This window comes from Magallana gigas, chromosome 2 (assembly GCF_963853765.1).
Source record: "Magallana gigas chromosome 2, xbMagGiga1.1, whole genome shotgun sequence".
NCBI lineage: Eukaryota > Metazoa > Mollusca > Bivalvia > Ostreida > Ostreidae > Magallana > Magallana gigas.
The window spans coordinates 38,063,344-38,351,701 of NC_088854.1; the positions used below are offsets into that span (position 1 = coordinate 38,063,344).

Genomic DNA, 288,358 nt, shown 5'->3' on the forward strand with positions numbered 1-288,358 from the left:
ATGATGTCATAGTGGTTCTAGCACTAAAAAGACACTCTGGAATCAATTACTAGATCTTGACCTTAATTATCTAGCAAATGATTCCAGAGTGTTTTTTGGTGCTAACGCGCGTTACTCAATTTGTATGCACACACCGCTGCAGTTATGAGACTGTATACTTCAAAAAATCATGATTCAATGCTATAATACGAGTACAAGTATTGACCACTTTGCCATAGCAATTAAACCCCCATAAAAAAGAAAACAGAATACCAACAGTTGCATACAATTTAATTACTTTTGCCCCATTTTACATAAATATTTCTAAAATATCCAAATGAATTAAAAAAAATTACACTGACAATAAAGATTTAAATTTGAACAAGTTTAGATTCTAAATTGTCCTTAAAAAATAAAAACAACTCCAGAAAAGATTTCAGTTTGATGGATGGGCCTCAGTATTTTCTTAACCACCTGAAAACAAAAAAAATATGAAAAGATTACTATATAATCATAATGTACATTTATGAATTACAAAAACTGTTTAGTATAACTAATCCAGTGAATAAATGAGAAACAGGATTTGATCACAATTAAACCTTGAAATAAATACAAAAGAAAAGATAAACATGAAAAAGTTCACACATTACTTACATCATTTACAAACAAGAGGCCCAGGGGCCACATCGCTCACCTGAGCAACAATTGCCTTAATTCTGATCAAATTAGCATTACAATATCAAAATATCTTGACAACTAGGGCCTAAAGACAGTAGATCTTGCTAAAAAAAATTGAAAATCTGCCAATTTTTATCCACCTCTTTCTTTTGGTAAATACCAAGCCCCTTTTGTTGTTGTACCTGTAAGATGATTTTTCTCTTTTCCTATATACCCCCCCCCCCCCATTTTGTTGCCCCACTTTTCTCTAGGGTATCATGGTTTCATCAAACTTATATCTGCATAACCTGTGCTTTCACACTAAGTACTGAGTTTTGGACCGAAAAACTTTCCCAGAATATTTTTAAAGATTTTCTCTATATATGTAAAAATTCAAACTGCCATCACGGCCCCGCCCTACCACTAGGGACTGTGATTTTGAATTTACACTACCCGAGGATGCCTCTACACAAGTTAAAGCTTTTCTGGCCAAATGGTCTTTAAAAAGAAGATTTTTAAAGATTTTCTCTATATATTCCTATGTAAAACTTGATCCCCCAATTGTGGCCCCACCCTACCCCCAGGGATCATGATTTGAACAAACTTGAATCTACACTACCTGAGGATGCTTCCATTCAAATTTGAGCTTTCTGGCCTAATAGTTTTTTGATAAGGAGATTTTTAATATATATTCCTATGTAAAAATTGATCCCCCCATTGTGGCCCCGCCCTACCCCCAGGGACTATGATTTGAACAAACTTGAATCTACACTACCTGAGGATGCTTCAATTTTAATTTGATCTTTTCTGGCCTAATTGTTTTTAAAAAGATTTTTTAAGATTTTCTCTATATATTCCTATGTAAAAATTCATCCCCCTATTGTGGCCCCACCCTACCCCCGGGGACCATGATTTTAACGAACTTGAATCTACACTATCTGAGGATGCTTCCACTCAAATTTGAGCTTTCCTGGCCTAATAGTTTTTGATAAGGAGATTTTTAAAGATTTTCTCTATATATTCCTATGTAAAAATTCATCCCCCTATTGTGGCCCCACCCTACCCCCGGGGACCATGATTTGAACGAACTTGAATCTACACTACCTGTGGATGCTCCCATTTTAATTTGAGCTTTTGTGGCCCAATTGTTTTTGAGAAGAAGATTTTTAAAGATTTTCTCTATATCTTCCAATGTAAAACTTGATCCCCCAATTGTGGCCCCACTCTACCCCCAGGGACCATGATTTGAACAAACTTGAATCTACACTACCTGTGGATGCTTCCATTTTAATTTGAGCTTTCCTGGCCCAATAGTTTTTGAGAAGAAGATTTTTAAAGATTTTCTCTTTATATTCCTATGTAAAACTTGATCCCCTTCTTGTGGCCCCTCCCTACCCCCGGGGACCATGATTTGAACAAACTTGAATCTACACTACCTGAGGATGCCTCCACACAAGTTTTAGCTTTTCAGGCCTAATAGTTTTTGAGAAGAAGATTTTTGAAAAATACCAACAAATTTTCAATAATTCTCAATTATCTCCCCTTTAAAGAGGGCATGGCCCTTCATTTGAACAAACTTAAATCCCCTTTACCTAGTGGTGCTTTGTGCCAAATTTGGTTGAAATCTGCCCAGTGGTTCTTGAGAAGATGAAAATGTGAAAAGTTAACGACGACAACGACGACGACGACGACAGACAACAGACAAATTGTGATCAGAAAAAATCATTGACAATTAAGGCAGACAAGTAAAGTTTAGATGAGCTAGCTTATGACTTTTTTACTTACTTATTGGTTTCCATATTGTAGAATAATTCAACTTTGTTCTCATAGTAAAAACTGGAGGGCTGCCCATGATTCATTTGACTGTATCCCCCTTTTAGATAAACATTGTCCCCCTCAGCCGAGATAGAGGCAGCAGCCCTGGGCTCAGGGAGTGCCTTCACATAGAACCAACAATTGGTTCTAGGATTATAACACTCCATCGATGAAAGCAAGCTGAATTCATGATAAATATATAAAAATAATCATAAAAGTTATCACCCAGATTTCTTTCCGTTAATTTTAATCAATATCTCTCTTTTTGTCCTGAAAATTGTGAAGACATACTGGTACATACCGATTGCCTTCACCTATTCCACCAATAGCAAATATATAGCCATCTAATTCACAAAGGGAATGCTCCATCCTGGCAACATTCAATGGAGCCACTGGTCTCCACTCTTTGGTCTCATATGAGTACACCAATACTTTATTGGTGGGGGAGGGACACTCCGAATCTTTGTACCTGGCTCCACCTACAAAAATTGCATAATCAGATCATCTTGCATTGATTTTGACAAATACATATATTCTCTTCAAAATAAAAATTAATTTGGTAAACTTTTGCTGATTTTGTGATATGCTTTGCCCCAGACCCTGTCAAAGTCCCGTGGAAATTCGACCACCTTGATCTATCTACTACTACAATCTTGATAGACCTCTGACACTGACTTTTTCCCTTTAAGACATTAAGTTTCCATTTTAAAGTTTAAAAGATATGGTTAAGTTAGAAAAAAGTAAGACACGGAGTGAAAAAAAAGAATGAAAGAAAACATGTCCTTCAGTGTACTGTTAAATCATTAGATTTCATGGTGGCTCAATTTTCGTGGAATTCGTGGGTACCTTTCATCCACGAAATAACATCCTCCACGAATTAATAGATTAGGATAATAAAGTCATATTTCCTCTGTAGGTTTAAGAGAATACACGAAATTACGTCCCCATGAACCTGTAAAATTTAAGCAATCCACAAACATTGGCCCCCACGAAAATTAATGATTCCACAGTATAATCTGGGTGACATGAAAAACTAAAAGCATTGCATAAGTCAAGTTTCATTAATATTTTGAACTGTTGATAAAAGGGAAGGATAATATTTTTTAATTTAGACATCCACAGATTAGAAATATATAAAAGTAAAAAAACAAGAGGCCCATGGGCCACATCGCTCACCTGAGGAACAATAGTTATGATAAAATCAGCTCAATGGAAACTATCTGGACAATGTACAATAATACATGTAGATCCTGTATAAATAAAATCCATTTTCCCCTGGATATTCTTATGTTTATAATCATTAGTCCCTTTTCTAACAGGATGATTTTATAGTCATATCATATGTTGAGTATTGCAGTTCTCAAAAAGATCCCTAACAATAGTTTATATATGGGATATAAACGTACATCAAACTCTGAACCTTCTCGTGAGGCCAAAGAATTGTCCTGGGGCCAAAGTCTTAACAATTATAAAGAATCTCTGGCTGATTAGTTTCTGAGAAGATTTTTAAAGATTTACCCTATATATTCCTTTGTTAAACTTTGACCCCCCCCCCCCCCCATTGTGGCCCCACCCTACCCATGGGGATCATTATTTTCACAACTTTGAATCTACACTACCTGAGGATGCTTTCACACAAGTTTCAGCTTTCCTGGCTGATTAGTTTCTGAGAAGAAGATCTTTAAAGATTTACTCTGTTTATTCCTATGTAAAACATCGACCTCCCATTGTGGCCCAAACCTACCCCCAGGGGTCATGATTTTCACAAATTTGAATCTACACTACCTGAGGATGCTTCCACACAAGTTTCAGCTTTCCTGGCCGATTAGTTTCTGAGAAGAAGATTTTTAAAGATTTACTTTTTATATTCATATGTTAAACTTCGACCCCCCATTGTGGCCCCAACCTACCCCCGGGGGTCATGATTTTCACAACTTTGAATCTACACTACCTGAGGATGCTTCCACACAAGTTTCAGCTTTCCTGGCCGATTAGTTTCTGAGAAGAAGATTTTTAAAGATTTACTCTATATATTCATTTGTTAAACTTCGACCCCCCAATTGTGGCCCCACCCTCAGGTGAGCTAAAAAGGTTAAGTTTACAATTCAATAAGTTGGGTTCTGGAAGAACAGACTTTGAAAATTTTCGTAATAAATATTGACAATTTTTTTACTTTTTTAATCTGTAGCTTTTAAGATCTGTGTACAAACATAGAATTGTAAGCAAATCTCTGTATCTTGCTTATAATTCGAAGCTTAACACTCAAATATGGTTAGTAAATAGAAATTGTAGGGTAACAATTAAACACAAGAAACATGCACTACATGTATAACAAATTAAGAACACAATTTATTTTTTCGAAATGAATCATATATATACATGTATATACCTACATATTTCCGTCAGCGATATCAAACTCTATTTAAACTGAATAAACTCGAGAAAATGCCGAGCATCTCAACAAAACCTATTGCATTAATCTACCATTACGCAAAAGATAATGCCGAATTACCAATAGAATGAATTGTACTTCAGTACCCCTACATCAGATTTTGCTCAATTTGCGCAGGTAAACTGTTAACTGTTTGATTTACCGTAGTCTCTGTTTTATTTGATACGTAAAAATCACGAAATACAGACGATAGTTCTCAGGTTACAAAGCATAAAAAATGAAAACGAAACGAAAATCAGAACAAGCTAACACCAACGTCATGTGTGAAAACTGTCAACGCATTGAAATATTTAGCCTTAATTTACTTCACAAAATCGGCACCAATATATTTTGCATATTTCAAAAATTTCCCTTCATACGCGAACGGTTGCATAGCAAGTAAATTCATCATAGTCAGATCGACCCTTTTTCGTATAATGTCATGGCTGCTTTAAACAAAGAACCTCGTTTTAGAAGTATGGAATACGAGTCTTGGTAAAATGGGTATGCAAACCCGGGCCGTGGCAAAATAAAATCCGGGGCAGATCGGCAATCGTCAATTCCAAATACGCATTATTTTGCAGCAATATTTACAGCGAATACAAATATACTGGTCCATCAAATATCCCGAAATGTTAATGAGATTGGCAGATTTAATACCTGCCAATCTTTTGTTTTGCTCAGACCAAGTCTTGCCTACCTATTTTACCGTAGGTAATTCTTACCGTATGCCGAGCCCGAAGCTATTAAACTGATTGAAACACGCATTTCCTTTATTATTATTTTCGTAATAACTCAGATTTGAATCAGAATTAGCACTTAATTTTTGCAATTTATATTTTCCTTCCCATAAGGATAATTTATGCTAAACTACGTTGAATTGAACTAATTAGTTCTTGAGAAGAAGATTTTTAAAAATGCACCCCCCTTTTTCTACAGTTTCAAGGTTTTCTCCGCTTTGAATACAGATGGGACTTTTATTTCTGCAATTTATATTTGCCCTCACATAAGGATGCTTTGTGCCAAATTTGGTTGAAATTGGATAAGCGGTTTTAGAGAAGAAGTTCAAAATGTAAAAAGTTTACAGACGGACAGACAGACAGGCAGACGGACAGACGGACGGACAGACGGACGACGGACAAAATGTGATCAGAATAGCTCACTTGAGCTTTCAGCTCAGGTGAGCTAAAAACACAGAGAAACACAGGATAGAACTTCCAAATTCCTTCCAGATGTCCATGATATTAAGAATAAATCTATATATAATGAGGTAGAACTGTATCTACTTACCGACCATGTACCACTGGTCTCCTCCCCACACCATCGCCTTTCTGGTATCCTCGTTACTACCATCAGAGTGGTCCTGTTTTTTATATCGTCTACTCCTTTTCTTTTTGACATGTTTGACACAGTCGTTGCTTTTCCCCTCTACTATGGGAACATGTTTTTGCTTTGGTTTCCTCCCCATCATACAATCCATGCTTTGTAGTCCAGTAGTTCCCAATCTGGCTGGCTTTCCAGCTAGTTCAGATTCTGTGTCGTCCATCATAGACCCTATGTATATATAATATATAAATTATATAATTTACAATAATATAGTTAGCTGTTTTAAGCACGTTCAATTACTGCATTACAAAATAATAAACTGGTCATCATATGTACATTATTAGGTAGCAAGTCCCTAGCTCTGTGTACCTCAATATCTAACTGCATGATTAATGTTTCAACATCAGAACTTTAAAATATCAATTTCCACATTGATAATGAAATTCTTTGTAAAGAAGTTTATTTATACTCTGTCCATGGAACAGACCATAATAATAACAACTTCTAAATGAATTTGAAATTTAAATATTTGAAGTGTCTAAAATTAAAGAGCATGCATTCATGCACTTTGATGAGGTTTGTAGTTTAATCCTTGATCAACTCAAATTTGAAAGTATTCAACTATCCATGCCCTTTTGCCTGCAACAACATCAAGCGAATAAAGGTGACAGAAAGATGAACTGATTAAAAAACAGGTTATATGTACAAATAAAATGGCTATCTAAGCTATATACCTAAATAGTACATTAATTGTTACCAAGGAAAACACCTACAGTAAAACTTGCTTACAAGGAACTTGGATAATAGAATAATAGGTTTAGTTGGGATTTATGAATGAAATTACTGTAGAAACACATATTTTCGTTGGGTCAAAATTTCGTGTTTTTTTAACCAAATAAAATTCCGTTGGCATTTAATTTCGTTATATTTTTATCTTTTTGTATTCATTAATACTTTGGTTAAAAATTCGTCATGGATTTAATTTCGTTGATTTATACTGCCAACGAAAATAACGAAATTAAATCCTCAACGAATATTTCTGCTTCTACAGTATATATAATATTTCACCCATCATGTGTTAAACTGTCTTCTACTAATATAAATAATCTTACTTATTAGGAAACAAAATTTCTTTATCCCAATATCTCTTTTTACACGTAGAGAATTTTACTGAATTAAAACAAGTCAATTTTCCTTATGATGATCCTGGAAAAATATACTTTTTACCATTTTATCCTCCTTTTTATATCATTTTTCACATCAATTTTTTTTAACTTTTTGATGGTATGTTGACAATAAAATTTTACATTTTGATTCCCTGTATTGCTTGATACAAGGTGCAGAAATGGTGGACCAGCTTTGACTTCGGGAACAGGCATGACGATTAAAATCCTCGATAGCATCTTCGGTCATTAGAACAATGTCGTAAGTGACATTGGGTTCCTTGAACTCAGAGCTACAGTGTGTCTATACAGGCAACAGAAAGAAGAAAGAGAAAGACAGAAAAGGAATAGGTCAGAATGTGGAGCAAACATACCAATAGAATGGAATATTGCACTGAAATGGTGAAATAGCTAGAGCTATATCATATATAATATTAGGCCACCTCTCAAAGAAGTTTTTGTTCTCTCCAAGTCAGCTATTAATGAATAATTATGTAATTCGTGTATGCAGGTGTATTTCATAAAATTCTGGGCTTTATAACACATGTAATCATATTAATTCTCATACATGCATGCAACATTGAAAAGAAAAATGAATTTCCCTTCCTAAGTTAATAAACATTGCAAGTAAAAAAAAAAGGGCAAACAAAAGAATTTCCGGGGTGGTTTATAATCAAAACAGTTGTTCCATTAATTCATTCCAGTTTTGAGGCGAGTTTTTAACATATACTGTACTTACCTTTGACAATACTTTATGTACAGACCGATTATCAATCTATCTAAGCATGATTTGCTGCACATGGAGCAAACCTGATAATGCTGTCAATTCTGTCATTTATTATTTATGGAAGCATCATCTTTTAGTGTGGAAGTAAAATTAACTACTGGTAATACCTGCTTAAAGTACTGTATAAAAATACTTAATTAAAAAAACACAGCATCAATTAATGTAAAAGGAAAAAACCATTCGGTACACTGTACTCATGTTAAAAAGAAACATAACTATTCATGTACCTTTAGATATTGCTCAACACTCCCTCCACTGTTGGCAAGGCTCCTAGGTTCTTGAATCTCCAGATTCAGAGGATCTTGCTGATTGAGGCGGATGGAGGTTTGAACCCTACAACAAGGTATAAAAGATGCATTGAATTCAAATATTCTTTCATACACTGTCATTTTTTTTATCAAAACAAAAAAGAGCAGATTATTTAAAATGCCTGTTTCACATCAGAGACTGGGAATATATTTGTCTTACTGTAAACCAACTTTTATTCGCTTCCGAGAATCGAAATCTTTGAGAAGGTTTGCAAGAGTCTGATCGTCACAATTATTTTCTCGTCACAAACCAGTTCTCAAAACCTATGGTATATTACTTTTAAAATAGTATACTTCTCTGTTGCAAAAATTAGTAGCTGCAAACAAGTTTGACTCTGGTAAATGACGCAAAATAAAGTTGTCACAAATAAAAGTTGGTATTAGATATGATTATGTTTATTGTTTAATTTAAAGCTATAAACCTAAAAGGTTAAATCATAGTATGATTTATCTTTTTCATATACAAAAAGTAAGATAATATTGAAAAGTATATGTACTAACCAGTTAGCCATAGTGATCAAGCCCACACAATGGGGGCTCTGCTTAAGGGCAGGACATTTAACGAAGCATTCCATCAATTGCTGGCTTGATAGGTGTGACAATCTAATCATGTCCATCACTCTCTCCAGATTCTTCATTCGATCCTCCTTATGATGGTGAAGCCAACTCACGGCGCTCTCAAATATGTCCATCTCTGAATTAACATCAAGCCTTTCATTTGACAAAATCAAGCAGATGGTGTCGACATCTAAGCCGTAGAAAGAGGAACTGTTCCTAATCTCCATAAAGTTTTTGGCTATCGCATCCATCAGAATGTCACAAAGTTGAACATCTTTATGCCTCCTCATCTTCTGCAAAAGTTTCAGCATGTCATGGTGACCAAGAGAGGAGATTTTCTGCAAACACATCTGAGTGATTTGCTGCACCTCAAACATCCGTGAGAGATCAAGTATCTCATGCAGACAATTAGGCTTAATGATATTGATATCACCAGAATAAATGCAATTCAGGAATGTCTTTAAAGAACCCTCTGACACTCCAGTAACCCTAATTTGCCTAGGTCTGATGGGTGGCTGAGTAAAGTCCTTGCTGTCAAACATCTTCTCAAACAACGGACTCTGACTAGCAAGGACGACTTTATGCACCGGGTAAATGATGCTGCCCAGTTTGAACGAAATGTCACATATTTGTTCTCTGTTGTAGATTTGGTTCAAATATTGGCCAATATGGGCATAGTGCATGCTGTTTGAAGCCTGTATGGGGCCTGAGAGTGGTGCACTATCACTTTCATTTTCAGCCTTTGGAGATGATTTTTGAAGGTTTCTGGGGACTTCATCATCAGAGGCAATTTTAAGGTTTCTGGGGACCTCATCATCTGATGCAGTTGATGAAACAGAACTTGGTGGAGAAATTGAACTTGGTGGAGAAGGTGTCTGGTTCTGGTTTCTGTCCACTATTGTATAAATACATTTCTCAATTAAGTGATAATTACCTTCTTAACAAAGTTTCAAAAACATTAGTTGAAATAAAAATGAATGTACTTTTGTAAATATCTATTGATCTAAAAGTCAAGTCCTTTAATAGCCCCCCCCCACCCCCATTTACCTTCAATAAATTTAATTAATCTCAGGTATTCAGTATTTGAAGTTGTTTTTACTCAATCAAAGCTGCATCAAAAAGCTTAATTTTTGACTATTTTAATCCAAATGAAAATAGAATTACTATAATAATTGTATTTATAATAACAAAAAGGAAAAAAGGATTGATAAAAAATATTTTGAGTTAAAGATTAGAAACTTTTTGTTATTTGGTCAGAGAAAGCAAGCAAACTTTAACAGGACTCAATAAATCTACAAAAAGTAAAATGCAAATACCCCTACCTTTCTGCTGAATATCTCTCAATTTCAAGGAGTCCAAGACCACGGATCCAGATGAAGAAGTTGTAGATGTAGAAACTCTAGATGTTGAGGCTCCCAGGGCAGCTTTTTCAGCCTTAAATAATATGAATTTCAAATATTAACAAAAATTATCTCCATATATTGTGAACAATTGTAAATACATATAAAACATTACTTTCATATTAAGCATAAACTTACTTTCATCCTCTCTTGCCGCTTCCTCTCAAGCCAGCAGGCCTGAGGGTCGGCATCCTCTTTGCTCATGAAGCTGTACCAAACGTCCCGATTTACTACAATCGGTTCACGCTTGGGCAGGACTTCGGTTGTCACAATCATAGTGTCCTTCATCATTGGACACAATGAATTTCAAGATATCCAACACGGCCTTTCAAGTTTCTGTATTCAATTAAAGAATAAAAATAAAAATTAATTTACAGTTGATAAACTGTTCCAATTGAACGATTTTAACCACACACGAACACCGGACACTTTCGACGAATCGATTGGCGAAGGCGAAGATTGATAGTATTCACAAACTATCAATCTTTGGGAGTCACGAAAACGCAGCTTCTCTCTAGCAACACTATTACGTAACTAAGGAAGTCTAAACCTGCCCGCGCATTTAACTTCAAAAAGCAGGAAGTAGCATAATATCTAATTTTTTCGTTGAACAAGATATTTCCGGATTTTTTTTCTATAAGAGGCAAATGAAAAGTCGATCAACGCATGTTTGTGGCATGTAATATATAGTAGATTTTCATTTAAAACCTAAATAAAGCAAGACAAGTATTCCACTCAATCGGAAAAACTCAAATATCCTTAGTAAAATATATTTTCAAAGACACACGAATAGGCCCATACATGTATATGCATGATGAATGAATAATTTGTTTAAAGATTATTATATAATTAAACTTTCTTGAAATATTTCGATCGTAAAGAATTGCCACCGTTGAGTATCCAATCCCATTATATTTAGATGTGCTGAATTCGCTATACAGCCCACAGATGCTTGAGGATGGGAACACCCTCCCCCTCCCGGCAATATCCACCCCTTACATATCTTTATATCCCCGAGTACCCAAACTCCGTCACCATAAGTTTCTCTGTTAATTATTTTTTGCGGTTTTTATCATTTGCAATCACTAAATATAACCTGAAACATTGTAATATATAAAATTATTAACAAAAATATTTTTATCATTGTTCAAATAAGCCCTCTGAATACAACGTTTATCACACGTGCTATCATAACTTATGAACCTAACTCCGTCACCCACATGATCTAAGATACGCCAGGCAATGAATACACATTAACAATTTAGTTTAAACACAATTTGTATCAAGGCCAAGTTATAATAAGTAAAATTGGTTTATACAATTTAAATTGTATTTAATTTCATCAAAGTGAAATATTTGCATTCCCATTGTTCTTTCCCACTGTAAGTCCATACGGAGGAGCTGCAATTATTTAAGAAATAAAGTACGAGTTATCGTGAATGTTGCAGAATAACCTCCGAGGTTGAGAAATGTTGTTTTTAAATATAAAAGCCGAGGCGTTAGCCGAGGCATTTATATTTTAAACAACATTTCGAGACCGAGGAGGTTATCCTGCAACATTCACGAAAACAAGAACTTTAATTCTATTCTACTAACAGCCCAGTATTTCTACAGATCGTTTTCCTAAAGAGAGACGATCTAGGTCATTTTGACGGCTGTTCCGTGTAACCCCAATGGTTTTGTTAGTAATGTTTACATGTGTATCGATCAAAGGAATTACATGCAGACGACAGAATTTTTTCTTGGGATTTTTAATACTCTTCACTTATTTATAAAATATCTTCGAGTTATATTCCTAACATTTTAAGGGCACTTTAATACGATTATAACTACTACACGTTATATATTTTAAATGTAAAAACTCGCAGTGAAGATGTGCTAGGGAGGTCCTAGGAACAGCTGCATTGATCTCTTAAAAAAACATTTGAGGCAATACACATCGTTTTGACTGGAACTAACACTTGAAATTGACATGGTTTTAAATTTTTTACGGTTTGAAGTTGTACTTTCATGATCATTGCGAGACAAATAAGTATTTCTGATCTGATAATTTACCGATGACGTTCGTGGTATATTGGAGAATAATGTCCGCGGCATCTCTTTGATCTTGGCAATAACTGTAGTAGAATTCTCTATAATCGCAATTGCTCTGTCTGTATACTATGACGTCATAAAGGTGTAACGTTATATAGGCCTATATTTTTCCATGACGTTATAGATTTAAACCACTATACGATACATCATGTTTTTCATTGTGTTTTTCTCCAACTCCATAAAATTGATGTATTTAATTAAAACATGTTTTTGATAACATTTTAAAGGAATTACTGTTTTAACATATCATTGATTCTGTTAACAAATCTATATGAATTAAAAAGATACATTGCAGTCTGAATGTATACTTTTGATGTAATAGCTAAATGTCAAGGTCTAGGCTAATACAGGGTATTTGCGAGTGGTAAAATGCAAATATAAGTAATAAACAACGATTATTTAGTGAACATGGCGTTATGAATAGCAACTGCTCTGCTGGCATATTTTCCATGATGCGCTAGCGCGCATCATGGAATATGCCAACAGAGCAATTGCTATTCATAACGCCATGTTCACTAAATAACGTTGTTTATTTCTTAAAAATGATCGCCAGAACAAAAAAGGGTCCTTGTAACAACAATCACAATTATGACTTTTTCAGAATGTATGGATGCCGTTTGATTTCTATCCTTACATATTTCAAATATATAATATCAATAATGAATATATTAATGATTATATTATTTATTTATTACATTTTTAATAAATGTAGCATATTCTAAATACAGACATACCGTATATATTTGTAACCCTTTATAAGGCAAAAATTACGACATGAGCGATTTGACGTTATCATCAAGTGTAGTGCATAAACGATATTGCGGAATGAAAAAATGTATTAATAACCTTAATAAAAAATAAATTACATGTGAAATGTTTCATCATGACCTCTCTTAAAATGACTGACCACCGTAAATCATCGAATGGGCCCGCATGTCAGAAATATCGTTCTTTTAGTGCATCCGTGAAAAAATGTGTCCGCTGATTTCACGCAATTTTTGCATAAAATGAACAAGGTGTAATTTTGTTATGTTTGAACACATTCTTAAAATTAACCGTTGTAAATTGTTGACATTTGATTGAAGATATTTGACATGCAAAAAATGACGTCATAATCGCACTTGATTTTAAACGGCGAGGAGTTTTCCGAAAGTGACGGAGTTAGGGGACTATGCGATACATGTTGTATGTACATCGATTTATGCTTTAAGAAAATATAGGTAATGAAAAAATATCTCGGAAAGCCCATGATGAATATGGGGGTGTGGATATTTGGGGGTTGGGGTGCCGGTGTCGTATAATTTAAGGTCCGCCCCGTAAAAGTATCCGGTCGGACCTTTATAATGTTAACAGTTAGGGTCCGGCTTTCCCCTATAATAAAAAGGTCCTACCCGTAGTCACTTATCAAAAGTTCTCTTAAAGTAATTATTCTTTTTGCTCATGTACATGTATCTTAAAGATGTCTTTTTTGGGAGTTGTAACTCTCCTATGCAGTTACTCGGGCAAACCGAAAGTGAAACAGTGTTTGGACCTCAGCACAAATCAACACACCGCTGACAACATATATAGCTCTAATCGATAAATTTGATGTAATGAGTTCTTAAGCATTGTTTTTCAAGAACACTTATCTATTGATACCTTGTAAAAAGTCAGATTTTAAATGGTACGGATAATTTTGATATTTTTTGAAGTCGTACATTTTATGTATTCCTATACGCCAGAGTTCAATATTAGTCTCGTTCAACCAGACGCTCGGCAGACTCCGTAAATCTCCGACAAGCAGAGAGTCTCTCTTGCTTGTCGGAGATTAACGGAGACAGCTGAGAGTCTGGTTGAATGAGACTAGAGATCAATTTTGCTTGGGTCCATACAATTTCTCATTACTACTTCGATTACTGATACGTAGTTTGATGGAATAACTCTTTGAATATTACACAACATGATTCATACTGGGTTTTCACGAAATTCCTGTTGAAGAATTCATATTATAAAAAATGTGCGTAATTCAAATACATATAGGAAACTACTTGCCATGCAAAGTTAATAACATATCATCAATAATTTTAAAATAAATAATAATTGATAAAATCAACTCCCGTCAGTACTTCAGTTCTTTGATTATGTAATCCAATCGGACATTTGCGTATCGTACATGTATGACCGTATTACTAATTAAATTACTTTTGGAATTTTGACAAATTGTTTAAGAATCTGAAAAAAGGAAAACCAGGCGTATTTAGACAATAATTTGCACACACTATTAAGTCTCTTTGTTTTTAAATCTCTTCCGGTGTATATATATTAACAGAGACCGGGTTTCACGACGGGTAAACACGGGTAAAAGAAGCCCTGCAATTATTAACACCTGTGCTAATCAGAATACACCCCTGAACTGTGAAAGAAAAAAAATGTCTCCGCTGAAGTGTTCTACACAGCTTAGATTTTTTAGCTCGTGCTTTGTTTAATTTTCAGTAGATCAGGAACGTTTGATTATATACTTATAATTTACAGGTCTCTAGGTAAATTTATCTTTAGTTTAAGATAAATAATAATTTTTAAGAGGCTGCATATGTGGATTACCTGAACAAAAGGGATATACGTTGACAGTATAGTGTACATACGTAACTGTGATAACTATAAGGGCGTGAAAAGACAAAATAAATTAATTAGAAGATACATGTAGTCATGTACCTATTATTATAAACCATGTTTTGATTGACTACAGGTACATGTAGAGTGTTTATTCACTCATCCTTTATTCACTTTAACCTTACAGTCCATCCGTATTCATGTACATATAACATACAAATATGCCAGTGGAACGGGAGAATAGACAATCTACTTAAATTATGGCAACAAATCATTTCTTAATTTTTAACTATTATCTGTATACTTTACAAGATCATTCATAATTTTGAAATTTTCTGATCTTAAAAGTTGCACAAATTTGAACAAAAAAGATCTCCTCGAAAAATATGGTTATTATATTTTTTTACGAAAAATAACATGCGAATGACACGCCAATAGAAAATGAAATACATCTTCCACACAATTAATATTACAATATATACATTTTTTCAGATTCATTATGGTTCTATTCAATCGACCAGTTTAAAAAAGTAATAAAAGTCTTCTCTCTCTCTCTCTCTCTCTCTCTCTCTCTCTCTCTCTCTCTCTCTCTCTCTCTCTCTGACTTCCATGTTGGAGAGGTGCCTATTTCACATCCCAAGATTAGATCTGCCCCGATGAAATACTAGTATCATTGTTAAATAGGAAAAAGTTAAACAAATTGACCCTTGTTTGACTTTCATTTAATTATCTTTTGTTTCAGTGGGTAGAAAAGGTCCGCCTCGTTGAAAGAACTGGTCATACATGGATATAGTGAGTGTAATATAGAGTCTTGAAGTGATATTATTCATTTGATCTTCTTAATATTGGAGTTGTTTGACGCTTTTGCACAAAATTGGGCGAATGAAAATTGTTGGGTTGTTCCGCCCCCTGTTGTAATTTGTCGAGTACAATGTAATTGTGCATATGAGAATTTGCAAAGCGTTTGGTAAATTAATTATTCCAATATGGAAACCGTCTATGTTTTGGCCTATGGTTTGGAATGCTTAATCTAATAACTTTTACAATTTTGTGTTAAAGTTTATTTAATAAAAAAATCCCAAAAAGGTTTTTTTACGGTTGGTTCAGATACTAAAAGCATCTTTGCTGCAGAAAGATTTAACAGTACCGTGCTGGTTTTAAAAGTGGATTTTAGAGGTGTTGAAATTGAATTAAAAACTGCAAGGAGAAATGAAGAACTTTAAGCACCATGTGCACTTTGTTAGACGCATTTTAACAAGAGCTTGGACTTTGGTTAGTTGTGTCAAACAGCATTGTGACGTAGGCCTGTCTATTTCTTTGCTGGCCACTAGGTCATAGCTCATTGAAATCAACAAGATTTATCTGGCTTTTGAGCTAAGACTTCGCAATCTGAGTATATTTCTATGGTGGCATAGATCTGCCACTACTTGTCAGATAGTTATGTCGACTTGTCAGATGATTATGTCGACTTGTCAGATATTTATGTCAACTTGTCAGATATTTATGTTGACTTGTCAGAAAATAAACATATTGACTAGAAACTCAATATTTTGTTGTTAAAGCGTGTTAGTGCCACTAACTGCCATTAACTTGTCATCATAATATCTGACAAGTCGACATAAAGATCTGACAAGTTAACATAATTATTTGACAAGTCGACATAAAGATCTGACAAGTTAACATAATTATCTGACAGGAAAAATAATATGACCACTAGTTTAAAGAAATTTATCATTCATATTATAAGCCGAGGTGTCAGATAATGATGTTGACTTGTCAGATGTTATGTTGTCTTGTCAAATAATTATGTCGACTTGTCAAATAATTATGTCGACTTGTCAGATAATTATGTCGACTTGTCAAATAATTATGTCGACTTAAAAGATGCTAATGTCGACTTGTCAGATCCTTATGTCGACTTGTCAGAAGATATTATTTCAACTTGATGGCACAAATTGGGCGTGGAAAGGTTATAGTGACACCATGTGTTTTTATAAAGCACCATGTGCAAAAAGAAAGAAATTGAAACAGTATTGTTGATCGTATTATATGGTTATTTAAAAAATTTACATATAGGTCCGCAATATTTGGACGGAAATTCAGGATTTGGAAAAGGACAGCAGATTTTCACCAACAGCTTCAAACATTAGTTATATCATCAGAAGAGGAAAGAGCGACAACTCGAATAAAATGTATGATTTCTTAGCAGTTTAGTACAGGAGTCCCTTTCCATTGTAATTGACCCCATCACCTTCAGGTGTTTGACTTTTTGAAATGATCATGTAAACAATGAACATTTTATGCGTCCTCTTTTTAAAACGTGACCCATTACAAAATGAAATATTCTTTACAATTAAGTTATACCGATGCCTTTTTTTAAATTAAGTTTTTGGATCAGACTTTTGCCTTTGTTATTATCAAAGATGGGGGGGGGGGGGGGGGCGGGGGGGCTGCCCCCCCCCCCCCCCCCCGATGTTACGTGCCTGAAGTATACATGTACATGTATAAAGTCACAGTGTTTTAAACTCGTTAAAAAACTAGCTAGACACTCAGGGCTGACAGATAGTATAATTTGTCGGCCCTGTATTAATTCAACCAGCCCGGAGGAAATAGTTGGCATTGTTTATTTCTTTTAATTTGCATGTAAAACATTAAAAAATAAGTAAGTAAGTAAATAATTTATTATAGTGACATGTGTTATAACAATTACAAAATGTTATACAAAATAGATAATGAAACACCCGGTCCATTGGGCCTATATGTCACTGCAAATACAATTATAACATATATATACACATATTACGCATTGCGTTTTTTATACAATAATGATTGTCTGTAAAGGTAAGATTCAAGTAAATGTAAAGATAAGATTCAAGTAAATATTTAGAGGTTTGTCTCGGAAAATTTGACAGTAGAAAAATAATACAGTCTAAATTTGACATCACCAGTGTTGGATTATATCCTATATTATTAAATAATTCCCTTCTAAAATCAGAATAGATTTTACAATTCAACAGAAAATGACTCTCGTCTTCTATTTCATTTAATACACAAAAATTACATATTCTTTCATCGAGAGGTTCCCCCTTATATCGCCATGTTTCAATTCTAATTGGGAGTATCCCACATCTGAATTGTGCCAAAATAGATCTTTGAGATTTTGAGATGTTCATTTCAAGGTAATTTTCAGTTTTAAAATTTGTTTTAATGCTAAATTATACAATCGCAATTTTGGTAGTTGATTTATCTTTCCTAACCATTCATTTTCATAAGTAAGAAACAGCTTGTTTTCAAATTCATTAACATCACAGATTGATAAATTATCGTTAATAAGTAACAGGTTCATGGATTCAAATAGTGATTTAATACGTGATGTCCATCTAGATAAACTAGTTTGATTAAAGTCCCACAGGAAAACACGCTTTGTTAGCCGATCGTCCTCCATTGTCAGCAATCGATTCCATAATCGCACGGCGTTAATACAGTGTCTATGATAACAGAGTTTCCATCCAAATTCCCCGTGTAGTGCTGGTAAAGGTGTAAATCTCTGAACGCCTAAGTAAAAACGTAGGGCTCGATTCTGTACCATTTCAATAGAATGATAATTCTGGAGGCCCCACACTTCACTACAGTAATCCAAAACTGGTGCTACACAATTTAAAAGTTCATTTAATTCAGCGTACTTCTATCGTAACAGTCATGCGTCTCGGGCGGTAGGGCGGGCGGTTATTTCAAACATATTGTACATACATGCGTTGATCGACTTTTCATTTGCCTCTTTTAAAAAAAATCCGGAAATATCTTGTTCAACGAAAAGACTAGATATTATGCTACTTCCTGCTATTTCAAGTTAAATGCGCGGGCATGTTTAGACTTCCTTAGTTACGTAATAGTGTTGCTAGAAAGAAGCTGCGTTTTCGTGACTCCCAAAGATTGGTAGTTTGTGTATACTATCAATCTTTGCCCTCGCTCATCGATTCGTCGAAAGTGTCCTGTGTTCGTGTGTGGTTGTACATCGTTCAATTAGAACAGTTTATCAACTGTAAATTTATTTTTATTCCTTATTTGAATTCAGAAACTTGAAAGGTCGTATATTGGATATCTTGAAATTCATCGTGTCCAAAGATGAAGGACACTGTGATTGTGACAACCGAAGTCCTGCCCAAGCGTGAACCGATTGTAGTAAATCGGGACGTTTGGTACAGCTATATGAGCAAAGAGGATGCCGACCCTCAGGCCTGCTGGCTTGAGAGGAAGCGGCAAGAGAGGATGAAAGTAAGTTTATGCTTAATATGAAAGTAATGTTTTATATGTATTTACAATTGTTCACAATATATGGAGATAATTTTTGTTAATATTTGAAATTCATATTATTTAAGGCTGAAAAAGCTGCCATGGGAGCCTCAACATCTAGAGTTTCTACATCTACAACTTCTTCCTCTGGGTCTGTGATCTTGGATTCCTTGAAATTGAGATATATTCAGCAGAAGGGTAGGGGTATTTGCATTCTACTTTTTGTAGATTTATTGAGTCCTGTTAAAGTTTGCTTGCTTTCTCTGACCAAATAACAAAAAGTTTCTCATATTTAACTCAAAATATTTTTATCAATCCTTTTTTCCTTTTTGTTATTAGAAATACAATTATTATAGTAAATCTATTTTCTGTTGGATTAAAATAGTCAAAAATTAAGCATTTTGATGCAGCTTTGATTTAGTGATTTGAACATATTTTTATTGTACGAAAATACAATTGGGATTGGACACAAGTTCCATAACTTAGACCGCCCTCTCCCATGATTTAGTAAAAACAACTTCAAATACTGAATTCAGGAGATTAATTAAATTTATTGAAGGTTAATGGGGGGGGGGGGGGGGCTATTAAAGGACTTGACATATAGATCAATAGATATTTACAAAAGTACATTCATTTTTATTTCAACTAATGTTTTTGAAACTTTGTTAAGAAGGTAATTATCATTTAATTGAGAGATGTATTTATACAATAGTGGACAGAAACCAAAACCAGACACCTTCACCACCAAGTTCAACTTCTCCCCCAAGTTCTGTTTCATCAACTGCATCAGATGATGAGATTCCCAGAAAGATTAAAACTGCCTCAGATGATGAAGTCCCCAGAAACCCTAAAAAGTCATCTCCAAAGGCTGAAAATGAAAGTGATAGTGCACCACTCTCAGGCCATATACAGGCTTCAAACAAGCACTATGCCAATATTGGACAATATTTGAATGAAATCTATAACAGAGAACAGATATGTGACATTTCATTCAAACTGGGCAACATCATTTACCCGGTGCATAAGGTCGTCCTTGCTAGTCAGAGTCCGTTGTTTGAGAAGATGTTTGACAGCAAGGACTTTACTCAGCCACCCATCAGACCAAGGCAAATTAGGGTTACTGGAGTGTCAGAGGGTTCTTTAAAGTCATTCTTAAATTGCATTTATTCTGGTGATATCAATATCATCAAACCTGATTATCTGCATGAGGTTCTTGATCTCTCACGGATGTTTGAGGTGCAGCAAATCACTCAGATGTGTTTGCAGAAAATCTCCTCTCTTGGTCACCATGACATGCTGAAACTTTTGCAGAAGATGAGGAGGCATAAAGATGTTCAAGTTTGTGACATTCTGATGGATTTGATAGCCAAAAATTTTATGGAAATTAGGAACAGTTCCTCTTTCTATGGCTTAGATGTGGACACCCTCTGCATGATTTTGTCAAATGAAAGGCTTGATGTTAATTCAGAGATGGACATTTTTGAGAGTGCTGTAAGCTGGCTTCCCCATCATAATGAGGATCGAATGAAGAATCTGGAGAGAGTGATGGATATGGTTAGGTTCTCACACCTATCAAGCCAGCAATTGATGGAATGCTTCGTTAAATGTCCCGCCCTTAAGCAGAGCCCCCATTGTGTGGGCTTGATCACTATGGCTAACTGGTTAGTACATATACTCTTCAATATTATCTTACTCTCTATGTATGAAAAAGATAAATCATACTATAATTTAACCTATTAGGTTTATAGCTTGAAATTAAACAATAAACATAATCATATCTAATACCAACTTTTATTTGTGACAACTTTATTTTGCGTCATTTGCCATAGTCAAACTAGTTTGCAGCTACAATGTACTAATTTTTGCAACAGAGATTTATACTATTTTAAAAGTAATACAACATTGGTTTTGAGAACTGGTTTGCGACAAGAATATAATAGTGACGATCAGGCTCTTGCAAACCTAATTAAAGATTTAGATTCTCAGAAGCGAATAAAAGTTGGTTTACAGTAAGGCATATATGCATATTCCCTGTCTATCATGTGAAACAATCAGAAACATGCATTTTGAATAATCTGCTCTTTTTTGTTGTGAAAAAAAAATGACAGTGTATTAAAGAATATTTGAATTCAATGCATCTTTTATACCTTGGTGTAGGGTTCAGACCTCGATCAGCCTCAATCAGCAAGATCCTCTTAATCTGGAGATTCAAGAACCTCGGAGCCTTGCCAACAGTGGAGGGAGTGTCCAGCAATATCTAAAGGTACATGAATAGTTATGTTTCTTTATAACATGAGTACAGTGTACCGAATGGTTTTTACTTTTACATTAATTTATGCTGTGTTTTTTAATTAAGTATTTTTATACAGTATTATAAGCAGGTATTACCAGTAGTTAATTTTACTTCCACACTAAAAGATGATGCTTCTATAAATAATAAATGACAGAATTGACAGCATGATCAGGTTTGCTCCATGTGCAGCAAATCATGCTTAGATAGCTGATCATCGGTCTGTATATAAAGTATTGTCAAAGGTAAGTACAGTATATGTTAAAACTCGCCTCAAAACTGGAATGAATTAATGGAACAACTGTTTTGATTATAAACTACCTTGAAATTCATTGTTTGCCTTTTTTTTTTTACTCGCAATGCATGTTTATAAACTTAGGAAGGGATATTCATTTTTCTTTTCAATGTTGCATGAATCCATGAGAATTAATATGATTACATGTGTTATAATGCCCAGAATTTTATGAAATACACCTGCATACACAAATTACATAATTATTCATTAGCTGACTTGGAGAGAACAAAAACTTCTTTGAGAGGTGACCTGATTTCATAAATATATTTGATATATCATTTCCTTGTTACATGATCCTTTTTTATACAAAAACTTCTTTGAGAGGTGGCCTAATATCAGAAATATATATATGATATAGCTCTAGCTATTTCACCATTTCAGTGCAATAATCCATTCTACTAGTATGTCTGCTCCACATTCTGACCTATTCCTTTTCTGTCTTTCTTCTTTCTGTTGCCCGTATAGACACACTGTAGCTCTGAGTTCAAGGAACCTGATGTCACTTATGACATTGTTCTAATGACCGAAGATGCTATGGAGGATTTTAATCGTCATGCCTGTTCGCGAAGTCAAAGCTGGTCCACCATTTCTGCACCATGTATCAAGCAATACAGGGAATCAAAATGTAATGCATTATTGTCAACATACCATCAAAAATCAAAAAGTAAAAAGAAATTGATGTGAAAATGATATAAAAGGAGGATAAAACAGTAAAAAGTATATTTTTCCAGGCTCATTATTAGGAAAATTGACTTAATTGTTTTAATTCAATAAACTTCTCTGCATGTAAAATTAGAGATATTGGGAGAAAGACATTTTGTTTCCTAACAAATAAGATTATTTATATTAGTAGAAGAGAGTTTAACAAATGATGGGTGATATATTATTACTTCATTCATTAATTCAACTAAACCTATTATTCTATTATCCAAGTTCCTTGTTAAGGAGTTTTACTGTATGTTGTTACCTTGGTAACAATTAACATACTATTGAGATATATAGCTTAGATAGCCATTTTATTTGTACAAAACCTGTTTTTTAATCAGTTCATCTTTCTGCCACCTTTATTCACTTGATGTATAGTTGCAGGCAAAGGGGCATGGATAGTTGGATACTTTCAAATTTAAGTTGATCAAATTAAGGACTTTATCAATGTGCATGAATGCTCATAATTTTTAGACACTTCAAATATTTGAATTTCAAATTCATTTAGAAGTTGTTATTATTATGGTTTGTCCCAGGGACAGAGTATAGAAATTTCTTTACAAAGAATTATTTATCAATGTTGAAACATTACCGGTATTAATCATGCAGTTAGATATTGAGGTACACAGAGCTATGGACTTGCTTCCTAATTATGTACATGAACATGCTTAAAACAGCTTATTATATTATTGCTAATTTTATATATATATACCTAGGGTCTATGATGGATGACACAGAATCTGAACTAGCTAGAAAGCAAGCCAGATTGGGAACTACTGGACTTCAAAGCATGGATTGTATGATGGGAAGGAAACCAAAGCAAAAAGATGTTTCCATAGTAGAGGAGAAAAGCAACGACTGTGTCAAACATGTTAAAAAGAAAAGGAGTAAACGATATAAAAAACAGGACCACTCTGATGGTAGTAAAGAGGATACCAGAAAGGCAATGGTGTGGGGAGGAGACCAGTGGTACATGGTTGGTAAGTAGATACAGTTCTACCTCATTATATAGAATGTCAGTAACTCTTTAGTCTTAATATCATGGACATCTGGAAGGAATTTGGAAGTTCTATCCTATGTTTCTCTGTGTGCATTTTTTTTAACTTCTATATATTTCTAATCTGTGGATATGAAGACTTATGGAGACTTAATGTCTTAAAGGGAAAAAGTCACTGTTAGAAGTCAATCAAGATTGTAGTAGTAGATAAATCCAGGTGGTCAAATTTCCACGGGACTTTGACAGGGTCTGGGGCAAAGCATATCACAAAATCAGCAAAAATTGCAGTTGACCAAATTAATATTCATTTTGAAGAGAATATATATTTGTCAAATCAAATCATGTTTAAATCAATGGAAGATGATCTGAATATACAATTTTTGCAGGTGGAGCCAGGTACAAAGATTCGGAGTGTCCCTCTCCCACCAATAAAGTATTGGTGTATTCGTACGAGACCAAAGAGTGGAGGCCAGTGGCTCCATTGAATGTTGCCAGGATGGAGCATTCCCTTTGTGAAGTAGATGGCTATATATTTGCTATTGGTGGAATAGGTGAAGGCAATCGGTATGTACCAGTATGTCACAATTTTCAGGACAAAAAGAGAAATATTGATTAAAATTAATGGAAAGAAATCTGGGTGATAACTTTTATAATTATTTTTATCATGAATTCAGCTTGCTTTCATCGGTGGAGTGTTATAATCCTAGAACCAACTGTTGGTTCTATGTGAAGGCACTCCCTGAGCCCAGGGCTGCTGCCTCTACCTCGGCTGAGGGGGGCAATGTTTGTCTGAAAGGGGGATACAGCCAAATGAATCATGGGCAGCCCTACAGTTCTTACTATGAGAACAAAGTTGAATTGTTCTACAATATGGAAACCAAAAAGTAAGTAAAAAAGTCATAAGCTAGCTCATCAAAACTTTTCTTGTCTGATAAGACTTGTCTGCGGTAATTGTCAATGACTGAACTTTTTCATATTTTTCTTCTCTTTGGCATTTATTTCAAGGTTTAATTGTGATCAAATCCTGTTTCTCATTTATTCACTGTATTAGTTTATACTAAACAGTTTTTGTAATTTATAAATGTACATTATGATTATATAGTAATCGTTTCATATCTTTTTGTTTTCAGGTGGTTAAGAAAATACTGAGGCCCATCCATCAAACTGAAATCTTTTCTGGAGTTGTTTTTTGATTTTTTAAGGACAATTTAAACTGTTAACTTGATCAAATTCAAATCTTTATTGTCAGTGTGATTTTTTTAAATTGGATATTTTAGAAACATTTATGTAAAATGGGGCAAAAGTAATTAAATTGTATGCAACTGTTGGTATTCAGTTTTTCTTTAATGGGGTAAAAATTAAGTGTAGAAATTGAGGAATTCATATAATAATATATCACTTTGACTGATGAGTTAGTAGGTAAAACATGTACATTATACATTTACGATATATACATGAAATGAACGCGGAGTGCATGCAATTTTTAAATATATTTTGGTAAACGTCGTACTCTGGACCGTAGTATTTGGGGGGGGGGGGGGGATGAACTGTTATGAGAAATCCTTCAGCTCTGGCATTGCATAAATGTGTTCTGATAACTCCGTCCAAGAAAAGGAGTTGACCAATCATAAAGTTTTCACAACGGTGGCGTGTATTATTTATGCATGACGTAGCTGACAGAAATGATCTTGACGCTGTGGGAAAAATCCAACCAAAGCGGTTGTGATAATAAAAGTACTTTTAAGATGGAGTCAGGACCCATTCAAACCTAATTTTGCAATTAAGAACAGTGAATGACCCAAGATTTAGGCAAAAAACGATGTGCAGCTTAATTTGGAAACCAATACCTGACGTGTTTATAGAATGAAGGCACAATATTGACTTCCATCGTGAAATTTATAATGAAAACAATCCATACAAGTCAAAAATTAATATTCTAACTTGAAACATTTACATTTTCAACTGTCTTTGTCTGTGATAACATTACGAATCAATTTTGAACCTTAAAACCCAATAACTTCATAAAACATGAGTGACACAAAATGGGCGTGTCTAATAGCATAGCCGAAGAACGGTATTGGCTGCGCCGTGTAGTAATACATAGCATGTGCTACCTAAAAAATAGTGCTTTTATAATAACGCTTCGGGCTTTATTGGATTTGACCACGCCCCAACCAAAATTATCACCCCATAATACTCAAAGAATGATTCCTTATTCCTTAATTGAAATTCTTATGTCTTCATTGCTCCGAGTGGGGGATATACAACGCCTTGTACGTCCCTGTTCTTTGACAAATGTAAACATATGTTGGCATTGCGAGGATTACGAATTTTGCTTGCCGGGGACTCTAGGGGAATTTTTTGTAAAATTAATAAGTTTTACTTTTCTAATGCATGGGACCCCTCTTGATCCCCACATGTTGTGCATGTGAAGGTAAGAATTTTTTTTACAATAATTATGACATCTGTGGAATTTAATACATTTAAGTATATATTTGGCATAACTACCTAAAAGTGTCATATAAATACAATTTACAAGTAATTGACAATGTACTTGTATGTGTTTTTATTTGCATTTGATTCACAGTGTTTTCAAATTCAAAGTTGCCATTTTATACTCATAGATAAATAGAAATTGTATAATTCATCATTTAATTTGCTAGCGCGCATGATTTAATGACGATTTTGCTTGTTATCTTGAATAAAATATCTGATTTTTTTTTAAATGTCACGAGACCATGTGGTATACAAATAAGGAATAAGGAATCATTCTTTGAGTATCATGAGGTGATAATTTTGGCCGGGGCGTGATCAAATCCAATAAAGCCCGAAGGGCTTTATGATAGATTTGATCACGCCCCGGTCGAAATTATCACCTCATAATTTCCTAAGAATGATTCAATTCAATTCAATTCAATTCTTTATTTCTTTAAGCTTTACAGCTTATCAGTATGACATATGTATAACATGAGGTGGTAGTGTATTTACAGGAGAACTTGTGCACGTACAGATAATAACATTTACTGTTACATATACAGGTTGAGAAAACAAAAGACTACAATTATGTAATACAGTTGTCCCTTAATAACATACTTTTTGAGATGAATTTGCCAAGATTACAGAGATCTTTGACATTGTCAGTATTAAAAAGTTGAATTGATTTAAACATACAAGGTTTTTTATAATAATATTCTTTCATGTATAATCTGCGCAATGTTCTGTATAGAGGACAAACAAATAAAAAATGGAATTCATATCAACACTAGATTTGCAATGTGGACAAAATCTATTTTCTCTATTTGTGTTATTATATCTACCAGTTTCAATAGCCAGGCGATGTGACGATAGTCGTAATTTAGTTATATATTTCTGTAATTTAATGGGAATAGATTTTCTTAAATAGTATTGAAGATGTATACCATCGATAAGATATTTGTAAAAAGAACATTTCTTTGAATTTTCAACATTTGCAAAAATATCTTGTTTTGCCTGATCAAAAATTCTTTGTTTTACAAGTTGTAAAATACCATTGTTTATTTTTTGGTTAGACCATATATCAAAAAAACCGAGGTCAATGAGAATTTTCTTTACATAGAAAACCCAGTTTTTATAACCGTGTTCTTCACAATTAATATACATAACTTCGTAGCAATGTCTAATTATACAATTGTCACTAATTAAGACATTTTTCCAAAACTTAATAATGTTAAACATTCTATAATGTACAAGGGGCACACGGCCTAATTCAGCATATAAGTAAGCAGTATTTGTACTTTTCTTCACTCCGAGAATTTGTTTACAGAAGTCTGTATGAAGTTTCTCGATATTGCAACCTATATTATTTCCCCATATTTCTGAACAGTAATTAACAATTCCACCAATAAAACAATCAAAAAGCGACAATAATGTTTCTATATTAAATGACATTCCCCGTATATTCTTTCTAAGCGCAAACAATGCTTTTCTACCTTGTTCAGATAATTCCTTATATTTATATAATTTTAAGTTATTGTACGATTAAATATTTAAATATAAATAAGCAAACCCCGTTGGCGCCCCAATTATACGTCATTTGTAGTTATGGGTAATATAGTACAAAATCGATAGGTAATGTTATCACAGGCAAAGACACTGAAAAATATAAATATATGTATATAAAACTCCATATATAGTTTTGGTTATTTTCAATCTAACATGCAATTAATATAGTTTTTTTTATGATCGTCTGATTATTGATCTAATTTTCTAATTGTGAGTTACAGAAATTATAGCGACATATACAGAATTCGTATTTATAGATACACGCTCGTGCATAATTATATAAGTTGTTAATGACTCAGGAAAAGCAGACGTTCTTGAATTAAAACGTTTTAGCATTTCTACATTGACCAGCTTACCACGCATATCAACATAAAATTTCAACGTTTTTGAACAAAATGGGCTGTTCCGCAAATATTTTAACTATTCCGCAAATATCATAGCATGAAAATCCCGCAAAGAAAAAAATACACTCTTTGATATGATGCTATCTATCACACACAAATTGCAGTAGTCAATCACCTCTCTGTAAATATTATTCCATCCACCCGTTTATACATGAAATCCTTGAATACAGATTAGTATCTTTGAAAATGTAACTTCTTGATATTCAGGTTATAATCGAACATATATTTTTAAAATTAAAGTTTGATTATAATCGATAAATAGGTACATGTACATTTCGATTGTGACCAATTGACATTATTTTCCGGTACTTGATGCATGTATTTGAAAATTTAGAGGAGGCGATGTTGCTTGGGATGGGGAGGGATATAAGTATATTGAATGGGGGCTATAGTTGGCAAAGGGGCAAATTATCTGAAGTTCCTGAAGTATTCGCCCAACATGTTCACCGAAAAGCAGTTAACCCTCTACCAAGCCGTGCATTTAACGATATATGATGCGATGTTTATTCTCGGGAAGAAAGGGTTGGGTTGGATGGTTACATTAAACTCAGTAGATATCTGACTAACAAACTATTGAGTGTTTCCTTATATAGAGATGACGAGTATTTTTAAGTTTCTTTAATATAAGGACAACACATTCAAGGAATGCCTCACAGATATTACTATACATACCATGCGCGGATCCAGAAAATTTTTCCAGGGGGGGGTCCGAAGGATAATTGTGTTTGCCAGGGGGGGTCCGAGGCATATTTTCGCGATAATTTTACTATGTAAATTTAATAAATTTTCATTTTCCAGGGGGGGGGGGGGGGGTCGGGACCCCCGACCCCCCCTCTAGATCCGCGCATGCATACTATACATACATACTATACATACTATCCATCTAAACATGGAAATGAAGAAAAAAAAATCTGCTTTTTCAATTTTCAAATGTCAGCAATGTGTGTATATTAACTGTAGTTTAAAAAAATATGTTGTCGTTATTTACAAAGTACAGTGGTAACTTCAGTTTAACAGAGAGAGAGAGAGAGAGAGAGAGAGAGATCCCCAATTAACAACAAGGTGTATCGTAAATATCCCGTCCCCTCTCCAATTTAGGATACCACAAATACATATTGGGAGGCTTTATTACACCTGCTGTCATTTAACTGGTCAAAGTAATTTAAAGCAAGATTAGCTGTATTTTTCAGAATTTTATTTTGATGCAAAAACCTGCTAGTGTGATAAGTCTGCCTGTAACTTAAACTTTCATGATAAATAAGATTTGTAAAAATCATTAATTTTTGTCAGGAGAAAGATTTCACTTATAAAAAATATACAGCAGATAAATTTTTGTACAGGACGACAATAATTAAATTTTGCTCCAATTAAGGCTTCTTAATGGCTTTTCCCACAAAAACAGAGCTAACAGAAATTTAAAAACTATTATACTTTTTGTCATTTTAGTAGAAATATAACATTTTCTTAAAAAAAAATTTCAACATGTAAACTGCAGCTCATATTGCTTTAAACAGTCGTATTTGTCTACTAATTATTCAGAAAAGACTTAAAGACAACTTTATTCAAACGTCGCATGGCAAGATGCAAATAGAAACAAAATGTTTTATTTACAAGCACTTAGTTGATAATTTCTGCTTACAATATTATTTAGAAAAATCAATACCAAAGTTGTACAAAAAATGTGTTTCCAAAATGAGGTTGTCCTCACATAATCTGCTTATTGAAACAGGACGACTTAAAAATATACCAAGAGACAAAAGATTTTGTAAAACTTGTATTACAGACATTGAAGACGAATATCATTTTATACTTGTATGTCCAATGTATTTAGCATTACGATCAAAGCTTATAAAAAAGTATTCCCTTTGCTGATCTAGATTCTATGGACATTGGTACAATGTAATATTGAGAATTGATCCCTTCTGTTTGGCTTTTCTCTCTCGATAAATTAGAATAATTTAATTGTGGTTGTAACGCGCTTTCTGATTGGCTAAAAAAAATTATTTTATATCGTATAAAGAATATTGCCTACGTCATAGTAAGACTAACGTCAAAAACGTATCCATACGCCTGACGTTACGTTTTAATTTTGTAAAATTTTACGTCATTTCAAGGTATCCCACTCCTCAATGTTGTTGTATCAAGATTTTCTTGAGAAGTATATCATTGAAATCTGTAGACAAAACAAACTTAAAAAATACAAAGATAATGGGGGATCAGTATCCATCCCTCTGAGTTATGGCCCATTTAATTTGACCTTTTTGCACCTAAAATGCAATTTCATCCTGATTAGGATTTGTTGTCAGTATTTTTTATTAAGCAAACTTATTTCTTCAAATATTGTTTTTAATTATGCGCAATGGTCACACTGAATAGAGGGATTACGAAAAAAAAATTGTACAAAGCTGCATAAATTTTTTGTGACCTTTTTGCACTTAAAATAGACAATTTCTTTAATAGTTACAATTGGATTTGAAATAAAAACTTTTTGAATATCAAGAATTTTATAAGATTAATCCAGTTTGCCTAAATATGTATTCAGTATCATTTTGACATAATATAACATGGGGGTCAGTGATGTCAAATTTTAGATAGAGGGCTTCAAAGGTAAATATCTCGCAAAATTTGGCTTAAAAAAAATTCAGACATGTTCTATATATATGCATGATTTTATGCTAAACGGCTATCACATTCTCAAGATTTGATTTTGTACATGTCACACAGAACCTATTAAATATGTTACAAACCTATCAAATGTTAAAAATGTGAATAATGATTAAAGTATAATAAAAAGAAAAGTATATTGAAAATTCATAAAATTGCTTGTTTCTGTCATTTTTGTCTAAAAAACCTTCCGCGCGAAAAAATAGTTCCCCAAAAAACTTGTTTGTTTCTTGAATTCGAATGGATTTTCTTTATGAATGTTGTGTAATTATGAAATAATAATCTATCTGTGATGATTAAATAAATAAAATCATATTCATTTTAAATATAATGATCATCTGTGCAATGAAATCAAAACATGAGGAGTGAGATACCTTAAAGCTCAAATGACCGTTTTGATCTACAATGAAGAGTAAAAATATTAAATTATAAGTATGGAACGCCTCAACTGCCTCATGTAGGTAATCTTCATGATATGATGATACTTCAACATGACATGATGGTACTTCAACATTACATACTGATATTTCAACATTACATGATGGTACTTTAACATTACGTGCTGATACTTCAACATTACATGATGGTACTTTAACATTACATGCTGATACTTCAACATTACATGATGGTACTTTAACATTACATGCTGATACTTCAACATTACGTGATGGTATTTTAACATTACGTGATGGTACTTTAACATTACGTGCTGATACTTTAACATTACTTGCTGATACTTTAACATTACATGATGGTATTTTAACATTACGTGCTGATAGTTTAACATTACATGCTGATACTTCATTATATGATGATACTTCACTATGCGGTGGTTCTAAAAATAGGGAAGTTTTAACATTGGGCTGTTTCTCTGTTTCAGAGATTGATCATATAGGACTAAGGTCCACTGAGACTAGTTTGGATCATGTCAAAAAGCTGGAACTTAAACTATTTTTTTTTTAATTATATTGACTTGTGAACAAATATTTTGATACATGTACCCCCTTTTCTATTGTATTTTTTTTATCTTCTATATACCCCTTTTTCTCTTTTCATTTACTGCTATTTTTTTATCTATATATTTTTTTTGCAAGAAAACACGTTTTCACACTGCACGGATAATCTATTTCCATTAGCTTAATAAGATATTACAATATGTAGAATCTTGAAATGTATGAAATATGTCTGAAATATGTGTGCATGTGGATTTATGTGTAAACAAAAGTAAAAAAATAAAAAAAAAAGCTGGAACTGAAGAAGTACACAACACACTACAGCTCATGAGAGAGGATCTCTACTGAATAAAAATATTGTCGAAACATACGATTTGTTTTGGTGCAATGTATTTAGGCAAACGACAACCACACATGCAACTTATAAGATCATGCAAAGGATAAAGCATAGCATTGCTGTTGAATCTGATTTTAGCAGTAAATGTACTGTTGAACAAATCAGTGCTTTCATTGCCCACTCTTTCACGTGGATCTCCAGGAAGAACCCATTAATCCCCATAAGTCCAATCTACATGTAACATGAATGACAGAAGTATTTGTTTAGGTGCTTTTTAAAAAAAAATTAGCTGTTCGCTCTGACTAAGCGCCAAAAGATTGGGTTCTGAATGCACATTTTTAGACCAAAATTCCCTGAAGGACTTTTGGTACCCCCTGATTTTTATGCGCTGAGCCCCAATGAACTCACAATGCAGCCATTCTTTAAAATTTAAAATGACCCATTTAAAAGACAACACTTAATCAAATAGTAGCATTTGTTGAGTATCTCGATCTAAACAAGTTTTAGTGGACCTTAGTCCAATCTGATCAATCTCTGAAACAGAGAAACAGCCCAGTGTTAAAAACTTTACAGGCATCCACGTGTTTTGAGTTTTAGCGTATTTCGTTCCCTAGGCGACGCTTCCCTAACCCTATTTTTAGAACTACCGCATAGTGATGTACCATCATATAATGAAGTATCAGCTTGTAATGTTAAAGTATCAGCATGTAATGTTGAAGTATCAGCATGTAATGTTAAAGTACCATCATGTAATGTTAAAGTATCAGCATGTAATGTTGAAGTATCAGCACGTAATGTTAAAGTACCGTCATGCAATGTTAAAGTATCAGCATGTAATGTTGAAGTATCGGCATGTAATGTTAAAGTACCATCACGTAATGTTAAAGTATCAGCATGTAATGTTGAAGTGTCATCATATTATGAAGATTATCTACATAAGGCAGTTGAGGCGTTCCATACAGAAAGATTTAACAGTACCGTGCTGGTTTTGAAAGTGGATTTTAGAGGTGTTGAAATTGAATGAAACACTGCAAGGAGAAATGAAGAACTTTAAGCACCATGTGCACTTTGTTAGACGCATTTTAACAAGAGCTTGGACTTTGGTTAGTTGTGTCAAACAGCATTGTGACGTAGGCCTGTCTATTTCTTTGCTGGCCACTAGGTCATAGCTCATTGAAATCAACAAGATTTTTCTGGCTTTTGAGCTAAGACTTCGCAATCTGAGTATATTTCACTTGACCCAACGTCATTTTAACTCGTTTTGACGCAAGAAAAGGACAGTCACATCCAACCGAAAGTTCAAGCTCTTGTTAAAATGGTTCTATGTTGGATATAGGCACCATGTGCGAAAGTTACACAATAGTGACACCATGTGTTTTTATAAAGCACCATGTGCAAAAAGAAAGAAATTGAAACAGTATTGTTGATCGTATTATATGGTTTTGAATTTAAATTATTTACAAAATTTACATATAGGTCCGCAATATTTGGACGGAAATTCAGGATTTGGGAAAGGACAGCAGATTTTCACCAACAGCTTCAAACATTAGTTATATCATCAGAAGAGGAAAGAGCGACAACTCGAATAAAATGTATGATTCTTACTTCAAAAAGTTTCAAAACTGGTGTTTAAAGCATTGCGTTTCTCATTTGCAAGCTACAGTGAGTACAGTAGCCGTTTTTCTTAGCAGTTTAGTACAGGAGTCACTTTCCATTGTAATTGACCCCATCACCTTCAGGTGTTTGACTTTTTGAAATGATCATGTAAACAATGAACATTTTATCCGTCCTCTTTTTAAAACGTGACCCATTACAAAATGAAATATTCTTTACAATTAAGTTATACCAATGCCTTTTTTTAAATTAAGTTTTTGGATCAGACTTTTGCCTTTGTTAATATCAAATAAGGGGGGGGGGGCTGCCCCCCCCCCCCCCCCCCCCCCGATGTTACGTGCCTTAAGTATACATGTACATGTATAAAGTCACAGTGTTTTGAACTCGTTAAAAAACTAGCTAGACACTCAGGGCTGACAGATAGTATAATTTGTCGGCCCTGTAATAATTCAACCAGCCCGGAGGAAATAGTTCTTTTAATTTGCATGTAAAACATTAAAAAATAAGTAAGTAAGTAAATAATTAATTATAGTGACATGTGTTATAACAATTACAAAATTTTATACAAAATAGATAATGAAACACCATGTCACTGCAAATACAACTATAACATATATACACATATTACGCATTGCGTTTTTTATACAATAATGATTGTCTGTAAAGGTAAGATTCAAGTAAATATTTAGAGGTTTTTCTCGGAAAATTTGACAGTAGAAAAATAATACAGTCTAAATTTTACATTACCCGTGTTGGATTATATCCTATATTATTAAATAATTCCCTTCTAAAATCAGAATAGATTGTACAATTCAACAGAAAATGACTCTCGTCTTCTATTTCATTTAATACACAAATACATGTATTACATATTCTTTCATCGAGAGGTCCCCCCTTATATCGCCCCGTTTCAATTCTAATTGGGAGTATCCCACATCTGAATTGTGCCAAAATAGATCTTTGAGATTTTGAGATGTTCATTTCAAGGTAATTTTCAGTTTTAAAATTTGTTTTAGTGCTATTATACAATCGCAATTTTGGTAGTTGATTTATCTTTCCTAACCATTCATTTTCATAAGTAAGAAACAGCTTGTTTTCAAATTCATTAACATCACAGATTAATGATAAATTATCGTAAATATGTAACAGGTTCATGGATTCAAAGAGTGATAATACGTGATGTCCATCTAGATAAACCAGTTTGAATAAAGTCCCACAGGAAAACACGCTTTGTTAGCCGATCGTCCTCCATTGTCAGCAATCGATTCCATAATCGCACGGCGTTAATACAGTGTCTATGATAACAGAGTTTCCGTCCAAATTCCCCGTGTAGTGCTGGTAAAGGTGTAAATCTGTGAACGCCTAAGTCACCCCTGCGAATGTGTTCGGAATGTTTTCTTTATCGTTGCTAAGTATGTAATAAATCCAGAGAAGCTCGAATGAAAGTTCACGAGACTTCACCGAGGCTTGTTCAGTTCCTGTGAAATTTCGAGCGGAAGTATAAGTGTTCGGATAATATTCTCAAAATACGTAAGTACTGGTCGTTTTTCATATCGTATCCTACTTTTGTTTTTGTTAAAACATGAAACTCTCTTAATATGTTTGTCTTATTTCACCATTTAGCGGTTTTTATATTAAACGATAATGTTCAGAACAGAGTTATCGTTCGTGTTTAACCACGTGTTGAGTGGTTGAAAATATAAACATTGCGTGGCTTAATAAAATCATATCCATGTTTGATGCTTGTGGTGTGCAGTACCATGTTTTTAAAAAAAAATAATGGATGTCTGTTTTGCATAAAAACTTAGTATATCGAGTCATTTTCAAGGTACATTCTGCATAAAATAGTATTGTCTGTTTCACTATTGATGCTATAACTAGGTCAGGCGCGGATCGAAAACTAATCCTCAGGGGGATCCCTACTTAGCATGTTAATTGTTGCAACAGCAGACAAAAACTCTTTGTTGTATTTTAACATTTATTTCTAGAATACATTTTATCCACCAATTAATGAAGATAAAGTTTCAAATCAATAAACCTCTAGATTTAATAATTGACTACTGTAGTACCTAGATTCTATGAACTAGACTATAAACACGAGGCACAATTTTTAATGCGAAACTGAAAGGGTCAAATAAAACCACGTGGTCTAAAATTTAAATGACAATAACATTCGCAGGGGTGTAAGTAAAAACGTAGGACTCGATTCTGTACCATTTCAATAAATAGATAATTCTGGAGGCCCCACACTTCACTACAGTAAGCCAAAACTGGTGCTACACAATTTAAAAACAATTTTTAAAAAATATTTTTTTTTCGATTTTGTTTCGTCATAAAGTTGTTTTGGTTGTAAAGTTATCGTCCACTAATCTCAGCGAGATTCGTCAATGCTGAAAATTATAACATTTAACGGTGTAGGAAACTGACATTTTATGTTGATAGGGAATTAAAGCGATGTTAAAAGTAAAAAGTTCATTTAATTCAGCGTACTTCTATCGTAACAGTCATGCGTCTCGGGCGGTAGGGCGGGCGGTTATTTCAATCATTGTACATACATGCGTTGATCGACTTTTCTCCTTTAAATCCATTCATTACTTTCCAAATGAAAGCTGAATACTATGATACTATATAGTAAATAACAACACATTGTGTGGAATTAGCAACGACACGCTGCAGCTATTTAATATTTGTTTATTTAATATTTATGTACACATACATAATTATGGCATAAAGTTGGATCACATGATTTATTTATTTCAATAAAACAATTCTGAAAATTTAAACTTTCCGCTGTATACGTGTCGTCCTAAACTGTTATTTAACACCTGAGCAATTCTTTATATAGCCTTGCTAATAAACCGGTTCTTCAGAACCAGGTGACACAAACAGGTATTCGAATGAAAACCTTATATATCCGGATAATTAATTCATTATTATACCAAGTAGAAATTGATTTCTGTCTAATTCGTCCCTCAAACGAAAGAAATCATATTTCATTTGCCTCTTTTAAAAAAAATCCGGAAATATCTTGTTCAACGAAAAGACTATATATTATGCTACTTCCTGCTATTTCAAGTTAAATGCGCGGGCATGTTTAGACTTCCTTAGTTACGTAATAGTGTTGCTAGATAGAAGCTGCGTTTTCGTGACTCTCAAAGATTGGTAGTTTGTGAATACTATCAATCTTTGCCTTCGCTCATCGATTCGTCGAAAGTGTCCTGTGTTCGTGTGTGGTTATACATCGTTCGATTGGAACAGTTTATCAACTGTAAATTTATTTTTATTCCTTATTTGAATTCAGAAACTTGAAAGGCCGTATATTGGATATCTTGAAATTCATCGTGTCCAAAGATGAAGGACACTATGATTGTGACAACCGAAGTCCTGCCCAAGCGTGAACCGATTGTAGTAAATCGGGACGTTTGGTACAGCTTCATGAGCAAAGAGGATGCCGACCCTCAGGCCTGCTGGCTTGAGAGGAAGCGGCAAGAGAGGATAAAAGTAAGTTTATGCTTAATATGAAAGTAATGTTTTACATGTATTTACATTTGTTAACAATATATGGAAATAATTTTTGTTAATATTTGAAATTCGATTTATTTAAGGCTGAAAAAGCTGCCCTGGGAGCCTCAACATCTAGAGTTCCTACATCTACAACTTCTTCATCTGGATCTATGATCTTGGAATCCTTGAAATTTAGATATATTCAGCAGAAGGGTAGGGGTATTTGCATTTTACTTTTTGTAGATTTATTGAGTCCTGTTAAAGTCTGCTTGCTTTCTCAGACCAAATAACAAAAGCCGAAATGGTTTCTCATATTTAACTCAAAATATTTTTATCAATCCTTTTTGTTTTTTGAAATACAATTGTTATAGTAAATCTATTTTCTGTTGGATTAAAATAGTCAAAAATTAAGCTTTTTGGTGCAGCTTAGATTGAGTAAAACCACTGAATTCATGAGATTAATTAAATTTATTGAAGGTTAATAGGGGGGGTGGGGGCTATTAAAGGACTTGATATTTACAAAAGTACATTCATTTTTATTTCAACTAATGTTTTTGAAACTTTGTTAAGAAGGTAATTATCATTTAATTGAGAAATGTATTTATACAATAGTGGACAGAAACCAGAACCAGACACCTTCTCCACCAAGTTCAGTTTCTCCACCAAGTTCAGTTTCTCCACCAAGTTCAGTTTCATCAACTGCCTCAGATGATGAAGTCCCCAGAAACCCTAAAAAGTCATCTCCAAAGGCTGAAAATGAAAGCGATATTGCACCATTCTCAGGCCATATTCAGTCTTCAAACAGGAAACACTATGCCAATATAGGCCAATATTTGAATGAAATCTACAACAGAGAACAAATATGTGACATTTCATTCAAACTGGGCAGCATCATTTACCCGGTGCATAAAGTGGTTCTTGCTAGTCAGAGTCCGTTGTTTGAGAAGATGTTTGACAGCAAGGACTTTACTCAGCCACCCATCAGACCAAGGCAAATTAGGGTTACTGGAGTGTCAGAGGGTTCTTTAAAGTCATTCCTAAATTGCATTTATTCTGGTGATATCAATATCATCAAACCTGATTATCTGCATGAGATACTTGATCTCTCACGGATGTTTGAGGTGCAGCAAATCACTCAGATGTGTTTGCAGAAAATCTCCTCTCTTGGTCACCATGACATGCTGAAACTTTTGCAGAAGATGAGGAGGCATAAAGATGTTCAAGTTTGTGACATTCTGATGGATGCCATAGCCAAAAATTTTATGGAGATTAGGAACAGTTCCTCTTTCTATGGCTTAGATGTGGACACTATCTGCATGATATTGTCAAATGAAAGGCTTGATGTTAATTCAGAGATGGACATTTTTGAGAGCGCCGTGAGTTGGCTTCACCATCATAAGGAGGATCAAATGAAGAATCTGGAGAGAGTGATGGATACCGTCAGGTTCTCACACCTATCAAGCCAGCAATTGATGGAATGCTTTGTTAAATGTCCCGCCCTTAAGCAGAGCCCCCATTGTGTGGGCTTGATCACTATGGCTAACTGGTTAGTACATATACTCTTCAATATTATCTTACTCTCTATGTATGAAAAAGTTAAATCATACTATGATTTAACCTATTAGGTTTATAGCTTGAAATTAAACAATAAACATAATCATATCTAATACCAACTTTTATTTGTGACAACTTTATTTTGCGTCATTTGCCATAGTCAAAGTAGTTTGCAGCTACTAATTTTTGCAACAGAGATTTAAAATGTAACATTATAGTGCCCTGATTCCGTTTATTTTAATTCTGTGTGAATGCTTTCGATGTCTTAGTGTTTTGCTTGTGTATCGGTATGATTCCGGTGACGAGTGTGACGTAGCACTTGACCTGTGTATTATGCATTTGTTATTTAGGGCCTCAATATTTTCATATAAATAAATAATCTTTCTTATTAGTACCTTTGCCAATCGGGAGTCATTTCCAGCTTAAAGTAGTTGGTAACTACCGGCAGTGCACGTCCTGTAGTTCTTTGTTTTTCTCACACATGCCTTGGTTGTTTACGTTGCCGCCATTTTTCTTATTCATCTTTCTCGGAATTACCCATAGTTCCGTATTCTATTTTTGTAACGAAGTACCTTTTGGCGGATAAATTTAATTTACTTGTTTATATCGATTATAAAATACTTAAAGTTATTATTTTTATGTTTAATAATTAACTTTAAATTGTTTTACTTATTTACTATACTGTGGTATTTTCACGTTAATTGATACGAGACCGAGATTCTCTTACGGGATGGGGATTAACTATGATTGGATAATCTTTTTAACGGGATGGGATTAACTTATCTTATTGGTTGTAATTTGTCGTCTGCTTTTAGCACTCTATAAATACCCGGGACACTGAGAAACGGGTGCTCTCTCCTTTTTGTTGTGTGTCAGGAAGGACACACAAATTTTGCAGCATATTATAAGGTGCGTACTATTTCAGTATCTAAGTGACTGAAGTACATTTATAGTAATAGGGTTTAATTAATTATTATTACTAGTGATAGTGCTAGTTTAATTCATATTTACTAGTTCAGTACTAGTTATTTCGATTTATAGAGAGTTAGGGAATATTTTCGCTGTATACTAGTAGTTGTCACTAGTAGCGGAGATATTAATTCGTATTTTATCGAGAGCCTTTAAGTTTTATTTTGGTCGGGGGATTTTACGTATAGAATATAGTATTGTGTCGGTAATTGTACCGATTTTGCCATCGTCCCAAGGGTTGAGACTTGTCTGATTTTCTTTTTTTTGTACGGCGTTGTTACATGTATTTGTGTCATGTTATTTATGGTTGAATAAATTATAAACTTTACATCGTTTTGTTCTCAACACAAGGCAAGCGTTCCGAGCGTTACAATTTTGGCATCCACGGCGGGATCCGTTTAAAGTTTACGGGTCCTGTGATCGAATCATAACAACGCTCTGTCTTGGTGTTTGAGAAACAATAAATTTAATAATTCATTAAAACAAAGAAATCTAAAATCATCCAAATGGCTGGTCGGAAGAGCAAACGAAACAGACGTGCTTTACAGGAGTCCAGATCTGCGTCACGAATTTCTCGTTCACCCGTTGATTCTGCAACAGAAATAGATACTGTATGTAAAACTATCGATCAAGAGAGCCAAGGATACAATATGGAAACATCATTCAACGTAAGAAAGTCAGCACCTACGTGTATACCAGATAACTCAAACGCAAGTAATGTACTTGTGAGTAAATCTGCCTATACTACGGGCGATGGGTCAATTTCATGTACAAATGCCGTCTCAAGTACAGTCTCAGTGGCTGTGAGCACAGTTAATCAGCCAGATACCGAAGCCTGCACAATTATGTCAGAGCGTGATCACATAAGCGTACGTAGACCAGCTCATCACACAACAGTTTTACCTGTGAGCTCAGATACTGTTCCATTTACAGTGAGTTCATGTACAGGTCGTCCTGAGATAATGTTAACAGACACGAGAGTCATGCAGACTGGATCATACCCAGAAAACTCATCTCCATATATGACACCTGCACTTCCTTCCGTGATGCAGTCAACTGGTCCTATGCTTAGGTTACCTACCAATACGTACACTTCAGGTCTAACTCAGAGTTCAGTTTTTGTGCCTGCCTCCTCAAACCAACCCCTGTGGTCTGACCAAAGCTTCGCCCCCATAAGTTATAATTCTGCTTCTCGCCTGAGTACAGTTACCAGCAGCGCTGTTACAACAACGTGGTCCCATATCAGATGTCAAAATAACCATTTACCTGTGGGCTCATTTACAGGTTCAGTGCCTGTGAGTTCATGTGCAGGTTATGCGGGTAATTTGGCTTGTGCTTCAATGACAGAGTTTGCACAACGTCCCGACCATGTTGGTTTTCCTACAATCCCCCTTGCAGGTTCTGAACCTGTAATGGCAAGCCAGGACTATACGAGACAAATACCAGTACCAATTAAAACTACTTCCGGATCCGTTGGAGTGACAGATCATCCTGCACTGAATGCACTTACAGATATAGTACGGCAATTACAAACCTCTGTGGAGCGACTGGCAGAAAACGACAAAAGTTCAAAGAGTCAAGCAAGCTCTGACAGCGCCCCCTTACCCCCGAACGTTAGTAGCGACAGCGACACGTCGAGACCTGAGCTCCTACGGAGGCGTCCTAGCAATCGCACTCAAGTTAAAATACCCCCTTACACTGGAAAAGAGGACTGGACTGTCTGGTTCTGCAGATTTGAAGAAGTAGGAGATAGATACAAATGGTCCACTGATGAGAAGCTCGATCAACTGCTCCCTCGGTTACATGATGATGCAGCAGACTTTGTATTTGGTCAGCTTTCCAAGGATACAAGAAGCAGCTACAAGAAACTAACCAAAGAACTGACCAATCGATTTCGTGCTGTTGAAACACGACGAACCTACCTTGCTAAATTCAACAAACGAGTTCAAAAGCCTGGTGAGCGGGTGGAGGATTTTGCTGCAGACTTGAAAAGGCTGTATACAAAGGCACATCCAGAGAGAGACTCCAAGACTCGAGATGAGGATCTTCTCAGAAAATTTTTAGATGGTTTAGCAGATAGAGATGCTCAGTTTCATGTTGAGTACGTCAAGGATCCTCGTGACATTCACGAAGCTGTGTTACAAGTTACAAATTATGAGGAGGCTGGTCGACACCCATCCCCAAAGAGATGTGCTAGAGAGACAAAATCTAGAGCTGATACTGATACAGGCTCGGATGACCAGCAGGCAACTCAGAAATCAAAAGCCAAGCCTAAAGTTAGAAATACCACTCTTCACAAGGGAGATAACTTTCACAGATCCAAAGACACAATACAGGCCTTACAGCGACAAATGGGGGAGATTCAGAAATGTCTAGATGCCCTAGTCAAAAACAAGGACTATAACAATCAGCCGGCCGTGCCAAGTGTTATAAGTAGCTCTACTCCTTCAACTAGTGTGACCCACAATCAAACCGCAATACCAAATGGTCCTATGCAGCGAAGTTGTTACTACTGTAAAGGTGGAGACCACTTTATAAGGGAGTGTCCCCTTAGGATTCAGGAGCTGCAGAAATCCACTACTAAACCTTTAAACCGGAATTAGCCGTCTCTGAGGGTCAAGAGCCGGTTATCCAGAAAACTGACCGACAGACGAACAGTTTAGACCCAACAACAAATCATCAAGAATGTTATTTTGTTTCAAATCGTTTACCACATGCTGATGGAGTATATATTGAGGGAAAAATAAATGGGCTGGATGTTCACATAACAGCTGATACTGGTGCATCTCACACTATCCTGTCTTATAATGTTTATAAAAACCTGGCTGAGACTAACAGGCCTAAACTTAAAGGAAACTCAAGTTTGCAGGGAGCTGGTGGATTCTCAATTCATGTCCATGGGAAAGGAATGTTTGGTCTACAGCTTGGTACTTTGTCTTTGGAGAAAGAAATTGTAGTAGCTGACATCCAGGATGAAATGTTACTTGGTGTTGACATTTTACAGAACCTAGGCGAAGAAAAAGCTGATATATTACTCAGTAAAGGAGTGATACGCTTTCAAGGTCATGAAATTCCGTGCATACAGCGAGGTATGCAAGCAGGTATTACTCTCAGGTGTGTGGAGAGGTCCGAGATACCAGGCAACACGGAAGTAATCATACCTATCTTTATACAGAGGGCACATGAGGAGGATATATGTGACGACCTACTGTTTGAGCCTAGTGAAGATTTAATGGAAAGAACATCGTTATTGATGGCACCGTCTATAGTGAATGTCAGAGGGAAGATGACTGTTCCCCTTCGCATCCTCAATCCATTTGACGAGACTAGGGTACTTCATCCAGATACAGTTGTGGGTACTGTGGATGAGTTCTTTGGTGTGTTACGTCGGGTTGAGCAGGTCAACAATCTGACGGAGACACGGAGGTGTTCCAGTGAGTTACCTGGTGATAGGGATTCCAGGTCTGATGTTGTTCCAAAACATTTGATGTCACTTTATGAGGCTTCCTCACAGTTACTGAGTGAGACTGAAAAGGAAACCTTCACAAAATTTTTAAGACAATATCAAGAGACTTTCTCTAAGGACGATTGGGATTTGGGTCAAACAGATTTAATGGAGCATGAAACAGACACTGGGGATAGTAAGCCAATAAAACAGCCACCACGCAAAGTTCCAATAGCCTTAGCAGATGAAGAAAGAGATGCTATACTCAACCTTAGAGAGAGGGGCATTATTCAGTATTCTACCTCCCCGTGTGCCTCACCTCTGGTTCTGGCCAGGAAGAAGAATCAGAAGACGGAGAGCCTGGAGAGAGAGATGGAGAGGCAACGATGAGTTATTGCGGAACACAAGGCTACTATTTCGGCTTTGAGGAGAGGTAGGGATGAGGCGCCTAGGTCCTTCCATGATGGTCCGGGAGAGGGTGAGCCCTACAATCCGCGTCCGCAGAGGTCATCGGCTCCTCTCAGGAGGTCTCCTCGGAAACTACAGTCGGTGGTGCGCGTGGTAACCAGACCGAATCGTCCCAAGCCCCAGCAGCGTCCCTGGCATAGATCGCCATTGGATGACTTGTTCCAGCCTGACCACCCATTCCATAGTTCTGACAAGAGACATTAGGTATTAGATATGTGATTGAATATAATGATAAGTTAAGTAGATATTTGTTTATGTTAATTTTGAGCCAGTATTTTTCATTCTTGAATTATTTTTTTTATGTACTATACAGCTTGGATAAATATTGTAATCTTTTACTTATTAATACATTATAAAAGTAAATGCTGGGGAATGATTGTGTAATTGGTGGCATTCTTGTATATTTGATTGAGAATTGTTAATTGATGTATGAATAATTAATATTAACCATGAATTAAGAAATATGTATTAAGAGTATTGAATTGTTTAATAATTGATCTTTGCTGGAAGTCTTCTTTTTCTTTTCTTTGTGCTGGCATTATTGTAGATGGTTATCTATGATATTTTTCATTGTCTGATTCTGTTCGATTGATAAATGAAAAGTGTATTTTGTTATAACAATGCCGTATATGAGTTGAAATAATTATTTAAAGTACAGTACAATGTATATATAGTTCCTTACTGTGTGTGAAAAAGGTACTTGTATATTTAATATGGTAGACATGTTGATTGTCAGTCTACAATGTTATTATTCTTTTCTTTGTGTATTTTTGAGTCCAAAGGGACTTGGACTCTGAGAGAGGGGCAAAATGTAACATTATAGTGCCCTGATTCCGTTTATTTTAATTCTGTGTGAATGCTTTCGATGTCTTAGTGTTTTGCTTGTGTATCGGTATGATTCCGGTGACGAGTGTGACGTAGCACTTGACCTGTGTATTATGCATTTGTTATTTAGGGCCTCAATATTTTCATATAAATAAATAATCTTTCTTATTAGTACCTTTGCCAATCGGGAGTCATTTCCAGCTTAAAGTAGTTGGTAACTACCGGCAGTGCACGTCCTGTAGTTCTTTGTTTTTCTCACACATGCCTTGGTTGTTTACGTTGCCGCCATTTTTCTTATTCATCTTTCTCGGAATTACCCATAGTTCCGTATTCTATTTTTGTAACGAAGTACCTTTTGGCGGATAAATTTAATTTACTTGTTTATATCGATTATAAAATACTTAAAGTTATTATTTTTATGTTTAATAATTAACTTTAAATTGTTTTACTTATTTACTATACTGTGGTATTTTCACGTTAATTGATACGAGACCGAGATTCTCTTACGGGATGGGGATTAACTATGATTGGATAATCTTTTTAACGGGATGGGATTAACTTATCTTATTGGTTGTAATTTGTCGTCTGCTTTTAGCACTCTATAAATACCCGGGACACTGAGAAACGGGTGCTCTCTCCTTTTTGTTGTGTGTCAGGAAGGACACACAAATTTTGCAGCATATTATAAGGTGCGTACTATTTCAGTATCTAAGTGACTGAAGTACATTTATAGTAATAGGGTTTAATTAATTATTATTACTAGTGATAGTGCTAGTTTAATTCATATTTACTAGTTCAGTACTAGTTATTTCGATTTATAGAGAGTTAGGGAATATTTTCGCTGTATACTAGTAGTTGTCACTAGTAGCGGAGATATTAATTCGTATTTTATCGAGAGCCTTTAAGTTTTATTTTGGTCGGGGGATTTTACGTATAGAATATAGTATTGTGTCGGTAATTGTACCGATTTCGCCATCGTCCCAAGGGTTGAGACTTGTCTGATTTTCTTTTTTTTGTACGGCGTTGTTACATGTATTTGTGTCATGTTATTTATGGTTGAATAAATTATAAACTTTACATCGTTTTGTTCTCAACACAAGGCAAGCGTTCCGAGCGTTACAATACTACCGGTATTTTAAAAGTAATACAACATTGGTTTTGAGAACTGGTTTGCGACGAGAATATAATAGTGACGATCAGGCTCTTGCAAACCTAATCAAAGATTTCGATTCTCGGAAGCGAATAAAAGTTGGTTTACAGTAAGGCATATATATTCCCAGTCTGTCATGTGAAACAGGCATTTTAGATAATCTGCTCTTTTTTGTTGTGAAAAAAAAATGACAGTGTATTAAAGAATATGTGAATTCAATGCATCTTTTATACCTTGGTGTAGGGTTCAGACCTCGATCAGCCTCAATCAGCAAGATCCTCTGAATCTGGAGATTCAAGAACCTAGGAGCCTTGCCAACAGTGGAGGGAGTGTTGAGCAATATCTAAAGGTACATGAATAGTTATGTTTCTTTATAACATGGGTACAGTGTACCAAATTGTTTTTTTTCCTTTTACATTAATTTATGCTGTATTTTTTAATTAAGTATCTTTATACAGTATTATAAGCAGGTATTACCAGTAGCTAATTTTACTTCCACACTAAAAGATGATGCTTCTATAAATAATAAATGACAGAATTGACAGCATGATCAGGTTTGCTCCATGTGCAGCAAATCATGCTTAGATAGATTGATCATCGGTCTGTATATAAAGTATTGTCAAAGGTAAGTACAGTATATATGTATGTTAAAAACTCAACTCAACACTGGAATGAATTAATGGAACAACTGTTGATTATAAACTACCTTGAAATTCATTTGTTTGCCCCTTTTTTTTACTCGCAGTGTTTATAAACTTAGGATGGGAAATTCATTTTTCTTTTCAACGTTGAGAATTAATTTGATTACATGTGTTATAATACCTAGAATTTTATGAAATACACCTGCATACACAAATTACATAATTATTCATTAGCTGACTTGGAGAGAACAAAAACTTCTTTGAGAGGTGGCATAATATTATAAATGTATTTGATATATTATTTCCTTTTTACATGATGCATTTTCATACAAAATATTCTTTGAGAGGTGGCCTAATATTAGATATATATATGATATAGCTCTAGCTATTTCACCATTTCAGTGCAATAATCCATTCTACTAGTATGTCTGCTCCACATTCTGACCTATTCCTTTTCTGTCTTTCTTCTTTCTGTTGCCTGTATAGACACACTTTAGCTCTGAGTTCAAGGAACCTGATGTCACATATGACATTGTTCTAATGACCGAAGATGCTATCGAGGATTTTAATCGTCATGCCTGTTCCCGAAGTCAAAGCTGGTCCACCATTTCTTCACCTTGTATCAAGCAATACAGGGAATCAAAATGTAATGCTTTATTGTCAACATACCATCAAAAATCAAAAAACTAAAAAGAAATTGATGTGAAAATAATATAAGAAGGAGGATAAAACAGTAAGAAGTATATTTTTCCAGGCTCATTATAAGGAATAATGACTTAATTGTTTTAATTCAGTAAACTTCTCTGCATGTAAAATTAGAGATATTGGGATAAAGAAATGTTGTTTCCTAACAAATAAGATTATTTATATTAGTAGAAGAGAGTTTAACAAATGATGGGTGAAATATTATTGCTTCATTCATTAATTCAACTAAACCTATTATTCTATTATCCAAGTTCCTTGTTAGCAAGTTTTACTGTAGGTGTTTACCTTGATAACAATTAACATACTATTGAGGTATACCTTAGATAGCCATTTTATTTGTACAAAACCTGTTTTCTAATCAGTTCATCTTAAGCTTTCTGTCCCTTTTATTAACTTGATGTGTAGTTGCAGCTAGGCAAAAAGGAATGGATAGTTGGATACTTTCAAATTTAAGTTGATCAAATTAAGGTTTAATTAAACTATAAACCTTATCAAAGTGCATGAATGCTCCTAATTTTTAGAAACTTTAAATATTTAAATTTCAAATTCATTTAGAAGTTGTTATTATTATGGTTTTTCCCAGGGACAGAGTTTAGAAAACTTCTTTACAATGAATTTCATTATCACTGTGGAAATTGATATCTTAAAAAGTTCTGATGTTGAAACATTAATCTTGCAGTTAGATATTGAGGTACACTGAGCTAGGGACTTGCTTCCTAATAATGTACATGAACATGCTTAAAACAGCTTATTATATTATTGTAAATTTTATATGTATACCTAGGGTCTATGATGGACGACACAGAATCTGAACTAGCCGGAAAGCCAGCCAGATTGGGAACTACTGGACTACAAAGCATGGATTGTATGATGGGGAGGAAACCAAAGCAAAAAGATGCTCCTAAAATGGAGGGAAAAAGCAATGACAAACATGTCAAAAAGAAAAGGAGTAGACGATATAAAAAACAGGACCTCTCTGATGGTAGTAAAGAGGATACCAGAAAGGCGATGGTGTGGGGAGGAGACCAGTGGTACATGGTTGGTAAGTAATTTGGAAGTTCTATTCAGTGTTTCTCTGTGTGCGTTTTTTTTAAACTTCCATATATTTCTAATCTGTTGATATGAAGACTTATGGAGACTTAATGTCTTAAAGGGAAAAAGCCACTGTTGAGGTCTAGCTATCAAGATTGTAGTAGATTATACACTGAAGGACATGTTTTCTTTCATTCTTTTCTGTGTCTTTTTTTTTTTTAACTTGACCATATCTTTTAAACTTAAATAAAATGGAGACTTAAAGTCTTAAATGAAAAAAGTCACTGTTAGAGGTCCGTCAAGATTGTAGTAGTAGATAGATCAAGGTGGTTGAATTTCCATGGGACTTTGACAGGGTCTGGGGCAAAACATATCACAAAATCAGCAAAAATTGCGGTTTACCAAATTAATATTCATTTTGAAGAGAATATATACATGTATTTGTCAAATCAAATCATGTTTAAATCAATGCAAGATGATCAAATTATGCAATTTTTGTAGGTGGAGCCAGGTACAAAGATTCGGAGTGTCCCTCCCCCACAAATAAAGTATTGGTGTACTCGTACGAGACCAAAGAGTGGAGGCCAGTGGCTCCATTGAATGTTGCCAGGATGGAGCATTCCCTTTGTGAAGTAGATGGCTATATATTTGCTATTGGTGGAATAGGTGAAGGCAATCGGTATGTACCAGTATGTCTTTACAATTTTCAGGACAAAAAGAGAAATATTGATTAAAATTAATGGAAAGAAATCTGGGTGATAACTTTTATAATTATTTTTATATATTTATCATCAATTCAGCTTGCTTTCATCAGTGGAGTGTTATAATCCCAGAACCAACTGTTGGTTTTATGTGAAGGCACTCCCTGAGCCCAGGGCTGCTGCCTCTACCTCGGCTGAGGGGGGCAATGTTTGTCTGAAAGGGGGATACAGTCAAATGAATCATGGACAGCCCTCCAGTTCTTGCTATGAGAACAAGGTTGAATTGTTCTACAATATGGAAACCAATAAGTAAGTAAAAAAGTCATAAGCTAGCTCAAAACTTTTCTTGTCTGATAAGACTTGTGTGCCTTAATTGTCAATGACTGAACTTTTTCATATTTTTCTTCTCATTTGCATTTTTTTAAGGTTTAATTGTGATCAAATCCTGTTTCTCATTTATTCACTGTATTATAATTAGTTATACTAAACAGTTTTTCTGATTCATAAATGTACATTATGATTATATAGTAATCTTTTCATATCTTTTTGTTTTCAGGTGGTTAAGAAAATACTAAGGCCCATCCATCAAACTGAAATCTTTTCTGGAGTTTTTTGATTTTTTAAGGACAATTTAAACTCTAAGCTTGATCGAATTCAAATCTTTAATGTCAGTGTAATTTTTTTAATTGGATGTTTTAAAAACATTGATGTAAAATGGGGCAAAAGTAATTAAATAGTATGCAACTGTTGGTATTCAGTTTTTCTTTAATGGGGACTTAATTGCTATGGTAAAATGGTCAATACTTGTACTCTTATTTAAGGAATAAGGAATCATTTTTTGAGTACATGTATTATGAGGGTATAATTTCGGTCGGGGCATGAACAAATCCAATAAAGCCTGAAGGGCTTGATCACGCCCCGACCGAAACTATCACCTCATAATATTCAAAGAATGATTCCTCATTGCTTATATTTATATAATTTTATGCAATTGTACGATTAAATATTGAAATTTGAATAAGCAAACCCCGCTGGCGCCTCAATTATACGTCATTTGAAGTTATGAGTTATATAGTACAAAACCGATACGTAGTGTTATCACAGGCAAAGACACTGGAAAATGTAAATATAAAATGATAAATATATGCATTGTAATAGTACTCGGTGCATGCCAAAAAATTGTGAACTGTACCCAGGAGTGAACTTCAGTGGAAGCATACATGTACATGTACTATAGCTGATAATAAATCCCAGACAGCTACATGTGGCCTATGGATTCGCGGAATCACACGTAATTAAAAATAAAACGCCGTTTATACGATTCAAACACCCTCTTCATGGAGAACGATGGACTACGAGCCTCCGCCTATCACAATGAGCTACGTTGACACATTAGAGTACGGGTGAAAAAAATTTAACTTTTTTGACAATAATTAATAAAGTAAAACGTTTTTGGTGAAAATCACAAATTTGACCCATTATGGGTCTAGACTCTATTTTAATAAATCAATATTAAAAATCAAAATAAACTTATTCTTTAAATAAAAGTACTTTTAAGATGGGGTCAGGACCCATTCAAACCTAATTTTGCAATTAAGAACAGTGAATGACCCAAGATTTAGGCAAAAAACGATGTTCAGCTTAATTTAGAAACCAATACCTGTCGTATTTATAGAATGAAAGCACAATATTGAATTCCATTGTGAAATTTATCATGAAAACACTGCATACAAGTCAAAAATTAATATTCTAACTTGAATTGAAATTCTTATGCTTCATTGCTCCGAGTGGGGGATATACAACGCCTTGTACGTGCCTGTTCTTTGACAAATGTAAAATATGTTGGCATTGCGAGGATTACGAATTTTGCTTGCCGAGGGGAGGGGGGGGGGGGGCTCTAGGGGAATTTTTTGTGAAATTAATAAGTTTTACTTTTCTAATGCATGGGACCCTCTTGATCCCCACACGTTGTGCATAATCAAACAATTTTCATCAAATTAAAGGTAAAAATTATTTCCACAATAATCATGTCATCTGTTGAATTTAATACATTTAGTATATGTTTGGTATAACTAACTAAAAAGTGTCATATATATATTTGTTATTATTTTGATGTTATTTGCTGAAATCTGATTGGTTAAGACGCAGTTCATAATCCGTTCTATTACCCTCAGCGTTAGCAACGCACTTAGCAACGGAATAATGAATAATATAGAGATGACGAGTATTTATAAGTTTCTTTAATATAAGGACAACACATTCAAGGAATACCTCACAGATATGACTATACATACTATCCATCTAAATACGGAAATGAAGAAAAAAAATCTGCTCTATTTTTCAATTTTCAAATGTCAGCAATGTGTGTATATAAACTGTAGTTTAAAAAAATGATGCTGTCGTTATTTACAAAGTACAGTGGTAACTTCAGTTTAACACAGAGAGAGAGAGAGAGAGAGAGAGAGAGAGAGAGAGAGAGAGAGAGAGAGAGAGAGAGAGAGAGAGAGAGAGGGGAGAGAGATCCCCAATTAACAACAAGGTGTATCGTATATCCCGTCCCCTCTCCAATTTAGGATACCACTAATACATATTGGGAGGCTTCATTACACCTGCTGTCATTTAACTGGTCAAAGTATTTGTCTACTTACTATTCAGAAAAGACTTAAAGACAAATTTATTCAAACGTTGCATGGCAAGATGCAAATAGAAACAAAATGTTTTATTTACAAGCACTTAGTTGATAATTTCTGCTTACAATATTATTTAGAAAAATCAATACCAAAGTTGTACAAAAAATGTATTTCCAAAATGAGGTTGTCCTCACATAATCTGCTTATTAAAACAGGACGACATAAAAATATACCAAGAGACAAAAGATTTTGTAAAACTTTATAATAATATTATCTAGTATGTACATTAGTTTGGAATTTTCTATTCCTCTCCACCTATAAATTGGACGAGTATGTTAATAAACGTGTTTAGATTTGAATTGTTAATTAAATAATAAATTCAAAGTTCAGGCACGTATGATCGTTTTAAAAGTGTGAGAGGTTGGGGGGGGGGGGGGGGGATGAGGGCAGACTCATCCAAAAATCTTAACACGCAAATAAAAAGATTTGCGTGTTAAATTTATATTTATATTTTTATATATCTTAAAAATTATAATCCGTAAAGGGGGGGGGGGGGGGGGGGGGTAGCGTAGTGTGCCTTTAACTTTATTTCCTCAATTTTTTACAAGTTCCCAAAAAAGTGGAGGTGGGGGGAGGGGGGGGGGAGGGGGAATATCCCCCACCCCACACCATCCTACGTACCTGAACTGTAAAATCTGGAGTGGATTGTTTTATATGAAGAAAAAGTTTACAAATTTCAGTAGAACCCTCGCTATGATAGCGTTATTTGAAAATCCCTATGGTTTACAACTGTAAAAAAGTGGATGGTACAATCTTGACTTATCAAACAAATCTAGATGACAATTTTTTTTTTAAATTTCGTACATACTTTTATTCCCTTTGCTGATCTAGATTCTTATATGGACATTGGTAATATTGAGAATTCGTCCCTTCTGTTTAGGTTTTTTCTCTCGATAAATTAGAATGAGCGTTTATTTGTACCATTGCACTGCACATCTTAAGCACGCAAATTTAATCCAAAGATGACAATACTGGAAAATTATCTCATTTAAACAGTTAATCAAACATTTTCAAATGTCATGTAAAGAGGCTGATTTAAAAAAAAAAATAAGCAATACGACAACTTAGCTCATTATATTAAGCTTTAATTAAATAATATTGTTATACTTTCATGTTAAATACTGAAATCTGATTGGTTAAGACGCAGTTAATAATATTTACTATTACCCTCAGCGTTAGCAACGCACTTGGCAACGGGTAACATTATATAAATAGTGCCTGTTTGGGAGGGTAACAGTTGAAATTGACACCCCGAGAAAACCATTGTCAACCGACGCGAAGCGCAGGTTGACAATGGTTTTAGAGGGGTGTCAATTTCAACTGTTACCCTCCCAAACAGGCACTATTTATTTTGTTATACTGAATGTCTTTTTTAAAATTTTTAAGAAAATTTTACTGCTTTTATATAGGAATAACGTGAATTCTACAGCGAACCGTACGCGCATAATTTTCGCGCATGTAACATTATATAAATAGTGCCTGTTTGGGAGGGTAACAGTTGAAATTGACACCCCGAGAAAACCATTGTCAACCGACGCGAAGCGGAGGTTGACAATGGTTTTCGAGGGGTGTCAATTTCAACTGTTATCCTCCCAAACAGGCACTATTTATTTTGTTATACTGAATGTCTTTTTTAAAATTTTTAAGAAAATTTTACTGCTTTTATATAGGAATAACGTGAATTCTACAGCGAACCGTACGCGCATAATTTTCGCGCATGTAACATTTTTTAATGTTACCCGTTGCCAAGTGCGTTGCTAACGCTGAGGGTAATAGTAAATATTATTAACTGCGTCTTAACCAATCAGATTTCAGTATTTAACCTGAAAGTATAACAATTTTTAATGTTACCCGTTGCCAAGTGCGTTGCTAACGCTGAGGGTAATAGTAAATATTATTAACTGCGTCTTAACCAATCAGATTTCAGTATTTAACATGAAAGTATAACAATATATAAATAGTGCCTGTTTGGGAGGGTAACAGTTGAAATTGACACCCCGAGAAAACCATTGTCAACCGACGCGAAGCGGAGGTTGACAATGGTTTTAGAGGGGTGTCAATTTCAACTGTTACCCTCCCAAACAGGCACTATTTATTTAAGGAATGAATTCAAAATTTATTTGTTTTATACGATATAAAATGGTTTGGGGCAGTTTACGCTTTATAAACCGCGAAGCGGTTTATAAAAAAGCGTAAACTGTTACAAACCATTTTATATCGTATAAAACTAATAAATTTTGAATTCATTGCTTATAATTTAATTTTTTTATTCTTCATTGTATATATAAACGGTCATTTTACCTTTAAAATGACGTAAAATTGTACAAAATTCAAACGTAACGTCAGGCGTATTGATACATTTTAGACGTTAGTCTTACTATGACGTAGGCAACATTCTTTATACGATATAAAATAATTTTTTAGCCAATCAGAAAGCGCGTTACAACCAGAATTAAATTATTTTGTTATACTGAATGTCTTTTTTAAAATTTTTAAGAAAATTTTACTGCTTTTATATAGGAATAACGTGAATTCTACAGCGAACCGTACGCGCATAATTTTCGCGCATGTAACATTTTTTAATGTTACCCGTTGCCAAGTGCGTTGCTAACGCTGAGGGTAATAGTAAATATTATTAACTGCGTCTTAACCAATCAGATTTCAGTATTTAACCTGAAAGTATAACAATTTTTAATTTTACCCGTTGCCAAGTGCGTTGCTAACGCTGAGGGTAATAGTAAATATTATTAACTGCGTCTTAACCAATCAGATTTCAGTATTTAACATGAAAGTATAACAATAAAAAATGTTACATGCGCGAAAATTATGCGCGTACGGTTCGCTGTAGAATTCACGTTATTCCTATATAAAAGCAGTAAAATTTTCTTAAAAATTTTAAAAAAGACATTCAGTATAACAAAATAATTTAATTCTGGTTGTAACGCGCTTTCTGATTGGCTAAAAAATTATTTTATATCGTATAAAGAATGTTGCCTACGTCATAGTAAGACTAACGTCTAAAATGTATCAATACGCCTGACGTTACGTTTGAATTTTGTACAATTTTACGTCATTTTAAAGGTAAAATGACCGTTTATATATACAATGAAGAATAAAAAAATTAAATTATAAGCAATGAATTCAAAATTTATTAGTTTTATACGATATAAAATGGTTTGTAACAGTTTACGCTTTTTTATAAACCGCTTCGCGGTTTATAAAGCGTAAACTGCCCCAAACCATTTTATATCGTATAAAACAAATAAATTTTGAATTCATTCCTTAAATAAATAGTGCCTGTTTGGGAGGGTAACAGTTGAAATTGACACCCCTCTAAAACCATTGTCAACCTCCGCTTCGCGTCGGTTGACAATGGTTTTCTCGGGGTGTCAATTTCAACTGTTACCCTCCCAAACAGGCACTATTTATATAATAATACCATTATATATTTATATATCAAAATTTACTTTATACATGTATATAGATATTTTTTATTCATGCTTTACACATTTATAATAAACCACCATCTAAGCGTTACATACGCTAAATAATTGAATTCTGAATGAATGAAATAAGACGTGAGTATCTAAACCTACATGTACTTATATAGAACCATTCTAACAAGACCCTGGACTTTAGGTTGGACGCAGCTATCTATTTCTTGCCTCAAAACAAGTTTTAAAAAATGATGCGGTTTCAAGCGAAATATGCACCGATTGCGTAGTCTTGGCCCAAAAGCCAGACAAATCTTGATTTCAAAGAGCAATGGCTGAGTGGCCAGCAATGAAATAGACAAGCCTACGTCACATTGCTGTTTGACACAACTACCCAAAGTCCAAGCTCTTGTTAAAATGGTTCTCTAATTGATTGAAAATGCATTAAGTCTGTAACATAACATGCCGTCAGAAATTTTTTGAGATATAGTATGGATACAGGCGACGTTCCTCATCTTAAGATATAAGACGTGGACATGCAAAATAGTTATGATGTCAACATGCAATATTATTATGTTGACATGCAATTGACCACCATAGAATTGATATCGAGTTAGATTGTTCAGTTATTGTAATATGATGTAAAAGGTAGATTTCATCCTGGCTGTTTCGATAGAGCTATGAATTAATAACCAGAAGTTTGCGTGAGAAATGGAGGGGAAAATTGAAAATGATTAAAATTTTATCCACATAAATATTTGTGTGTCATTGAAGATATAACCCAAAGGTGTCCGATGCATGGTGAAATCACCCTACTGCAGTATAATACCGAGCGCAGCGAGAGGCGGGCGAAGCCCGCCTCGCGAAGCGAGGATTTATGGTAACACGTATATATAAGAAAATCAGTGAAAAATGAAAGTTGAATCAGGGGTACTAAGGCCAAAAAAAATTTCTTCCAGCCCTGGGCGCCGCCATATTGGCAGCCATTTTGTTTTTAAAAAGTTAGTTTGATCATTGATTGACTGGTACTTATCGATGTTTATTGCCCCTAAACTCGATTAAATAAGTTCCAGTGTTTCAATAGAAGTTAATTATAATTAAAAGAAATTATAAAGGAAACCAGATAAGTATCAATAGCGCTTCAATCAAGAAACACGACTTGTTCTATGTATGTCTTATCAAATTATCAGATGGAAAATAAAAACATTAATATTAACGTAAAGGAACTGATCTTTTAGATACTGAATAAAGTATTAAAATTTATTACAGCGGCATTCATATGAGGTAAATTGATGAACAATGAAAGAAGAAATAAAAAAAATTGGAATAACGTAACTCTCTTCGGTGGTCCGTAGACAAAACTTGAACGTTTTACGTCTGAGATATGACGTCATAATGTAGACGGAGCACGCGACGTTTAGTTTAACTTTGACGAATGGTATGAGTAGGCAACTATGCAGGCGGATCCTACTGTGTGCGTTTTAAATATATTTTATCATACATAAATCAACCTGCACTGTGTTAAATCTGCGCTCGGTCCAACGGTCACACCGTTTGCATATTAATTATTATAACGTTACGTAGCTAAGAATATTTGCGTTTTTCAAATTGAGTGAAATACTTGTCTAGCTTTATTTAGTTTTTAAATGAAAATTTGCTAAATATTACATGCTACATCATAGTACATGCATTGATCGACTTTTCATTTGCCTCTTATAAAAAAAATTCCGGAAATATCTTGTTCAACGAAAAGACTAGATATTATGCTACTTCCTGACAATTCAAGTTATATGCGCGGGCATGTTTGGACTTCCTTAGTTACGTAATAGTATTGCTAGAGAGAAGCTGCGTTTTCGTGACTCCCAAAGATTGATAGTGTGTGAAAACTATCAATCTTTGCCTTCGCCCATCGATTCGTCGAGAGTGTCCGGTGTTCGTGTGTGGTTATACATCGTTCAATTGGAACAGTTTATCAACTGTAGATTTATTTTTATTATTTAATTAAGTTCAGAAGTTTGAAAAGCCATATAAGATATTTTGAAAACTATCGTGTCCAAAGATGAAGGACACTATGGTTGTGACAACCGAAGTCCTGCCCAAGCGTGAACCGATTGTAGTAAATCGGGACGTTTGGTACAGCTTCATGAGCAAAGAGGATGCCGACCCTCAGGCCTGCTGGCTTGAGAGGAAGCGGCAAGAGAGGATAAAAGTAAGTTTATGCTTAATATGAAAGTAATGTTTTACATGTGTTTACATTTGTTAACAATATATGGAAATAATTTTTGTTAATATTTGAAATTCGTTTTATTTAAGGCTGAAAAAGCTGCCCTGGGAGCCTCAACATCTAGAGTTCCTACATCTACAACTTCTTCATCTGGATCTATGATCTTGGAATCCTTGAAATTTAGATATATTCAGCAGAAGGGTAGGGGTATTTGCATTTTACTTTTTGTAGATTTATTGAGTCCTGTTAAAGCCTGCTTGCTTTCTCTGAACAAATAACAAAAGCCGAAATGGTTTCTCATATTTAACTCAAAATATTTTTATCAATCCTTTTTTCCTTTTTGTTTTTTGAAATACAATTGTTATAGTAAATCTATTTTCTGTTGGATTAAAATAGTCAAAAATTAAGCTTTTTGGTGCAGCTTAGATTGAGAAAAAACACTGAATTCATGAGATTAATTAAATTTATTGAAGGTTAATGGGGGGGGGGGGGGGGGAGGGGGGCTATTAAAGGACTTGATATTTACAAAAGTACATTCATTTTTATTTCAACTAATGTTTTTGAAACTTTGTTAAGAAGGTAATTATCATTTAATTGAGAAATGTATTTATACAATAGTGGACAGAAACCAGAACCAGACACCTTCTCCACCAAGTTCTGTTTCTCCACCAAGTTCAGTTTCATCAACTGCCTCAGATGATGAAGTCCCCAGAAACCCTAAAAAGTCATCTCCAAAGGCTGAAAATGAAAGTGATAGTGCACCATTCGCAGGCCATATTCAGTCTTCAAACAGGAAGCACTATGCCAATATAGGCCAATATTTGAATGAAATCTACAACAGAGAACAAATATGTGACATTTCATTCAAACTGGGCAGCATCATTTACCCGGTGCATAAGGTCGTCCTTGCTAGTCAGAGTCCGTTGTTTGAGAAGATGTTTGACAGCAAGGACTTTACCCAGCCACCCATCAGACCTAGGCAAATTAGGGTTACTGGAGTGTCAGAGGGTTCTTTAAAGACATTCCTGAATTGCATTTATTCTGGTGATATCAATATCATCAAACCTGATTATCTGCATGAGATACTTGATCTCTCACGGATGTTTGAGGTGCAGCAAATCACTCAGATGTGTTTGCAGAAAATCTCCTCTCTTGGTCACGCTGACATGCTGAAACTTTTGCAGAAGATGAGGAGGCGTAAAGATGTTCAAGTTTGTGACATTCTGATGGATTTGATAGCCAGAAACTTTATGGAGATTAGGAACAATTCCTCTTTCTATGGCTTAGATGTGGACACGGTCTGCATGGTTTTGTCCAATGATAGGCTCAATGTGAGTTCAGAGATGGACATTTTTGAAAGTGCTGTAAGTTGGCTTCACCATCCTGAGGATCGAATGAAGAATCTGGAGAAAGTAATGGATACGGTTAGGTTCTCACACCTATCAAGCCAGCAATTGATGGAATGCTTCGTTAAATGTCCCGCCCTTAAGCAGAACCCCCATTGTGTGGGCTTGATCACTATGGCTAACTGGTTAGTACATATACTCTTCAATATTATCTTACTTTTTTGTCCCCCGCCGCAACTTTTATTTGCGACACCTTTATTTTGCGATTTACCAGAATCAAACTGGTTTGCGGCTACTAATTTTTGCGACAAAGATGTATATAATTTTAAAAGTAATACACAAGAGGCATTGAGGACTGGTTTGCGATGAGAAATGATCAAATAATCATGATGATTAGGCTCTTAAGAAACTTCTTGAAAATTTCTTGCAAGCAAATAAAAGTTAATTTACAGAAAGGCATGCATATATTCACAGTTTGTTATGTAAAACATGCATTTTACATTATCTATACTTTTTTTTGTTGTAAAAAAAAATGACAGTGTATTAAAGAATATGTGAATTCAATGCATCTTTTATACCTTGTTGTAGGGTTCAGACCTCCATCAGCCTCAATCAGCAAGACCCTCTGAATCTGGAGATTCAAGAACCTCGGAGCCTTGCCAACAGTGGAGGGAGTGTTGAGCAATATCTAAAGGTACATGAATAGTTATGTTTCTTTATAGCCTGAGTACAGTGTACCAAATTGTTTCTCCTTTTACATTGAGGTGGTATGGGATATCTGTTGACATTAATGTGGATTGGATGTATTATCATTAAAATACTTTCATTGGCTTAGAATTTTCAAATTTTACAACAATTAACCAAAAAATACATGTAGCTTTTAAAAATATTTGGAGAGGTAAAAAATGTAAAAACCCCTAGCAGGATTCAAACTCATGATGTACAAATTCGTAGTAAACCCTCTAACCCACTGTGCTATGCTGCTAGGTGACAATGTTGGAAAATAATTACTCTTGGATTTATTGTTTATTTTGATAAACCCTCTAACCCACTGCGCTATGCTGCTAGGTGACAATATTTGAAAATAATTACTCTTGGTTTTATTGTTTATTTCAATAAACACTATGTCACAACGTGGAAGTATCCCATACCACGTTAATTTATGCTATGTTTTTTTATTAAGTATTTTTATACAGTATTATGGGCAGGTACTACCGGTAGTTAATTTTACTTTCACACTAAAAGATGATGTTTCTATAAATGATAAACGACTGAATTGACAGCATTATTAGGTTTGCTAAATGTGCAGCAAATCCTGCTTAGATAAATTGGTCATCACTCAGTCTGCATATAAAGTATCGTCAAAGGTAAGTACAATACATATATGATAAAAACTCAACTCAAAACTGGAATGAATCGTATTGATTATTAACAACCTTGAAATTCATTTGTTTGCCCCTTCTTGACTGAGTTGACCCACAATGTTTATAAGCTTAGGAAGGGAAATCCATTTTTCTTTTCAACGTTGCATGCATGCATGAGAATTAATACGATTAATGTGATTCCCAGAATTTTATAAAAAAAATATACCTGAATACATCAGTTACATTCTTATTCATTAGTTGACTTGGAGAGAACAAAAACTTTTTTGAGAGGTGGCCTGATATCATAAATATATATGATGTCAATACCTTTTTACGTGATGCATTTACATTCAACAATGTTCCAATGTGCATTTTAAACATGCTCTAACTATTTCAACATTTTAGTGCAACGTTCCATTCTATGTCTGCTTCACATTCTGACCTATTCCTTTTCTGTCTTTCTTCTTTCTGTTGCCTGTATAGACACACTGTAGCTCTGAGTTTAAGGAACCTGATGTCACTTATGACATTGTTCTAATGACCGAAGATGCTATCGAGGATTTTAATCGTCATGCCTGTTCCCGAAGTCAAAGCCGGTCCACCATTTCTCCACCTTGTGTCAAGCAATACAGGGAATCAAAATGTAATGCTTTCTTGTCAACATAACATCAAAAAGTAAAAAGAAATTGATGTGAAAGTAATATGAAAATTAAGGAAGATTAAACAGTAAAAAAGTTTATATTTCCAGGCTTATCATAAGAAATTTAAGATTGACTTGTACAAGTACATGTAGCATTGTTTGACTTTCAGTAGTTATCATTTTTAAATTCAGTAAAACTCCTTTACGTGTATGTAGATGTCTTGGGATAAAGAAATTTGATTTCCGAATAAGTAAGATTATTTAAGAAATATGCAGCAATTTAAAAAGTTTAATGGGATATGAAGTTGGTTGGTCATGTGATCAAATCCTGTGAAGCCACTTTTTTACACTTGATGCAGTTGGCAAAAGGTCATGGATAGTTTCAAATAAAATTTAAGTTGATCAACCAGTTTAAATGCTAAACCTTATCGAAGTGCAAGAATGCTACTAACTTATAGACACTTCCAATATATACCCGGTAGATTTGAAATTCATTTAGAAAATATTATCATTATAGTCTGTATTAAGTTACCATTTCTGTCCCTTTTAACAAATTTTAACAAAAATATATGCACTGTCGAAGCTATACACAAGGGTAAAAATTTCAAGATTTCTTCATTGACATTTTTTATACCAACTATGAACATCATTTGAATCCTGATTAAGGTATTTATAAGAATTGAATAATTTTATAAGCAAAATGTAAATGAAGGTTATCTTGGGACAAAGTATATAGAAAAATTTCTTTACAAAGAAAGGGATTTTCATTATCAATGTGGAAATTGATATTTTAAAATTCTAATGTTGAAACATTAATCATGCAGTTACCAGTAGATATTGAGGTACACAGAGCTAGGGACTTGCTTCATAATTATGAACACATGATGACCAGAGTTTTTTTTATTTTGTAATACAGTAAATGAACTTGCTTAAAACAGCTTATTATATTATTGTAAATTATATATATACTTAGGGTCTATGAATAACGACAATGAAAAAGTTTTGGCATGGCTGAGGGATCATAATCATTCCAATCGTGATGAGTACACTGGACTACAAAGCATGGATTGCATGATGGGGAGAAAACCAAAGCAAAAACATGCTCCCAAAATGGAGGGGAAAAGTAAAGACAAACATGTCAAAAAGAAAATGAGTGAACGAGATCAAAAACAGGACATCGCTGATGATTGTCGTAAGGCGATGGACATCTCTGATGATTATCGTAAGGCGATGGTTTGGGGAGGAGACCAGTGGTACATGGTTGGTAAGTAGATACAGTTCTACCTCATTATATAGATTATCAATAACTCTCTTAATACTATCGACAACTGGAAGAAAATTGAGTGTTTCTCTATAGATGTGTTTTTAACTTCCTTTACAATGTATATCTCATATCTGTGGATTTTTCTTGTAGGTGGAGCCAGGTACAAAGACTCGGAGTATCCCTCCCCCACCAATAAAGTATTGGTGTACTCGTACGAGACCAAAGAGTGGAGGCCAGTGGCTCCATTGAATGTTGCAAGGATGGAGCATTCCCTTTGTGAATTTAGATGGCTATATATTTGCTATTGGTGGAATAGGTGAAGGCAATCGGTATGTACCAGTATGTCTTCACAATTTCAAGACATCAAGAGAAATGTAATCAAATCTTAAAAGTCTATCAGAAAATGTAAAATTTTGGGTGATGGTAACATTTTATAATTATTTTCAATTCAGCTTGCTTTCATCGGTGGAGTGTTATAATCCTAGAACCAATTGTTGGTTCTATGTGAAAGCACTCCCTGAGCCCAGGGCTGCTGCCTCTACCTCGGCTGAGGGGGGCAATGTTTGTCTGAAAGGGGGATACAGTGCAGTAAAGAATGGGCAGCCCTCCAGTTCTTACTATGAAAATGAAATGGAGTTATTCTACAACATGGAAAGCAATAAGTAGGTGAAAAAATTCTATGTCTGTCTTATGTATACATGCATTAAGAATTGTCTGCCTTAATGTTTGTTAATCTTAGTTTGTAAAAGTGTTATCAAAGTTCTGTATGGCTTTTTTTAGTAGTCTATGATACTGTAAATTCCTTATATTACGCGAGTACTTAATTCAGCGATCTCGCGGTTTTGGGTCATATCGCGAGCATATAAAATCGCAAACACGGAATTTTCATCCTTATTTCTCATAGTTTTCAACTCTTAGAAAATAATAGCGAAATTTTGAAATCGGCGAAGGGTGCTTCTCGCGTTTTTAAGAGAAAATTAATTCCTTGCGATTAATTAGGAATCTACAGTAATCTATGGTTTAAGATCAAATGCTATTTCTCATTTATTCACTGGATTAGCTGTACTGTAAAGAAGTTTTTGTAATGTACTTCATATAACTTGATGATTGAAAAGTGATATTTTTTATAATTTTTTTTTTTTTTTTTTGCAGATGGATAAGGAGATCCTAAGGCCCTAAATGCATTAACTGAATATGATAAAATTTAATTTTTTACTGTATTTTATTTTTACCTGGTGATTGGATTTTTTTTTAAACATGTTTGTAAAATGGGGCAAAAGTAATTAAACTGTATGCAAGTGTGAATTGGTATTGGTTTTATTTTTTTTTTTTATTGTTTCTTTGAATTTATTTTATTAGTTTGCATGCACTGGATGTTTTGTTTTCATGCTGGCTTGCTTTATTTATAAAATTAATGCTTTTTATATCTTTCATTTTAGCTCACCTGAGCTGAAGGTTAATTTACTTTCTCTAATTAAAATAAGAACAGTCTTATATACAGTAAAAGATCATATTAATATTAGACTTTAAATTTGTTTGAATAATAGGAATAATGAATGTATCAATTTTAAACATCTCTACTATGTGTGGTAATGATTTAATTTTAGTTGGAACCCCTCATTTGATTAGCTAAACAAATTTGTATATATCGTATAACCTAACTTTACCATGTCACAATACGATGCGCATGCGAAACTTATAAAATTAATCTGCTAGATGTTACTGATGTTACTACAAATTAATGTCATTTTACTAAATAATGGGCTTTATTTTTTTAGTAGTAGAAAATTAAACTATAAGGAATAAATTTATTTTCCATCTTATGATATAATACGAGTATAACTTGGGACAGTTAACATTCTTTTATAAACCTCTTTGCAATTTATAAAGCATAAACTGCCCAAGTTATGTTATATCGTATGATAAATTTAATTCATTCCATATATGTATATTATGAATATGACTGAACCATATGGTTTGATTGCTTCATAAAATTCCATGGAAATTGGTACCTGTTCTTGAAATAACATATTTAAGATATAAAAGGACAGCCATCTATGCATCTTTGCTAGCCAAGGGCTTTCATGTCCACTCCCTTCCCCACAAACTCTGTTAGTGGAAAATAGAGTGGACCAATAACTCTTGGTTACCCAGGATGACTGTCAATTTCTTAAACTTGGAGTCGTTTTCAAAAGTTATCTGATATAAATGATTTTTTCCCATTTACAATGTATATACTACAGTATACCAGTAGTTAAACAACAAAGGAAATTTCATAATATATAAACTATTTGGTATGATAGAGTGATAATCAACTGTTTACAATAAAACATGGTTATAACGAAGTGCTAGGGATGGTCGATTTTGTTTCGTTATAAGCGTAATTCGTTATATCCCTCAACTTTACAACCTGTAATATAGTCACGGGAATGAAGATTACTTTTGCTGTAAGCGTCAATTTATTATAAGTGCGTTCGCTATAACCGTGTTTTGCTGTACTGTATTGATGGGATATAAAATGCAAAGTAATACATGCAGAATTTTTTAAAAATGCATCTTTCCCAATGGAAACAAAATTGCCTTTTAATTAACATGTTACAGAAGTTGAAAATTGTTAAACATAGGCAAATTAATTCATATCAAACATGTACAAAATATCATTGCACAGAATTACTTAAAACAAACACTTTGAAAAAAAAAATCGTAGAGGGATATGATTTTGTGCAATGAATGTATCCATGATAAATAAAGGATAATTTAAAGAAAAAATGAGTAATTCCCGGGAAGTCCAGGTAGGAAAGGTGTGGGAGATCGGTCCTGTCCTCAAGCATCTGTGATATTAAATGCTTTTTTGGGGGAGGACCATGACTTAATAAAATCAGTAAAATGTGCTCTTTTGATAGGTTTATCAAAGAAATCATTTAAATGAAAAGTGTAACAAATTGCATGAGGATTTTAAATTAAAAGTAGTTAATTATCCATATCCCCTAGTACTTAATAATTAATCCACATACCGTATTCATGCGTCTGAATTCAGTGGAGATTGAGTTTTCACTCTCAGTCATGATTAATTTATTGATAATTGCATTAAAAATATTAATTAATTAGTAAATAATCATACTTTGCATTGAATAGAATTTTGATAGAAAACAACTGACACCAATTCTGCGACACATAGATAAACGCAGGATCAAGCACCAGATCCTACAATACAAGGAAAGACAACTCTGTAAGTCTTGATTTGCTTTTTTTCAAATACATGCATTGTAGAACATTGTCATTTGTTACCAGAACTCTTGACTGTCAAGAACACTGCTTGAATTAAATTTCATGCATGTTATATTAGTATATGCGTATATAGCTCACTGTGAACAAAATGTACGCTTTATAATTACTTGTTGAAACATCAATTTGTGATGAATATTTTACACAATATAATGTTGTTTTATAGCATTATATTGTTATAGATAGGGTACTCCATTTTAATACCGGTAATAATTTGTTTTCAATAGACAATTCCAGGCACAAACTATATATACAGTTGAGATGAGAAGCAAAGTATAATTTGCAGTAAATAAGATCTTTGAGAGAATAACCTATAAAAATTATATACAATAATTTATTGTAGTTTGACCAAAAGATTAGGCATGTATTATTAAACTGTCCTGTGTTGGGATGGAAGAAATAATGACGGACCAGACTAGGGTTCGAACCTTGGCCTTTTGAAAATCTAGTCAGGTTCTCTACCCACTGAGCCATCTCAGACAGTCCTGTATTCAAACCAGTCTGACTCATGAGTACTGTAAAAAATAAAAAATAAAACTCAGAAGCAGGGAACATTTGTTGATGAGAGTAAGAGTAAGAATTCGAAAGTGACATTCCATTCAGTAGCAACTGTATTATAATGCTAAAGAAACATTGTTTGAGAATCAAATACTCATTTTCAAATAAATAATTTTACCCTATGCAACAATATGCAACAAGTTGGAGAAGGTATAATGTTTTTGTCATTACATGTACAAGTAAACTGTGTGACATTTCGTCTGTCAGTTCGCCAATCATATTTTTTTGGTCAGCACAATTAACTCCTCTTAAACTGTTTAAGAGATTATTGAAAATACTACAAAAACAGCTAGATTATTGAACATGCTACAGAAACAGACTATTGAATATACTACAGAAACAGATTATTGAATATACCACAGAAACAGCTAGTTTGCCCGTGAAACTTCGTAGTCAATAAAAACATAAGAATTAGTAGATATGCATTTTTTGGAGGAAAAATTGGTTTAATAATTTATTTTTTTTTTGGGGGGGGGGGGGTATTACTCGCATTTAATATATGTCACTATGAACCAGGTGCTTCACCAACTGAGCTAATATCTTGCATTAGTGATAGAACCACTCGCCATTCTGTCACATCCCTCCCCCTTAAATGATCTTGGCCCTCAAAGATCAACATCCAAGGTTCTTTCCCCTTGCAGGAGTTAACCTGTCCATTTCAGGACTTGGTCAAGATACCAAATGTAATGGGATGGGAGAATTAATGACCGAGAAGACAAGGATTCGGACCTGGGCCCCTGAATCTGGTCAGGCGCTCTACCTACTGAGCTATCTGGCGCGCCAGAGGTCGAATCCTTCTGACCATCACATTGCATTGTCGAGCAATGTTGCTGTGTGCAAGAAGTAATACAATGTACCGGTAGGTGAGTTCCTGTATCATAACTGTATGTTAATTTATATCAATAATTGATTTTTTTTACAGCGATGAAAGTTTAATGAGGTCAAAGTTTACCAGGTCATGGCAGTCACAGGACACAGGGGTCACAGACAGACAGCTAGTCGGGTGATGATGGGCGGGGCGTAATGTGTACATGGATAGGTAAATTTAACAAAACTGTTTGCACATACTTGAAGTTAGTGTATACGAAAGTGAAAAAGCGACCAAAGTCTTCACCTACGTTTATAAGCGTGACAGACAGCTGGTGTTATAATGACCCAATCTTTTGTGTATTTACCCTGGGTATATAAATAGGTAAATAGTGGTCACCGAGATAAAATCCTGGCAATATGTGGCTAAATTTTATCCCATTACTTCTCTGATCCATGCTAAATTCATCAAATTGAAATCTATCCCAATATTTCTGTATCTAGATGTCCCAGCGATCATTTGTCTCTCACACTGGTTTCGAGCATTGCTCGTTGCAAGTACACCGTCGCCAAATTTAATCCGGGTATTAGGTTTTATTTTGGGAAATATACACATATTTAAATGTATAATATGTCTGGTATCTTAGTTTATTCCAATGTTGTGTTGATCGAAACGTTTTACTTTTTTTGCTAATGCGTACAGCATTTAAGTTTTGTAAAAAATGTTTTTTATCAAATTATAAATATGCTTCCTTGATTAGTTTTAATGAACCAGTTGGACACCTTTCTTAGTGCCCCTTTATTTTGTTCATTAACAATATACTAATGGTACAAGATTCCTATTGTATCTCAAATTTTTTTATTTTAAAGCAATTGGTGATTTGTTTATTTTATCCTACTAAGCTTTCATTGATCAGCACAGATGGAATTTCACCCCAGGAATGGGTTGTCTATCTGTCACTCAGAGACTTTGCCCGATTCCATGGATTCAATGGGAATCTAGTTAATGAGTCCAGAAGGATTGGGGTGCCTCAGCAATCACCCCAGTGGTCTAAGACTCTGGTGATTATAGCTAAATATGGGTCAATCCCCCCACAGATCCCTAGGTGTCAGAACAATTGAAACCGGCCCCTTCTGTCCCTGAAAAAGAAATATACATGTTGTTTATATATAAAATATATGACATGGTTTCCATGCAAGTTAAACTTTCCACCTTTTGGGTCTATTGATTCACTTGATAACATGCTTCCAAAATGTATCAGTGATAGATTATGCAACAGCTTCGTCAATGATGCCATTGTATTGCAGACACCTTGGTCGGGTTTTGGGGTTAAGTTTTTTAATCATTAGGGCTAAGGCACTGCGGTATGTGGGAACTGAACCACTCTCCTACAGCTAGGTGGAATATTTGACTTTGAAGTTGTGGTAATAGGTGATAATATTTACATACCTTGAAAAGAATTCATTGTTGACAGGAGGAAAGAGAGTAATATTTCTGAATGAGAATTATGTATTACACTTTTGTTATGTAAAATGTGAAGCCTATAGCTCCATGCAGTTATTTCTAATTTATGAGCAGCTTAAGGTTCCTTATTTATGACTTAAAAGTCTAAAAATCGAATAACTATTCAATATACATGGAGTTATTTATGCATATACACAGCTGTTTTGAGTAATGATACAGCGAAGGAGCAGATATTTAATATTCAGAAAAATATATTCGCATATTTTACTGATACAAATCAATCATATTCAAATTTTTTTTATGATTCTATAAAAACAAATGTCAATTCATCAAGGTGGCATTTTGCAAGAATATGGTTGAAGAAACACATTTTGATCATAACAAATGAGTTTAATTTAATTAGAAATTCGATCTACAAAAAAGTTAGGTGGAGGAGAAGTTTGAACCTATTTGTTCTTCCTTAATACTCCCGTTTGATTGAATAATCTCTCTCCCACATTTAGGGAGGTGTATGTATCATTCAGAAAAAATAGATACAGGTATTTCAATCATAAAAAACCTCACTCCACCCAATCATAAGAGTTTGTTTATAGATCATCTCTATAGGATAAATTTTAATAGAAATCAGTTGGATATAGCATCTTCAGATAAAAATAAAAATAAAACTGTGTAATGAAAAGATCACAATTTCTGACTTAACTGCTGTATATATATTGATCAGAAAAGAGATTTATGGGACATACACATATATACATGTACTTTGTGAGGAAAACTGAGGTTAGTGTTAGAGTAATGCATATATCGAGACATGGTGACTAATTTGAGTAGCTCGGATTTCTTTCTTTTGTTTGAGTTGCAGTGTTTACGAAGGCTTTAACTAGTCTTTGTGTACTGATAGGCTGACATGGAAGTTATGTTTAATGAGTGATAAAGACCTTGTAAACTAGGGATTAAGGACCATTGTATTATCTCAAGATGGCATGGTCATCAAATAGGTTACCTAATGTAAGCATGTCAAAATTTATTCAACTTAATCGAGCTTTTTAAAAGGAATATTTGATATCGCTATATGAGTAGATTCCAAGTACTGATAGAAAGTTGTACGTCCCAGACATAGTCTGGAACTTTTTGATGGGTATCTAGGATTTACTCTGTCGGAGATCTTTATAAGTGCCGTAACCCCTTCCTTCTCGGGCTAAAAGTTATTGACCACGCACAACATTGTGTGATTGGTCGGTAATCCTCTTCTCAGCCGAAAAAAAAAAAAATTATTTCTTGGGTTTAAATATTGGGTGTATGCAGGGACTGTGTATTTTAATTTGGTTCTGAACCTGTGAGTGAGTGTGTGTGTATTGGAGAGGACCATATATACCTGTGATTGCTATCACTGCCAATCATTGGTCCCTGTCAGAGCTACATGATATTCGGGAGATAATATATCTCGCCAGAGGGGACATCACCACTTTCACAATCTACACGACAATTTTTCATTCATTACGGACTCGAGCTGGTGATTAGCGCAGTTGGACTTTTAAGTGACTGATTGAATTGCTTGTTTAAACTAGAATTACATTTATAAAAGGAAAACGAAAAAAAAGCCCACTTGAGCATACATGAATGAGAACTGGGGTGTGAATGCTTGGATTAATATGTACCTGTGAAAGAGATACAGAGGAGCAGAGTATGGCTCTCGAGAGAGAGGCACATAATTTGACATCTTCAAGGGCCCTGGAACTTGCTGGTCCAAAAATATAAAAAATTTTGACAGGAGTATGATTATAGTGAGGACAATATTTTGCAGGGGGAAATTTTCACATGAAGAGGAACAGATATGAGTTTAAGGCACCCAGGAGAAAGAAACAGGAACGGGAGAGCTGGAAATGAATTAAAGGTAAGATAAGATATACATGTACATTTTTTAGTAGATTTCTAATGCCTGTAGTTTGTAGGTACACTGAAAAAGTTTTTTTTAATTTTTTTTTAATTTTTTTTTTTTTGGGGGGGGGGGGGGTAAGGTTTGAAGGGGAGGGGGTCTATAAGAGTGAATAGGGTTCAGGTGTTACAAATAAGAAAACACCTGCCATCATGCTAGAAATTTATATTATCAGAATCATATCGAACATAAAATTCAAGAAGATGATCCGTAAGCAACTAGAAATATTGCATATGCAGCAAATTTTCTCTGTGTAGTTTAACTTGAAGAGCTTACTGACTGAGCAATTCCATAGATAAAAGCAATTGTGAAAGAAACCCAGGTTGTAAATTTGATTGAGAGAAGACAAAACTGTAATTTGTATAAATACTTAAAAAAGATGGTTGCATATTGAATGATTGATCCTTGCAACCTGACACTTGAGAGGTTGAAGCAGTACTTGAGATGTCTTTCCAGACAGAACAAGGTTCAGAATTCAAACAGAGTTCTTTTTCTCTCCCTCTGATAGCAAAGTGCCGGGCCCAGGCCGTTTCTATACGTACGAGACAAACATTATATTGAGCAATGTACAGTAGAGTTGTCCTCGAGATAAGAAGTTTGGTTATTGATCTCAATAGATCGCCATAGGGAGGGTTTTTTAAGAGTGTTTTTTCTCTGACTTTTAAGTGCTTTAAAATAAAGTTAAACCCTCTTTATCTGTGATATTATCAACATTTGGTATAAGTATTGGTTGGATTTAAAGTCTTGAATGCATGTGCTTTAACTTATATCTTTTAATGAATGAAGATAGAGAATTTAAATTATATGAAATAAAGTGTCGAAACAATGAGAGGTGAAATTATAAATATCGTTCTTTTTCTAGAGGTGCATTTATCTGCATCCTTTAATTCTTTAAAAGTAGAAAAAGGAAATGATCAAGTTGCAGTTTGTACTTAAGTCTGTAAATAAGAGGGAGAGAGGTGAAATTATGAATGTTGTTCATTTTTTAGAGGTGCATTGAAATGCATCATTCGAAGTAGAAAAGGAAAAAGAGTTGCAGTCTGTACTTCAGCTTGTAAATAGGAGGGAGATTAATTAGCATGGGTCTACTTGACAAAACTCACACTTCAGACTTGTATTACTCAGTGAAGTCTTAATTGTGTTATGTCAGTGAATGGGTACTTTGAATCTGGTACTAACAGCAGTATAAGAGTACTTATAATTATACTATAATCTCTTATTAAACTGACTGAATTCTGTTAGGTGTGACCATGAAAATGTTACTGTTTTGTTGGTAATTTGATATTGAGTGGGAATCAAAAATGAGTTCAATGCATGTTGGGTTTATTATGGTAAAAATTCTATTAAAAAAAAAAGGAATTGAGAAAACATTGAGGTCACTTGTTTGACAGAGAAGGAGCGAACAGACTATAAATATTTGTATCCAGATCGGAGGGTAAATAAATTGCTGAAAGAGGATTTTTGCCGAGTGGCGTCAGGTACATGGAGCTCGTCAATATCATTGGTTTAGAGAGTTGTTGATAAAACCGGAGGAACATATTGAACCGGGTAAATATTGAAAATATCCAGCACCCCATAGTGCCTGAAAAGATAGGCAAGCCTCTTTGATGTGTGAAGTTTACTCAATCTCTTTGTCTTTCATTCACAAAAATTGTGGCCAAAAATTTTAAACATGTTTGTCATCTACTAACAAAGAATTGGGGGGAGGGGGGGGGGGGGGGGTTGGAGGAGGCAACCATTGAAAATATTTATTCAATAACAGATGTGTCAGCAGATTTGAATAAAAAAGCTTGTGTGTATCAAAAGTTTTAACCGATATTTGGATGCCTTAATTCACATTGTGCCTTGCCCTTGGTGAAAGAAAATGTCCTTAATCAATGCGTGCCCTTTTTACAGTATAGGTACAATAACTCTGTTAGCCAGTCATGCACCATCAATATGTCACTTATTATATTACTCATAAGTCTCTCCTTCATAATAACATTGCTATGTCAATAGACTATTAATTAAAGACTGCACCCCCAAAGGTTAATCCCACTACACATACCATGTATATAACTATATATGCATGAACATTGTTAATTACTTTTAATGCTATTTGGATTTGGGGAAGTATGTTTTGAACAGATGTTTGTTAAGCTAATTTCATTCTGAAAAACATTTCAAATGGACAGTAAATTAACTATAAAGGTTTGCACCTCTTGTATGCAATGGTATTTTTAAAAGCTTATACTTTATTATCCCATCGTAAATCAAATTTGAAAAGGCTTACTTTTTTGAGAGCTGGATTTATTTAACGTTTTCTTTTTATATATATTCTGTGTGATAAATTGTAGGGGAGTTCAGTCATAAAGTTTGGAAAGGTCATGAACTTAAAGTCATCAAGGCCATATAGGTTCAATCTGGAGCAACAAAACTACTTTGCCCTTAATGCACATGTAGTATTTTTAAAAGGTGTAACTTTTTTTAATTACGGTTAAGTACTTTAAATTTTGAATACTCTATTAAGATGTAGAGAATTTGCATAAAATGCCACATGAATTTATGTAAAAAAAAATGTATAGCTTGGACTTTATTGCACTATGTTAAGGTAACTATGTTTTCATAAAGATTTAGAGTTTTAGGTTAAACCATTTATATATATGAATTACATATCTAATTACCCTTAAATGTTGTAATGGATAATTCATTATCACTTTAACTTGAGGTACGGGACAGACTAGCTTAACCTGCGTGAAAGGTTACAAATACAGAACAAGTAGCCCCCTGAAATATCAAAAAGGGAGATAACCGGTAAATGATAAAGGGTCACCAGTGCACATTTCAGACAGGTACTTGTGACGTGGAGGGGACTAATGCCAATAAAATAACCTGATAAAGTCTGGTGATTCACAAATCAAATGTAACCTATTTTTGAGACTTCTCAGGCACACTGCTAATGGGGGGTGAAACGTTTCTCAAATTTGTCATAATATACATCAGATGGAAAATGATAAATCTCTGATTTTTATGATAAAATATGTCTCGTAAAAACCTTAATTGGTACATTTATTTAAAGCCTGTAGGAAAAATAAAACAATTACGGCTTTATAAGGCAGTAGTTTGATCTTGCCACACTTCGTGTTTTTGCCCGTGTCATTATTTCATAAAGCGGTATCTTATTTATAAATTAAGGAGATTGATATCTTCATCAGAAAGGCTCACTGAAGAGGAAGAGGTAAAAAAAAGAAAATGAAATATTGAATCAAAAATGACAGTTTTCATGGTCCAGGGTGGTACCGACCAGATATTAGTGACCTAGTTCTGAGCTCCGCATTCCAACTTAACTGTTCAAATTAAGAGTTTGTATTTTTTTTTCTATGGAAAGTAAACAAGTTAGCTGGAGGTTGCATGGTCTTTTTCCAAGTGAGATCAAGTTAAAAAATTTTTTTTTTTTGCCTACTGTGAATAGAGTTTGTTTTAAATAAAAGTGTCATCTCAATGAGCGACAGGCCACAACACACAGAATAACCTTGCAAAATCTTCTATAGCTACTGTAAGTCTTTATTTTGGTTGAATTCATACCCTAAGCCAGACGTATTCAGCCCCTGCTCTAGGATTCGTGATGTCCTTTTGTATATATTTTCTGTGACCTTGGGCCGGTTTCGAAGCATTTAAAATTTTCATTTTGAATGTCATAGACATAATGTATCTTTTGCTTGTGCTCTAGTGCATTTTCATATTTGCAGTACAAGATTCACTTGTGTACATAATTTAATATTCTTGAATACTGTCATCTTTGTCGCTCAGAGGTTTAGAGGGATGTTCCTCAACAAGCGTTAAATTATGAAAAAAAAATTCAATTTCAATACACTGATTTTGTAGCTAGGAAGATTGTTGATTTGTTATATTCCGCAAAACAGGTGGATTGCCTGATTGCTGAATTAATGAGTTGACAGTGTTGCCTGTTCATGCCTATAATCTTTTACTTACCAGGTGAACCACAAGTTTAGATTTCTGAAAGACGGTTAGACCGCTTTAAATAGTGAGGGTCTGCTGTCTAGGATACCTCTGAAGTGTTTCAGGCCTTAATCAGATAAGTCAAGATTACAGAGGCAGAAACAAGAAATGTTTACGACTCAGGTGTTCCGGTAGGACAGTTTACCTGTTCACACCTGGTTAACTCATCCTTTTGATGTCATAACCCCCCTTCTTCATTTGAACGTGTATTACAAAGATGTCTAATAAAATATATGGGAATTTGATGACAAACTCCAAGAGAGAGAAGGCCTAGCTGTAATAAAATTGAACCAGATAATGCTAGGTTAGCCAATTACTAAGTGTGTCATGATTGAAAGAAACCACAATTTATTTCAATAGGACAGTTCTGGGGTCACTTCACCTAATATAGTTAAATTTCCTTTGCGATAGATATATCTAAATGTAGGTGGCATACTTCTGTAAATCAGACTGCAAGAATACCCCCACAAAGCCGAGGCCTCCGTACTTAATGGGGAACCCTATAGCTGTCCTCATCCATTCATCAAAATGGCCTTGTCTTGAAATCATATATATAGGCAAAAAATAGTAAAGATTAAATAGAAAAACATAGATATAAGTCTGGGAAAATTCTAAAGGAGTTCTGTGGGCCTTGTTTTAATAAAAGAAGGGGAATGAATTAAAGAAGATTTGGACCTATTGTACTGATCCTGTTATACCTGTCGGAAATCTCGGGTCCCTTGATGTATATCTTTTGACAGGTAGAAAGGTATCGAGCCAAGTCATTGTGACCACAGGGCGTTCGGGCCACTTCAGACCGTGTTCTATAATGTAGCAGGGCCTTTTGTTGAGATTTGTGAAAGGGAAAAGTCACTTCTCCTCTTTGTACCGTTTCTTAATTAGAACTGGTACTCAAATGTATAGTACTTAAACGCCATACTGGTAAGTGAGCTCTAAGTAAATAGTTGTTTTGCTTAATGCTATTTATTCTTTTTCGGATTTAATCGTCCAAATGTTCTTTTTGAACACAATTAAGCACTTTGGAGTTCCGTATATTCAGTGTAAATGTACTTTACAATATGAGTGTTTAATGCTTTGTTAAGCCCTTATTTCCACAATTGCACAAATATGGAGAAACTTGTGGTTGGGGGGGGGGGGGGGTGTTGCAGAATCATATGTCACAGAAATATGTGTATATATTACACCTGTATTAATATGACTAATTAGCTGGCCCCATTAGGTGTGTGAATGATTTACCTGTCTGACTTATCCCATCACAGTAGGTGATTGACACTACATTACGTGGCCTGATATAGCAGCTTAGACCACCAGGGCCCTATTGGAATGCACCATGAACACGCAGCTGGTAAAACTTGGCCCATTGTGTGCCATATGTGTAGCCCTTGTCCAAGTCCAAATGATGCGTAAAGCATTATTACACAAACCAGAGTTTGAAATCTACAACCACTTATTGATACCAATGCAACATGAAGTACCAGCATACAACATGGTTGTATAGGTACATAGTAAAATACAAGTATGATGACTAATTTTTACATGCCTTAATTCATGCATCACCTAAATGTTTGTTGTGGAGAGAATTTAACCCTCATTAGTAAAGCATGTTGCTAAAAAGGCCATTTACTTCTATAGTTATCATTAAAAAATTTCCCATCATATTCAAAACATCTGGCCAACAAAAATTGTGTCTATCAGAGCTATCCAAGGTTAGGTGAGACTTGAAAGAGAATGCACTTCGTTTCTCTTGTTCCACAGCTGATGAGAGGGTCTGGGGGGAAGGGATGAATCCTGACGTCTGCTAATTACTGGGTACGATGGAGTCACACGGAAGACCTTGTTAGCGTAGTAACAGACCTCAGGGCTGTCCTGTAAATGAGGGTTTGTTAGGGGTGTCTAAGTACACCACCTGACTGCTCAAACACAGAAAGTCAGCAAAAAATTTATTGGTCATGGGAGAAACTTTCTTTAAAATCGTCAATGGGGCATGTGTAATTTTTGATCATTAAAATTTGTTAATTTTTTTTTTCTTCTTCATTCATGATCGAGGTGTGTTATGATGAATGTGTGTGGCCATTTGAGTGTCATGGAGTTTTGAACCATTTGTTCAAAGTTCAAACCACTTTGTGGCATTGGCACACCAGATACAAGCCACTACAGGCAAATGCTTCCATCAGATGGCTTGTGGTATAGCTTTGAGTATATACCCTGGTTTAGATTTGTTTGCCAACTTTGTCAAACAAATTTCATGGCAGAAAAGACACCATTGCTTAGCAATCAGATCTAAGATATTTGGTTGATAACTTTAATAAGAAATCAAATTAAATTCTCGTTTACATATCGGAGCAGTGATTTTTATAGGGATACCCTTTGAATGGTCCTGCCTGGTTTAAATACAGGAGATTCAATGACACTGGATCAGATGAACCTAAAGAATGCGGGTCTTCCTTTGTCCTTCCGTTGTGCTGACAGAATCATATCCTCCTCGTCTTGCATATCAAAGTTTGGAGGTTATATTGGTTCACATTTAGTGACCTTTTAAAAGGTGTTTTGTTCTAAGTCGTGACCTGTGAAAATGGAGGAAATAAATTTTTTTTCTATCTCGTATTTCAACCAAAGTTCATAATTTTGAAAAAAAAATCAGATATGTTTCTTGAGGTTTAACGCTTGTCAAGCATATTTTTCTTCTGGCTTAAATACCCGTGTATACATTCAATCTAGTATTGTTTTACTCTGCCAACTAACCAAACACATCTGTAAGATTCTGTGATGTACAGTGTACACACAGTTCAATTTACCTGTAGGATCTGTAGAAGCTTAAAAGTTGTCAAGTTTTCTTTTGGAATTTTGGAGAGTCTATGAAATAATTCCTCTCCTCTACCCAGCAGAAATCCCTCTCTGTAGAAAATACCTCAAGAGAACAAAGGTGTGAATATTATCAATGTCATCATTTATCACAGAGCTGCTATTGAGCCTAGATCACAGTGCAGGCCCTGACCAGACGTGCGACGTGTTGTGTTTGAATGGACGGACAGGTGAGATTTTTGGATACCCTTGTTAACCGGCTCTGTCTGGGTGCAAAAAGGCACAAAAAGATTGCCTAATGTTGTAGAAGACCTGGGATAAATAGGGAAATCAGGCATTGGTAGGCTTTGTCTTTCTGAGGCAGTTGTCTCCATGTCTGATAATGAGGCTGTATGATTGATCAGCCAGACGCCCATGGTCTGTGAACTCTAGGTCTGGGATTTTTTTTCTTTTGGTCTCTGGGTACATTAAGTGTTGTTCTCTCTCTAAAGGTGCCTAACATGCAAGGAAATCACAGATGAAAAGGTGAAAGAATAAGGGGTCATTATAAGAAAGTTTCACTGTAATTATACCTTAATTTCACAATGTTGTCTTTGTGACTCTTAACACTTGCCTATATTGGAGGGTGCACATTGGTCTGTTGCTGGTTAGGTACTTGTTTTGGGGGGAACTTAATCCCCTGTGACTTAACTTCAAGCCTATCTGCTTCACATTATCTGTAGTAAGATGTGACAGTTTTGACAGAATTCCTCAATTTCTGATGGGCAATAAACGGGTATCTCCCTGTGTGGGATTCAGTCTAGAGCCCTAACAACATGGACAACCAACTCAAAGTTTGGTGATACGTATATTTGAATCAGTGGTTATACCTCGATCATGCCATGTCACATCGTCAAAATTTACAAAGACCCCGGCTTACACCAGCAGAGAGATAGACAAAATTTATCTGTACAGAGTGTCTCCCTGTAAGATACTGCATGTCCCTGTGGAGTGTGGTCTGATAAAGTACTGCAGTCTCCGTGATAAAGATATAATTCTCTGTTACCTGGGTGCCAAATTTTGTTGTCTTTGGCAAAGAACACCCACTTCTCTTGTAAAGGTACAGTGGTGTACCCAGGTACATGTAATTCAATTTTTTTTTCATCATATGCTAATGCAATTAAAGCGATTCGTATAAAATTGTAGGTGTTTTGAAAGAGATTGCGCTAGAACGTACAGGAAAGAAATCCCACATCTTTTATCAATTATGTTTGTCAGAAACCCAGTTGATATTCTAGCTATTATTCCTTTTTGTATACCTGTATACTTTAAGGTAATAAAGTTGGTGGTAAATAGGTGTCATCTAGAGCACGTCTGGCTTTGAACATTATGGTTTTGTTATCCAGTTTTTCTCTGGGTCTACAGAGCAAACATTTTTGGAGGATCTGATAAGGGATAATTCTGCATAATTTTCTCTATTTAATTTTTTTAAAAAGTGACGAAAAATATACATTTTATAATAATTTCTATAACATTGAAATTAATATCAGGAATATCAAATTTTGGTGGGTTTTTTATTTTAATGTTGGTATGAAAAAGCAAAAAAAAAGAAGGATTTTTAAGTGCACTTCAAAGGGATAAGAGATTAAGCTAAAGAACTTACCCGGCCATCAATACTCAAGTGAAAACTGCTGAAGCGAAAGGTTTAAAAAATGAATTGTAGTTTTATTAATTGTACATTACATAATACAACGCTCAGGGCGTTCTTTGGATTTCAGTATTAATCATTTCATTCTTTTGATGACTTAATCTCATTAAAACTAAATCGTAAAAATCAAGTCACTGACTTGGGGTGTAGAGTGCTTATGATGTAACAGGGAAAAGAACCATGAGAAAGTTTGGGAAGGGTAAACTGGGGTACCGGTACTTAAAAAGATTTTTAGAATAATTATAATCTCACACAATTTTATTTCTTTACTAAATGTGTAGAGAATCTATATATTCATGTAATGGCCTTTAAAATTGATGTTGTAATAGTTTGCAAGAAGTGTAATATGTCGTATAGAAGTTAAGGTTAAGTTAGGACAAAAAATAAATAATTGATGAGGTCCATTGTTTAAAGAATTGACAAAATTATATTTGATGATACAGTAAAACTTGTTTAGTACGAACACGGATATTGCGAATTCACGGATATAGCGAAGTCATCTTGGATCCCCAGCTATGTAAATTTAATGAATTTCTTATACGGTTATAACGAATTACAGATATAATGAAGTAATTTCTTAGGTCCCAGTGACTTCGTTATAACCGAGTTTTGCTGTATGAGGTTATGCAGAATTAAAACTTTATTTAAGTGGGAAGAAAAATTCTATTAGCTATACTAAGTCAAAATTGAGAAGATTTTCGAATGCCAATTTAGTATCAGAAGAAGATTTTAGTTTAATAACAAGGGTGATTATTTAGAGGACTAAAAGTGTTGATTGGATTTGGAAGAGGTTAATTGGCTTATTATCTGTAAATGAATTATGATTAAACAAAAATAGATCATACTAATGAAATTTTCTAACAAAAAAAAAAAAAAGCACAAAATTTTGGGAGATGTGAACTTTATTTTTTGTTTAAAGTTGCCAGCAGCATCTAAGGATACCAGAAGTGCAAGTATAGGTGAAGTTCTTGGTTTAAATGCCAGATTATGAGATTATGTATGCCTGCTGTGACTTCAGAGAGGAATTCTCAAAAAAGATAAAAGAAGGGTGGGGAGGTATATAACTATATATATACAGGCGTGTTTATGGGGCTGTCTTAGTATCTGGTTGTTTTGAATGTCGCAGAAGACATATTTCTCCTGCCTCTCTAAAGATATATATTATTACTACCCGGTACTTGTACGAAGGTGTTCCAAAAACATGAGAGAGATTTTTTTGTCCTCCAGACATCTTCTTTGATTTCTATCTTCATAACTGCTAATTATAAGTGTTATTGATGATAAACAGATCATGGCATGGGGAGCTAAATTTCTTGGCCACTTATCCTAGCTGCAAGGAATCGGGTCAGAATTCAGAAACTTTTTCTCTTTGTGAAGTTTAGCTCTTCTATCTTATCTGCATGCAGAAATATCAGCAATATATATCATCTCTACTATAGATGAAATTTTCTCAGCTATGATTTGTTAAAGAGAATGACATGTAGAAATTTAGCTTCTTAAGTGCATGCTATATGCATGGCTGCAATAAAAGTCCTGGTGTTTAAGGAAGGGTTTTTGCAAAATAGGGATACAGAAAATTGATACCAAATGTGTTCAAATCACCGGTAATATCAAGTTCCAAATAAGTGTATCGTATTATCTGTTGATCTATATCAGTAACGAAAATGAAAATTTAATGAAATGATCATTGTTATTGGATTACATGTAATTGCTCTCTATATGGATGTAATGTTTGCCTGTTGTCTTTGATTGGTCTGCACCCATCCTAAAAGAACATATATACTGGTATAATGTCACTCCTAGTATTTGCATTCCGAAAGAACAAATCCCCTTCTGTGGAGTAACAAACAATGTAGGTGAATAGATAATATGAATATTAACTTGCTTTTAGCAAGTGCATACATGATGGACCCATACTATCCTTAGCCGATTCCTTTTCCATTGAAACTGTAAACTGAATGGATAATTTTTGAGGAATTAGGAAAATTGATTAGCACTGCTAAACATTAAAATTGTTATTAAAGGTCTAGACCACATGAATGGACGGATTGTAGACAACAGTAATACAAGAGAGTCCTTAAATACATTAGGCGAAAGTAATCATATTATCATTATTGAAGGATAAATCCCAGATAAGTCTATCATGGTCTTGACACCTTTTATGTCTTGTCAAGATGACATGGGGAGAACACACAGGACTGTGTAGAATGTCAAGTTCACGCAATAATTACCGAAACAATTAGCGACATATTCACCAAGAGTCACCAGTGTGAGGGGTTCATGTTTCTTACGACTGACAGTAAATGATAATCTATGATAATGATGACAATTAAAGAGACTCCGACATGGCTCCAAGAGACAGAGATTGTTCAATTTGTGAACTTTTTTAATTCAATTTCATTGGACAGCTTCATTATTTACTCGCCTGGTGGTTTATGAAAGTGGGATGGTGGGAGGGGGTGATTATTTCAGTATTTAAAGTCTTTTATTTGTTTAATCAGGCGTGTGCTCCTGACTTCGGAGAGAGGTCCATTATATCGTTACCCATCACGACTGATTTATTGATGCATATATTCTGAATTAAGTATAGTTGGGTTGCTTTGAAAAAAGGGAGTTTTATACTTATTTGTTTCATATCAAGGCTATTATAAGAGAGTTTCCCTCATCGGCCATTGATTGGTCTTAGCTCTAATGGTAAGGGTCCGAGACTACTAGCTCCTTCTATCTTTTTGTTTTAATTCTTTCTTTCTTTCCTTCTTGTTTATTTCTTAAGTAACAATTGTCTGATACATTATTTTATTCACATAGCATATCGTTGTTTAGTTTCTTTGTAAGGGGATATTATACACCCAGAATAAATTGATTGATACATTTTGATAATCTCCATCAAAAGACATCAAGTTTCTAGTGTTTACCTTGGGTGTTATAGAATGCCCACAGAGCATTTAAACACCAATTTCACCTTTTAAATTATGAATCAAATTCTTTTAAGAACCCTGAATGAACTAATAAAAAAAAATTTTTAAATCTTAGCAGAATGATAAGTAAGATGTCAAACTTTCATTACAACGAAACAGATCTCTTGCAACTGTCATTACATCACTGTCAGAATTCGGGTTGGTTTTTTTAATAAGTTTATTTTTTTGAATGGAATATCTTTCTGTCACTCAGGTAAATAGCTGGGTTTTTTTTACTTGATAAATATATCAGTATACATTGTTTCATTTTGTGAAATGCTGCCTCTCTTTACTTGCATTAGGAATGCACTGCTATCAAACGCATTCAAAGTTATTTTCATAATTATGCAATATGAATAACTGCATGTGCAACCTTCTTGAAGGACGAAACAGCGATTAACTTTTGTTGGCACTATAGAGTCTCGTATACAGTTTCATTATGATTGAGCCTCGATCTTCCAGATTTGTATTTTGACTTTCAATCAATTTCGGGGTTTTGATGTAAATGACTTCACTTGTTGTCAGGCAATCCAATGTTCGTTTTCATGTAAGAAAGGTGTAGATCAAACCTTTGTACAGATCATGTCTGCTTATGTCATAAATCATGAAAGTTTTGGCCATAATTAATTATAGAACATTTCACAGTTCATTTCTTGTCTTTGGCGTGGGGATTTGGAAAGGTGATAGAAAAAAAAAGAAAAAACCTCCCCTGCCTTCTATTTGTTTGTCTAAATGACAAGTCTTTGTTTGGAATATTAATTAAGGTTATTCATTTGATACTTTGCTCAATTAAGAAGGTTTACTTTCAAAGCCATTAGTGAGAAACTCGAGCTACTTACCATTATATTTCCATAAATAAGTATTTTTCTTAATTAGGTCAGAATGATATGAGTCTTTGACAGATATGTGCCAAAATGGACAATTAAATATTGGTTTCTATTTTACCTTCTTTGTTAGCAATTCGAATTCTGCTGATGCATGATGTATGTATTTCTTTAGTCAGTTGTTGTCGGCAATAGAAATCGAAAAATTGTATTGCAGTTTCGTGAAACTCGACACCTGGGGGGCAGGGCCTGCTCAAAGACCATGATGCACCCCTGTTTGTTCTTTGAGATTTAACAAGAGAATTGCTCATAATAGCTATACAGTCCTTTTCTAAAGGGTCTGGATTATAACCATGACAGTTCTATTTTTCAAGGTGTGAGGTTTTATGACAGATTATGAAAGTGATCTTTGGACACATGAATTGTCCTAGTTATTGGTTCTTTAATTTTTTGTTAAAGTTTGAAACAAAGATAATACAGGACTGCCTGACTAAACCCATTGTTTCTATTCACGTAATATGGAGGTACTTATGGAGGAAATTATCTGTTTAAGATAGCTAGCCCCTCTAGTGACTGTGTCATGATAGGACTATAGCAACCTCAAGTAGTTGTATGGATATTTAAAAACAGTTCTAAATCATCATGGGACTAATGGTGAGTTTTTTATTCCCTTGAATTTTTCTTAATTGTTCTGTCTTTGTATTTAAGTATTTATCAACTGAAGAAATTTCCTCATAAGGTCTCTTGCAATACTTATGCTATTCATGCAGGCATATTATTTTTACTATTATAAAAGCTCTTCATTTTTCAAGTATATACAAAAGAGATAGGATAATTTGTATACATTCAAGTACTTATAATCATAGAAGTACTTAGAGGGAAGACGTGTACCAAGGCGAAGAAGAGTCGAAAAGAACTATTTCTGTCTGTGCTTTAGATATATGAAATCTGTAAAGTCTGTGTACCAAGTAAATGGATGGTAATGAGGATAATTATATATAGTACACGGCGGTCTCTCTGCATTGTAATGGACTTGTTTAGCTGTCAGTAGGAACTGTCACTTTTCAGGAAATTGATATTCTCGTTAATGTCAATCATCTTGTTGACAGTACCTCCGACGGTCGTCAAGGTTATAGGTAGCCGTTAATTCCTAGAGTTGTGTTTTACCATTCACAAAAGTGCCACCTTTAACGGTGTGGTGACCACTGACCGATTAATTAGGGAGGGATGGTCATCCTGTGAATATATTACCTCTTTAGGAAACTAACCGCTAGCTGTGTTAAGTCACCATTTCTAGACTTACGGGAAAAAAGCGAAATGGAGAGGACTGAAAAATCACAGGTGACATTAAGATGAGGTAAAAAAAACAGGCAACTCAGGTGGAATACTTGTTTATTGGTAAATAAAATCATTAGTTTTTCTTTCTCCATTTGTACAGAAAGTTTTATAGATGTTGTCTTTACAGTAACATTATTTGATGTAAATCATTGATGCTACAATTGACAGACCTGATAGGCAGTGCATGACCTGAAATGAATTGTGTGTCTCTGTTTTTGAAAAAAAAATTGTTTAATGCCATTTCCTAAAACGTATATGCAATAAAGCCTCTGTGACATGAAGTTGATGGACATTTCGGCGACATGCACCATGTTAATGTGTTGTTACATCTGGGAGAGGTGTAAATTGCTTGACTTTAATTCAGCAGACATTGAAATTTACATCAAATATTGTGCTTTTTGCCAGACGTTTGTTATTACTAAAAGTTTGTCCTTAGAAGATCTGAAGGTTGTTTAGGTTTTTTTGCTTGTTTCTATTTTGATATTATGTACTTATTTTTAAAAAACACCCAAAGGTACGTTGATCTGCTTAGTTTGTGGAAATTTCAATGAAATAGTGAGATTGCAGGTATCTTATTTCAACAAGAATACTTCTAGTTTTTCATTATTATTTAGCAGTATAAGTGATAAAGATAAAATTAATTTTATTTTATGAAATTAGAAATTAATTCCATACATAGAATATAATTTTGGTCATATATATATACACATACTAATTTCAGATACTATGAGTTGGCGACAAATTGTCTCTGAATCCCCGTCCGAACAGAACACTCGTTGCATTCCTAAAATTTGATGCATCCGACGTTAAACTTTAATCTCTAAACCTTGAGATGTAGAGACAAACTAATCAGAAAATCATTAAAAAGATTAGCTTTTTAAGTCCTAATTGAGGTGACCCTGCTTGGTGGCAGGTTACAATCCATCTAGATTAACAAACCATTATCTCTCGTTCTGGAAACCTGATCAAAGTTTGCGACTGAAGTGCTATACCCATATTGTATACATGTATATATGTTACACTAGGATCAATATAAGAGTGCATGTAAACCTGTTTCATTGTAATATTTTCCTTGCGTTAATTGCATTTGTTATGCGTACATCAATGCTCCAATTTTGATGTCATCTCAGCTGCATTGAATATTCGGATGTCGCTGCCAAATTGAGAACTTGATAAAAAGACGTTAAGAATTAACAATTTTTAATTCTCTCTCTTTCAATATTTACTCAAGTTGCCAGTTAAGTGCTGTCACATTGTAAGCGTAGGATAATATGAAAAAAAAATTGGTCTTTTTCTCTTTTTTTAAACGTGATCCAGACAATAAGTTGTCTGTATTTACATGGAATTAAATTAAAAGTCTTCAATATTAATTCTCACTTGTGAACAGGTTTGTTAAATGATTTCAGATTTCATCCCAGCAGTTTGGTTTTTGCCAGATCAGCATATATGTTTAAACTTAATGCAGCTAGAATTAGATACTTGAAAATACAAATTTACTACTTTTGGTGGAAAGGGGGGGGGGGGTAGTTTTTGGGGGGTTTTTTTGTGTTTTTTTTAAGGAGGGTGAGGTGTAAATGTTCAGTAAACAAGTATACATGGACATAGAATTAATTGTTTTATGGATGATTATTTGTTCAACATCTTTTCCCACAATAAAGCATGCTGCTAGTGAATGTACGTCTGCTCTACACCTGTTTTATGTGTGGCACATGTTGGTACGATTCACCAGATGATAGTATGTGTTAGAAAAAATATACACCTTTCATAGCACGGTAACTTCTTTTTTTTTGCTCTATAGAGATTATGGTCCCTTTAAAGAAATGTCATGAAACATGAATGTTAAATTTATTCAATTTTATTAAAGATCGAATTATTTATTGACTCTCTCTTTTGTTGTTGTTGGTACATATTATACGGTAAATGGAAACTTAGTTCATGCAGAATAACCCCAATTTATACATATATTCTAATTCTATAATATGACTTTGAAAAAATGCACCTACCGGTACATATTTTAGATGTTGCGTAATTTGTGTGGTGGCTTAAGCTTAAAGCGGTACCCAGCCTTAGGTAACAGAGTCAAAAATGGAGTTTTCATTAGATTGTGTTTCCAACCAGCACTAACGAATATTTCTTACAAGCCTTTTGATCTCTGGAAATACTCGCCTGGTATCGAAGTCTGAGGTCAATTGAAAAAATGGTGCCAGTCATAATTCTAAACTAATGTATATTGCAATGAATTTGATACTTGTTCACCTTATAAGACAGATTATTTTTTACACGACTGTGATTATTGTACTTATTAAGCTTATAACATCTGGATCAATTAAATCTCAATCTGTATGTTAGACAAAAATTAGCCGGTGATCCACTCAAGTTAATCGCAAAATACCTGACTTAATTTAAAGGTTGAATTAAATTGAAATCCTTTGGATTTCCAGCAGATTAACACACAAATTGAGTTTCTTTAGTGTTAAAGTATATATAGATATTTCTGATAAAAAATAATGAAAAGCGAATTGTGATAACATTACAATCTTATCAAGTGTGAAATCGTCAGCAATACAAATATCCAACGGTGGTTCGCCAAGTATATACTGGAGTTATTCCCCCTTAATTGTAGGGTTTTCTCACGCTCTTATTTTCTTATTAACCAAATTACAAAAAAAAAAAAATGAATATGGAGGATATTTGCACAGTATATAAAGGTATACAATATATGTATAGGCAATGAATGTGGAAACATGATGACTCAGAGACTGATGAGGCTCGGCTTAATTAGTAAAACTCATTAAGAGCACTGGCTCATGCTGTGGGGGAGACGTTTTGAGATTAGTATGGTGAAGTGCCCTTTGATGCAAGATCTCTCACTGTCTCTTAATGAAAATGAAGGCAAAAAAGATCCTTGCTGCATTTTTTTTTTTCTTCATGTGCAGAAAATTAGAGAAAAATTTCATCTGATAGTTAAAGTCTGCTCTAAAGGGCAAGCAAAAACTGTGAAAAAGTTGGTCAATATTGCATCTCTCTCTCTCTGTCTCTCTCTGTCTCTCTCTCTCTCTCTCTCTCTCTCGTTTATTGTTTGTTTAATAAATTTAACTGAGCAAAAAATAAGCTTGTAGCATTGATGGCCTTTTTTTTGTTTTTATTAATGAAACTAAACAGCGAATAATAATCCAAGGACTTTTCTTTTGTATGTTAAATTGATTGATCAGTCATGAAGACATTGTTGAATGTAACAAAGGTTTTTTCTTCCTTGTAACAGCTAGTGTTAACCCCACAACTTGTATGACAATCGTAGATACATCTCCTATAAGTTTGATGTTTCAGAGATATAATGAAAAAAAAAAACAGTTCGAATATAAACATGACATTATCAAAGAGATCAATCAGAAATTTAAGCGATGTACCATAACGTTTGATTAACTTGACATGAAGCACGGCTTGAAAAATATTAATAACTGTCATTTCATATCTGATGAATGCGTAACCTATGTGGGATCAATGTTTGGAAGTGCATGTATATCATTCAATGCCTGACTATTATGATACACTTTATATACGTCTGTAATGATAACATGAGATTTAAAGTCACATTCATTTTATTATTTCTCATTTAAATTGAAAATTTGAATAAAAGTCTTTCAGCATTTTCTTCTTCAATTTGATAACATTTCATAACCCTTGCATTTTTCCCAACTAAAAAACAATAATTTTAGACCTCACATGTGCTCACTTTCTCTCTCTCTCTCTCCCACTAGGTGAAAGCTTGTGAACATGCTTAATGCTTTTAAGGAACATTATATTACATTTAGTAATTATAGAGAGCCTTTGTAGCTCAGGCAGGTATATTCTGTAAACATGAATCAAAACCTCCCTCACAGCGAAACATCTGTACTACTCCCCTCGCCTCATACCAGCTCTAAACTAGCGCGACCCATTCAGAGATGCATTTCGGAGGTATCTAGTTGTTGATCGAGGCTCTGGTGGCACCATGCATGCATGGTCACTACATTAGAGGGGCAACTGCAAGAATCTCTAGCTGGGATCTTTGTCTTAAAAATAGATGTCAATTTCTTGGAGAAAATGTGCAAAATGTTTTGAATCTGGTATAGATTTTTTTCCCGATTGGCAGGGCTTTTTAATTATGACAATTGTATTATGAGTTTGGATATTTTCCGTGCTGGCAGTGAGCTAGCAGCTTCTGTATAAGAAGTGTGTGAAATGACTTAGAAACCCAAGAACTGTAATGCGATGAACAGGAACCAACTGTTCCAGGATAAGTTTATCTGTCGTCGACGCGTACAACGTACGTGACAGAACAACTTTGGCCATTAATCATTTTATACGATTCAATGGAGAAGAAAAAGGATAAAAAAGTTCTCAAATCTAAGACATTGCCCCCCAGAAAAACCTACCCTGCAGAGTTTGATGATTTTGATTTCTTCTCCTCTACTGATTCTAGCACAGACTGGGAGGTAAGGATCGAGTGATTCAAATACCACCTGGACCATTAATTACCCCCTCCATCCTCTTATATACCCTAATCCCCACCCATGTCCAATTTGGGTGGGGGGTGGGGAGGGGTGTTGTTGGGTTTTGATCGCATTAGAGTTTTTTTTTGTGTCACCTTGCATTTTAAATGGTCCAAATATTTAAGATATTCTGTTTCCCAATTTTTTTAAAGCCTCGATCAAGAGAGAAAAAAATTGTGTCTGGATTTACAAACTTTCAAAAGCCTTTCATCTTGAAATCTAAATCTGGTAGATTCAATGTACCTGCTTTCATGCATTTAGCTAATATTTACCTAATTTACTCAAATTTAAGCGTTTGATCGCCTTGTCAGACAGCATTGTAGAAGGGTAAATATCAGCTCATGGCTAGATTTCAAGATTTCGTATATTCTTTGTAGAACTGCAGTTGGCTATTAATTTTGTGTATAGATTATCAGTAGAGATTGTTTTATAGATGGTGAAGAATTCTGAAAATTGTCTGGTATATTTTGAAATAGGTGTCAGATTTTGTCTTCCTAACAGATTGATAAGATGGAAACATGTGATAATTATGATTTGAATCTCGGTTTGAGCCAATTTTCATGATTTGTTCTACAGATAATTAAAGCTTTATGAAAAAAATTCAGTTGGATCCACTTACATAATTAAGGTTGTGAAGTGTTTGACTGGGGATTTTGGTAAAGTCAGGTCAACCATGTATTTATAAAATATTACCATAATCTAGTACTTCAGTGCTTTAACTTTTTATTATCAAGATGAAATTAAACTTTATTTATTCATGTTATTAGGCAGCTAGAAACCCCCATTGAGAAAAAAAATTAAAAGTATTTTATGAAATGGAAGAGAGGATAAAATAAGAATCCGTCAGATGTCCCATTATGTTCAGCTTGGAGGAGATTTTGAGACTTTGGATCGATGTACTTTCAAGATATCTGCGATCACAAAGAACCTCTTTTAACACTTTTCGCTGGCAAAAGGGCATCGCCTAATCAGCATACAAACAAACACGCTAACATGGTCGTGACTGAATCAAACAAATGTCTGTAGACTTTTTGCACCTTGTACGTGTGTGTTTTTTGCAAGCAGGTTTTACGAAGATAAATAAACGCAGCAATGATCAGCACCATTCCTCTGATATTTGGCAAGCATGTTGTCTGAGATTCGATCCTCAAACAAAGCCTCCATTATAAATCTGCTGCCAATATACACCTGTCTTTTTTTAAGGTCTATTAGTGCAAATATTAGAACTCAAATTAAGTTCATGAATATATCCAATGTACATTTTTTTATTTGATTTTGCATTAACTTTATGGGTAATTTGACTGAATGTCTCTCAGATACTTAGGGTTAAGATTTAAAACATTTCTATTATTTGTAATAAAGAAAGCTTAGATGCCTTGGATGTAGGCATTCTTTTAATAATCTCATGTAATCATTCTTTTCATGTAGAGTAATAAAAATCACTCTTAGTAATATCCTCTCTCTCTCTCTCTCTCTCTCTCTCTCTCTCTCTCTTAATATGTACAGTGCTTGCTTAATAATTAAGGTCTGACTGTATTTTGTCATGCCATAAAGTAAATGGGTAATTTATACAAAGCTAAGATTACAATTAAAACTAAAGAGACACGTGCTTGATTGTAAATTTATTTATGGTATTTTAAGGATGTCCTGGAGAAGAAAATTGAAGACTTAAGTCGACAGCTGACCAATGAGAAACAACAGCACAGAAAAGAGAAACAGCAAGTTGCTAAACTGCAACGAGAACTCGCCAGAGCGAAAAGTGACAGCCAGAAGTTTTTGACAGTGAGTGTTAATTTAGAAAGAAAATTAATGACTTAGAAAATAGATAACCGTCAAAGAGAGATAACTCTAATTGGTGAAAAATCAAATTGGTATTAACACACAAAAGCTGGTGGTACGTTGTTTAGAATATTTTTCCATTCCACTTTCCAGTTGATTGGAATTTCTTAGTATTGAAATCCCCCTCCTCCCTTAAAAAATGAAAAAAAAATAAATAAATAAAAGGTGTGGCACGAACATAAAAACCGTGCTTTAACAATTACCATATACTTTCCCTGGAGCTATTCCGAGTACTCACCAAGGAAATAAAAAGCAGCAGCTGTTTGTTTTTTCTCCTTGATTTATTAGTTATTGATCTTTCCCAGGGGTAGGACTATATGGGTTTTGCATGTCCTTTCCATCATCAATGCCTGATTGCATCTTCATGGGGTCCTAAAGAGATATTCTGCCGATTTCAATTACTCACATTCACCAAATGGTTTTTCTGGTATTTCAATATAATAATGCTTTTTTATCGGAATATAAGGCAATTTAGTATAACAAGCTTATTGTTATTGAAGTATTAGAGATGGCATTTCTTATTGTTAAGTACAGGAATGAAAGAGGGAGAAAAAAAAACTTTCAGACACTTAGGCAGAGAGAGACACCTGTTAATCAAATTAAGAGGGATGAAAAATCAATAGAAGTTGTTCCTACTTCATTTCAAACAATTTTATCTGTCCTGCACTTTGTATGCTGTCAATTCGTTCATTCAATTTCCCGTTTTCTTTTTATGTATTCAGTGTAAAAATGGCTATTACAAGCTTTCTATTCAAAGCAATTATAAATCAACCAAATGTGCATTCAGTATGGCTAATGCATTTTGTATCATATTGCAACAGATTTGAATTCCAGTTGATAATACTCAGCTTCTTTTTTTTTCTGTTTTTCTGCTTGATTTTGATGTATAAAATTGTGAACTTTTGTCCTCCGTCTGGTGTGACAAGCTGTCCTTTTGACCCTATTCTGTTTTTTCCTTGCACAAACATATGGTGCGTGGATCAGAGCTATAACTCTCTCAGCCGTCTGAGGATGGGAAGGTTTCGCTTACAGACGCACAGACAGACTGAGCCAAACTGTTGTCTCCGCCTCATCTCGTGGTGGTCAGGACCACTGGGTTTTTCTTCTTTGTTTTTCTTGCGTGTGTGGTGAAGCTGGAATGCTTTTGTGTTTCCATTCCTGACTGCTACTGTTAAAAGGGTAGACAATTTGTACCTGCCAGTGAAAATAACCCCGGCAGCGTAAGCACAATTAGTCTTAATCAAATACAGAGGCAGGTGCACGATGCCGCGTATTGATGTGCAGATTGTCCCAAAACTTTTTTCTCGCTTTGCAAAATGGTGATATGTACGTATCATTTCGTGAAATGAAGAGGTAAATTAAGGAGTTTTAGACAAGATAATTTTTAGTTAATTTGATATGCATAGATATGTCAGAAATTTCAGTTCATATTACAAATGTATATTGTATATGCAATTAATTACTGGTACATGTATCTCTATAGATTTATAGGTCTTGTAGATATTGTGAAAGTCTATGGGTACCTATCACCTACCCCCCTCCCCAATGGTTTATAAACATGTTTCTGCAGAGAAGTTTTTAAATGGTTACATGCACTTGTGAAAAGTAACTCTCATTGGATTTTAATTAAGATTCCATTAATTGATTATTAAATTCATCAATCAGCTGACCTGTTTGGGCTTATCACTTTCCCTCGGATGAAATTGAAAGGCGTGTGGAGAGACTTACTTAAGTTTTTGTTTGCCAAACTCCGTGAAGAGATTTATTTTCGTCTCTCACTGATACATTGTATTGATCCAGTATCAAACAAACTTCGGTCTTCTTTGCTCAAGCTTTTAAAAGCTTTCATTTCAAAACTTTTGAGAGAATTTCATTTTTATATTTTTCGTATTTTTTATACAAGAAGATTATTGCTAGTTTTTGTTTGCCATCCTCAAATTTGTAAATCAGGTTATGAAAAATTAACTGATAAATATTTTGAATTATTAATCTGTCTCTACATTTGAGCCAACGAGAGATTTTTATCTGGTCATGTGGAGTATATGAATGTCGTGAGGGCTTTGATTATTTTAAATCAAGTCCAGGGGGACATGATGTGCAAGGTTTGGCTGGCAAGCAGCAATTTTGCTAATGCTTTTTATGTGCACATCAATCTTACTGAGAGATGGGAAGCATATCAGTTTTTTTTGTTTGAAATAATGTGTAAATTGTTTATGTTGTATTAACACAAGGCCCTCCTGCAGGTATTTGGACACTCTTTGAACTCTGTAGGGAGCACTGTGTCCTGAAGTTCTGTAATGGCAGAAACCCTTTGTGTTAGCTTTGGAGATGATAGACAATTTTTCTTCTCCTTATTTTATCCAAAGGGAAAAAAATGCTCAGTGTCTTTGTAATTAATTCAAGGGGGATAAGACAAAATTGAATCCTGCAGATAAAGTGTATATTGTTTTCCTGTGAATTATAGAAATTTGGGATTGCTTTAAAGCTTGTGCATGGGCTAATACCTTATAGGTAGGTGGGTATTAATATTTTGTAAACATTATTATGAAAATTTATTGATTAAAAAATGAAAAGCAAAATCCATTGATGAACATAGAGATATTCTTGTCATGAAAAGTTAATATGCATCAGCTTTTGAATGAAGAGGCAAAAAGAACAGCTGGTAAATATAGAGAAAGTTTGAATCCGATTCCCGAAGTTTCTGGGCCAACATTAAATCATGGCTGATAATTAATCCTCTTTGGAGTGCCGTCTTCCACCCTCTGATGTGAAAGGTTTCTGGGGATTTTGTCAGCTTTCCTGTTTATATTTAATTACTTTTTCATGTAGATTTTGCCATCAAAATTCCTCTCTGATTTATGCCACTGAGAATCTATATTAGTTTTCGGGGCTTATGAAATGCAGAGCAAAAAGATAGGATTATAAGTGACAAAGAATATTCAGTATCCAGCTAGTGTTTAGATGAGGGATGCAATTTCACCTACAAGAAAACTTTTTATTTCAGTTGCAATTAAGAGGCTTTGATCATCTTTTCTGGGTTTTTTTTATAAGGACCAATAGATACAAAGAAGGTTACTGGAAAGGAAGACCCAAGGAAATTCTATCGCATTCTATCTCAGGGTACAAGAGAATATGTGCATTATGAGGGCACATATACCTTCAGAATTGGCATTTTGCTTGTCCTTTATCAGGCACTGTAAGTGTAGTTTATCATATTGATACAGATGTTGTAGAAATTGGTCATCTTTTTATCACAGAGAAGTGCTGCAGGAAGGGGAAAGCCATGATAAATCGCCATTGATGCTCCCTATACAATCAGGATCTGGCAGGGAAGGGTGCTTTACCTTGATTAAGCTGCCCTTCAGTGACAGATAAGTTTGTTTGCAATGACCAAGTCTATCTGACCAAAATCAACTACTTTTGCTCCTTCTGTGGGGTCCTTCATTTCTGCAACAACAACAAAAAAATGGCACTATTCTAGAATATATCAGAGTGATTGCTTGCAATATATTGCCTCTTGTTGGAATGTGCCTTTGCGTACATGTAAGAGGCAGTCGGTGTTATGGATGGTTATTAGCTTTAGTAATTGAATGGAAGTTTGGCAAAGAGGTCTTGGATTGTATTAATAAACAAGTAATAAGAATCCATATTTTGATTTGGCAAATACTATGAAGACTCCCTCTTTCACTATGCGTTAGCTATGTGAGCTTGCTTGTCTCTCTCTCTCTCTCTCTCTCTCTCTCTCTCTCTCTCTCTCTCTCTCTCTCTCTCTGCTTTTGCACCACTCTTTTGCAAAGAGTTAAAGGCCCTAAGGATAGCAAATATATAAAGAGACCATAAAACCAGAGGAATGGGACTCACATATGCAAAGCTTGTAAAAGCAACTATAGGGTAATGAAAAAGAATAACACTATGGAGTAGATGCCAGTTTGAATGCATTTAATGGCCAATCAGGAAGAATTCTAAGGCATGCCTGGGATGCACTGAGACAGTGGTCTTGCTGTTTGGAGGAGCTAAATAGGGGAATTCTTTTCAGCACTTGTCCTGGACAGATAAGCCTGAGGGATCAGGGAAGATATCTGTGGAATTTGGACAGGAATTAACCCACTCCACCCTCTGTTAATTGAGTGGTCACTTGTTCCCAGGTAATTGCTGGATACTTACCATTTCTGATGATGAAGGTCAAGTGAACTTCAGCATCCATCGGCCATATACCATTCATCAAGGCTTCCCAGTGCTTCCTCCTCTCGATCTTTCTTTTTTCCGAATGTTCTTTGTTTATATGACTCAGAAACGTACAGTATATTATAAATAATGTTGATGTTTATGTCAAAACTCTGCCAAGGTTTTTTTATTTTTGTGGAAATCAAAGGTTCAGAAAAACAGGGTAAAATCAGGAAATCGACATGCACTCTGAAGAAAACAAAACTCACTTTCCTGTGCATTTTTATGCACGTTTGTGCTCTGTTTGGGTTTCTGCTCTTTCTCATGCGTGCAGAAACGAAGTGTTGCCTCACTTTGAGGGTCATGCCAAGTGTTTGTTATTAATCATATTTTTGAATATTTTTTATGCGCAAAACTCTCTTCAATCATTTGAGTCAATATACTTTTTTGTCTCATTCAGAAATATCTTTAATCATATGGAAGTCCATCATGGTGACAAAACACCAGGTGAAAATTGTTCCACGACACCTGGCTAGTCTATGACCTTTATGATCTGGGTTGTCCCAACACCTTTCGGGGCTTCCTGCTCTGGGGCCATTTCCAGTTGACGCCTCTACCCCATTGCCCTAGTGACAAAACATTTGTACCTGGACAATATAACAATATAGTTCCTACAAGATCAAGGCTTGTAGAGACACAGCTATTCCATTAACAATTGTTTCTCTCTCTCTCTCTGGCTGCTCTCGATGTGACCGATATTCTGTGTAAGGATTAGCCAGCCATTCATTGAATCACCCTCCAAATGCATTGAGTGGACAGAGGAAACCAATCTTATGAATATATTGACTTCATGCATGGAGATTTGAAAGAAAAAAAATATATTTACTTCTGCAAAAGTGGGTTATGAACCAGGGAATATTGCTTGGCATGGTACATGTATGTACCCCTAAGAAGATAAATTTGTACTGAACTGTCTTTGTCTTTCTGAGAGCAATAAGATTTTATGTGCGAGATTTGGAGGGAGCTGAGAAAAATTGGTGAAATAATTGGATATCTGATCATCTTAGCACAATCAAGTGATGAGTACCCTATCTGCAACTGCTGGCCCTCCAACAGGAATTTCCGTACATTCTTTTTGATGGTTGGTGATTTTCTGAAGTGATTTCTCCAGGTAATAGTTACACTTTAGCATAATGTTGCTGTTTTACAATTCAATTCACCATCTTCCAAACATTTATAGAAATTTTACTGCCTACAAAGTATGCTATTCAGATTTCCTGGTGCAGTGTTCCAGATAATTAGGTTACTACTTTTGCAAAAATTATTTTATGGCAATTTTGTTATCCTAATGACAGGAAACTGTATCATTGGAGGAGGAAGCTTTCATTTGAGGAAGCCAGCGGCAGTTTTTTTCTCTCTCTCTTTCTCTCTCTCCCTGTATTTTGCATAATCAATAAGCAGAAAGAGTTTCTACCCAGAGAAGTCTTTGTTGAGAGCTTGACTCAACCAGAGTCACTCATGTGAAATAAGGGTCTAACTCAGTCGGTAGAGTACACCCAACACCTTGCAATCAATAAATCTAAAATCAGCCACTGCAACATTTTTGTGTGCGCTACGTTCTTAGAGATTCACAAGTTTTATTAATCATTTGTAATTACTATAACAAATATCAACACATTTTTTTTAATGTCTTCCCAAGCCATCTGCCATTTTTAACATTCTTGTATAAGCTCTGCATGCATTTCACATGTATGATGGATGACTTCAATCTGTTTTTGATATAGAGGTATTATAATCCTTTGTTGTAAGAAATTTTTTTTTCTCACAGAGTTCTGAGTGTTGGGGATATTTTGTTTGTCATTCTAGATGAGTATGCACATTTTTTTGTGTTAAGCTAGTGCAGTATGAGTATAGAGCAGCCATAGCCAGGGTATAAAGTGTATACATGAGAAGACATGCTGATGATTAGAACAAGCTGTCAATGTCAGCCTCTTGACAAGGGACACATTAACTGTTAAAGAAGGATTAATAATTTCTGCACTGCTAAATTCTGTGACTCCCCCCAAACGACCATGTGCTTGCTGTAGCTGGCTGGAGGTTAGTTGTGCATGCATGAGAAAAAAAAAACTGACAGTGGGGAAAGTGTAGCCTAGGGAGGGAAGGGAGAAAGCATTGATGCTGACCAGACTTTGATGGGCCATATAAATCTGTCTTACGCTGACCAATGGATGGAGCAATTTGCTTGCTTCTCGCCCCGAGAAGGGGAGGAAACAAAAAAAGGCACTTGGTGTAAAGTGATTGCATTTTGTTAATTGTTGGGTTAATGGAGCTTGTTATGATAAGCTTTCCATGGTTAACGATGCTATTTGTCTTTAGAGCAGACCCTTAAATGAGTATTGGTTGGAGATCTAAGGGCAAATTGATTCTCGCTTTGCTTTCGATAGCCAAGATTTGAACTGTGATCTAAAAAAAATTTCCCAGTGTGTTATAAGATGCTGTGAATGACATTTGTTGAACATTTGGAGAATTGGATTAATAATTAATGACTTAGAACCGGCAGACATCGAAAACAATGCCTGACTTGTGATTATTTCTTTGCGGACCGAGTTATTATTACACAATTTTTATGGATCATAAAATCCAATGATTCACATTAAAAGGTAAGAGTATTATTGCAGGAACACATGAAAATCATTCACTTAAACATTTATTTCCTACAGGTTAGGCACTTTGATGCAATTCACATCAGTAAATGGGTATAGTAACCCCTTCTACATTACACAATAAAAGAAGTTCTCATTTTCAATATTTATTAGCATGTCGGGTTTTTTAATTGAGTTGCCTGTTACAGTAATGACTAGGATGTTTAAAGATAATTTCAAAGTCAACAATGATTCATTTGCAGCATTAGTTAATTCTAATTTCAGTAATGTGACAGGAAATTTTCGCTCAATACTAATGTCAAAGTTGTCTTTGTTCTTGAAATGACATGTGCAAGCATTGTGCATGCATGCAAACTTGCATTTGTGCAGCATAAAATGCATGAAGATCGAGTCAATATGTTGAGTTTGTCAGACATTTCGCTTTGACTTGGATGGACAAGGCTCGTTCAAAATATCCTGACAGTCTTGCTAATGACGTCTTATGCCAGATAATTAGAACTTATCGATGTTCTGTATACATGTAGAGTGCGGGATTGTAATGGAGAGCTTGACTCCGTCAAGAGGAAGAAGAGTTCTGGTGACTCTGACCTAAACTCTGACATCAGTATCAGTTTGAGGCATCTAACAGCAAAGATCACCTGTCAGTTTCTGACACTTCATTTCTTGTAATGGTTTCCTAGAATAAAATGTGTTTCATCTGACAGAAGCTATACAGCTACACACTGAAAGCTATGTCACCCTCAGATTTCTTTCAAAGCTGACCAGGAAACACTTTATGTTAAACACAAGCTCTGTGCAATGTGTATCTTAATTAAAGTTTGTACTGTGTGCTTATTTTCTTGTCTGTCTTTGTATTTCATGCCAGCAGTACTAGAAGATTTGGTGTATATATAGGAATGCACTGAACCAATTCAGGTACTATGGTTCCTAATTAAATGTTGTGTAAACCCTACTTTATTCAAAATCATCAGTGTTTTTTTTTTAGGCTTAATTTGCATTTGGGATCATTTCATTTATTCAGTTTTAATCTTGATTCTGACAGTCTTAAAAATTTTCAATTTTAATCTAAGTCATCAGGTCTAGTGATTCTTATCATTTTTTGCACATCAACTTTTCAAATCAGCATGCATATGTTGTTATTTATCAGTTATTCAATTATTATATATCTTTGATATTTCTATATATGTGTGTTGTCTCTTCTGTTCAACTTGCTGTTTACTCGTAAGCGTATGTAGCGCTAATTACAAGTTAACCTTTTAATTGGTGAATTTTATAGAAAACAAACATATGTAGTTTCAGGAATTGAATATTATGGTTTTAGGTTCATTGTATATTTTAAATTCCAAATTTATGATTGTTTAAAGCATCATATTGCCAACCAATAGCTTGATCAGTTGAGACTATTGTTAATCTAAAAATAGGGCCTATATTGCTTTTACAGGTGAATTTATCTTAATAAGTGACTCTTTTTATAGCTTTGATTCCAGTCGCAAAGAACGTTTTTTTTTTTTAAATTTTTTTTCTTGTTTATTTTACTTTGAGAAAATCAGTTAGAATGAGCATGAACCTGATATATGTAATGAAACAGTTAAAGAAGACACAGGAAGCGGGCATTGATCTACAGATTAGTGTATTTTGTTAATCACCTTCAAAACACGTCTCTACAATTTGATGGAAAGTAGATATTTTCTTAGAAACTCCCGATAACATTAATGGAGGGAGACCACTTGAAAGACCAGAAGTATATTAGATTAAGATAAGGTAACAGGGAGGAAAAAGAAGAATGCCTCCTCTTTTTTCTATCTGTTGCACAAAGCCACAGGGTAAGAAGGGAAGGGTGCTTTATTGTGTGGACCTAAGATCACATTCAGCGCTAATTATGGTAGGGCTTAATTAAAGTGAGATTTCTGCCGGCCACATTAAAGCGTAATTGATGATGCAGGTAACGGGGATGAATCATCACCTCAGATTATGCTCGATACCCATTCCCTCCTTCCAGCTACCTCAGGCCAAGACAAGTTTGTGATATGTTTTAGGTGTATCTCATATCTTAAGAAGATTTTAGATAACAGATATAAATTGAAACAGTGCGAGATGCCAGCAGTATCAGACATATATAAAATGACTGGTTCCTAAAGTAATTTTAAAATATGTAGGTTTTACAATATTTGACAGACTCACATGCTCTTCGGTTCATAAATTAATTTTTTTGCATTCTTATAATTTGTTCAAACTTGGTAAAATTTTACAATTCATGCACTTGTAATCTGACATTTTGTTTCTTTCTTTTAATCATTTCCATGTTGCATTAGAAAGTATTATGGGAAGATTTTTTCGCAGACGTTATGGTTATGATGTAGTCGGGTGATGTCATTTTTAACAATAGGCTTGGCCTGACTACGCGTGACAAAGGGGACTGATGCTTTCAAGCATAGCCAGATAATGGCTACCTGGTGAATCACTCCTAGCAGCCAGCTCTGTTTGCAATCCAACAGATGCAACTGATGAAATTTAATAATGAATTTGTGAGATATTTTCATTATTGGTTTTTTTTACAATTTTTTTTTTTAACACTGATAATTGCATACAGAGAACCCATTGCTATGCACATTCAAATTAACTTTTTTTATAAACATTAACAATGAGCAAAAAAATGACAAATTTTAAAATGATTTTTTTAACTTAAAAAAGGGTGAAAATTCTATCATTATAGGAAATCAATATTCTCTTTTCTGTCTCCTTTTTTTTTTTTTTTTGGTGATATTGCTACCAGAAAAACGTAGGAGTGAGTTGCATCTGCAAGACTTTATGTGATAACTTGCGAAGCATCCATACAGAGCAATCTTCATCATCTGATGGTATGCTATGATAAGGTTTGTCTGAGCCTATGAGTAATCCAAAGTATCATTTTATGAAAGCTCTGATCCCGAGTACTCAATCAAATAGCATGGCATATCCCGGATCAAGAAAATGTTAGAAAATATATATATTTTTTTGAAATTTCATTGTGAGTAATGAACATGATGAAGGCATATTTTCTGTATGACAGATAGATACATGTACTAGTATTTAAGTGGGATTAGCCAGGAGATTAGATTTGAAATGGAGGGTGTCATTTTGGGGATAATTGATTGGAATGAAACACAAAAGTTGTTGAATTCTAATAAAGGGCTATATGAACCTCTCTCAGGCAGAATATCTTATTTATGTTCATTAAGGTTCGATTTTTTAACAGCTGTCATTGATTTGATGCTTGCATAACATTATTTAGTTTGCTCACGTATAGATATAATTTTATCACAACTTTTTCCTTTAAAATTATTTTTCATTGTTTTAGGATTTTATCTTCAAAGTTTTTTCATATCTTATGAATAAATTATTCAGAATCATGATTAGAAACAATAAACTTTCAATGGAATCAGAGAATGAAGATAAACTTTTGACCTTAATTAACCTGGAGCAGATCGAATTATTTGATCAACAGGCACAGTTTAGAAATCAGGAAAGCCGCCTACAAGCTTCAGGCCTTTTAGTTAGTGTTTGATATTAGATTTCTTGTAATTTATCACCTATAATTTATTCATCAGAGATTCACAATGTCATAAATACGGAGAGCTAAATGATCAGAGGGAAATGTCGATAATTTGACATTAAAAATACATAAAATTTTTGTATTCAGCAAGTTGACCGTGTCAAAAATTGGATTTTTTCGGAAATGAATTGAGGGAGGAATGTATCTTCGGGTCTTTTTTCTGCCAATATTTAGTCTGTAAATGACCACTTGTATTGTTCAAAGCCTGTGTTGTATGCAAGATAATAGCATAAATACACTTTGAATGAACTTTAAATATGGAACGATAACATGCTAATGACCAATATCTGTCAATTTTATGAATGTCTTTGTCTGGGGAAAATTTGGTCAATGTGGTATATGCAGGTACAAGTACATGCATATTGTTGTAGAAACAACTGCACAGGAAAAGTTTTCCCAGAGGAAATGAATTGGCTTGTTTTTTGAAATTACTGAACAGAAGATGCATTGTTGAGATTATGCAGATGGCTTGTTGCTTATAATTGCAGGTATCAAACAAGAAATTATCAGACTATAGTTAAACAGTTTTGTGGTATGCTCCACTTTATGCATTCATTTTATCTCAAACAAAGATCTAACATTGCAATTTGTCAGTATTAGTTCAAACAACTGCATTTCCTTCAAGCCCTTTTCGTTTGGCCTCCTTGAGTACCTTATCTGCGCAAGCTTGATTCTTTCCAATAGTTCACTGAGATCGGGGGAAAATATTTGTCTCGTGTCCCTGTCTATTTGTATTCCATTACATCAAGAGAACTTCAGATTTTTCGAGGTTATCAGATAAATTGGACATACTATATAGCTTCCTATGGCAGCTGAATGGGTCGGAATCACTTTTCACTGCTATTTATTTTATCAAAGATAAAACACATTCTGCCTTTGTTTGATTTTTAGTAAAAAAAATTTGCCACAAGGCGCTAAAGGCAAACAAGGAAACTCAAACCAAGATGTTTATACAAACATTTGGAGGCAATTAGGATCATTTCACCCAACTGTCACCAATTAGAAGGCAGTTCAAAGGTCTTCATTTTGCAAAAGACATTTTTTTCTTCTTTTCTCTGAATGGTTCTGGGATAATGACAAGAGATTGATTATATGAAAGCAATATCTGTGTGTGGTCAACACTAAAGGAAACACTTAGTACCATAGTCTCTTCCAGTCATCAAAAGCAAATTGCACTTCTTAATAACTGTAAGAAAAAAGCCACCGATTAAGATGCTGTTTTCCTGGTCAAAGATGGATCCTTTTAATACTTAGAGGAGTTAAAAAGTTTCGTTTAGCTGAAATATATAGGAAAATCTGCTTAACATGATGGATGAAGAATTCTAGATTCTGGCAAGAAAAAAATAAACATTCGATCACAGGGCTACTTTTGTGACTTGTTAATGATCGGAGTGTGTGGAGGATTTCTGAGATTCCAGCGTGAGGGTTGTGTTGAGACAATGTCCTTACACCGTGTGTGTGGTACCCCCAGATCAATCATCAATTTGGCTGCTGCCGCTGGAGTGTAAATGGGCCAAGTTTGTTAATGATCCCACAACTTCATCCAGGGATGTTTGTGTTAAATTTTATGCTCATCTTACAAAAATGTACATCATCTGGCTAAAGAAGAGGTAAACAGATTCTTAATCTTCGAAACATTCACAGCAAACGACTGGTTATTGTCATTTTATGGGGCTGAATAAAGTCAATGGTCTTGGGATTCTTTTGGTATTTTGTTTGCTGGGTTTGGGGGTTTTTTTTCTTAATTGGTTGTGTTTTTACAGGATTAATTGTGGGAAAAATCTATTGTACCATTGTTTGTAAATTAATTGCTTTGTTTGTTATTAAAGATTGGCAACATGTATTAGCTCAATAAATGCTGACCTTAAGCATTACATTCTTTGGTTTTAGGAATTCTGGGCAAATGCTCAAAACGGTCCCAATGTAGTTATGTAAACTTAATATTCCTCAGTTTTGAATCATTTTCAACGTAACTGCTTTTTTATTGCTAATTAATTCTTTTACCAGCGCAAGTATACGGGAATATTGGGAGCTCTTGATTTAATTTTGTGGCGTACACAAATCGCTAATTAACTGTAATCCCATCTCTGCTCTCTAATCACAGGTCAGCTTTCCAACTGATCGCAAGGGACAAAAAAAAATCAATGTATATTGTATAAAAGTAAACATTATTTCATAACCAGTCGATATACCCATCAAACAAGCCACAGCATACTACAATAGCGAGATGCATGAGGGTTATTGAATCCTGAGTCAAGATCATCAGCTGGGGCTGCTACACTTGTCTGTCAGTCCAAGTTTATCGTTGTTTGTAAGAGCATCTGCCGCACACAATTAGGCCCCCCCCAAAAAAAGAAATCGGCGCAGTGAAGAGCTCCTACCAAATACAAGTTGATCGTGTTCTGATGTTCTGCAAAACACTGATCCTATCAGTTTTCTGGCTTGTTGCATCCTGATGCATTAATAAAACATAACTTACAAACCATGCAGCATTACTGAAATAATTGCAATATTTTGAGCTCTCTGGAATAAAAATTTACACTGAGTCACAACTCTCAGATGACATCCGTAGAGTTGATCAATCTTTACATCAGATCATCTGCATGATCATTAGTTCGAATCTTTTTTTATGGTTATCTTGTATATTTATGGGGGGATAAGCGGGGGAGGGTGTATGGATGAAGGCTTTCATTATATGGTTTCTGGTTTTTTTTAGAAGGAAGCTCCCTTGTTGAAGGAGGTGGAGCAGGAGAGAATGTTAAGGCATGAAGCGGAAAAAAGGCTGAAAGACATGACCTCCGAGAGCGAAAACTGTCAGGCTCGGCTCCAGTCCCTGCAGGGCGAGTTTAAAAAGTGAGTATACTCAGAAACACAAGTTCAGAGGCTTAACTCTCAGACAGGGGTTAATTGTTAAGGGCATGGGAGATTTCACTGCATCACTATTTTATGGAGGACATCAGAAAGTCTGAACTAAAGAAAATGTGTTGCATGGTCTACCATGATTCAGACTGATCTGGGTGCATTCACAGTACTACGGTAAAACTGTGCAGTTTAGCAAGTTCATGTGAATAAAACTCAACATCAGCCTCTTCAAGAAGCATAGCAATAACTACAAGGGATTTCTAACTGCATTATAGAGTCATCACTGTATAACAGTAGTTGGTGCCAAGCCAGTAACATTCCCAAAGTTGAATACATTGATGTAATGTTGTTTGACTTGGAGATCTCAGCCTCAGATTGTGGGATTCGTAGTCATTTTCATTGATTCTTTCAGAAGTCCAATTAACAGTTGTTACCTTATATAAAGCACATTAACTTAGTGCATACAAGTGAAAAAAAGCAAAAAATTTACATATCATCTTTCAAAATCTGGGACTCAGAAGACATATAGAGAATTAATGGTTTTTTCTTCTGTTTTGATTCTGTTGCCACAAAAGCATTTACGGGAGAAAATTGTCGGCGTAGATCTCTGTGCACTATTGCCCCTTAACTGATTGTAATAAATAAAAATTACATAGTCATTGGGGGGAAGAGCTGGTTATCTGCACGCAAAACAGATTATCCCAAATTAAGTGTATTATTTGGAATGTCAGCAGATTGGCCAACAGTGTGTGATATATAATGACAGAAAAATCAGCAATTTTATTACTCTGTCCTTGAAAGCCAAAATCTAATTGTACAGATATATTAAGGCTCTTGGATTAATAAGATTTGATGGATTTGAGAAAGCTGAATGAATGACCACATCTCCTCTGTAGGGCTATAGAATTCCTTACCCTTCTTGTGTTTCTGGTGGAGAAATGGCTTGTGTCAAGATTCTCTGGCTCCAAGGAGGCGGACTTGCATTTTTCCCTGGGAAGTTTTAGTGGCCATTATCTAGTTTCCAGTGATGATCAGTCGGCATGGAGTATATACACAAAATACTCTTTAGATGATTTAGTGTTTGTTTTATGAGGCAGATTCAACTTATTTATAGCTGCATGACTTGGTCAGTGAGACTTCTTCCTTTTTTTTTTCCATGGCAGCTGGGTTGAATTGCAATCGGAACTGTTCGATGATGATAATATTTGTGTATCTTATGACTACTTAAGATATAGGTGTTCCCTTTGGAACAAGATGACCTTCCTCTTGTAAACTTCTGCTATCAGCAAGGCCAGAGCGTAATTTTTTTTTTTTATTCCCCCCAAAAGCCGAAGTGCTGAGGTTTTTTGTTATGTAATAAAAGATATGTGTTTTGGAACACTACATTTACAGTTTGCATAATCTCCAGAACTTATACACATGCATTGTCTCTGTCGCAATCTTTGGGCGGCATCTGATGCACTTTATCTATAGATTTTATCCGCAGGGCAGTAGATAGTCAAGGGAACTAAATACACTTGAAATGTTTCATTCTGGAATAGGTGCCAATTGCTTTGTTCTATACTTGACTTCCATAGTCCCACTGTCTGTAGGATATACTTTGTACATATCTTGTGTGCTTTGTTAGTGGAGATCTCGATCATGCATTTTTCTTATTGAATGTTATGTTATGGCTACCGAAGCTATTGTTGGTTTGATATTTTCTGATGTAAACAAATCCACTCCATTAATTCTCAGAGGTATCTGTGTATAAATGAAAGAACAAAGCAAATACATTACATTCCGTTTTGTTTGAAGTAATGTGTTATGGTAGGAAACATCGAGGTGCCTGAAGTGGAATATTCTTGCAAATTGTCAACAATGGCAAGTGGATATTTACGGATATCGTGTTTCAAGGCTCACAATCTCTTTGTCCTCCTTTTTTCTAAAATTTTTTCTTGAATTGCTATTGGGTTATTTAGTTTTCACCTATATAAAAAACCTAGCTGTGCTTATAAACCTTGGGCCCAATGGATATGTATTACACCTTTGTAAACAGTGGAAAAACTGTGTGACACAATTTATATATATATATAATCCGACCGAGATGGATGTTGATACGGATGTTAATCCAGATGTTAATATGGATATTAATCCAGATGTTAATATGGATATTAATCCAGATGTTAATATGGATATTAATCCAGATGGTAATACAGATGAGATGTCACAGAACTCTAGTCCACCAAGGTAAAGTAAATATATTCAGTCTGAAATTCATCATGAATTGATATTGAGCTAGCTAAAAGAGATTGTGAATTCTGTGGGACACAGAAGGTTTAAATCAGACAATTTCTTCTGCATGTTTAGATTTAATTAAAGCAGTTGGAAGTGTAATTGAAAAAGCATGAATTAGAAGTAAACAGAGGTGTATATACTGCACAGTAAGACAGTCGGTGAATTATATGAGTCACTTTGGGTTGTGCATCTCGGAAGGATCTCCGACATTATCTCCAGTCTGATAGCAGAGTGTTTGTAAGGTATACTGGAATCAATCGGGGTCTCTCAATAGAAGATTTATCCCAGGTTCAAGAGGCAAATACATAAAACGTTTTATCAATAAATTCTGTTAAAAGAAAAGTGTATTTATATCACGACTTCACGCTGTACACAGCCAACCAGTGAAGGGAGGACCCAATAAATGCTTCCAGACCCGAAAAAGCTTTCGTAACATTGCGTATATATATAAACCGCATGGAAAAGTTGAGATAAAAATGTGAGAGGAAGATCGAGGGAACTCTCGATTCCAATTTTAAGGCTTTCTTTTTACTGTGTTGTGTTAATCGTTGAAAAGAGTCTTTTCAATGTCAAAGTGTGTCAGTGGGATATATGTGCGTGTGGGGGTGATTGATTGACATTCAGAAGGACACATTTTGAATAACACCTCACCTCATTGTGCTAGCTATAGAAGTCTGTCAGTAAATATAGGTCTTGGTGACACGTGTTAATTTACTTGATCCACCACTATGTGACATTTTGTGTGCTTGTAACAATCTAACGAAGGTATAGATTCAATAGTGTATTAGGAGTGTCCTATAAAAAAAACACAGTTTTTGTGAATGGAACCTAGCTGTATTGTATGAGGATTGGGGGATTTTACTCTCTTAATTTAAAAGGTATATATCTAATTTACATGAAACCCTTGTGTCAACACATTTGGGGAAACTTAATAAAAAAATCTTTTGAGACTTTTTAATAACACAGACATTATCGCGGATTATAATTTGACAGGTGTGCTCTCTCTACTAGTTTGTCCTGGCATTCCAGATGGTACTTCAAAGTTTGGCATATATTAATTTTGGGGACCGGATAGATTTAATCTTGTTTTCATTACATATGAGTGTGGGTTTTGAGTGCTTGACCACTGGAAGGATTTGATATTGTCTGGTCTCTCGACTGGAACTAAGAATTCTAATCGCTTTGAAAATTTAAAATACAGCATGTATTCATCATCTTGGACTTGTGTAAACAGTTTAATGGCTACCTGATATATATCTGCACCCAACTTTTGATTTATTCGTTTTGTGGGAGTATTTCGCTGCTATCAGACAGGTTTGCAACGTTTTTACTGCCTTTACATATTTATGTGTTTGTTTATCTGTTCACAAACTATACCATTGTTTATTCTGCAAGACTTCCTATCACTACACTGGTGACATGGAAGGGTATGAGATTTTCAGCAATGCAAGGAATTTATATAAAGATGGGTCTTTGTTCAATAAGGGTTTTCTCGAGATGATCGAGATACGATGGGAGCAGATGTCTCTGGTACTGAGATCGAGATCGGGAGAGAGGAGTAGACGAGTGTTCTCTGTATGGGGCATTTCCTGACGAGCCCTGCCACTAATTCAGATATATATTCTTTATCACAGCAGACTTTTGACTTTTCTTTCTCTCTCTTCTTTTTTTCAAGAATGGAGGAGATGGTAAAAAGTATGATGCAGTATAAGACAAAGATCGAGCAGCTAAAGCAAGAGAAGTCGAGTCTCTCCATCACGTATGAGGTATATATCTGTCATGTGGGCTTAGTCCACAGGTGTGATCCAACTGATATCTGTGAGAGAGATATATATACAGAAGGAATTGTAATCTTATCTTGGGTAATCTCTTGATTTATTTCAACAGAGCAACCTCCAGAAATACAGAAGTTACATCAGCAATTTGGAGAGAGAGAATATGATGCTTCTAAATGATGTCAAGAGATTCGAGACACAGGTAAGATATTTTACACCTGCTTGAGGTTTTATTTGTTTATGTAAACTTGATCTCAAGACCTTTCTGTATTATTAAACCACATTCTAGCTAGCACTCTGGCCCAAAGAGTCATGGCTGTGCAATTACTTCTGATCTTGTGGTTTTTGAAGAATTTATGCCTTCAAAGCTGTTCAAATGGTTGCTTTCTCTCAAGAAAAATCAAAAGATTTGATCTATAATGTCCCTCAGATTTATTTGCCATTTTCTGCCGAAATGTCAGTGTGAAAGCAAAAATATCAAACGTAATCATTTTCAATATAAAGCACTTTTGGCAAGGCTCCCGGCCATCAAGTGTTTGATTAAAATTTGACTTGGGGGAAACGTGAAATTTTCTGCAAGCGCTTAATTTTGCAGTTCAGGTATTGCATGCGTGCATATATAAATGTTGCTAAACCCTCATTTAAAGTGTAGATTACATATTAGATAGACCTACTTGAATACTGAGACTAGTGAAAAAAAACCTAGAGGCGAATTTAGTTACATTTTTAAAATAATGCGCTGATTTTTCGGATTGATTAGAGAGGAAATGTGTTACTTTAGAGCTTTCTTTGTTGAAAAATAATCATTTTTGTGGGACATACCTCAACTGTGATTGATGGCAAAAATATAGGGATTATTTTTAGCTGATTCTTTTTTAAAAATAAAAAATTAATCACAGATGGATGGGAAAACAGATGAGCGATCCAAACTTCTGTTGGAGAGGCTAAAAATGTTGGAAGCTGAGAATTCCTCGTTGGTTCTGGAGAACGAACAGCAGAGACAGCAGTACGAGAAATGTCTGGACGAAATTGCCAACCAAGTGGTCCAGGCCTTGCTAGCTCAGAAGGTATGGGGTGCTCCAAGAGTCTTAATAACTTATCGTAAAGTTAGAGGAAACAGGAAATACTGCTTAAATCCTAGATCTTTTCATTGAGAAGGCGACTGCACATGCAGACTGCATTAAATAGGAAATAGATAAGATAAAAGATCGTAAATCTTGAGAATTTTATGGGAAAGATTAACTGTTGATTTTGTAGGGTTATTTGAGTTTTTTTGAAAGTTTTAAAAGACCATGCAATTCTAAATTTCTAATGCAATGAATCATCTAGTTAATTAGACAACTAATTTGTTTTTGGTTTGTTTTGTTGACAGACCTTGAGAGAAGAATGTGTAAAACTTCAGAAAAAGGTGAACGACCTTGAACATCAGAACATGGAGCTGAGCCACATGTTTCAGCAGAAGAGTCAGTTCTCCTCCCAGGCCCTCATTCAGGTATACTTCTAAAACACAGGGAACATGATACATCCCACCCATATCCTTGAGGATGATAGTCCATTGTTTTTTAAATAACTCAATAACAAGTAGTGGATATGTTGCCCTCCCAAACCCGCATTTGAAATATTCAACCAAATAAAATACGCCCCCAAAACCTGCATTTTTAACAATTAAAAAAAAATGAAACTAATCAAAAGAATGACTTTGTTCACCATTCACTAGCAGACCTTTGCAAGACAATAAGATTTTTTTTTTTGGAATTTCAGTCGTCCAGTCAAAGCATGTCATCGTCCACACTCTGTGACCCCCAGAGTTGTTCCAACAGTGTCACCAGTCTTCCTGCTCAATTCTCCTCGGCCATCTCCCTCTGTTCACAGACTATGGTAAGCTTTAATGAAGGTTACCCCCACCAATATGCATCATTTAATTTTCATACCACACATGAGATTTGTTTCTTGCTGTATTGAGTGTTGTGTACGAGCTTTTATCAGGATATGCTTTACCAAGTATAAAATATTCTGGTTGATGTCTATCAGAGGGAAATCTAATCTAGAATATCAAATAAATATTTGAAGGTAAAAAACAATGAGAGAAAAAGAAATATGTAATACAAACTGGTAGTGTAAAAATTTTTTTGGCTTTAGAAGTTCTGATACGTGTTTCTGAAGTACATGTATCTACGCATGTTATCTTTTAGATATCTTAAAACATTCAACCACACCTTTTTTCCATTCATACTTTGATAGCAAGCTATCTAGCTAGTATTTTTTAAAGAGAAAATTTTAAGATGCAATGGCAATTGAGAGAGATTTGAATGAAATTTTTTCTAGGGAAATTTTTTTTTTTGGTGTGTTAAACCTTTTAGATTATTAAAGCACTTGAATGACACTTGCATTTACTATATATTTTCAGCACCTGTCGCCTATGTCACAATATATTTTACAAAATACGGTGGCACAGAAATGTCTTCAGCACTTCATTCCTGACAGCACTGAGTCTCTTCACGGCTTCTCATCTGACTTTGTATGTATCTGACAATCTGATACAATATATTCATGTATATTTTAGAAAATAGATAACACTCAAATATATTTCAACTTATGAGCAAAAAAGTGTCATGGAGTTACATGTCAAAAAGCATTTATTGTTGAAAACCCAAAATTAGTGCCTCATACTTTTTAATTTTTCAGACATATCTGCCATACACAACTATTGTGCGGGTCATTAAATGATAACAATATTTTATCACTTTTTACAGCCAACGGAAGAACATCGACCAAGATCTGTATCTACCTCAAGCTACGTGCCATCTACCCAGGGTGAGGATGCCGCACCTCACACCAAAATAGAAACGGAATTCCCGGCCACTCCCTCTAGTCCGAAGGTCAAACACATCAGTATGGCGGAGCGTGTCCAGGCAAAGAGGAGTTCCTCCGTGTCGTCTCTACAAGGCCCGGTCAAACCCAGCAGAACCAACTCGACAAGTGCGTTGCCAAAATCACGAATTTCTCAAACTGTGCAATCCAAGAGTATCTCAGATGTGAATAGCTCTCGAGTGATGTCAACTTCAGCGGATCATCTGGATGTGAATTCCAAAAAGAGCGTGTCACAGCCGGATAACATTAACAGGGTGAACAAGCAGACGTTGTCCACAAGGTCAGTAAAAGTACAATCAAGTGTCTCCTCAGGAAAATCAGTCCAAAACAGAACAAGTATTCCAATCAAACACACTTCAAAATCACAACCATCTCTACCTCAAGCTTCAAAGGCAATCATAAAGCCATTGAACAAACAGGACAGATTAGTGAAAGATTCGGAAGTCGGTCAGAAATCATCGTCTGCTGATGTGGCATATTCAAAAACGACAAACTTTTCCTCTGCAATAAAGTCAAATACTTCCACAATGCATTCAGTGTATTCTTCTCAGCTTGATAAGTCGAGCTCTGACAAAAGAATGGATGCCATCAAGGAGAATCTTGGGAACCCACCCAGTGTCTCCTTGCTCCCCAAAGCCCAGTACTTTTATGAGTACAGTGATGAAGACAGTGACTTTAACCGTCCGGTGTCGGCTGATTTCAGTACTACTTCCACGGTGTCCCTGAACGAACTACTGGAAGAGGAGGATACCGATACTCTCCTGGATGAGGAATTCACTGCGGAAACATTTGCATTCTTTGATTCGCCTACGTTTTCGAACAAAAATTCACATGGGGACTCGAAAAGTTTCTCGCCTAAGGAGATTCAAATGAGGAAAGAGAAATCCTCTAGTTTGGGAAGCAAGCCTGATATTGTGAAAGATACTCTGAACTGTGTTCCAAGCAAAAGTCCACTCACAAATCGTAGAAAATCTATGCAACATCCCAGCAAACGCAAACATCAAAGTCAAAGGCCAAATTCTCTTGTTCTCACACCCAAAGAAAAACAATTCATGTACCATGGGTATAGCTCATCTAGTCTCAGTAGTACGGACAGTGATGAAACATGGTCCCCGAAAATGGAGCGTAAAATCAGACCCCATCACAAACCGAAACGAAAAAGTAGTTCCTCATCAAATCGTTCCTCATATCATTCCTCATCTGTCTCCGATAAACAGTCATTGAAATCATCTCAAGAACTCACCCCTGTAGCCACCGAAGTGCCAAAACTGCCAAAAACCAACTCAGTGTCCTTAGAAACATTGCAGAAATCGGAAGGGACCAGTTCCTGTCATGGGTCAGAGAGTAACGAGAGCCTGAACTTGAACTCTCTACCCAGGAAAGGACCTCCCCCTCCTGTGCCCAAGAAGCCCTGTGCTAGCAATAAGAAATCCCCTGGTATTAGGATGGGGATTCAGTCTCCAGGATTCAGACAAAATAAACCTGCATTGGTTCCAACATTGTCAAAGGAAAACATAGCCTTGCCCAAACCGCATGAATTTAAAATGAACTACACTAATTCTGCAGTGTCTTTACAACAGCATCATATTATAAGTACTCAAGAAATTTCTAAACTCAATCCAAAGTATGTAGCCACATCGGACTCTAGTTTTGAGAGCAATAAGAGTGACAAGGTAGAAAGATCTGGGAGCAAAGACGATGGATATTCCACAATGTCAAGCGATATTCAACCAGAGCTGCAAGATAAATACAACGACAATGTGCAAGTAAACGCAGACTCAATAGACCGGAATAAGTTGGCTGGTAAGGACTCGTGTCCAACGACCCCAGCCAAGAGCAGTAAATCCAGCACAGGAAGTGAGGGGGACTCCATGATAGGGCATGCCAGTGGAAGTGATGAAGTGACTTCCTCCAGTGTTTCTTCCCCTCACCTTTCAGACAGCCCCTCTCCCCAGTCCCCAGCCTATGGGTCCCTGGGCCGAGTGAGGGCCATGAAACTGATGTTTGAAGCCGAGTGTCAGAAATCCACGGAGACTAAAATTTCCCGCTTTCCCCTCCGGAAGTCTCCGTCTGTCGACAGTACTCTCAGTTCTAAGTGTTCCCACCCCGAGGCCGTCCTGAAAAGGCACTCCTTAGGGGATGACAGTGCATTATTTCAAAATACTCAATCAGAACTAAAGAAAACCCAGGATCCTGTAATGGAGATCAAGACAAATGTTCATACTACACAAGTAGCAAAGACCTTTTTTTCGGAGACAAAGTTTGAACCTTTTGTCCCATCTGCCAAACCAATACTCAAGCCAGTCATACCTGAAACACCCCCAAGTTTTCAACCTCTTCATCTGAGTGAAGAGAATTTCTTGTCTGATATTCCTGAAGAGAAAGATGAGTGTGAAATGTCGACAGCCTCGAGTGTGAATCGATTAGACTGTATCTCCAAATATCACCAGCCTCTTGTGAAACATCTTGATCATTTACACATGTTCAAAGTGAGGAAGCATAAAACTGTTTGGTCTTCTTTTCAAGGCCTTTCAAGAGCGCTTTCAGATTCTGATTTACACAAATGTGGGGGTTCTACATCCGACAATGAATTGGAACAAATTCTGAACAGTGCCAAGGGAGGCAACCTCTCCTTGGAACGCTCAACTTCTCTCAATGATCTGAAGAAGACAAAGAAGGTGAAGTGTGTCCTTAAAGCCACTCCACCTTTGAGCAGACAAGGTCACAGGGTGATAATTGATGAGGTCAAGGTCATAGGACAAGTGCAAGAAATTATTAAGGCCCATATATATCATCAGGTAGTTTGAATATATTTTCATACTATGATTATTTTTTTTTATATGACAATATTTATATATAGCTATTATATACAGTAACAAATACAACGTACATTCTTTATTTGTAGCTGTCTATTGAGAGCGAGTCAGAAGATGACCTCCAGAGCCTCAGCTACACCCAGATCTTGGCCAACAAACAGAAGAAGGAGCAGAGGTACCAGCACCTGTTGAGTCAGATGTCCCCCTACACCGACCTCTCTCAGCTTCCAACCCTGGGAAGTGACCCACTTCAGAAGCTGTCAGCTGCCCAGTACTCAGAGAGTCTGATGGTGGAGCAGAGGTTTGTCAGGCAGGGAACCCCTTCCAGTGACAGTTCCTGCCAGGAAGTCGATTCCAAATTTCGCAGCGACTACTACAGCCTTTGTATGGTGGGTTCCAAGGGGAGCTTGTTTAGCGGAAGTAATGATGGGGACAACGAGCAGTTCAAGGCGGAACAAACTCCTCAGCATACATGCAAGGAGACCAATGACAAGAAAAACTGCCAGGGCTGCATCAGTGCCAGGAACACTCAGGAATTTGATGAGATTTCACGCCAGCTTGCAAGTCTTTCAAAAACCGTCAATGCCTTACATAAAAGTCTGACCAGTCTGAATAGTCACGACTCAGACACAGAGTCCAACGAGGAACAAATTCAGCTCTTCCCCTCAACAGCGGAAAATTTCCGAGACAATGATGGATATCAGTGGGTGGAGGATGAATTCTACTTGACCCCTTGTGGAGGAGAAATCATAATGGGTGGATCTCCTTTCTCGGAGACAGGAGCCTGCGCCGACTGGGTGAATGAGTACATGGACGACACATCTTGTAATGATGAGTTTGAGTACTATGGGAATCTGCAGTCCTCTAACACCAATGGAAAATATGATTTCAAATCCCTATGTGAATCCATCATGGAAGATGACCTCAATCCAGCTTCCAATACAGGAAATGGGGAGGCCAGGATTCCAGAGGAGAAAATTCCAAAGAAGTTGGTGGAGAAACCTCCTCGGAAATTAGAAACCAGGAAGCAAAAGGTACTAGATTTAGAAACAGAATTCCTAATTTTCAAATACTGATATAATTGAATAATTAATATTTTGAAAACTTGTATAACCTAAAAATGGTTTTTCTTTTTAGCTTGGATCTTCAAGCCTTGATGCCATGGTTCATCTGAGCGGGGAGAGCATGGAGAGTTTAGACGACAATATCGGAGTGGACCATGTCATGTGTTCCAGACTGATTGGGAGGGGAGGTAAATCTTATCCATATCTGACAAAAACATATTCATAAATGTACATATGTAATAGCTTCAACTTTACTGCTGTGGCAATAAATAATTGCATCTTTGCTATCAAAAAAGGGTGACAGTCTACTCTTTATCTTTTTTTTGTGTGCAAAGAGCAGAAATAAAACAACACCCTTTGCTGTTGAAGATGTAAATAAATATCGTATAAAGCAAAAAGCATGGTTGAGAAATACAGTTTTCTTCAAATGTCTATTTTTCTATTTGTCTACAGAAAAAGGTCATGGAGCAGTGAGATGTACCCCAGTCAGCAGACCAGCTGTCGATCTTTCTCAGTATTTTTCGCATTTCGGAGAAAGAGAGAAGGAAGCTGTAGCAGCCTTTGATTTCTTGGACGAGGTACCCTCCTCTCCCGACGACCTCCAGAACAGAATACATGTCAAGGTAAAGGTCACCAAGGACAGCCCAGGGGACAGAGAACCAGGCAAGGACGGTACCAGTGCCAGTAATGCCAGAGATCTTAAACTGAACAAGTCAACAGAATCTTCACTAAAGCAGAAATTGATACCTGTTAAAGAAAATGGTACTGGAAAAGCAGTATCGTCTGGAGCTTCGAAAGCGGCCAGTCAGAAATCAGAAGAGGGATCTTCAAAGAAAGATAACTCTACCAGCAAGACAACACAGAACAAATCAAAATCCCAGCCCAAGGCGACCTCTCAGCTCGGCAGGTTCCGCATGTTCCGAAAACAGTCTCAGGGAACTGAGGACAACAAGAAACAGGCTCAGGGATTGGACAGTGCTAACTCAAATTCGACCAATGAAAAAAGTGCTATCAAAAACAAAGAAGACAAGAAAATCCTGTCCAAATTGCCTAGGAAGTTAATTCCAACGAAAAACAAATCTACAAAGCCCAAAGTGGAATCGAAAATTCCAAAGGCAACTGCAAAATGAGTCTTTGATATTCTTCTGTACACGCCTGTAAATATGTCATTATCTATATCACGTGTCATTTTTTGAGGAATTTTTGGGGCCCATTGCATTGTTGATGGATTGCCCAATTTTATTATGCAAGCCATTTTTTAAAAATGAAATTGCTATCTTTTTTATAGTCCTGTTTGTACTTTTTATAAGTGAATTGATAGTGATTATATTACAGTGTGTATGTTATATGTGTGTGTTTTATTATTATCAGAATTTTCACATCTGCATTGAATGTGTAATTATTGTACATTTATGATATCGATATTTCATGAATATTCGACTTAGATCTTTATTTCATTGACTTAGCTGTCTCATACCGTCTATTATAAAAAAAAAATAATGCAAGATAATATGATGAGGCTACATCTCTTTAATTTATTGATTTTTAGAAATCATTTTTTATTTATTAAAATATATTTATACTGGTGCTACCCATTTATCTGTAGAGAACAAAAGGATGGTTAATTACATGAAAAATACACCCCCTTAAAAAAAAATAAGCTGTATCAATAAACATTAAAAATAAAAACCAGTCGGCATAAGAGAAAATGTCTATGATATGTATTTTTTTTACATGGGAAAATAAATTGCAATATTTTATATTACAAAATCTTGTTTAATTTTGTCATTGTGAGAAAAAAAGAAACATTTTAAAAGCTTTCAATTCATCTGTGTATTTGAAAAGGTTTATTGTAATTAAAGCCACCCTTCATTTTTGATTATGTTCACGATATTCTGTTTCAGTTTGATATTGTATTCACCATATTCAAATGGTATCATTTTGTTTTGTATCAGAGGAAAAATATGTTGTTGATAAACAGATTGGATAAGGTTACACAGATTTTGAGGCCAGATTTAAGTATTTTCTCATGGATTATATCTCCAATTGAAATAAAAATAGTCAAAACACATCAAATGATTTTATTGTATTTTGTTTTTTGGGGGGTGGGGGGTTAGCCACGGAGTCTGTACGTGTGTGTTTTGTGTTCTTTTACATGCATTGATTATATGAAAGACATGCATGGACCTAGAACTGAGGGTTTCCCTGGAGATTCAATCTGTTTTAAAGTTCAAACATTAAAGTTATGGAGAAAAGAGTCTTGGACACCCCCCCCCCCCTCATTTCCGTTTCGGAAAAAATGCTGAATCTGCACATAGCAGATTCCCATTGATCTGTAAGTAACTTTATCATTCATTTACAGGAATGTTGCAGTTAAATTGGAAGTGAAAAGTTTTACAATGTTTTCTCTGTCCACTCGTGAAATCGTAAAGATCTCGGACAAGCAAATATAATCATACATGTATATCCTTTATTGAAATCAAAACAAAGCGAAGAAGTCCAATAACAGTATATATAAAACGTACATGTACATCTATACACGAATAACGGATAACAAACTCTACACAAATCAAAAGAAAAAAAATACTGTCAAGGCCACAAATATGGGCTGCGTTTTACAAAAGTCGTAACTATTTATAGTCTCATGGAGTGCCCCTTGGGTAACAAAATTTATATTGTACCATTAATTTACCCTTATTTCAATTTCTATAATTATTTTTTACAGACATTCAATTCAAATAATGATTAGTTTGTGATTAATAAGCACTCATTAATTTGGTCGTAAGTCGTAAGTTCTTTTGTAAAACACAGCCCTGGATGATTGTCTTTAATTAAAGAAATCATTCTTTGAGTATTATAAGGTGATCAAATACGGTCGGGGTTGATAAAATCCAATAAAGCCCGAAGGGTTTTATGATAAATTTAATTACGCCTGACCGTATTTAATCACCTCGTAATATTCAAAGAAAGAATCCTTATTACTTATTTCTATATAATTTCAGCAAAAGTACGATTAAATATTTTAAAATAGTCATTGATGAAATGTATTGAACCATACATTACACAATCGATTCTTGGTGTTATCACTGGCAAAGACACAGGGAAAAATAAATAATAAAAGGTACATGTACCAGTACTTGGATTATCACGATATCAGTACTTGTAAAATGTTTACTGTCTATAGACCAAAGTGTCCGGTTTCATTTCTCTCAAAACCAGATTTTAGTTTAGTAGATTGATATTATGATTGAGTTAATTTAATTGTCTTGAATGGAATTACCGGTTATAACTTTTAGATTTAATATTTTGAGCTTTTTGAAGTTCATGGGAAATGCTCACAAATTCAATCTGACGACTCGAAATAAAACGGGGATTGTGAACCCGATAAAAATAATGCTAAAAGTAATGTTAAAACATATATACAGTGTATATCTCGACATTCTACATTCCAAGTGAATTAGCACTTAATATGAAATCCTTGGATTGAAATTTTTAAAATTGCGTAATTGCGAAGCACCAGCCGACCACGTATTGCACTCTTAACATCTTTTAAATTCATCCTAAAACATCAGGCAAAACTAAACGAAGCTTTGGACGGTCCTATGGGTGCTTGCTGGTACTGGCCAACAGCCGCCAACACCATCGGGTCCTCTTTGGTTGATAGATGCCTGCAATGCAAAGAAAAGTTATCACGGTTATAAACTAAATAATAGGTTAAGGTTATGCTGATTAAAATTAATGGTCATGCTATATGGTACGTTTCAATGAATGTGGCAACTGCAATGGATAACAACCAAAGTTAGCGTTGAGAGTGGATGAGTGGCGGAAATCAACTTATCAAATATGATTACATCACCGAGTAATCATTTTTGAAAAAAAAAAAAGTTTTTCTGGTGACTTACCATCGGCGAAGAAGACTGGCGGACACAATGAGAGTAGCAGCTGCCGCTAGCGCTCCCAAGGCAGCCCCTGCCGCGATGGCTGCCGTGTTACCTGGAACGAGACACGGGCAAAGTCTCTGGTCAGAAATGGCCACCAAAACATGTGCATACATCAGATTAACTTGTCATTTTATGATGTACTTAACAACAACTTACTTGAAGATCCATTCGGTTGAGACGAGGGTGACTGATCGCCTTAACGAAAAGTGAAAATCATATGTACTTGTATATCCAACTTTCTTTTATCTTGGGGGTTGGGTGGGGGGGGGGGGGTTGGCCAAAGGTACAATTTGATATCAGAAAAGGGCCTTTTATAATTTGTAGATACTTGTCAACAAATATTATTTATAAAGAAGGTTATCTATGTATACAATCCATTATAACAGGGTTTTTTTAAAATACAATGTAGATATTTAAGTACCTGTCTTTTGTATAATTTGAGTTGTTCCTGTTGCTGCAAGTGTTGTGTCGACTCTAGTTGTCTGTATAACAGTTGTCGCGCTGTTTGTTGTGATGCTGGATGTACTGGTTTCTGTTCTCTTTGATGTTGTCTCTGAAGTTGTCGCTGTCGTTGTTGCTGTTGCCAGGTCTGTGTTGCTACTTGTACTTCCTGTTGTTGTTGCTGCTGCTGTTGTACTTTCTTGCGTGGTAGAAGGTGGGGTGGGACAGTCGGCTAGTAACGCAGGGGTCACTGTGCTGTCTGGAATTCCAAGAGCATAGAACTTACTTAATTTTGACAGCAATATTTCTATACATCATTAGATACAACTATTTGGTTGGTTTTGCAACAACTATATGGTTTATTTACTTAATCCTTTTTAACTTTAAATGACAATATTATTTTTTAATTACATATTGTATCTATGCAAATATAAAAGATATATATGTGTAGTACCAAGCTTTGGAACCAATGCTGGAATCAAATTGCAGAGATACACAAATGTATCGATATAGTGAACATAGTAAGAGTCGGGATCACTGGCGATTCCTTTCAGTTCGTCATTTGATTTGGAGACCGTTGACCCGATTCCAATCGCGAATACTTCCGCTCCCAATCCAGCGCGAAGTTCGTCTGCTGCAGTAACTGTTCGTGTAAAGTTATTTGAAAGTCCGTCCGTGAGAATGACCACTGTCCGATTCGCTCCGCTTCTTCCACCTTTTCCAGACGTAAAAGAGTTGTCTTTGACGTAGTCAATTGCGTCATATGTGTATGTTTTGCCAGTGGTTCTTGTGCCCCGTAGATTTTTAATGGCGTTCAGCAGGTCGGCTTTGGTCGTGAAGTCATTGAGATCGAATTCCTCGGTGTGGGAGCTGGAGAAGATGACGATGCTGACCTGCATCTCTGACGTCCCGATCGCCAGGTAGTCTGTGACGTTGTACACAAAGTCCACAGACTCGTCAAAGTCAGCCTCCTTAACACTTCCGGAGCGGTCCATAACATACACTACATCTGAAATAAAAAAAATATTTAAGAATCGATAAATTTTTGTCTATTTTTTGTTTAGTGTAACCTTTATTTAAGAGTGTCTTTGAGTTTCCTACGTGTTATTCAAGGGAATATCAATCTTCACGAGTCATGCCTTCTTTGTTTGCCCACATTAAATTATTTTCATAGGAAATGTAAATCCGCACGAGTCATGCTTTTTTTAAACTTATATATGGTCTTATGAATAGCTTATGTACATTATTAGTCACGGTTGATCATTATTTTTACAAGTCGGCCTTTTGGCACAGAAAAAAAAAGTATTCAAACAACTTCGTGACCACGCGAAGACGTTAATTCAAATGCTAGTAAGTAATCAACACATAGCCATATTCTATGATTTCATTCTAAGCATTGATTGTTTTGTGTAGGTTTTAAAACTGAATGAACGGTCAATTATTTCTTTTGATCTTCCGTTTATTTTACTTAGACATTTTTTTTTAAAGTCTGTAGCGATTTTATTCTCACACCCTTTAAATATACATGTAGTCAAATACACTTAAGACTTGTTTAATTGTTCATTTTTAAAACTCGTGTAGAAGTGAACAAAAAAGATATTAAGTAAAACATGGATGAAGAAATACTGGACCAATGTCGTATTTTGAATTGAGATGTAGAAATAATTATCCTTATGTGTTCTTTTTTGTTCATTAATTTAAAAAAAAAATGGTAAAAAAAGTGTGTGCATCGCTTCAAGCAAATGCTCAGTACCCAAAATCGATTTATTTTTGTATGCACAGATTATAAACGATCCTTTCATTGTGCACGATGTATAACACTTTATATCCGAATTGATAGCCCTGAAACATGCACTGGCATAATGTAAAGCCTATGACGTTAATGCAGCTCTTATCAAACTTGAATTATGTTAGGTTTGGTGGGACCCTCACATGAGTTGAAAAAGGACGCAAGTCATATACTAATAGTCGATGGATAACAAAATAAATTAAGTGATCGTTTAACAAAATCTGTAGCGATTTCGTTTCAACCAATTCTTGGTTACAGCAAGATATAAACACATTGATTGCACATTTCAAAACTTGTTATAAAAATTCAAAACAAAAATCGCCCCCCCCCCCCGAAAAAAAAGTTAATCCAAAGCGCAAAAAATCTTGACAATTTCAGTCCGTGGTTAACAACTTTGCGTTGTTAAAAGAGTCTTTTCTCGTGTTTTTTTTTTCATACCGTATTTCCTATTGGAAATATCTATTTTACATTTTTAATTGATGATACAACTTACATATATATATGTATAACTTTTAATAAAAAAAATTAAAAGAAAAATAGCCAATTTATATTCTATATAAACTTTGAAATTAAATACTAAATGAATTTATGACATGGACATTTTACGTTAATCCTCTTCAAGCCTCTCATAAGTATTCTAGAGTTAATTGATTTTATACATTAACAATAAAATAAAGAAAAATAAGAAGGACATGTACAATATTTTAAGACTTGGATAAATTTGGAATCCTGAGTGTAGACTGACCTTTATATACTGCTGAGACACAGACTAGAACAAGACAACCCACGAAAACTGTCCCCTCAAACTTCATTTCACTCGTTAATGGAGGAAATCATGTTACACTTCCGATACTAAAGGAAATTCCGATTGAACCACCGTGACAAAGTAATGAATATATATATATACTCCATCTATTGAAAGCACAATGGTCAATTTCACAAAGCGTCAAAATAAACTTTTATTTGGTCGACCTATTGGGACATTTAAAGAACTTTGACCATTCCTTGCAATAGTTATAAAGTATAAACCGATTACAGAGGCGTTGTCTGTTAACCCTTGTATGTCTCTTCAAATGGGTCAACTTTAAGCTTAAAAAACGATTTTTTTTTCAATTAAAAGCAAAGAAAATGAAAATAATAACAAAAATTTATTTTGTATACAATAGCGCACAGTATTACAAAAAACGTTTGATTTGAGCTAAAAATTTAAACAAAAACATAATCAAAACATAATCATTGGAATTCTGTTAGTGTCTATGGACTGATGAACACATTTACTCGTCTTCATGCGTTACGTACGTCATTCGTCAATGTAGTGCTAGGATATTCGGGATATTTAGGATATTTTTGTAAAAAATACAAAGTACACTGATTCTTGTATTATAAAGAAACAAGAATAGAATTCCTTGGTCCCCCGCCGGTCAAGCTGTCTAGTATCGAGTCCATCGACCAAGGCTGATTTAGGAACTTGACCAAGGTATTAGTGGTATAAACATTTAGTATAAATTTAATGAAAATCCGTCAAAACTTGTAGGCATGAGAGCGCTTACAAGGCCAATTTTCGGATAAACTGGAGTCATTATTGTGGTCAAAGTCCCATAACTCCAACAAAAAGGATCGACCAATGCTGATTTTCGAACTTAACCAAAGTATTAGTGGTATGAACATTTGGTATAAATCTAATGGAAATCCGTCAAAATTTGTAGGCATGAGAGCGCTTATAAGGCCAATTTTTGGATAAAACGGAGTCATTATTGTGGTCAAAGTCCCATAACTCCAGCAAAAAGTATCGACCAATGCTGATTTTCGAACTTGACCAAAGTATTAGTGGTATAAACATTTGGTATAAATTTAATGAAAATCTGTCAAAATTTGTAGGCATGAGAGCGCTTACAAGGTCAATTTTTGGATAAAACGGAGTCATTATTGCGGTCAAAGTCCCATAACTCCAACAAAAAGGATCGACCATTGCTGATTTTCGATCTTGATCAATGTAATAGTGGTATAAACATCGGTATACATTTAATGAAAATCCGTCAAAATTTGTAGGCATGAGAGCGCTTACAAGGTCAATTTTTGGATAAAACAGAGTCATTATTGCGGTCAAAGTCTCATAACTCCAACAAAAAGTATCGACCAATGCTGATTTTCGAACTTGACCAAAGTAATAATTGTATATACATTTGGTATAAATTTAATGAAAATCCGTCAAAATTTGTAGGCATGAGAGCGCTTACAAGGTCAATTTTTGGATAAAACGGAGTCATTATTGAGTCAAAGTCCCATAACTCCAACAAAAAGTATCGACCAATGCTGATTTTCGAACTTGACCAAGGTAGTAGTGGTATAAACATTTGGTATAAATTTAATGAAAATCCGTCAAAATTTGTAGGCATGAGAGCGCTTACAAGGTCAATTTTTGTATAAAGTCAAAGTCTCATAACTCCAACAAAAAGTATCGACCAATGCTGATTTTCGAACTTGACCAAGGTAATAGTGGTATATACATTTGGTATAAATATAATGAAAATCCGTCAAAATTTGTAGGCATGAGAGCGCTTACAAAAAAGTGTGACGCACGGACACACGGACGCACGGACGCACGGACGGACGCCCGGCATTTCTAAGTCCCCGCACCGCGTTGCGGCGGGGGACAAAAATAGTGTTTCATTTGCATGTACTGGTAAATCTCATATAACTGTATTGAATAAGCACCATTCATGCTTGCAACCCAACCAAATCATGCTGCGCATCCATATATCGAACATCGAACTCTCATACAGTCGTCTGCTCCTCTGTTTCATGTTCATTTATGATATTTCAATCATAGATTTATAGATACATACATGCATGTACATACATTTAACGAAAATTTTATCCCTGCTATGATATCACACAGCATGAGGGACAAAAGTTCCATTTCCAACAAAGATAGGCCGTATCTCTGAACGTTATTTACGTTATTCACGTTCAACGGTGGCGGATCTAGAATCTGTGATACGAGAAAGTTGCCTTTGAGGGACCAATCGGCGCAGATTTATACTGTCGAACAATGGCCAAGATGGACCCTTCTTCTCTACTGGGAGAGGAACGTCTAAAACGCAAACGCAAGCAGTTAAACATCAGAAGATTGAAAGAGAATGTCTATATTTAAACATACTAAAAAAGGTTGCATAATGTATTACCTTTTTCTGATAAAAAATATCAGAAGAATCGCGCCTGCAACAGCAGCGGCTAAAATGGCAACCACTGCACCGGCGATGGTTGCGGTACCTGTAAAAAGTAAGTATACCTCTTTAGACGTGTAGATACTTCTATGGAGAAGTTAAGACAGTATACCGGTTTTAGATATTAACGAAGGTTGTAAGGAGAATTCCAGCAAACAACTAAATCGTATTTAATGTTCTGTGAATTTTATCCTTAAAGGTTCATTTTCAATAAAATGTATTAGAATTAATCAAAATATTTCACATAGATTTTAATATAAGATCAAAATAGTTTTAATGCCAAAATGCAGTCATTTTATATGTTAAAGGCTTTAAAAGTACCAGAACCAGCGGAAGTCTCCGAAGTGGCGGCGGCCGACTCCGCAGGTCCCAGAATAGTAGGCGTTGTTGAAGCGTGTTGCGTGGTCGCTGATGAAGATGCTGTGGATGACGATGTTCTGCTGAGTGATGACGTAGACAACGACAGTGTTGATGGGGTTGCTGTGCTGGCCTGGGACGTTGTAGAAGCTGTAACTCCTGTTGTAGCTTCTGCTGTTGTTGTCATAGAGGTTGAAGTTGAAGCTGTAGCTGCTATTGTTGCTGGCGCTGTAGTTGTAGTCGCTATTGTGGTTTGTACTGCTGCCGTGGTTGTTGCTGATGCTGCGGTTGTTCTTCCAATTGTTGCTGGTGCTGTAGTTGTTCCTGCTATGGTTGTTGGTGTTGTGGTTGCTTGTTCTGTAGTTGATGTTGTTTCTGGTGTTATTGTTGTTATTTCAGTGGGTGCTGTTGACGTTTGAGATGTTGTCGTAGACAGTGGTTCTGTCGTGGCTGATGGGAACGGTGGCAGTGGTTTCAGTGTACAGTTTGTGTACGGACTTAGTGATGTAGAGGGGTCTAAGTAAAAAAAGAAATAGACTTTATAACGCTATCAGAAGTAGTACATTTTGTTGAATGGTACGAATAAATGTCTAATCAAATTTAACGTAGCCAAAGTATTTAGGCTACATGTAATTTAGCATTTTTTGTGATATAGAACCTTTTCATGCGTACAAAGAGTTTAAAGTGTAAATTCTGCGTAATAATTTTACATGGAACATATAAGCACTGCAGATAATTGATTAAGTTGAAATAAATAATAACATAACCTATGAAAATAATACTACATGTATATGTAACCTATGAAAATAATAATAATATAACCTATTTTAGCTACGATGATTGGAACAACACACCAAAGATCATCAAATGTATCCACAAAGTGCGTGAAATTGGCATCCGGGTCATTAGCAACACCTCTCAGTTCTGTGTTTTGTGCATAGACGCCAGGTCCGACACCAAGGGTGAAAATGCTGGCATTGTAGTCGGTTCGAATCTTGTCCGCGACTGCAACAGTGCCCGCAGCATTGTCTGTCGTGACAGTGCTTGACAGCAATATGACCACTCTTTCCGGTTCCGGATCGGTCCGATTGAATGGACTGGTTTTAAAGGAGTTTTCCCACACAAAGTTAAGACCACGTTTAATGTTGCCGTCGCCTGACGTTCCCTTTCCCATAAGGTCATTGATGGCTTGTAAATAATCCGACTTGTCAGTGTGATCCTTCAAGTCGAATATTTCGGTGGGTGGGGTAGAAACCGTCACCAGAGAGGCTAGGGTGTGCGATAGTCCTATATCTAACAATTGTATGACGTCATGAACAAACTGGAGAGACTTGTCATATTCTGTGCTGTTTAGGGATGTGGATTTGTCGACCATGAAGACAACATCTGAAAAAATGTAATTGTTATAATAAATAAAAATAAGATCTAACATGACCCTCCCTACATACACAATACAAATAGCGTAACTCCATTTTCTTTTAAAGGAAGTAAAATGTTTTTGTGTTTCGTGCTTATATACGAATCACTGAAATTCTTTCATTGCTTTCAAATACATGTACGTATACCTATTTTATTGCTAAGTCATTTTAAAATTACCTTGTTCCTCAAATTTGAAGATTTTTTTTCCAATGGTGTAAAAAAATTTCCAAAACTACATGAATATATGATTGTATCGGGAAATTACAATGTTCACACAAAATTTAGTTTTATATTAATAATGTTGCTTTTAATAATTATTTATGAAAATAAAACACGTTTTTGTTAATATTTTAAAATAGATTTTAAAGATTCACATAATCTATGTAACTAATAACGAAGAAATATGAAACTATCATATAAAAAAAATGAAATGGGGTTTATATATTAAATGAAATGTTTCTAACGGCTCTGGTAAGTTTCACTTTGAGTAATCTTGTTTCCATTTGTATCGAATATAAGTAAAGTCCAAGATATTCAATCTAAATTACAGGGACCTTCCTTTTATAATTCATCATTTATAAATGTAAATTGTTTAATTTGGATATCATTCATAATTTGATTTATTTAAAAAAATTTAAGAAGTAAAAAACGAAAAAAAATTATTTTCAAGGAAGTACACACTTTTGTGACTACTATACCTTTGTATACACATAGAACAGGTGATATTCCCAAAAGAATCAATAAAAGCCTCCACAGATACATCCCAGGGGTACAGGAAAAAACTAATGGTCCACGTTTATATGTATGACATAATGTATAATCAATTAATTAATTAATATCACATGTCGATGATTCTTCAACCACACCCTTCCTGATGATTAGGCAAAGTTATTGAGTTTAAATTTTTATTTGAAGTTATTGCAGACAGTGCCAACTTGAAATTCCCCCACTGCATATTTGGTTTTAACTCCTTTCTATTGTACCTATAGAATACATTTCTGAAAATGTCAACAGGAGCAATTCAAAGAAAAATCATTGAGGAAAGCGGGTCTCTATTCGCGGGCATTATCGAAATAATGAAATTGTGTTTCGCAGACGTGTATGCGTGTAAATATCACCCGGGTCTTAATGACATTCATGTTTGATGCTTTGTGAAGATATCATGATTTTGATATATAAATAAGAAATCAATTGTAATGTAATGGGGAATAGACAGTTTTACTTTTGTAATATAGAAATGAAAAGAAAGTGGACCGAAGTTCGTACATTTTTTATGAATGCATGGGTAAAAACTAGCCATTATACTTCCGTGATGTAAGAAAGAGCTATTATTCATGACGTATTAGTAAAATGAAATTATGAAGAAAATGCAGTTCTCTGAAATTTAATAACATTAAACAGTTTTGTATTTATTTTAGTTGTAAATTATGAAATCTTACCTGTATATGCAGAAAAAACTAGAATGGGATAGAGAGAAAAGACAACAAATCCAAAACACATTGTTATAGTTTAACAAAGTAAAAGAATTTTAACTTTTTCAACAGACAGTCGAAATAAAATTTGGGCAGTAACTTGGAATGGCGCTAGAAAATTTCAATTTGTTTAATGCATAATGGATCTGTTTTGTTGTCTTGTTTGTATAGACAGTAAAATAAAAGGGATTTAAAAGAAATGTGTGAAAATGAAACAAGTTTAGTTAGCGACGTCTCTGACACAGCATAAAGAATAACCATTTAACCTTTTAAGAGTTTTTGAGAATTTAAATTTCAGTTCTCTTTTGTGTTTTTCTCCGAGATCGAAATATAAAGTTTGAAATGTGTGCAATAAAAGTAAAAGCTCTTTTTCTATACACTTACAGTACCAAAGATTGTCCATTTTCTAGAACAGTGACGTGGTGTGTATCATGTGATACATTTGTATCGTGACGTTTCACGAGATTGCTGTGTTGGTCAAGTATATATATACTATCGTATGATGTATAGAAATATAAAAAATATACATCAGTCTTTATACATCAACCAAACAACTGTTATGTAATAATATTAAGTCATGTATAAATTAATAAATATTTATTGTCATTTTCATTCGATAGATTAAGCATAAAAGTTTAATACAGATACCGTTAAAATTATTGAAATTACCGTTGACGGAATTATTGAATTAAAGAAAGAAAACGACAAATCCTCTACAACTGATTTAGTTACCCTCCGCAACACGCGTCTTAAAAGGAACAAATTAACAGTAAAAATGTAGATTTGATGGAATCGCATAATAACAGCAATAACAACAAACAACGAAAACAACATCAAAATAAGATAATTAACATTACAATAGATGAAATGTCGAATCACAAATATCCGTGCAACATCGATACGACGGTCAATCGATTTAAGTTGCGCATCACCTTGATATAAAGATTGCCTCTTCCAGATCGATGTCCACACACAATACGTAACACGTGTTTGTAGTGACATCTTGAGGAGAAGACTCAGCCACACCAGATGCTCACGTGGCGAGGGACCCGTTCAATCCTCACCAGCAAAGATGGCTCGCGTGGCCGTGATTTTCTTTTTGTCGTGTTTGTCGTTTGGAACTTCCCAAGACACGACTTCCGTGATGAACTTTGAGAAGTTCTTCCGAATGGAAGAAGAACTTCTGACTCTATCGGATTTGATCGTGAAGCAGGAGTTACGAAGTCACGACGAAGACGTTCATCAGTTTGCTAATATAACTAGGTCAGTTTATGCATATTCATAGTTACTTACTATATTTTAATTTTTACCGTTTTTTTTTTTTGGTTTTGCTTCTATATACTTGGTATTACTGGCATAAGTATGTAACTGCCTGTTTATTTATTCGTTTTACAGTGTTCTAGAAGACGTCAAAGCAATACACAAGGACATTGGTCGAAATGTAGCAGGCTACATCAGCCACCCCATCAACCAGTTCCACTTAACCAGGAGACTTTACCATCAGTGGCGGGAGGTCTTACAACGTATTCTAAATAGTGATACCTGTGTCAAAGGTAAACTTAAAAAAATTCCCAATACAGACATTTAAGCTGAAAGTAATGGTAAGAATGACCATATTACTGTTTGATGGACAGCATCATAATCGCCTGCTTGATGATGACCAAATTTAATCATATTTCATTTTATATTCAAATCATTGCATACAGACATTTAGTGACATATCAATACTAGAAAATATAGTTGAAGACCTTTTTGGGTATTTTTACAGCTTTAAAAGTCAAATTGCAAAACATTGAAGACAATGTACCAGATAAAAACGTGTTCAGCACGATAGCTAGCACGATATCTGCACTGCAGCTGTATAAAGGGCTCACTGTGGAACAAATAATGCGGGGCGATATAACAGAAGTGGAGCCCTTACAGAAACTCACCCTGGCGGACGCCTTCGCCATTGCACAAACAGCTTATGAGAAAGACGATATGTTTTACGCGATTGAATGGTTGAAAAATATCATAGAGGAAGTAAAAACACATCGTATATCGGACATAGATGACAAGGTTTCATCCTCGGCGATTTTCCACATGTTGTCTAATGCTTATTTTCGGGTAAGTAATGACTAGATCAACATATTACGTCATTCATTGTTAAATTTAAGTATACTGGTTATATTTGAGAAATCTATAATATAATACCTAAAATTTATTTTCGATAAATACAGGCTGGTCTTGTCAAAGAAGCCCAAACAGTGTTAGCAGACTTACTAAGACTTGGTATGCTATCTCTCTCTCTCTCTCATTTCTTTTAGGTACAAAAGAGATTATGATTATCATGAACAAAGCAATTACTAGTAATCGGAGTTTTTGATTGCATTTACAATGTAGATCCCAAGAATGTAGCCGCTAAAAGAAACCTGGAATATTTGGAGAACAGCAAAGCATCGGGCAAACTCTCTGACCTTAAACCTAAATCACCATCAAAGAAAAGCAGACGATTGTACGAGGAACTTTGTGGGTCGCCAGAGAAAAAAGTACATTGTCCATTATAACCTCATTTACAATCTAATGCGTTGGATTAGTTGATTTTGCTTGCTCCGTTGTATTATACAAATTACCATAACTGGCAACACGATAATTAATTTAAAAACATATTCAAGAGCGCATTTGATTTAGATGATCTTGCGTTTCATTTCTGTTTTTTCTTAAAGATTATTTCAAAGTCGTCCAAACTGAAGTGCCTATACTTCCCATTAAGGAATGGCATTCCTTATATGAAGTCCGACATCAAAGCGGAAGTGGTAAATGGGCGCCCTCTAATAATTGAGATGTATGATATGTTCGACAATGGAACTGCCATGGCTATCTCCTACATGGGATACAAAAAAGTAACACAGGCAACTCCTTGAATTAATTTAAATTTTGTCATACGCAATGTATATAAAACCATCATTGCATTCAGAAAAAAAATCCACACCTACAAATTATGACTCAGTTACTGTCCATCCATTTTGATTTGATGTACATGTATAACCAGTTTTAAATTAGTATTTATACTTTTAGTTGATGGAATCCTCCACAGTCAGAAGATACTCTGAAGTTAGACATAAGTATGCTAAACAATAAAAGCTACGTTTAAATATCAGCTTTAAACTTCAAATTCTTTATTTTGCTAAAATTACTGATATATACTTATTAATTTGTTACTGTCGTCTGCTTTTAGCGCTGCTGTTTACGACACGACTAACTGGAAATGGATTCCTAACCTACAGGCCAAACTTTCAGAACCGAAACTCAGCCACTTTACTCGTCTGTTCTTTTCTCTAAGAGTAGGTCTTGGACTCAATCGAGTTTTAATCAACTTTGAATAGTGGTTTTAGTTACATTGTACCCACATGATATTAAAAAAAAATGCTAGTTTATGTCTTTTTGGTCTTATTCAAGATCAACATGGTAAATTTAAGAATTATATATTGCCATTCATAATAAGAAAATTACATTTTTTTTGCGTTACACTTAACAGTTGCTACAGGTTACATTTTATTTTGTTTTTCTGATCGTTACAGACTTTCAATATTGGAACAGAAGGGCAACTAAGAAACCCAGAAATTGGGGTGAGTAGTTCATACATCATCTTGATCACGTGTATAATCGTGTATCGATAATTTGACGATTTACCTATACACTTAATTGGACCAATTTCTATTTCTAGGGCCAGAGTGCTGTCGTCGGGAATTTTTACGCATTTGTAAGTTTCTGCTGCATTTAAATGTATCAATATCACCTTAATTTCATAACTGAAAGCTGGCATTAAAACGTATCTTATATTATAACAATTATTGAAACGTCTTAAATGTGCTGACGACCTTAATTGTAAAGTAACAGAGGTTGTAAATATCTTTCACCGTTATGATTGTGCCTATATTTCGATCATCAAAGCTCTATTTAGTTATGAAACGGTCTTAACCAAGTACTTACGTAGTACGTTATTTAAAGTAGATCGTTACTCGCTAAGTACATGTAGTACCCAATTTACCCCGTGAGAAACGGTGCCCAATTTCATTATAAAAACTCCATTTCAAAGAATGCAAATATTTATTAATTTATCAGTTATTAATTGAACCCCGGAATTAGGAAGGAAACAAGCTGCAGATCAGGTAACCTACGGCTTGATGCAAAGGGGTGGTAAAACAAACAAAATAATCAAAACGTGAACACGTTACGAATAGTAGTGACGTCTGAAGTTGGACGCAAATCCATTTTTCAAACTCTGACCTTACCATTCTTATTCCCAACAGTTTACGGACCCTACGGTAGGTGGTGAGCTGGTGTTCCCGATGTCCAGGATCAAGATACCAGTAACTAAGGTAAGTACTGAGTATTCAATCGTTAAATTAAAAACGCTTTATGAAATGAATGGCGTTTTTCCTTTTCTTTAATTCATCCGTTAATTTTAAACTGATATAGTGTACATGTGCTTTATTAAAACAATGTTGCTGTTTTTAACCCCAGGGTAACGTTGTGTTTGCCGAAATCAAGGCTCAGGTTGGGATCTGTCCCGTGTATTACGGATCTCAGTGGTGTAAGTTTTTTTTTAAGCTAAAAATATCTAACTTTATTAATTCAAACGTTGAATCGACTGCTGAAAATACTGAAGAGTTTAGAAAAAAGTAACAGTCCATGAAACTTCTGGAATCTTGCGAATAAATATCTCGAATGTATAATACTGTAGCATATATAAGTAAATCGGTTTGTCTGAATTTCCATTTCAGATGGAAGTCAAACATTGTATGAGAAAATCCCTCCAAACCAGTGTCCACAAAAACAGAGAATTCCGAGGTTTTACTAACAGATTTGCAGACATCAAAAAGGAAAAAAGAGAAAAATTAGTCCAATTTATTAACATTTTGCGTAGACTTGTGTGCACTTGGTCTAGTTCAGTACAAAATATATCAATAACTTCTTAAACATATATGTAAAATGTATATGTATAATTAATATATAAAATGAGAGTATACAATTGAAAGCAGTTGCTGAATTAGCACGTTAGACATGCGCTTCTTCGAATCAAAGTACTGAAAGTACTTGCTGCATACAGTGTCTAAACAAGCCTAGGGTCCAATATATAAAGCAATAAAGATTTGTCATCGGGCCAAAACATGCGTAGTTTGATATAAAATTGTTCATTATATGTATCATCATACAGCTGAGTAGTTTAATGTTCAATTCACTTTGTTTCCGGTCAGTAATGGCTTCATGATTTCTGTCCCTCCTCCTCTTTTTCTTTTCCTGTAATTACACAAACCATCGTTATAACACATGTAACTACATCCACATCAACATTTTATTACAAAAGAAATGTAATGTACATTCAACTAGATATATCTTGCTAACATTAAGTACATGTAATATTTCAGAATTTGATAATAAAGTGATATTTCAGCAAATATTTGACTTTTTTTATCAAAGGAAACTTATACTTCATGTCTTTAACTTTAAGTCGTGTTACTTATGGTCAATATTGATACAGAATGTTATGCTTAAGATAAAATATTTGATTCTGTCAATAAAAGCATAGTATAATCTGCAACAAAAAAGCACAGAGGAGAAATAATTAAGAATATGTACAATGTATATGATTTTTTTTGTTACTGAATACAAGTAACATGTATTTATATATGTTACTCTGCAATGAAGAAGTGGGGATTGTATACACTTTGTTTGAGTATTGCCTTTGTCCAATATTCACAAGTAAATTGGGTTAACATATTAAAATGATTGCTCTGTTTTATTGGACTTTTGAAACAGTTAAGTATTTTTTTTTTGCCATGCTTTGCTATGAATTATTCATGCAGATACATAATGAACCCAACTAACTCTTGATTTCAAATGGGTGGTTGTAACTTAATCCTGGAAAAGATAAACCAATACAAAGTCATACAAAAGTCATGTGATTGAATACATGTATAGATGTTCATAAAAATTCTGTGATCAACTTGAGAAAAGTCATATGCAGATAGAACAACATATCAATTAAATTTCATTGTCTTGTTGTTGATATAGCAAACACAAAAAAATCATTCACACTGGTAAACTAGTTAATTATTAGTTTAAATCATATTATTGTGGTACAATTGCATTAATATTTTTTAATATATGCAGTTATGCACACTCATTAAGAATAAATCTTTCAGTTCTTACAGGAAATATTATTATTTCATATCTTAAGTACTTTAAAATATAGTTAATACAGTTAATAATAAGTTTCAAATTGTTGTACATACATGTACTTCAACTACCAGTAATTTTAATATGTTTTGTCTTTAAAACACAATATAACAGAAGGGTACACAGAAGCAACATCATAATAGGATTGCTTGCCCTTTTCTTGGTTAAATAATTTGCATCATAAATTGATATACATGAAGGAAGGGAGAGCAAGGTAAATTTACCACTGATACACTGAGAGGTGGCACAGACAATACAGTATACTACAGGGTAATGTTGAACCTTTTTTCTTACATGTAGTTCTGGCATACATATCATGCATCAAGATAAAGACAGAGCAGGAATATACCCAGCAATTCTCTTATTGGACACCGATATACAGGTGCATAACATGCATCATTACAGAGACAAGGAGATGGGATATATCTGATTAGAGTTTTCTTATTGTCATATCATGCATTGATACTGAAGACAGAGACAAAGTACAGGAATTTGTTTGACAATTTTCTGTTTGGGACTACACTTATATCATGCATCGCTACACAGAGACAGAACAGCCAGGGATATATATATATGAAATGGACATTCTCTGATTGCAGCTGTTTAGGGCTTGGTTCAGATCATGCAGCGATACAGAGAGATAAGACAATGGGTACTATATGGACCTTTCTCTGCAGCCTCTGTATCATAAGGTTCAACCTCTACTTTAGAGTCCTTCTCTGTTGTCTCTAGAGGCACGGCCGAATCCTCCTCACTAACCATTTGTACATTTGTCTCTATACATAAATTTAGTAACAAGTTTATAAAAAAAGTATTATATAGAATACTTAAGTACATGAAACGTATGAATATTAATATTATTAAGAAAAATTCACATGCAAAAAGACTTCAAATGATGACAAATATTAGATCTGAAAAACTTCATATTTAACATTACTATTAACAGAGAGCAGTATACAAAGAGCAATATGATTTATATAAGCCAGACAACAGAGGTTAATAGAAAACTTAAAAGAAATGATGTCCATGCAATTATTGGTTCTAGGACTGTTTTTGGCATCACTGCCTATAACCAAATGCTAGAGTAAAGAAATCAAACATCATGCCTGTTATACAACCACATTCATTCATCAAATCATTCAACTGTTTGCTGTTAAGTCAACCACAACAACAGATTTATTAAAGGAGTGAGCCAATGGCTGGTTAGATCACACTTCATATTGGACCTTCAGTTTTGCTGTTCTCTGATCCCGCTTTACTGCCCTTGGCACTACCCTTAGCACTGGCAGATGGACTGATGGTCTCCATATATCCTGGAGCTGCTTCTTTTCTGGCCTTAGGGGAGGGGGTTTTCTTCTTCATGGCTGGAGACAAGTGACCATTACCGGTGCCCCTGGATCCTGTTTCTTCCTGCCCTCCCTTGGAGCCCCCTGCTGAGTCCCTGGGGTCCCTGATACTGACAGAGAGGGGGCGGGGACTTTTGGCCACAGGTCTTGGGCTTGACCGATTGGCAGTGCTCAGCTTGAAGTCTACCGCTAATAAGGAATTTTTTAAACACATAAGAAACCTTTGTATATTGTATTCCACATTTCTTATTCTAAACAATAATCAACCCCTTATTTTTGATTAACGTGAAATTTTTATCTATCTCTATTTGTTACACCTATTACTGCACAGTTTACAACAAAGAATGAAAAACCAAAACATTTACGCTACTTGTAATAATGTATGTAAACTAATATAAGAGGGCACTGAAACTGGGCATGCTAAATGATACAGGACCAATAACAAGAACTGGCCAAACCAATGTAAACAGCCATCTAAACACTGTGCATTCATGTGATGTCCACAACACATACTAATCTACTAGAACAGGCATGCTCCGGAGTCACAACATCCCATGCTTGTGGGTGCTGGGACTCACCATCTTGTGAGATGTTCTTATTTTCTGTCTCTGTTTTACTTTCATTTTGTTGAGTCTCTTTGGTATCACTTTTACTTTCATTTTGTTGAGTGTCTTTGGTATCACTTTCATTTTGTTGTGTCTCCACAGCGTTGCTTTCATTTTTTTCAGTTTCCTCTAAAGAGTCTCTCTTCTCTGCAGGTTTTTCTTCTATATCATCATCACTAGATTTTTTCTGTTCTGTATTCTGATTTTCTTTTTTCTCTTGGTCTTCAACCTTTACCTCATCTTTGCTACTGGATTGATCCTCTCTGCTATCCTCCTCCTGTTTAGATTTCTCCTCCTCTTTACCACTGCTGGTAGTCGAGGTCTTGCTTTTTATACTACTGTTAGATGCCTTTTTAGTAGTCTTAACATAAGGACTCTGAGATGACTTCTTCTTAGTTGGACCTTCTCCTGAAGACTTCTTCTGTGGTTTTGATGGTTTGGTTTCAGATTCCTCTTTTTTGTCCTCTTTCTTATCTTCATCTTTTTCAAACATGTCTACTTTGGAGTTTGCCTCTGAAACCTTTCTTATTTCATCATTTTCATCATCGGTCTCTTCTGCTTTCTTTGATCCCTCATCCATGCCCTTGCTGTATGTAGAATCTTTCTTCCCTCCTGACTCTTTCTTCCCATTTGTCTCCTTCTTCCCAACTGACTGTTTCTTTTCACTTGACTGTTTCTTTTCTTGAGTCGATTTCCTCTTCGTTGGAGGACTAGACTTTCCTTTACTGGAAGTCTTTGATGTCTTCTTCTGCTGCTCACTCTTGGTACCTTGGACACTTTTAGTTGACTTCTGAGACTCTTTGCTTGTTTTCCTACTTTCTGATCCTTTCTTGCTATCCTTTCCTGTACTAGTTGTGGCCTTGACTGTTGAAGGAGACTGTGGCTGTTCGGGACTTGGTGACTTTGTTGGTTTGTCTGTACTTTCTTCTGCATCTTTACTTGGACTGTCCCTTGGCTTGGATTCATTGCTCTCCTTCTTTGAAACCTCTTCAGGTTGAGAATTTGGTCTTGACCCTTGCTTACTACCTTTTTCTAATGCCATATTGGAATAATGTTTATGAAAAAGACCAACCAACCACAGAAAATTAAAGTAATAAAATCTAATGGTATCTGCTTTCTGTTGAGCTGATATATATAGAAGTTTCCTCTAAAGAAATAATCAATTTTCTGGTTATTGAAAAAATGAAACCAAAAAATGCAACCATTTATTAATGATAAAAATGTAAAAATAAAAGAAATAATGAAATAAAAGAGAACAACAGAGCTACAACATGAGAGTTCACCTTGCTGGTCCTGTTCAAAATCATCCGGATAATCATCGTATCTGTTGTCTTAATTAAAATAAGGACAATGGTCATTGACGTAAAATGCGATGCAAGGTTTGATTGTAACAATTGTAATAAACTGATTCTTTTGACAACCAATGCAAGCAACATCAACAAAATCATGTAGTATGAGTGATTTTCTTTTCTTATTTATGATGTTATAGGAAAATGGTGATCACATTCATGTACGTTTATCTGACTACACAAAGATATCATAGATTAAGCTTATATATGTAAACCATTCCATGTACCTTTAGCAAACAATACTATGTAGTAAATACAATATAACAACAATTAGAAAGGCTAATATTTGCAATTTGACAATATCAGAAATGTTAATGCAATGGCATTATCCCTTTTAATTATTTTTTTTTTTATAAAAAGGTTTAGGATTCTTGTGCAATATCTATTTTCAGAATAAGATCTGAAAAATATATACTAAATTAACTGTAATAAATTTCCCTAATTTGATTGTATTAAAAATGGTATTCATAACATAGAAAATTGGTTAGATTCTTTAATTTATATATTTTTGACCAAAAGTTAATTTCAAGTTATATGCATATATATGAAGTATATATGTACATGAATTCATACAAAGAAATATAAAAAATACAAAACCTTTTACCACATCAAAAATTGTGCAATATAAGCAGATATATAAATTTCAAGCAAGGCTTTCCCCTTCCATTTTCAGAAACCCTTGTATAATACTATATGTATATATATAAATGCATTCCTGTGCAAAAGTAAGATAGAAATAAATAGTGATCCATAGATCAATGGCACCAAGTAACAAAGAGAGGAGTATGTGGTACATGCAAGAACAACACAAAGTGGGATATAGAACCGCCCCCTGTCTTATACCTTTATCTTCCCCCTCATTGCTATGTCGACTTCTCTTGTCTTCCTGATCACTTTGGTTTCCCTTGTCTTAATAATTTTAAAACAAGCAATGTTTACAACTTACTGTAAAATGATTTCCTCCTCAGACCTGCACCTTCTATTACATGTATTGTACAAACAATTTGGGCAATGTAATGATAATCATGTAATTTAATTTTAAGTTAAATTGTACATATCTTAAAGTTTTTCAATGAACAAAGTATGGTTCTGGTGAAATTGAATACCTTATATAATTTACATCATTTAATTCTTATTTATCTATCTAATTATTTTTTGCTTGGCCTAAAAAACTCTAAATAGCTGACTTGCAAAATTAAAACTGAAGAAATTAAAAAACTGGTTACCTGATGCTTGACTGGTGGCCCCCTTCCTGTCTTTGTCGGACTTCACAGATTCTCTGTCTTCATCGTCTTTTCCGTCCCCTTCTTTCACCCCTTGCACTATCCGGTTGTTCACCTCCTCCATGGCTTTTTTAATAGCTGCCTCTGCTGGTCCATCGTTCAGTTTTTTGGCTATATCTAATGATCTTTCGAAGGATTCTGATGCTGATTGTAAATCTCCTAGTTTAACTGTAACAATTATATTAAATATATCAACGTCTTTTTCCTAATAATTATGCACAATATCAAAAGCGAAGAATATCAGGTTTAATTTATGTTTCAATCAAAATTAATTATTTTTTATGTTTAAAACAATATTATAACTATGTGTATATATGTGATAGTTTAACGGATCATTCCAACATTTCTATTTAATCGTTATTTTTAATGTCCACTCAAACAATTAAGTGTGTACAGACAACACACATGTTGAATAACCTTTTTTTCTGGAAAATTGTGGAATTGAAGAGAACAATTTGTATAGAAATAAAAGTCCGTCTGTGCAATAATTGTGATGTTACATTCTATCATGAAGCCTTAGATAGTCTAATACACATCTATTCTACCTTTCTGAATAAAATCTTTACAAAAGAGTACTAATTGCCAAATACTCACCTTCTCCCTGAGTATACTTTTGCAAAGTGAGGATTTCGTTAAATTTAACTCTATAGGAACTCTTACCCTCTGATTGGGCGACAAGGACGCTAGCATGTAGCTGCCACCCATCATCCTCTGCTTCCTTTGCTGCCTGTATCGCCTTCTCCCCAAAGTCTCTGGCGTCTTGGTATCTCTGTAACTCCAGGTAACAGCGGCCAATCTCATGGTATAACCAGGTGCTTTCTAGCGGAGACTTGCTCATTGGAAGTTTCTCCTCCCATCTATAAATTGACAGTCAATTCTGTTAAGTATACTGTATTTATTTTCAAAAAAGGGATTTTTTTTATAGAATGAAATTTTTTAAATTGAATAATTTTTCTAATTTTTTTTTAAAGCATTAAAGAAATTCAAGAGTATATTACAACACATATTGTGGACATAGACAGAGCTTATTGTGTTGATGAATAAAGCTTGAGTTAAATATTAAATATGAATTTGTATATACTATTAGTTATATGTATAGTTTCTATGATTAATGGAATATTTATTTTAGGGAATTTTTAGTTTTGACTATTACCTGTTATTTCATCATTTGTTTAACTAACAAGGATATTAAGTAAATTACTTAATATTCTATGTAACATGCATCCCTCATTAGAGTATACGAAAACCCTTCATAATTCTACTCTTCAACTCAGTGCAAATAAAAAAAAAGATGATTTTAAATCTGCATAAACAAGAAAGGACTAAATCACAGCAGATGAATACGGTAATCTGATATCACAGATTCCAACATCATTACCAATGGATCGAAAAATGGATAGACACATATAAGGGGCCATTCATAAATCATCTCAAACATGTGCATGTACTGTCTCAAAGAAAACCTGACTTTTGTATTTGGCTGCATGAAAACTAACAGAGAAAAAAGAAAAGCCCAGCTATAAAACTTGCCTGTTAAAGGATTTTTTAGCTATGTCTGTCAAAGTTAAGTTGAGTAATGAAGTGATATCCAACATATGTATTTCTGACATTTAAAATGGATATAAATTAAGATTTCTGAAATATATATCAGAAATGATTCAATAACAAACAAGAAGGAAGGTATCATAATAACCAGGTGCAAACTTGCATTAAAGTACATGTATTTAAATTGGTAATTTCTTTTGATAAAAATAGCTTTATTCAAAGAATGACATATTTCATTACAAACATAAAATAAAGAATATTGTTCACATTCTGTGTTAAAAAAAGATTGCATTGCCAGTATGGTGTAGTCAAAAATGACTGTCAATGCCATTAAGGTCTAATGGAAGTCACAAGAAACATGAGTTAATAATTGGTCATTTTTTAAAAAGTTTTCGTACACTCGCTCATATAATATTGTAGTTTTAGATCATGCTTATTTTACCCACGCTTCAAGAATACTACAACAAAAGCAGAATGGTATACCACTACTAAACATGAACATTATCAAATTTCTACAGAAGTTATTCAATATTTAAAATGGAGATTCTCAAAAATGGGTAAAATGTATGCTGCAGATATGTCTGTTACTCTAATTATTTACTACTTACACTGAGATGGCCTTATCGTAGTTTCCTTTACGAGCATGAACTCTTCCAAGGTTATCCAGGGCTCTTGATCTTGCATCTTCCAGACCACTGCAAACACAGAACATACAAATTATACTTTCTTATACAACAAATGTTTTTACATAATATTAGGAAAATAGATAAAGATGGGTACTTTTCTTTGGAGATTTTGAGGTCCTCTTCGTGATGTTTGAGAGAGTCGTTGTATTTGCCGAGTTCGAGGTAGGCGTTTCCAATCTGGCTGTGAATGTTGGCCAGGATCTCGGCTTTGTTTTGGAGCTGGTCTTCGTTCATGTTTTCAACTGTCTTCAGTGTTTTCTTGGCTTTCTGTAAACTTTCTTCATATCTCTCCTTGGATTGATCTGCAAAAGTATGTTATTTTACTACTACTGTGGAGTCATTTAATTTCGTGGGGGCCAATTTTCGTGGATTGCGTGTTTTTTTGCATATTCGTGGGGATGTAATTTCGTGGATGCATCAGTTTTTAGTTTCAGATGGTAGACTTATTCTTTTATTATTAAATTTTGTTGAGGATGTAAATTCGTGGCCAAGGGATACCCACGAATTCCACGAAAATTGAGCCACCACGAATTTTAATGATTCCACAGTATATAAGCCCAGCTCATAAGCTGAGAAAACAGACTTACCTGGACTATAAGCCATAAATCAATATCAAAAAAATAATTCACACCAATGTTGTAAATGAATAAAACTCATCCTCATTTTAATTCTTCAAGGACCCCTCTTTTTTTCAGTGTAATTTTTGACACGAAAAATATTCTGAAGGATTGCAGTGGTTTGAAGCACTTATCTTTATCAACACTGTCAAACCAACTGATTTTTAGTAGAAGAGTAGATGTTTGAAACCAACACACAACAGCATTGTTGTCTTATCAACAATCAAAATCAACAATGAGTGAGTGTTATCATATACATAATCAGAGCTAGCAATATTAGGCATCCATAAACTGGTTCTCACCATCATCAATGTCCTCCAGACAGCGCAGCAGGTAGCTGGTCGGGTCCTGGTTCCTGGCCTTGGCGCTCTGTCTCTGTTTAGCCTTGTCACGTTTACGTGCGTACATCGGCTTCTGCTGCCTCCAGAAGTCCGCGCGGGAGTGAAGGTACTCCAGTCCATCGTAGATCTTCTCTCGGATGTCTTTGTTTGTTGGGTTGTTGTCACTTGTCATACCTGTCAATCAATTTTTACTTAGTCTCGAAAAATGGTGGAAATGATTATATTCAAAACTCAGATTTTGGGGTCTGAATTGAGATGTTATTTTGTAAAGTAATTATTACAACCCTTTTACAATGTCTGAGTTAATTTGCTTCTTTTTTTTTTATAACTAAAGCACATGTTGATTAATTACTTTGTTTTCTGCTTTTTCTATTCAATCCTTCTTTCAGCTAATACTACAATTATTCATAACACAATAAATAAGAAATGAAATAAATAAAATGATTTTTTCTTGTCTGTCGCAAAAATAAGTAGAAAAGCACATGACTGCATGACTTTGACCAACCAAAAGGGATGAAGCATAAAATGGACCACTGAATACGTACTGTCCTCACTGAGGAGTTTTTCCAGGAAGTCTTTGTCCCCGTAGAGTTCCCCTAGGAGCTGTTTAATGGTCTTCTGGTCCCCGCTAGCCTGGGGCTTCTGTCTCTCCTTGGCAGCCTCTTTCTTAGCCCCTGGTTTTCCATAGGTTCCTCCTGTCTTCTTTGCTTTTGCCTTCAATGTTCAAGATAAACAGGCATTATCTCTGTTCTCTCTCATTTCCTCTCTTTCAACAAAGATACATGTATCATATGTGCAAGAGTACATATATTGCATTGTATAGCTATATGGAATAATTGTGAAATATATTCTATTTAGAGGTAAAAAAAATTTGCTTATAATTGGCAATCATAATGCTGTGAGTATTTCTCTATACAAATCCCTACATATCTAAAACTATATAGTCATAGGCACAAGCACCTATATCAGGCTTTCTCTATATTATTACATTGTATTATACAGGTATAACCATTATTTTACTACAAAACCTATGTTAAAAGTGCATATCAATTAATCAGTGAAATAGTGCATACTTTTGTTGTTGACATTTTGAAGAAATATATTATTATATACCTCAAAACACAACCAAAAAGTTAAAATGAATACTATGTGGGATTAAAATGTGCAAATTTGGGGAATAAGTGTCAATAATTAGATACCATAAATGAACAAACCAACAAACAAACAAAAATGTGTGATTTGTGAATTTCATGGAGCTACAAATCTGTAACTGAAATAAAGGTTCAATAACTTGACCACCATGCTCCTGAAACAAGCACCGGATCGAACCGGATAAAACCAAATCACCAACAGAGGTAAAGAACTGAGTGAACCAAGGGGATCATCTACAGGTACTCTCAATTTTAATTCAGTCTGGTGCAATAGTCAAACCTCAATATATATCTCAGACTTGATTGAGCTTTAAAAAAAAAAACCTACAACTTTGATTAAGTTATTCAAAAATTCGAGATATATACTGGTGTGTATATATATAAATATATATTAATTTAGAGTTCAAAATATAAAAAGAACCAGTGATTGGGATTTAATTAAGAGGGCTGGATGGTTTTGGCCAATTTTATATGCTGTTTTGATCTCCTTTTGAAGAAGAGCTTTGTATAAAGATATAAAATAATATTGAAAATTAAATTGTAAAATTTATGGAATTTTTCTTTACTTAAATATATAGTTTATATCTTAACAAATCATATATAAAAAGTTTAAGGTAGGTCTGGCAAAACCATGCATCACATAACACTAATATTATAACTGATAACAGTGAAATAGAAAGACCTTAAAGAGTTTAAGGTAGATCTAATGGTTAATCTGTTGACCATCCAGCTTCATTCATTCCAAATGTCCACAATGTCCAACATATTGATGTACAACTGTATTTTAGTGATTAATGATGAATACTTATCTGGGATAACCAGACTAAATTAAAATTATGAAAAGTACACCCAAAATCCACCTATGTGTCTAGAATTGAGAAATATAATGTACCTTCTTGGCCTGTGAGGAAAAAAAAGAATAAGACAATCTCAAAAAAGTTATACAATGATAACAAGATCGATGCATGAAAAAAAAAGGATAATTCTTCGTGTGACTGAAATGATGCCGATGTTTGGCTATGAAAATCATGCTGGACAAAGTGAAATTTCAAATTCTTAAAGATCATAGTTACCTAACATTGATAAAAGTTTATTGCAAGTTAGAATATTTCAACAAGTTTACTAAATAAATATAAAATTTTCCAAAACAGGTCTGAACTAAATTTGATAAATCTACATGTACCATAGACAATAAAATCATTTAATAATTAAAAAACAAAATTACTCTGTTAATCTAAAGGTATTACAAAAATACTAACAGTGTTTAAAAATAATTTTTTTTTTTTAAATTCCTAAACTTAAAATTGCAGAATGTGAACAGATTTAAGAAATCGTTTGCTTTCAAATAAAACAAGTAACTGAAAAAAAATCTCAAGCAACAGCTTCAAAATCAAAATCAAATAAAAATATCACATACAGATTTCGTATGACCATTTTCTTGCCTTCCTGATAGGAATTCCCCATTCTGGCTCTCTGAATAAACTTGATTTTATATACCGGTATACACAACTAGTGTAAATTAAAATTTTATAACCGGTATTTATACACTATTTTGCCTGTATATACATCTAGCTTTTAATATTATTGTCATGAAGTATATTATTTATGAAATAAACATTTATGTGTAAATGTATGTACAAAAAATTGAAATATGGTATAGTACATGAACATAGATAATGTGTTTTTTATCAATATTAAGTAAAAAAAAAATATTTTTTTTGGGGGGGGGGGGGGAAGGGGGGTTGAAATATTGAGTCTAAATCTATAAAAGAATACAGATTACAGCTATATATCTATAATAATATAATAGATTTTGCAGAAATCATAAGGAAGCAGAATAGTATATTTAAAAATTTTGGTATGAACTTCTACAAAATACAGGTAGTTTACCTTCGCCTTTTCATCCTATACAATACATACATGGTTATATGTATACTTCTGTATATATACGTAATGCAAACAACATGCAAACACAAAAACAGCAATACAACATGCAAGCAAATAGATGTTGTATCTTTATATTGTATTTGTAATAATGGAAGTAAATATGTATATATGTAAAAGCAATTCCTGTGAAACACAGCAAGTCTTTATATATGTATTCTAAAATTCCTTATGTCTATTATTCACACATATATACATGCAAAATATAAAATTTGGGGTTTTATATTGCAGGGGCATTAGTGATCAATCAAATATCTATGCATGACTGACTATGCATTGCATTACAATGGTGCATTCAATATCTAACAATAAGCAGCATAAGATTTTGGCTTAGGATTCCCATGCATCAATAATGATATATAACTTTAAGTTGTGTCAGTACTTTGATTCCATTTTTAAGATCATAAATATTCACACATATACTGTATTGTTTCACAGCAAGTCATTTAGTCATTGATCATTATAATTATATCCATGTTCTTTCACAGCATTTTTAATTAATTTTATTTATCATTTCATATTACAAAAACTTTGATGAGTTTATTGGACATTTTTTTTGCCTCAAGAAAGAAGATATTTGCAATGAAAGAACATTCATTAATCTCAAGTCCCCTTCTCCAATGTAAAATTAAAATTAATTACCACTGGAAATAACTGTTGAAATTTAATTTCATATGTATGAATATAGAAACTCATTAATATATCTATACTTTATTCAATAAAATTTAGACAATTGAAAATCATAATGTATTTTTGTCAAATATGGGTACTAATGACCATGAAATAAATGATAATTGCAATTTAAAAGGCCTGGAAAAATTTCCTTTGATCAACAAACTTTCAGAAACTAATTTCTGTATTGATATCAAATACAACAATAACATTGAAGCAAATTCCTCTGTTTACATATATATTTTCACTGAATATAAAAAGATCTTCAAAAAAATTCTAGCATAATGTATTCATGCTCAGAAGAAAAAAAACAACAGATAAAAACGAGAAATTGAGATTTTGACGAGTTGTTTACCTCTTCCTGTTTGTAGAAGTAAGTAAGGTCTCCCTCTGCAGTCAGTTTGACAGAATCAGGCTCTGTGTTGAAGAGAGAAAAAATGAATTTCTCAAAGTCATAAGGTAGACGTAGCTAGCTCACAAGCTGACATATTTGTTATCTGACTCTTTCTTAATAAAAAAATAGGGATTTAAGTGGATTAATGATTTGTAATTAGACTAATTTACATTATTCTGACTTATATTTTTTTTCAAATGATGACAGAAACTGTTTTAAAAATCACTTTGAAATAACCATGCACACATCAAACAAGTGACTCAAATGAAATATATAGAGGCAAGATTCATTATTTTTAATGAAAACCAATAAACAAAACTGTAATTTTGCTAAAAGTTAAATAGCTTTATCAGCATGCAGATTAAAATTCTTTTATAATTGTGCCAAAATGTAAATATCATATATTTCAAACTCTATTATCAAAATAATATTTGTGTCAGAATTACCCAATAATTGTGCATGCTCATACTGGCCATGAATTAGTTTGACCTAACATTGTAGAGACTCCATGTTGGCTTAAGCCAAGGGTTTTTAGTCCATTACGCTCCCCATTTAGAGGATCGGAGTGGACCAAAAACCTTTGGGTTGCCAAGATGAAGAGAATCTGGCATTACAAGAATTATCACTTACTTCCGATACTGTTGTTAATGGCCTCCTGGGCTTTCTGTATCCCCAGGCGGAATTCTTGGAGCTCTGGTCTTAGCTTGTGCCCTCTGTGGAAGAATACTAGTGCTGTTTCAAAATCCCCTAACTGGTACATTGCTTCAGCTTTCTGATACAATCCCTGAAAAATAAAAAATAAAAATTATCTTTTGATATTATTATGTGATGTTTAAATATGATATAATTGATTTAAAAACTGTTGACAAAACATTACAAAATAAACAGCTTGCAAAAAAAAAATCATAATACATAATAACTACAGAATCAAAGTTCAGAAACAGCTAGATTAATTAAATTGACAATCAACAATTCAATAGTAAGTAAGGGATTAATAAAAAAACGTGCAACTTACTGGAATATATTCTTTATCAAGTCTGAGAGCTTCCTCTGCATCTGTGAGTGCATTCTCAGCATTGCCTAGTTGTAACCAACATTTTGATCTTGTGACAAAGCACTTCTTCTCCTCTGGGCTCATTTCAATGGCCTATAGATATCAATAATTCTATCAATTAATTCAATATCTAAAACATACTTGTTTAAAATTGTTTTCCTGTCATATTTGGGACTTTATATTTGTGTTACAGACTAATTGCAATAAGAATATTTCTACATGTACATAGCGAGATTACAAGACAAGAAAACATTTTGATAACTCTCCTGATACCTTAATCTCTTTTATTCAATAAGTCAGCTGATTTTAAAGAGATTAGTATTAGGATAATCCGTTGCAATTAACAAAATATTACATAAAATATACCCGTGTGAAGCTGTCAATTGCTTTTTGCCATAGCTTGACGTGGACAAAGTGTTCGCCCTCATCACGAAGTGTTTCGAATGTTCCCACCAGTTCCTGGTTTTCTGAACCATTGTCACTTCCTCCTCTTCGTGGCATAATTAATTAATATGTATATACTTGGATTACTGCACGATAAACCCGTTAAACGGATTAATAAGTTAATTCCTACCGTTACCAAGTATAATTTACAACGGGCACCTGCTGAGTCGGAACCTCTCTAATATCATGAAGACATTACATGAACATTTATGAGGTATTCCGAAAAACTATGTATACAGCTCCATGACAACACAAGAACAGAAAATATGGTTAAAAACTAAAAAATCCTTCTAAAATGACAAACTTTCCTGTTAATATATTTATTTATTCTCCTTAAATAAAATACTTTTAAGCACGCTAGTGTACACATTACTTCTCAATCTTTAATTCGAAAACAAGACTGGTGCTAGCTCTTTATTGAAATATTTGTGTTGTTTACAAATGGCGGACGAACCAAAGGATCACGATAAAGGAGAAGGAAACGAACCTGACAAAAGTTTAGAGGATTTTGTAACCGAACATTACAACAAACAAAAGGTAGAAAGTTTATTTACTCATACTTTCCCGACTATTTTTTTTGGCATAGATATTCGATTTCAAATAAAAAACGGTAAAACAACATTCAGGAGCAGTGTTTTAACTTAATGTTTAGTTTGAAAGCATGGCCGTCAAAATGTTTCAATACAGACATACAATTTATGCCTTTCATCTGTATCTATACTTTTTATACTTCAATCTTTCTCTGTTCTGCAGAACTATATACATAAGACACACTCTTAAAATATTCTTTGAACTGTTTTTACTGTAGTCAGAAGAAACATAAAATTACTCGTCCTTAAAAATCTGCCCGATAAAAGAGTTAACAAAATAATTTATTGAAATGTTTTGGTTTCTATGATGTTTTTTTTAAGTACAATACATGCAAAATGGTTTTCAATGGGATGTTTAAATACATTATATACATTATACAGAAAGATGGCAAAATGGACGCAACTGAGGAGATTGATGACAAAAGAGCATTGGACTTCTTTTCTCGAGCAATGTCTGAGAGTAGGAGGTATGTTTGCTTTTCTATATTTGTATATAAATATTTAATATATACAAAAAGTATTGGAATTTGATATCTATAGGTTTTGCACAGAAATATTATAAACTATTGTTTGTTGTTATTAGAATGAACACAGAGGTGACAAAATCAGAGCAGAAACTTGCAAAGCTTCACGCAGAGTTAGGGAAAGCCAATGTGGCAGCCTGGCAGGCAGAACATGCAGCAGAGGTGCTGACCGCTGAACAGCTCAAACATATGGGACTACAACAGACGTCGTGAACATCTATCTGACTAGTCCATTGTTCGAATTCATACAGTATTGTTCATTCATTTTACACTCTAATTTAATTCAAAGTCCCCATTTGTATAACGGCTTGAAAATCAGTTTTCTGGACTAGAAGTTACCTAAAAGCTGCTGGAACACCATATGAAGGATATTCAAGTTTAAATGTAGGGAAAAATCTAACAACCTAATGGACAATAGTCTTCAACATTTGACAAAACATGAATTCAACAAGTAACAAACTTTGACATAATAAATGTTTTAATAGAAAATGTACATACAAATTTACAACAACATGAATAAAAGTCAATTTTTTGTTGATGTCCAATATTGTTCATAAAGTTGATTAAAATCAAGATGAACAAAAGTTTTTGCATTATTCTGTTTTTGTACTATAAAACTCTTCATAAACTTACAAAACTCTTCAGTTCTGTTTGAGTCTCCTGATCTGAACTGTTCTGTTGATTTGCTTTGAGTTTGTAAGATCAAAGATATTGCACAGTGAAGAAAAGAATATTACTTTAAGCACCTGGAGAATTTCACATCAGTAAAACTTGCTACTTCCTCTCAGATCAAATCATTTCAGTGTCTCTCTCAATGCCCACAAATCTCAATTGTTCTGTTGGACCATAACTGAAAAAAAATAAATACCAAATTCAAATATCTTTTAAGCATACTGGCTGATATTGCATGTCATTAATATACCATATAACATGTATTTTCTGCAGTTGCTTATTTTCTGCCTTATTTTGCGGGTATGAAAAAACCATAGAAATTAAAATCGCAAAATATTGTTAAATTATTCACTAAATACAATGATAAGTATTGCATCTACTGGTTATATTCTCAAGTGTGGTCAGTATTTTACTTAATAGTAGTCTGTATTCGTTATTACACATGATTATCTCAGAGTATCATATAAATTCAATATCATTTGAGTAAAGGAATTCATAAAATTTACACTTGATATATATGGTGTTAGGAACTTTTATTTTAGTATATATACATGTTACATGTATGACCAAAAATAAACAAAAAATTAACAAAACTTCTTTATCAGGTAACACGCATCGATCTGCATGTGCAGATAATATATTCATACCACTTGAATGAAATTCATTTGTGAATCTCATTCAAAACAACAGTCTGAAATGACTTGGGCTGTCTTTAAGATTTTTGATAAGTTCCATACTTGTTCATGTGCATCTATAAAAACAACAGGCACAGTACTCACCGATAATCAAAGAAGAGCTCCTCTCCTGCCTGTATAGGTCGCTTGGCAAATATCCCAATCCTGTGGTCCCCGTTTACCATCATGACTTTGGCATAACAGTTGGGATTAACAGAGTGGTTGGCAAAGCGAATTTTGTTCCCTTTCCTTGTGGCGTCCACAACAAAATCTGAACAATACAAACAAAATTGCTTTAAACATACAGTTTTTTAAGGTTTATAAATGCAAGTGTGTAAATTTTGAATTAATTCTTTTAAAGATTAACAGATGAATTATTTCTGATTCACAATATCTATCAATGGATTTAAATATTTGGAAGCCAACTTACCATTGTTGAGATTAAAAAGGAAGCTACACATGTATTTGTCATATACTTTCCCTCTCCTGTCTGCTTCATCTTGTGATATTATCTATAGTGTAAGAATATCAAATTGTTTACAATAAAACTATCTGAACAACATTTATCAATTTGAAAATTTTATACATGAACATCCATTATTTTTAATAAAGGCAACTTCTGGAAATTTACCTCTCCACAATATTCTGATATGAACTCATTTTTCTCTGCTGGTACTTTGAGAAAAATTCCCCATCCTGCAATATCCGAGGGTGCTAGAAGGAGATGCTAAAAAAAGAAAACTCAAAGTTTATTACACTGTTACAATGTCACATCAAGAATCTAAATATCTGCTCTAATATTTTTTAAGTTGATCCATAAATCTTGACATACCTTTTTCATTCCTCTTTGGACACTGACATTCTTGCAGGAAATTTTGTCAGTCGTAAACTGATCTGTAATAAACCCAAACAAAATAAAATTTCATGAAAACCATTTTCCTTTTACTCATTTGTAAGTGAGCAAATCCCAGATACAGTTAGACACAATTATAGTCAACATGCTTTTTATGAATTTATGTTTACAGCAAAGTCAATTTTATTTTCCCTGGTCTTGAAATTTGAGTATAATACAAATAATTTTCAAACTGAAGAATCAGAATTGTTAGTCTTTGGTTACATGCTTTAAGAGTGTTATACAGTATATAAATGGTCGGTCACTTACCCGCCCCACACATCTGACAAAGGTCAGGGTCACATTCGCGCACTGCCAGGAAACAGGGACACTGTTTGGTGTTACACTGGGCCTTACACCGACATCCAGGGAACCTATTCTCACCTGGAAACAAATAAATTATAGGTAAAAATTAAGGTCTATATAAGTCAGATCATCCCTAAAGGAAAATGGAGCATTCATTACATGTACGTGCAGCATCAGATAGTTAGGGTGTAATCACTGACAATCAGGCCCATATCCAAGAACATCATATGCTGCAATTCTCTGTCACTTGAAACCTTGTCATAATAATTATGCTTTATAGTGATTATTACAATATGTGTGCTACACACGTTTTTTCACTGATCATGAATATATTATTCTGCAGTAGTTTTAAACCAAGTTCTGGTATATACAGGTACCATAAACTTGTACATGTACTACATGTGTATGAAAATTGAGGATTACACGTAAGAAGTTCATTCTGAAGATGTTTTTTTTTAAATTGTGATGGTTGGCTCTACAAGCACATATATATATTACCATAAATTGCTAAGATTATTCAGAAAATTGGTATTTCTTGCATTTCAATGAGACCTTATTTCACCCAACAAGTGTGTAACATACTTTTATAAAAAATTGATACCAAGTTTGGTATATATACATACAATCGCCGCTGCACTGGCAGAACTTTTCACAGAAGTTCTGGGACATGATACAGGGACAGTTCTCATCACATCTTAGCCCCGGATGGTCACACGGCTGGTAGTTGTGTACCATCTTACTACTGTTGTTGTCTTTCTTTAGCTGAATCTTACGGCAGTGCATGGACCACAACCTGTCAATGAAAACCAGTCAGGTAGTTAGTTACGTGTCAAAGGTGCGCACCTCTTACACTTAGAATTATTACTAACATATACCCATGTCAAAGATAATTTAAATTGCATGCACCAGAATACCAATTCTTTTAATTAAAAAACATGTATTCATTTTGTTTTTACTATAATAACAAAGTTTTATATAAACTGTGTTTTCACAACAGATTTTGTAAAACAGCTCTCACGCATTTAAAACCTTTAGTACATGTAATCAAAAGATATGAAACTGGCCTTTCTGCATAATGTATATCTTTTAAAGTGATTTTTAGCCGGGCTCTGCTGAGAGCAGAGTCCTGGCTATAGGCAGGCAAATCGCCAATGTTACTATAAATAGCACAAGTAAACAAAAAACCAAACAGCGTCAAGGTAAAGCTTCCGCTATACCAAATAGTTACACAAAGAGCCACGTTTTGTCAAAAGTGTTGTCATTTTGTTTCTTTTTTTTAAAATTTCGAATGAATTGTCTATCTTTTATAGTTTTCTTATTAATAACGTGTTTTTAAAACATAACTATGCATTTTGGACACATACAATGCGCATGAATTTCCATGAACTACTTTGCTGCGCGATGATTGAATATATAATGCTTGTTGCAAAATACAAGGCAGCAACTGTTGAACTTTTAAACTTCTACTAGACAGACATATTTTTTGTTTATAGCCGCTTACAAAATTTGGTCGCTCTCTGATGCTTTGCCGACTTTAAAAGCATGAGAGAGAGAGAGAGAGAGAGATTTTCAGTCTTTACTACACAATATGCATAAAGACACACCAAAAGAGCCTGGCTTTCAGTACTTCAGTACTTTGATTTTCTATATCATTATAGGAAATAAGAGACATGCTTTAGCCTCAGTCTCTGTTCTAACTGCTTTGCCATCTGAGTAACAAACCCCTTACTTGTGCTTTTTCTTGGCCTTCTTTCTGGGTGGAGTCAGCTTCTTATCCTCTGTGATGTCTGGAATGTGGGCTGCCTCTTTCAGAGCAAAACTATACACCTAAAAACAGAAGAAACCAATGAACATTAACCACACACAAAAAAGTTTGTTTATTTTATTTTTTTAGCCAGAGTTGTCATCACGGAGGTAATATTGAATTCAAGAACACACACTTTTTTAAAATCTAAAGAACATATAGAGACAGGTATATTTTAAAGTGATGAATAGGTATAAACATTCAGACACATTGCAGATGTTTATTATACAACTGTCCATTCATATTCTTTCCAAAAGACTAACTTTATACAACAGAAAATGTTGTACTTATTTGCACAAATACATCATACTTTTGATGAGTAGAAGCTCATACACATACATCCATGACACATGTTAATGCACACTAACACACACATACCAGATGTTAACACACAAACTTCACAGTCATATTGGCCAGAAGAACTGAAGAGTACCTGAACACTTTTTTACAGTGATGATACACCTACATTAATCACCAAACACGATGACAGTGTACCTGGGGACAATTTAATGCAGTGATAATCATAAATTTGAAACGACAGTGTACCTGTACACAGGTCTTGGTTTTGATCAGCTTGGCCATGGCGCAGTAGTTGGTGCGGTGCATGTCCTGTATCACCCTGAACAACGACTCCTCCCCCGGCATCCAGTCGTCTATCCTCGTCTTCTCCTGCTTCACATCTGTGACAGACTCTGTGACGATTGTATAAAGCAGTTATCATCAACACTCTATTGTAATTCATTTTCTAACTCCTTTTTTCTATACAAGTGAATATTCTTCAATTATTAAAACCAACATTATCAAAAATGGGACACTTAATTAGTAAAACGATTAACACATATCCTATACAGTATGGGCTGTCTTTATCTAATGATGAGTAAAGCAGTTTTTTTTTCTATCCCATGAAGTACCGGGTAATAAAAGTTTTTAATATTTTCAAACCATTCATCAAGATAATCTGAGTTCTTTTCTACAATTTCTTTATAAATAGTAAGATATTATATCATATTAATGGTTGCCAGCGCACTGCTTTTACATTTAACATAATATATAAGTGCTGGTATTCAATGGAAACCACTGATGTGCACAAGGTGTTATACCCGAGGAGACTACGTATACAAAAACTTAATCAACTCATGTGCGAAACAGATACATAGTAAAATTACAATATTTATGAAACATGGTTATGTTGTATATTTGTATCAATATAAATGGTATATATCATAAGTATCTTAAAACTTTTTGTACATAGATTAAAAGTGGGACTTTCATCTGAATAAGTCTCCCATATTTTTAAGCAGCATTCAATCTGGCACTACATTCAATGTACCAAGTACAATTTTAACATCTGCACTTTCTACATACATGTATATGCATGTAGTAGATGCATAAATCATCACCCTATCAAATATAAATATCTTTACCAAGAAAATTAAATAATTATTCATCTTTTTATACACATGACTTGAGTGCAATTCTTGAAGAAAAAAAATCGGAAATTTATTTATGAATGTATTTTTGGGCTTTCAAAAATATGATAATATTACTTATTGTCAGTTTGAATTCAATAAAAATACCAATTTAGAAGACAAATGAATTGGGTGGAGATCAAATTTATGAATATCATGCAAAGCTCACACCAAAACAATTCATGAAAGGTACATGTATATGATATGTATATAAATCATAAATATAAAATTTCAATAAGAAAAAACACAATTAGGATTACATGTAAATGGAAGCAAATGAAATTGAAAAGTCAAAAAAGCAAAATTTCTGATTTTCATGCACCATGAATATGGAGCTAGAGAATGTGTATCTTCTAAAATGACTATTTCTGATGTCTGAAAAAGATATGAATGAAAATGTTTTTTAAAAAAACTATGAACAATGTAGTCTAATTTTTTTTTGAGACTGTACTTACTTTTGCGCTTATTTTGCAATCTAGTTTTACATTTTTTACCTGAAATAAGACAAGCAACAGCTGCAACTACTTACAACACAAAATCCATTAATTTAAATGTCCACAATTATCATAAACACACTTATATAAATGTCTATTTATTTTTTTTTGGTATGTGGATGCATTTGTTTAAAATCCTTTCAACCAAGCCCTGTCCTTTCTTTATCTTATGAATATCAAGGTTGATTAGCTAAAGATACATAATGTATTTCGGATTTTTTTTTAATTATTGAATGGCTTATAATTCTGATTTGTACACACAATGAAATCCAAAAACAATGCATGTCAAATTCATCAAAAAAATTCCCTCAAAGTCAACTTAATCTTTTCCTCCTGCAAAATTCTTTCATTTACATCTGGAGTTTACAAGACTTATAAAACCTTCCCCAATTCCCAAACCACACCCTGCATCCTGTGATGGTATGTTGTGTGTAGTATAGTGCACATTCACACTGTGTTGTATCTGTATTAAAACATCAGTATACTTACTAGGTTCTATCTTTTCTTCTTTTTTCACTTCACAGTGCTCCCCCTTTTCATCTGGTAGACCAACCTTAAATAATCAACACATTGATGTCATTATGTCAACCATAAATCACCAACAGTGCTCTCAAATTCAACAAGTGAAATATTATCTGCAAATAAAATTCATGAAAAATACATATCTTACAAAATTATCAATAAATTGGACTAAGACAATAATGATTATGTACATGAATTCCGATTTTAGTCAAATTCTACTTTTCTGTTTTTATTACTTACAATGCTTGAGGAATGCATTTCTAATGATTAAATGATATTTGAGGGTCAGTCGTTAAGTTAAAAGCAAGATACAGAGCTTACAATTCTTTGTCATGTAACAAAGCTCGTGCCCTGTTTTTGTTTCCATAGGTTCAATAAAGTAAATTCTTTTTCAGGCTGATTTGTTTATCTTCTTATCAATTTGAAGCATAAATAATCAGTTCCTAACGTTTAACACATTCATTTTAGGTCTAAATTTGGAATTTTCACTTCAAAATTCAAAATGTTAACAAAAGCTTTGTTTACATAGCAAAGAATTGTAAGCTCTGTAACTCGCTTATAACTCAACAAACGACACTCAAATTTTTGGTTGCCTCTTAAAAATGCCTTACTAAAGCATTGTAAACATTAATCAGAAAAGTAATTTTTGACCAAAATCGTGACCATGCCCCTTTAAAATATACTATAATGTGTAATACCAACTTTCAGCTATTTAGTAACATTACCAAATGTAAATAACAGTGTGGTCCACAAGGCTCTGTTTCCTGTTTGGTTTCTGGCATTTTTCTGGTCAACATACTTGGAGTGGGGTGATAGGCTACAAAAAATTCCAACATTTCACTAAAATGGCATTATAGCTCTTTCAGTGATTAAAAAAGGGGAAAAACTTGAAGAGCAAAAATCCTTTAAGGTTGACTTTATCATGTACTAGAATCAGTATAAAATGGGAGAAATATAAAATCTTTTTTTAACTGATAAAATGTAACTTTAAAAAATCTTCCTATTAAATTGATAAATAATAACATAGTATGTGAAGTGCAAAAGAACCCTTCAAGGTGAATATTCACATTTTAATATAAACCAGTATTATATGTAATAACTTACGATGTAGGAAGCAGTCGTACTTGAAGCAGCGTCGACAGAACAGCGTGTGAAATGAGTGCATGGTCTGGTCACGAGGCACGGACTGGGCGCCCGCTCCATCGATATTGGGGGTACACTCAGGGGGCATGTTACCAGTGGTTTCTTTTACTTCTATGAGATCCTTGTACCTGCAAAAGTATAGGCTGGCTTTTAAAATGAGGAACACAAATGTCATAGAAGTTGCTGAATATTATGAGTAAATATAATCAGGACTGTGGTAAGCATAATAATATTCCTTTTTACCTATGAAATCAACCTTTTAAACTTTTAAATTTTATTACAGATTGAACACTTTTAAATAAATAAATATTGTTAATCAGCAGAAATAATTTGATATGCTCATACTTTTCTTTTAGATCGTCCCCTGACCCTTTTTCTGGGAATTCTGCAGATATGGCTTCGAATATGGCATCACTGGGGAACGGTGACTTCTGTTCGTCTTGGTTACAGTGTTCAATGCCCTCCTCTGTGTCAACAGATACTTGAAATTATCAGTATGAAGAAAAGTATGAGGAACACATACCTATCTTCCATCTGCTTATTCATACAGTGACACACATTACCAAGATTTCATTGAAGTGAATATAAAATTTAAATGAGCAATCTTTCTATGAAACAAAATACATGCATGAATCTGCAAACTACTTCATTTTGGAAAAAATTAAAGAAGAATTTGCTTAAAATATGAATAAAAATATCAAAGTTGTGATTTTTGTTGTTGCCGTCATTAGAGAATAAAGCAAGCTAACAGTTTTAAAGTTTTTAAGTTAGCCCGATACACATACCCCCATCCACATCAGGATCAGGGTAGTTGAGCCAGAGAGAGTTGACGAGCTCCACAAATGTGTCGTTGTCCATCACGTTGCAGTGCTTCTCTCCGTGGACTTTGCCGTCGTAGTTCTTTAGCAGTTCCTCGATGAAGGTTACGTCTTTGTCAAGGACATCGTCCCCCATATATGGAATATTATGCAGTACAGTTTCATCTTCCACCTTTGTAAAAGAGGCAAAATAAAATAAAAACTGGTTCAAATCCCTTTAATTGAATAATTCAAAATACTTCTGTTTTTATACAGTTCTGATATATAAGTTAACATGTATTACATATTTCTTCTTCATAGTCATGCACGGACAATCCTACAGGATTGATTTTGTAATTTTCATACAGCAAACGGAGTGTATAGAAAAATATTCAAATTATTTTTTAACAGTTGATCTAAGCAATTATCAGCTGTTCCAACGACTTAAACTTTTGAGTGAATCTTTAGTCATCATAAAGTTTGCTGAATTTTTTCTACCACAAATACAGCTCTATCTGACACCAGTTTTTAGCAAGTAGCATGTTAATTCAAAAGTGTAATTACCATAAAGTTTTGCTGGAGCCCTGCCCAACAGTACATGGTTGGAATGGACTGAAGGCTGTTTAAAACTCGCAGAAGAGTTGTCTGGACTGGCATCAAGTTACTTTTTACATCACACTACAACAACAGTAGTAAGACATTATACATAAACTAACCATTTCTGCAATACAGAAAAGAAAATCACAACAATTTCTGATCAGTAAGACTATGGATTAAATTAATTTACTGAACTTTAAGAAGTTGTTTAAAACAGGAATGTTATGAAGGCCTGTCCATATCATTATCGTTTACAGTATTCATGACTCGTAAAAAATAAACAAAGTTCATGCAATTTTAAGCTGTAGCTATGTAATCAGTGTATAATTTTCACTGATTGGTCAGCATCATTCTTAATTTGTTTTGATGGGTAAGTAACAGTAATTTATACAATCATAACAAAAGACCAAGGTCTTGCTAGTCATATGAGGCTCTAAGAAATCATTTTTGTGGGGTAACGTTGAAATGAAGGCCTGGTAATGTACCTTCTTTGTGACAGGAATGTGACTGAGAGTCTCCGGGGGAGGGAGGGTATAGGACGGCTGGGAATCCAGAAACTCCTTCTGATTGGTCAATTGCTCGTTGATGGTTTTTCTGTTTGCTGCAAAAGCTGCCTGGAGACAAGTAAATCATTATTTAATCTTCCTTTAATTAGCATACTGTAGAAGCACATATTTTCGTTGGGTCAAAATTTCGTTGTTTTTTAAACCAAATAAAATTCGTTGGCATTCAAATTTCGTCACATCATAATATCTTTGTATTCGTTATTACTTTGGTTAAAAATTCGTCATGGATTTAATTTCGTTGATTTCTACTGCCAACAAAAATAACGAAATTAAATCCTCAACGAATATTTCTGCTTCTACAGTAGTTCAACGCAAGCAACACATGAAGATGCAGGGTCTATCAATTGGGCCATTGCCTTAATCATAAAAATGTTCCTTTATACTCTCCAACAAATGTGTTAGTTTTCCAAATTATCTTTGTCCCATCAAATAAAGATCATATATTTGTGGAAATAAAATGAATTAACTTGCTCCCCATGTTTTGTTTGTTGTTTTTTTCTCTCATTATTTTTGCATAACAAAACATATGTCAAGATTATAACAAAACACCAGAATCCCCAAATAGAAAGAATTAAAAAAATTAGATTTTCTCAACATTCCCCAAAATTCTATTCCAATCTGTATCAAAATGGGGTGTAAGATCTCAGCCTTTAGATGAATCATAATTTTCCTTCAATGTTTTACAAAAATTACAATACAGAAGGGTAAAACTGAAAGAATTTTCCTACATTAGAAAGCCTGCTGAACCTCATACCTTTAATTCATCTGTCTTTTTGTATTTCTTCAAATGCTTTATCCTCATAAACTCTGACTTGACCCGTTTTTTCCAGTCAATGGAGTACTTCCCCCCACTGTCACTCACTGACCCCTCCTCCTTGATCTGCATTTCCACATCCTCCCCTGACTGGGTGAGGTGCAACAAAGCGGACTTACTATCTTCAACGTCCATGAACTCTGTAGAAAATTAAATAATATTATGTATTTTGATAAAGATATTCTGTCTCAATATATACCATTTTTACAATGAAATTCCCTTTATAGATGGCATTTGAAGATGCGCATGTTGAATAGCAAACTTTTTTTCTTAATCAGGTATTAGAGATATCCGATAAATATTAGGGATGGGACGATCCACCGATGCACCGGTGCATCGCGGTATTTATTTTGACGATATTTGGATCGATACATTTACCATTAATACAACGATACTTTACTGAACTTTTTTTATTTTTCAAAAATATCCGAGCTTCATATATCGGCTATTTTTAGTCCGCGCGCTTAATATGAAAGTACAAAGATGGCGGAAAACCTCGTAAAGTTGTCAAAACTGTTAGGAAGCTAAATATGGAGTGTGGAAAACTTTTGGAGTACTTGTTTATGCAAAACTAGTGTACACGAGACTAAAGTAATTTGTAAATTGTGCAACGCTCATTATGAATATAACAAAATCACTTTGGACATGCGGTAATACATCGCAGGTTGAATAAATTTTAAACTTTTATTCATGTTTTCATTTAATTGCAATGTATCGTGATATGTATCGTATCGCATCTCATGTATCGTGATATGTACCGAATCGGCTCAGTACAGTATCGTCCCAGCCCTAATAAATATATAGATCTTTTTATACATAGTTAAAATTTTCCTTATGAAATAAAACAAAATACATGTACCATAATGCATACTACATATATATCTAACAACCACTAAAACAATAGATATTTTTCATGTCCTGGTTTATTAAATATATCTAATTTCTTTCTTTATTCATAAATGTACAAGTTCATTGTATATTATGGTATGAGATTACTTAAATTCAAAATAATCAATAATAAAATATGTATCGGCAGTATGCAAAATGTATGGGTTTTTTTTTTTACCAAATCCCCGCAGGACACCAAAATTCATAAAATACAAAAATTTGTACAGTATTTAAAATTTCTCACTAAATTCCACCATTTTTCTCCAATTCTAACTCGAGACACTGGAAAAAATCACTTATGTTTGAAACATGACCTTCCAATACTTGTTTAGTTACACAAACAGTCGCATGAAAAGCTGTGAATTGCCAAATAGAATTATCATCTTGCTATAAATTTGTATCAAGATAACCCTTTAAAGTAGCTTTGTGTGTAAAGGGGTACTTATTTATAACTTTAAATGTTTTGTAGCTTGATCAGAAAAATTCAGCCGACTTTAGAAATATACATGAATCTAACCCAGCTATCTGCACTTATATAGCAGTACAGTCAAAGTGCGTTATTTCGAACTAGATGGGGCTGTTTTAAAACTTTGAGATATTCGTTTTTGAGATATTAAGGGTAAAATACTTAAAGAATAAGTGGTAGGGACTTATCCATTGTATTCGAGATAAACATGTTCAAAATTTTGAAATTAACTTGTGTATGCAATAATTAAACGTTTTTAAGCATAAATATGCTGAAATAAAGGATACCGTTTAAAGGTTTGATGTGCAGAAATCTATGTAAGGTTGCATTTGCTGCTGTTATTTAGCATTGCTAATGTATATATTAGGATTTAAATTGGAGACATTGACTCTCACGTTATACTATACAATTTGAAACTAGCTTAACTTAAATATGAATGATTCGATGGAAAATTGTGATTATAAAACTTGATATGAAATTTTAAAGCATTCAAAACTTTAAAATAATTAATATTCTCAATCTAATTTTAACCGACAAAGAGTATCTCTACAAGCATAAGACAATAAATATGTTTCTGCAATAATCTATGTTAAACCTAACTGTTTCGGGCATTATAAAATTATATATAAGTACCCATTTACAGCAATTACCTTTACTAGGGTCACAATACCTAATATTCGATGAAAAATAATTAAAATAAAGATGTGTGAAAGTACATTCACCCCCTCGCCGCCAGAGTATAATGAATAGTTTGAATGCCGAACCCGATCGGTATGCATCAGAGAGAGAGAGAGAGAGAGAGAGAGAGAGAGAGAGAGAGAGAGAGAGAGAGAGAGAGAGAGAGAGAGAGAGAGAGAGATGATATATCATAGTTAAAAATAGTGTTGCGAAAATCTTCCAAAGGAACGTAGGGAAAAAGCGCAAAACTTTTATGACTTTTCATGATTGTAAATAAATAATTTTTATAGAAATTGTCACGATTTCATGTTTTATCGGAGCTGTGTTACTTACCATGCTTACGTATTTTCTTTGTGGAGATTTATTGAATCAATTCATGATGTAGAACCTAGGATCTCAAAGATAAATCTACCCATTCTTAACGGCATGTTGACCTACTGACATGCTATTACCATAATACTCTTCTCAAATCCGTAGCATTTTCATATCAAAGGATTTTGAGTGACAAAGATTGGGTTTAAACATTCACCACTTATTTCTCTAATAACATTCACCACTTATTTCTCTAATAAGATCGTTAGCGTCCACAAATTCAGAGAGAGAGAGAGAGAGAGAGAGAGAGAGAGAGAGAGAGAGAGAGAGAGAGAGAGAGAGAGAGAGAGAGAGAGAGAAAAGTTATATTCGAAGTTTTTACTGATCATGTCTATTGCATTTACATAAACAGCTGATAAAAGACTTTATCAATTAACGATATCACGTAAACAACACAGCATCTTGAGGAATCGGAGTACCACAAGTGAGCAAGCTCCACGATATGTGAAATATGGCCATGCACGTTATTGACCCAGATGAACCAGATAAACATTAGGGTGAACAAGGTGAAAGGTCTACATGTAAAGCAGGGTCAACACCAACGGTACTTTTGCACTAAACAAAAAGAATATGTGTTAATTGTAAAACGTGTCTCGAAATCGTTTCGTTGGGGTAGTGTATTAGATTCTAACTTCTTTCTTTGTTTTGCCATCCCACACGTTTGAATTATATGTGAACTTCAGTTTATAAAATTTCACTTACATCAAAAGCCAGCAAACAAAGAATTTCAGATCTGGCCAAACACGTTACATTTGTTAAAATAGAGATATCACAGAAATACAATTGTATATATATATGTACTTTTTAAAAATATTTAAAGCGATATGAGCTGCAATTATCATGCTGAAATTTTTTTCCCGAAAAGGTTATTTAGAATATTTTCTACTAAAATGGCAATAAATATAATATGGTTTTTAAATTTATGTAAGCCATATTTTTATGGGAAAAACCGTTAAAAAGCCTTAATTTAAGCAAAATTTAATTATTGTCGCCCTGTACAAAAATTGATCTGCTATTTATTCTTAAGAAGAGAAATCTTTCTTCTGACAAAAATTAATGATTTTTCAAATCTTATTTATCATAACAGTTTACGTTTCATGCAGACTTATCATAATAGCAGGTTTTTGCAACAACAAAAAAAAAATTCTAAAAAATACAGCTCATATTACTTTAACTGATGGATTTTTATCCTCAGTATTTAATGAACACAAAAAATCATTTAGTATAATTGTAACTAGAAAATAAAATACACGGGAACAAAATGAAACGGTTTTTTAAAATGAAATTAAAAACTTTATAGAAGACGAATTTAATTTAATTTTTTGCTTGTCCATATTTTCTGTTTGTTCAGTTTACATAAAATACCTTAGTGATCGCATGTGTTATGTCTGATATATCTTTAAAACTTCCAATAATAAATAATTGTGGCAATTTGTACATTAGTATTTTTTTTTCCAAAGAAAATCTAGTTATCTACATTATTTGTTCATATTTTACAAAATACGTACGTATAAAACAAAAATACTTTTCGCTCAAATAGAATGGCAAGACAGAAATTCTGAGATCTGAAAAAATTAAAAATATCAGGCATTCAATGTAATAATATATTATTTGCAAAAATATAACACAAAAAATACTAATTCGACGTACATATCAATGCACGCTTCATGGTATTTTAAACAATTTATTTTATATTTTACAAGACACCATAGAGATAATATATATCTAACATCGTTAACATTTCGTATTACGTTTAGATACGACTTATTCAAAATTGTTACAAAACAACCCCTAACTTTAATTTAAGAATTGCGAAGTAAAAAAAAAAGATGGAACATGTCTCCTCAAAGATACAAATGTACATCCATTGAGATTGCAAAAACATGTCATTGTTTAAAACTGATACTCGCTTTAAACTTTTGATCCCTTTTACTCAAAGCAGATTTATCTGCTGTCGAAAACTTAGATATTTTCCTTAATAAATTTGGCAGACACAAAGTCTTGATTCTCATAAAAGTACGAGCGGATTAAGATGGAGTACGCCGTTCAATCATTGTCAATATTGGACAATTCCAGATAAAACTATCCCGGATAACATTGTTGTTAACAGACATGTGAAATTACCCTGACCTAAAAACCCACATACATACATGTATATTGTCCACGTGTCGAATGTCTGGATATTGGACCAATTTTGAACCGAGATTTTTTTTCTTTTGGTGTCACAATCAGACCCAAAAAAAATTCAATACACGTATATCTTATAATGATATTTATATGATTTTGGTAACAAAATATGCACCTTCTCACAAATCACAAATCCTACATCAGAACTAATTGAGTCCGGAAAAAGAACATTCACCGAAAAATATTACATTTTACTTCCTGTATAAAATATATATATATTTTTTTATAGTTTTATATTTTTAAAAAAATCATATCATATGGACCACCTCCTTCAAGACCTGAATACATAAGTTGACCTATTATATCTGTTACATTCAAGGACAAGGACAAGGATTTCTAATATCAACAAACACTATTGATAAAATGGATGTCAGGGCTCTTTAGTTATAAAAGGGCCACTGACCGATTTTTAAACCGATCGGTCAAAGTAGAGAAAATCGCGTCATATAAATAAGAAATATCCAAATTCAAGTAACCAAAATGAAAAAATGGTAAAATTATACAATGATAACCTCGAGAGTCAAGTTAATCAGGTTAAAAATCTATGAGTCAAATAACAGTAATTAAAAGGTAAGAGACTTGCGGAAGAAAATGTAACATTATTTTGGTTGTGTAAGCGAAATCTGAAGGTAATTTCTATAGTATAAGGCTATTATACTTAGGTTAAATTAAACCTTTACAGTTTACATATACTAACCTACCATGCTTTAGTCATAGTTGAGGTTTTGGGGGTTTTGTTTGAGTAGAAATCTGAGAGCATTTAAGTTACCACAAAAAAGCATTCGTTTGAAGAATCATATTTTTATAAGGTTGATCTGATGCACATGCATTTCCCCTACAATGAAAGCAGGAAAGTCAAGATAAATTGGAAGCATTAGAGTTTTGTTACGGTAGAATTCTAGTAGTTGAGTTACAGTAGAAGTCTAGCCGTCGAGTTACAGTAAAAGTATATAGCTGTCAATTTAGAGAATAACAGTGAGGTCACTGTAGATGTCTAGCAATCAAGTAACATGTAGATATAGAAGTCGAGTTACAATTGAAGTCTAACAGTCGAGTTACAGTAGAAGTCTAGCTGTCAAGTTACAGTAGAAGTCTAGAGGTCAAGTTACATTTTAGCAGTCGAGTAACAGTAGCAGTCTAATAGTCGAGTTACAGTAGAAGTCTAGCTGTCAAGTTACAGTAGAAGTCTAGCAGTCGAGTTACAATAGAGGTCCAGCAGTCGAGTTGCAGTAAAAGTCTAGCAGTCGAGTTAAAATAAAAGACTAGCGGTCAAGTTACAGTATAACTGACGAGTTACAGTAGAATTATAGCAGTCGAATTACAGTAGAAGTCTAGCAGTCGAGTTACAGTAGAAGTCTAGCAGTCGAGTACAGCAAAACAGCCGAGTTACAGTAGTAGTCTAGTAGTCGAGTTACCGTAGAAGTCTAGCAGTCAAGTTACAGTTGAATTCTAGCAGTCGAGTTACAGTTGAAGTCTAGCAGTCAAGTTACAGTATAACAGTCGAGTTACAGTAGAAGTCTAGCAGTCGAGTTACAGTATAACAGTCAAGTTACAGTATAACAGTCGAGTTACAGTAGAAGTCTAGCAGTTGAGTTACAGTATAACAGTCAAGTTACAGCCTAGCAGTCGAGTTACAGTTGAAGTCTAGCAGTCAAGGTACAGTATAAGAATCGAGTTACAGTAGATGTCTAGCAGTCGAATTACAGTAGAAGTCTAGCAGTCGAATTACAGTATAACAGTAGAATTACAGTTGAAGTCAAGCAGTCTAATTACAGTTGAAGTCTAGCAGTCGAGTTACAGTTGAAGTCTAGCAGACAAGTTAGAGTATAATAGTCGAGTTACAGTAAAAGTCTAGCAGTCGATTACATGTACAGTAGAAGTCTAGAAGTAAATGTATACGTCTAGAAGTCTTAAAGTCGAGTTATAGTAAAAGTGCATCAGCCAAATTACATTAGATGTCTTGTAATCGAATCACAGCAGAAATGTATCCGTCTGGTTATAGTAGAGTTCTAGCTATCTAGTTACGGCAGAAGTATTGTCATCGATTTACAGCAGAAATCTAGCCATCGATTTACAGCATAAGTATAGCCATCGAGTTACAGCAGAAGTCTAGCCATCGAGTTACAGCAGAAGTCTAGCCATCGATTTACAGTAGAATTCTCTAATAGTTGATTTACGATTTAGAGCCGAGTAATATTAGACTTTTATTTACCAGTTAGACACAACAGGAGTTTGAAAGTCATGTTACAGTAAAAAGTCTAAAACTCAAATTGCATTAAACTTTTCATTTTTTAAAGTTATTGAAGCGTTTAAATGGATACATTTACATCTTCCAGTTAACGATATGGATCAAATTTGTAACGTACATGTATAGTATTAAATAATATAGTATGATAATGAATCCATCCATAACGTAGGGGCTCAATCAGGGTTTGCCTAACTAAACGAAATGAAAATAATGTAAAAATGCCATTAATTTAATATTCAATCATGCATTTGTTAAAAACTATATAAATGTAAGTAATAAAGAACCATCCTTTTAATATTATGAGATGATCACTACGGTCTTGGCGTGATCAAGTCCCCTTCGGACTTTATTGGATTTAACCACGTTTCGACTATTATGATCACGTGATAATACTCAAGGATTGATTCCTTATTCCTTAAAAACATGTATCAAAAAACTTGGTTTTAACAATTTATCAATTTCAAACTGCAAGAACACATTTGCCACTTATCAACCGAAGAATGTCTTATATTGAATGGATAGTGTTTAAGTTTTTTCTTTCTTCAAAATTGTAAAATAAAGGTTTTGTAATGCCCATGTGACTATGAATGAATGAGTTAGTGATAACAAACAAGCTGACATTCTTGTACTGTCTGTTTGTTTTAATCTATCGAACAGTTTACATCCACACTGAAAAAGCTGGCGCGAGAGAGTATATATCTAGAGCCAGGAGCTTACCCAAACCTATAAAAGGTGAAGGAGCAGACGACAGCGAGACAGTGACGCGCAGCATGACGGGAAAATGAAACGCTCTTATTTTGTTCTTTGTGTATGGATGACACTGTTGGCCATTGCACATGTAGGAGGTATGTATTTGGTTTTAATATCAATATACATTGGATTTAAATTTTTTATCTTTAAGTATAAAAAAAAAAACACCATTAAAAATCACGAGACAAAATCTGTTCAAATTATTTTGTCATTTTGAAAATTTAAAATTTGGATTTTATTTTCAAGGAAATGTTCCAAAAGGAAGTGATCGAAGTCTGATGACATTCAGGCAATGTCTGGATAAATGTGTGTCCAACAATTACCATGGAGATGCTTCTAGCACTGTTTGTTCCTTTGGCCGCTCGGCGACATTTAGACAGTCTTGGAACGGGGCACCTGTGAGAGTTAACCCCTCGGCCGCTGCGCCGATCTACGGTCAGATGGCGAGTTATGACGAAAGATTCCCCGCTGGTGACGTCAGAAGAACGTCAAAGACTTTATCTAGAGTGATTCGTGGAATTGTAATAGACAGGAGGAAAGACTCTAGCTCTGAAACATCAAGTCATGAAAATTACGTAAACATTTGTTACAACTGTATCACCGGAACGTGTCGACCCTACATCTTCTTTGGTAAGAGACATGTGCATTCTGTTTTCTGTATTGTTAACAATCACTGAAATATATTGATATCATATATGAATTTTAGTGTTTGCTTTTATTTGGAAAACCGCCGTGATTTTTTACATTCTGGTTAAATATAAATTTTATTTACAAAAAATACATAGCTGTACCTAAAAATATAAATTAAACTCTAGAGAAATTTGAATAACATTAAAATTATTTTGAGGATAAATGAAAGAATAAAATTAAGCTAATTATTATGAATGATATACTCCTTTTGTATTATAATTTAATTATACTTGATAAATTTTCAGTGATAAAGTCTTCAGCTTGAATTAAAGATATTACATATGGCTTTTATTATTTTGAGACGTTGCGTGCTTCATATTATTTACTTGTAAACTAGTTTATTAATTTTAAGGACTATTGATGTTCAACGACATTTTCCTATCAATGCACACCCCCAGTTTTTTTTAACATAAAAAACCCAATAGCGTTTAGATATTAATTTTCATGACACAAACGATAACATTAAAAGTTAACGAAGGAACAGCTAATATTTGTAGCATGCGTTACGGAATCTGAATCGGGTTCGTTCGCTGCAGGTGTCGAAATATGGTATTCGGTTATTAATTTTCGATATGTTTAAAAAAAAGCAACTGTCTTTGGATTTACAAAGAGTTTTAAAAATGGCTTAAGTTCATTTTGACTTGTAATATGCATTAATTTTGATAAATTAATTCTTTCTTTGTATGTTACTTTATGATTTTAAAAAGGTACATTGGAGAACGGTTTACACAGAATCATTTTTTATAAAAAAAAAATTGTAGTGTTGCATTGAATTTGTAAGTTATTTGTAAGTTACTGAATATAGCTCAAACCCTACACAAGAAGAAATTGAATGCTTCATTTCTGGCATAAAGCGTGGCTCACAAAGAGAAGAAAAATTCTTCTTGCTGCCTAGACATTTATAAGCATTTTTATTCTACTTAAAATCTTTGTGAATTTGATTCCTTTCCTTTAATTGTAGGTTAGCACCCTCCATGTAACCTATCATCCAAACCGGCAGTGCTGTCGATTCAGCCAATCAAAGACCAGTACTGCTATTATTACATGTACATCCAATCAAAAACCAGTGTTGTTATAATAACATCCAATCAAAGATAATTACTACAACGCTGATGATTATCCAATCAAATACATCCGGCATTCACTAATTGTTTTCAATTGTTATCTGCCAAACTTTCATTGTGTTTTTAAGACTTGGCATTTTATTTTTATAAATATGTATTATTTAAACATGTTATCAAAATAAAATATTACAAACAATCATGGTGTTTAGTATTTGTTCTCATCTCAAAACAGTTACTAGGCCGGTACTATTCATTAGCTAAATGTATAATCCAAAGTTTATCAAAAACTGAGGAATGCATTTTGGGATTAAAAAAAAAACCAATTTTTTTAAAAACAAAATACATGTAAATATGTTGAGATTTTAAAAGTATTATAATATGCTGGGCGGTAACGAGAAAATCGTTGACGTTCACCGTCAACCACGGCATATTCTAACAAAAGGAAATACGAAATTATTGAAAAAATTTCTCAAATAATAAGAGATGCGGTGAAACGTTAAAATAGCGTGAATGATATTTTATTTATTTAAAAGTATGTTCGTAGGTAAAAAAAACAACACCAAAAAACCCCCAACATAATTGGTGTTTTTTTTATTCAAGCAATGCTTTCATACATTTATGCATTAAAGGAACTACTTTCAAACGCAATAATTTACGATGATGTTGATGATAGCTAAAAAATGGACTTAGGCAAAAAGTTCATGTTTAACGTAACAGAGGAAGTTTGAGTCGTGACACAGTAGAAGTCTGCGAGTAATATTACACCAAACGTTTGCGAGTCATGTTACAGTAGAAGTCTACGGGTCATTTTACAGCAGAAGTATGCTAGTCATGTTACAGTAAAAGTCCGCGAGTCATGTTACACCAAACGTATGGGAGTCATGTAACAGTAGAAATCTCTGAGTCATCTTACAGTAGAAGTCTACGAGTCGTTTTACAGCAGAAGTATGCTAGTCATGTTACAGTTAATGTCTGTAGGTCATTTTAAAAGAGGAGGTGAGTCATGTAACATGAACAGTAGAAGTCTCGTTAATCATGTTACAGTAAAAGTTTGTAAGTCATGTTACAGTAAAAGTATGTGTGTCACCTTACAGTAAAATTTTGTTACAATAGAAATCTGTGAGTCATGTTTCAGTAGAAATCTTTGAGTCGAGTAACAGTAGAAGTCTGTTACAGTAGAAATCTGTGAGTCATATTACAGTAGAAAACTTTGAGTCGAGTAACAGTAGAAGTCTGTTACAGTAGAAATCTGTGAGTCATTTTACAGTAGAAGTCTATGAGTTATGTACAGCAAAAGTATAATACAGTAGAAATCTATGTATCATATTACAGTAGAAGTCTGTTACAGTAGAAATCTGTTACAGTAGAAATCTGTGAGACATGTAACAGTAGAAGTCTGTTACAGTAGAAATCTGTGAGTCGAGTAACAGTAGAAGTCTGTTACAGTAGAAATCTGTGAGTCATGTTACAGTAAAAGTTTAAGACAGTAGAAATCTATGTATCATGTCACAGTAGAAGTCTGTTACAGTAGAAATCTATGAGTCGTATTAGAGTAGAAGTTTGTGAGTCATATTACAGTACAATTCTATAAGTCATGTAACAATAGAATCTGTAAGTCATTTAACAGTACAAATCTGTTTCAGTAGAAATCTGTGAGTCGTGTTACAGTACACGTCTTAGAGTGGAGAAAATAATAAGATTGTAATGTTTGCTAATACATTTGTTAGACTTATAGGATAACGAGGAAAGATACCATTGAACAATGAATGTAAAGACCCCATTGAAGACCGAGAGCTTAATCATAGGAAAATAACAAATTTAAAAAGCCAGTTCTAGTTAAAATATAAAAATGAAATCCAAATCATAGTAATCAAAGTAGGGCCCGGGTGTCATCAGCTGACTGTATAAGTTTACGAAAAAAATTTGAAAGTCTTGTAGAAGTATAACAATTCCGTGAGTAAAGTGAGATTTATTTTAGCTGTAAAAATGTTACAGTAACAGTGTGAAAATCGAATCACAAAGACGTACAGTTACAGTTGGTGTCTGGAATTTTGGGAGCTAAGTTGCATAGAGTCCAAGATGATAGTCGATTAATAGTAGAAGAGAGTTTCGTCAGTGGGAGTTTTGGAGCTCGGCTACAGTAGAAATACGAATATATCTAAACTGGGGATGTTCCTACAAGTTGGAAGTGTATTAAAAACTATTACTATTGTAAAAAATCTAAATCTTATTAATTTGCAAGGTGACTCTAAAAGGAAGTTGACAAGCAATCCATTCGTTTTAAGTAGAAGTGCAAAGGTCATATTCGAATTTGATACTCAAGTTACAATTAACTACAGTAAAACACGCTTATAACGAAGTCCCAGGGACGGGCTACTTAACTTCGTTATATAAGCGTAATTCGTTATATCAGTCAAGTTTACAATATGAAATAGAATCTTGGGGAATGAAATTCACTTCGTTGTAAGCGTCAATTCATTATAAGCGTGTTCGCTATAACCGTGTATACAATATTACTAGTAACTGTTAATTATCATTTATATCGCAGGTTCCTGTTAGAAACAAGAGACGAGTATATAACATAAGATGTTCATATACCCGTTGGTCACAATTGAAGTCTCTAGCCATGAGACTGTAAAAATCTGCCACAGAAGTTAGTTTAGAAATCTAAAAGTCTTCAGAGAAACTATATTACGTTCTGCAGGATAAGAACTTCTGAAATTGTCATAGAAAAGGATTAAATTAAAGGGTTTTAACATATCTCCTTATTTACATGCATAAATCTTTTTAACAATTTATACTTTCCGTTTTGTAAACCTACATTGTATCTTATCAACTGAGGAATGTCCGACTATGGACGGATAAGTTGGGAGGTTTTTAAATGTGCACGTGACAACGATTGACCAATAAATGAGTTAGGAGATTTTTTTATCTATTCGAACATATATTTTTTTTACAATAAGAAAAAAGCTGGCACGAGGAAGTATATAGAGCTACGAGCTTACCCAAACCTATAAGAGGTGAAGGAGCAGACGACAACTGGACAGTGACGCGCAGCATGACGGGAAAATGAAACGCTCACATTTTGTTCTCTTTTGTGTATGGATGACCTTATTAGGCGTTGCACATGCAGAACGCGAACGTGAAGGTTTGTTATTGAATAGATATGTATTTTGGTAGTTACTGCTACATCTATTAAATGTAGACACATTTTCAATTTATTGACATATTTATGTAAAATATAATAAGTAAACAAGAGACAATTATTAGTTTTATTTAGTCATATGGACATTTTCATTTTATAGCTTTGTTTTTGCTTTGAAGAAACGGTTCCAAACAAACAGAATCGATCTCAGATGACATTTAGAGAATGTCTTGAAAAATGTGTGGCCAAAAATTACCACGGAACCATTCCGAGCCCTGTCTGCTCCCTTCGCCGCGAGGCGACATTTGAACAGACTAGGGACGGGGCCCCTGTGAAAGTAAACCCTACGTCCGCTGTGCCGATTTACGGTCAGATGGCGAGTTATGACGAAAGATTTCCCGCTGATGACGTCAGAAGAACGTCAAGGACTTTATCGCGAGTGATTCGCAGGATTAAACGAGAGAGAATGAAAGACTCAAGTTCTGAAACCACCAGTCATGAGGATTACACAATCATTTGTCGCACATGTATCGCCGTTACTTGCTTTCCATTCATTCTTCATGGTACATGTAAGTAATCGATAATCGATAATCGATATCGCAAGGGCATATTTCAGGAGGCTGGATAATGAATGAATTAACCTTAATGAATTTTATGCATGATTTCTTTAGCCATAAACTTTTATGTAGTGAAGGAAAAATTCAGATACTATAGTTTTTTCTTTTATAGTTTATAAAGAATTCTTCACAGAGAGATTGATAGTCTAAGATTGTCAAGGCCATCCAGCTCTTAGAAATTTCAAATTTTTGTATTCATGCAGAATCTCTGAAATTAATTTAAATTGACGTTAGCTTGTTTTATCAATTTATTTCAATTAATTCTTTTCGAAATTTTAATATTTGAAAAACATTGGACTAAACCAGCGTTATTTTGATTCAAATCGTTGTTTTTTTTTTCTCCAATTTTTTATCATACCAGCTTTAGGTGATAGTTTTTGTACAGTGAAAATAAAGTTATCATGCATAAACTTTCGACCCGCTGACCATATCATGTATCAATTCCAAGTTTCCAGAACATTTTGCCTAATTTTGTAAATTTAATTCAATAACATCTTAATATTCAATCTTCACGCATTCACTAGAATGAAAACGAAGTATTTTTTTTTAAAATACTCCATAGAAATTTTTAAAATCTAGCCGACAGGCTTTGCAAACGACACCATAGTACTTGGAATATATAATGTTGGAAAATTTGTGAAAGTTTTTCGGAGAAACTCGATCACAATAGACAAACGATGTCAATTTCTCGGAGTGGCGTGATCAATAAGAAATTGTGCACTTTACCCCTAATATATCGATTTCAGCTATTCTTTACTGATAGGGACATGTATGTATATCTATTATGGAATTTGAAAAAAAAGTGACGAAAACAAAAAGTTATCACATACTTTTAAAGTATGCTTGAATTCGATAACATCAAAAGAAAAATAACTAAACTATGACGCAATTCTTCCTATTGTCTGTACAGTATGTGTATGCTACTTTTTATTGAATTTGATTTCTCTTGTTTAGTTGTAGGTTAAAACGTCTATGTACTTCATCATCTAGAAACCACTCATTGATGCATCCAACCAAAGACCAATAATTTCACCCAATCGCAGACCAGTATTACGTTGTTGTGTATCTAATCGAATACACCCGCGCCTTTCCCATTTGTTTTGTTATTTGCCAATATATAAAGTTTGTGTTTTTGAAATGTAAATTATTTAAAAAGTGTAATTAGCATAAAATATTATAAACAATAATTATAGTGTGAAGTTTGTTTTCTAAATGTTTTAACTCATTCGAAATTGGAGTACATTTCTGATACCAACAAGACGATAGGATATACACAAAAATATATCCTAAATAGAAAAAACTTTAACAATAAGTGTATATATGCCTTTGCCTGATTCCAACGATACATAAATATTTTTATATTAAACTCAGAGCCTCAAGCATTTATTTCTAAGTTTATGCATGAAATCCACTTCTTAAACAAGAATACTTTTCGAAGCCTTGAATTGATAATACATGTATGTATTTACAATGTTATGATCATAAATAGTAAGGTTTTATACTGATTAAATATGACCAATTCCGTTTCCATACAATACACAAGAGTGGCTTCGACTAAAAAAATACTTGCGTAATTGCAAATCTCTCTCTCTCTCTCTCTCTCTCTCTCTCTCTCTCTCTCTCTCTCTCTCTCTCTCTCTCTCTCTCTCTCTCTCTCTTCACCAAATTAGCTAATAAACATGACCGTACTGGTAATACCAAATACCGTAATCTGTCTAAACGGTTCACACGTATCTTAACTTTGATGATGATAACATTCATATCATATCCTATTTTTAAAAAAATTAATTAATATAACACCGCCCTTTTCATTCTGGGGTGATATAAGTGACATCGACTCTACCAGGTGCCGGCTGGTATTTGTTATCTGGGGTCAAATCAAATCTGATCTACGTACACATGCTCTTATATATGTCAGTCACTGGTTTAAAAGTAAATTATCGGACAGAACATACGACAGAGTATATACGGCCAATTATACTAATTCTGATGGGTCATACGATTTTCCCTACTTGAACAAAAGTCAACTACATATCGACATCGACATATAAAAAAAGCATGTATGTTTGAATTATTAATGAAAACTAAAACTGTTAAAATTGTTAAAGTTGTATCAGTGATTAACTTGCTTTAAACAATAAAGACATCCCGAGATATGTGCAACATACGCTCTCATATTTCATTCGGGAGGCTGTGTGGTCAACAAATTATCCATCAGATCAGCATCAAAGTTTTAGATATGATTTGTAAGCTATCAAAAAATTACTTCTTTCTCAGTATTTAGTAAAGAAAAATTCACAAATTTTAGCTTTTATTTTTGAGTATTTTCCAATATCTTCATACAGAACTCTTTTTCTAAAGGAGACCAAAACAGCCCCCCAAAAAGCCACGACTATCCATCCCTCTTAATTAACATATCATCTGAATTATCACCGGTGAGAAAATTGTTTAATTATGTTCACAGTCATTTTTGACCTTGACCTATTGCATGTAACCTTAAAGAGAGGTCATGAAAGGGTGATAACCCTGATCACATGTCAGCGGCTTCTTTGTATGTACAATGTATACCTTGAACTCTAGAAAAATCTACCGTGAATTTGTTGTTTTTTAAACGAAAGTGAAAAAAGTGATATTAATAATTATCTTGATTAGTGTGAATACATAGATTTGATCGTTTGAAAGTTTTAAAAGTTACCTCCATATGATTTTCGCTATATCGCTGATTTTGTGGGCAATTTCGTTCTGATTTGTGAAAATAAAAGGATTAAAATTTGGGGCAGAGCTAAAACTCTACGAGGATTGAATGTACAAAGAGTGTACCCCTACCATAAATAATGATACGTATTTGTTTCATTTTGGATTAAAAAGGGATTACATTGTACTTGAAGGTTCAAATATAAAAGATTCAGTCCATACAAAATGAAACGAAAAATATTACGTAATAGTTTTTGTTTTTTGGTCAATTTACTAGAGCTTATTTGACATCATCCTATCATAAATTTTCCTTTTCAATTGAATCTTGTGAAGTATGAAACTTATATTTTAATGCCAAGCACAATCACAGTATACATGGGTTCTCCTGTCGGGATCAGAACACACTAACGCTATATAATATAAAAATTTTGCTTATACATTTAGATATCGGTTATCTCTTAAAAACTTTTAAAACTCTCCAAAAACCCAAGAAAAGTGTCGTCTTGAAAAAAAAATTACATCTGGAGTTGAATATTTGGAGCGATGTTAGAATTTAGTTTTCAATTTGTCAAAGATACTGAGTAGACTGTATTGACATCATGGCTTTACATGTAGAAAATGTTGATAACGGGATATCTATGTAGGACAGTGTTTAATGAAAGGAGTCAATGTTTGTAAATATTTCACCAGATTTCCATTAAAACTTGACCCATTGCTCCCGAATAGCTTCGTTTCCAAAACAAATATACATGTACAGTAAATGTTGACTCTCTCTTCGACTATCGAATTCATTGATAGAATAAATCTATTAAGAAAGGAAATAATAAAAATTCACAGAAATTCATATCATAAACTTTTATTTTATTATATCATATATTAAAGCACGTAATAAATAAAGCATTGTATGTATATATAAACGACATTCAATAAAAAAAAAAACCTTCATAAGATTGAATCTTAATGTGAGTATTCTTGCCCAGGGTCTGTGTTTTCCACGTACTTTCGGCGCGTGGAAGGGGTCATGGCTAACTCATTAATCGCTAACAGTCTAAACAACACGTCAATGGATTTCGTAGCATTTCCTCATTCGGAAAATTCCCCCCAAAACAAATGTTACAATTCAGATAACAATTCAAACCGTAAAAATTTAGCTCGACATTTTAGAAATGTTCTAGAAAGTTCGACAGCTTTTTTTTTGGCAATAAAGGGTGGCAGATTATCGGTAAGCAGTGAAGATTTCAAAGATGGAAATATTATTCTGCATTGTAGAAAATATATGTAGCTGGCACTGGCAAGAAAATTCTGGCAAAAAGCATCCGATATATAAAAAAATTAAAAAAATCGTAATCTAATTCATCCTTAAAATGAGAATATTTCAAACAAAAAATATCATGTATATACTTAAAAGGGCCCACCAGTCTGCTTCGAATCGTAATTTTTCATTCATTCTTTTTTTTTTTTTAATTTGAAGTTCTATGACGTGACAGTTCGGCGAATTTTAGTGCGTACGACTTGCAACATAATCAACTTTCGGGCACCAAATTTGTCTCCAAGGGCAACGATGGTTCCTTTGTCATGGCTCATCGTGACGTAGAAGACGTCCACAGCGGTGGAGAATGCGCAGATCTCACTTCCGTTCTTCATTCTCCACAGGCGGATGGAAGCGTCCTTACCACCGGATACGACGATTTCGTTGTCAGGGGAAATGGCAACGCACCAAACCTGAAAGAAGAAAGAAGGAATCACTATAACTTTACCACAAAGTTTCTCCGTTTTTCATCATTCAATGGTTATTGACTTTTCTAGAAGGTTTGGCTGGAACTGATAAGGCAAATGTTTTATGTTTTTATTAACAACTTGAAATTAAAAAAAATTGACACAAGTTTATAATATAGCATTGAATGACTTATTTTTGACGTCGTCGTGTCAATAACTGCCGTCAGGTGAGCAGACAAATTGAATAACGCGCGTTAGCGCGTTATGATAATTTGTCTGCTCACCTGACGGCAGTTATTGACACGACGACGTCAAAAATAAATCATTTAATGCTTATATTTACATTCCCTTACTGAGGAAATCAATTGTTTACTTAAATAAATCGATATAAAGTGCAGATCACGGAGGGAGTGAATAAGTAACAGCAAGAACAGCTGTTTTGTAAAACCGGTTTAAACTGATTTTCACATAGCCTGTTGAGATAAGATCGACGAGCATGAAAATATAATCCATGATAAATAACTCTTGAAATGTTGCTTTTAACAATAAAGTCAACTTATTTGTTGAATAATTATAAAACATGGTGTTTTGACAACATTCATGAAATACATTTTTAACTGATAGCATAGAAATCACTGTTTGAGAACTACTTATGTAAATTACTCGTAAATTCATACGCAGTGAATAGGTGTTGCATTTAGAGGCATTTAAACATCACTGAATTTTTATGGAAAAACACAGTAGAATGTAAATATAACTGTTTAAATGTTGATTGCAACTAATGTTAACAGTATGATATCCCACCTCGTCTTTGTGACCCCTCAGCGTGCTCATCTGTCTCTCCGTCTGCATGTCCCACACCTTCAGCGTGCCGTCTGCTGAGGCAGACACTAAGTATCTGTTATCCTCTGACAGAACGACCGCCTTCACCTCCTTGTTATGCGCATGTACACCGGAACCGGAAAGCAGCTGTCGGCTGGGCTGACCAGTGCGCAGACTCCAGACCACAAGGTCTCCATTGCGTAGTCCCGTTACGGCCTCGTCTCGAGGCAGGATCACGGTGCAGTCCGTGTTGGCATCCAACCTCAATAAACATGGGTCCGTGACTTCGTGGTGGGTCTGATTCATGTCAAATACCACGAACTCGGCGTGATTGTCAAATGAATTATTAAATCCTAATACACAGTATCGGTCATTGTGGGAAAGTTTTAAGAAGTTCACATAGTCATTGTTTCCTACGGGTGCGTCATATTTCACTTCTTTTAGTGCCTGGTTTCCTAATAAGTCCCACACTATCACATGTGTGGCATTGCCGAACTTTTCTGAGCGAGCAAACACTACTTTATCCGGGTCGGACATTACGCACAGAGCAGAACAGGTTTCCTCTGTTCCCATCTCTAAAGGTTTTCCTGTTGTGTAATCCCAAATCTGAAAAGAACCGAAATTTATTGATCCTTTATAGAAAATACAAATAAAGAAGTACATGATATTATGATGTCAAAGTACATGATATTATGATGTCAAAAACAACAATTCGTAATTCCAATTATAGAAATAATTAATATAGGCAAAATTGAAGGAAAAATTTTTTACCTGTAATTTTTTATTGGTAACACCTTTCCTAGTTGAGTATTCGTTGACTTCAAGATCTGCGTGCACTGCTCCGACCAGCAGACGATCATTGCAGGCAAGATGGAGGTTTGTGGATCCCACAGTATCTCCCTTCATAATGCGTAACAACTCGCCATTCTAAATTTGGAACAAAAAACATAATCTAGTATATCAAACCACTCTAAACATTCTTCTTAAAATCGGTCATTGCAAAATTTGTCCTCTCTGACCATTCTTTTACGAACCATTAACGATACTTATTATTTTTTTAAAGTTCTAAGCAACATTTGTCTTGTTGTCAAACTTTATAATATTCTTTCTTATTCTATAACCTAGAAATACGACGAGGGGAAAGAAATTGAAAAGACTTAAGCCAGTAAAAAAATATATACTCCTTTCAAACTCTACAGAAAATACATTTATAAGCATCCCTAAAATAAAACTCGGGTAATAATTTTAAACTCTGCAGATGACGCTTGCATTGTTTTGCTGAATTACCTGCATGTCCCAGACTTGGGGTGGTCCCAGGCTTGATCCGGTCACTACGCTTCGTCCGTCCGTCGCCATCAGACAACAGTCCACGCGCACTTCATCTCCGGCAGCCCCCGGCGTCACCGCGCCGCTAGAGGTCGCACTGTACTGTACCATCTGATTTCCGGCCTGGTTCGCCATCATTGTACGGACATTCTGGACCTGTGAAAAATCAATATTTTTGGAACTCAAATTCTGTTTTCATTTATTTAAAAGTTATGATAAAAGTAAAAGCGGAGGTATATATCATGGAATAAAAAGCATGACTGATATAACAAACAGAGACATATAGAAAATACTGATAATCATTTGAAGATCTGAATACTAATATTTTTAAAAGCACATGTTGAGAGCAAAATATTGAGTTTAAAAACGAAGAACATTGAAACTTTTAAAATTCTGATTTCTACTTAACTGTTAGTAAAATCTACGAAAATTGCTACTTCTATTTAGACTTCTTTTGCTTATTGAACTATAATGAAAGTTCATAGACACCAATAAAAAGTTTTTTTAAATGACACATTCTACGTAATTTTAAAATCATTCCATCTCTATACCTAGAAGAAAGGGAAAGAAGACAAATTAGCTCAACATCCAAAGACACATTCCATCTACATGCTAAAGGTTCACAATCAAGGAGAGGTCAATCAAAGAAAAAAAAGATAGCAAAAACACGGAATTAATGCTAAAGAAGTGGGCGGTATATTAAAATGTCAATTATAGGAATGTATTTCATTTGTTCACAACGGCCACTGAATGCAATAATGCAACAGTGAATGCTCTTGAAAACACCAAAAAAAAAAACACCTCATTATATATATTACTTTTTAATCAACGCCTTCAAAAAAGATTAATTCCGTGTTTGTCTATATATTGGCTTCAACAACAATAGGGATGCAAACTCAAACATTCTGAACATTGCATGACAACACTAATGCAAAACAGAATTCGCAAAGGTGTAACCTTACGCCAAGTTTTCTTTCAAGCATCTTTTCTTGTTACGTGCAGTATACCATGTCATGTTAAGCGATTCATTTACATGTAAATTAAGTTTTACATATTGAATTCTTATTAGACAATTATTATTTTCAATACTCCGCTTATAAAAAGTTTAAAAAAAAATTGAGAGGAATTTTTATTCTCATTCTCGGATTATAATAAGTTATATATATTTTCTGAAAGAGAATTTATCATTTCTAGTATCTGATTATATTTATAAAGAATGCTGACAAAAAAATTACAATTATATCAAATGGCGAAATCGCGTATTAAATATAAGTAAATAAAACAGAAAGTAAATAAAATGAATTTCACATAACCCTAAGCACGTTTCCTGTTTAAAAAATTAAAATTGCGCTCTCCATATTATGATCCAACCATCTCCAATGCGAGGAGAAATGATCGAGTCATAACAATGACTCATGATTCCAATAACACAATCCGGCAAAACCAATCGATAAATTTTCAAAATATCCACAATTTGGCTACTAAATTAAGAGAACTGTATGGTCGACTCGTGTTAACTTTTAAAATATATTTACTTCCTTGAGAATGAGATCTATAGTGCTTTATAATGATAAAGGAAAAAATGAAATTTTAAATATAAAAAGATTTGGAGTTTTTCTTTACCAAATCTCGGTTTATGGATAAATATATCATATCCAAAATTCTAAGATAAATCTGATGGGTAATTTGTTGACCAACCAGCAGTCTCCTTAATTAGAAGCCGATATTGTGCTCTTGGAATCAGAATCCGTTTCTAGACAACAAAGACAGAGAGATAAAGGATAGAAAGAAAGATTCTTTTTTTTCTGTGTGGAGGGATTAGAGAGAGAGAGAGTCTGGATACAGACAGCATGCACTGGGAATGAGTATGATGACTTACAAGGAACCGTTTCTGATGAAGTGAGGATGTCTGTTAAAACAAGTTGTTCTGGTCGTTAAATTCATGAACTATTTTAACCATATTCAGGACTATTATCAATGGATTTAAAGCATAAATAAACTCAACTTTACCTTAAAATAAATTCAACTACATGTGCTTCAATGCACGCTTGATCAATTAAAATCAAGATGTTGAATTGAATTCTGGATAAACTTTGAATTTATGAATCAAATTCTAAATTTCTTGAAAACTATCTACGAAAATACTACGATACACTGAAAATGAAAACAATTAAAATTTCAAAAAGATTTCATCTACAACTGAAGACGAACAAATGAATGATTTTGATGAAAAACAAACACAATTCAACGATAGAAAAATCACAAAATTAACCATGCTTTGATATCAACAAATGGATGACAAACATAAAGAAAACACCGCAATAACAAAAACAAACAAACCATGATATCACAGAGAATAACGGGCACCTGCTCCTTACCTGATAGCTGTAGGAAGACATGGTATTGTATCCACTCTTGGACATGGTATTGGACATGGTATTGCTACCACCCAGCGTACCACTGCCACCACCCAAACCACTTCCCATGGAGGAGGAGAGCGTGTTACTGGTATAGTTAGCGGGCGTCGCCATATCGTAATCCGCTGTGGTAGACTCGCCGTACGCCATGTTGTAACTGCTGCCGCCGCCGGCACCACCACCGCTAACGCCACCACTGCCGCCGCCGCCAGACTTGTAGGTTGTGGTTTCCTTCTGGTATAGGTAAGATGAGGTACCGCCGCCACCGCCAACGCCAACGCCACCTCCGCTGCCTAAAGATAGATAACTCAACAATTAATCATTGTTTCCCGTTTCTGATCCTGTGTTTTGTAATTCGATGGGTTGATAAAAAAAATTATGATATATTTGGAATTACGACATCTACTACAAATACACTTCATATAAAAAGTATATACAAGGTGGTATACATATATAAATATTGTAGTACATGTATGTTACATATACATATGTTTGTACTGGCACACTAGTAAGTAGTGATAGTACAATGTTACGGTATATACTTGTGCTAGGCTACACTGAGTACATCAAAAACCCTCGGCAGAATACCCATACACGGTAAGCATTACAGTCCATTTTGTCTTTTTTTCAGAGCTATGTTGAAGTCTTAGGAGAGAAAATTAATACTTAAATTCAGAAGAAATTATAATTCTTATCATATTGATTATATATATAATATTTCTCATGAAAATATCCAAAAGATGGAGATCATTGCATTTGTTGAAAGTTCAGACAAAATGGCCGTACTATGGATTACACAACGGAGATTAAACTTACTACCTGGACATAGGCGGATGTCGTAAAAATGTAAAAACACGCGTCGCGTTCGTTGTAAAAGTTGAATACACAGAGCTCGAGTGATTATATAGCATCATAGCAACGCACTCCACACCAGTTCCTGGATCCGCCTATGCTACAGACTACGCTATAATCGTCACTACGAGCTAGCTACACATGCTAACAACAACGCTAACCTGCCGACGACGCGGATCCTAAGTACGCTCGTGTAGCCTTGGGGGTACCAATAATGGTTCCTTTGTTCGAGAACGTACCCGTAGCTCTGAGAGTGGCAGAATCAAATACATCCCCGCCTACACCGCCGCCGCCACCACCACCACCGGCCGCTGTTGTTGTCGAGGATGTGTAGTAGGAAGAGTATCCGCCAGCACCACCACCACTGCCGCCGCCACCGGCTCCTGCAGAACCATTGACCACTGTGATCTTGGTGCCACCGCCAGATCCGCCACCACCTCCTTCGCCACCGCCGCCGCCGCCCATTGCCTTCAACACTGGTAGGTTGGTCGCCGTTGGGGGTGAGATGGTTGCCGGTGGGGGTCCACCGCCGCCACCACCTGGGAATGTGACTATACCCGGCTTCATTCTCCAGAAGGCCCACATTAAGCTAGCCAAAAACGCCATGGTACCTAGTAAAATATTTATCATATTGATATGTTTCCTTTTATATTGAAAAATAAACCTTTTCATTTTAACTACGACCTCTAATAATCGAGGCCCTTAAAACGTTTCGATAAATTACTAGTATTACTTACCGAGAAGTGTTCCCATGGCAGCACCTGCCCGCGTACCACCAGCTGCTGGGGGTGGAACCACAGCGGGACCACCACCAGCGGTTTGTGGCAGCGTGTTCAGTCCACCAGTCAAACCAGGATTTGTTCCGAAGCCACCCGAAATTCCACCGATCTTTTCATAGTGGATCACATCAACACCTCCTGTAAAAACAAAGGATGTTCATCAGGAAAAAAATACTCAGTCTAAGAAAAGACCATCGTAGATCAAGCAGAAACTTCCTTAAAACTAGGCTGAAATTAAGACAACTTGATTTTCCGTTGTATACATGTACTTCAATTTTGATAACTACATTAACTATAAGATAACACTAACCTCCAATACCCGAGGCACCAGGTCCGAGGGACCCACCACCTCCGATGTGATCGGGAACTATGTGGGGTCCGGGGCCAAGATCAGGGACCGGGGGTCGTGTGGGTATTCTGAAAAACGAACAACAACTTGTACACATCTCTACTCGTAAATAAATCAATTATCTTAAACAAGATGTACGAATCTGTACTAAAAATGTCTTACATGGGTGGCCGTAGATTGTAGCCGTGCTTGTCGATAAGAGTGGCGTAGTTTCCGACAATGTTGATCCTGCTGTCTCCGTGGTGGGCCAAGTCAATAAAGCGGTACTTATTCCAGTAGGCGCCTGTGCAAAAAAAATAAGCAAAAACATTTATTACAAAATACAAATACGGAAAGATTCTTCACGTAGTTGATTTCATGAGAATAACGGAGAAAGTCGTCACTTCGTTCCTAGTCTTACCTCCAATGATTCCATTGAAGCCATCCAAAATGGTAGAATGGGCGGAATCTGTGTATCCACCAATAAATACCTTGTGCATTTCGTCGAAATTAGAATGGGTAGCTGTGTAAAAAAATATTGTTTATATTGTCTGATATATAATAGGCCGAGAAGACCAAAAGAAACAATTACATTGAATATTGAATTGACAAACAACTACACAAAATAGTCACACTCTCTGCTTACATTGGTGCATATTAAAGGCGCTTAGACTGTCTACTATCAGGTCCGCGCGCTCGCCGGTACGCAGGAACTTTACAACATGGTATTTCCCGTCATTGTACGTCTTTGAGTCTATTCTCAGAGTTTGTTTTCCGCTACCAGTGTCATATTCAGCAACAATGAAACCATTTTCCTGAAAATGATTAAAAAAATGACTGTTTGATAAAAAAAAAATAATATCTAAAATTCCAATTTTAAAATTCTTTAGCGGTATATATTACTTTAAGAGAAATACACGATTCTTCCTTTAAATTCAAATCGTATGGGGTCTAGGGGGTGGGGTTGGGGTTTTGGGTTGGTATCTTACCAGTTTGATAGCAATGTATTCATTTCCTAGCCGGCTCTCTGCTCTGTACAATAATCCGTCCTCATAGAAGGTCATGAACCCAAACACGATTTCATCAGTGCTTGACACCTGGAGATCGTCGAACGTGTACAGAATCAGGCCGCCCTGCTGGTTGTCAGGGGATCCAAAAATGGTGCCATTGGGATCTAAATTAAGAAATGGAAATTTGTAATTTTATTTAGTTTATCAAACATCAGGTGCAAAAAATAATAACGAAATGTAAAAATATAGCACAATAAATGCAAAGTTGCAACTTCCTCTGTACCTTAATATACATTCTTTACTACTGTGAAAGAAATGTAAAAACACTTTGACACTTTTCATTTTAGAGTTATTTCTCATGTTTCTCTTATTTTCAGACGAAAGCTGCTTATCAACAAATTTTGGTTGACTTACACTCGCCACAGTTTCGTCCCCAGTGAGCGGTTGTCTGACAGTTACACGTGAAATCTGTGATTCCGGGAATACATATACCCCCGTGTAAACAGGCGTCCAAGGGGCATGGTCTAATCGCTGAAAACAGTAATCAAATATACAATATTAACACGTATTTGTAATGTCATAATTAGAAACATTCTTTGGAGAGAGAGAGAGAAAGAAAGAGAGAGAGAGAGAGAGAGAGAGAGAGAGAGAGAGAGAGAGAGAGAGAGAGAGAGAGAACGCACCACGACATCCAGTCATTATGTGGTCCAGGTTACTGGCGTACTTCAGCAGTTCCGGTGTGTGTCCATTAAGCTCCACGGAAGACATACATCCGATGAAGCCCTCGTTGGACTGCAGAACCTCCCGGACAAACGTGTCCAGGTACTCACTGGCGGATACGCCGCCGATGTACAGCCTGCCCGTCAGCACCAGGGGGTTCGTTCCCAGGTTGATGACAATGGGCGCCAACTTGTCAATGGATACCTCAAACTGACGTTGCTCGCCTCGCGTGCGCTCCCTCAGAACAAAGGTGTGCCATTGGTTGTCGTTCAGTTTCGGGGTCGGAACAAGATGTGGAGAACTCTGACGTACACCGTTGTGGAATTTGACGTATAACTGTCCACCGATCAACTGTACAACTATGAACTGTTTTCCACCTCCGCGTGTAAACAGCAGAATTCCGTTTTCCTCACCAGTTTTGAAGTTGAAGGTCAGATGCATCCTCTGGGAGGCGTGGAGAGGGGCAAGGTCGGCGTACACGTCCCTGGTGACGAAGGTCACGGGCCGGAAGTGGTAATTGTCGTACTCGGTCTTGGTGTGAATGAATATCGGCCAGTGTCCCCCCGAGTGCTGCTTCAGTTCGTCAAAGATGTCGGTATGGTCGATGTACACATTATGCATGGAGCCAGAGAATGACGGGATGTTTAGACCAGGGTACAGATTGGCCAGGGAACCGTAGTACACGTTGTCGTAGTGGATGAAAAAGTCCTCTCCCTTCAATGTTTCTGTTCAAAACCAAAAGGCAGTGGTCAATGATACCGGAATATTGAAATAAACGTTTAAATATCTTTTTCAATGACAAATTTATCTTATTCCGGTTTTAGCAATAATAAATATAACGGATAAATTTGGTATCGAAAAAATAATACATTTAATCCAAGAATATGTTTGTACTTGAGAGAGCCTATGCACAAGTACTAGCAAAAGTACCTTCTTTAGCGGCGAGGTCATCAACCCACATCTTGACCAGGTTGCCATGACGTCGGAGATTGAAGGTATGCCAATGGTTGTCGTTCAAGTTCTCTCCCACGTAGTACTCCTAAAGTAAAAAGTATCGGAAATGTTTTAATGTAGATCAACTAGTCTTAATTATAATTCAATTAAAATATTTGTAGTAAAAATGAAAGATAAAATAAAAAATATCAAAAATCAGTTGAAAAAGAACAAAAACAAAATGGGGAAAATGAACTTGGAAGAATTTATTTGAGGAGGAGAAGAGAACAAAACCAAACTCAAAAGATGTTTGTGTGGATGTTTTTGTAAACGTAAGCATGGAAAAGTTGAAAACTGAACAGATAGAATAAAACATTCGATGCAAAACCTTTACCAGAGAAAAAGAAAATGAAAATTTCATAAAAACCGTTGATTATAAAATGAATTGACTTAATCGTAATTTTGTATGCTATGCGCTGGTTCCGTTCATTTCGCGCTTTGATGACTTATTTTTCCGCAACAAGATGTGAATATCTTTGATATGTCTGTTATCATGCACGATCGAGTAGACTCCTCACAGCGGGATACTGTCGTACAAATTCTGAATCATGCTTTCCATTGATATCAAATTCCATACCACCCAAATCTACTTACAAATGGAAGCAAAATTGGCTGCAAGTGCAATGTTTCCGATAAAATTTTCAAATTAACTGTTCAAGACTTGCACACTAATAATTTCTGAAACGATCTTGTAATCACTTGACACAAATTCACGTATTTTAAAAAAAAAGTATTTTTAGTAACTTGAATTAAGCACAAACCTGGTCAACTCCGTTGATTCTGAAGGTGACCTTAACGCGGCCGTTTTCCAGAACTGCCCGGATGTACTCGTCAAGGCCGCGGGTAGAGTAAGTTTGGAACAGAACGGCGTTATCCTGGGCGGTCCGGAAGCGGACGGAGAAATCGTTGTTGTGGGTCTTCTGTTGCAGTAGGTAATTATATAAGATATAGTGCCCATCCTCAAAGATGCTAGTTATCGGCCCTGCAAAATAAAAGTAAGAAACAAATGGTAAGTTTGCGATGAATAAATAAAAAAAATGACGCACATTGTACATGTATTATCACGATGTCTTAAATTGATCCGGAAACATTGCTGATAGAAGCTTACATCTGTCGCAACGGTCTCCACCGAATCCGGTCCCCTCACAGTGGCAAATGTAATTGGACTGGTCGGAGTACGCGCAGGTTCCGGTACCGCAGATGTTGGCATTGTCACAATGGCGGGTGAGCGCTGAGCACTGGTTGGAAATATCAGATCCCGAGATGAAAGACTCGAGTCGCATGTTGGAATCTGTACGGAAATGAAAATAATGATAAAAACAACCTTGAAAATAGTCATAACTGAAAATATATATAAGAAAGTTAGAGGGAATATTGTATGCAAAATATAACCCAAAAATAATTGAAAGAAAGTTTAGAGGAGACAAATGAACATTCACTCACCAAGTTTGTGAAGCGTGAGGTCTCCTATACAACCCACATACCCGTCTCTGGCAAACGTATACCACGACAGATTCTCTGCTGGTAGTGCTCCAATCCAAATTCCACCGGCAAAATACAAAGAATTGGTCTCAAATGAAGACAGTTCAATACGAGTGGGTTTGTTGTTCAGGTAGACCAGGATGTAGCTGTCGGCCATTGATAACTTCACGCTCTGCCACTGTCCAGTGCTGACGAAATCGTTAGACACCAGGACGCGTCGCGTTAACGCTCCAAAGTCATAAACAAAATACAATTTTCCATCGAAGACTTCAAAGCTCATGAAGTGAGACAGAGAGGTGGTCCTTGGTATGGTCAGTAGAAGACCGGTAGGAAGCAAAGTCCGGAAGCGGAAACTGATCTCGCCTCCTCTCTGCCGGAAGTCGACGTAGCCGGGAAGGTGGTAGTGCTTGCCGTGAACTAGGAGCGATATGGTGCTGATGAGCTTGACTCTGGTTGGCTGGGGTGCGGGTGTGGTGGGACGCGGGGTGACCGGTCTCTGGGTAGTGGGTCTGGGAGTATGTAGGTCAGCGTGACCCCTATAGTGATTCTCCCACTCGCCGCGCGTGAAGATCAGAATGGGCCAATGGCCGCCGCTGTGCTGCTTCAGTTTTTCAAAGATGTCCACTCGGTCAACGTAGACATTGTGCATGTACCCGTGGAAGGCGGGGATTCGCAGGTTAGGGTATATCTCATAGAGGGATCCGTAGTAAATCTTGTCGTAATGGATGAAGAAATCCTGGCCGGATATTTTCTCTGTTGAAATGACAGATAAATATTGACATAATTAAAGGAAAAGAAGAAACGTTTCGTAAAATTAAATATAATTCTTCAGAAAGTACCACAAGATTATGTACACAGGTTAGACAGTAGCATGTAGATGATGATAATCTATTTTCGCGAATTTTACCTGTTTGGTGTTGCTGGGAGTCTACCCACAATTCCAAGTGGTCCGCGCGCCGGCGGAGGTTAAAAGTGTGCCAGGCATCGTCATTGAGATAGATCCCGGTGTAGAACACCTAATGATCAGTCAATGGATGAAACAATTGAAATCACATGGAAACAGCTGTATTTCAAAAGCATTATTAATTGATATTATTGAATTAATAAATGTTATTATATTCACATGATTCAGAGATGAAAACATTCTTAATAGAGTATACTGTAAATAAAATTCAATAACTTATCAATCAATTATTTCATTTATATTGAATAATTGACATAATCTAATGTGATAAAGATATCTAAACTTACTACTGTAATACAATAAAGAGAACTAAAATTTAATAAATATAATCTGAAATGAAATTAAATTATACAATATTCAGGTTTTAAAAATTATAAATTTACTGAAATATTTTTTGTACATAAATTAAAACTTTAAAAAAAAAATCTGACTATAGCATTCATCCAAAATCCCCATTCTCTTTTCTCATGCAGAATTTAAAATTTCACTTTTTCTAATTTTTACGTTTAAAATTGACATCTAGCTACTCACTGGGTTATGATCGAAAATCTGAAAATAACATAGCAACCACGAGGCTAATGAAAAATGTCAAAGCACACACGCTAAAGTTGCAATGAGTACAGTGAATGAACACGCTGAAAGTTGTTATAATAGGCGGATGGAAAAGGATATCTCAAGGAGAAAACAACAGGCTTCAACACTGTTATGTGTGTGCTTATTATTTGACCAAATAATGTAGGGACAAACACACGGCAAACTGTTAATATATTGTGCAAGAACATGATATGCATTGGTTATAAGAAGGACTTTCCCTCCAAAGGATAATGTAGCTTGTAATTAATATATTTTTTTAATAACGTTAAGATGAAAAAAAGGATCTCAAGGAAGAAAAACAACAGAACTGTACATTTACGTTTAGAACTCGTCATAAATATGTAATGGTACACACACACACGGCAAACCGTTGATAAAGTACTAGTGTTTATATAATGCAGAACAGGTGAAATGCAAGGGCTATGAAAACTTCCATCCTGAAAGCTAAAGCACGCAGAGTTAATGCACGTTCATTTTTTTTGAAATATATAAATATCCTTGAACTCTTTACCTGGTCTCTGCCGTTGACCCTGACCGTGACCTTGATTCGCCCGTTCTCGAGCTCCGCACGGATGAAGTCGTTGTGCCCCTGGGTGGAGTAGGTCTGGAACAATATGGCGTTACTCTGCTTGGTCCTGAATCTGACCGAGAAGTCGTTCATGTGAGTCTCCAGATACCTGCTGTAGTGGTAGATCACGTATTCCCTCCCCTCAAATGCGGCAGTCACGGGCCCTAAACGAAAAATTGATCATTGAAAAAAATTCTTCATTTTAATTTCAAATTTTAAAATGATTTTCAAAGTGTACTGATTTTGAAAGAAAAAAGAATGAATGATTAAAAAAATAAAATTCTTTATTCTAAAATTTAAAAAGTTTTTTCTTTGATTTCTAAAAATTTCAGAGAACTTTTAAAAGTTTATGAAAAAAGGTTTTAACTTACATATATTACAGTTGTCGCCGGCCATCCCTGTCCCTGCGCAGTAGCAGTGGTATGACAGGGCGTCGTGGTATGTACACTCCCCCCGCCCGCAGATTGAGGGCACCGCGCACTCGTTTGCCCCCACTACACAGGACTGGGAGAGTTCCGGTACATTCTGGATAATCATGGACCCAAAATCCGTGCCTACAAATAAAACCAATTCAAACAATTACAAGAAGGCCTCTCTATCATATTGCAGTACGAACAACGGCTAAGCAAATGTCATATTTGCGCGATTTCACAAAACGTCGAAGTTACAGTACTTACTGGTATCTGTCAAAACAAAGTCCAACAAGCACCCAACAAAACCATTCCTTGATATCAGATACCAGGACAACTGATCGTCCTCCCTCGGACCGCCGAACCATATTCCTCCGCTGAAGTATAACGAAGTCTCAGAGCCCGAGAGACTAGCAGTTGTAGGAACGTTGTCGTAATACGCCGTAAGTCGGCGGCCATAGCTGAATACAAGCCGGACTGTGTGGGGTTGACCATCGTTCACAATACTCGAGGAAAGTCGGACACGCTTAGCGCCAGCGCCAAAATCATACACCATGTACAAATATCCGTCCACTATTTCGCAACTGACGAAGGAACCGGAGGTTCCGGCAACGAATATCAGACCTTGTGACTGGAGAGTCCGGAAGCGGAAAGAGATCTCGCCGCCATTCCTCATGTCAATAAAGCCAGTGGCCCGGATGTGGAAGTTGAACTGCAGAATGGAGAGAGTCCGGAAGAGATAGATTTCTTTTGGTCTCGGGGCAAGGGTTGTGGCCGGAAGTGGCGGCCTGGTGCCAAATTCGTTAGGTTTGTAGATAATGACCCGGCCATGAGTTGACGCATGCGTCTCGATGTGAGCTAGAAGACTTACGATCGTCACGTGATTGTTTCTAGCGAATTTGGTGTATATGACCTGCAAGTAATATCAGAAATAATAATCCCTTTGAAACGCAATTTAATATGTTTGCAGAGTTTTGGGCTCGAAAAAATTGTTTTTTGAATACTTTATTTTGGGATTTTTTGTATATTCTTAACTTAATCCTTCAGCATTTAAATATAATTTTTCTCCCCTATTTCATTTACATCAAATACACGTCTAATGAGTTTTTCTACATGTTTTTACTCAATGTAGACACGTAGGTGATGAGTTACCTCGGTGAGCGCTCCATCAAAGCCCTCACGGATGTTTCTATCGGTGAGCTGTATGGTATCCGGGCTCCCTCCCAGATACACGTCGCCAGGGGCAACCAACTGAATCTCGTTCCTGGTGAAGAGTTCGCCCGCGTACTTCTCGTCGATAAAGAATCTCAGCTGTAGCAGAAAAGAATGTCCATTTTACTACAAGCACTAAAGCAGTGATCCATTCAGGCATTCAGAAAACCTGACAGACGATCCATTTCGTACACAATAAGAAAGTACAACTATAGTATGTGAAAACATCTTTTAGTCCGGACTATTTTTTCTTAAATTTTAGGCACAAAATTTCTAGAACGTTTTTGCATGGATTTTATTTAAACAACCCAATATCAAGCATCATCAAGGTACAAACAATGTGTATGAATATTTGCGAGGTCGTACATTTACAGTATACATGTATATTCACAACAAATTTCCGATTATTGCACCTCCCCCCCCCACCACCCGCCCGCCGGAAATATCAAGGTTACAAAAATTAAAGTATAAACAACTGTATGTATTGTTTGGACGTTTGCTTGTATTCACAACAAAATCCCGAAAATTGAACCCCTCCCCACCCCCCATCCCCGCCGAACTATAAAGATTGCCAGTGACGTGTTACGTACATGGCGGCCCATCCTCTCCACAGAGATCTTGTGCCACCTCCAGTCGTTCAGGTCGCGGTTGTCCTCGGGGCGGAGCAGCACCTGCTGGTGACTGTTCGTCCCATCGTCCAGGTAAAAAGTCAGGTAACCGTCCTGTAATGAAGAGAGGGACACACACATGTAAGAGGCTGAACACAGATACAGATCTCACAATATTTTAAAATTAGTTAGCTCAATAACTCAAATATTGTGCGTATAATCAACCAAATTTTTAAAACTGGTTACCACTATGAAAACCGAGAAAAATATTGAAATAAAAGTAAAAAAAAATGGAAAGAAACAAAATGAGAAACAAAAGTAATATCTAATATACGTCAAAGTAAAAAACACTTTAAGAATGTGGATGATAAAGAGAGTAAATATATACATGTTTTCTATCGGTATATATAGACTATAGTGACATTAAATGAAGGAATACTTATGTATTAACCTCTTGCCCCATCTTTTATATATATTTTTATATACGGACATTCTACAGAATGATATGATCAAACAAATTCATTGAAAATCATGCAAAACGAAAATCGGTCAAAACTTGAAAAGCAAATAAGCAAATCAAAATCTTGCAAAAACAAAAAAATCCCTGTAAAATGACAAAATAGTTGATCTGATGTAATGAATACATTCTCTCTCTCTCTCTCTCTCTCTCTCTCTCTCTCTCTCTCTCTCTCTCTCTCTCTCTCTCTCTCTCTCATTGTGGATGCGATATTTAATATAAATCTGCTTTGTTATTGAACACATTTCATTCTTTTTCTCCTTTGATTAAGATGAAGATGAATTATGAAACACGTTCCATGAACTCAGTCTGATGTGAGTGAGGAAGAGTTTGATGCTAAAACAACTCCTTGTCTCGGTAAACAATGGTAACCTCTAGGCATGCTTAGTATATATATGGCACCAGAGTCCTGATGATCTTGTCATTCCGAATTACTTACACACTTTTTGCCGTTTTCAACATTCTGCCAAAAACAGAGCAAAAAATATCAACCGTGCTGCTCAAGATAAGAGGGTCACCTTTCTTATAGTGACTGGAATTTTTGATAATCAAAGCGGGGGGAAATTCCTCTGCTAATATGCTGGATATGATTTTATATGCATATATATATATATATTTTCGCAGGAAAACAGAGTGCACATGACATTCAAGCCACTGCTAAGAGGTGGGCCCAAGACCGTTGAAATATTCATACGCGAAAAGAAGGAAAGCTTCAGTCGGCTTGCTAGAGATTTCAGTGCTAGCTTTATATATATCAAATAAAAGATTGTACAACACTTAACGCAAATTCTTTCAAACAAATCGATGTATTTAGTTGTAATATCCAGTTTTTCCAAAAATCATGATTTATTGGAAATGTGTTATTATGTGGTATCGTATACACTACTTATAAATGGTACATAAAAGAAATCTTGGATGGCTAAATCTCAACGATCTTGAAGGGTCATTTTGTCTCCCGATGCTTGCTCCATTTTAACTCGGACATACAAAACCCAAAAATCATTTAAAATAAAAATTAAAAAAGTATGCACTTGAAATTACACAGGAACGAAAATTGGAATAAAAAAAAATTAAGCGCAAACAAATAAATTCTCTCTCAAAAAAATGAAAAATAAAAATCGACCAAAAACCAAAATAAAAAACTTCAGAATATTTGTGCTTCAATGTGATCACTCAAGTTCCGCTAACACATTATACCTTGATGGCTATATACATGAGCTGATTCTGTCTGTTGTCCAGCCACAGGAGGCCATTGGCTTTCTTCGTGATGAACTGGAAATGAAAGGTCTCGTTGGACACCACCTCCATCATCTTGGGGGCGTTGACACCGAAGGCGCCGAAGTCGTAGTGGATGTAGGCGCTGCCCAGGAAGCGGATAGTGTGTGTGGAGTAGCGCCGGGTTTGGCGGAACACCTGCCTCTCCACATCCTCGTACAGGTTTGTGTTGATCTGGGCCTGGGTGGTGGGTATGGCTGTTGAATAAAAGACATTGGTGTAATAAGACAGGAATGGAAAAATGGAAGACCTACATGTATGTTGCATTCAAGCTGCACGCATGTTTATTTCCGCTATTTGTTCACGAAGCGTGTCTACGCATTTGCAATATGAAAACGGTAGTCACTAAGTCTAAATCTTAGATTTAAGACAAAATTTTAACTTAAATTTAAGACAGTTTCATGATCCCGGAGCCAGTATTTTAAAATGTTAAACCAATTGCAAGCACAACATGCACCAGCTGTTGTAAACGTGTATATTTTCGCAAGTTGTTAATTATGCGCATCAAAGTTGAATCAATATGTACGCATATAGGCTTTATTTCTGCTATATGGTAATGATCTTTACAGCTGGTACTGTTTGCATTAACGCTGTCAAAATTCAATACAAAATCACAACCATAGGCAAATTAAATCGCGTATACATTGTAATATGAATGTAAATATTTTATTCTCAATTCTAGTAAATGAGGCACACAACAGATATAGTGTGCGACTGGGTGAATTGAGATACAATATATATATATATTAAATTTACTTTTTTGGACGCCTGTATAGTCACAATTTACCGTCTTATTGAATCAATTGTTATATTTAATATAACAAATAAGATCTCTCTCTCTCTCTCTCTCTCTCTCTCTCTCTCTGCAAAAACCAGAAATCATAGCTTGGAATGCAATGAAAATTAGGAAATAGGAAAAAAAACAGCACGTTGATTTGAGATGCACTGTTGTTTTTGTCATTATCTTGCAACTTTGCAATTATGCAACAGATGAAATCTTTTTTTTAGGATACATTGCATCGGCAGATGAACATCGAGTGATATTGCCTACATCGGCATATCGCCAGCTCTCTAACTTAAAATACAATGTTTCAATAACATACAGTGTATGTGGGAGGATGCGCCTATGTCAATAATGTGTAAATGTTACCGCGAGTTTATAAACCTAAGACATTTCTCCAGATGAAGGTTTGGTGCTTAGATATGGATTATTTATAAATTTGGCTCTATTCGTTTATGTATATAAAATAACGAACGCATGTATGTACAATATACAAATTGTTAAGCGTAGAAATACCCCCCCCCCCCCCCGTCCCGTAACAAAGTAAGTATAGTATAGTATCTCTGACACATCAAATTCCTCTACCTACACTGATATACACAAACAATGATTAGACGTGACCAATGATAAACGATCTTCATCATTCACAATGACCAGTCACTATACCACAGGTCATATATCTGTTAGTGTGCGAAGTAGCTACTGAATCTTTCTACATTGGTACTTTCGGTTCCCAAATACATGTAATTACAAAAACATTGAAATCAAAACCAAAACTATGAGGAGATTTGCTAGCTTTAGTGATATTAGTTTTTCAGTTTAATGTATCTACTGGTTTGGCACACAACGATGTTTACAACACATGATGGTATCAAATGTGTTTTCAAATGATATATAACTTGTGAAGTCAAAACTGTCTAAATGTTTAATCATTATTTAAGTAGTAGTTACCCCATATAATATTGTTGGTTATTTCTTGATACATGCATGTATATTTTTATAACTAGTCAATGTATACACAATGTAGTTGATTATTGTATTGCCCGATTTGTCGCAAGATTCGTGGAACATACACCAAATTAAGAACGCCTTCAGACAAAACAGAGGGAAAGAGATCAACTGCCGATAACATTAGACGCTCAACTAAAACACATGTTGCTCTCTCGTCAAAAATTCTTGAGCGATGTGCAGAGATTTATTTATATAAACAGTACATATTTGTCAGTATGGTATGCCTATGATAGAAGTAATTTACTTCTAAATTTCGGAGGTTTTTTTTTGGTATTTCCTTTTGTTTTTTCTCTCTATTCTTGGTGTTTAAAAAAGAAAAATTGGGTTCAGGCCTACTACAATAATTAATCAGCTTAATAAGACATCGGGAATGCATTTGAAGACACCCCTTTTTTCTCTGTACATAAGCGGTGTCCACGAATCGCCGGACCGCCCTTGCTCCTGGGGGTCATTTGTTTCGCAGCAAGGTGCGCTGTGACAGTATCTGTATCAACAAACGCCCCAAGTCCAGTGGCTATTTGTGATTAATCACTTAATTTCAGGTAATACCGCTACAAAACATATGTCTACAATGAAAACTACAATGGTGTGTATGTCACATCTTTAAGAACATTTTAAAAAAAAGTTTTTTATTGCGATTATGAACCTTATAAAAACTTGAACATTTTTATTTTTGAAAATGATGATTTCTTTAATCTATTAGATCCGATAAATCAAATATAAGCTGGTATCATTTAAGTGCAATTTATAACACATGAAACATGTTTAATTTGAAGCAGCTGCATGCGGAAGCTATTTTCACCACCGCTTCTTTCAGGAATGTTTTCCCTACATCTCTCAGGTAAACACACACCGAGCGGCTACTGTCCGCCGATAGTATACAGTAGGAGGTCGGAGGTAGAGAAATGCACATGCATGAGTCAAGTGGTTTTCCTCCTACCATCGAGAGAAGGAGAGAGAGAGTCAGAGCGAGAGATTTTTAATGACGCCTGCTGTGTAGATTTCGTTTGAGGAAATGGAGGTTTTTGATTGCGTACTTAAAGGATTGATAAATATATGTTTCGCACCAAAATGACACATCATTGACTGAGATTCAGCATGGACGTCTCTCTTTCGAATTTTAAAATTACAGGGATAGATTTCATCTCAAATTAGAGGCCAGTTTCCTTTTCAAGGTTATCAGGTCTATAGATCTAGCGAATTAAATCGAAACTTTTCTTTATTTCCTGTTTTTAGTATGTACATGTTAAACCCATTTAGACCCCCAATAGATTAAGACGTGTAATTTAAAGGTAGTCCCCTTAAACTGTCGATTTTATTTTCTCTCTGTGTCGTAACGTGCTTTTGTTGGGGATTATTGAGCCAGATTTCTCCCAACATAGCATTAAAAGAAAAACAAAATCTTGAGTAAACACTTCTCTGAAAAATCTGAACTCGGCCCACACAAAAATGTTTTTAAAAAACAGTCACTCAATTAAAATACACGCGTGGATTGCTGACTTTTCAACTTTTTCTTACAATCTTAAAATATGCATCAATTTGTCGTATGTTAAGTTGCCAAACTAGTTTTTCACGCGAATGAATTACTAAAATAACAATCAAAGAGAAGATTTTCCCGAATGACTCACGGAATTGACTTTCTACAGGTGAAAAACAGCTTACCTATAGCTAATGCCAGCACCGCTAAAATTGTTTCTGTCCTCATTCCAATAGAATCTTTTGTGATCACTCCATGAACAAAATTAGAGAAATTAAATTCCTTAAGATTTCAAACGTGTGTATGTCTTAAAGACAACCACTTCTCAGAATAGATTTGTTTTCGGCTCGCAATGGGATGCAGATTGCGCGTGTGTGATGTATATTTCCTAAAGATAAACACACGAGGATGAAGCAACCCCCGAAATATGTATATGTCAGACTATCAGATTCCAGTTCGAAGAGTAGGAACGGCAATCGTCATTTCCGGTAATCGACAAGAAAACGAAAATTTGAGCAGACGGTAATCGACAGAGCGCTTCCTAGCAAAAGATGAGTTTGGAAGTGTGCCTGTTCAGTCACAGCGAGGTGCGAGCGGTGGACCAGTTTGATACATCACACCGATACACCATTCACAGAATTAATAACCCCCCAGGAGCAAAACATAAACACGCGAAGTGGTAGCTCCCTAGCCGGCTACGCTTAAAGTTAACCCCCGGCAATGGTGGAAAGATATAAGAGATACGCGCGGTTTAGTGTGCAAGAAAATTATTTTAAAATATTCACTGCATACAGGTAGAAGTCTTTTCATGAAAAAAAAAATAATTGCAGCTTTAACGCTGATAATTTATTGACAGGTTTGATAGTCGAGTTTTTGTACCACTTCGTAACGGACCTTCAACCAAATTAAAGGCAATACAATGCAAGGGGTCTCTGACGTAACATGTGTATGTAAAAATAGCTGAGTGGAATGAATGATTCAGCTTGGAAAACTGCAGTCAGGATTGCCAAGATTATGATACCGAGACAAGATAACGTCAGATAAGGGGTGCTTTTCTTCACTCAGCGGTCCGTGAAAAAGACGTTTGTGTTCTTTAGAAAAAAAAATCATCTTATTTTTGTGTCTATGTTTATTTAAAAAAAAACCAACTCGCACAACAAAGGAAGAATGGAAATTAACACTGAGTAAATGTCACATGCATAAAATGATGATGCGGTGCGGCTTTTTGAAAATACGTTGGCAAATTGGCCATTATAGTCAGTTTGCTATAACACCATTCGAGCCAATGCTTTTTGAACTATATTTTCACACGAGTTTCTCATGTACTGTAATTTTAAGTATTAAAATAAGATTCGATCGGGGTTTTTTTTTCAGCGCACGCTGCATTAAAATGCAATAAAGTATGGTGTACTAAAATAAGCTTCAATATTGAAGTTGCTTTCCACTACAAATATACATGTAGATGTGGCATTTATACTTTTTCGTTTTTAAATCATTTTCATTATCTTGTGGTGAAGAGGTTTTCTTTTGTCATCTTTTCTTTGTGACATTTTCAATAAAATGCTACAGATAATGTCAACGTCCTGATTTTAAAATATCACAGCTCAGAGCAATACCAGAAGTAATATCAAATTAAAGAAAACTAGACTATTTTCATAATTTTTATAGCTTTAAAAGACTCACGTGGTGGCAGAGTTGTCCTCCTTCGCTGCTCCCGTCGTATGGTTCCGTTCAGGACGATGATATCCACCCCGCTGTTGTCCCCAGGGGGTGGGATGAAGTGGGTATCACCGCCAGGCTCGATGAAGGTCGTCTGGACCCCATCCCGAATGATGCGACGGTCGTCATTAATCACACTCGTGATGAAGTCATCGGGCACCACCTCCACGCCCGGTCGGATGGTCACCACATTGTGGGTGACATTGATCCTATCGACGTGGAGACTTTGTCCGGAACCGCCAGACGTCGTGTTGTGTTCGCCTGTTACTATGTACCCAGTAGATCCGGTGGTGTTGGATCCGATCAAGCCGTGGACCTGTAGGTAGTCCTTTTGGACGTTCCAGACATCAAGCCTTTCCAAGGTGGCATCAGCGTATCTCTCCCGGACCATGTCGGACAGGGAACGACCGAAGTAGGTCTTGCGGTCCCACTCTCTGATCTCCTGTTGAGGGGTTCCGAAGGTTTGATGGGATTCTTCCGTCCCGTCGATTAGCAATGACAAGCCTAGGCAAAAATCATGAAAAAACCCAATTAAAATATTTGATCGACTAAACAAAAGAAATGATACACAAATTGATGCATATATATATCCTTTTACGGATTATACAACATTGTACAAATATAGTTCTGCACCTCTTTGTGGTTGCCATGTGATTTCTACGAGCTGCCATTCTCCCGCAATAAAGTCAGGGGTAGAGGTGGTCCAGGACATTGTCGGGGTCCTAGCGGTGGCCCACAGCTTCCCGTCCCTGTAGTACACAGACAGAGGGAAGCTGTCCATCAGGTACATGTTCTCTATCAGCCGCTCCGGCCTGACAGCGAACTGTACCGTGAAACCACGGGACTCGCAGTTAGCAAGGTTGCCTTTACAAATCAAGTCTTCTCCGAAGTCCAGGTACTGGCTCTTTCCGTTAATTCTAATAGCTCGCCCGTGTTGGCCCTGGACCTGTGCCGGATTTCCGTGAAGGAGGATGGTTCTTATGGGAAGCTTGATGAAGAACTTGCCATTCTCAATGCGGGGTACCCGATCTAGAGGCAAGGCTTGGTGATTCACGTATCCTGATAACAAAGAATCATAACTCGTAAATACACTCGACATGACTCTCAACAAAGACGTAGAGTCCGCAATATTTCTGTGACTTGTGAGTGTATCTGTGTGATGTGATGATTCCTCCTGTGTACATAACCATAAATGTAGATTTGGGAAGTGAGGATGGATTTGAAAGGTGAAAAGACACTTGAGTACATGTACTACTACGAAAGACACCACACTGGTTTATTATAGTGAGCTAAGGATCGTGAAATTCTACAAAGTTACGGGGAGGGGGAGGTTATACTTGTCAACAAACCTTGCAGTTGTCCAGAAGCTATGGCTTGGTCCCTCTGAGCATAGATGTACTGAATTTCATCCACCAAGGCATTGACGGTTTTTCGGCTATTGTCCTTCGACCGACCCACAAACGTCTTGCCGACGGTGGGATCGTCTCCTTGGAAGGAGCTCCACGTGGTGGTGGCTCCCTGTTTCTTGCCGTCCAGATAGAGCTCGGCACCACCATTGGGGGACCACGACATCACCACCTGATGCCACTGATCGGCTTGAACGTTCGGGCTTGATACTTCCCACATCTTTCCGTTCATAAAGAACCGGGAAACCAGTTGTCCATACTCATAGGAAAGCGTGTTGGAAGGACTCGATAGGAAATAAGTACCATCTTCTAATTTTCGCGCCTTTATCCAAAGGGAAATGGTTAGTCCATTTCTGCATTTGTCCAGATTTCCCATACATTTGTCGCCATTGTTTCCGAGGTCCAAGTATTGGCCGTATCCCTCCAGAGAAACCCCCTGTCCTATTCTTCCATTGGTTAGACTTGCACCATTGGCTAAAGTAATAGTTAGTCGGGGATGGTTAACCACGCCCCCTGACGCCGTTTCCAAGGAGATAGTCTCGTGTTGAATGTTGTCTGTTGGAAGTCAAGGGTTAGAAAAAAAAAACACCAATCAAAACCATGCAGTTACCGTGACAACGAATATAGAGGTGAAAAGGGTGCAATGATTGGTTAATAAAAATAATTCGAAGAAAAGTGATTGGTTTGTGCAATATTATGATACACCAGTTAAAATAATTTCATACCAAATAATCAAAATTGAATGAGATATGAGGTGATTGCAACAGTATAAACAATCAATACATGTATTGTGAAAATGTAAATTTTATGAAATAAACATAACACAAGCGCTCTACATATGTAAATTCAAATCATACCAAAAACTTTTCTTGAAATAAAAAAAAAAATTGCACACACAATTACTAAAACGCATAGCATTCGAAAAAAAAAAAATTAAACTTCTTTGTAAAAATACTAAAAAAACAAAAACAAATCAAAAAGAAAATAAAAATTGTCCATGCAAGAAAACGACCCGCCACCGCTCCATCAACGCTCTGACAACTGTTTATAGATCTATCTACATGGATGAAAACAAAATGTTCATGCTCTATAGATTAGAATGAGAATTCTCTCAGACAGAAACATATGCAAATGAAGAGATGAGAGACAACATCCACATAACCGGAACTTGCCATTCACGGGAACTTCTCAACTCCCAGACAACAACAAGACGTCTCCATGGCAACGCCTCAGATCACCTGTAACTAGGTCTTGTAAAGAAATGGAATTTTAACCTTCATTCTGTGACTCAGTTTCATGCCATACATTAATCCACAACCTATATTAAAATATTTTCTATTTTATATATTCGAACAAATTTGAATTCTTGTCCTGAGTACAAAACATCGAGCCCATATACACATACAAAACATTCACCTTTCATCATACTACCTAATTTGCATCCAAAGCAGTTCCTGGCCAATAAAATTCCATAAGACAACAATTATTTACGTTTCTCGTACTAAAAGAGCATGCGTAATAAGCTCATAACTTTTATGACCAATAGCTAAACTGAAAAAAACAACAACAAATCCATGCCTCATACAAAACTTCCAGTAGAACAGATTAAAGTCCATTTTATTTGACGACATGCGGTAAAAAAATTCAATGAACGTCCAATAAAAATAAAATTTGAAGCATGTTGAAAAAAATCAACAAATCCATAAATATCTTACCACTCCTCTAAGTTTGCAATCGTTTTAAAGCAACATGTATTTTGTTAGTTGCGCAACAAAGCTTTATATTAAAACAAATTACCACCAACAGTATTAATGCATGTACTATTATATATCTAATAATTCTAGATCGAGAAATATTTAAGATTGCCATATATTGTGTTCCGTTTACCAATCATGTGCTGCAATGGTATTGGTCTTCTAAACATTACGTAAGAAACACGTATACTACAATGGCATTAGTCTGCTACATCATTCCGTGACCTACCTCTGAGGATATAGTCGAAGGCGACCAGCCCCTCCCTCCGTCCGTACCACACCTCCATCTCGTCCACGATCATCATGGCTGTACGGGTAGTCTCCCCGGTATCCCCGTCATTAGCCCGACCCACCAGCACGCGTGCCCCGGGCTTCCTGACGTTGGGTACAACGTTAGTGAAGGAGGAGTGGGCGACCAGGGTGTTGTTGACATACATGTTGAGTCCGAAGTCGGGGTGCCAGGACAGCTCCACGTAGTGCCACGCCTGTCGCTCCAGATTGGGCACAGACACCTCCCACTCCTTGCCGTTCTGATGGACCACCGCGACGGTCTCTCCTCCCTTCTGGTACATCCGGATCCCGTCGTTTCCGGTCGAGAGTATGTACATGTTTTCGGAGTAGTCTTTGAAGTTGAGCCAGGCCGACACTGTCAGTCCGTTGGTACACTTCTGTAAGTTTCCCAGGCACTCGTCCGCGTGTCTGCCTACGTCTAGGTATTGGTTGTTGCCGTCCAGGTGTAAGGCGTAGCCTATTACGCCCTGTACAAGCTGGGGGTCTCCGTACAGCCGCAGAGGCAGGTCCTGGTGGACTAGATCATCTCCCCTCTTGGCTTCCATATCAATTATATAACCCCTTGGTTTACCTACAACCAAAAAATATCAAGATTTCAAAATCCATTGCATATGCTCAAATTTTAAAATAGGCTTAATTTAAATGCACGTGATGAAATTATAAATCACCTCTTTGGATGTAATCGAAGGCGATCAGATAGTCCCTTGGACCGTACCAATATTCCAGCTCGTCATACATGGCGTTACCGTAACTATTTGACGTCATCCCGGTGTTTCCTCGGCCCAGATAGAACTTATTTTCCTGAGAGCTGGCGTAAATGCCCGTATCCACGGATACCGCGCGCTTTCTCGGACTGTCACTGCTATCCACCAAATTGTCATTGATGTACAGCTCCAGGCCTTTTTCCGGATCCCAGGACACCTCCAGGAAATACCAGTTCCCGTAGGACAAAAGTTCCGTGTTAACCGACCACTCGCGGGTCGACGTGGCGGCCGTTATTGTGACGCGACTTCCGGTGTTTCTGATGGTGATGCCGTTCTTTCCAGTGGACGCAAAATACATGTTGTCCCTGAAGGTTGTTGGATTGAACCATAATCCAAGGAGGACGCCATGATTACAGTTGTCTAGGTTACCAAGACACCTGGCCTGGTGCTCGCCGAAGTCCACTACCTGCCTGTTGCCGTTCAGTTTAATGCCCTGGCCTATTTTTCCGGACACGAGTTTCGGCCCGCCGTAGGTTTCAATCAGCATATTGGGGTGGTATACCCGGTCTCCAACCATGCTGTCGAAGCTAACGTAGTTTTTCGTCGGTTTGCCTGCAATGGTTTTTCGTTTATTTATAAATAGAAGTAAGCAAAGTGTGTGGAATTTTCATTTTATTATTCGAAGAATTAATTTCAAAGAAAAACTGTTGATGGGATTAATATTTATTGTTTCCTGTTCTGAAATGCGTATTTTTATATATATTAAAAAAAAAAGAACCGATATTTTCAACACACTACAGGAAGGATAACTCTAATAAAAATCTTAAACCGAGTTAGTCTATCAGAACAGAGTTATCTCGCTTACCTCTCTGTATCAGATCCAAAAACAGCAACGTGTCTCTCTCCCCATACATCATTTCCACATCATCAATAAGACCGTAGGGATATTCTTGCTGATTAGCATAGTTAGCGCGACCAATGTAGAACGTGGGATCGGTGCTTTTCTTCGGTGACTCTATAGAATGCCCCGCTTGCTTAACAGCCAGACGAAGGTCAATGTAGACAGACAACCCCTTACTCTCGCTCCAGCTTACTTCCACGAACTGCCAGATACCACTTTCCAAACCATACGTCCGGGCTTCCCACTTCCTGTTCCCGGCGTGGACAACAGCGTACAGGTTTTTGCCCACCGAGTAGACGTCAATACCCGGACTAGAGAAGTAGTACGAGTATCTACGAAGCTCGTCCAGTTTGATCCAGAAGGAAATCAGAAATCCATGGAGGCAGAGGTCTGGATTTCCGAGGCAGGAGGTGCTGAAATCCGCCAGATCCACGTTTCCCCCGTCCTTGTTGAATTTCAGGGCGTTTCCGATCTTGCCGCTTACGCTTTGAACGTTGCCAAGTACCTCGGACGCCATGTTGTCCACAACTAGTTCTCTTCCAACGATGCTATCCATGTCCAGGTAGTATCTGTACATGGGTCCTGTGTTAACACAGAACGAATAAATAACATGATTTTAATGAAATTTTAAAACCTTTTATTCAACAATCGAACTGAGTGAAACCATATACTACATGTATATATAGTAGCACCCAGGAATTTATCTTTGATTTATATATGAGGCTTAATATAAGATAATACAAAGCTGTATGGTTTACATAAAAAATGATCAGCAATTTCAGGTTATTGTAAAAAAAGGTTTGCAGAAAGTTTTACTGGCATTTCAGAATGAGAAAGCATTTTGGCGTCGGACAACATCCTTGGTAAGCCAGAAAGGTAAAGCTTATTTTTGTCTTTTAGTGGACTTACCGATCTCCCGGATTTGATACTCGTCCTTGTACTCGGACCAGAACTTCAGGTCATCTACAGTAATGATTCCTAGAGAGTCCATGCCCGTTCTATCGTTACTGCGGCCAATCAGGAACTCGTTGAAACGAGGTTTTCTAGTTATCGCCATCCTGCAAATCAACGTAATGGCAAGATATAAAAGAAACAGTAAAACTTGTAGAATCGACCCCCTCCCCAATGAAAAAAAGCCATGAAAAAAACCAACCAAAATATCGAAGACTATCAAAACATGATAAATTTTTTTTACCTCTGTTCCGGTGTAGTAGACTCGCTGACCAGATCCCCGTTGATGTATAACTTGAGTCCCTTTTCATTGGTCCAGGACACCATCACGTGGTACCACTTGTCCTCCAGTGCGTTGTCGTATTTGACGTTCCAGTAGAGTCCGGACTTGGTCCGGAACACGAATTCCAGTTCCCCGAGTTTGTAGGTCATGGCGATCCCGTGGGAGCTGGAGCTGTGTCCCCCGTTGGACATGTACACCCCTTCTGTGTCCCCCACGTCGTTGAATTTAACCCACAGGCCAAGAGTGTACCCTGTATGAGAGTAAAATGTTCTGTATATCAATACTATTTAGAGGAAGTCTGTAAATTTCAATTCTATCATTTATTTTGTACTTGCTGGTGTAGTTCTCAAAAAATTCACAGAATAGTTAGAATTCAAGGTGGCTCAATTTTTGTATATTTCGTGGGCACCCTCATTTACATGCACGAGTTTGCATATTTTTCGAATCATCTTTATTCAATTCTTATTAAAAAAAAATCCACAAAATATGTGCCCTTGACCCTTTAAAGAACAGGGAATTTTTAAAACTTGCATTACTAAAGTATTTATTTAAATTCGTAGCATTACGAGAAAGTACTTGTGAATTACCGTTATAACATTTTTCCAGATCCCCGAAACATTCGTATCTGTGGCCCGGCCCGGAAACCTGTAGCCACTCCCTCCTACCCCGAATACGGATGGCGTTACCCTCAGGGCCTCTGACACTCTTCGGAAGTCCATTGGATCCATCGATATTGGCATCGAGTCCCGAAGGATTGACAGAAGTTCGTCCAATCAGCATGTTCATAGGAAGATGGTAAAACACGCTAGAGATTTCTGTAAAATAAATTAATTTTTGTAATCATTTCTTGTCACTATAAATTTATTAAAAAGGGTCTTACAATACAGTAAATATTTGGGGGTTTTTTCAGTCAATTGATTTTCATTTCATTATCCGTACACCCTTACGTTTTATGAACCCACGCAAACAAACACAAGTAGATAGACACGAAATATTGCAATGTATAAATACAACATACATAGGAATATAGTTACATGTAATTTACCCAGTATTTATTAAATAATTGAAATAGATAATTCCACCTTGACCATCTTTAATGAAAGGATAAGTTATAATTGTACAATTTTTGTTCGATACAGTAAATACGGTTATGTTGACAATATAAAAAATAATGAACGACATAATTAATCGTTAAACTTCTACTATTAAAAATTACGCATCTAACATATTTTACTTGGAATGTTGGCTATTTCATTAGCCTACACTTTTAATGTAAATCATCCAATGGTCTCATTTCCCCCAGTAAAATATGCAATTAGAGTGCATGTACCTGCTTATGCAGTCTTAACACATAATTCATGTCACAAAGACCTACTAAGGTTTTACAAAAAAAAAAAAACATGTTATAGAAAACTAGAAAACTTAAACTGCTTATATAGCACAGGTAATTGTGCGTGCAAATAAATATGTCTCTTCTTTTCACTGTTTAGCAGGACCATCAAATTTGATGACTTGATGTGTAACTTGATATCTTTCAATGAATTCATCCGTTCATCTTAACATATGCACATTGTTTATCACATACATGCAAACACAATGGTCTCTAATTCTCTTTTGATGGCAAGTCAGCGAAGCATTTTTTTTTGGCAGTATAGGTCTCTTAATCGTCTAAATCGGTCTTTTATTCACTGTGCCAACCTTGAAGTTTTTTTTTTTTTATCATTTAAACGTTGCATAGGCAGATAGTATATCGGTGTCATGTTTATACCAAAGAACCCTTTAAAAATTACACCCGAGACCTTACATAATTCAATTTTTTATGTTGTTTTTTTTTGGGGGGGGGGGGGGGGGAATGACATAATTGCTTTACCACCTGTTTTTCAAGTTTTCAATCTTCATCCTACAGGATAATAATCCTTTATTGCATTTATTAAAAAATACAAGTCGACGATCTTTTTTTTATTTATGTTTTGATTCTTCCAAACAATGAACTGTGTAGGTAGCAAGGTTTTCTAGGTGCAGCATAAGATTCCGCCAATACCCTACAGGTGATTGCTATCTGACATACTCATAGAACCAGTTAATGGGATCCTTCCTATTCCCTCATTAACATACGAGTAGGAGTAGAGTTACTCAGTGAAAACAAGCTTTCTTCTATCGAAATCATTTTTTTTTGTGCGGCTATTATTAGATGAAAGGCTGTGGTTCGTCCTATTGAAATGTGGCAGACAGTAATTTTTTTGCTGGTATTACGTACGTGAAATAGTCGTTGATCACATTTCTTGTTTAAGAAATGTCGCTTATTTATGCATTTTGAACAATTAGCTTCAACCGTAATGTGCAAGTAATAATGTTATAAGATGTAAATTTTACGAATAAGACTCAGTTTTCATTGCTTATATATTCTTATATTTGATACTTCGTCTAGCCTTAAAATTCTTCTTTTCCTCTAAAAAAAACCTATCACATATGCCATAAAATTTGGGTATACAATGAATTTCATTTTCGTGTTGCTGCCTAGCAACTCGCGAGATTATGTATGATTTCACGCTTTTGTCTGAGACATTTGTCACCGGCGGCGCATAACGTCCTTGGGAGGGGGCCAAGTTCCTCTCAGAGCAACCTCGCTCCCATCTGTCAAAAGTCAGAAGATTATACAAGTGATCCCTTAGCTCCAACGTCTGTGATTCTCAGATTCTCAAACCTTCTGTTTCAGAGAGAGAGAGAGAGAGAGAGAGAGAGAGAGAGAGAGAGAGAGAGAGAGAGAGAGAGAGAGAGATCATCATCAAAGTACATCTCGCCTCTCTATCATGACTTTCTACATTGTTTGCTAGATTTTGTTTTGCGTTTTTAACGATAAAAGTGGAAAGGCAGCAAACGCAAGCCAAATAAAACAATGAACAAAGCACAAATGATTCCTACCATCTTTTTCTCGCCAATCTAATGTTCTGCTATTTACTCTCTTCATTTATAGCTCGAATTTCGTATATAAAAATAATTTACCACTATTTGCTGGTCACATATGTGTGCCTCTACTAATTGTCTTTGATCTTCTCCAGATTAACTCGACTTCGAGAAAATGTCTTTCTTATCAAGATGTACGAAGTCTTCTCAGGAAGACGTTTTGGAAATGATGTCTTTTATTGACGAACCACGACGGAAGGTCTCTGCAGAATCATATTAACCACATCGTAAAAGACCAAAGGGGTCCGAAAGACAAAAAGCAGAACACAAGATGCGCTATCTTTCCTTTGTAGCGGAAGGCAATAAACCATGAAATTAACAAATGGAGAGTTAATATCCTCTGGCAATGTTAATGTATTGCTTTATCATATACTAATTCACTACATTAAATATTTTCATACGGATTATCTTTTCGGGATTTCGAGTTCGCATAATGTTCAAATCAAATGCTCTGAATGTTCAGGATTTGACTTAGGATCGGCCGGTAGAGTGAACCTTCCCATGTGTGCAGGTGTAAACTCTTTTTTAAAAACATAACTAAATATAGAACATTTTAAAAAGCCAAAAAATAGCTTGACCTTAAATTCGGGGACATTTTTATAATCTGCCTCAATCTGAATGAACAATAGTTATATTTTCTTAAACATGGTTAAAGGGCAAATGTCCACTAGTAAAATCGTACACCCACTGCTAAATGGGTGCGTATATTTACATGTGTATCAGATTAAATTATCTAATCCTGTGATTTTATGGAGCAGATTTGCTATTCAATGCACGTGTGTAGGCTAAGCTTAGTCATACATGTATGTTTGTTGTAAGTTTGTACAACTTTTTAAGGGCACCCCTATATATACTGTATATTTTTTGAACTCCGTGTAAGTAATTTTTCCAATTTTATTCTCATTGTCTTTGAACATCCTAAATAATGACATTAACATGTAAAATTTAATGACATTCGACGTTAACATTATCACTAACACTGTTACAGCTATAGGTGCTGCATTTTTATTATAATTAGAAACAGGTTTTTTGAGTAGAGTACACAAATATAAACAGATGTTTGTGCATGCAATGATGACTAGGTTATGAAATAAAAACCAGTGTCACATATAAAAAAAAATCATTAACCGTGAAAAATAGAATGTAAAAGAAAATAGTCTACATTTTGCTGTGTGATCTTGCCTGGAATGCTTGATGTTTGAACAGACAAGTAGTACTTGAGATACGACTCTTAATATTACAACAGCCCCTTCAATTTAAGGCCATTAAAAGGTTGAAGCTTACACCTGAACGTTGTAGATATCAGCACAATTATTGGATGAGGAGAGGATTTATATGAACAGTTCAAACCATCTTATCACTGATTTTAACACCTCTGAATTTGTTTGTTTCCAGGTCAAAAATTCACCTTTATGGAATAGTGCGACCCGTTAATAATCACAATGTGTGTTAGGGCGATAAATCAAAGAATTTCAGATTCACATTTACATGTACTTAATAATCAAAACGTACACGTGAATTAAGAAATTTAATATTCATTAATACGTTGAAAAGTGTCTTTTCAAAAGCATCCTATACTGTTCTGTATAAAAGTTCTAATTGAGCTCCTTAAAATGAAAAAAGTGTTGGTTTTTTTTTTAAAGTAGGAAATTTTAAATTATGATTCTTTTTGAAAATGATATGCGACATTTTAGTTATGGCCTTTAACCACATTTCATCGTCTCGTGTTCTAACCCCTTGACTCATACATGTACCCCTGAATCAGCAGACGATTTGGTAAGTACATTGTAACATAGCTCGACTGATCTAAAGCTCCCTTTGTAAGCTGTCCAAGTACAACATTACTTCCATCCCAAGGATCAACAGATGCACACCTGAATGAGTAACACTTACTAGCGGTGAGGGGTTTTTTTTTTGTAATGAAGAACACCCTTTCTTTCTCATCTCTTTATTCGTCATTGCCTCATCATTTCCTATTCCATAAAAAATGCGTAACTATTCCTTTGAAATTAACGATCCAATTACTGGTTTCTCTTTCCTAATTAGCAACCTCATCATGCTGACATGCTTCAATCAAACAGCAAATGTTTTTATAAGTTGGTGAAAAAGTTTTCATAAACAGCTTAAGTATTTAACCACAATTTTAAAATGTTAAGAGGAATATCGAAAGACTGATTTAAACAAATTTAAATATTCTTACAAAACCCAAGAACTGACTACATTTTGAGCAAATGGTTCGAAAGAAAACTACTGTACATACTATTAGCTCTGTGGTCGGTTCAAAATATTTTCAGAACCATTAACCAAATGAGGTTAATCTTAATTCACTAGGCCCCCTAAAACACAGTGTGAAGAATTCCTTGTATTCATCTAGTTAGATAACTGACAACGAGCGAAGAGAGGATGCTCACAGATTGTTCCTGGGTAATTAGAACCATACATGTAGAAAGGTACAGAAGACTTTAGCATAATTACATTTCTATGTGGAAAAACTATTTGTACAAAACTTTCTTTAAGTAAACGAAGTCAACAGATTCCCAGAGTATAAGATAACAAATTATTTCCATTTGCGATCGCGACAACGTCAGATGCAGACTTCTTGCAACTAAGCCAGCAAGCCCAAACGAAACATCATTTTAAAATATACAAACTCCCAAAATAACATGGAAACTGAAAGAAACTTCTGACAAAAATGAAACCGACGCGGGACTGATGTAACATTTCAACTCTTTTTCCAAGTGGCAATTGTACATGCAATCTATGCAGATTAACCTGCACCTGTTTCTGCTGTAAACATTTTACACACATTCACACACACCCGAGAACGCAGCTTTTCAACTCCTTCATATTAATCAACATCGTCGTTTGATTCAAGGCCACGTGTTGAGTATATCAAATATTAGATTCTTGTAATATTCCGTCCCGCCTATTCTTATGTAAACTAATTTTCCGTAATTAGAGAGTTGATGAAGAAATAAAAATAGGACTTTTTATTTCGCAGGCTGCAGATGTCTGGTGCATATAACTGTTTGTAATATATGCACGGAATAGTCATACATATTATGTACAGGAACGGAAAGTATATAAAGGCTTATTTTGTACGGAGTTCCGTAAATAATAAAATATTTTTAGCATAGAGGTATGAATTTGAAGTTTATATAATAATACTCTATGACAAAAAGTCTTAAATCAACCAATGAAAACTTCAACAAAAATTAAAATTATGTGAATATATAAAGCTCCCTTTCAATAGAAGATATCGTTTTATATACTATTTGTAATATACCGTATTTCCATTTCTTTGAAATTATTAAGCTAAAAACTTCAATGGAATAGTGAATAGTCAAAGTTGCAAGACAACATCTGCACCTCAGAATTTATGGCTTTAGCTTCAGTAAGTCATTGCCCGGAAGTCATGCCTATTTCCTGTGAATTTCATGACTATTCCATATGAACAGAACATTTCCGTTGCAAATTTTTCGTTACAGTTCATAAAAAAGTGGACACGAAAATCGACAGGCATCTGATAGAATAATAAACAAACATGCCGCAAGATAAGCTACTGGGTACTGAAACTTTTATGATCAAATCGTGAACATACTTCTGTAGAAATATAGGAATGCACTTAAACTGCCAATAGATAAGAATATTTATACATGTATATCATTTCAATTGAATTGTTCTTTTATTCTTTTTGAAAAGCATACATGAGGAATGATTGCCTGATTTGAATTTATAAAAAAATAACCAATCTACAAGAGTATCTGCAATAGTAAGTACACGTGATACCCGAATTTTCTCTGACAATGTCCATTCTTTCTATCGATAATGGTAATTAGTAATTACATGACTATATACACCTTGTAAAGATGGGCTTCCTACTTGTGTATTTCAATAAAATAATGTTGAGTCTAACAAAAATTTCATATTTTAAATAATCAAGACTTTAAGGACCCTTTTGAAGTTGGATCTGAGAAATTCATTTCACGAAACAGATTCCTTGGAGAGATGTCTGCAGATCTTTAGCCTTTTTCGATTGTTCTACTCAGAGAAACTAATATACAGCTCTTCCTTCACCCTCCATCAAGGAAAATGAAAACCGACAATTTACACCACTGTTGAGGCCAATAAGGTATAAGCACCTGATAAAAAAACGCGCTCACGAAACATTGTAACATGCAGTTTTCTCAGGCATCTTCTGTAGACTGAGTTCTGTTATGAAGAAAAACATTTCTCTAGAGTAGCAATGAAACAGGTATAGGAGATAGAGAGAATAGGCGAAGACCTAACGATGATACATTTGTTAAAATGTCTGAGAAAATTAGGAGTTTCAAAGCGAAATTCTTGGAATGTTTGAATAACTTTAACGTGTAAATAAGTTCTGGCAATAATATGAATACATTACACAGAACATTCATAGATTCGTGAAGTCAATTTAATTGACAAAGTCAAGCTTCGTCGTGGAGACTGCCTTTTATTTGTTTTTATTTGAATAACATTTATGAAACCACAGGAGTTTGCACCTATTTGCCAAACGCTCCAAAGCACAACAAATAGCTAGGTGATGTGCCGATTTCTATTTCTGATCAAATTAAATTTGGCTACAGACATCTCTTTTTTTTTTTTTTAGAAACTTTTCCATCGTATGTTGCTGTTGACTTTGGAAACTAGATCACCTATTTTTACTGAGGTTATAAATCATGTCTTTTTGCTCGGTGACTTATACACAGTGGTAAAGGCTACATGCAAACCAATGAAGTTTTTATCTTTGGTCCATACTTTTAATTTAAATACACAGTTTCTGAATGCGAATTCTGTCAGCATGTTTGTAATAGGTTAACTTGGGATAAACATAAGTTTTTTCTTTGTCCAATTTCTAAACAGGTCCGGTTTGGTAGTCCAGAATTAGAATGACAGGTACTTCATTACGGTATGTAGAAAAATCAAGTGGACAATTTTAGTCCGTTTGGTATGTACTGTGCTAATGATAATAATAATAATAGAGTCAGTGTCAATAATACTATATATAGGGTGATCCGGACTTTTAGACATTTTTATGGGTCGTCCATCGCCATAGGTGTGTGGACATGTGAAACAACAACAAAGACCCCATACCTACTGGTGCATTGAGCTTGGTCAATAAGGCCTAACGATTGCGTGTTTATCGTTAGTCAGATTAACTCAAGCACCTGTTGACATAAAGTTGCCTGAATAACCTGTTCTCTTACCTTTCCCACATCTGTCGGTCTCATCGCACTGACACTGGGGTCCCGCATCAGCACTGATACAGAGGCAGTCCCCACAGGGATTCCTCTGTTCACAGGCCTCGGTGAACCTCCCATCCAGGGAGACTCCGTGGACTAAGCTCCCACGGACGGGCTCACACGAACAATTTCCGTATATTACATTACGTATTTCCACAGCTAAATGCTTTGAGAACATGACCGAGGGTAGGGCAAGGTTTTCCAGGTTCTTCATATAGGACTCGGGCAAACCTCCGAAGAACACATCGCTATTATTCTCCAATTTTCCGAAGTAAAAGTCGGACCCATATGACACATTCTTCGACGATTCCTGGTCCACTGAAAAAGTGGTCTCCATCCTGTTCCTTTGAAGCGTCACTCGATGCCATTTGTTATCATTCAGGTTCTGTCCGACCTGGAATTCCACACTTCCATCGTGACCGTCCACTATGTTTATCCTGAGTCGGGCGGCCCCACCCTCGAGCGACAGCTCAAAGAAATCATAGGAGCCCCCATCGTCCGTGTACATTAAAATTCCCGTACCCTGACTTGTTTTGAACTCAAAACTCAAAGAAGCGTTAATACAGGCGTTCCATTTCGGATACTGGGCATAAGATTCCTTTCCCGAGGGGGCACGGATATACACCCCTCTCGCTAAAGTCCACACAAAACACAACACACACAGTGTGCATAAATAAGAGGCCGACATGGCTCTCTCTTTCCTCGTACGTGCACCTTTCTTGAATGACTCGCAATCCTCTGTTGTCTTACACCGGGGAAATGGTAACCATTTCGACTACGTTGTTGCACTCATCTGCAGTCTGTGCAGTATATACTTTCCCCACGCTGTGGGCGATTAATACTGCATGTGTGCGCCAACAGGTAAAAATGTTGATCCGATCGGGAATTCTTCGGTACTCTACACAACACCGGCTTTTGTCGTCTGCCCGATGTCGATCAACTGTGTCAAAATAAGGAAGGTTTAATTTGAATAAACGTATACACACAACACACACAGGTAAAACTATTCCCCGTAAATTTAAAGTTGGCCTTAACTTCGTTTGAGTTAAGAGAGACTTTGAAATACAATATGCTTTATCATTTTAAACAAATATTTGAATTTAAAAGTGAATTTATAAAATAACTTTGATGTTCAAATATTATGATTTCTCTTACTACAGGTTGAGATTAATGTTACATAATTTGAAGAACTCGAATTTGCATTTCTTTGTCGGGAAGGTTTTGTTCGTAGGCGAGTATTTAAATATCGACAGAATTAAGATGAATGACTTAAATGCTCAGGTTTGACGAAATATTTGTGAATGAAAATTAAAAACCAAAAAACGTTGCTCTTGATAAATTAACCCGTTGACTGCCATGCATAACGTGCGGTTGAATTATATTACGTACATAGAATTTTTAAAATGAGTCATTTCAATTATAATTAAACAAAGGTTAAAAAAGACGATATTAAATATCTTTACTATATTTATCTACCATATAAAGAAGAAAATGAGGAAACTTACATAGCTGATTGTCCCGAATATTCCAGTTACTGGGTGTTTCGATGAAATATATCGCATGAATTCACCTACAGAAACAAAATGGTGCAATATGACCCACCAAGTACTGATATCGGTACTAATTCCTGCTAATTGGACACACGTGGCTCTATGGGAAATAATGGCAATGATCATCAACAGATTCCCCCTACTTTCAATTTAACGATGAGCAAATCTACAGAATATTGATACAGTGTTTTTAATTTTTTCTTCTTCAAATTTTGAAACTCTCTGGATAGCATTTAATTTGATAAATACATAACACGATAACTTCAGGATATATCTTGGCAATTAAAGTCTTATGAATATATGTGTTAAGAGATATGCACGATGAAGCCGGTGGTTAAATAGGCCAGGCCAATCTTTATTTACGTTTGTCATTATTACATCATGCGTTTACTAGGTTCGACCGATAGTCGGATGGAATTCGATCAGCGTGGCTAATTAGCATAAATCGTCTGCAAGCTATTTCCCGCTGAGAAAGAGAAAAAAATGAATCAAAGCTAGACTCGGGGTGATTAAACGAAAGAAGAAATTAACAGCAAATATTGTTATCTATCGGGATCTAAAATACATAACAGCGCGCTCAGATGGGAGCAAAAGAACATGGCGACCAGTCTTACCTTGAGCGCATATTGTTTGAATATTAATTAGGTAACACACAGAGAGAATTTGACGCAAGCACCCGCTCTGGAGCGTCTGTAAACAATAAATTCTCAAGTTTAAAAAAATGTCGGTGTTTTTATATTCAAACATGTAAGAATGCGTTTACCACCAAGATTCGAGGGGGAAAACGGAATAGAGAGAACTTAGCGACACCAGTTGACGAAGGAGATGGCATTTCCTGAAGCATTTGCCAAAGTTCTTATCGCTGAAGCTCTAAGCGCGTGGATTCAAGCTTTCCAATTTTAACATCGTTTTATTAAGTGTTGAAGAATGTTTACAGTGAAGTGATCACCCCGCGATGCATTGTTTTTAGTTCAACACCGCGTCATTTGTTGACCAGTGACCACAGAGAACAATAGCGCGCTTTGTTGAATGGGTCATGCCTAACATAGTTACATCATGTGCATTTCAGAAGTGTTTAAGGCAAAATGGTTTAACGTTAAAATAATTTAGGAATATCATATTTTGCACTATGTATATACGTATTATTTTTTCCTTCAAATTATTTAGATCACCTCAAAATAAGAAATAGTGTACTATCATATGTTTTGATTTCACAATAATTTAAGTTCAAGCCGAGGTAATTACTTTTAAAATGATTTATATTTGCTTATAGGATCCTTAAATAAGAAAGATAGTGTATATGCATGCACTTGGTAATTTTACCAATCATTATCTGGTTTTTTTTATTACCAAAAATACATTTTCTTGGTATTCTGTTGGTAAAGCTCATGATCAGTAGATGCTATAAACAGAATTCGTATCAAAACTGGCTCTTATGATTTACTCCGGAGTGAGCGTGTACTTATGTACATGTACACGAACCCCCCCCCCCCTTCAGCCAATTTATTAATTATTAACGTGTACAATCAGAATACCTGAGTTAACATGGACCAGATGTGAATCATTTCACAGCGGTAAATCACCATCCAGACGCACCAGGATGTACATTTAATGTTTGATAGAAATTACCATGAGGAGTTTGATATTTCATTGAATTTTATTGAAAAATTCATTCAAATATTTGCATACAAATACCATCAAATATGAATGAACATTTAAATGTCTCCCAAACACCTATTATCTTATCTTTCGGAAAATTTTGTCTAAAAATTGAGGCATGATAGAAAGATGCCATCTCAACAACGACTTGCTTCAGAGAAATATGATACATTTCCCCTTTTGTTCCGTTGGTCTCATAGAGGATGGCTAATACCTTCTACAATAATTTAATTAATGGATCAAAACAAATAAATGAGTAGGAATCTTGAGACCTAAACCTCGTACACGACAGACTTTTGATTCTTTAGAATCTACATTTTTGTAATGGATACTATGCCATTACTTTTTTCTGGATTAATAATACAGAGAGAGAGAGAGAGAGAGAGAGAGAGAGAGAGAGAGAGAGAGAGAGAGAGAGAGAGAGAGAGAGGTTATCCTTTATTTAAACTCGATTTTAACCTACACGAATATAGCAAATTAACAGCTATAACAAATTCTTATTCAGGTCCCGATACAATTCTTATTTTAACCTTTAAAAAGTTGTCGTATACCGGTTAAAACGAATGATTTTAAAAACCTCGCTGGCAAAATGTTCACGTATTTTAACGTCTTTTATCATTCATAACGAATTTTTTCCACAACATCGAATTACATGAAACTTTAAGATGCCTATCTTAAATATTCAAACGTAAACATCGCCTACACCGGAATTGCTAATATCCACCTCAAAATAATCTTCATAAGGTAATTCTACAAAAAAAAAAAAAACAAAAAAAAACGAACAAAGTTTTCGCCCCGTCTTGAATTTGCCACACAACTGTTTTTAAAGTTAGTAATTAGGAACTCGCCCGGTCCTAAATTCGTCCGCAGACAATAGGAGCGAAAGGGGCAAAAATGAAACGGGGCGAATATTACCTTGTATACAGTGACATACTGTGGCCAGCTGAGATATCATGCACACATAAACATGTAGAGGTCTATGAGAATACCGGTATTTTCTTCGCCATTGTGAGCTTAACGTCACAGAGATAGTTTATACATTAGAAACACTTGAAAATATTTTGCAACTTCATTATCATATTCTCGATAATTTTTTTAAATCCGTATCTTTAGTGGGGAAATAAATCTGGCATAAAAAAGCATTTTGTTTCATTTCAACGAAAACGGGTCTAAAATACTAGGACTTTATATAAACATTATTCAAAGCCAAATGCAGTGTGACCTATAAAACAACTATTATGTAATTATGATCTTCATTCAGACATATTATATTCACGTGTAATTATACGTAGTGATGTCTGCCTAAAATCATTACAGCACACTGAGCTGCAATTTTCATGTCAGAATATTTTATTGTAAAGTTGTCATTTACCATTTAATTTACCCCCCCCCCCGGAAAAAAATTCGTTCATAATCTTTTGATGGTATCAAAAGTATATTTTTGTGGAAAAGGCTATTTAGAGGCTCTGTTTGAAGTAAAATACAATGTAACATTATTGTCGTCCTGTACAAAAATGATTCTCTCTCTGTCTCTGTCTCTGTCTCTCTCTCTCTCTCATAATTCTTTTACTTCTGATAGATTTTAACTATTTGTGTTAATTTGAGAGAGAGAGAGAGAGAGAGAGAGAGAGAGAGAGAGAGAGAGAGAGAGAGAGAGAGAGAGATAGAGAGAGAGAGAGAGAGAGAGAGAGAGAGAGAGAGAGAGAGAGAAGAGAGAGAGAGAGAGAGAGAGAGAGAGAGAGATGCAAAGAAAGAGGGATAACTAAAGAAAGATAACTTAAGTAAACTTTATCTTTTACAATAGGTTCATCAGTAAAGGTTTTGATTTAAAAGTGTTTCCTCAACATGAAAATGTGTTAACTTGAAAAGAATTAATAAACGCAATATACATATTGCATGAAAATAAGTTTTGTAAATTTATTGATTACAAATTGATTTAAGAACTTATTTAAATTTTCTACCTCTACCATTTATTCCATTTCACAATATTTTTTGGGACCAACTTAAGCAATTTTTATAACCAAATATCGTTAGCACACTCAAAGGCCAGAAATAATTAAAAATGTTATATGAGAAATTCCTGTTTCTTTGACCATCACCCATTATTTATATCCAAATATCATCTTGTTGCCATGGCAACGTATTTAAATAAAATTAAACACAATAAGTTTGATATTTTGGTGCATACTTTATATAAACTGTAATATTTCCATTATTATGTGTTTAGAAATGAAAAAAAAAATAAATAAAAACACCTGAGGTACACTTTCTAGTAAAATGTGGTCAGTTTCTAAATCAGAATGACCTTGAAAGAGAGTTAAGAACGAAACACAAACTTTAAACATTTTATTTTAAAATCACAACTTCAAAATTAAAGTTCAATATGACCTTACTATGCATAAAAATGTGTCTGCAAAAGACAAGAAATGCCTTCGTCACGATAACCTCTTTTGTTAATAAACAGCATTTGACTGTACATACTTGTACATTTGTAGCAATGAAGAAGACACAAAAATCGTTACACAGAGTTCTTCCACCTGTCGCCAAGGTAGAGACCAGCTTAGTCAATGCAGCGTGTGTTTATGTACACAGAAGTGACCTTTATTATCTCCATGTTTGGTGCACCACTGGCAATTAAACTTAAATGATTTAAAAATCTAATACATGCATCCATTTTTGTGTTGTATTCCACCACAATTACATACATGACGTATGTCATTCACTGGAACCATTGAATATTTAGAAGCCCCTGATTTTTTGTTACTGGAACTATTCTCTGAAGTTGAAAACAAATTCGCGAGTTCAAAATCGACAAAATGTTAATTTTTTACCCTTCACTACAAGTATGATTGTGTTACCAAATTTAGGATGAATTACATAGCTAGGTTAGGCGAGCTTGGGTACTTTACTGATGATCTTACTTCTGTTGCTTATAAAATATCATTTAACATTTTCATAATTAAATTTAAATATAATTAATAATATATAATAATATGATATATAATATATGTAATAAAATATAATTAATATAATTAAATTTAAATGGCGACACGTTATGAAAAAATTTATATCACTAGCTCCCATTGCCTGCTCTGTTTCGGAAAATGCAATTTTCAAACGAGATATGCATGACGTCGAGCAAAATGTATTGCTTAACAAAAGGATAATGCGTACACAGTCACCTTCAATACGCCAATTGAAATATAACCATTGACACGCATGTTACAGACGAGTTAAGTTTGAGCAATCGCAAGTTCAAACCTGGTAAACATCACCACTATAAAATGGGGGGAGTGCCCACCAGACTATTGTATCTTTTACTAAATGACTTACATATCTTTATAGTGGTATCACTTACAGATCATTTTTCATTTGTATAATGAAATGAAACTTATTTTAAAATGTAAACTTTTTATATTACGCCTTTTTTTTTTTATCTTTCAGAGGGTCATAATGTGATAATTAAATATTTGTTTATTTGGGTTTCAATACTAAACCTTAAAAATCAAATTATCAACAAGTGTTTATTTTCACCAAAAACCTTATCACCCTACTATTAATTTGCATGAAACGAAGATTGTTTAAAGACAAAATTAAGTCAATCCTTTATTACAGGCGGCAGGAACGCCCATTTTACTTCCGTAAATAGAAACAACCTATCCATCAGTTTAAACAAAAGTTCTGATATATTTGTCTACCTGCTCAAATCAAAATTGTTTAAGTGTCACTTAGAGACTTGGCTTTGAAAGTTGATTGATAAGAATTAGGTCTTGTTTATCTTAAGACTTATGCATAGCATTTTTTAACTTGTACATGTACCATTCACGACAGAAATTTTTACCCTTTAATATTTACATTTTCAACTTTGTCTGTGATAACATTACGAATCAATTTTGAAGCCTATAACCAAATAATTTCGTAAATAGCTGAGCGACACAAAACGGGCGTGTCTTATAGCATCACAAAATTAAAACACACTATTGGCTGCGCCGCATGGTAATACATAGCATGTGCTACATGTAATAAAAAGTGGCGATTTTAAAATGTTGTTTTAAACTGTAGAATTTGGAAATAATAAAAATATTAGTAATAAGAAATCATATTTTTTTCAATTTTATGAGGAGATAATTTCAGTCGGAGCGTGGTCAAATCAATAATTAAGACCTTCAAGCTTTATTAGATTTGACCACGCCTCGACCGAAATTATCACCGCATAATACTAAAAAAAAAGATTATTTATTCATTAACTGTTTTACATGTTAATGAATTACATTCATTAACATGAATTACTTGACATGTCAGTTATACATAAAACTTTTTTTGCACCGAGTCTCTCATTATCACATCGAGATATGAACCTATCGCTCGTAAATATATTATAATTTAATCAGTAAAACGATAAAAATCATTAAATCAAAAATATTTATTGAAAGAGGATACGCCCAAGAATGGTGTTGTACAATATCAGTGTTAAACATTTGTGATCCGCCACAATTTCATTCAGTATGTTGACCGCCTTAAAATCTGTAAAAACCAGTTAATAGGCACTGTTATACAGCACTTACAAATGAACCGACAGAATTGTTATGCTTTGTAGCTGCACAATCTGTGATAAAAACAAACCATTGGTTCTGTTTGAATACACTGCATACATGCATCAAGAATTGTCTGTAAACCGTTTTCTCCAAACAATACAGGTTCATTCATTTGAGGTATAACCCAAATATATATATATATATATATATATATATATATATATATATATATATATATATATATATATATATATATATATATATATGTAGATAAATAAAGCCTTGGTACAGCAAAAATACTTAAATAAATAAAACAGAATGCGACAGTCCAAATTAAATAAATTGTTTACTGTTAGCGATTTCAGCCATGTCGGCTCTTCAGACAGTTATACAAAATTAAAAACGTTGTTTGTAACGTTGTCAATGACGTCGTGTTTTTAAAGTTCATTATGACGTCACAATGTACATCAAGGTAGCGATGGCGTGAACTTTATCAACGCCGTTAAGCAATGCATAGACATATAATACAATACATATAAAAATTATATATATGATAAATCTATTTTCGATTAAGTTTCGGGTTAAATATTTTAATAAAATAGTCCTCTTTTGTGGTTCGGGCGATTTCATTTGAATTCCACATTTTGTAAAACGGAAATATTTTAAATGTTCCCTTTCCGCACTTCGCAAAATGTTCCGAACATGGAGTGTTTCTCACTGTTTCGTCCTTTATTTGTTGTTTGTGGACTCTCACTCGGGCGTTGAGCTGGTTAGTCTGGCCAATATAATTTTCTCCACATGTTGGACAAGTCGCACAATATATCAAATTAGACGATTTGCAGTTCATTGGGGCATTAGGTTTTAAAATTTGGCCGCTTTTTAATATTATTCCTTCTCCCTCCTGTATAAGGTCACATGTTCCACATCGGGGGTCGCCGCACTTTTTGATGGAAATAGTATTGCTGGACGAGAACTTTGCTTTGGAGAGAATTTTCCTCAGATTCGGCGCTTGTCGTCTGCTGTTTATGAAAGATGATTGGTTTAACAGTTTTTTCATATTTTCTGATTGTTCTAATATTGGAAAAAAACGTTTTGCTGATTTAAAAATATTATGGTTACACGGATTATGTGTAGTTACAAACGGAATTTTCTCATCTTGTTTCTCCTCCTTAAGGCGGGTCCTTCTAAGTTGTGCTAAAGGAATATCCATAGCCCGGTTAATTCCGTCATTAATAAGTTCCACGGGGTAATTCTGTCGTCTAAGGTGTTGTTTTAACTCTTGAAGCCTTTGTAGGCGAAGAGAAGGGTGAGTCACAATAGTACATACACGCCGTGCCATGTTGTATGGAATATTCCTTTTTGTGTGAGACGGATGACATGAATGAAAATCCAAGTATTGATGGGAATCTGTTTCTTTGCTAAATAAATCGGTAATGATATTCTCGCCGTCTTTGATAATAAGAATATCTAAGAATGGGAGTTTCTCACGATGGACGTCTATAGTGAATTTTATCGAGGCCTGCAGTTCATTTAAGATAGAATGAAATTTTATAAGATCCTCTTCCGTTTTGGTCCAAAAGATGAAACAGTCATCAAGGTATCTTTTCCAGTTCTCTTTAATGTATAGCGTAAAATCGGCATCAAAGATATCCGGCAATATACTATAAAGTTTTTCTTCAAGGTACCCCATTACAAGTGAGGCATACGTAGGGGCAACTTTTGTGCCCATGGCAGTACCTTTTATTTGTAGGTAATTTTCATCATCAAAGAGGAAAGTGTTATTTTCTAGTACAAGTTTTAGTCCGGCTAAGATGAACTCTTTTGAAAATCTACTATCTATTTGATCTGGATGCTTGTCCAACCAATATTGAATTGCCTCTAATCCTAAATTATGAGGAATATTAGTATATAGGCTGCTTACATCAAATGTAACAAGGATCGTGTCTCCTGGTACTGTTTGTGGGATGTAGTTCAGAAAATCCATATCATCACGAACGTAACTTGTCACTTTGGTGCATAGCGGTTTCAAAATGATATCCAGCATATTGCTTAACCGTTGTGTGCTAGATGCGGGTCCTGCTATGATAGGCCTCAGTTTTAGATCATTTGGTCTAGGAAGTTTGTAATGGTCTCTATCAAAGTTTAAAAAAGGAATCCCACATCATGTTCGCCGTAGTGATGATTCAAACAGTATGTCAGATCAATATTCTAGACATAACCAAAACGGAGTAAAACACAGCAGTCAACAAAACACTGATGGATGGAGATTCGTTTCTAGGGAAAGACGACCACAACATCAAAACAAACCTAGGAGGAACTACAGAAAAGGACCGTATCATAATTCCAGGAATTCTTCCTCGGGACAGAATTGGACTCAAAGAGCTCATTCGGGAAACTCTTCACAAATATCACGACAAAATCCGGAGAATTCTTTTTTAGGACAACGCCGGTCACAAACGAAGCGGAAAAAACAATAAACAGTCGGGAAAACATTGATTGCACAATTCCAACAGAGCCTAAAATCATCAACCTTTCGCAAAGAGACTTAAACACTGGTGAAATACAACTTCTAGAGCATGGTTTAAAATTCACACCAACACCAAAGTCTGACAAGGTTGATGTTGTCACGGACACGGAAGAATTTTGTCGAAAATTACGTTTAAAAGAGTTTTTTCAAAATGAAAATAACAATGACATATCTCTTGTTAAAAACAATAAGGGGTTCAAACCACCGTTAAATAGAGATAAACATCTGGAGGATTATATTTCATGTCTTCGCAACACTGCGAACTCCAACGTGACAGATAAAACTGTTAAGTCTAATATTTCCCACAAACAATATCAAGCAATGCAAACCTTGAAAAATGACCCATCAATTATAATTAAAAACGCCGATAAAGGAGGGGCTATAGTCATAATGGATAGAGACCATTACAAAGAAATGTCACTTTCTCAACTTCAAGATCATCAGTTTTACACAAAACTGGAACAGAATGAAGATCGGCGAACCATGCTCAAAATAGAAAAACTTACCAGAAAGTACCAAGACAATCTAACGGATAATGAAATTGAATATCTGACTAAATATGAGGTTAAATCTAGTAATTTTTATGGTTTGCCTAAAATCCACAAATGTAAAAATATCCAAGAAAACGTCAAAAAATGTAACTCTACTTATATCAAACTTCCTAGACCAAATGATCTAAAACTGAGGCCTATCATAGCAGGACCCGCATCTAGCACACAACGGTTAAGCAATATGCTGGATATCATTTTGAAACCGCTATGCACCAAAGTGACAAGTTACGTTCGTGATGATATGGATTTTCTGAACTACATCCCACAAACAGTACCAGGAGACACGATCCTTGTTACATTTGATGTAAGCAGCCTATATACTAATATTCCTCATAATTTAGGATTAGAGGCAATTCAATATTGGTTGGACAAGCATCCAGATCAAATAGATAGTAGATTTTCAAAAGAGTTCATCTTAGCCGGACTAAAACTTGTACTAGAAAATAACACTTTCCTCTTTGATGATGAAAATTACCTACAAATAAAAGGTACTGCCATGGGCACAAAAGTTGCCCCTACGTATGCCTCACTTGTAATGGGGTACCTTGAAGAAAAACTTTATAGTATATTGCCGGATATCTTTGATGCCGATTTTACGCTATACATTAAAGAGAACTGGAAAAGATACCTTGATGACTGTTTCATCTTTTGGACCAAAACGGAAGAGGATCTTATAAAATTTCATTCTATCTTAAATGAACTGCAGGCCTCGATAAAATTCACTATAGACGTCCATCGTGAGAAACTCCCATTCTTAGATATTCTTATTATCAAAGACGGCGAGAATATCATTACCGATTTATTTAGCAAAGAAACAGATTCCCATCAATACTTGGATTTTCATTCATGTCATCCGTCTCACACAAAAAGGAATATTCCATACAACATGGCACGGCGTGTATGTACTATTGTGACTCACCCTTCTCTTCGCCTACAAAGGCTTCAAGAGTTAAAACAACACCTTAGACGACAGAATTACCCCGTGGAACTTATTAATGACGGAATTAACCGGGCTATGGATATTCCTTTAGCACAACTTAGAAGGACCCGCCTTAAGGAGGAGAAACAAGATGAGAAAATTCCGTTTGTAACTACACATAATCCGTGTAACCATAATATTTTTAAATCAGCAAAACGTTTTTTTCCAATATTAGAACAATCAGAAAATATGAAAAAACTGTTAAACCAATCATCTTTCATAAACAGCAGACGACAAGCGCCGAATCTGAGGAAAATTCTCTCCAAAGCAAAGTTCTCGTCCAGCAATACTATTTCCATCAAAAAGTGCGGCGACCCCCGATGTGGAACATGTGACCTTATACAGGAGGGAGAAGGAATAATATTAAAAAGCGGCCAAATTTTAAAACCTAATGCCCCAATGAACTGCAAATCGTCTAATTTGATATATTGTGCGACTTGTCCAACATGTGGAGAAAATTATATTGGCCAGACTAACCAGCTCAACGCCCGAGTGAGAGTCCACAAACAACAAATAAAGGACGAAACAGTGAGAAACACTCCATGTTCGGAACATTTTGCGAAGTGCGGAAAGGGAACATTTAAAATATTTCCGTTTTACAAAATGTGGAATTCAAATGAAATCGCCCGAACCACAAAAGAGGACTATTTTATTAAAATATTTAACCCGAAACTTAATCGAAAATAGATTTATCATATATATAATTTTTATATGTATTGTATTATATGTCTATGCATTGCTTAACGGCGTTGATAAAGTTCACGCCATCGCTACCTTGATGTACATTGTGACGTCATAATGAACTTTAAAAACACGACGTCATTGACAACGTTACAAACAACGTTTTTAATTTTGTATAACTGTCTGAAGAGCCGACATGGCTGAAAGCGCTAACAGTAAACAATTTATTTAATTTGGACTGTCGCATTCTGTTTTATTTATTTAAGTATATATATATATATATATATATATATATATATATATATATATATATATATATATATTTAAACTGGTATCGTTACGACCATAAATTGACACAATTTTTAATCAAAATAACGTAATCAATCAAATGCTGTCAGGAATGTATTTCTAAAAACATTGTACGTACACGTTATCATTGACGTACTATTTATTTCTGGGTTTATTTAGAATAAACTTGTTTTGTTTCAAATACGTTATTGTAGTTACTTTTGTAAAGTATCTTGGAAAATAGTGATTTTTTTTAAATGCAATAAAATGAAGTACTTTTTGGTTGTTGTTGGAAAGTTATTTTTTTTTTGCGTGATGGATTGAGAGGATCCACCATCGATCATCATAAACTCTGATACAGACTATTCATTACGGTTCTGCACTGTCACACTCCGACTACAGTTTCGAACAATACAACTGCTGTACATGTTGGAGTGCAGATGGAATTGGTGCCATGGTTTAGTTAACCTAATTTTGATATAATCAAAATTTCTAAAAAAAAAAAATAATAATAAAAAAAATTATTATCTCTCATATTCATTTCTTTTTCGGTAGTGGGGGGTTGGGGTGGGGGGGGGGGGAGAAGAGGATGTTTTAATTTTAATGGGCATCTTGGTTAATAATATAATGTTCAAAGAGGCTTGATCGTCAATAAATAAACTATCAGATATACCAAAAGCGTTCAGATATAATTTGTTTACCTATTAACTATTAGTTTGGAAATAAAATACCCATAACTTTCAAATTTGGGTGTTTTACTATATTTTGATACATAACTCTTCTTCAAAAGGAGATCAATAAGTTCAAAATTGGCCACGACCACTTCAGGATTCATGACACCCTTGAATTCTACTTTTCATGACAGTACATGTACGTCCCAACATGGCGATTTTGACGCATTATGTGAACCAGTTTATATCGCCAAAACTTGGTGTTTATCTCTGTGGCGCATTGGATGTTGCTTCGTCCTACCAACCAAAGGTCCCGACTTCGAATACTTAACTATTTTCATGAATAGCAGTAAAATTTTAAAAAGTACATTTTCTCCAAAAATTGGTTTTTTTCTGTCATTTTCAAGTCGAACACATGCTAGAAATCCATATCTTTGAATAATTTAGAAGAACAAGCTTGTATGCAGAACTTTTTTTCAAGGTGTGTGGAGGACCCTTAAACATGTTCTGAAAAAAAACCCTTTAACGTTCTTCTTAAAGACAAAGCATGAAAATAATTCAGAAAATGATGATTGATTGTAAGTTGTTTAATTTCCTGTCAAGAATAATCTACTCGTGTCGAGATCAACTGAAAACAGAATGTATTATCTTGACTTGTGAAATACCATTTCATTGACGTAGTCTTGCGTCATTTAATTTGTTTTCTTACCTAAGGCCTTTATTTTTGCCAAACGCTAAGAATAAATCATACAATGTTTAAATTAAGATTGATTCATATTTGATAATTCACTTACTTCTATTTTACTTGATCTATCGAAAGCTTATTAATCCACGAGAAAGTACATGTACAAGAGTAAAAACAAGACGACATTTATTTTCAATTGGGGTAGTAGATTTTGCCCTGCAATAAGCTCCCCTCCACCCCCAACAATCTTGCAAAATTTTGTTATTTACCTTCAGTTGGTCGTTTGTAAAACATCATCATAATTATATACATGTACGTCATACATCTGCCCATGTTTAGTAATAAATATCGATTAATTCATATTTTTTAATTACCGGTATATTATAGATATAAAGGGTTAAGATCAAATAAGTCATTTTTTCTAAACAAAATCATCAATTAGAATACAAAACAACAAATAGTACATTATAAATATTTGATTTTAGGTTTTTATTCACTTTCAAATAACTAAGTAAGTACTTTTTATGATGGTGGTCTCTGAATTTCTACGGCAAATCCCCTTAATAATAACATGTACACCGTTGTCCGACAATTTCTTTGATATAGAATTGTTACAAATAATAAGAATGTTTCGCGAGTGTAAGACGATGAAATAGGAATAACTCTATTTATTAATATATAATGTCATGAAGATTTTGAACGAAGTAATTTCTAATAAATTTTTTCAAAATTTCCTTCAAGAATTTTAACCATTGTTGTTATATTAACAATACAAATACTGACTTTAAGAAAATATAAATCATTGAGTGACGCAGTTTACTTTTTTGTCAATATTTTGTTAGAATTTTAATTATATGAAGTCATTTATCTTATTTTTGAGATATATAGTTTGTAGCTGCTTTCATGTATTTAATGTAAAACTAATCCTATATTTATAAACGCAGTTTGCAATTTGTTAATTAAAAAATGCATTCAAGTTCCTCAGGTTCACTAAAAATGTACATTTTACTGAAATTCTACTAGCGCTGTTGCATATTTTCTTCAAATCAAAATTGATATAAATATATACATATGATACTCTTATTATGTTTTTTAGAATGTTTTTCTTCTAAAGATATAAAATTCAAGAACAGATGATGCTACTTAAAAAGCATCGGTGGATGTGGTAAAATTGTATTCAAAGACAGCTGAGTAATCGAATTGATTAATAACCAAAGAAGGAAACGAAGTACTGCATTTCATTGTAAAATTTTATTCTGTTTTGATAACAGTAATTTTGGTTTTGCCAAGGTTTTAATGATACAATTCATATTTTCACAGAAAAGGTTTACCCCTCATTTGCCTCCATTCGAAATAAAATCATTTTAAAAATATTATTTTCGCAATTGTACAAACTGTTAATATCGTTAACATCGTGCAAGACTTGACATGGAAATTAAAAAAGGTCGGTTTGTTAAAGCAAGAATTTGAAATTTACTCTCTGTAGAAAATATTGGTAGTTGTTTTTGCAAAGAAAACATAAATTAAGTATAAAATTATCCCTAACACCACAAACAAAGAAGATGGGTGGATAAGGCGTGTTAAATGCCCATACGCGATTGGACAGGCTACTGAAAAATTAAAGTATCAGTAAATCTGATGGGTTTTTTTAAAATCATTTAAAACAATATATATTTAACGAATCATTGATTTTGAACTTATAGGTATGTTCAATACTTGGAATATGTTGACTCAAACAGGCGAATACGTATCAAAACCTGCAAATACTGTCATTTTTTAGAACTTCAAGACATTTTCTTTTATAGAGTGGGTCTGTGCTCCATAATTTTCTCATAGTCTAATTAAGATCTATTGGAAAACAAACCGATTTCAATCAGCAAAAACGTGGAGAGATGACCCACTATACATTAAAAATATAATTTTGTATCCCAACAACTGAACGTTTTGAAAAAATAATACAAGTCCGGTAGTTCGTGACCTTAGTCACACATAATATTTAAAAAGCCCACTTTGTTGTGTCTGAAATGGCTCAGTGGTTAGAGTACCTGGCATAAGCTGACCTTATATATCTAGGTTTTTATGTTAAGGGTTCGATACCACCAAAATTTCCAATAATATTTTTTTTCCTTATTTATTGTTAAATATATCAAAAACTGACTATAGTTAGAAATTTTGCTTTTGCAAAGTTGTATTATGATATATTTGAATAGATTTAAATGGGGAAAATAAATTTAAAATTGTATTTCACTACTAAACCGAATGGGCATTTGCGCCATCTTATTCCCCCATCTTCTTCCCAGCAAAAGTAAAAGATACATGTATTCAGTGAGTATATAAAAATAAGACAACACCTAACAAAAAATCTGAACACATCACAAACAATAAATGAAACAGGTAAAATCATCGCAAGGCTGCTTGGATTTGATAAAATATCAATAACATGTAAACCGGTATCCATGAATAACAAAGACAGCTATTCCAATTCATAAGAAGTATATATATATATATATATATATATATATATATATATATATATATATATATATATATATATATATATATATATATATATATATATAAGAGAACACATTGGTAATAACACAAATGTAACACGTGATATATCTTTCAGACAATGTAAATAAACCACTTTAACGACTAAGAATGTAACACATGAAATATATTTCATAACAAATCACTTCAAAGACTAAGCTCGACACACAGAAATATAAAGTTTGAATAAGTACATGTAATGCCTGTTAATTAGTACAATGTTTATTTTTTTCTGGTGGGGGGGGGGGTAGGAGTGAGGAATATATATGCACATACTCGTTTCCTTTTCCTCAAAAGGATGAACATAATCCCAATCAATATTCAAATAGTAAATTGAGTTGATTATTTTTAAAGGCAGTTCTACGTATTCATCGCAAAAAGAGCAAACCTAAATGACAAAACAAATTCAATATTTTAAAAGAAAAAAAAAAAAGAAAAAGAAAGAAAACTGCCACATGTGCACCATGCAATATTATCCTTATCATTTATTTTCACAGCATCTTTTTTACTTAAACGTTTTCTTTTTGATCAATGTACCCAAGATTCACTTGTTCAGCTTTGGCTTTTAGTGCATTTCCCTTTTTTCCTTTATATGCCAATGAATACAGCAGTCTATCGATGAAAATGTTATCGTCTTTTCTTATGTATGTAAATGTCTTCATACATCTCTTCAGATCGCTAGGAAGATCCTTCTCTGGAATTTCCTCCAAAAGAATGATAATCAAATGCCGTTTTCTCTCTACAATGCTCTGTTGAAAAGCCTCTTGAAATTCCCACATGCAAAAATGACTGTTCAGAAAATTTTGGGACAAGACAATCATGGTATGTTTGCTGTTTTCCACGCATTTTACAATATTCTCAAATATTGTTTTTCCAGGAATGAAATCTTTTTGGTGCATACAAAATTTCAAATGGGCCAATCGTTCGTTTTTGCTCTCTTCAAACAGTTCCCGAACCCACCCTTCGTCATCATTACTGTAGGAGACAAAGGCGTCAAACTCCTTATCTTCGTATAATTCCACTGGTTGACATGGCAAAACAACGTCAAATCGGGTAAAAAACAAAATCCGAATTTCTCGCCTATATTTCAAAATAACAATCAAAAATATGATTAAGAAAAATGACAAAATACTCAAAGCCACAGTAACAGGCATTAACTCGAAACCACAGTTAATATCATTGACTGTGAGATCTTTCAGACGTCGTCCTCGAATGCTCTCAGGGAGATGGCACCGCAAATCTCTAAAGTACTGATAACGTTTGTATTTCACTGAATTCCAGTCTGTTTCTTGAATATATTTTAAGACCTCTTTCATTTCATCTGTGCAGGTGCAGTTAAAAGGATTATTCGTTATGTTCACAAAAATCCTTTCGTTTGGAATAAGTCTTTCAAACAGTCGGACAGAAATTTGACTTACTTCATTATGTGTGAGATCATATGTCAAATTCGGTATCGGTTTACCCCATATTCCACTTAAACTGATTGGAAAGCGAACGTCTTGAATGTGATTGTAAGACATATCAATGTACTTTAAAGCCTCAAAATAAATCCACCAGTTTTTGAATTGTTCGGGGACATAATATATATTCGAGTGGGACACGTTCAGTATTTTTAATTCCGGATATAGTTTTTGTTCCGTCATTTCATTAGCGTAGTGTCGATTTCTTATCGTATATGAGTTCTCTAGTGTATGCAATTTCTTGAACACACATTTGTGGGTCGAAAGACGGGCATTTTCAATTAACTCGGTCGCTAGCATGGCAAAACGGTTCATATCTATTGGCACATCATGTATAATATCAAGCGTGGTATTACGTTTTATCATTATTTTCAAAGTTTCCTCATCACCACATATTAAGTTACTAGGTTGTGTGCTTGATTTTAGTACTGCATTTTCCCTAAAGGCTCTCAGACTCGTCTCATACTGCACGTTTATCAACACATATTCCTCCATTACATCAGGAAAGGTGTCCAGTTCTTGATTTTTGAAATCTGCATAGTAGTCGGTTAGAATGCAGTCTTGCACATACAGTTTAACTATGTTTTTTGATTTACTTTGATATGGAAGAGAAATTTTTGCACCTTTTTCACATTGAACTTTAAAACTGTAGAATGCATTTATCAATGAAATGTACTTTCGTAGCTCCGAGAAGTTCCATTTGCCACTAGAAGATTTGTCTATGTAACAGTTATACCGGTGGTATATTTCATAGCTGGATCCTTTACCATTCAGTATACAAAAGTCTTCGTAGGAAGAAGGAATGTTCTTTTGTACATTTCTCGAGAGCGATCTATTGTAGTCTCCGTAAATCATACCTGATGAGTTATGTGTTCCTAGATCAGAAGAAGTTTCGGCTATTGTCACAGTCTTATTCGACTGTTTCTGGACATCCTCAGAAGTAACCAATAGCAAAACACACAAGCAACCCAGGATTTGAAACCATAACTGAATTAATTCCATTTTGACATATGTCAGTATACAAAAAAAAAAACAGATTTGATTTCCTCCAACACAGGAATATTCAAAGTAAAGTTGTCTCACATACTGTGTATCCTACGCCGTTCAAGAAACTGACACAGGCGATCTCTAGAAGTCTGTTACGCTGTGTCTAAAATGTCAACAAGACTTAATATTCACTTTTAATGAAATCGAGCCCTCGCTTCGCTGATTTTGTATAGCCTTCTTTTTTAGATCACCGGTAATTCATTAGACGTTGACAGATGAGGAAATGTTAATATAGTTTAGGTGTTTTCTATAGAAATGGAAACTTCAGATGAGAATAACCTCTTTTTGTTTGATTTGTATTTATCAGTTTAAATCAAAATCAATTTGTTAAAAAAAAACCCAGACACTACAGTCTATAGCTATAAATGTAGCTAACACTTTGTGAAATGAATGCCCTATTTAACCAAGTGTAATTTTTTATGACTTTGGAATATGATAGTATTACGCATAAATCAATCACAGAGTTGATAATCTTTCTGTGAAAAGTTTTAGTAATCTTCTTTATTATTTTTTTTAATATACATTTGGGCGTCTTTTTTTTCACCACGGATTATACAATTACGCTGATCTATGTCTTTCTGTCCAATAATAAGAAATCTAATTATTTTGACATAGATTCTATATAGAAGTACTTTCTGGAGATTTACAAATGCTAGACATGTTAAAATCAATAGATATTGAAATAATCATGATTTTAAACGTGAAAAAATATTCAAATGTATAAAGTTGAATCTAATAAATTGAAATTATATCTCATTCCCAATCTGATTAATTATATAATCGATAATATTGTAATTTGAAAATATTTCTTTTGCACATCTAGCCCTACGTATTCAAAAATTTTATATTCAGATTTAGTATAAATTTTTATGTATCTGTCATTGTTGAAAAATTCGACGTGGCGCAAAATTATTAATTGATATTCAAAACGCTACATATTGTAGAAAGGAATTTGATAGTGGCGTATTGCAATTAATAAACTAATTAAGACTTTGATTACATGCACCTCAGTACACCTGAAAATATAAAGAAATTGTCATTGTCATTGTCATTGTCATTGCTATTTTTTTTTTTTACTCCGCGCAGAATTAAAAGCATGAGCAGTACTCTGTCAAAGACTGTGTTTTTATATAACCCCCCCCCCCAAAAAAAAAAAACCCACCCTTTCAACTAAGACTTGTTTACATTTGATTGTTACTTCAAGGTGATCCACATGGAGAAAACGGTTAACACTTAAGTTTTCGTGTTATATGCTTCACATAATTTTAACCACAACTTAAGCAAAACATTGCTTGACTATTTTTTTAGTAAAACTTTAACCTTTTATTATACATGTGTATCGTGTTTCAAAGTTAAACTTTAAAAAACATATATAATTATTAGCAGGAAAAAAACCGGACGCTTGCAACTTGCAATTACCGCATACGATTGACGTAAGAAACCCATATTGGTGACAGAAGCGCATACTGGTGACAGATAGACAATATTGGAAGACAATATTAGAATACAATTAATATACATATGTATTTTATGGTTTCAAATCCTTAATTTGCATACTTGCATACGTCTTTCAAAATCTCCTAAACGGTTTAGTGCAATAAAGGTAAAAGGCTTGATTAGGCTCTTAAGTGTTAATGTATTTCTTCTGAATCACTTTTCAAAGGACGACTATTAGTTATTCAGAAATAAACGCATTTTAACAACGACATCTGAAAACTGCGCTGTATTGCGATCTACTAAAAACATAATTTTAGTTATAGTTTTGCATTTGACTACTTGTTACTGACGATAGTATATTATCTAGGGTTAATTTGGTTAATAGAATACAAATATATTCAAATTGAAGAATTTAAAGCAAGTTATAAAACATGCAAGCTGTTTACAAATTTTGATGAATCATTACATATGGTAACAATGTGCAAGTCATTTTTTGATAACAACGTATGACGTGTGTGTAATATTACGCATTGCAACCGTGCAAAACTTTTTGTGAAAATTTTTAAAGTAAAGTACCTGTACATTTTGATAATACAATGGAGGGGACATTTTTGTAAATATAAAGAGGTTTTTTTTTTACACTGCCGTACAATAAAGCCAGTGCAAGGTGGCATATTGGACCCACCAAAGGTGCATGTTTCGAAAAATGCAAATATGAAATATGATAGACCATTACTTAAGGATTGTATAACCACGTTTGTTTTGTTTTCTAATGTATTTCACCTGTCAGGTGAGATATTAAACTTAAAAAATAATTTCATACGGAAAAATAAATTTCCTACAACACACTTTCTAATTAGATAAGGTTTTTTTTTTTTTTTTTAGAAATTCCTATTGGGAAAAAAACTATGGGATTTGATCAAAACTCTTATTATGTTACAAAATACGATGGGAAATCCCAATTTTTGGTAGGTAAACTATCTGTCAGAACAAGAGCACAGCTTAGCGGAGCATTTCCTCGCGACATGAAATAAAATTGTGGGGATGAACTGGGGTGCATTTATTAGATATACATGTAATTGAGGACACCAAATTGTTTTGCAGAAAATTTAGGCTTTTAATTTTTTTAAACCACTTTGAATTCATATCTCAATTATCTCATCCCCGAGTTCTTAGGTGTACAACGAAATGCGTATACATTTGGGGAGGGGAAGGGGTTATTAGGTTGTACAGTTTCCACTAATCATAGCAGCCAATTTAAAGCTCAATATTTAGCTACATTACAGCAACATCATGTAAGCAAATTTATGAAGTTTGCTTTTAAAAATTTGAGGTGGCATGTCACATGCATGACAAGCCGCATTTTTTTTTAGTAGAGTAGGTAATCCTGCAATCATATGTTTTCTATTGGCGATATTCGTGAGTCTTTTCTGAATCTTTAATTTATAAACAGTTCTACTGTATGTAACATATTAATCGGGAAAATATTACCAAAAATCGGTTGCTGGTTTCGAATAAAATGGGATTAACTTAATTCATGCCCGCTTCATTTTTTCACTTTGGACATCCTTCTAACTTTCCATTACTATTAAACGTTAAATGAAGTCTTAAAAATAGGAATTGTTCTTTTAACATGCCGAAAATGTTAAGAGTTTTTGATAAATTTTGCCATAAGTTGAAAATGGACACATTTACATACATGTACAAACACACACATACGAACAGTAGTAATAATATACCCCCTTCGCAAGTTGCAGGAGGGATTACTTAAATTTTTGAAATAAATTCTTTTTATTCTATTTGAAATATAATTCTTGTATTATTTAAAAAAAAAACATACGGGATTTTATAGATATCCTGTAGGAAAATTAATCCTATGGGAATTTTTATTTTCCCATGGCATATAAATTTATAAAGGTAAATATCTCATCTGACAGGTGAGACACATCAAAAACGAATTAAATATAATACTCTCTCGAGGCAACAGCCAATCATTTACTATCCATGAATTTTACGAAACTGCATCTTATACGAGTGTAATAATGCCACCTGCGTGCAATGACATAATTGTCCGGTACAGTGTTTTCTATGCATTCAAAAATCAAACTTCGATATTATAGTTTAGGTACTTTTATTATATTTTCTAAACAAAAATATAACGCTTGCAAAAATTGATCCCAGACACGCTGATGGTAGGTTTAGCGTGTCTATAATTGTCCAGTGACAGTAATTCCCTAATTTTTGCTAGTATTTTGTTATATCGTATAAAGAAATTAAATCCATTCCTTAAATGTATTATATGAATATGTACCATATACATGGTTTGTTTGCTTCGTAAAATTCCATGGAAATTGGTACATGTTCTTGAATATGAAATAACGTATTTTAGATATAAATAAAGGACAGTTGTCAATGCATCTTTGCTAGCCAAGGTCTTTCAGCATGTGCAGGTCCACTCTCTTCCTCACAAACTCTGCCATTGGGAAAAGGAGTGGATCGATTACTATTGGCTAGCCAAGATGTCTGTTAATTTCTAATATTTTACTTTTGGGGTCGTTTTCAAAATTTATCTGATTAAAATGATTTTACCCATTTATCAGTTATTTACTACAGTAGAGTTAAACAAAGAAGGAAATTTCATGATATATTAATTATTTGGTTAAATAAAGTGATAATTTACTGTTTACCGTATTTATGGGTTATAAGAAGCAAAGTAAATACATGCAGATTTTAAAAGAAATACATCGTTCCCAATGGAAAATAATACCCCATTGAATACGTACGGAATTAAATGCCCAATGAAAAGAAATGTGGGCATTGCATATAACCTATATTGCTTATTTATAGGCAATTCTTATACAGAAAATTTACATAGTCTTACAAAAATCAAGTATTACTGTTTTGCAGCTATGCTGTTATTTCATTTTTACTTTCCAATCCCATAAAAGGTTACGGTAATTATAAATAAACAACACAAGAAGTGGACATTTTACTTCTGTTGACCATATCGAATTTAATGTACAAAACGTTACTCTATTATATACTGCAGAGAATAAGTTAAAAAAACAAAACAGGTTTAATTCTAGATTGCTACATATTGTTGACGATTTCCTTCATTGTATTCACACCATGCCAAAATATTGTTGACGATTTCCTTCATTGTATTCACACCATGCCAAATCACCCTTACTTGACAGTAAATAAAGGAACTTGTCGGTAAAACGTGTGTCATTTTTGTGAATACAAGTAAATGTTTGTAAACTTCTCCTGAGACAAATTGTCTCTTCCTGATTTGGTATATCATCCATTAAAACGAGGATAGAGCGCTTTTTCGTTAGATGTTCGTTCGACTGCTGTAGGGCTTCCTGGAATCCGGGGGTCCGAAACTCACGCTCAAGAAACTGACGTGATAGCAATACAACTACGTATCTACTGCTTTTCATCAGGTCTATTAACTTTTCAAAATTATTTTTCTGGTCTGTTGCATCTTCGCGATAAAAACACAGTTTCAAATGACTCAACAGTTTGTGTCTGTTTTCAATAATCGTACTTCGAGCCCATTCCTCATCAAAGAGACCATGACAAATTAATGCGTCGAATTTGAAACTTTTTTCTGCGTCCATGTCTATGGAATTATCAGAAGGTATACCACTACGTCTTTGAGCACAGAATAATCGAATCTGCAGTCTAGATCTGATTATTAAAAAAAGGAAAATTAAAAGAAAGCAGATTAAAATACTTAAAACCACAATAATTGGCAAAATTTTGGAACCACAACCAATATCGTTGTCCGTTAAGTCTCTCAGTCTCCGACCTTTTATATTTTCAGGAAATTGGCACTTCAGATCTCGGATATATTGGTGACGTTCGTATTTGACAGAATTCCAATCTGTATCGCGAATGTACTTCAAGACGTCTCTCATCTGGTCTGTACAAGAGCAATTAATAGGATTGTTATCAATTATCACGTACAAGTGTCTTGCCAGAACTACTTTTTCAAGAAAACGTACGGAGATTTGGCGAATGTCATTGAAGGTTAAGTCCAAGGTTAACCTTGCTGATGTCGGATCATAATCTTTAGGCATAGGAAGAACTATATCCTGAATTTTATTGTGTGACATGTCCAAGTATTCCAACTTTGGAAAGTATAACATCCAGTTTTTAAATTGTTCTGGTACGTAATATAAACTAGAGTGGGAAATGTTTAAAATTTTTAATTCTGGAAATCGATTAGACTCGGTTAAAAATTCTGCAAAGTATCTACTACGGGATGATTGGGCAGACGTCTCGAGAAGTTGTAAATTTTTGAAAGAGCATTTTTGTGATGAAATTCTCTTATTTATAATATTTGAAGAGGCGATTGTTATAAACGTTGATATATTTGGAAGGTTACCAACAAACGAATAAGATTCATTTCGTTCTATCTTCACCTTAAGAGTGTCTTCGTCTCCACAATTTACATTCCTTGGAATATTCTCCGGCTTTATTTGAAGATTTTTCAACATCGCTTTGACCGATATTACACGCTGTACATTAATCAGTACCACTTCTTCAAGCTCGTCTGGTGTTTTGTCCAAGTCGGCATTTTGAAAATCCGAGTAATAATCAGTTGCTTTACAATCGCGCACATGTAACTTGACAATGTTCCGTGCTTTACCATTAAAAGGAAAAGAGATATTTGAATTGTTTCTACACTGCACATCGAAAGCGTATTTGAAATGCTTTGTCGCAATGTAGTCACGTAATTGTGAAAAGTTCCATCTTCCTGACGAAAACCCATCAATACTGCATTCATAGGAAAACAGGGTTCCATTGTTCTCGGTGCCCTTCAATGTACAGAAATCTTGCCAAGTTGGAGGAAGGTTTGAATCTATGGATCTGTCATTTCTTAGATGTCCTTCATCCGCAGCAAAGATAGACTCACTCTTATGCTCTTCAGCTTGAAGAGCAAACTTTATCCGCTTATACATTTCCTGAGAAGTAGTGCATGTCGTGAATTGCAAAAATATTAATATATACAGACAAAGGAATAAAGAATCCGGCTGGAAAAAGAACATGTTGCTTTATACTTTTGCAACGCAACAATGAGAGAATTTTGTCAAAAACGGGATCTTGATTACAAGGATTTTCATAATATCAGCGAGAAAGAGTGGGTTTTCCAGTATGTGTTTCTTTTGATCGAAACTTGGAAAACCCTTCACAGTTATCATTAATTTACAGTGACGGTTGAATAGATATTTTTGTAGGTGACAAGGGCTACATAATCTAACGCAGACAACAGGGTTCTTATTTACTGATAATAATCACTTTAACTCATATTAGAAATAAGAATTAATAAATTAATTCGCTAAACGTAGGCCAATTTATATAAATAATATTCATCAAAATGTCTTATACAAGAAACGATAAAAATTGTTACACAATGGATATTCTATTCATGATATTCCAAATGTAAATAGGAAAAACCTTTTTCTCAGTTTACTTGGTGTAATAGAAATTATGTGCATGATCGATTGTTTAATATGGATGCACACCAAGATTGTTTTCTGAATTTAAATATTAATGTTTTTCCCAGCAGTAAAAACCGATTTTGTATATTTCTTTATAGTGCAAACACTGAAAGAAATCCCGCTCATTTTTCACATATCATGCTGTAAATGATAACCTCATTCTTGTTATGAATATCATAAAATGTTAATGATGAGGTTTTTCATCTCTGACTTGCAATATGTATTTTCTAAATTATGTTTTATAAAGGTCTGAGAAGATTCTTCCCAAACCACCATTATATGTATTTTTTATAAATCATTTTCTCAAACCACCACCATGGGTTAGTTTATTACACAATATTTATGAGTTTGTTTAATTATTGGTTATTTGAATGGGAAATTTCGTCTTGCTTAAATTGATATTCGTGTTACAAATGTTGGCTTTTATTTGACCTAAATTTTATTTTCTTGACATTTATACGACATGCGATAAAAAAAGTGGATTCCTTTGTAACTTTTCTCTTACAGTTCGGGAGAAAACGTTTGTTACACCAACTTATGAAATAAACTTGCATAGGTCGTGTTATATTTTTTTAAAGATTTTTAAACCGACAAATTTAATTTGTTATAATGCTTTCTTTTTGTATTGTTATGGTTACAGGATTTCATTTTTTTATGAATTAATCCGTTCATCGAATATTTATAACATTATTTGAGGAGGACGTGTCTGTGCGATATGCCCAGGAAAATCTTTGAGGGGTCGATTTTACGATAAAATTCAAAGGAAATTAGGAGTGTGTATTTATTGTACTGAATCTTTGGAATTATTATTTCGGGTAATAATTCGCTAAACACATACACATTACTCGCACTTAAAAGACTATTTTAATGTTGAAAAATACATCTTGAAAAAAGTATGAGATAACAAAATAAAGTTTTTCATTTGTACAAAATTTAGTCCAAAACCAATGGAAGGCTTCTGTAAAATTAGAATTGACCATGTTCATCGTATAAATGATAAAGTATGGCTGTTTTCATAAGATATTTTAAATAGTTCCTGTCTACCTGTTAGAAGATAATAAACAAAATAAACATTTATCCTCGTTGAGTTTATACTGGATTATTTTTACCTTGATAAATTTGAGACAGAAGACACAATTAAGAAAGATAACTTGATGTTTTGATGTTAGGACAATCGAAGAAGAAAGGTGAGTAAATTTCACAAAATTTAACTATTGAAACTCAAGAACATAAGGAGTCAACCTTCGAATTGTTAGATAAAAAAGTAACCCATCCTTCAATACTTTAACATATATTTACTTTATCATATTTTCATTAAAGTCATAACAAGCAGATTTTTTAAGGTGTGTACTATAAAAGTTTATTTTACCAGAAATTATGTGCACCAGTAGGTTGATTGAGCAAGATGAATACAATTTTTAAAAAAGAGCAGTAAAGTATTGCCATACCATACTCTTTCTCTCCAAAATATTTTAAATTAGAGTTTTAACACGTAGACGGAGATCATAAAAGAGAGCTTCCTCCCCCTTGGGTTTGATGGTCTTCATCACCATAATATTCTTTTCAAATGGTTCAATGTTGTATAACCAGATAGTAAGCTTAAATTTCCTATAGTTCATTTTTCTGAAATTCTGATGTTTTGTTAAGTGGAATGTAATTTATAAATATGTAAATTTTGAGCAAAAAATCGGACCTGGCAATATTTGCCCGCATCTCATCAATACTACCGTTTGAATCTTTGTTCAGTAGAGTGTAAAATGACATAGTCATTGCTAATATTGCTATGCAAATAAGTTACTTTTCAAGAAATTAAAAGCGTTTGTACTGCTGTTTGTACAGGAAACCTTTTTTTTTACGTACAGACACTGAAACAAACTCTAACTGGTAAATAGGGGAAATTTCTGAGGTCATATAATGGTCCAAACAGCACTTGTTAACCATTTGTAGGACGAAAATTTGAAACACATAACGGTCTTTAAAAAGAAATCGAATTCTTCAAATTTGAATAAAATTTAACCGTATGATTTTCATGACCTCGTAATTAAAATATATAAAAATTATAAAAATTCTGGGTTTATATTAATCGAGGTTCAAGTATATTAAGTTATCACACCGATAATTGTTTTCACTATATAGCACTATAGAGGGGGGAAAATTCTTAAAAATCAGTTTGTATTTCTCATGACAAAATATTCAGAGAAAATGTTATTTGTTACCTATCTCATCAGCTATCACCATAAAAGGGCAAGCGATACGGCATTTTCTCAAAATATCTAGCTCCAAACAGGTCTATCCTCAAAACTACGTGTTTTTCATTTGTATTTAAACAGACTGCACACTCCCCAGGAAGCTGCTGTATGTTCCCTGTGAAAAAAGATCATCACCTAACAAAATACATGAAATATCCTATTCAGTGGTACAAAAATTTTTAAAACTGAGTAAAGGGAAATGTAAAAATGCAGTCAAGGAAAGAATAATTCTGAAGTATATATGGAACTACAATTGATTGGTCGATTACCGGTGTGATACCTTAAACGGAGATGAAAACAAGAAGCCCACAGGCCTTAACGATCACATGCGTTTCATGCCTAATGTAATTTAAAAGTTGTTAACGGACAATGCAGGACCAAAGGTATACCCGAGAGACTCAAGTGACCCACGGCTCTTATTCTTTTTCCTTACTTGTCAATTTGGACAAGTGACCAAAACATTTACTAGTCCGAACTTCAACTTCACTTTTTCGAAATAAAAAAATCAACATTAAAGGTAAAATATACTCAACTTGATAACTAGTTAACTACACTTATTACTAAAATAAAGTCCTTCAATATCAAACATTAAGGATACCGATCTAAAATATACATAGAACGAATAGGTTACTACATTAAGAACTAAAATATACATAGAACGAAAAGGTTACTGCATTAATGAAGTCCGCGGGTGTAAACGAACATGATCAAAGGAGGGTAACTCTTGAATGTTTGGTAAAAGTCGTAATCCTTTTACAAATTTTTTGGGAGTAATAAAAATTTATTATCATTTTGAGCTCAGGCTAGTATTTTACAACAAACTGTTTCTTTTAAAAAGTATACTTCTGTTCCACTTTACGAGAAAACACTTGGAGAAACGAAATTGCAACAGATGCCATCGAACTCGAATATTATATTTAAAATTCATTTAAGTTTTTTTTACATGTACATTGTATATCTACATATTTATATGTGGGTAAAACGTTAGATTTATTTTAAATTAAATAATTTAAGTTAATAAGTTAAATAAGTTTAAAAGATTTTCTAATAATTTTTTTCTAAGCCTGTGAAATTCCATCTGCATGTTTAAAGTTTGGTTCCGAATATTACCGTAAAACATGCTTATTCGATAATTTATTATTTCTGCACCACATAAGACAGACTGTAATTCATTGACAGTGTTTTATGGCCTGTCAGGTTGAATGTTTGTTTCACTTGATGAGTTTTTTATTTCAATTAATACAATTTAAATAATATAATGATTTTAAGTAAATTTAATGACAAAAATGCATTAGTGTTTCCATGTTAGCTGTTATGAATCACTATCGTTGATTTACTTGCAAGTTATTTAACATTAATATACTTCAATGCATGAGACGTGGGAGTTTACTTTAAATTCAGTTGAAGCATAATTGAATAAAATTTGTCAACATTCATCGATGTATCGTGAATGTGATAATAAAAGAAGTAAAATTAATAATTAGTTCAATCAGTTCAATCAGTAAAATTGGCAACCTAAACCAATGATAACGGACTGATCGATTAGTATCTTTTTTTAGCTGTACATAATACTGCATTGGCAAGATTGAATCAACGTCACCTTATAGAATTATTTTAACAGGAGCTTGGACTTTGGGTAGTTGTGTCAATCAGCAATGTGACGTGGCCCTGTCTATTTCATTGCTGGCCACTCGGCCATAGCTCATTGAAATCAACAAGATTTGTCTGGCTTTTGAGCTAAGACTACGCAATCGGTGTATATTTCACTTCAAACCAGCGTCATTTTTCACTTGTTTTGACGCAATAAAATAGACAGTTGTGTACGACCGAAAGTCCAAGGTCTTGTTAAAATGGTTCTATTTGTTTTTATATGGTAATGTTCATGAAAACATGTAGAAGCACCATAGTTTTGAATTCCGGTTTGTTAAAATAATAACATTGAATGAAGCATCACATGTACAGGATAATTTTATACGTGTATAATTATACAATGAATGTAACTATAGAAATAAATTCTAAGAACATTAATTGTTTTATCTTATATGTTCGTTATGAAATTCATTTCAGTGTTCCTATGTCAGTAAGAAGTACGTGGTGTGAACACCGTAAAAAATCAAAGATGAGTAAATGGGAGTGCATGTACATAATCTAGTGAAACATACCAGGGCAAAAACAGAAAACCAGAGATTAAAGGAATTTGACGAATTTGTTCAGCAATTCTGAATTTTTGACAAAACAACAAATCTCTTTGGGTTTTTTTTTGGTAAGACCCTAAAAAATTAACTTGACAAAACCAGACGTGTATTGTCAGAAATATCGGCTCTTTTATGTGTATACAAATATTTCCTTTTCTTATATATATATATATATATATATATATATATATATATATATATATATATATATATATATATATATATATTATATATACACTCGCATAACCCACACTACGAAGGTGACAATACAATTCCTATTGTCTGGATACTCTTAATTGTTTGTTTTATTTTAATTATTAGTTCGCAGATTCAAAATTATTTTCTAATAAACAAGTTGGAGATATATCCTCACTTTTCGAATAAAATCTGAAAAGTTGTTAGGAGATGCGGGAAAGTGCATGTTGTTGTTGTTGTCGGTGACTTTTCGCCATAGGTATGTAGCACACAGAAACTCGTTCAAGATAGATGTAGTCGTGATAAAATATCAAAGTTAATTTTGTCATATAGTAAGCAGAGAACTGACTTACACAATATATAAAGGTAAGACGGTATCTCAAATGTTTAAGTAAAATATGAGCTGATTGAAAGATAATGATGGAATGTTGAACATAAACTTCTACTTGTTGACAAATGTCTTGATGATATGTTGATTGCTTGTTGTTTTATTGCTGTCCAGATTATATCACGCATATAGAGACGACACAAGATGCGCGGTTGAAAGCTCTTAATCCCATATTAGGGGACCATGTCCTCAAAGATATACGGATTCGTTATCGTACTACCGCCTACTTTGGTACGTGTACAGAACCACAGCTTCAAGTTATTCAATAGTTTAAAGATTGTTTTGGGTTTGTTTTCTGAATCTTGTTATTTGTATGAAGAGTTTATAAAAATATTAACCTTTGGAATTGCATAAAGCTACAAAATGTTTGCACATTTTGGCGTGAAGTACACATTGAAATTTGAGGGAAAATACATGTTATCTGTGCTTTATAGAATATATACTTGTTCATTTTAAATTTGGCCCGTTTTCAACATTTTCTAGACCACTTTTTGTTTTATAAACAATCTAAAGATTTACAATTTAGTTCAAACGTTTTACGCAAACCTTTTTGTTTGTTTAAATTGAGAACATATAGCTCTTCAGAAGAAAGAATAAAGGAAAGTGAAGTGACTTAAAACAGTTTTCAGTTATTGCGGTTTGCTTTGATCTTTCTTTATCTCAATTTCAACTATTAATAAAAGAAAAAGTGAGCAAAGTCACAAACCTACAGTGTACTCTTTCACCTTATTTCACAATGCTACACAGAATGAACCACAAGGTATGCATTATTAATACACAAAATGATTTCATAACGGGGATAACGCGCAGAAAATCATCAGATCACCAAACTTCCTGCATATGTGTTTATATATTCCTTTGTCTTTAACAACAAACAAATTGTAAATACAAAAGGGCATAAAATTAGGAAATCATAATTTCCCGGTAATACATGTACGCACATCTACAAGATGTATTCTAAATACAACGTATTCACGAAATTCTGTGCAGCGGTTTTAGAGGAGTTGCACTTACGAAAAACAACAATCCCGGACGGACGAACGGACGGACGGACTAGTCAGAATCTCTCATATCCTGTTGTGATGATTTGCAAATGACGTGCATTCAGTACATTCGACGTGAGGCATTGCCATGAACTGCCAGTCCAGCCTCGTCATCACTTATAAACCTGTCATGTGTAAATTTTGAATTTACTGGGTGAATGTAAAAACAAATTTTACAACATGACAAAGCCTTGTCCTTCAGTGGGAATTTCCTACATGAGTGGCAATTGACCGGTTCCTGCTAATATTGACAACACCATTCCATCCACCATTTATCAGTTTAAAAGCACTAACATGCTCGAGATCAATGCAGCATTCATTGTTGACCAAAAATTTTGACTTCGCTTAAAGTACGTTTGTCTGCACCGCCTTGGTGTGTTATGTGACCAACGAATCGATTATCGTTAATATTTGTTTATCGAAACCGTGCACTATAAGAGTTAAAACATTAAACATGCAAAAGTAATAGGTAACGAAAATTCCAGTGGCCATTAATTTTGAACTCATTCATACTTACAGTTGAGACTAAGAAACAGCATTATATTAATAAAGTATTAAAATTTCAAGTGACAGCCGTGGCACACTTAATTTTTATATCATGAAGTGTTTATAATTTATGAAGACAACTAAATGGTTTTAATGTCAAGCGTTAACTTTATATTCATTCCATTTAAAGCGTATGTCGAGCGAAAATGTTTTCTATTATAAAGGGGGTTTTTGAAACGGGTTTCCCAAAAGGAAAATCCGGTAATTGAAATGATGAAAATGGCAGGCGGGCGGCTGCCAAAAAATGTTTTAATATAATTACCTTTTGTTGGAATTTTTGCAACGGGGTTATATGTATTAGGTTAAATCCTGGTCAAGATGTAGTAAATGATTTCAGAGCGTCTTTCGGGTGAATATGACGTCATTATTGATTTGATGAATCTGTTTACCGTACTTTATGACTTTTAAGGAATTATGGAGAAAATGGAACAATTTCTTTACTTTCTATATGAAACCAAGAGAATTGTAATTCCGATACCTACATGTATATTAAATTTTCATATAAAAGAGGAGCCCAAGAGTCATGTCGTTTTTTGGAGAAACTGTAGGCATTTAAGATGTATTTCATTGGTCAAAAAATGGAAAAAAAACTGCGAAATTTGTTACTTATTTTTATTATATTTCATAGACACTGAGCTTTTATACATATAAGCATGATTTTTCATTGTGTTAATCAGACATTTCAGCCCGATACAGCTTTTTTAGCAAAGCTATTGCTTTGAAGCATCATTAAAAGAATTTGTATCTTGAATTTCGTAAACTAGTAGGCACCTTTTTAAATTTTTATCCAGGATTTCCGAATAAAAAATCAGGTTATTGAAAGGCGAGTGGGTGCCAAAAGGGTACCACTTTTGTACTGATAATTCCTCTTACAGTTTCCATGATAGGAAGATTTTGTTTTGCAGATGTATTGTACATATACCAGAGTTGTGCATTTTACTTAAATTTAGATTTTTATAATGTATGCAAAAATGCCAGCTGTTGAATTAAGTCATCTTTTGGCATAGTATTGCATGTAGAATACCTCTACTTTGGATAGGTAGTGTTAATAAGTGTTTATCAAATCAGCTGTTCATACAAAAGGAAACCCGTTTTTGCTGTCACACTGACATGTACTTTTTACCTGTTTAGATATATATTTAATATATCATATGAAAATATGAACTTTGAAAAATTACGGTGTTCAAGAGTTAATAAATTTTATTTTAAAGAGAAAAAAGGAGAATTATTTCACATATTGTGCTTCCTTAACACTTCATAGCCACGCAAGCGCAGGGGAATATAAATACTTACTTAGCGTCGCGTACATGTAAATCACCAGCAAGCGGTCTTTCGTTGAAACCGAAGCATTATTATTTGATTGTAATGTTTATGAACAAAACAATTGTAAAGACGTATTATTTAAAAAGGAAATACTATTCAACAGTACCAAAAGTATATTAATTTATTCTCGTTTTACCCATGTATGTCATTAAAAACAAGACTAATTTCAAAACGGTTTTCTGGTATTATTTTTGTTAGATTTTTGAAGAATTTTTTTTTTAATTAAAGCAGATTCAGTTTAACTTTTTGACATGCATTAAAATAAATTTGTATCAACTCATTAGTAAAGTTTTGATATTTCAAACAAAATAGTTTAGAGAACTTAACTATATATCTTTTCCACTATCAAAACCAACAAATCTCAATTTGGATAGTTAATATCTTCTCTAAAGAACCGAATATAAGAAAATATTTTAATACTTTTCATAAACAGCATGAGAACTTTAAATTTATTAATATATACTTTTCAGAATTGGTCAGGGGTCATTTTTTAGACATAGAATGGAGTTAACGTTGGATCAGGGGTAGCTGTTATAATACTGTAAACTTTCGAACGCTTCTTTTGTGTCGAGAAAAGAACTCCGATATGGTGTTACTTTTAAGCAATTCTTTGAAATTGTTGGTTTCCAATGAAAAGTGAAAAGAATAAAAATCATATACTTTTGGCATCTGATATAAATGCTAAACCAGCCCTTCGTGTTTGCTACAGTAAAATTAGAAATAATTAGAAACCACAAATGAAGTCAACACTAATTTACATAGTATAACAAAATAAAAATGATTATTTTTACATAGCATAACAAACTGAAAAACTGTGCACTTGTTCTGTATTATCATGACCCACATTAGGAATATGTGTAGCCCTAATTAAAATATAATTTTCAAAAAAATTGTTAAATGTACTTTTTTCTTTAAAGGTAATATACAATGCACTTTGCAGATTGAAGGTAGAAAGCTACAATAGCAAAAACGTTTAACACAATCCCATCCCTTTTATTTTAAAAAATGAAGAAACAAACTTCCAAAGGACATTATGAGTAAGATGTAAAAGCTTCTATATTATGTCTAGGAATTCACAAGAATTGTTTTCTTAAAATCGTTGAGAAGCACATTCTTCACAACTTCAAGAAATTGTCTTGCTGTTAAATATATCCAAGATTTACTTGTGCCACCTTAACTTTGGGTGCAATCCTCCTTGACCCTTTGCCTTTATATGACAACGAATACAGCAGTCTGTCTATGAAAATGTGATCGTCTTTTCTAATGTATGTAAAAGTCTTTATACACCTCTTCAGATCATTTGGAAGATCTTTATCTGGAATGTCCTCCAAAAGAATGATAATCAAATGTCGCTTTCTCTCTACAATGCTCTGTTGAAAAGCTTCCTGAAATTCCCACATGCAAAATTGACTGCTAAGGAAATTTTGGGATAGGATAATCACAGTGTGTTTGCTGTTTTCAACGCATTTTATGATGTTTTCAAATATCGTTTTCCCAGGGATGAAGTCTTTATGGTGCATACAAAATTTTAAATGAGCTAATCGTTCGTTTTTATTTTCTTCGAATAAGTCCTGAACCCATTCATAGTCACCATTGCTGTAGGAGATAAAAGCGTCGAACTCCTTCTCTTCGCATAATTCCACTGGCTGACATGGCAAGACAACGTTAAATCGGGTGAAAAACAAAATTTGAATTTCCCGCCTATATTTTAAAATAAAAATAAAAAATGCGATTAAGAAAAATGACAAAACACTCAAAGCCACAGTAACTGGCATCAACTCGAAATCACAGTTAATATCATTGGATGTGAGATCTTTCAGACGTCGTCCTCGAACACTCTCAGGGAGATGGCACCGCAAATCTCTAAAGTACTGATAACGTTTGTATTTTTCAGAATTCCAGTCCGTTTCCTGAATATATTTTAAGACTTCTTTCATTTCATTTGTGCATGTGCAGTTAAAAGGATTATCTGTTATATTGACGAAAATTTTCTCGTTTAGAATAAGTCTTTCAAACATGCGGACAGAAAGTTGACTAACTTCATTGTGTGTGAGATCATATGTCAAATTCGGTATGGGTTTGCCCCAAACTCCATTAAGGCTGATTGGAAAGAGAATGTCTTGAATGCGATTGTAAGACATATCCATGTACTCCAAAGCCTCAAAATATATCCACCAGTTTTTGAATTGTTCGGGAATATAATATATATCAGAATGAGATACATTAAGAATTTTTAATACAGGATATAGTTTTTGTTCCGTTAATGCATTAGCGTAGTATCGATATCTTATCGTATACGAGTCCTCAAGTGTACGCAAAGATTTGAACACGCATTTGACGGTCAATTGTCGATCATTTGCAATCATCTGTGTCGCCAATTTTACAAAGATACTCAAATCCATCGGCATATCATTTACAAAGATAAAACGATGGTTACGTTTTATCAATATTTTCAATGTTTCCTCATCACCACAAACGAGGTTGTTAGGTATACTACTTCGATTCAGAGACGCGTGGTCTTTGATGGCTTGATATCCAACCTCAATCTGGACATTTATCAACACATACTCCTCCATTACATCGGGAAAGGTGTCCAACTCAAGATTTCTGTCGTCTGCATAGTAGTCGGTTAGAATGCAGTCTTGCACATGAAGTTTTACTATGTTTTTCGATTTCCCTTTATCAGGAAGCGAGATTCTACTCCATTGTTCACATTTTACGTTGAAACTGTAGAATGCATTAATCAACGAAATGTACTTTCTCAACTCTGTAAAGTTCCATTTCCCACTAGAAGCATCGTCAATATAGCAATTATAATGGAAAGTGTTATTCTTGGATTCACTACCATCAAGAAAACAAAAGTCCTCCCAAGAATCGGGAAGGTTCTTCAGAATACCTGAAAAGGTTGTGTTATAGTCTTCGTCCGTTATATTACTTGTCACTGGTCCAATGGTTGTATCGTTTATTGCCTTGGTCTCATTTCTCTCGCTTTGAAAATCTGCATCGGTAACTAGGGGAAAAACATACGATGAAGCAAGAAAAAGAAACCAAATAGAAATAAATTCCATTTTATCACTGTCACAAGATAAATAATTCCTTAGTTGGTAAAAATGCCCAGTTTACCCTGACTGTTATCACGCAGAAACAACATATAACAAAGTTCAATATAATGGCTCAGATGAATTCGTGAAGCCAGATGCGCTTCGTTTAAAAATGTAAACAGGTGTTTTACTATTAATAAAACAGGTGTCCTTGCTTCAGTGGTTTTGCGTGTTAACGTTGCTGGCAAGTTTAATGAAAGTATCTCAGTTTATGAGGAAAACTAAAAAAAATGTACGAGGTTGACTTTAACTATAAATTCGTTGGAGATAACGGTCTTTACTCGCAAGTACTTTTTGTCGATTAAGGTTGTTTAACACGTTCCTCATTTTTATATAACTTTTTCCAATAATATTATATTGATTTACTACTACTTTGACAAGCTTTCTTGAAAAAAATTGGGAACCTTACCAGGCATTAGTTAAAAATACTGGAGTATGCAATTTCCTACGTAATCTTATTGAAATTACCTTTAAATTGTTGATATAAATATTTTGTATATATATATATATATATATATATATATATATATATATATATATATATATATATATATATATATATATATAATTTTAAGAATGATTATATATTTTATATAATTATAATTTGATTAGGTATATTATCAGGCTGTTGAAATTTTGGAAAATAATTATCAATTTTTAAGGAACGTGTCTGTTGACCTTATATCAGAAAATGTTACCTTAGAGTTTTTTACTTATCCCAGTATTTTATAAGATAAGACTGTTAAAGGTCATCCTTTTCTTTGAGGAAAGTTTTGCTTATAAGTCCGAAATTTTAATATGAATTTCTAGCATGTGTTTGACTTAAAAAAGATAAAGAAAATAATTTTGGGGGAAAACTTTAAAGATGTTATTGGTATTCATAAAAACAAAGTCCAAGCAGTATTCAAACTCAAAACAAGCGAGTCAGTACATTGGCTACACCAACATTGGCTATAAATAATAAAATGTTTCATAGAGGGGTCAAATCGTCATGTTGTGATGTACTTTTATTAAAAGAAGAAGTCACGGGGTTTCGAGGATCATTAATGAAATTAAAATAATATAATGATTAACTTCAGTTATTTAGTTACAAATCTTTAAAATCATATAACAGTTAACGTTGGATAGGTTTGTGACTGTCATAATACTGTAAATGTTCGAACACTTGTTTCGTGTTTAGAATCAACCCTGATATGATTTTATCAAGTCTCAACCCCGGAACAAAGACACATCGGTACAGTAGCCGATGCTGATCATGAGATTTTTCATTTTATTTCAAGTACGTTATATATTTGTATTAAAGAAATTTCTCCGACCGGAATAATGCTGAAAGGCTCTATATAAATGGCTTAGAACAAACATTCTCGCCAACAGATCTACTACTAGCAAGCAACAAAAATGTTCCCTAACATTAAGAAATAAAAATAAGTAGTGTAGTTCTTAACTAGTAATAATGAATTAAACTAATAATAATGATACAGTTACAAAGTAAAATCAGATAAAGATTAATAACTTTAATAGAGAGCACACCAATACTTATCTTCAGTGTATTTATATCCTGGTTTCCAAGACATTTCAAAGTGAAGGCAACAGGGTCCATCTGCCCAATGGGGCGTTCTACTCTTCAAAAATAAAACAGAAAAATGTAAGTGAGATTATCAAGTCCCAAGGGACATATTTGCTCGATATTGTCTAGGTTTTTAACTTTTATCTCTTCAATTTTAATTTTTGAGTAAATTTGTCGGCTTACATTTCTTTCACATGTGTTAAATAGAATCGAATAAATTTTGTTAAAAACGATTTAAAATGATTTTTCGGACAAAGTTTAATTTAACAAAAACAGACGACGGTTTTCTTTTGACATAGTTTAAGCGGTTTTAAAAGAATAAATTTTATTCTACAAAACACATTTACAAACTCGATCCAAAATAATATGTATTTCATTGTGAAAATTTAGATAATGGAAACAGATAATGGTGAATAAAACGCTTCCATATGAAAAAAGAGCCAAAAACAAAACAGATTATACTATATTAATATTCCTCATCGACAGCAATGCACAATTTTTGATGAAAGGAGCTTGATGTGCTTGAAGTAAATCTTTGGTGCTAATAATGTTTTCAGAATAAGCAAATAATGCATCTTGTCTTACAAGCAAGTACTAAAACAAATGTATTTTCCATGTTTGTTCAGTTGCTTCTCTATAATGATGAGGTTCATTTTTCAAACAAAAGTGTTCAGCGTGTTTTGTTTTTTTTGTATTCTTAAAACTAAAACTTTTAAAAAAGTCAACGCACCGTAAGTTATAACATTTATCAACAAAGAAAAACGTAAAAGTGGCGTTCAAGCAGAACTGGCGGAAGCTGTGAACATGTTTCAAGTGTGGTTTACTGTGGCCCCAAGCTGAATACCGAACAAATAGTAAAAAAAAATCAAAAGGTAGATAATGTAAATTATGAACATGATAAATAATAACAATAGCAAAAACTTTGCCTTGGACGAGGGTTTAGTTTGAGAATCAATACAAATGATTACATTTCAAAGATTTTTCTTAAGATACAAGAAACCTTTTAAGAATTTATCAAGTCGTTCGTGGTTATTTTTACTGCTCGAAGAATATTAAAATCAAAGAGCTGATCATTTGAACCCTTAATTATACCCTCTCCCAAGTTTCTGCTCCCACCACTTTTTACTCAGTATCTCGATCATTATGAATTCATTTGTGTCCAAACTACATCCATTCACTAGAATGGAAAAATCCAGATTATCTGTTTTGAACAGCCACTTCGGGTTTTAATATACAACCAAAAATAGGAAGCCTAGGCCTACTGGAAATTTGGATTACAAACAATATTAGGTACCCCGGCCCGAATTATATCGTTAAAAAATTGTGCAAGGTGTCCCGTGTACTGCCGAATGTAGAAAAGATGCAAACATATCCCGATTTTGAATCTCTGTGTTTGTGCTTTTTTTATGATGTTTGTTTTCGTTCATGTGAAATTCTCCGAATATAAACAAACGAGGTGTCAATAAAGAAATCTTGGTTTCCCCCTTTTTTCGATCTTAATTGAACTTCATTGACACGTATGTCTGTTTACAATGAAAATCATGAAAAAGTGACGGAAGCAGTAACTTTGGACAAACTATAGGTTACATTTGATCAAACATTTAATAATAAATAGATAAATAAATGAACAATCACAAGGAGCTACAAACAACTCAAACATTTTTTTTGTTTGAAATGTATGCTTTAAAGAATTGTTAGTTAAAGATATTTTAATTATTCATAAATGTTATTATTTTAGATTATGCAGCTACGAACCACCTAAGTCCCTTGTTTCATATCATTTTGAGAAGTTTTTAATTTTGCAACCTTTATATTTTAGTTTTATGACTTCATTTATTATTTTTTAAAATGAGGGTATTTTAATACGGACTATTCGTTTCAGGCCATGAAAATTTCAACGTTAATTCCCTTTCTTTTGTATACATATAGGGAAAACGTATAATATTAAATAATCTGAGGATGCATTGTATGCTTATTCACAGAATATACAAATTCCCTTACTCTGCTGGGAGAAATGTTCCTTTGAATTTAAAAGTTAAGCCATGCGATAGTGAATGAGCTGCGGAAGCATGTTTGTCAGCGCAACTTTCTTAAACTGTTGAACAAAATGTTTGGAAAGTATGTAGTTAATAAGAACTTAATTTGTTTGAGTGCACATTGACAGAAATTTCCACTGAATTTCTTTTTTCCTCTTGAAATATGCCTTTTTTGCCTAGAAAATGGCCATTATTTAATGTACTGTTGAAAAAGATTGTCGGCGCCACTCTTCTTAACCCATTATTCAGAATTTCCTTATACGCCAAAGTACATTATTTACACGGCAGGAAAATTAATAAAATTATCGTATAGGGAGATATTTCGAATTAATTAACCGGTCAATATATATATACACAGAAGATCAATATTTTTTTATATTATAAGGATTAACCGCATCTAGTACCATTCTGGCACAGTTTGGTGTTGAGAATAAAATACATGTAGTCGATAATTTATGTGTTTAAGTCGCTACACCCTCAAATGATTATCACGTAGTAAGTGTAATAACTCTGTCATTTAAAATAAATTTATGATTAAAAGTGTACACTCTATTATCTATCTTGATTTGAACAGGTACATGTAGTATGCGTTTTACTATACAGCACTGCCCAAGAGCAAGAATTTACTCCAGCTAGTTTGTTTTTTTTTTTGCATGATTACATCGGAAAGCCGACCATTCTTCTCGTTTGTTTGTTACCTACAAATATGCATATTTTGTAAGGGCTGCCCTAGGAACGTTTTTGTCGGCATTATAATTAAATAAACACATAAAATTACCCAAATGCATTGTTATATGACAACTTTTTGACTTATGTTTGACGACGCATTGCGTTCTAAAATATAATTGTCTTTTTGTTAGAACAGTACAGGACCAACGCTCACTTCTTCTAACCAGGTAATTAAAACTTTATCATGCCACCGTAAAGTGTACTAAACTAAAATAAAAACAATCTTGTATATTTTTAGGAACAGGATTTTTTAAATAAAACATCCTAAAATTTTAATAAGCAACCATCGTTTTCTTGCCTGGACACTTTAAAAATGATTATTTTATAGATACAATGTATGTAAGCAAACGGATTTAATAAATATTCACATATCTGACAAAAAATCCAAATACTAGCACTTTCTTATTACGATTAAACTTAAAAACAAAGCAAGTAAATGTGTAAAGAGATTGATTCATGATAAAAGCCCTTCCATTATCACAGTATTACACTGTAGTATCTTGTACACACAACTTCTGCTCTTTTCATAACTGTTGGCTATAACAGGTACCTTTTTTCGAAAAGTTGAGGCGAACTACTGTCAACGTAGCGTTTATCTTCTACTCAACTAAGTGTTCATTTTCGTTTTGACAAATAGCTAGACTTCTAAACACATAGAAAATAATGCTATAGGTAAGAATACATAATTGAAAGAAACTTTTATCGAGAAATTAAAATGCTCGTTTAAATAATAAAACAAAAATAAACTTTGTTTGCATTGTTTTAGTGTTGTGATGCATCAGAATTTGTCTTTGCAAATAAATTCTCTTTTTTAATTTTATCACGATCAGTTTCATTTTTTTTTTCTTTTTTCTGTGGTTTTATCATATATTTTGTGACTATTGGTCTGTAAAACACTTTAAGTGTTAATATTATAATTAATACAGATTACTCATTCATTTTTTTGACCGATCCTTTATGTTGACAGTCAACAAAACGGAGAGTGAAAAGTTCCGATCGTTTTTTAAGACAAACTGATTAAATTCAAAACGGGTTAATTCATGCCAGCTGTATGGTTTGTTTGTAGAACATCTGCAAATCGCACATAGTTTTGTTTTTCTTCATTTGAAAGAAGAGTTGAAGAATTCCGAGAATTTTCTTCAAGGTCGTCCTCCAAAAAATGATCAAATTATTGGATGCCCTTTTTCTAAATTTTGTATTGTTTTAACATTGATATAATGATGAAATACTTGTATCCCCTATATAAGTTAAATAATTTGCTTGTAACTGGACACTAACAAACGATTGCCAACTGTTGGTATTGTGACAGGCTACAAAAATGTTGATTGCAAAATACTGACAAAAGATATTTTAGGATCGAAACGGCATTTTATGAAATTAATAATAATGAAGAGAAATGTGATTCTTGAAAGTGAGATGTAAATACAGGACAACATTTAATATAATATAAAAAGAAAAAAAAAATAATCAAGTTATGTTGATGTATTTCGAAATCGCCTAATTAACTTCTCGTTAGACTTCATTAACCCTCTGTATTGATAATTGTTTAATTCCTGTTCATCATTTAAATAATATCATTGTATCTGAAGAGTTGCATTGGTTGACCGTCTTATATCTTTTGAAAATAAAGTTTCTTACATTTTTGGGCCGTGCTGCTGTAGTGAATGGTTGCATAGACGTATCAATGCTGACTGTTTTAACAAGTTGATGATTTAATAACCAAAAAAAAAAAAGAAAAAGAAAAGAATGGATGACATTAGAAACAAGGTTTCTTGATGACATACATCTAATTTTTTTTTAAAATATTAGTTATTAACATTATCTATGCAAAGAATCGAGTATTAATTTATAAAAAATAACTCAATTTAGTTTTAGCTAAAGTTATGTTGTTGTAAGGATGCAAGTTTGTGACGTATTTTTTTAAAAGAATTAAGTGGATTTTTCTCAATAATTTTGTCGATTGTTTCAAGTACGTGTATATTTCTTTCTTATCTATGCCCTGGTCAAGATGTTTATGTTGATCTATCTTGCTTGCACTAAAAATGGAAATTAATATCTGTCAGCAGGTTAGAAATGATTCTTTACTTAACAGTGATACGCTGCCTTTTTAAAAATTAAGATGATAACTCAGAATTCGTTAATTTCAAATCAGTAGATATCAAATTCAAGGAAAAAAGATATTGAAATAAATTAATTTTCTTTTCTTTTTTATTTTAAGTGATATGCTGTAAATAGAAAAAAAATATAAAATGTTAATTTGAAATATCGAAAAAATAAAAAATCTCATATGATTAATAAAATTGCTTAAAGTTATTCCAGTAGTTTCATTTTTGGTTAAGAGTCTTCCGGCCTCTTTTCAATTTCAGAAAAAGTGGGAAATTCCCAAAAATTTTATCATGTATTAGAAACGCATTTGTAATGATCCCATTCACGTGTCACCACAAATGACAATTTTTTATCATAAGATTAATATCGTTAATAAATATTTTCTAATTAATTCTTCATTGTCTTCATTAACCTTACACACTTTATTTACCATTTATTAATGCGATCCTTTATTTAGATTTTATTAGACAATATATCACGCAAAGATAGAGAGAAAGCTGGAGATAAAATACATGCAAGTGTGTTCTATTTATCTTTAGAACTGTTTTATTAATTAATTATTAATTAATTTATTACAATACGACACAATTCAATTATCTAACCACATACATTTATTTGTCTCTGTTATCATGTTGAAACATGTAATAACATTGCAGTTATTGAAAATATCACAGTAAATTGGGCGTTGTGTTTGTACAATGTAAATTAACATTAATACAAACCTTAAAACAAAATTGATCATTTGGTACAATGAAAAGTTCAAATGGATTTCATGATCTGAATAAATAACAACATAAAACGTAAAAGGACATTGTACACGTCAGTTATGTTCATAACACCTTATGTTTCTTAAATAAAAACGTATGTCACCGCCATTACATATTTCATAGAAATATGGAATTTTCCCAATAGACAATGAAGGACTTCAAAAGACATTAGTGTCGCAATGTTATGACTACAAATTCTAAATGACGTTATTTGCATATCCTTTAATTGGCACTTGATTAACTAAAGTTACATCCAACATCTTACAAAGTCTTTAAATAGGTTTAACTTGCCAACTGAACCAATAATAACAATCCATAACGACGAAGTTTTAATCTGTATCTCACAAAATCGATGGAATTTTAATATTTGGTATTTGTTGTTTTTCACCAGGAATTACGACGGTGTAAATCTCAGCGGGATCAGAGAAGTTCGCGGGACTTTTACCCGCCAAAGAATCCACGTTCCAGACGAATCTTTGACGTGATCGTCTGCAGTAAACCAATGCGACAACAAATAAAATAATGACCACAAGAATACCAACCACAGCCCCTAAACAGGCTATGCCCTCCACCATCATTTTTTCCACCACTAAAATTTCACAGTCCAAATCTTTGTTTGTTAAATCCAACAACTGTTTCCCGCGCAAACTATCCGGATAGTAGCATCTCATTTCTCGGATATAGCTATAGCGTTGGTACGAGGGCTGGGACCATTTACCCTTGTCTTTGATTAAAGCGATTAACTGCTTTGTCGTGTCTGTACATGAACAGTTGAGAGGGTTGTTTCGAAAATCGACGAAAAGCTTCTTGGTTTCCGCTAGTTTTACAATCTGCTTAGCTTTGATATCAGTGATGTTATTGTAAGATAAGTTTACAGTTAATGCTGGTACATCCCAGACGTCAACATCTGAATCAAATCTAAATTTTTTGATATTGTTGTGAGAGGCATCTATCAACTGAAGATTCTGAAGATGATAGAACCATTTTGAAAAAGACTCGGGTATTGTTTGGAGATTAGAATGAGACATATTGTAAATAGATAGGACTGGAAAGTTCGAGTTTTTGACGTTTGGGGAAAATCCATTGTCCGATGGACTATCTTCTTTGTAAAAAAGACTTGTGAACATACATTTATGTTCTGCAGATGCAATTTTTGCATGAAAATCTTTGGAGGCTTGTTTTAACTGTTTTCTTTCCACGCGTGGCAATTTTAATCCAGAAAAAATCAATTCCACATCATTTTTCACTTCTGGAACTTTACTTTCTCTCATGTAGTATGATTGGATTAATTTACTGTAATCGGCACTGTCCTCAAACTCATATGTTGTATTTCTATCCACGTAGTAATTAATCGTATCCTCGTTTCCACAGTCATAATCTTGATCGATTGGATTTTTTGTTATCAGTATAAGATTTTTTACATCAACCACAATGATGTTGTTTCTGAAGACATAATATTCCAACTCGTCAGGTATGTCGCTCTGTTTCTCTAATCCAGAAAAATAGTCATCAAGTCTACAGTTTTCTACGCTTATTCCCCGAAGGTTGGTTGCTTTCATTGGCCAGTATAGAGATATGGTGGCAGCATCTTCGCATTTCACCGTAAACGTGTATTTGATATTTTGTTTAGCAAGATGATGCTTAAGCTCATCAAACTTCCATAGCCCAGAAAATTGCCGATTGACAAAACATTGTACGTACACTTGGAGTTGGTGCTTCCTTCTCGGAACGCAAAATTGTTCCCATCCTGAAGGCAAAAGCTGTTGGTCAGCTCTTTGGCGCTTTGGTCTTAGGCTTTGAAGTTGTTTAGTCGAAGTTACTGTCATAAACTGGAGAGTGAAGCACAAAGTTAGGGCGATTATTAGTCTGTAGTAGCTGATTCCCACTAGTATTTCGGTCTGACAATTGTTGGCTGACCCCATATTGAAGAGCAATTGCAAAGAGACGAACAAAAGTGGAATCAAAATTGTAAATCAGTTTGTTAATCCTATATACTAATATAAACAGTCCCTTTAGACTACCGACGAAAACCGGGAATGCCCCGTTTGTATACAAGTAGATCCTGTTCTTTTCTTGTTAATTAGTCATCCGAGGCTTTTCTTACAATATCAAAGTCATAATCATCAATCAAGCCCAATAGTCGTCACGAAATTACACAAACTATGTGTTATTGTGAATAGAAAGTCTGCAGAATTCATTCATCAAAGAAGCGGATACACAATAAAGACTCACATTATAAAGACAAGTTATAGAACAAGGTGAGAGCTTGTACGTAAATTGACAGTTATAAAGACTTCATGGTCACGCTTCAATGAATTTTTGATTTACGCGCTTTTTTGTCCCGGCTTTCCAGGTTATAGGGTTAAAACAAATTTTAATCAAATATCAGAATATCCGGCTGTCTTTACTTCCAAATTTATAAATCTAAATACATCTCCGCTAATTTATTACTGACAGGCTGTATTATAAAAGCGTCTGTGTGACATTTTTATCATTTTTATTTAGGTTCTTAAAAGAATGCATTGTTTTGAAAATATTTTGGAAACCCAAAGAAAAATAATTATATTTGCATAAACTGAGTTTTTTATTCACTTTAGCGTAATTCGCGTTCAGTTCTTTTTTTCAAGGACTTTTATAGTAAGCTTTAAATTTGTGTCTTCTTAAAGAAAATACTTTTGGTGAAAAAAATATGATACGTTGTTTTCAGAAAGTTTAGTTTCAAAATATGACATAAAAGTTTGCTTCTAAAGTGTTTATTGAAGAAAGAGTCAACACCGAACTGACAAAACAGAGTACAGGGAAGAAGAAATTGCAGAACAAGTTAAAATGTTGCTGAGTGATTATAATGCCCTCTTTCCAGAATAAATAAATGACCTTTTTCTTCAGGACACATAGGTCATTATCCTGTATATATGCCACATGTACATGCATCAAAATATATAATTTAGTTGGAAATAAAGATATACAAGATGACGTTTTGTGCCGTGTTTGATTGATTAGATCAATGATGCTTTTTGCTTTACATGCCAATACAAAAATAAAGCTCTTCATTCACTTCATCAAAAAATTATCGAGTCATGTCCAACTGAAGATGGAACAGATGACAAAAAATCCGGAGCAATCTCGTAAATCATCAATTTGATATGAATATGATATGAATAGTTGAACTGTGATGATGCAATTTCTCTGCATGCAGCATGCATTTAATGGACCAGGTGAATAAGAGACACATCCTTTATCATATGTCATTATTAGAAACTTGTTAGCCGTTGTCTGTTTCTATACGTTTTAGGAATGCTACTAGAATTTAAACAATACGCTTAACAAACAAAAAATTATTGCATCCATTTATGAATAGCTGGGATTTGTTCATTACGTATGTAGTAAATATACTGATTTTACAGCATTTCAGATAATTAAGGAATTCAATGTATAATGAAGGGATATTGAACAATTTTGAATCATTTTAAGTTAGTTTAAATATGTATTCCTAAATAACAACGAAAATGAAATTAACCAAATTCACATTACTGACAACATATAAGAAGCCAGTAATTTTGCACCTTAAAATTTTCTAAAGAGTTAACGCCCCTTGATTAAAAAAAGAAAGTTTTAATTTTGTCCAAATATCTGCAGTAAATGATTTATTTTATTTCATATTTTAAAAGTAGAATATTTATGCATGTTCTAACCAAGACAGTTTTACGAATTTAAGTTACGTTTTACGGTATCTTAATAAAATACATGTTGCCCATAGAGTTCAATGAAAAATCTAAGTTGGACCATAATCAAAATTTTGATAAATCTTTTGTAGAGAATTTTATCTGATAACATCTTCAAAATGATATCATGATTAAGAATATCGGATAATTCATTCATCAGGTAAAAAAATTGGTCGTTATTATTAATCGAATACTAGTACCTTTCAAATGTTCATGTATAGTAACCAAAAATTAAACTATCCCGCTTATTAATTAGTAATTTGAGAAAAAAAATGCAGAATTATGAAATTGATGTTATATGATTAAAAAAACTGCTAACCTAGTCCTTAATCGTAGTTCGTTTTAAACTTAATGTATGCTTGGTTATTTTAAATTAACGGATTTTAGTCAAAAGACATAAATGCAATGAACTCATTTATTTTACAAGCCTACAGATGCCATGGCCTAAGATAATTATATGGATATCTTCTTAAAATTAATTTTGATGTGTGTCAAAAAGCGATGTGGATCATTGTTCGTTGAATTCGTGGGTACCTGTCCACCACAAATTAACATTCTCCACGAATGAATAAATTGGGGTTATAAAATCATATTTATATATGTAGGTATTAGAATATACACGAAATTATGTCCCTACAAACATATAAAATTTCAAAAATATAATTACCAAAAATATGCCTTCCCCCCCCCCCCTCCGGCAAACTCAAATAACCGTCGAAACCCGTTTTGGAGAAGGAATTTTTTAAACCACGCATGTTTATATGTCAAACGTAAAGGACTTACAGTGCCCCAATAAAATCTACGTTTTTGTTTGGTTTTGTTTTGTTATTTGGTTGGTTATTTTTTTTTCAAAATCGTTCTTCCCCTTGGTCCAATAATGTACCAAAAGACTGTCTATAGGTAAAGGGTTTGAACTGGCTTTGAATAAATTCTATATCAACACAAACACACCTAAGTCACACGGAAACCTAACGATATATAGTTTTTTTCATATTGCCGTCAGTTTGGATTTTTTTAGGACTGTAATATCAGCTTGAAATTTAGATTGAAAATCAAGGGTAAAATTATATTGCGGTCATCTTTGTCTTAATTCTGATCAGTTCTTCAACTTACAATTTCACTATCAACAATCTACCAAAACAGCTCAATACAACTGTCAATGATGGAAACTTTCTCTAATTCTGCATCTGGCTTTATATACTCGATAAATAGATAATCAAGTTTCATCGTTTGCTATTTTGGTTGAAATGGCAAACTTAGGTACTTAAAGGTCGAACGCAAAACAGGATTAAATCGCAAAACAATTTTCATTTTTGAGATTCAGGCAATTTGGACAGTTCTGGAAAAAAATCAAGATGGCGGTTATGTGTGCATTGAGTATCATAATTATAACGAAGGGGGTGTGTCTTTTGATTATGGGGAAAGAAATAACGTGAGGTGCCTGTGCAGTCAAGGGCAAGGTCAAAGCAGAGCTCCCTTACGTGCATTTCAACCTAATGTCTTTTTATTGAAGTGGGCCTTTAAAACTATGACTATTCTAAAAATGAATTATTAAGTTTTCTTTACATAACGACCAAACATATATGAATTTTGTTTTCGATAGAAATATTGATGGTCCGATACACTGACGCTAGAGAGAAGACATTTCCTGAAATGTCAGGACGTTGCAATTCATCTTAAGTACAGTCTATAACCAAATCAGAGGCAGTTTTAATATAATGACGTTATATTTCATTTCATAAAGCATAAATAATTTGAAAAATGTTAACAACATTTCCTTATTGCTTTAACATTTCCTTTTCTTTCTAGACTTATTTGGAAAGAATGATTATCTTTTGCTTTAATAATTTTTGTGAACCTTTCACATCATTTAATTATATTACTGATAAAAAAGGGTCGTTTGTAGACTTCAAATAACTATGCAACGTAAAGGAAATTGTGTACGTTTATTTCAAAAATGAATCAATTTTTTTTAGTTCACAATCACCTATTTACTATCTCTTTCACCTTTTTAATAATATTTTACATATTTAAAAAACCAATAAGTTAAAATTGTTATTGTTGTACCTCATGTACAAATACTAATCTATGATTTTGAGCGAAAAAAAACCTGAACCGCACTTTTACAATATACCAAGTGACTATTAAAACCAAAGTTTACGACAAAGTTATTATCCTACGTGTCAATTTTAATGCAAATATAAGATAAATGGCAATGCGTGTCCTCGGATATATAGTCCTATGTGAATTATTGTTCGATATTGTGAAAACGAAAAAGAGCGATCTGCATATCAGATTTTTTTGTTTTGGATTGTGTTTGTTAGTGATTTTCATTATCCAGTATCTTTCTGAAATAATGCTTTTAAAAAATTAAGTTTTCGGTACATTTGTAGTTTGATTTATTTGAGAATGATATGTTCCACACAATAGAAATTTGATTTTTGAATTTTAATTTCACTTGCATATTTTAATTCTTTTCATTGCAGAAGAATGACTGTGTGTTGATTTCACTGTACCAGAAAGATTGGACAGTCTACAAAATCTGAGACGTTAATTTAAAAAAACTTCCTTTTGCCCGAGTAGGAATGTGTGGTTACAAGAACATTAATTAGCGTTGGACATTTTAAACTCATTTGTTTCTTTAGTTTTTAATTAAGTACCTCTCACAAAAAACTTTCAATGATGTAATATGTCTTCTAAAAATAATTAATTTCACAACAATGCGTACATGGTGGTTAAGCATGGACAGAGCAACAGTATACACATTTTAATGACAACCAAGGTTAACGAAATTATTTAACGTGATGCTTTTTGCATTTGTTTTTTTAACATAAAATGAACAAGGTACAGGAACGAAGCATCTGTTGGCCAGACATCGAACTTGGAAGGTTTCCGCACAAGGCATGACATTTATGCGTTTACATGCTTTTTGTATTAAATCCATGGGGGTCTCATCCTAACCTTGCTATTGCCCAGTGGTAACGTGTCTTCTAACGTTTACGCCCGTTAGTGTCAGCTGTACGCTAGTCACACGCAGACAACTACCGGCTTTGGACAGGATTTACCTGGAATTGCTCTGACATTACCGGTACACGCAGTTTCTTATGCACTTCTTTATCCGTCAAATTTGCCTGGTGACCATTGCTTGTTGTTTTGTTTTTGTTTTCTGGGTTTTTTCGTTGTTTCGTTATTTACATAAAATACACTTTAATTCAGCAAGCGTGGAACGAGACTTTCATCAGCCGTTTTTTTTCTGCATAATTTCATAAGCGTACACATACACTGGTGTTAAGCCGATATGCGTACCATTTGGTACGCATATCAGAAGATTGCGACGACCTCTGCAGGTTCGTAAGTTTACACAACTCTTTTTATTTATTCAGATCGTATTTCAGCGGGTAAAACATCAGTGTTTGAAGGGCTAGCGGGTCTTCACATGTAGAAACCTATAAAATAATCCAAAACTGCATATTAATTGATGTTTTCTTCGTTAATGAAAATCCCGATGATATGCGTACATACGGCATGTTTATGTTTTTGGATACACGTACCATATTTTGATGATATTGGTACCACCTACTCTCCTATTATATTTTGTGTTTTCTTATTTTCACTGAACTGTGCGGTTTTGAGACGTTGAATACATTTGTGTTATATTGTTTTATTATCGTTATCCCCAGAGCGTCAGTATGTTGAGAACTTGGACATATATCATTACTTTATAGTAGCGGGAAATAAACATTCAAATTTTCAATATATCATACTATTGATCTCTTGTTTTCGGTCGGTCGGTTCAATCAGTTTTGATATACGCTTAATACTGAACCTCGATTCTGGCAATACTTTTTTTCAGAGAATTCAGAAACAAGAATGGATGAATCCCATGTAAGTAGATAATATTTAAATAGTTGTCAAGAAATTATCCTATCTGTTTAATGTCAATTGTTTTAAAATGATAAATACGCCGAGTTAAATTGTTTCATGCTTTATCATTTAAACACAATTCAACATTAAATGGTAAATTTTTGAACAAAATATTCTTTTATTTGTCTATTGTTTCATTCGTTTGTAAGTGAAACAACAGTTAAACTTCGATATCTTGAACACCGATATCTCGAATACAATGGATATGTCGAAGTGATTTGTAATTAACAACCACTCATTTTTTTAAGTATCGTATTCGTACCCTCAAAATCTCGAATACTCGGATATCTCGAAGTTATAAACAGTCCCATCTAGTTCGAGATAACGAAGTTTGATTGTATTTATAAACAAAATCATTTTTCATACTTGAATATTTTTTTCTGATAAAGAAATTGAAGGACTCTAAATATCTGTTATCATTCGGACTTGAATGTTGAATTTGGACTTAAATTAAGTGAGATTTTGGTAATCTGATGATTATATATCAGGCAATCTAAATCACCTGTATTTCTTTCTTAGATGATTTTTTTTCATTTATAGTTTTCATTTAACAAGTTGTTTTAATTTTTTTTACGAAATACAGTTAAATAAGTTATAAATATAAAATTCCCTTGAAAAAAAAAACCAAATCAATTTGTATATAAGTGGTACGTATATCTTACCGATGGTACGCATATCCAGAAATTCTTATTTGTTTTATGGTACGTACATGTATATCTGTTTTTGTAGGTACGCATATCATCGGAATTTTAATTAATGAAGAAAATATCAATTAATATGCAGTTTTAGATTATTTTATAGGTTCCTACATGTGTAGACTCGCTAGCCCTTCAAACACTGATGTTTTACCCGCTGAAATACGATCTAAATAAATAAAAAGAGTTGTGTAAACTTACGAACCTGCAGAGGTCGTCGCCATCTTATGATATGCGTACCAAATGGTACGCATATCGGCTTAACACCAGTGACATAAGCGTACACAATTCTGAGCAGTTTAGTGCAGTTCCAGTGATCTGCCTTTAATGTAAAATAGGATACACTTCAGTATATTCAATTGTTATATGCATTATAAACTAAATCAGAATATACTTTTCCCCTTTAAGTAAACGATACTGTTTTCAGTTATTTTACTCTTCATATTATTTGCAGAAAATGAAACATGTTCCATTTTTAGCGAATATTTTTTGATAAGCGATTGAAAACGCTCCCAAAGAGCAATGTCAGAATAGATAAATCCATTAAAGCAGACTTCAAATATACCGGTATCGACTTGATGTTCAGGTAAGCAAATACAGTGTATATTTATCTGTCATTTTGCCTAGTAATCCGGATCCATGCTTTGGTATTCAGCGAGCGGTTGTCTCTCGTTTCACAGTTCAACAAAAGAAACAGACTGCAATTCCGAATACTTTTTTAAAACGGTTTTCATGTTTCCATTACTGGAGATTTGGAGACAGTGTTGGTTCAAAAATCGTTATTACATATATATAAAAATATTCAAATTTGTAAATTAAAATATTTTGATTTTCTCTTTACTAAATAATACTTTACTACTAAACATATCATATCTGAAAATTTAGGGAAGATTAATGATTTATTTGTTGGCTACTCAGCCTCCTTAAAGCTGACATGAATTCATAAAAGTATTTGGTGTCCATTATTTTTAGTTTCGAACGCTCCTCAACTGTCACTTGGGCGTAAACACCAGTCGAAAAAATTACGGTAGGTTGAATTCTGATTGAGGCATTCAGGTGGCACGGAAACGCATGATCTAATAGTACAATAAACCAGTTCGCGGAAACTTATTTTTGCGACGAAGCTCTATCCTCACCAGCTTTTTCATTACGACTACATGTCATCCTCTTACCATTTTATAAAATGCAATAAATGGTGGTTATTTTACGTGTGAATTTTTAATTAAGAACACTGCTGGATAATTATGCCAGTGGCAATTTTGCATCCGTCTAACCTGCATGTATCGAAAATTTCAAATACGCTATATGAAAGACTATTGCTTAAAAAGTTTATAACCACCTTTGTTATTAATGTATCTCACCTGTCAGGTGAATTATTTACCTTTCAAAAGTAAATTTCTACAGAAAAAATAATTTTTCCCATTGGTGAAACTTTAACTTTCACACGTGTATTTTCATACAATATGATAACCATTTCAATATCTTTATTTTAAAAAGTGGTTGTTTTGGTTTTAAAATCGAAAAGCGCCTAAAAAAAATCAGACAGTATATTTACCTGCAATTACTCAATTAAACTTGGCACTGTTAATCAATTCATTTACAATCCTATATATTCACAATCGCTTATATTTATGTTAAGGTTTGTATTCATTTTAATTACATTCTATAGTTTCTTATGGAGTGAAGATACTATTGTCGTTGAATTGCCTTTCTTGTAATGTCCTGTGGTTAGTGAATATTTTTGTCCCCCGCCGCAACGCGGTGCGGGGACATAGAAATGCCGGGCGTCCGTCTGTGCGTCCGTGTGTCCGTGCGTCCGTCCGTCACACTTTTTTGTAAGCGCTCTCATGCCTACAAATTTTGACGGATTTTCATTAAATTTACACCAAATGTATATACCACTATTACCTTGGTCAAGTTCGAAAATCAGCATTGGTCGATACTTTTTGTTGGAGTTATGAGACTTTGACCGCAATAATGACTCTGTTTTATCCAAAAATTGACCTTGTAAGCGCTCTCATGCCTACAAATTTTGACGGATTTTCACTAAATTTATACCAAATGTTTATACCACTATTACATTGGTCAAGTTCGAAAATCAGCATTGGTCGATACTTTTTGTTGGAGTTATGAGACTTTGACCGCAATAATGACTCTGTTTTATCCAAAAATTGACCTTGTAAGCGCTCTCATGCCTACAAATTTTGACGGATTTTCACTAAATTTATACCAAATGTATATACCACTATTACATTGGTCAAGTTCGAAAATCAGCATTGGTCGATACTTTTTGTTGGAGTTATGGTACTTTGACCGCAATAATGACTCTGTTTTATCCAAAAATTGACCTTGTAAGCGCTCTCATGCCTACAAATTTTGACAGATTTTCATTAAATTTATACCAAATGTTTATACCTCTAATACTTTGGTCAAGTTCGAAAATCAGCATTGGTCGATACTTTTTGTTGGAGTTATGGGACTTTGACCACAATAATGACTCCGTTTTCTTGTAAGCGCTCTCATGCCTACAAATTTTGACGGATTTTCATTAAATTTATACCAAATGTTTATACCACTATTACCTTGGTCAAGTTCGAAAATCAGCATTGGTCGATCCTTTTTGTTGGAGTTATGGGACTTTGACCACAATAATGACTCCAGTTTATCCGAAAATTGGCCTTGTAAGCGCTCTCATGCCTACAAATTTTGATTTTCATTAAATTTATACCAAATGTATATACCACTATTACCTTGGTCAAGTTCGAAAATCAGCATTGGTCGATACTTTTTGTTGGAGTTATGAGACTTTGACCGCAATAATGACTCTGTTTTATCCAAAAATTGACCTTGTAAGCGCTCTCATGCCTACATGACAGATTTTCATTAAATTTATACCAAATGTTTATACCACTAATACTTTGGTCAAGTTCGAAAATCAGCATTGGTCGATGGACTCGATACTAGTATACTGCTTGACCGGCGGGGGACCCAGGAATTCTATTCTTGTTTTAAATAATTGTTTCGTCACGTCATACCAAACCATACCAACATTTGTCACAATTTGTTAACATTCCTTAAGTTTATTTTTGATAAACCTCGCCTTTCACTTGTCCAAAAAAACATGATGCAACATGAAAGATTAGTCACAGGAAAGTCCTGAATATAATTAAATGTGGTAAATTTTAATTTCTCTTGGTTTATTTGCAGAAAAATTTGTTCTACTTTTTGTCTCAAATAAGCAGTTGCCTATGTTCTGTAATTAATATGAAGTTGATTATAACTTACAGCATCTAGTTATCGTTAATATGAAAATACATGTACATGTGTAAACAAAAAATGAAATACTGTTCACCAATGATACACAACTCTTAATGACCAGCAATATTTTAATGATGCCGCATACTTTCGAATCTGTCTGAAAGTAAATAAATTCAAATAAAGTTTGTTAATATTTTGGGAAATTTTACATCGAAGCACAAATTAATTGTAATATAGTGGCACAAAATACTAGACCTGAGATATGTTACTATATAGTATATTGGTTCTAAGAGGAAACATTGTTTGCTTTTTTATTCAGTTCCATTGATAATGCGTTCAAACATCTTATTAAAAATCTTTCCATTTTATCATTAAATAATTTTGCAATCGATGTTAGACTTCTTTGAATTTGTAATTTAACAATTAAAACATAATCTATAATGCAAAAACAGGAATTCTTTGAGCATTCTGAGGAGATAATTTTGGCCGGGGCGTGATCAAATCCAATAAAGCCCGAATGGCAATATGATAGATATGATTACGCCCCGATCAAAATCATCACCTCATAATATTCAACGAATGATTCTTTATAACATATTTTCATATAATTTTCAGCAATTGTTGGAATAAATATTCGAATATAAATAAACATACCCCACTTGTGCCCCGTAATACATGTACGTCATTTGAATTAATTTTATCGGACTGTAAAGAACAAAATCGATACGTTGTGTTATCACAGTCAAAGGCACTTAAAAATTGTAAATATTTATAAATAAAATTACCAAGTTGAAACAATTTCATTTAATTGCAAGTTGAGAAATGGAAATTTCCTTTATGTGCAAGTTACCATGGGTTCCTCATCTCCCAAAGATGTTATGCTTACTTCAGATGTCATAATGATTACAATTGGCGGAATAACTTCTTTAAATAACCACATTAGTCAAAAATTTATTATAATTTCCAATCAAATAGTTTAAACAATTTCAAAGTTCAAAAATTTGCCAAAAAACATGCTTTTTCGTTAAATCACCCATATTCTCTGAGTCAGTGCAGTTCATTTAAGGTATTTGTCGCGGATTTCAAAGAGACAATACAGCTGAAAACACTTAATTGTGTGGGTAACTTCAAATTTACCCATTGTATCGTTAAGAAATAACGTTGATTGTAACAGTAGAAATAGATAAGATACCTAATTAATGTAATTATGAGGCAGAGCTTCCGGAAATTTAATAGTCGTACAAACCGGAATAATCTTCTGTCGTTTATTTGTACCACGTGGATTTTGATTGACAGAAGTTGAAAGTGCTGAAAACTACAAGATCTTCGCCCGAATACGATCATCATGGTATACGAGGTAAAAAGGACTCTCTAAACGGAACACATCATCACTTTCCCGGTAATCTATTAATGATTTACCAATTTTGGTTCATTTTAAAATGAAGAGACATAAATATGTCAAATATCCCCTCAAGGGGCTTAACTTACAAAAAAGAATTTAGGTTGTAGTCAACTCCTATGATAAGCACGCACAATACATGCTTAAACATAATTGTGTTTTTGTTTTTTTAAACTTTGAACAATGATTACCTGGAAGAAGCATAGAAGACATATTTCTACCAACAAACATGGACAGGAGAATCTTTGCAAGCCCTGTATGTGTTTTGTTTACAGTAATTTATACGTATGCGTTATAGTACCCGTAACACGTGGCGATGTATATACGTATAGGTTATTCACAATTACTAATTTTAATGAAATAAATATATTTATATTTTCATTTTCTTTTCCAAAACCACTGGGCCAATATCAACCAAACTTGGCACAATGCACCGTAGGTAAAAGGTTTTTAAAGTTTGTTTATGTATAGGGCCAGGTTTCCTTTATAGGGGAGATGATCTGGGGGAAAGTGAGAATTGAGTCGGGTAGTTAATTTTTTTCTCCACAACCAAATACAGAAGCCTGGAAAATCCAAACTTTAAAAATAGCTTTCTGTTATATGGTAGATATGAGTTTGTTCAAATTAAGACCCCAAACGGTCAGGAAGGGGCCCTAACATGAGTTCAAAGTTTATAATAGAAGTAAAAAGTAAGATGGGGTATGAGGGGGGAGGTGAATTTGATTATATATAGAAAACATTGCAGAAAAGGAAACAATGTTTATAAATGGCTAACGACACAAACAATTGTATTGTCGAAATTTCGGGAAAGCTAGTCCCTTCTTCAGAACAACCAAAAAAAAAATGCATGGCGGCCAATCGCTTTAATGACTTTAATCTGACTTTAATTTTAGGATTTCCAAATAGAAATTTATGAGGAGCACTACATTCTGTCAACAGTTAACAAGCAAAGTTATACAATTTCTTTCTTTTGATGAATTATCTACATTAGTGTTACCAATGCATGGGAATTTTCATTATGTTTTAATTTCATTACTTTTATCCTCATTTTGCTTGGCAATATTTAAATAAGACGATAACTTTAAAACAAGTTCATTCTCTTTTAATACAAAATTTTCAGATAATATGAAAAAGAGTATAAATCGTTACAAACTAGATAAACTAAAATAATCTGCTGCAGTGTTTATTCTAAGTTTTTCCTACTGTGATACCCGGACAATGTTGAGGCCCCAGAAGAGTTTAAAAATCTTGTGTATCAAAATATATATTTTTTAATATTTTAACATCTTCTCGAGAACTTTAATACTACAATCAATGATAATTAACAATGAAAACATTCTAGCTGATGCAGTGAAGATTTTAAATTGGAACGTTTAGACTGGGACACCAAGAAGATATCCAAAGTGTGATATAGGAGTACAGTTTGGAATTTGGTTTAAACCATGACCCTCACTACCTAAAATCATACTGTACCTTATTAGGAGAGTTTCTAAAATCAGCGTATTATTGTATGGATAACAATCTTTAAAAATATTCTCATTTCGAACTGCAGTGATACATATTGCAATATTATTATCTATTTTATCATCCCAATTCTTAATTGTTGTTCTAACAACCACTGAAACAACACTGGCATATAATTACATTATATTATACATTAATATTTACATTTGACTTTATAAAGTTGTTTTGCATAGAGTTCGCTGCTTAATTCAGTTATGGCCAATGTTTCTCAGGTAGATGTGGTCCCTGGGTATCTTTTTCTGTGGATTTAATTGCAGTTTTGCTTTTAGTTTCAGATCAGCAAGTGCCTATGTTCTGCAAGTATTATGGTGTTAATTATAACTTACATCATCTAATTATTATTAATTTGAAAATATTGCATTGACAATAAAGAAATATTTAGCAGTTTGGTTTTCATTCAAATATTGATAATATAAGCCTATCGATTCTTAAGGTGGTATGGGACACCTGAATGTTGTGACGTATTGTTTATCGAAATAAACAATAAAATGAAGTCTAATTATATAGGTAGTTTCTTTCTTAATATTGTCACCTAACAGCGTAGTGCATTGGCATAGAGGGTTTACTACGAATCTGTAAATCAGTACGAATCCCGCTCGGGGTTTAAATTTTTTACCCCTCCAAAAATTTTCAAAAACCCTTCTTGGTTAAATAGTGTAATTTTTGAAAATTTTAAACTGGTGAAATTAATATAATTTTAATGTACTGTAATCCACATTAATATATACATGAACCACCTTAGGAGTAAACTTTATTGTTTTGTTTTGGTTTTGGGGTTTTTTTGGAAGGAGGGGTGGGGATTGTTTTTTAATTCTGTTTTTATTAAAATTATATTTACCATGTCCTTAATTCTAACGTTCAATAATTCTTAAGTCAATGTTTAACTTCTTTAAAACAAACAATTAGAGGAACTCAGAAATAGAGTTATTGAACTTTATCATAACTAATGCACAAACGGATTTTTTTTGTCACAACGGTTGTTTTGGTACGTATATTAAGCAAATAAATATGACTAACATATATTTTCATTCAGGTTAATAGCTGTTTATCATTCATTATCATATCTAACTTTATCTAAAATCTACTTGGTAAATTGACACTTAACAATGTTGAATTAATATGTGTTTTATTCTATACTTTCAAAAATGTTCCTCTCTACTCCTACACATCTCTAAAAAAAAAAAACCCGGAATTCACGATTATATAAACCTTGAAACCCTTTACCAAGATTTTTAATTTCATGTCCCCCTGAGAAGAGGTTTTGACTCAAGGCTGTGGCCAAAATAGTCGTATAGTGTTAATTTTATCCATATAATGGATACTATAATACTACATTAAAATCTTTATTTACCTTATACAGCACTTGAATTTTAATAAACGAAATAGTACAAATTTAGAAAAGAGAAAGAATTAAGCTGTCTTTCAAAGTTAAAGATATCATGAAAGCCTTTGGCAAGAGTTTGGGAAGGGGAGCTTAAGATAGTCCGTCCATAACTACCATATTTCATATCTAATAAATTGAAAGTCTGATTTCTAAAATCGTAATGTGGTTTTAAGGAGTTTATTTAATAATAAAGATTCATCTTTAAAATTATTTTTTTTGATTTTGAACATTAACAAATGTATCCCATCTTGAAGTTAAAATTGAAGTCTCTTGGATTTTTATAGGAAGAATGCATTTTTAAATATATCTTTATAGTACAAATAATTTTCTCGCAAATCTCTTAGTAAAAAGTTGCCAAGGCTTAAAATTTTTGCAAGGGGCAGACAACTCTTTTTAAAAAAGTTCAAAGTGCAAAAAAATCATTTAATCGACTGCATACATATTCCTGAGTTTGGTTTATGTCGGCCTCATAATAATTTTAAAATAGATATTTAATATACTTCATATCAATCAAAGTTGTAAAATCCACCTCAGTTATGTATGGAGTATCATAACAGTTAATGGAATTATTTCCCTTGCTTGTTCATATTTAATAGTTAATCATTGGCAAAAAATGTAATTAGGAAGTTAAAATATTACAATTTCTTTTTAATTTATTTAAAACAAAACAACCAGAACAGGTTTTTTAAAAAAAAGTTTTTGAATAAAAAGTAGATTTGTTATGGTAAAGTAAAAATTGGCTAACCAAATACACTGAAGTGTGGTATATGTTTGATGATTTATTAATCAATGCCAGATGGTGTCACTGAATGAATGGTTGATGTCAGAACAGGTAAAACATGAGAATTTATATAACAAAATAATTTATCGGTGGTATTGTTTTCGTATAATAAAAGTCCCCTGGGATGGGAAAGGGGTGTTGGTGTTTTAATAAAACATATTTACCAGTCATTTCTAATTTATCTATGAAAACATATAAACATGAGAGTTAGTAGAAAGTTAACAAGTGTAGGACTGTTATTTCCTATCAATGTCTTCGTTATAAGACTTCAGGTAGGAAGGTAGTGATCATTACCATAGTTTAGATTTTTTTTTACTCCAAAATGAAGCTTAATTAAATGCATATGTGAGAATCCTTTAAAATGTCTGTGTTTTGGTTGTGGTACTTAAGTGACCGTTAAGGGCTGTTGGCCTCTTGTCTATTATGTAACACACTCACGTTTTATACATACTATTGACTTTACACACATGTAAAAATAGTGCTTTAATGTATATGTAGGAATTGCATTTTTATGTAACGGTTTAAATTATAACGGGAGTGTCCAGCGATGCATTTTATGCATGAACGTTCAAACGACGTGAACGTCTGCTACTTTGTTTTAATTAATACAGAAAACCTATAAAGACTTTGTAATTGACGAGAGCAGAAAATTCAGTGCATTACTCAAGTGAAAAAACATAAAACGACTTTTATTTGCGTGCAATGCCCTTCATAAAGTACAATGGCTTAATTGCAAAGAATTTTAAAGACAATACCAACTGTCCTTTAAAAGGTATAAATTACTTATAAATTACTTATAAAGAAACACAACTTTCTTGCAAATAATGTGTTGTTAGTAAATGAAATAACGATTTTACTTGTCTTTCCGACTCGAACCGGCCTACTTTTCATTGTTAAAATTGTGTTATTTTTGTCCTAAATAAGTACATTGTATATCAAACTCAAAATACATTCAATGACCTGATTGGCAGTCAAAGGTCACAAACTAAAGTAATAAAGTAATTATCAGTATGAAATATTACAATTCTCTTTAAATAAAAACAACTACAATTAAAACTAAAGTATATGGACAAATATAAAGCATTGTTAATTTTTCGATACCCGCTGTCTGCCAATCGCTCTTTGCAGACTTTTATTATGCTACTTGTGTGTTCAATTTCATAATCTCCCTGAAAATGTACATATGTACAATGGACGTCTTTCAAATCAACAGACAATAAAAGTTAACATCTGCGTCCCAAACAATTTAATTAAATCGAAATTGGATCTTTTCTTTTGCCTTAAAGTGTTTATTGGAGTTTTAAAACCTTAAAGTTTATTTCCAATATTTTTTAATAAAGTTCTAAAGTTATACTACAACATCTGAATGACAAAATCCTATCCAGATTTTTATGAATACTTTATTAAAATATGTTTTAAAGTAACAGAATGGTTTCTCTTAAAGTTTCTTAAAATGCCCAAAGTCCAAACGTTAATGTCATACCATGATACAGAGATTCAACTTGTTGGGTGATCGAATTACAATGTAGCTGACATTGGACCTTTACTGAATTGTACACATAACCAGCTAACTACAGTTAACAGTGAAGTTTTTAAATGTGTGCGTTTGTTGTGTTACGTTTTGTTTTGGATTTTTAATATATTTTTTCTGTTTCAATTTATATTTCTTTGGGAGGGGGAGGGGGGTAATTTACGCAGTTATAACATTTAAAACATTTAATTGGCAATCCCTTTTTACGATAAAGTACATCATTAATTATGATATGCATTTTTTGGAGTTAAAAGCTACCAATTTTCTCTGTTTGAATAAATACAATGAATAAGTCTAGTTTTAGACTATAAACTTTAGACTTTAACAATTAAATGTTAATATAGATAAAACAAAAGTATTAGTTTTTTCCAAAGGACGAATGTGTAAAAGAGTTTTTTATTTTAACGATAGAGTTTTAGAAATTGTTAAAGAATTTAAGTACCTTGGCATTATATTCTCAAGAACTGGCTCTTTTTTAAAAGCCAAAAAACATTTATGTGACCAAGCCCAAAAGGCAATGTATGGTGTCATTAGAAAAATTAGACAATTTAATCTACCAGTTACATGTCAGTTAGAACTCTTTGATAAAATGGTTGTACCTGTATTGCTGTATGGTTGCGAAGTATGGGGTTTTGAAAAACTTGATTGTATTGAACGTGTTCACCTAAAGTTTTTAAAGCACATTTTATGTTTAAAAAGTAGTACTCCAAACTATATGGTTTACGGAGAAACAGGTCGTTTTCCTTTATCTGTAATTGTATTTACTAGAATAGTATCATACTGGTGTAAATTAATTTCTAGGACTAATTCTAGCATTACAAATATATTATACCGGTACTTGTTGAATCAGACTGAAAATACAACCAGTACTAACCCTTGGATTGATTGTATTCGTCATGTTTTTAACTCATGTGGTTTATCAAATGTTTGGCAAAGTCAGTTTTTAAATATTGTTAACCAAAAATGGGTTTCAACGGCAGTTAAACAGAGATTACAAGATCAATTTATTCAAAAGTGGCATGCTGATATAAATAATTCATCAAAAGGAGTAATATATAAAATTTTTAAAACAAATTTTGGATATGAAAAATATTTAGATATTTTACCCCTGAAATTCAGAAAAATTCTTGGTAAATTTAGTACTTCAAATCACCATCTACCAGTTGAACTGGGAAGATGGGAGGGTATCCCATTAAATGAAAGATTTTGTCCTCTCTGTAATACAAAACGTATAGCCGATGAATTTCATTATATTTTAGAATGTGATGCAATATCACAAGTCCGGAACAAGTTTATAGACAAAAAATTTTCAGCTAGACCTAATGTGTTAAAATTTTCGTATCTTATGACAACATTTAACATGAAATTGCTGAGAAAATTGTGCATTTTTATAACAAAGATATACGAGGTAGTCTGTCCTCCATGAGTCTCACTTTGTATAACTTTTCCTAACTCTATAACCTTTATATTAATATATGTTTACCTCTGACCAATTTATATGTATATTTTAATGTTATTTTTGTCCTCATGTACCATATGTTTGAAATGGTTTTGAGCGAATAAATGAACTTGAACTTGAACTTGAGTTATTCAAAGAAATCATTGATTAATCAACGTCATGTACCTCATAGCTGAAACTGTAACTTTCACACATGTATTTTCATACGATACGATAACCTTTTCATTATCTTAATATAAAAATGTGGTTGTTTTGATTTAAAAATTGAAGAGCGATTACTCTCAATTACTGTTATACAAGCCCTACACAATCGCATATATATGTATGTGAAGGTTAAGGGTTTTTAACTGGGTTTTCCAAAGAAAAATCCGGTCATTGCCATGGTGAAAATGGCGGGCGGTCGGCTGCCAAAAGGGTACCCTTATTGTACGGATAACTCCTACAGTTTTCAAGATAAGAAATAATTCTTTTGCAGATCAGTTGGACATATATCAGAGGTGTGCATATTGCTAGAATTTTGATTTGTGATAATTATGCCCCCCCCCCTTCGAAGAAGGGAGGGCATATTGCTATGCTTCTGTCTGTCGCTCAACCAACAGTGTCCGTTCATTTTCTTCGCAGAGGATGAACATATTGAAATCAAATTTGGTATACAGGTTTATCTAAATAATATCTAGATCAAGTTTAATTTTGAGTATGAAAGAGCAATTTTCGACAGAGTTATGCCCCTTGGACTTAGAAAAATTCCAAATATTTGCAGTTTACGTTCATTTTCTTTGTTGATGTTTTCAAGGAATGGGGCATAAGTGTTTCACAAACATCTCTTGTTTATGAAAAAATACTAGCTGTTGAACTTTTTATTTTATGGCAAAGTATTGCCCCATTTCTCTGGATGGGTAATGTTCATCAATTCAGGGTTAATTTGCTGTCACATTGACGCTTTTCTCTTGTTTAAAATTTGTGTTTACATTATGAAGTATTTTTTTGGATTGAAGATACTATTGTCATTGAATTTCCATTCTTGTAATGTCTTGCGGTTGTTGTGTAAAATAATTTAATAATTGTCGCCTCACGCTTTGCCAAACCATACCAACATTTGTCACTGAATATATTTGTAATATTCCTTAAGTTTGTTTTAATCATTCTTTTACGGTAACCCCGCCTTTCACGTCTCTAAAAAAAAACCTAATGCAATACAGGAAAGTCCTGAATATAATTAAATGTTGTAGATATGAATGACATAATATTCGCTAATTACTTTTTTCTGTTTTGATTTGTAGTACAATTGGTTTTGCTTTTGAGTGCCTTAGTTCTGCAATTATTGTGAAGTTTATTAAGCATTTAATTATTGTTTATATAGAAATATCCATGGACACTATTGGAATATATGTCAGTTTTAGTTTTTTATTCAACCCTAATAATACTAGTATTCTGGGTTTTTTTTTAGAAGAAACTCTTGGTTTTTTTTTTAATTTAGTTTGATTCATATTGCTTTTAACAGTTTGATTTAAGGGTTTAAAATCTTAACTTTTCATAACTTTACATCCGATGTCCGTTGACTTTTTTGCATATGATTTGAAAAAAAAACAATCCAGAGATTAATATAGGAGAAATATAACTCCTGAACTTCATCATAGTCTTTGATTTAAAAAGTACAGAATTTATTTTGTAAGCATATGTAGGAGGTTGTGTAGTAAAAACAATTAACCATCAGATCTACAAATGTACCTTAACTTTTTTTTAAAACTGCATACTTTCATTGATAAACAAATCCATATGTTCAGTTTTCATCATTTGAATATTTTTTTCAACGGCTTCTCAGGATACCAATATGGTCTAAAAATGGTTATGATTTTTAAACCCTCTTAATTCAGGATTTAGAAAAAATAGAATGCAAAAATATGGGTTTTCTAAAATAATAAGATCAAGTTTTGCACTTAATTTTGACCTTGAACGCATGTCAACATAGTGCTTTGATATATATGTAAGAGATGCATTGTTAATGAGCAGTAAAACATATGATGGGAGTATCCAGAGAAGTATTTTATGCATGAACGTTTATACAACATGAAAGTCTGTTACTTTTTTGTTGAAAAAAAACCCTGCATCTTTGTAATTGATGGGAACTAAAAAATTTAGTGCATTACACAACTGAAAAAGCATTAAAAATGCATTCAGTTTACATACAATGTTCTTAATTGCCAAGAACTTAACGGACAAAACGAAATGTTCTTTTAAGCGTGTATATTACTTTTACATGTAGACACCGTGTCCTAAATGATCTTACTAGTATTTCTGATTCCAACCTTTCTTCCTTTAGATTTCAAACAGAATTATTTTGTCTAATTATTGTTAAAATTGCTATTATTTTTGTTCCATAAGCTTGTCCTCTAACCTTGTATCAATTATATTCAGTTTGACAGTCAAATGTCTCAAACTTATTTTTGATCACTATGAAATGTTTCACTGCTTTTTAAATAGAATAAACATACAATTACATGTACAGCAAAATACAACTATAAGGTACTGTCAGTTTGTTCCACATGGTGACTGCCAATTGATAGTCAGATAATTTATAAATCAAAAGACCATAACAGTTTTTCTACTGTATTGATACCAAATAAATTTTAAAATCAAAATCGATTTTTTTTTGTTCTTAAAGTGTTTTTTTGTCTTCAAACCTTAACTTTTCCTGTCAATGTTTTTCGAGTTAAAAGTTATACAACATCTAAATTTTACAATTCTTTCCAGGTTTTTTTTTTATAGATATTTTTTATTTCAAATGTTTTCTTATAATGTTTGAAATGTTGAAAATACAAACGTTAACGTAAGAAATACCTATATATGCAGGTATTCAAACTGTTGCTGATCGAATTAGACAACATTCGGAATTGAACACATAATGAATTAACTTTAATTTACAGTCAAAGTTTCCATCGTGTGTGTTTGCTAAATGTTGTTTTAGTTTATAATTTATTTGGGGGGGGGGGGGTATAATTTTTTAGTTTTTGAAAGGGCAATTTACGCAGATAAAGCATTCAATTAGCAATCACTCTTTTCGATAAGCTCAAACACACACTAAACAGGAATAGAATATGTCAAACAGCCTATTAAATGATAAGGTGATACATCAAAAGAAAATTAAATGAAAGGTATGATTGAAGATTGTACATCAAAAATTAAAAGCGCGTCAATTCTGTCGTCATTGTCATAAAATCAAAGACCTGAGTTTTACTCATATCAAGAGCTCTTGCTATTTCAGTAATACATATGCATGTTTTTAAAATAATAAGAATTACCACGCGTAACAAAAACAACAGAAGAATGAATTTATGATAAAGTACGTGCATTACCTTTGTGTTACGTTGTTTTCAATTTCAATTTAACCCCGTTAAAAAAGTTATCAAACTAAAACACGCTGAACAGCTCTGAAATAAAACTTAATACTGACAAAAAAAAGATTTTAGCCAAGAAAATGCATTTATTTTTAGTGTTATTATATTTTCAAAAAATTAAGTAATAATAAGTAAAATTACCGTGTGAGTTTGTGTAATTCATTTCATTTATAAGCAAAAGGGCTAGGAATAAAGTCATGATATAAAAAAAAAAGAAGCTGAGACATCAGCTAATTGATGACAAAAGAATGCAAGCAAATGAAGACAAGTAGCACTTTATTAATAAACAGTATCATAACATAATGTTCCTTCGAGACATAAACCTTATACTGATATTACTTACATGTACATTTATGTTTATTGTTATACACAATCAATTATGATACAAAGTAAAACAAATAATTCAGTTATACACATTTTTGAAAAGGAATCATCAAGTTTTCTAATAGAATTTCATACCACATTATTATCAATTTTTTTGCAAAATGTATGCTATTCCATTTTTTTCTACATATAAACGTAATGATAAAATACAAGAATATTTAAGTAAACGTGTATTTTTCATATACTATTGCTGCAGTAAATGAAAATCCCCACGTTTAAGAAAAAACTCCCGTACTCTCGTACATGCACTGGATTTGGAAAAATAAATTCATGCTTCATGTTTACTTTTTCCCAGTAAATAAAAAAGGATTTTGGTGGGTAAAAATGATACTGCAAACAATGAGAATAATGCTCACTGATCTTTTTAATTTGCTTGTAACCAACAAGGTAACAACGCAGTGGTAGAATCCATTTTTCTCACAAATCTTATATAACTGCTTTGAAAATTCATGATATTCACGCGATATCATGTAGTACTTATTTTGAACACAAGCATAATTACGTAGATAAAATATTAATCAAACCATATCTCTAGCACTTTTAACTGCCAAAGTTACTATGAAACATAAAACAATACACCTTCATTGTAATATCACACAGCTACGAATAAAAAATAAACATAAAAATCAATAATTGATCCCTGGGTATAATAAACAATCAATTGTGTCACATAAACATTACAGAAACAACATTTTAAAAGTGAAATTAATGCAATCTTTTTATTAATTGGACTCCATGGCATTTTCTATAACGGATGTAATTTTATATAATTGTTTTGAACAATAAAACCTCTTTAAAGAATTTTACCCCGATAATATAACATTCGGGACAATGGATTATTGTTTGCATCCTTTATGATTTGGCACCTAAATTATATATGCTGATCAAAGTCTGATTATAGGCTAAATGTAAAATATATAAGAGAGGGGGAATATATTTATATCAAACAAGATAAAAGTACTAGTATATACTATATAGATCCATAATACAGAGAATATGTATTTTGTTATTGTAACACATGCATGTTACAAGAGTGAATAACATATAATTATACTACATGTACATATAATACATATGTGATCATTTTTATGTTAAATTAAAATACTAACATTTGCAAAGAAGACAGTTCAATAAATCACAAAATAATGATTTTCTGATTTTTTTTCTCTAAAAATGCCATTTTCATTGATGAGTTTGGGAATATTTATTGCCACGATCCATGGCAGAGATCGTATTCGAGTTCTCATGCCAACATTTGCAAGAGGGTTATTTCATCAAATCATAAAATGTTGTTTTTCTCATTTTTAACACTAACAATGTCTTTTTCATTGATTATATTTGGGAATATATTACTTCGATCAATAATAGATATCGGGCTCGAGTTTCCGTCACTTCCGACCTCAGTTATGTCGGTTTCACATGAGGTTTGATTTGAATAGGCGGCGCTCCGGCACCGACTATCCAACAGCATAGCCTTTTGACCCTTGTATGACAAGGCATAAACAAGTCTATCAACAAATATACTATCATCTTTCCGAATGTATGTGAATGTCTTCAAACATCGCTTTAAATCATTGGGCAAATCATTCATTGGAATATCTTCCATCATGATAACCAACAAATGTCTTTTCCTCTCGTAAATGCTCTGCTGAAATGCCTCATGAAATTCGTACATACAATAGTGACTGTTCAAAAAATGCTTTGATAGGACAATAACTGTATGGCGACTGGCTTCTACACAGTCAATTACATTGTCAAATATTGTTTTTCCTGGCATGAAGTCCTTGTGGTGCAAACAGAATTTAAAGTTACTCAGTGGGCTATTAGGCGCCGCGTGTTCAAACACACTTGTGACCCAATCTTGATCATGGTTACTGTAGGAAACAAATGCATCAAACTTCTTGTTTTCGTATGTTTCAATCGGTTGACACGGTAGAATAATATTGAATCTTGTATAGGTCAATATTCTTATCTCTCGTCGGAACTTCAGCAAAATTATGATTACAATTATAAGAACCACAGACAACAGACTCAAGAACACCACGGCTTCTACTGCTATCTTCTCCAGAAGCTCTAGTTTACAATTCAGATCCTTTGTTGTCAGGTCAGCTAGTCTTTTTCCTTGAATTTCTTTGGGATATTTACATTCCATATCCTTCATGAAGTTGTATCTTTGATACTTTGGTTGGCTCCATTTTGATTGATCGTTTATAAAGGTAATCAGTTGTCTCGTCTCTTCGGTGCATGTACAGTTTAACGGATTGTCACTGAAATCGATGAACAACTTTTCCATATTCACAAGCTCCTCGAGTTTGGCTACTTTCAATTCTGTTACATTGTTATGAGACATGTTCATCGTCAGCCGAGGTACGCCCCAAGCATCTGCAGACGGATCAAACTCCAGCTCAGTAAACAGGTTGTACGAAAGATCCATAACTTCTAGCTTGGGAAAATACCTGTACCATTTTCTGTGAGCTTCTGCTAGGTTTGGAAGCATTGTTTTCGATAAATTAAAAATTCTCAGTTCTGGAAACATTGAATTCTCTGTTCCGAGTTCAGTATGGAATTTTGATGTCTGATGATTGACACTCAAGTCCACATATAAAAGTTTTCTGTATATACACTTATGTCTAATAAGTCGAGCTTTTGGTAACATTTCTGAGCCCTTGTTTACTATATCAGCATTCATAGAACTCACATTGTTGTTATACTGTGTAGAAAGAAAATTTTCTACGGAATTACCAAAGCCATAACTATTATTTTTGAATATGTAATATTCCACGGTTTCTTCGTGCCCACAATTGAAATCTTTATCTAGTTCTGAGATATTCCCAGCAATTTTTAACATGTCGAAAATGTCGATAATGATAATACAATTTTCAAATTGAATATACTCAAGTTCATCCGGAATGTTTGATGTGTTCATATTTGAATATCCCCTTAGGTAATGTTCCAATTCGCAATTTTCAGCTTTTAGGCGAAGAAGATTTTTTGCCTTCAATGGCCACTGCACTGAAATGTTTGCTGGATAATCACAACGGATGTCAAATTTATATTTCACTGATTTGTTGGCAATGTGGTCTTTCAATTGAAGAAAATTCCATTTTCCCGAGAATTGAACCTTAATATCACAAAGGTAAAACTTAATTCTATCAGTACTGTCGTTTTTCAGTTTACAGAACTCATCCCATCCGTTGGGTAAATATGCTGAACTACTTTGTTGTGTAACATTCTCGAACTGTGTATTGTCAACACCAGATGATTGTATTGCCGTTTCCATTTGACAACTCACAGTCCATATGATGGTACAAAAACACAGTAGAATCCCAGAGTTCGCCATGTTTGTTTCGCCTCTCATGTTTACGTTGCAGTGATGTCAGCAATTTCTAGGTCAGTGCGCGGAGAGATGAACGATAAGAAATATTTGCTAACACTCACAACTGCATCCCATCAATCCTCATCTCCAGAAGAAACACCAACCTGTTTTATTAATTAGAATATCCCATGTTCCTTTTCCAATTTTTATGTGAATCCATAGTAGGCTTGTAGGTACTTCTCCATAATGTCACGAAATACATGATGGGCGAGCACAGCGTTATGTTTTTCGATACGCTTTGTTGATAGGCCGACCGCCTCGGGGCATTGTAATATATCAAAATTAATTTGCCTGTCGAGATACAATTAGCACATATCTTATAAGAAATTATATTCAGTAATAATTTTACACCAACAACCTAGTTGATGATATTATTTTACCACTGAAATTGCTTGAAAATATAAAGCCGTTTGGAACATGGCTTTTGAAACAAAAAGACCATTCGGAAACACCCACGTATATGTACAAAGAGCAATAAAACCACTTCAATAACACAATGATCTACATAAGAGCTAGACCCTTACTTATATGACCTATATCACTCACTCTGCTGTTGGAATAAATATAATTGAGCTACAACTATTCAACTACCAAACGATTCAATGTTTGAGAGACAAAAACTGCTCCTATATTACAGAGAACATTAATTGCTAGCTTAGCGATGTGTGACAAGTAGCCTGTCGTCATAGATTGAGAGGACTTAGGTGTACTTGTCTAATACTGTTACAGCCACACAGTACCTGTAGGAATTAACACGAATTTGTTGCATAAGAAAACGTCTGATTGCTAAGTAATAACGATACCCAATGTTTTTACCTTTACTTCCTTCATATTTTATTTTTGAACGACTTTTGATGGAATTTTTTGCCAATGTATTTTTTTTTTTTAGTTTTCTGTTATATTTGTTATTTCTAATTAACTATCATTATTAATGAAAAACAAAGGAAAAATTATTTTTTATCAAATCTAAATTTATAAATGTCTGAAATATTTTTTGAAAATATAAGAGTGTGTGTTTTCTTTTCTCTTGACTTGTGAACAGTACTAGACATGATCGCTTGACGAAATCTTTAATGTCACTTTTTTCGATGTGAAGAGAAGGTCGACGGAGAACAATACTTAACTAGGAATGAGTCATGAAATGTCAATTGGAAAGGACAACAGTTGTGGATTACTGCACTTCACTCTCTAATAAATTACACAGGCCTTATAAAAAGACAGAAAAGTAACGAAAACATTTTCTGTTTCGAAAGACCAGCTTTAATTACTTAGTGTCGAAGCGGGAAAAATAAACTTCTTTGGCGCGGCGCTTTGATCTATCTATTCCAGCACTGTGTCCGAAGCATTTACTTACTGCGCTTAATGAGTAAACAAAGAAAGATTGATGAGTGTGGGGGAATCGAAAAACTGGCCAACTAGAGTGGCCGTAAACACAGATTGCTAATTAATTTCCATTGCCTCTAACTCAGTTTTCTTCCGAAAAGGAGGCCATTGAAAAAGCGATAAATATTTGAATAGAATTTAGAAATCTATTTTTTTAATTAAGGATAATTATACCGTATTTAACATTTTATGCGAGGTCTTGACTCCTCTTGTATGTCATACGTTGATACAACATTAATAAAAAATAGAACAAGGAATATTTCAAAAAAAAAAGACAAAAAAAAAGACGGAAGACAGAAAAAAATGGCATGAACGTTTGAACCAATAAAAAATAGTGTGGTGATTAAAACTGACATCTGTACACCGTGAGATAAATAATGCTGATGAATTCTTAATGGTTGAATTATTTTGTGATTAGTGTTGAACATATTGCCTTAATAGATAATTCAGGGAAGTTTTTATATGAAATTTGACTCATTACCAATGTAAATGTAGACTAGATATTCTTTGGTCAATAACCGGAAAATGTACGTCAATTTATACCGTGCTAAATGAATACCATTCTGTGCGTTGTTGCTTATCTATTGTTTTGGTATGATATGATCTATTTTTCAATTGCTTGAAGAAGATGGTGAAAGTAGGAAATATCGTATTATGAAACTTTCATTGAACATGTTTCATAAATAATCAGCTGTACGCTCAAGAGTACTTTAGTATAGTAAAGTAAATGTGAAGGGAAGCAATGATACGAAAAACCTTTTATTCTTGAAATCAAAAGGTATTAACGTTAATATTATAAAAGAAAGGCAAAAACATTTTAATAGAATGTATACACGTGACTATTTGAAGTTTACCAGAGACATAAAGTAAGTACATGAAATCACGCGGTAAAATCTGTAAGCTTTAGATGAAAACGGGGGGGGGGGGGGGGGTAATTCAGATTACTATAATAATTGTATTCACAATTCCGTTCATTGACACATCAACTCAAAAGCATGTTGGTGTTGGGTTACAAATGTAGTTACGAATGACACATCCTGGCTAATATACATGTAACTTGTTAAAAAAAATATGCCATGCTTTCTCCGTAAATGATGCTGAAGACTTTTTTCCAACTGCCAAATTTTACTTTTTTTTAAAAGCGTATATTTTTGTCTGGTTAACAACATTTTGAAATACTTTCCAATAATATGTAAGGCATATGTAAATAAAAGAACTATCTTTGTTTTAATTTTGATCACGAAAAAGCTATTAAGCATCGTACCCTTTCCGCGGTCTCCCGCATAGGATAAATTGATAATATGCTTTAATCTAGTTTACATGCCTTTTTAATCAGTATTGGCTTTCCCTTTTTATGCAAACAATGATAGTTAAGTTCTTTTATCATTTAAATATATTTAGTTTGGCCATAAGTTATTATATTTTCAATTACAAAGGGTTTATGCTCAAGTTATACGGTTAATTTGTTATCTCCCTACATATGAATACAAAACAGCAGGCGTGTTCACAAATCTTTCCTAAGATATGACGTAAGTGTGTTCCTTAGATATGACCTAAGAAAAAAGTTAGGTACATCCTAAGATCAACTAATGCCACTCAAGATGTAGCTTGGCGGAAGCTTAAACCCTTGTTACACCGGGACTGCGTCCTCTAGGCGAACCCGCTGCGTCCTTAAATAATGTTAAACGCCCAGGTACACATAGTAGTGTCTCCAACAGCGCCGTAACAACGCAACAGCATTTCCTCACATCTCATTGTCGCGGTGGGATCACCTAGAAACATTGCAGAACACCATGGGACAGCGCGCACTTTGAACATGCACAAAGTACGCGCCGTGGCTCTGCATTTTGATAAACTTGCAGGAGACACGAGGTGAGGTCACATTGACAGTGCTGTAAGGTCTCCAAAAGCGCAACGAGAGCTATGTTGGCGCGCCCAAGTAACGCATATAATTGCAGTATATAGACGCAGTGATAAGTCGACTGCGCTTGCACAGCGACCTCTCGGAATCTTTTGTGATGTCAATGCGTCTCTATCTCTATCCACAGCGTTTGAACGTGTTGTTTATCATTTTGGTGTTCACACAGCGACCCAAAAGAGCTGTTGCTGCGATCACCTTGCTCTCTTGAAGTTTATTCTGCCTTCATTACCGTTTACACCGCGCTTTCACGGCGTTGTCAACCATGTTGCAAAAACGTGAACAATGGCTGTTGTACAATAGAAAGCTATATAGTATTCTCAAACTTGATGTTGATGACATTGTAAAAAGTAGAAATTGTGAATGTTCCAGGCCATATTATAGGACGTAGATGGAATTCATGCCATTTTGTTTTTATGTTGATGGCCCTTCAATGTTTTCTAACAACTAAAAACGGTTCTTTTTTTGTAAACCAGTCTACTAAGATTTTTGTCTTTAACAAATTATTTAAAAATAGTTACTATTCAATAACAATTTACCTATTGTTTCATTAAAACAAAACAATGTTCAACTTGTTGTAAAGTTCAACCTTCTTATTTGTTTCCAATACCATTGTACAAATAAGAAATTATCTACCAATAAGTAAAGAACGTATTGTGCACGCCGTGCACGCGGGGAAAAAACTCTTAGTACGTCATGAGCGCTCGGTGGATACGAGAGCGCAGTCAATCGCCATGTAGAACTCTGTGAAAACACAGTTACACGCCCCGGAGGCTCCGTAGAAACGCCTCGGTCGCCGTCAGGACGCCGTGACATCTTCACTTGTAAAACTTTCAAATAAAATTGTACATTTTTCTGAATTTTACCTGCGTCCCTACGGCGATTCCAGGAATTTTACAACGCTGTGGTAATAAACTTGGTGTGACAGAACCTTTTGGAACATCTTCGGTTATGATATCGTAGCTTACTAAAATCCTTATTGTCGCACATACAGATAGAATTTTAAAGACTTATGCAGGGATAAATCATTAAACATTTCGACAAAGAAAATACACGTACACGTACAAATTAACACAATTGGCCCAAAACCAGTAATTTTAATTTGTATATTCTTACAAAAATATACATTTACTTAGATATATTTCAGGGACCAATAACAATAAATGCTAGGAGTCCAAATAACTGCTATTTTGTATATAAAGAACATATGTATCGGGACAGCTTTTGGCTTCCAAGCCAATAATTATTAAAACAACAAATGTGCACTGTTTGAGTGTAAACATTTGATAATCTTGTCATACATGTAATAAATAAGCACGCGCGTTTTCATAGAATTTAATGTTAAAAACACATCCAGTTTTCATTTAATCTGCAATATATACAAGTGGAATACATAGATGTAATTTTACTCTTTAGCTTGGGACAAAGCATCACAAGAGTCCCAAGATCCCATAGAACGTGGTTTTACATCCTTGTGGTGGTATTGGGACAATGCATGTGCTACCTCAAAGTTTAAACAAAATTATGACAGTTCCAAAATTTAGGAGAGCTTCGAGAAACAGACTCAAGACTGAATATGAATATTTTTATTTTAAACTAAAAATGACTAAAAACATTGAGTTTTACTTTTACAAAAATCAAAAGGCAGTGACTCTTGCAGTTATTTTTAGAAGTTATATGAAATATGTACAAAAAAATGCAGCGTGCTTCATCGCGCCCACTCTAGCTTTACTCACATAAGCTTAAAATTAATAAAGGACAAAATAAGGAATGATTAACTACATGTACATGTAGCTGTCATTTGGAAAATGAAATAAAAGTGTCATGCTTTTTTAGTCTTACTCCGAGTACCAGAAACACTCTACTTTCCTTTATTTTTCGCTCCTCCTCCGTTAAGGGGGTCAATCTTTTCCAAACGCGGTGGACTCTCCCCCGCAGCGAAGTCTAAATAACTTGTCCGTACATTTCCAGAGTCTCTGTTCGACACTTAACGTCCTTGATTCTATTGTTGGGATCGGAGAAG

At 34.3% G+C, this 288,358-nt stretch overlaps 18 protein-coding genes and 2 long non-coding RNA genes across 47 annotated transcripts; 8 read left to right on the forward strand and 12 right to left on the reverse strand.

The window, feature by feature from the left end:
* Nucleotides 1-253: 253 nt before the first annotated feature.
* Nucleotides 254-10,959, reverse strand: LOC105330643 (kelch-like protein 3). The gene is made up of 9 exons (XM_066076422.1): nucleotides 10,563-10,959; nucleotides 10,347-10,458; nucleotides 8,968-9,919; nucleotides 8,386-8,491; nucleotides 7,516-7,675; nucleotides 6,173-6,436; nucleotides 2,753-2,930; nucleotides 2,422-2,631; nucleotides 254-453 (listed from the first exon to the last, which is right to left on the reverse strand). The coding sequence occupies exons 1-9, from the start codon at nucleotides 10,713-10,715 to the stop codon at nucleotides 435-437; spliced, it is 2,154 nt and encodes a 717-aa protein (XP_065932494.1). The 5' UTR covers nucleotides 10,716-10,959; the 3' UTR covers nucleotides 254-434.
* An 8,028-nt stretch (nucleotides 10,960-18,987) lies between these two features.
* On the forward strand, nucleotides 18,988-25,009 carry LOC105330626 (kelch-like protein 3). The gene is made up of 9 exons (XM_066076427.1): nucleotides 18,988-19,382; nucleotides 19,487-19,598; nucleotides 20,113-21,061; nucleotides 21,558-21,663; nucleotides 22,451-22,610; nucleotides 23,407-23,670; nucleotides 24,074-24,251; nucleotides 24,362-24,571; nucleotides 24,818-25,009. Exons 1-9 carry the CDS (start codon nucleotides 19,233-19,235, stop codon nucleotides 24,834-24,836), a joined length of 2,148 nt encoding a protein of 715 aa, XP_065932499.1. The 5' UTR covers nucleotides 18,988-19,232; the 3' UTR covers nucleotides 24,837-25,009.
* Nucleotides 25,010-36,826: 11,817 nt separating this feature from the next.
* On the forward strand, nucleotides 36,827-49,443 carry LOC136272985 (kelch-like protein 3). The gene is made up of 9 exons (XM_066076428.1): nucleotides 36,827-37,201; nucleotides 37,306-37,417; nucleotides 37,817-38,750; nucleotides 45,859-45,964; nucleotides 46,743-46,902; nucleotides 47,746-48,003; nucleotides 48,495-48,672; nucleotides 48,794-49,003; nucleotides 49,251-49,443. Exons 1-9 carry the CDS (start codon nucleotides 37,052-37,054, stop codon nucleotides 49,267-49,269), a joined length of 2,127 nt encoding a protein of 708 aa, XP_065932500.1. The 5' UTR covers nucleotides 36,827-37,051; the 3' UTR covers nucleotides 49,270-49,443.
* A 7,181-nt stretch (nucleotides 49,444-56,624) lies between these two features.
* Nucleotides 56,625-62,250, forward strand: LOC105330628 (uncharacterized). The gene is made up of 8 exons (XM_066076429.1): nucleotides 56,625-57,027; nucleotides 57,132-57,243; nucleotides 57,661-58,573; nucleotides 58,977-59,082; nucleotides 60,236-60,395; nucleotides 61,366-61,656; nucleotides 61,807-61,985; nucleotides 62,109-62,250. Exons 1-7 carry the CDS (start codon nucleotides 56,878-56,880, stop codon nucleotides 61,974-61,976), a joined length of 1,902 nt encoding a protein of 633 aa, XP_065932501.1. The 5' UTR covers nucleotides 56,625-56,877; the 3' UTR covers nucleotides 61,977-61,985; nucleotides 62,109-62,250.
* A 6,697-nt stretch (nucleotides 62,251-68,947) lies between these two features.
* LOC105330625 (uro-adherence factor A) lies at nucleotides 68,948-115,842 on the forward strand. Of its 14 annotated transcripts, none has more exons than XM_011432460.4 (13): nucleotides 68,948-69,662; nucleotides 89,485-89,625; nucleotides 102,818-102,954; nucleotides 106,916-107,006; nucleotides 107,128-107,217; nucleotides 107,915-108,082; nucleotides 108,388-108,507; nucleotides 108,777-108,893; nucleotides 109,423-109,533; nucleotides 109,769-112,684; nucleotides 112,792-113,736; nucleotides 113,840-113,954; nucleotides 114,220-115,842. In XM_011432460.4, the coding sequence occupies exons 1-13, from the start codon at nucleotides 69,603-69,605 to the stop codon at nucleotides 114,894-114,896; spliced, it is 5,688 nt and encodes a 1,895-aa protein (XP_011430762.3). In that variant the 5' UTR covers nucleotides 68,948-69,602; the 3' UTR covers nucleotides 114,897-115,842. The 14 variants fall into 14 exon arrangements, with proteins under 14 accessions (XP_011430762.3, XP_065932504.1, XP_019923812.3 ...); XM_066076432.1 differs by lacking the exon at nucleotides 68,948-69,662 and adding an exon at nucleotides 74,504-74,624; XM_020068253.3 differs by lacking the exon at nucleotides 68,948-69,662 and adding an exon at nucleotides 76,613-76,735.
* A 562-nt stretch (nucleotides 115,843-116,404) lies between these two features.
* On the reverse strand, nucleotides 116,405-117,926 carry LOC136272986 (uncharacterized). The gene is made up of 3 exons (XR_010711100.1): nucleotides 117,864-117,926; nucleotides 117,669-117,759; nucleotides 116,405-117,434 (listed from the first exon to the last, which is right to left on the reverse strand). It is a non-coding gene; the product is annotated as an uncharacterized lncRNA (long non-coding RNA).
* A 194-nt stretch (nucleotides 117,927-118,120) lies between these two features.
* Nucleotides 118,121-120,910, reverse strand: LOC105330642 (cartilage matrix protein). Its single transcript, XM_066071710.1, has 3 exons — nucleotides 120,683-120,910; nucleotides 118,603-119,157; nucleotides 118,121-118,407 (listed from the first exon to the last, which is right to left on the reverse strand). The coding sequence occupies exons 1-3, from the start codon at nucleotides 120,747-120,749 to the stop codon at nucleotides 118,121-118,123; spliced, it is 909 nt and encodes a 302-aa protein (XP_065927782.1). The 5' UTR covers nucleotides 120,750-120,910.
* Nucleotides 120,911-122,598: 1,688 nt separating this feature from the next.
* On the reverse strand, nucleotides 122,599-126,530 carry LOC105330624 (uncharacterized). 2 transcript variants are annotated; one of them, XM_066076437.1, is made up of 5 exons: nucleotides 126,380-126,530; nucleotides 124,344-124,907; nucleotides 123,486-124,037; nucleotides 123,123-123,210; nucleotides 122,599-123,031 (listed from the first exon to the last, which is right to left on the reverse strand). In XM_066076437.1, the coding sequence occupies exons 1-5, from the start codon at nucleotides 126,438-126,440 to the stop codon at nucleotides 122,923-122,925; spliced, it is 1,374 nt and encodes a 457-aa protein (XP_065932509.1). In that variant the 5' UTR covers nucleotides 126,441-126,530; the 3' UTR covers nucleotides 122,599-122,922. The 2 variants fall into 2 exon arrangements, with proteins under 2 accessions (XP_065932509.1, XP_034300069.2); XM_034444178.2 differs by lacking the exon at nucleotides 126,380-126,530 and adding an exon at nucleotides 125,639-125,917.
* Nucleotides 126,531-127,417: 887 nt separating this feature from the next.
* LOC105330641 (prolyl 4-hydroxylase subunit alpha-1) lies at nucleotides 127,418-131,320 on the forward strand. Its single transcript, XM_011432490.4, has 13 exons — nucleotides 127,418-127,675; nucleotides 127,808-127,965; nucleotides 128,181-128,518; nucleotides 128,632-128,683; nucleotides 128,795-128,940; nucleotides 129,118-129,294; nucleotides 129,470-129,516; nucleotides 129,630-129,735; nucleotides 129,973-130,020; nucleotides 130,119-130,154; nucleotides 130,705-130,773; nucleotides 130,919-130,988; nucleotides 131,179-131,320. Exons 1-13 carry the CDS (start codon nucleotides 127,485-127,487, stop codon nucleotides 131,253-131,255), a joined length of 1,515 nt encoding a protein of 504 aa, XP_011430792.4. The 5' UTR covers nucleotides 127,418-127,484; the 3' UTR covers nucleotides 131,256-131,320.
* Nucleotides 131,289-146,255, reverse strand: LOC105330622 (outer dynein arm-docking complex subunit 4). Of its 6 annotated transcripts, XM_011432449.4 has the most exons (17): nucleotides 145,988-146,255; nucleotides 145,583-145,714; nucleotides 145,198-145,351; nucleotides 144,529-144,590; nucleotides 144,144-144,155; nucleotides 140,952-141,120; nucleotides 140,368-140,580; nucleotides 139,543-139,750; nucleotides 139,371-139,457; nucleotides 137,878-138,074; nucleotides 137,161-137,385; nucleotides 136,778-136,843; nucleotides 135,869-135,916; nucleotides 134,559-135,617; nucleotides 133,300-133,410; nucleotides 132,284-132,316; nucleotides 131,289-131,695 (listed from the first exon to the last, which is right to left on the reverse strand). In XM_011432449.4, exons 1-17 carry the CDS (start codon nucleotides 146,120-146,122, stop codon nucleotides 131,661-131,663), a joined length of 2,946 nt encoding a protein of 981 aa, XP_011430751.3. In that variant the 5' UTR covers nucleotides 146,123-146,255; the 3' UTR covers nucleotides 131,289-131,660. The 6 variants fall into 6 exon arrangements, with proteins under 6 accessions (XP_011430751.3, XP_011430754.3, XP_065932510.1 ...); XM_011432452.4 differs by lacking the exon at nucleotides 144,144-144,155; XM_066076438.1 differs by lacking the exon at nucleotides 132,284-132,316.
* A 187-nt stretch (nucleotides 146,256-146,442) lies between these two features.
* LOC105330621 (uncharacterized) lies at nucleotides 146,443-147,711 on the forward strand. Its single transcript, XM_011432445.4, has 3 exons — nucleotides 146,443-146,602; nucleotides 147,037-147,122; nucleotides 147,239-147,711. Exons 1-3 carry the CDS (start codon nucleotides 146,507-146,509, stop codon nucleotides 147,390-147,392), a joined length of 336 nt encoding a protein of 111 aa, XP_011430747.3. The 5' UTR covers nucleotides 146,443-146,506; the 3' UTR covers nucleotides 147,393-147,711.
* An 83-nt stretch (nucleotides 147,712-147,794) lies between these two features.
* LOC105330640 (histone-lysine N-methyltransferase EZH2) lies at nucleotides 147,795-160,041 on the reverse strand. 3 transcript variants are annotated; one of them, XM_020068250.3, is made up of 19 exons: nucleotides 159,934-160,041; nucleotides 157,870-158,069; nucleotides 157,035-157,163; nucleotides 156,517-156,630; nucleotides 155,941-156,145; nucleotides 155,501-155,621; nucleotides 155,117-155,283; nucleotides 154,738-154,829; nucleotides 153,980-154,043; nucleotides 153,452-153,490; nucleotides 152,074-152,219; nucleotides 151,453-151,550; nucleotides 150,347-150,516; nucleotides 149,688-149,801; nucleotides 149,358-149,419; nucleotides 149,157-149,252; nucleotides 148,956-149,037; nucleotides 148,631-148,796; nucleotides 147,795-148,029 (listed from the first exon to the last, which is right to left on the reverse strand). In XM_020068250.3, exons 2-19 carry the CDS (start codon nucleotides 158,062-158,064, stop codon nucleotides 147,969-147,971), a joined length of 2,121 nt encoding a protein of 706 aa, XP_019923809.2. In that variant the 5' UTR covers nucleotides 158,065-158,069; nucleotides 159,934-160,041; the 3' UTR covers nucleotides 147,795-147,968. The 3 variants fall into 3 exon arrangements, with proteins under 3 accessions (XP_019923809.2, XP_034300061.1, XP_034300062.1); XM_034444170.2 differs by having other exon boundaries at nucleotides 159,954-159,994; XM_034444171.2 differs by lacking the exon at nucleotides 153,452-153,490.
* A 5,374-nt stretch (nucleotides 160,042-165,415) lies between these two features.
* On the forward strand, nucleotides 165,416-167,461 carry LOC117681085 (uncharacterized). Its single transcript, XM_034444215.2, has 3 exons — nucleotides 165,416-165,613; nucleotides 165,765-166,148; nucleotides 167,170-167,461. Exons 1-3 carry the CDS (start codon nucleotides 165,550-165,552, stop codon nucleotides 167,172-167,174), a joined length of 453 nt encoding a protein of 150 aa, XP_034300106.2. The 5' UTR covers nucleotides 165,416-165,549; the 3' UTR covers nucleotides 167,175-167,461.
* A 2,773-nt stretch (nucleotides 167,462-170,234) lies between these two features.
* On the forward strand, nucleotides 170,235-172,228 carry LOC105330620 (uncharacterized). The gene is made up of 3 exons (XR_010711102.1): nucleotides 170,235-170,420; nucleotides 170,597-170,986; nucleotides 171,989-172,228. It is a non-coding gene; the product is annotated as an uncharacterized lncRNA (long non-coding RNA).
* A 2,340-nt stretch (nucleotides 172,229-174,568) lies between these two features.
* Nucleotides 174,569-214,009, reverse strand: LOC105330618 (uncharacterized). Of its 7 annotated transcripts, none has more exons than XM_066076449.1 (41): nucleotides 213,992-214,009; nucleotides 213,333-213,397; nucleotides 211,792-212,767; nucleotides 204,187-204,414; nucleotides 203,561-203,849; nucleotides 203,275-203,423; nucleotides 202,330-202,947; nucleotides 201,429-202,076; nucleotides 200,699-201,331; nucleotides 198,659-199,189; nucleotides 197,943-198,368; nucleotides 197,274-197,813; nucleotides 192,244-192,518; nucleotides 191,486-191,509; nucleotides 190,512-190,643; nucleotides 189,862-190,020; nucleotides 188,977-189,622; nucleotides 188,671-188,853; nucleotides 188,243-188,463; nucleotides 187,669-187,686; nucleotides 187,081-187,189; nucleotides 186,135-186,926; nucleotides 185,800-185,982; nucleotides 185,453-185,673; nucleotides 185,286-185,303; nucleotides 184,629-184,737; nucleotides 183,662-184,423; nucleotides 183,393-183,509; nucleotides 182,958-183,142; nucleotides 182,615-182,783; nucleotides 182,390-182,491; nucleotides 182,152-182,272; nucleotides 181,951-182,057; nucleotides 181,599-181,778; nucleotides 181,023-181,472; nucleotides 179,971-180,302; nucleotides 179,472-179,501; nucleotides 177,554-177,748; nucleotides 177,038-177,193; nucleotides 176,249-176,872; nucleotides 174,569-175,450 (listed from the first exon to the last, which is right to left on the reverse strand). In XM_066076449.1, exons 3-41 carry the CDS (start codon nucleotides 212,513-212,515, stop codon nucleotides 175,202-175,204), a joined length of 11,655 nt encoding a protein of 3,884 aa, XP_065932521.1. In that variant the 5' UTR covers nucleotides 212,516-212,767; nucleotides 213,333-213,397; nucleotides 213,992-214,009; the 3' UTR covers nucleotides 174,569-175,201. The 7 variants fall into 7 exon arrangements, with proteins under 7 accessions (XP_065932521.1, XP_065932520.1, XP_065932514.1 ...); XM_066076448.1 differs by having other exon boundaries at nucleotides 181,101-181,472; nucleotides 198,659-199,270; XM_066076442.1 differs by having other exon boundaries at nucleotides 198,659-199,270.
* Nucleotides 214,010-228,493: 14,484 nt separating this feature from the next.
* Nucleotides 228,494-231,117, reverse strand: LOC117681081 (toll-like receptor 2 type-2). Its single transcript, XM_034444174.2, has one exon. It carries the CDS (start codon nucleotides 230,963-230,965, stop codon nucleotides 229,013-229,015), a length of 1,953 nt encoding a protein of 650 aa, XP_034300065.2. The 5' UTR covers nucleotides 230,966-231,117; the 3' UTR covers nucleotides 228,494-229,012.
* Nucleotides 231,118-235,569: 4,452 nt separating this feature from the next.
* LOC136271536 (toll-like receptor 1) lies at nucleotides 235,570-237,453 on the reverse strand. The gene has a single exon (XM_066071716.1). It carries the CDS (start codon nucleotides 237,415-237,417, stop codon nucleotides 235,570-235,572), a length of 1,848 nt encoding a protein of 615 aa, XP_065927788.1. The 5' UTR covers nucleotides 237,418-237,453.
* Nucleotides 237,454-246,345: 8,892 nt separating this feature from the next.
* On the reverse strand, nucleotides 246,346-249,392 carry LOC136272987 (toll-like receptor 2). The gene has a single exon (XM_066076450.1). It carries the CDS (start codon nucleotides 248,962-248,964, stop codon nucleotides 247,039-247,041), a length of 1,926 nt encoding a protein of 641 aa, XP_065932522.1. The 5' UTR covers nucleotides 248,965-249,392; the 3' UTR covers nucleotides 246,346-247,038.
* Nucleotides 249,393-256,021: 6,629 nt separating this feature from the next.
* On the reverse strand, nucleotides 256,022-258,459 carry LOC136272988 (uncharacterized). The gene has a single exon (XM_066076451.1). The coding sequence runs from the start codon at nucleotides 258,122-258,124 to the stop codon at nucleotides 256,544-256,546; it is 1,581 nt and encodes a 526-aa protein (XP_065932523.1). The 5' UTR covers nucleotides 258,125-258,459; the 3' UTR covers nucleotides 256,022-256,543.
* A 21,070-nt stretch (nucleotides 258,460-279,529) lies between these two features.
* Nucleotides 279,530-283,574, reverse strand: LOC109619035 (toll-like receptor 1). The gene has a single exon (XM_066076453.1). The coding sequence runs from the start codon at nucleotides 283,014-283,016 to the stop codon at nucleotides 280,938-280,940; it is 2,079 nt and encodes a 692-aa protein (XP_065932525.1). The 5' UTR covers nucleotides 283,017-283,574; the 3' UTR covers nucleotides 279,530-280,937.
* Nucleotides 283,575-288,358: the final 4,784 nt, after the last annotated feature.

Excerpts from the sequence above, each read along its gene's own strand:
- LOC105330621 (XM_011432445.4), top strand. The coding sequence starts at position 146,507 with ATGGCGGACGAACCAAAGGATCACGATAAAGGAGAAGGAAACGAACCT. Across the intron at positions 146,603-147,036 it reads AACATTACAACAAACAAAAG|AAAGATGGCAAAATGGACGC; the intron begins GTAGAAAGTTTA and ends TACATTATACAG. Across the intron at positions 147,123-147,238 it reads GCAATGTCTGAGAGTAGGAG|AATGAACACAGAGGTGACAA; the intron begins GTATGTTTGCTT and ends TGTTGTTATTAG.
- LOC105330626 (XM_066076427.1), top strand. The coding sequence starts at position 19,233 with ATGAAGGACACTGTGATTGTGACAACCGAAGTCCTGCCCAAGCGTGAA. Across the intron at positions 21,062-21,557 it reads TTGATCACTATGGCTAACTG|GGTTCAGACCTCGATCAGCC; the intron begins GTTAGTACATAT and ends ACCTTGGTGTAG. Across the intron at positions 24,252-24,361 it reads GGAATAGGTGAAGGCAATCG|CTTGCTTTCATCGGTGGAGT; the intron begins GTATGTACCAGT and ends TCATGAATTCAG.
- LOC105330641 (XM_011432490.4), top strand. The coding sequence starts at position 127,485 with ATGGCTCGCGTGGCCGTGATTTTCTTTTTGTCGTGTTTGTCGTTTGGA. Across the intron at positions 128,684-128,794 it reads AGCAGACTTACTAAGACTTG|ATCCCAAGAATGTAGCCGCT; the intron begins GTATGCTATCTC and ends TTTACAATGTAG. Across the intron at positions 130,155-130,704 it reads TCGGGAATTTTTACGCATTT|TTTACGGACCCTACGGTAGG; the intron begins GTAAGTTTCTGC and ends TATTCCCAACAG.
- LOC105330625 (XM_011432458.4), top strand. The coding sequence starts at position 87,664 with ATGGAGAAGAAAAAGGATAAAAAAGTTCTCAAATCTAAGACATTGCCC. Across the intron at positions 89,626-102,817 it reads ACAGCCAGAAGTTTTTGACA|AAGGAAGCTCCCTTGTTGAA; the intron begins GTGAGTGTTAAT and ends GGTTTTTTTTAG. Across the intron at positions 109,534-109,768 it reads ACGGCTTCTCATCTGACTTT|CCAACGGAAGAACATCGACC; the intron begins GTATGTATCTGA and ends CACTTTTTACAG.
- LOC136272985 (XM_066076428.1), top strand. The coding sequence starts at position 37,052 with ATGAAGGACACTATGATTGTGACAACCGAAGTCCTGCCCAAGCGTGAA. Across the intron at positions 37,418-37,816 it reads TAGATATATTCAGCAGAAGG|TGGACAGAAACCAGAACCAG; the intron begins GTAGGGGTATTT and ends TTTATACAATAG. Across the intron at positions 38,751-45,858 it reads TTGATCACTATGGCTAACTG|GGTTCAGACCTCGATCAGCC; the intron begins GTTAGTACATAT and ends ACCTTGGTGTAG.
- LOC136271536 (XM_066071716.1), bottom strand. The coding sequence starts at position 237,417 with ATGTATAAGCGGATAAAGTTTGCTCTTCAAGCTGAAGAGCATAAGAGT.
- LOC136272988 (XM_066076451.1), bottom strand. The coding sequence starts at position 258,124 with ATGGGGTCAGCCAACAATTGTCAGACCGAAATACTAGTGGGAATCAGC.
- LOC109619035 (XM_066076453.1), bottom strand. The coding sequence starts at position 283,016 with ATGAGAGGCGAAACAAACATGGCGAACTCTGGGATTCTACTGTGTTTT.
- LOC105330640 (XM_020068250.3), bottom strand. The coding sequence starts at position 158,064 with ATGGACGTTGAAGATAGTAAGTCCGCTTTGTTGCACCTCACCCAGTCA. Across the intron at positions 151,551-152,073 it reads AAACCAAGACCTGTGTACAG|GTGTATAGTTTTGCTCTGAA; the intron begins GTACACTGTCGT and ends TTCTGTTTTTAG. Across the intron at positions 149,253-149,357 it reads TCCAAAGAGGAATGAAAAAG|CATCTCCTTCTAGCACCCTC; the intron begins GTATGTCAAGAT and ends TTCTTTTTTTAG.
- LOC105330624 (XM_034444178.2), bottom strand. The coding sequence starts at position 125,702 with ATGTATCTGTGGAGGCTTTTATTGATTCTTTTGGGAATATCACCTGTT. Across the intron at positions 124,038-124,343 it reads AATCATCGTAGCTAAAATAG|ACCCCTCTACATCACTAAGT; the intron begins GTTATATTATTA and ends TTTTTTACTTAG. Across the intron at positions 123,032-123,122 it reads ATATTTTTTATCAGAAAAAG|ACGTTCCTCTCCCAGTAGAG; the intron begins GTAATACATTAT and ends TTTGCGTTTTAG.
- LOC105330622 (XM_011432449.4), bottom strand. The coding sequence starts at position 146,122 with ATGCCACGAAGAGGAGGAAGTGACAATGGTTCAGAAAACCAGGAACTG. Across the intron at positions 137,386-137,877 it reads CCTTGTCGCCCAATCAGAGG|TTAAACTAGGAGATTTACAA; the intron begins GTAAGAGTTCCT and ends TAATTGTTACAG. Across the intron at positions 132,317-133,299 it reads TACAGAGGCTGCAGAGAAAG|GATTAAGTTACAACCACCCA; the intron begins GTCCATATAGTA and ends TATCTTTTCCAG.
- LOC136272987 (XM_066076450.1), bottom strand. The coding sequence starts at position 248,964 with ATGGAATTTATTTCTATTTGGTTTCTTTTTCTTGCTTCATCGTATGTT.
- LOC117681081 (XM_034444174.2), bottom strand. The coding sequence starts at position 230,965 with ATGGAATTAATTCAGTTATGGTTTCAAATCCTGGGTTGCTTGTGTGTT.
- LOC105330618 (XM_066076442.1), bottom strand. The coding sequence starts at position 212,515 with ATGTCGGCCTCTTATTTATGCACACTGTGTGTGTTGTGTTTTGTGTGG. Across the intron at positions 191,510-192,243 it reads TCATGTATATAGCCATCAAG|AATGTTGAAAACGGCAAAAA; the intron begins GTATAATGTGTT and ends TGTTTTTGGCAG. Across the intron at positions 186,927-187,080 it reads CTCCCAGCAACACCAAACAG|AGAAAATATCCGGCCAGGAT; the intron begins GTAAAATTCGCG and ends TCATTTCAACAG.
- LOC117681085 (XM_034444215.2), top strand. The coding sequence starts at position 165,550 with ATGAAACGCTCTTATTTTGTTCTTTGTGTATGGATGACACTGTTGGCC. Across the intron at positions 165,614-165,764 it reads GGCCATTGCACATGTAGGAG|GAAATGTTCCAAAAGGAAGT; the intron begins GTATGTATTTGG and ends TTTATTTTCAAG.
- LOC105330628 (XM_066076429.1), top strand. The coding sequence starts at position 56,878 with ATGAAGGACACTATGGTTGTGACAACCGAAGTCCTGCCCAAGCGTGAA. Across the intron at positions 58,574-58,976 it reads TTGATCACTATGGCTAACTG|GGTTCAGACCTCCATCAGCC; the intron begins GTTAGTACATAT and ends ACCTTGTTGTAG. Across the intron at positions 61,657-61,806 it reads AGACCAGTGGTACATGGTTG|GTGGAGCCAGGTACAAAGAC; the intron begins GTAAGTAGATAC and ends TTTTTCTTGTAG.
- LOC105330642 (XM_066071710.1), bottom strand. The coding sequence starts at position 120,749 with ATGAAGTTTGAGGGGACAGTTTTCGTGGGTTGTCTTGTTCTAGTCTGT. Across the intron at positions 119,158-120,682 it reads TGTCTCAGCAGTATATAAAG|ATGTAGTGTATGTTATGGAC; the intron begins GTCAGTCTACAC and ends TTTTTATTTCAG. Across the intron at positions 118,408-118,602 it reads AGCATTGGTTCCAAAGCTTG|ACAGCACAGTGACCCCTGCG; the intron begins GTACTACACATA and ends TTGGAATTCCAG.
- LOC105330643 (XM_066076422.1), bottom strand. The coding sequence starts at position 10,715 with ATGATGAAGGACACTATGATTGTGACAACCGAAGTCCTGCCCAAGCGT. Across the intron at positions 10,459-10,562 it reads AGCGGCAAGAGAGGATGAAA|GCTGAAAAAGCTGCCCTGGG; the intron begins GTAAGTTTATGC and ends ATATTATTTAAG. Across the intron at positions 9,920-10,346 it reads GAGAGATATTCAGCAGAAAG|TGGACAGAAACCAGAACCAG; the intron begins GTAGGGGTATTT and ends TTTATACAATAG.